General features: G+C 44.7%; 2 protein-coding genes across 5 annotated transcripts; both read right to left on the minus strand.

Annotated features, from left to right (window-relative positions):
- Positions 1-42,277: 42,277 nt before the first annotated feature.
- On the minus strand, positions 42,278-178,104 carry LOC144937050 (latent-transforming growth factor beta-binding protein 2-like). 3 transcript variants are annotated; one of them, XM_078864286.1, is made up of 36 exons: positions 177,908-178,104; positions 177,228-177,579; positions 175,011-175,081; positions 167,648-167,882; positions 147,693-147,976; positions 143,663-143,848; positions 139,038-139,238; positions 131,896-132,278; positions 128,367-128,469; positions 116,476-116,553; positions 108,117-108,239; positions 104,346-104,507; positions 102,660-102,875; positions 100,762-100,784; positions 99,664-99,709; positions 95,423-95,533; positions 90,598-90,723; positions 87,804-87,929; positions 84,720-84,851; positions 81,562-81,684; positions 79,694-79,813; positions 79,038-79,163; positions 78,387-78,503; positions 77,814-77,936; positions 74,715-74,840; positions 73,333-73,473; positions 72,439-72,522; positions 71,630-71,692; positions 70,464-70,649; positions 67,118-67,186; positions 64,268-64,396; positions 58,954-59,097; positions 58,330-58,482; positions 49,164-49,421; positions 47,619-47,768; positions 42,278-46,889 (listed from the first exon to the last, which is right to left on the minus strand). In XM_078864286.1, exons 2-36 carry the CDS (start codon positions 177,575-177,577, stop codon positions 46,720-46,722), a joined length of 5,238 nt encoding a protein of 1,745 aa, XP_078720412.1. In that variant the 5' UTR covers positions 177,578-177,579; positions 177,908-178,104; the 3' UTR covers positions 42,278-46,719. The 3 variants fall into 3 exon arrangements, with proteins under 3 accessions (XP_078720412.1, XP_078720411.1, XP_078720413.1); XM_078864285.1 differs by having other exon boundaries at positions 143,663-143,821; positions 177,228-178,104; XM_078864287.1 differs by lacking the exons at positions 167,648-167,882; positions 175,011-175,081; positions 177,228-177,579; positions 177,908-178,104 and adding an exon at positions 165,920-165,924.
- Positions 178,105-257,056: 78,952 nt separating this feature from the next.
- Positions 257,057-262,936, minus strand: TUNAR (transmembrane neural differentiation associated intracellular calcium regulator). Of its 2 annotated transcripts, none has more exons than XM_078864235.1 (3): positions 262,783-262,936; positions 261,700-261,936; positions 257,057-258,399 (listed from the first exon to the last, which is right to left on the minus strand). In XM_078864235.1, exons 1-3 carry the CDS (start codon positions 262,930-262,932, stop codon positions 258,112-258,114), a joined length of 675 nt encoding a protein of 224 aa, XP_078720361.1. In that variant the 5' UTR covers positions 262,933-262,936; the 3' UTR covers positions 257,057-258,111. The 2 variants fall into 2 exon arrangements, with proteins under 2 accessions (XP_078720361.1, XP_078720360.1); XM_078864234.1 differs by having other exon boundaries at positions 257,057-258,402.
- Between the last annotated feature and the right edge of the window lie 25,422 nt (positions 262,937-288,358).

Here is a 288,358-nt window from a genome sequence, read left to right on the forward strand (position 1 = left end):
GCCTTATTCCAAGGTGGTGTGGTTATGGTGACAGGAAGACAGGTGGGAGTGGTGAAGGAGGGCTTGTATGTATGTTGAACTTCTTTCGCACCGTACGTAGCCGACCATGCTAATCAGAGGTGCGGGGGAAGGACAATAAACTCAACACAAAAAGCTGTTCTAAAGAAATGAGTTTTAAATCGAGATTATTTAAAAGTGCATAGCTCCAGCGGCTTCCTAATATCGGAAGGAAGAGCGTTCCAGACGGTCGCAGAAGTGCATCTAACCGCGCGACGCAGTGACCGCCTTTGTTCGATGGTTAGCCAGAAGCCGCCGCTACGAGTATGAGCGGAGTTCGCGTGATGATGGTTTATGCTCCTTGACGAGATCCGCGAGGTACTGTGGTTCATTTGTGGCAGGCACTGTGCGTCGTGATGAGTGCGACCTTAGGACTAGTCGGAGCTGGGGGGGGGGACAGGGAGTAGAAGTAGGATGGACAAAGGAGAAGAGATGGGTTTCACTGGGTGGCTTACAATTGGAATAATGCGCGTTTAAATCCTGACCAGGGGGTCAACTCAACCGTTCATTCCTCCAGTATCGATTAAATCAGCACCACTCTGTGGAGATGGTTGTCCTGTGGGGCGACTCGCCCTCACCGTTGGAAAGTGGAATTTCCCCCACTGGCTCAGGGCTGTAAGCAAGAGATAAGCACTATCCATGACTGAATTGAGCAGGAAACTTCTTGTATTTTCTGGTTGTACCCAGCGTGCTGATGTACAAACCGAAAACACGCCAGAGAGCTGTAGAGCACAACCAACCGTGAAAACTACGTAGCAGGAAACCACTTTTACTTTTTAAAACCTTCGAACTAGGCATGAATGATATTGCAGATTCGAATCTTTGACACTCACGCGCATTGCACACTAGAATACATATTAATTTATCTCTCTGCATTGGTGATTGTTATTATTCCTCCTCTTTTCACGCGTAATCCGGCAAGCCACTCGCGGCTGAGGACATCTGCCGTAGTATGCGGCAAGAGAATAAAGCGGATGGCATGTTTTGTCACCGTGAACCGGCTCGACAAGGACAGCCAATGAATATTGCTTTAATTCAGGATTGTTTTTTGTTTTGCGCGGTGTACAGTGGTATTTCATTACATATTCACATCAACGACGGGCGCGTGCCCTGTTTACCTGCAGATGGACAGATTGGGTTAAAAAAAAAAACATCCCCCGCATTTGTGTGCACAGGGGTAGCGTGCAATGCACCTGGCAGTGAGCACACACGTCTGCTTGGCTCAGCTGCTCGCTGCATCACACAGTGGGCAGGGCTCCAACACCGTGTACCAATGCACCAATAGTTCCTGAATGGCTAAATTAATGATAATGGGCAAATGCAGTAAGAGCCCTTACAAGCAGCATGAAGCAGCACATACAATTAGGATGCACTGTAGTGGAGGCATAATAATGGATTTTAATGACTAATAATGCATTTTTTCCAATAATTGCAAATGAAGTAGATTTACAAAAGCGCAGTTTGGCACTCCAATTTGCCTTTTTGAGTGTTTTTGTTTACAGCAGGGGGGGAAATGCGATGCAGATTTGTGTTTTTAATCAAAGGCCTTTATTCCGGTATACATCAGGCCAATGTGTTTCTTTTGAAATAATGTGTGAAACTACTGAATGTGTAGTGAATCAGTGTTTTGAACTTAATTATAAATTAATAAATTCGACTCGTGTGTGTGCTGGTGCTGGATTAATTATTACATCGTTGGATCGCGAAAGATGGCAATGATTTCGGGAGGCCTTGATCCAGCAATGGATTCGATCAAGGCTCATCATGATGATTTAAGTAAAAATGAATTCGGAATATTTTAATTTAAAAATATATATACTTTTAAAAATAACATTACAGCTTATGTAAACAAAAAAAATCACTCAGCAGTCGGGTGTAAACATTCCGTGAAACACAAACGATATCATGACAGAGAGGCAGCACATAGCCACACTCCTTGCTGCTGCTGCGTAAGTTCTTTACTGTGTTTGCGCTCACTGCACGCGCTGCGCGCCCACAATGCCAATATTTGGTACAGGCATTTTAAGATTAGTGGCACTAAAATTACTGCGAACACACAAACCGCGTTCATGTCAAATAAAAGAAGGCGTTACAAATGAAGTAGTTTCAGCTGCTCATAAGCTGTAACCTCAACTTATCTTTGATGAATGCCAGGTGAAGAAGCAAACCCCCACGTACACTCTGAATGACTGCAATCTTTATTGGACCAGTAATCCTTTGCATTGCTGGCTTTAAGAGTCACATTTCTTGAACAACACAGCATTGTGCAATACGCTATGCTCTGGGATAATGTAAATATTACCTGGTTACCAATTGACGCTTCCGTTTGAATAAGTGACATTAATTCGAATAACAGTTGTGTTTGTAACAATCTCCGGAATGGAAGTAAAAATGTTAACGCCGTTTCCAAACATATCTTGAAAATTTACAGGATAATATATATTTACAATATATTTTATTTCTTATAGACATTTTTGAGATGCAGTGAATGACTTTTAATCTGATACGAACTCCAATATAAGCGATGGTTTGCATCCATTAGCGGACAAGTTATATTACAGCATACAATACCAGAAGTGACTAAGAGAATCGATTATGCTTTTAAAAAAAACTTCCTGGATTCTTATGAATATATATTTGAATCAAGATTTGAATAGGCGGAGTTAGTTATCCTGCTATTCATAGGGAATCCAGTGCATCATATAATTGCAGAAATTGTTTTCATAGCCCCTTATCAATCCACTGCTGGATGAAGGCCCCCCATGCTGTTATCGTTGAGGGGGTAGTTGCGTTTTTTGTCAACAGACTTCACCACGTTGGTGAGTGCAAGTTTGTCAAGGTGGCGGGTGGGGGGACTGGCTCATATATCACTTGCCAATGATGTTAGCCGTGACCAGGAATCAAACCCACGCGGCTGGGTGCACATCAGCGCGTGCATGATCCTGCTGCGCGTGCATTGACACCGCTTGGTGGACTTGCAGCACAGCCAAGCGCTGGATCAGCGACGTTGGGAGAAAAAAAGACATTCAACGTGAAATCTTTGTGAGTCTAATTAATGGCCTCCTTTTATAATCCCCAATCATAAAAATTGCGTTCAATTTGCATGATCATAATCTGGCCAAACCCTTTATTATAAACAAAAGGGCAGGCTTTTGCCAGCAATTATTTGGCTCATTGAATATCATAAATTACCTCAGCCTGGCACGGAAAATCCAATATGAAAACCAATTATGTTGAAATGTAAATAATAAGCCAGGCAGTATGACGTTAAAATATGCATAATGTATGTACATTTTACGGTGCTACTGCTGTAAATGATAAAATATATTAATAATCACCCCCACCCCGTGTTATTTTGGAAAACGATAATCCCTTTTTTAATTCCATAAACCCATCATGTCTGCTTAGGGACCCATTTTTCAGTGCCCAACGCAGGCAAACAGAACAGATCCCTCTTTAATCATCTACCGAGGGAAATGTGATTAAGCAACAACAAAAAAATAAGTGCGAGAACCAGTGTACAAATAACCGTCCCCGACTAATTAACGCAGCACCTGCTGCCTTTTCCCGCAGAAAAGCGCGGAAATCAAATTACTCGCCGAGGGAGTCGCTTTGCTTCATGGCGCATGCATCATGCATGGCGCATGCATGTCGCATGCAATGTCTGCTGCCCGCCCGGTGTGGGGTTCGGCAGCGAAGCGCAGGGATATTATCATCTGCGCTCCCTCCCCCTCCTCTTATCTCCCGGCCTCCGCCTCCTCCTCAGTGCCAGAAAGGGAAACGCCTATTTCTTATTTTTGTTTTCATCGTTTCGATACTGGCAAAGATATCCCAGAAATACTCCCTCCTCCACCGCCACCCTGGATTATACCCGTCCTCATACCCATCCTCATCTCCCCAGAGCCACATGCCCCATCCCTCCCACCACCCACCCCGATTGCTAAATCCCGCGCCGTAATGCATCTACATCTCAATGTAAATGGGAACGGGCAGCCACAACAGCGTCCGAGCGCAGCTGGCAGATGGGTCGTGACGCAGCAGCAGGGTCGAGGCGCGCCGCACACCTTTCTTTCTTTACCCCGCTGAATATTCGCACGGCGCCCTCGGCTCCGCGAGTAACACGACCGGCTGCGTCGTCCGCGCGTGCCGAGTGAGCGACGCGGGGCGTGGGGGCAGCTCGCCGAGATGTTTTTTTGTCAGTGCCGGGGATCTTGGCCGAGGGTCGAGTTCCATTGTGATGCGCGCCTTTAATTATGCACCGTTTATGAAGTCTTGATAATGATTGCCGACAAGATCCCCCTCCATCACATCCGACCATATGCTGCCTCCACCCTGGCCATGTGCGCACGCTACATGTGGTCCACCTCGTTTTGTTCAATAGCTCCATATGCTTGGAGAACATGCGGGGAAGAAACATCTATTTACAACTGCGCCGTCCCCGCACAGCACTCTGATGCTGTTTCGTCAGTTCTAAAGGCAGGAGAGGAAAACCGCAAAACATTCGCCATCATTAAGAGCCATCATCGATCCACGACTGGATGAAGGCCTCAATATGGTTGGCGAACCCTCGCAACCTTCTGATGCAACAATCCGACTCCTACACAATCGGTAAAAGTACAAGAGATTTTATTTATTTATTTAGTTCAAGGACACCATCTCAAAGACAAAATAAATTACTTACGAAAGATCCACATATTGAGCTGTACGGTTGCAGACGATTGCTTTTTATTAATTTAGTTCAGTACAACGATGGGGGAAACATGTTGTGGGCAACAGAATGAACAAAAAGTTACTCTGAAATACAAGCCATCAACTGAGTTTCGATCTAATTATCGTAGAGATTTGCAGTAATTCCACCAAGAGCAAACTTTTTTTTATTGCTGAATTTTCATTATTAACTACTGGCCGCATAAAAGGAAGTTTGATTCGCTCTGTCTCAAGGAGAAGAGGTTCTATAAATAAAATAACCAACAATATATGTTCAAGTTAAATGTAAAGGTGCAGTCCTGCAATTTCTTGATTTCGCCACTGCTGGCACAAGGGCCTCCACGAAAGGGAGCTGTGGAGAGCCCGACTCGAGGGGAGCAACATGTCACCCAACTCATGTCACCCAACTCATGTCACCCAACCACACGACTGAAACCAATTGACTGACGGTGGTGTACCCATTTATTATTCTGGGTGGTCAGAGGCTGGGGGGTTATTTCATCTTGCCATGCCTGAGGTTAAACCAATGCTCTCTCGATTGCAGGTCTAGTGTATTGACCACGACACCACAGCAGCATTCCAACTCATATACGTCTTGGTACATTTTCTGGAAGTGTTAAGGCTTTTACTACAAAACACAAAATAGTACATTTTAACATAATCTCCAAAGGAATCTACACGCACACACCATTCCGAATGCCAAAAATTACATCTGGGTACAATGTTTTTAGCAGGCAGATTGTCAAAGTCTCTAAGGGTTTTCATCTCATCAATTCCAGACTGCATGCCACCAAACTGAAGACAGATGTTCAATATGCTTAAGAGCCAGACACAATCCTGTAGTTGGGATTCATATAAAAAATAAGGAGCAAATGCAAAGCCCTCAACATTTCCCAATACTCCAAATTGAGTGTGTCTCCCCACGAGAACTCGTCTCACTGTGATGGTCCTGTGTGGAGATGGGAGTCCACTCCTCCTGCAGGTGCCTGCGGCTGAACTTGGCTCAAAGTGTAACATGGAAGCGCCGATGTTCGACTAGTGTCAGAATTCATTTCCCGCACCTCTGATTAGTGTAGTTCAACATACATACGTGCATTCTGACTTGTCAGGCTGTAGAATTTTGAAAGCAGAATTTTGTGGTTAACATTGTTATAGGCTGCTGATAGGTTGACCACAGCCACGCCAGTGATTTGGCAGTTCTCAAAACCATCGTCTCTGGACCGGGTGAGGATCAGCACCTGGCCAGAGCAGGACTTGCCCGAATGGCAAACAGCTTGCTCTGGAGTAGGGTCTTCCTCCAGGATAGGTGACAGCCAGTTCAGGATGAGTTTCTCATAAAGGTGGCAGAGCAAGAAAACTGGTCAGGCACTATCGGGGTCAGAGATGGGTCTTTTCTTGGCTTCGGAAGCATAACACATTTTCATCTAGGTCTTCGGTACGCGGTTCAACGTTGCACAGGAATTGAATATTTCCATCAGCCAATCCCTTGTTGTTGCTCCAAAGTTATGTATCTGTTCGATGCAGGTGTCGTCGTCCCTCCCTGCTGCCTTGCCAGTCTTCATACCCTTGATGGCCTTTCATTGTGAACTGGTCACCCAAGTTATTGTTCTCTTTTGGTTAATTATGTTTTTGCTTTTGTGCTTTTTTGTGTTGCTTACCTGATAGTTTGCCATTTTGAAACTGTTGATGTGTTATCTGGTTCACGGTCACGTTGTGGCAGCGTTCTGCTTTCTGTGGGGTCGCTGCTCAGTATTTTGTATTGTGGGCTGTGCTTTCTTGCTGGCGTAGGTCATGTTTGTGTTTGCGATCAGCTCCTGCGATGAATCGCGTTGTTCTTGTGTCAATCCAGCAGCGAGCTCTTCCCCAGCTGCCATGGTGTCCTCCGATAAGGAATTGGTTTCATTCATTTAGATGAATGTTCATATTTGCTGGCCAGGTCGTGGATGAGTCTTGGTGCTATTTTGTTCTGCACCCTCGGGGGATGTGTCTTCTGGCAGTATTTTTCACTGCATTGAAGACGTGTTTCCATCATGTTCTCGGTTTGGTTTCTCCTCTATTGAGGTCTGCTGTGAGTTTCTGCCAGTTAGATTTCTAAAAGTTGAAGTGAAGGTGGAATGGTACTGTCGTTGTCTTTACATCCAGGCAGATTTGGATTGTGATGCTGCAGTGTTGTGAATGTGGGATGGAATCCGTGACTATCTTGGAGCTAAGAACTGTAGCATTGTGCCTGACAAAAATGAGGTCAGGGTTGTCACCCCAATTCCACCGTCCAATGTTGAATGAGTTGCGGAGTTTGAAGTTCTGAATCAGACTCAACTTGTTTGCCTCTGCCCAGTTCTCCACCAGATGTCCATCTTCATTGGTGATTTTGTATCCCCATTTGTAAATATGACTGTTCAAGTTACGAATGACACTCTGCATTTTATTTTGGTAAGTCCCTGGTGCAGAGAATCCTAACTTCTTATTTGGTGTTTTTTTTCGACTGAGGTCATTGAGATTTCTCCGATGTTAATCTTCAGGATCTCAATGTCGTTATTGTCATTGAGGTGGTCTCGATTTCCAGCTTTATCGCCAAGTATTCGTGGTCTGTTGCTGGTTGGCCCTTTGTGTGTCTCTTGCAGAGAATAGAGACACTTATTTTTAGTGCACATTTTGGCGAGTAGCTTTTTTTTACACAGAGGCCTCCAACGTTGCCAGATATAACTGTCAATACCAGCGCTCAAAAAGATCGATCTTCAGTCAATCCGAGTTGTTGATTTGTCTTGGTGAATGGTGTTCAGAAGATCAGCAGCAGACATTTACTCCCAGGGCCGAGGACGGGAAATGCTCCTCCTGTGGCCCAGATATGATGATTCTCGTCATATAAGTTCCTGTGACTCTGTGGTTTTATTTGACAGTTTTATTGTATCATTTCGGTGCTTTACTATATCCTTCCAGTACAAATAAACATTACTTAAAAGATAGGCAATTGCACTCAACAAAAGCCTGCCACAAGGCTATTAATCGATGCGACATCGCAATCTAAAATGTCTATAATAGCACGTGCTGTCAGTAATGGACTAAATCATGAAATAAAACCGAATGAAAACCGCGGCTCAGGGAGAAGCCAGCGGGGTAGAAAGAGAAGAGCCACTGCCCAGAACGTCACCCGTTTTATAGTTTTGTTCTTTTTAAGGCCACAGTGAAATTGGCAAATGTGTTCCCTTATTTAGTGGGTTATATCTGTTTATTTGGATTGATCATCGTGCTTTTGTCATTTCAGAAACGTTTGGTTAGAAAACAAAACAAATAAAATGCCAAGATAATCATGATTTAAAGATAGTTTGGCAAACACGCGATTATCACGGACTTTACATCGTGTCCTATGTTGTCGAAACGCGATACCGCGAAAACTCTCGTCATGAGCCGACGTTGGGACAGCCTCTTCACAGCATCACTGTTGACTTATCACAAAATTGCACGAATTTTGATCAACAAGCAAAGGAATAATAGGATAAAGGTGACCTCTGACTGGGAATTAAACTCATTATCTGCAAACTCTTATAGAGGCACCTTGACAATGGATTATTTGTAGATAAACGTTTATGTCGCTGCTGATGTGAGAAGTTATCTTCCTCGCTTGGTATGCAGAAGGTCGTGGGTTCTATCCCTGATCCTGACAATGCCTTTATATTTGAAGTTTGCATGTTTTCCCCGTGGTCATGTGCACTTTTCTCCGTGTCCTCTGGTTTTGTCCTTTACATTTAGAAGCATGTGTTTAGATTATCTGGCTGCGACTATAGCTTCCCACATGTGATTATTTAAGCCACTTGGATGAGCTATCCTGTGTAGCCAAGTTGCCTCTGAAAAAGAGCTCATAGCTGAGCATGCTTTACCTAGTAAATACAAGGTAGTAGCAGTTTAGTCATTCACATTATTGTCGAATCTAAATCTGTTGCAAAAAACCCCATCAAATTGTTCAATAAATTGTCCCTGCATGCAGGACTGGCGCTCTCAGCAACCGACACTGACCAGAATAGTGAAGTATGGTCAAACAACCCCTATGACTGGGAGGCCTTTATCCACCAGTGCATTGCTAAAGGTTTCTAGAATATTACTAGTAAATCGTTACACCTGTACGTTTTCTGCATTACAATTATTCCCAACAGACTTTATTCTGCTTTATGTCAGTGGTGACTATTTACCAATAAAATTGTCATGAAGACCTGGCACACAAACTCAATGCAGTGTCTGTTCATCCTTTACAATGCAACTGAAATTACTGTGGATGCAATCAATTAACTTTCATAATTAATCGTAATCAATCCACCTTTGGATGAAGGCTTCCCCCCAGCCAGCTGTCATATGTCATGGTTCCATGATGTAATACTCTACCAAGCACCTGGACGTGAGGTGATTCTATTGCTCCATCTCCCCAGGAGACGTACTCTGCCACTCCGTTTTTCTTATTTCTTGTCCATTTGCCATCATTCCTTCCAGCGAAACGTCACGGCCAGGTCCATTTATTGTTATTTGATTATTTTATACAATCAAATAATTAATTATCACACTGTTAATTAGCTTAATAGGTGTGTCCTTCATATACTGTGTGATTTTTTTGTAAATTGATGAATCAGACACGAAATACATAATTTGTAGAACTTACCTTTGCAGTTCCAATGCGAGATGTATTCAAATGGAGATTTAGTTTCCAGGAGTGACTTTCTTTTTTAACTACAGTACAGTATTTACTGGCAGTTTTTAATCCATCGTATTTCTTGTTAATGCTATGACATGCAAATATTATATTTTTAGCAACAGCTATATAACACGAAAGTGCATCGTGAAATCGTGTAAATCACTGTGCGGTTGTGCTGTATACCTCTCCGATGTGTTTTGAGACATGCCCTAGGACAAAATGCTGTACAACCCTAAAAACACATCAGACAGCTGTGTTGGTGGACGTTGTAATTGAGCAAAATGGAAGAGATTGTAACGTAAGTTTTTTTTTGTAGAAGTCACCTCAAATTTGAAATCAACGATTTATTTACGATGAGTTAATCTTAAAAAACACAAATTGCTATCTTCAACTTCAAACATGCAATGCATGCTGGGAAATGCCAATGAATCAATAAAAATGGTATACCTTTAAAAGCGCCTTTCTTAAAAGCAATGTACATAAATAAATCTCCATTAAAACTTTCAAACCATGCAATTAAAATGATAATTAGGTTAATCTACACCATATTTTATAACTCTCATTAATTTTCATCTGTAAATGTCAGGCTAAGCAAGTATGTTTGACGTTCATTCATTTCATACAATATTTTCGAAAACAATGAGGTCACAATAATAAATAACGTGATCAAACTTGTATGGCATCCACCGTTTACACGTTTGTGTTGAGCATTCCAGTTGCCGCGCGAATATGTTGAGAGGTTTCTTTTCATGATGCTTAAAGGCATATTATGTTCTCTAGCCTTGGCCAAATTTACCGAGCAATTTTCCAAATCCCAAAACCAACGACGATGCCTTGCACATGACCACAAGTGCCCACGAGCTATTTTTTCACAGATCATCTCTTATTTAGGTGAAAGGTGAAGGTGCAGCCCTGCAACTGCATTGTTCACGCCACTGCAGGCAGAAGGGCCTGCACTAGGGTGAGCTCTAGAGAGCCCTTCCTAGAGGGGATTTTGTACGACTCCTCCACGTTGGCCAGACGTCTTGAAAGAGGAGGGGGTATCCACACTTTGCCCCACCACACACATCCTGCCGACTGACTAATTGTGGTGCTCCCATTCACATTTTTGGGTGGACAGAGATGGGGGTGGGGAGCAGGGAGGGATTTAAGAAACTTGTCCACTGTTTCAACTGCCATTCCGGGAATCGAACCGGCAACCTCTGGATTGCCCGAATAAACTGGTGACAACAGCATCCCAATGTATCTCATATAACTACTCAATAAATACACAGTTTTGCGTGAGGTTCACAGAACGATTATTTTATTTTTATTACGAATTTATAAAATAATATTCATTGAAGAACTCGCACTTAACGCCTGAGATGGGTGGGTGGGTGGCCAGGGGTGATGTTTGCACGCGCGGAAGGTCACATTACGAGCGGCTCGTGTCGCTCGCAGCAGAGGAGCGTTTATTCTAGAGACGGGGCACCCGCCCACCGCTCCCAGCCCAGGGACGTACGTGCTTGGCCGACTGCCCACTGCTCTGACAGATTTGGGCTGAATTCTCTCCGGCCTACGGCAGCCCATCTGCCATGAGACATAAGGCCCGCTGCACGGCACGTGGCCTGCTGCTCTACATAATCCCATATCTCTCCGCTAAAGGGTGGACTTCAGTAGACCGCAACCCCCCCCCCCATTCATGTTAAAGCCCCGGTTTGCTGGCAGCATCTGTTGAATGTGCAGTGCACACATACACAGAATGTATTGCATACAGAGAGAGAGAGAGTTAGTTCAGGCTGGTGTGACTGTGTGAGAGCCATCACCCACGCAGGGGTCCAATCAGTGCACCGTCCCTCTGGGGTCAATAAAATTACTGCCACTTTTTGGTGGGTCAGCAGTGGTTGCCCTCAATGCAGACTTGCTGCTGCCTTAGGAATCTGGAGTTTTATTAACTGGCTCTGGTCACAATAATGTAAATGAGCACAGCCCACTGCTCGGTTTGACCAATAGAAACGGATTGCTTTCATTTATGTAATTTTAGCGTTTGAAATAATAGTAGCACAAATGTATTATATTTTTTTATGTTTTTGCATGAAAATAGCTTTGTTTATGGAAAGCGAAGGCAAAAAAAATCTCGACATTTTTAAATGACAGGGAGAGATGGTGGAAACTTGCCAAAAACAAAGCTCTTTAAAAGCGTCTGTTCAAAATAGCCCATAAGCTGCGTCGTGTATTTATAACCAGGAAACAGGGGCTTGGACATTCCAGGCTACTTCTTTCAACAACTGACAACTTTCTCAATATACCCCCATCAGAGTGGGGGCGTAAAACACAACGCTCCATCTACTCCACCGACTGCTAAAAAACTCAAAACAATTTTCTGTTCCATTGCCAATGGTTTCACTTTCCATCAACTTTTAATGCCACTCTCACCCTGAATCACCTTGTCGGCATCCCTGAAAAAAAAACACAACGACCTTATTTAAGAACCATGTTAAACTCTGGAATTATTTCACCTCTATAAATGTGTCCTCCAACATGCAGTCACCAACATGCTGCATCCATCCATTTGGTTCTTAGCTCATGTTGAGATGGCTATGTAGCCAGGGCGTTCTAAATCAATCAAGGTGAATCCGAGTTGTTTGATACGTTGTGATAATTTACATTGCACAACTCTTGTTCTGTTCTGCTTTCCCTGCCTTGTAGATATCTCTTGCCAGATACATATCAAACCCGTAGGGTTAAATGTAAGTGCCCTTTACTGCCACGTGGGGTTGTTTGCGGTCGTGCTGTATAGCACTGAGATTTGTTTTCACGTACAGTAGTACCGACCACATGATGTTGTTTGGCACGATGTTCAACAATTTACATATTTACACAACTCTATGTATGTAGAGTCAATAATCACAACAAAAATATTCAGACCACAGGCTTAGACTATGAAATTATTTAAGTAAAAACGTTGTCAATCTCGTGTCAATCTATTTCTTTCATGGCACTGCTAACCAAATTAATGTTTATTTTTTAGATTGACTGATGTTTGTATCAAGTCAACCATATTCTATCTTTTAAAGTAAATAAAAAACAGTTATCCACATCATTGTAAAAACATTTTTTATATACAATCTATAACACTGGGGCAGAGTGGGAGCATTGTGATTATAGCGTACTGCACTACAAACCCACAGACCTGAGTTTAATTCCTGGCACCAGCTGACATCAGTGGTGAGTGATATCTGAACCAGCCCTGGACACAATTCTTCACCAACCCGCACTGTCTTGCTTAGTGAAGTATGGTCAAACAACCAACATGATCGACACGGCATAAGGAGGCCTTCATTAAACAGTAGTTTGACAAAGGGCTGCATATTTATTCTCATTATCAATGTATATACACACTATAAAATGGTAAACAAAAGACTGCTCTCCAGAATGTCATAACAGAGTTCTGAATGTCTACCTTGCACATGACTGCATGCTTTGGTAATGCCCAGCAAAATCACTATGTGGCAGTAGGTATTTAACTGTCAAAGTCTTGTAAAACGGGATCAGTGGCAGACACGCCAACCACTAGTCTATCCAACTGCCTGCATTAAGCAGTTGACAACATTGCGCGCGGCAAATGAAAAGATTGTCAAGATTGAATACTGTCAGCATAATTGACAGTAGGATGGTGCTAATCTAATGCTTCCATAATTCGAACATTGGAAAAATGCCAAGCGCCACCAGAGTTTAATGAGACCACAGAAGTTCTCAATGTTTTTGAGCTTTTACCCCCGAGGGGCAGATGAAGTTGTTAAAAAAACACTTTCGCATTTTTTTTAGCTGATATCCACAAATTGATAACTCTGTGAAAACATCGGTTTAGCGAAATAAAAAATAAAAACCTTGACTAAGTTATGCCAAAACAGTACTCTGGTATATCTTCCAAATAAATAAACTTGGAATGGCTTTCATAATAAATGCTATGCACAGCACTTGTTAAAATTGCACAGCACACGTCACCGTTATAGCCAAAAGGTCGCCGGTTCCATCTCCTGGCGTGGCAGTTGAAACGCTGGGCCAAGCTCCCCGCCTTTGTCCACCCAGCGGTACGAATGGGTACACCACGGTTAGTCGATTGGTAGGTCACATGTTGAGGTAATGTGGAGGGACTCCCAACCCTTCCAAGACATCTGGGCCGGTGTCAAGAGGACGAAAATACTATCTACAAGAGCTCTCTGGAGCTCTCTTTTAGTAGGAGGGCCTTCTTGCCAGCAGTGCCATTGGCAAGAGAGTGCAGGCCTGTACCTTTGTAGTGGGTGCTACGGAGGCACACACTTGACACTCCAACAGGGTAACTACATACACGGGTCAGGTCAGCAACACACTGCCTGACCCACGAAGCCGAGACTTGACGACTGAAGACCGAAGAGACGTAGCACCGAGGGTTCCATTCCAGCAGACAGCCGCGATCGCTATCCTGTCCCGGTCACGTGTCCTCTCGGATTTACCCACACTGTCACGTCCTCACTTTCTCTTTCTCTGACCACCACCAGAACCGTGCCCCCTAGGGCAACACTTCCACGCCATGCCTCCCCTGGTGCCAGAGAGAGGCTCAAGACGCACAGTTCCACTCCTGTGACAGTAGCTGGCGCTAGACGCCATAGTGACTACATTAACATCACTACACCTTGACGATAGTGTTAATGTGTTTTTGGTCTGTAACATGACACATCCTAACATAATGTACACTTTCCCCAGTGACCTTAAACATAACATGGGTGGATAATCCTAAATAAGATTTAAAATCCCGGGTTTTATGGTCAAACTGCGATGACAATGATAGAATGATGTTAAATGTAAAATGTTAAAAATGAGTCAATCATTGGGTATGCAATGTAATACCCACACGACTGTCATTTTATATATCCCATGCATTTGCATGGACAGTAATGCACATTCCTGCCCCACTGGCTGACAAATTGCATGCTCTGTGGTCTGTAAAGAATAAAGACCAGAATTTTATTAACATTCAGTTTTGTCAGAGCGTGTTGTCCCCAATGTACTTGAGCATGCTTTTTCCCCCACCGAGGCCTTTGCAGTCTCCATTGATTTGTGTTTATTACAACAACAACACAAACAGAAGTAGGAGCATATTCCATCTACAAACAATCAAAACAATCTAGGGCCACATAATGAGGGGCGTTCCTACAACTGGTGGCCACCGCAGCCATTTTTGGCAATTGATGGGTAGAGAAAGGACGCCAATAGGATGCAATGGGATAGAGGCAGATGGATTCCAGATACAGCACATTCCAAGTGAAGGCCACGCTTTCTCTGCCAGTTTCCCTCTCTCTATATAATGGGTAGTGCTATTTACTGTCGAGGGCTAGGCACAGTGTGGCTACATAACCATCTGCGGACACTTTGTTTTTGTGCCTTGTTCAATTCCCGTTTTCCAAAGCTTCCCCCTCCTTCACCAAGAAACGGAGGGGCCCTCTACGCTCCCCCCACAAGCAACAAAGCAAAGCACTCGCTTCATATTTGAGCTTTGGCTACGAACATCTGTGGCCAACATTTAGTCTATCCAGGCCCTGCACCAGAGGATTCGGCAATCTGCCTCCGTTGGCCCTGACAATTACACCCATCTGTTCCAGTAAAATTAGTATTAATGGGACAATTAGTCTAGGTGTGAAGCCATTTTTTTGTCCGTGACTTTTTTTCTTTGGGTTGCCTCGAGGGCACGTGGCCACGTGCATGTCTCCCTCCCAGAACTGTCGCTCACTCAACTCCCACTTGTCTCTTTCTATCAAGCAAAAACATTATCATTAAAGAATCCAGAATACAATGTGGATTTCAAAAAGAACGGGAGAGGGGGGGATATTAGATAACGTGTGACAAACTCGACGCAATACACCCTCCAATTTATGGATCTAACGAGAGCGTCCGACCCACTTGTCGATTAACGCTGTTTTTCATTCACCGACTTTGATTCTTTCCTGCGCTGTGGCTCAATGTATTCACAGCTACTTTTACCACTGTCCATATCGGCTTCGTCCAAGTGATTCAATGAATTGCCACGTGGCCACGCTTGGTTTCAACAATCACGTGTTTTTTTCACTTTGGTTTTATTGTTCCTGCAATTTTGTGCGTAGTGAAGTTACCACGCGAATTCACGTCAATCGCACTTAGCAGCTTTACGAATCAATCCTCACGTGCATCATTTGTGTACTGCCGCATTGCTTCGCGCCTATTGATTAGCAACTCAAAAGTTGATGAGTTTGGGATGGGGGTGTGTTGATTTCCCATTCAGCTCAGTAAAAAACTCAGGATGGTCCTCCCCTCGTCCGTGTCCTAATATAGATAATGACAATATGACACCTTACAGCCTTTTGCCAAGCTACGGTGGAAGGCCTCCTCATGCTCATGGGTGTGTTTTGCTACACTCCACTATGTAGCAATAATTTTAATTGATAAACTATAACACGTAGAAGGCTTTCGCGACCAATATTATTCATAATAAAGGTTTTTGGGTTAGATCGCGTAAGTATAAATGTGTGGTAACCCTCCAGCACAAATCGCACGATGACGCTTGATGTAATTACCAGCGAAACGTCACGGTACTCAGATTGTAAATGTTGTGGATTTACTCTCCAACACACCGGTGGGCTGAAGTAGTAAACTAATTGGCGCCTTTTGTTCACGTGACAAATCCCTTACTAATTGTCGGACGGTGGAGAGTTACGACACATTTATACTTACGCGATCTAACCCAAAAGCCTGTATTACGATCACTACGACTTTACACAATGTGCATGTATGAAACAAATCAAGTAGAATAATAGCAACACTTTTACTCGCATAATGTATGCGCCCAGGCTCATTAAAGTGAACATTTACATAATAATTAAAACATAATCAAATGTACCTCTCTATACGACTGTACCTCAAAGTAATACACAACTCTTCTTATCCATATTCCTATTTTCCAATATTCCTATTTTCCACATGACCCATAGGGACATTGACAACTATTATCCATGCCCACATTTTTTCTGTTAATCACAACTATCTGAACATTTTTCACAGATGAGTACATTTGAGCAGAACAGCGTGGATAGTAGGATCCATGATGCTCATCCCCTACATCACCGCGGATAAGAAAGAGGCAGTTCCACTCGATTGCACCTATTCCTTGTGAAGCATGGGAATCAAATAATGCATTTATTTGAGGTTCAAATTAATTTAAACATTAAGGTTAATGTTATACAAGGACGGGGGCAAATCTGTGAACCTTACATCGACGGGGCAAAAGGATTGATAAATGTTTAATGATTGCAGAAAGCTCAGCACTGGTTAACATCGGCCCCTTACAGTCCAGGCTTGTTCAGGGATGAAAAACTCCCAGAGCAAAGAAAAAAAAGGTTATCAGGCCTGGGAGAGTGGAGAAATGAAACTTCCTAATTGCACTTTGCTCAGCCGGCTGCAACGGCTGATGAAGACAAATTTCCCAGCCTGATGTGGTGCGCAAGTTGGTGCCAGCCGTGATGCCCTCCCAAAATCTGGTGACGGAAGTTGGCACATTTGTCATTCACGCGTGCCACCCTGCCAGGAGGCGCGCCACAAACGTGGCCCATACAGCCGCAGCGCCGGCGTGTGTATCCAGGCGATACAAGCTGAAGAATTCAACGATAAAAAGAAAAAGTAAAGTTATTGACTTGCCAACTTTAAAAAAATGGGATTCTTTCAGCCAGCCTTTCCCATGCAAGCTGACGTGCCAAGGAGTTTTATGAAAATAAATGAGCCTCAACAAAATAATTAGACGTTAGAAGGTGGTAACGGTTTCTGATTAAATGTAAAGAGGTATGAAACATTAATTATAATGGAATGCAAATTAATCTCAATGAATTACAAGCACTGACTAATAACATGCATGGTTCACTTTTCACAAAAAACTAAACTGTACAAACATTACGTAGAGGTTTTTGAGTGCAAAACTATTTTTTAAAAGCATTTTCAAACTATACACATTATCCGAGTACTTTGTTAGCATTTGATAATCACCGTATTATTTTTTTAAAGCAGACGCTTTGATACACCTGTGAGGGATGGTGCAGTTATTAGTATGCTATGTTGCAAAATGAAAGGCCTATGAACTATAACGCATATTTAAGCCACTGCAAATATCATTGCTTTCATTGCATATCCAACATTTATACGACGTGCAGCAGAACGGAGGCAGAATCACGGCAATGCACGATTAGCCTGTTTCCTATACTTTAGACATTTTCTAAGTCACTCGTTTTTTTAAATCCTTAAAAAATGCCAAGATTACACCAAAAGAGTATTTAAGATATGTGCAATGTCTTCTTGGTTCTTTCGGTAAAGTCACGTAGAAGGGAAGTAATCAAATAATACAAATAAAACATAATAAAATAATTCTCACGACGTTTCGGCCACAACGCGTCCATTCAGACGCTGACTCCCCGACAGACCTGGTCTTCACCTGAGGACGGCTGCTTGCGTTGTGGCCGAAACGTCGTGAGAATTATTTTATTATGTTTTATTTTTATTATTTTATCACTTCCCTTCTACGTGACTTTACCGAAAGAACCAAGAAGATGAATCCCTGCAGTCACGAAAGCTTTAAATCGATATGTGCAATGTGTTTGCTCGTTAGCAAATATAAGTTGACAGACAGATTTATACAATTTTAAAACAGCCATTCTGAAACTCCACATTTATCCGCAATATTTAATACTGTGATAGTTTATTTTGTTCTTGTTCTGCTATACAGTATCCTTTTTGGCTTGTAATTTCCGTGACCCAGGTTACTCTTGCTAATTAGGCAATCCTGGTCTCTTGTTGTAATCTGGTTCAACGACATAAACTAAAGTACTGTACAGTAACAGTATTATGTAACCGACTACATCTATGCTTGTGATAAGAGTACTAAAATGTGCAAATCCAGGCACACGCCTGTCATGAAACCGGGTTCTCCAGTGTGGTGAGTTTATGGTCTCAGGTTGGCCAATGACTGCGCAACAAACTCACCTATTCCCTTTAATCTTAGTTCGTACTTTAATTGGCTAAATTCTAGCACTGAGAATTACAACATGTTGGTTTGGCTGTCACACGACGAACATTGATTTCAAATGCAGGATGGGTGGGTGAGTGCCACTTTTTCTTCGTTGTGGTAAAGAGGTCGACTTCATTAACAACGTGAAGGGATCTCACAGATCTGTCTGCTGTGATGTTCGCTTGAACACGAGGGGTTGGCACTACCCCGCCAATAGATCTGAATGGATTTATCGTATGATGCAGAAAGTACATTTGGGATAAAGTGACGGAAAAAACCCTTTGCAAAAAAGAATACGTGTATGCATTCAACAAACTGGAATATATCGTAATCACCAAAAATATTAATGAAAACCGAAGCAAATTAGAGAAATATAAGTTAGTAATTAAACATATTTAAAAAACGGAAGATACATGCAATATGTGCATTATTGAACACAACGCAATGCTACTCAACAGCAGTCATTGTCTATCCACTGCTCGAGTAAATAAATGCATAAGCGCTTATTGTCATGCTGTAACAATTTAGTCTGGTCCAATGCAGCTGTAATCAATCTCACTCCTACACGTATCCTAATTTACAGCACTGTACAGTAATTGCTTCCTCTCTCCTTACAGCTTTGAAAATTACAAAAGTGTTACCTCCTTTGGCCTCCAAGTAGTTGCCCCAACAGATACACACGAGTATTCGACATGATGCCTTGCTGTAATTCTTACAGGTTTTTACTGCCACCTACCGGTGTATCTTCAAATTACATGCTTACAACAAAAGTATGTTGACAGACGATGGCAAGCTATTCTATCTTTATTTAAAGATTTCGTGACTGCAGGAATTCATATTCTTTGGGTCTTTCGGTAAAGTCTCGTAGATAGGTTCAAAGAAAATAACAAAATAACAAAGAAACTACGACGTTTCGATCGCAACGCAAGCAGTCTTCATCAGGCTGAGAAACGTAGTCGGCTTTCGCGACCAATATCATCCATAATAGAGGTTTTTGGGTTCGATCGCGTAAATATATAAATGTGTCGTTAAAACCCGCCACCACCCGACACAGCCAACTAGTAAGGGTTGTCACGTAAACAAAACGTGGCCAATTCGTCACTAGTACAGCACTAGTGTGTAGTGTATTGTGTAGTATAGTGTAGTGTGTAGTAGTGTATAGTGTAATGTATAGTGTAGTAGTGTATAGTGTAGTAGTGTATAGTGTCGTGTATAGTGTAGTATACTAGTACAGCACACCGGTGTGTTGGAGAGCCAAGCCACAACATTTACGATCTGAGTACGACGTTTCGCCAGTAATTACAACTAGCTTCATCAGGCGACAACCAGATTTGTGGAGAAGTCCTCCTGTTTCTCACTAGTTGGCTGTGTCGGGTGGTGCAGGGTTTAACGACACATGTGTATATTTACGCGATCTAAGGGGCCATCCATTCAGTCCGTACGCATGGAGGGGGAGGGGGGTCAACCCAATGCGTACCGCTTGCGTATGTGGGGTCTACTGACAATGTACGCTTAGGAAACGAGACGGGGGGGGGGGGGGGTGAAGCCTCGATAATAATTTGTCTACATTGGCCTTCAAATGAACCACAGTTCAGAGTCTTCAGCTGTCAGACAACAAGTCCTGCCGGGAGAGGTGGGACTCTGGGGGAGGTGTCATTCGTGTGCCACCGTGACCCCTGACTGCAGCTATCACGCAGCTCAGCAAAATAAGTGGCCTAGGTACGCAACTGAATTCCTTAATGTAGCCGGCAGTGGACTATCTGTTTGCCTAAACACGTTAATATTATTAATCCTTGATCGTTTCTGCGTGGATTAAATATCGGCCGTTCTATAGGATTCGGGGGGGGGGGGGTGCGTCAGTTGAACCTACTCGGTAGGGGGGGGGGGTGTAAGAAGTCCGCGTGCGTACAGGGAGGGGGGGAGGGGTCAAGTTTTTACAGATTTTTGCTACCTACTCAATGGATGGCCCCTAACCAAAGAAACTTGTATTATGGCCAATATATATGTGTTTGTCTTGGTGTTGAGATTGTCTTGCGGACAACACCATGAACTTAAGACCGGGAGCAAGAGCAGAGCCTCATCATTCTGGCGAATTGCCCGATGATGCTGGATGCAACTACCAGCGAAACGTCGTACTCAAAAATTGTAAATGATGTGGTTTCACTCTTCAACACACCGGCGGGCTAAAGTAGTGAACTTTTTGTCTTTTGTCAACGTGACACTTTTTAGCTGATTGACCGTGTCGGGTTGTGGAGGGTTACGACACATTTATAAATAACGCGATTTAACCCAAAAACGTTTATTATGAATACTATTGGTCGCGAAAACCTACGTGTTAAAAAGATGAACATTGTTCCACTTAAAAATACGTGCAGGGTGCCGTCTTCCGCACAATTCAGAGCCCAGCAGCATGACTCACAAAAAAAGTACTTGCATGCTGCGAAGCTCTGATTGGTGGGCTCTAAACGGATTTCAATTGGATGCCAGATTCTCCACTGCTGGAGGGAATACCTCTGGGGCGCGACACAGGGCCGCTCGGACGAGCGGAGAGGTGAAGGCTCAGACAAGCGACGAGGTTGAGCTCGCAAGGTAGCTGAAGATGTTGCTCTCTCCCCATGTCCATTTTTTTTCTTATACTTTATCTATTTTATTTACGAGGTGAAACCCACTGAGCTATTAAGCTTTTTCCAGAGGCGACCTGGCCATACAGTTTAACTCATTGCAGTGGCTTATACCATCATGTGTCGGAATTTACAGGAACCAAATAATCTAAACGCAGGTTTCTAAATATGGAGGGCAAAACTGTTGGACCTGGAGAAATATCCACGCGACCACGGGGAGAGAGACATGCAAACTCCACTTTAAATATACAGCAGGCGTCAGGGTCAAGAACGAACCCATGTCACCCTGCATATCAGACAAGGGAGAGATAACATCTCGCCACTTTGGCACCTCTCAGGCAGATCCAGGCAAGGGTGAGGTCTGAACGCTGCAAGTAGCACCAATTTATCTCCTGAGTCTAACACTTGTGCTCCCAAGAAATGTTTTCTTGGTGGAACCTACATTGTTTGTCGACTTCTGATAAGCTAGCACGCTTTGACGCAACTTTTACCTAGTCTCCCAATGTTTTTTGTTTGTTTAGGATGATGACACCACTCTCCAGCTTTGTTTAAATACACCCACCTCACTCCTCCACGAGATGGTATGTCTAGAGTTGCATTTGCTTATTTCCTTAGCAAGATGATGATTGAATTACACCGGGAAAGTTGGCCATTATATTAATCATGCAAGCGCACTGAAGCGAGATGTCCCAAATGCGTGATTTCATTAAAGTGCCACACGATGTGTCGGTAATATTAAACACATACAGTAGGCAGAGAGTGGTTGCTGTCATCCTCAATGAAGAGTGTCTCTCAACCCGTCTCAATCACGGCACCATTCGGTTGGCAGTCCAAGGGACTCGTGGGTTTGTCGGATTTGACGAGACTCCTGCGAAGCCTCGCAGGAGGTGGATGTGGACACTGGCTAGTGCAACAGACCTCCTTCACCAATGCGATTGTGATGAAGATATAGAACTTTTAGTAAGATGGTCGCCATTTGGATGTCACGCATTTACTACAGTATGGGTCACACCGGAGAAAAGTGGCAAATATGAGAAGATCGGTGGCTACAGACTGTAACCACAATTTTTTGTTTTATTCATCTTCATTCCACTCATCGTCGCTGTCCATCTTATTCGATGATGATTGCTCCATCTCCGTTGACCAGTATGTCAGGAGGTGCTCACGTTGGTGGCTGAGCAGCCCAATCCTCGACCAATAGTCGATCCTTCCCAAAACTCTGACACTCATGCGTCTCCATGGAGGACTGCTCAGATGATAATGGCTGATGTTGCCTGAGGCTCCTTTCTGTTTCTGACTGGCGCAGGCGTCTTATCCCCCACGAACTCCACTTGTTGAGGCACTATCTTGTCTGCACCATGGACAGATGGCCCAGGGCAAGCTGCTCCGAGTCCGCGGTGGGAATGCCAAACGTCTTAAGTTTGACATGCAGCCTGCCCTAGTATCTAAGGTTCAAGCCACTAATACCGTATAGGATAAAGGATGTAACCCACTTTGTGTTCAATGTTCCAGGTTATTACAGTGATGAGCAACATGATCAGACTAAGTCAGACTGTTCATCTTCCCATATCCATAAATGGATTTACAAGTGAAGTGGATATATGACTCCGTTAGCTTAGCGACTGTAATATGACATATATTCCCTTGACCATTTAGCCTGTAGCTCTGTATTGTGTCCACCAGGGGTCACTACTAGCAGAGCTTCTTGGGAAAATCGGAAAACGCCGGTGAGATTGTTAGTCATCAAACATTTTTTTGTATTAGAAATCGATCACTTTGCAAATGCTTCAAATAATCTCAAATGTCTGAAAATTCACCATACAGTGAAAGGATGAACACATATAATTTTATAATCAGAACCATTCTGCAAAACAAATGATTACTCAACTTGGACGATTACAATGAATGCGTGCAAAGCTTGTAGGGTCTTGTAATTGCATTGTCGAGGAGACTTGTTTCGGTTAAGGCTAATTAAATGTACAATTTTAATGCCAAAGAAAACCCAGAGTTACATTCTCCCAGGATTTCATCTGAAAAAAACGCCATTTTGAGAGAAAAAAACAGTGGTGTGAACAGGTAAAATTTAATTAAGCCTGACCTGTGCAACCTCTAACAGCATCCAGTTAAACTGGACACAAACACAACTACAATATCCCTTTCATAGTCTGTTTGAAGCCTTCTGGGGCTGTTAGCGAGCACCTATGAAGGGATGCACGGAACACGAGGGGGTGGTGTTACAACACCACGCTGACCGCCTTTGTCTCCCTCGTACTCATCTTTACACATCATACCAAGTACTTATTTAAGGCTGAGTAGAAAAAAAGGGAGGTACAGCACCAGATCAGATAATAATTACCACTGATGTTTGCCGTGAGCGGGAATCAAACTCGGCTCATCAAGTTTGTAAGGCAGCGTGCAAACAATTTTGCACCTGCTCCCCGCAAAAAAGACAAATATCCCCCGTATAGCCTGACCAGATTGTTGGGGCAAGTGTCGTTAGCGAGCACCTATGAAGGCTGAAACGGTACACGAGGGGGTGGATGGCCAGCACCACGCCCGACCGCTTTTGTCTCCCTAGTGGCGATGTTTATACACCACACAAGGTACTGATTTAAGGCTGAGTCGACCTAGGGGAGGTCCAGGACTGGTACAAATAATGATCAGTGGTGTTGACCGTGAGCGGGAATCAAACTCTGGCCGTCGGGTTCGTAGCGCAGCGTAGCGCTAACCGCAACACCACCGCTCCCCACACACACACACACGTGCATGCAGGACGAGAGTATTCGTGAAACGTTCATTTTTGGGGCACTTGCCCATTCTTGACGTTGTTTTCTTGGCACGTTCCGTGCTCAGCAGACTCTAAAGTGATTGCTTGATTGGGTCTGGATACCACGCCAGTGTTAATAATTTAGTAGACCAAAAAAAAACTGGCTTCTATTTCATGCGTTGAACATGAGAACGAGTTTCTTGTGGAACATAAATTACAAACCCTACAAGGGCTGCTCAGACAGGCGTGCCTCCCAGTGCTCTTTTAACCCCACCCCAAGGAGTCCTGCCCGTGACACCCATGCCCTCTCATACCCCGTGAACAATGCTCTGTATTGAACCGCATCAGCACATCGAACGGCAGATGTGGCAAATCTCCGACACAAATGTGCAATTAAGGACAGCTCGCAGTGTGACTGCGGTCACCAATCTCAAACCACGGAGCACTCGGTAACACCACAAACCACGTTGATCATTTGCTGGCGTATTTTCAGATATTCGGCGGCCTATTCCTGAAGCTGTCCACTGGTTCACTCACCTATCTGGATACGAAGATGAAATTGTTTCTTCTGATCAACTCGTCACCGCACGAAAGAAGGTAAACGCTCATGACTATGATGGCTTCTCGAGCTGGAGGGGAGTTGGCGAGGCAGATCATTTGAAATAAAGTCAAAACATTAATTCCCTCAGCGAACTGCACTGCAGTTTGGCTACGTAGCCTGTTATACTGGTAGGAACCTCCTGGTTACACCAGCCCACAGGGGATTATTGTGTCCGTCCGTCCGTCGTGCATCCAAAAATGAGAGGGGTGTGGCGGGGTGGAGAGGGGAGGGTGGGGAGGGTGGGGGTGGGAGGGGTGGGGCTGGGTGGGGAGGGGCTGGGTGGGGAGGGTGGGGAGGGGCTGGGTCGGTAGGATGGGGCTGGGTGGGGGGTGGGAGGGGTGGGGCTGGGTGGGGAGGGGCTGGTCACCCCGTGGTGCCCTTATAAAACTCAACGTTTAACCTACTCACGCCGGCTTGTGCCCGCCCTCACAGTCGGGCATATTTGCGGAATACAACACGCCGCCGTTGACCCTGGCCATTGACCGAGCAACCCAACGTTCCTACCAGCACCCTCCGCAGGAATGTGTTATACAAAAAAAAACTGTGAAGAAAATACCAAAAAATCAAACTGCTTACCATTTTTACCACTTATTTGAGGGTCTGCCTTCCGAGATTTTTCTCCATTTATTCCTGTCCTGGGCCATCTCCGCACATCATTTCCACAGTCCTTCATATCCTGCCTCGCCACTTAATCCCCTCGTTCTCAGCCTGCCTCTCGGGCTCGACGCTCACATTTCCATGTTCGTCAGCTGGTTTTCCTTTCCTTTTACATGTCCGAGCCTTCTGAGTCCACTGAGATGGGTCGCACTCCTGACTGACCTGGGTACCAATCATGCCTTCTTCTTTGTCTCAAAGGAACGAACTGCTGTTAAAATAAATACATTGAACACGAATAAGTGCAGATGAAAAACATTCACGAACATTCCATCCAAATGCTACTTCATTTGTTAGAACTAATGACAGTACATTAATTAAAATAAACACTGCATGTGTATATATGAGCTACAGCCTAAAGGCTGATAAGGAAACACTAAAAGGTTGGGCCATTGCAATGGAATTCATATTTGGAATTCCACTATTAAACATTGTTATATACAGAAGGATAGCATATGGATACTGGCGAAGGTTTGACAAAAAAGTTCAATGTTCATGTATTATAAAGTAACGTGAGCAGAATCATATCTCATTTTCAAATTATTAGACTGCTATGACGTGCTGATGCTTGGTTAATCTCACCATTTTGTATCCACTTTAGTGTGACACATCATGGCACACGATAGAGACTAAGTGTAACGTCACGAAATGACCAACAATACTCAAACAACCATTTGCTAAAGTCTGGTATGAGTTAACCTCTCTGATTATAACTCAGAAAAATGTACATCACCACCAGTTGCGTTATTTTGCACAGATTATTCCTGACATTACTCTAAAATATTCCGCTACACTTTGCCAACTCACTCCAGGGTACTATTGTGCGTATTATTATTACGAATACGCCATTTGCGATGCGTGTTAAGAGAATGCTTCAGAACATCGGGTATCTGGTCCACATCTGAGACTTGTACATTTTCGCGTGTGTCATAGACTGCACGCATTTCCTGCATGTTTGCCCGCTTGTAAATAACTCACATCATCCCCACGAAGAATGGCGTACATGTTCCCTTTCATTTTTTTGGGCTTTCATCCCATTCCACCAAAATGACTCCGTGTCCTAAATTTACACTTCTTATGGCCAGGAACGCCGCACACACAAACTGGCTTGATGTTCAGGGACTGGATTGTGTTCTGGTTAAAGCGGTACATCCAGTTAATGCGGGCGTCGCTAGCATTAGGGCTCCACTGATGTACGATTGGTGCAATGTGCTTGGTGTGTGAGGTACTCGTGTGAGTTATCTGAGCGCTCGCATGTAATACAAGGCAGTCAATTTACACATTACCCAGAAACTGTAAAGAATAACTCGCTGGAGGTTGATATTTAATTAAGCAGGAACATTCTAATTCTTGCTAACAACATTACTTGTGAACTTTTGCACACTCCTAAGCCGTTTCACACGATTACCAAATAAAATCCATCTTCTCTCAAGAAACTCGAGACATTCCCCAAGAGTCCTCAGTTGACCTCCTCGTTCAAGCAGGAAAGGCCTCAACTCTCGCCACAAATCCGGCCTAATCTCATCAAATCCTAGAGACAGCTTCAGACCTATCTGTCTAGAGCCTCGTGAAATAAAGAAGTGCATTGGCCACAATAAATAACCAATTCATACCTATCATCTCTATCTTGTCTGAATCTGCCCGCGTATCTCACGACATATCGAACGTTGTCGACATTTCTCTTACCTCACTTCATCTCTTGTCTACATCTCTCGCCATCTCACTAGCATATTAGAAATAGTTAAAATTTAAAAGGGAGATTCCCAAAAAATATTTCTACTTAGGGCCCTCAGTGGGAAAACACCACCACTGCCAACCTGGATTTGTGAGTATTCATTTGCATGGAACCCCCTGCGATCTGTATAACAAAATATACATTGTTCCTGAGCAGTAAGTGTTATTTCCTCATTGCTTATGCCTCAAAAGTACAAAAAATCGCTATTATTCCCCACAAACTTTGCTTTCGTAACCAGAACTTTGATATTTTTAAATGTACCTATTTTCAATAAAAGCAAAGTTTGTGGGGAATAATAGCCATTTTCTATACTTTTTATGCATAAGCACTTAAAAAGAACACTTACTACCCAGGGACAAACATCGTTTTACACAGTGCAATCGAGCCCTCACTATCTATTGAGCAAACACGCTGGCGGTTTATACAAGAGCTAAAAAGTTTCTGCTGCTTAACTTCGGGTGCTGAACTTACACAATCGGTAAGTGGATGATTAGGGCTTCATGAGTGCTATTGAGAGGAAAGACATGTCGAATATATGTTTTTATCGTCCAACGTCTTACCTCTCAGCAACAAAGTTAATTATTGCGATGTATGACTTTCTTCTTGTGCATAATACAGCATCTAGTGGGGAAGGATCTGCAAAGAAAGAGTTGTTGTACCTTATACACCTGCACCTTGTACATTGCAATGGCACATATCCAACTCTCTGGGGCTTAAGTTGTAGGCGGATGTGTGCAAAGGTCAGATATGTGAACATCTACAGAGAATGACGGTTACACCACGCACTTTGTGGACGGTCACGTGGCCAGGGAAGGCTGTACTCCTTTCCATTGAGCTGTCGCAGAATTCGAAGCTGCTCATTGAGGGCGATGAGACTGCTCACAAGAAGGCCCTTTCTGGCATTCATTTCAGGACAACTCAATCCGGAGGGAATCCCTTCCCGACGGTACTGAGGCTTAAATCTATTGTATCCACGGTCGCCCTGTTGTTTCACATGTATAAGTTAGAAACGCCACCTTTAAAGCCACGCTGTGCTTCTCACAATGAGAGCATCTTTGTGCACGAGCTGGTGACAAACTTTGAATTATAGCCGAGGTGAAGAACAGTCATAAGACTTGGTGATGGCTGTTTGGCCTGCCAATGGCACAATTGCAAGCAGATGTTTAAAAATAACACAAAGACACTAAGCACTCAGATATCATCCAAGTTGTTTTTGGTTAACAAGACAAGGCAGCAGGAGGAGGAAGTGACTGAATGGAGGGAACATCCTTCATTCCCATGTCTGACCGGTCCGGTCACATGTAGCCAACAGCTAATGTCAGGATCTGGCCAATATAACACAATTTAATGGGTCAACAACTAAAACTAAATATATATATGAGCTATTCCACGTATTCATTTTGTATGGAAGATAATTTCACCAAGTAGACCCATTATAATACTCACTGTGTATATTACGGGTCTTAAAGGAGATGGTTATTTTGAGAATCTGCAGAACCGAGAAAGTAAAGCTCAGCCAGCACCGGGATATTGATTTAGGATGACGTCACCATACACGAGGAAGCTGCGGTGGCTAGGAGATGTTAACTCCCTCGCCTGGTATGCAGGAGGTCGTGGGTTCGCTACCGACCCTGACGCCTGCTGTATGTTTCGAGTTTGAATGTTCTCCCTGTGGTCGCGTGGATATTTGTCCGGGTCCACGGGGTTTTCCTTCCACATTTAAAAACATGCGCTTAGATTATTCGGTTGCTACACATTTCCACACGACAAGCCACTTTGTTGAGCTTTCATTTATGGCCAGGTCGCTTCTGAAAACGAGCTATATAGCTTAGTGGGCCTTACCTGGAAAAATAAAAATGGTTTAGTTTAGAATTAACGTCTGAGATGATGTCTACCGATGAAATCAACTCGAGTGCAGGTGCTAGGTGAATTATTACTTTGCAGCATCGTGATATGGTGACGGCTTTGTGAGGCCTGCATCCAGCAGTGGCTTGATCATGGCTGATTATGACGATGTACTGGTGCCGTATTCCCTCGTTATTCACGAACTTGCTATCCGCGATTTTGGCTATCCATGAATCGAATCTGGAACTCTTCACGACTGCATCGAGAGAAAGTGATGAGAGAAAATGTGCTGGATGAAAGTGATTACCTGAAGTAAGGAGAGATAACGTGATGAGATGAAGGTAATTTAATTTATAAACAATAATTTAATATTTATATTTTTATTTTCAGTTGCTTTACGTTGATTTTAACTTATTTTGTGTGATTACAATTTTCATGTATTCAATAGCTTGTGTGTGATCCGTAAAATGTGCTCTTCATGAGCAACTCACTGGGATTTTTGCACACAGCGTTGGTGTACGGTGTTTTTCCTGCAATATTTTGCTGTCTGTTCTTGGATTTTCTGTTTGCACTCAGTCACATTTTCACTTTAAGATGTTTTTTGTTCATGTTTTTGTTTTTTGTTTGTTGCGGTTGCACCCGATTCAAGAGCCGAATAGCTCACAGGGCTATACCTAATAAATGAACTTAATAAATAAACTTGAACTTGAACTCCGGAACGTATCCCTCGTGAACAACGAGGGAATACTTGTTTTGCGGAAAGGAAGCAGTGGTGAAATGGTTCGCACACTCTACGATGTCTCTGGAAACCCGAGTTCGATTTCTGTCCAAGCCTAATATCAGTTGTGAGTATTTTCTGACTGTATTGTACCTATTTAAAATACTGGGCAAATATTTTCGGCCTGGGGGATTAAAGACATGTCCCATTATTTCATCAGCTGCCGCACTAGGAGATGAAATTGAACCTGCGAACCCTGAATTGGTGTGTGAGGGAACCATTAACACCACAGCGGCGTCCCTTCCTCTCATCGTACATTTCCAAAAAGCAACTCGTGAAAGTATAGAATAACGTTTAGACAATGTATCGCATTGAATTCAACAACTTTATAGTTTAAAACACGTTCATGTGTTCAAGAAGTACAAGGAGTGGAAAAACATAACTACATTTCTGTTTGCGGAAAACATACACGCTATGTAGTTCTTTTTTGTACATCTGCTGTTAATGTAAGAGAACAGTTAGACTCGTCAATGCTGCTGTTTACGTGAAATGATTCAGAGGTTGTAACACCAAGGCTTCAAGGGGTACCAGGAAACGGTGGTTCACATCCAACATGTGTTCTCATGATCCTGCCGCCACCCAGGGGTCAAGTGCCGTCCGGTCTGTGTGTTTTAAAGGGACAGCTCGACGCAGGGCGTAGCCCCGGGGCAGCCGCCGCGCCAGGCGTCTCGAGAGAGGGCGTCTCGAGAGAGGGCATCTCAGCCGCTGGGTAGAGTCCAGCAAACCGCTGTTCAAGTCGAGGTTCATGTGCGGTTTCCACCACCCACTGCTGCATGGGAAAATGTTAAACGCATGCAGGGGGTGGTTTTTGGCACTTTCGTATTACTAATGTGTCTGGAAGTTGGGATGTAGCTCGGCTGGGGAAGTGCACAAAGGCTCCCAATCATCATTGTCATCAGCAGTCATGATCTCTCGACTGTTGGATGAAGATTTCCCAGCGCTTAGACCCAGGGTGGTTCCAACCGAAAGTAAGCTCTGAGTCTAGTGGAGTGGTGGCACAGTGGTTAGCGCAATGCACTATGGACTCTGTGACCCAAATTAGAATCCAAGCCTTGGCTAACATCAATGGTGAGTCATAAATTAACCAGTCCTAGACCCCCTTCACCAATTTGCAGTGGGTAGGATGGTGATTTATTGTCACACACCCCCAGCAAAACAAATGGCATGCAGAGGGCCTTTATTCGCCAGAGGAGTGAAAAGGACTCTACGTTTGTATAAAACTCAACACATTTGTCGACAGCGTGGAAGGGTTTTCTTGATGAATGCGTTGAGTGTGTTGGGGAATTGTGCGTGTGCACCACTTCCTACGCAGCATCACCTCATAATTTGCATTAAACTGCATTGTGTGTTACGCTTTAAATCTTTTCGCAGCACGAACGTAGAGTGGCCACGTCAGGAGTGTCAGTTAATCATAATTTGACGCATGGGATTGAATACACATGCGCACTGGTAATTCAGAAAATGCATTTTGGCGCAAGTTTTCTACGTGTGGATAAAATATTTAAACTTATAAACGGTAAGGAGTGTCTGGCGGAAGCCACTGCCAAGGTGTGGTTTGGAGGCATTGCATTGTGTGATGGTTGTGGCCGCGGTGGGTTTGGAGGAATTAAAAGCCACTACCGGTGGTGTCTCCTCTGTGAACGGCGACACCAAAGAAAATCGCATCGGCAGGTCACGTGCTGTGGGGTACACCATGAGCGTTCCCATCTCTTTCGAGGTGTCCGGCCAATTTGGAAGAGTAGGCCAACATTTCCTGGAGGAGGCGCTCTCCTTGAGCTCCTCATCGTGGAGGCTCTTCTGCCAGACATGGTGCGAGCACGCAATCGCAGGGCTGCACCCACCACCGCCTTCTATAGATGTTGCGGGTCAATGGGATGGACAGCGCAACTAACTGTCTGCCCATTCCCACTTGCACTTGTGAAATTCCGCTCTCGATCATCTTTAGGCAGAGCAGCGACCCTTTCGATTGCACGTTGTAACGAGCAACCAATGCACTCCGTTGTGTTGTCAGGGTATTATGGGATACCACCACAATATCTTTAAAACATTTTATTTGAAGGGTTGTCTGTGGTCAAGCCCATACTAATGTAGTTTATTGCTGATTTACTGCTATGCAGTATTGTAAGTATATATATAGTTTTACTTCACACATGGGAGTTATGGTGACGTAACTCAGAGAGAGAGAGGGGGGTGGGGGTTATCAATGAAAGCAGTGGCCAGAGTGCAGTGAGTGACCTGTTGCATAACATTCCTTTCATGAAAATGTATCTTTGCCCACATTTGCTACCAATTGTGAACTAAAGTAAAATAGCACTTAAGATGTGTTATGCAACTGACTTCAGGACTGAGTAACTGCACTCGAGACTATATAAAATAAGCATGGCGGGAAATGACTGCTGAAGCAATGCCCACAATGACTTCGTACCTCGGCTCAGCAACAGTGACTCAGCAATAATGAGAAATGATCACTCGCTTGCCCAGGTGACTCAGAGTGCTGAATCCAGACAGCTCCCTGTGATTAAACCAGGTTCGCAAATGTAGCAAATCTGCTGGTCTCAGCCTAGTCACCATTGACTGCGCTACAAATACTATCACAATAAATTCCAGCTCTGGGAATTACAAAAATATTGCTTTGATTACCATTGTGGTTGCAGGGTGGGTGGGAAAATGCCCCCCCTCCCCTATTGTTTGGACCAATGGTCACTTGGAGGCATCTCAGATTTAGCTCTGTGATATCCACTCCGACTGAGTCACCTCTGTTCTCTGACAAAGATTTCCACTCCTCTGCAAGACATCCTAATGGATGTTTCGTCTCGTGAGAAGGCACCAATAGCACAATCAAGGTCATATTTAGGGGAAATCTACTAATATAAGGATTATGAATGTAATCAGCATAACAAAATGTGCAGCGGCATCGACAATACACAGCGTGTTTATACGCGACACTCCATGCACAATGCATCGGAAATTAAACATTACCGGTGTATTGTTGCATGCCATTAAGGCGGGAACTAGCACCTACAAACTCTGTGGGCAAAATACAGCTCATTTATCAATGCCAACCTTGACCAAATGCTGGTTTCTACACCCTTTTAACGCACGACAGATTTTTAAAACCAAAAATATGCGAAAATGTTTTATGCAACAATTTTAAAGTGGAGTTATGATTAGCATTGGAAAATCAGTACATCTTTTTTTTTATCGGCTGCCTCACGCTTTATTTGGTTGGGTTGGAAAATATCACGACTCCATCCCACGTTCTTCACCCATTTTTTCCGTTCATGGAGAACACTCTAGCCGAGGTGAAAATGCATACACGTGGCCCCATAAGGCCTGGTTTTGAAAGCCTTTCAACAAGGTCTCAGTGTGTTGTTTAATATACACCATGCGTCTGATGAACAAACGTCTCAAGTGGATGGGAATTTTGTACACGCCAAGGTGGTGAAGTTTGAGAGGTGCCAATGTGGCGAGGTGTTAACACCCTTGCTTGGTACGATGGAGTCGTGGGTTCGATCCAGATCCCGACCCTGATGCCTGAATATTTGGAGTTTTCTCTCCCTGTGGTCGCGTGGATTTTGCCCTCCGCATCAGAGAAACATGTGTTCAGATGATTTTGGTTATAAATTCCCACTTGAGATATAGGCCACTTTTATGAGTTATCATCTGTGGCCACATCGCCTCTGAAACGAGCTAATCGCTCAGTGGCCTTTACTCGGTAAGATAAAGTAGTTTAGTTTCATGTGCAAGGTATTTACAGTAATAATATCGGTTGATAGATTTTCAGATACACAGCTGACTTATGACTCCTCTTGCTTCTTAACAGCTGATTTGAATATTAAGTAAGATGTTGGCTCTATCGCCTGCAGAGAAGGAAGGTGGTGACATGATTGGAGATTTACAGATCTGTGACACACACACAATATCCATTCCAGGGAGATATGTGGGCAGGTGCCACCAAAAAGGAATTATTTAGAAAATTGCATCGCAAATTCTGTAACACAAGTTGTATTCAAAATGTGAAGAAAGCCAGAGGGAGAAAAATGTAGCCACTGAAGGGAAAGTGTTACTTGTACATGACACCACTTATTAACAGCCCTCAACCACAATTTATAACAATTTGATTTCTTTTTTACTACAGTATTTGTAAATGCACCACCCTTTACAACACACGCAATAACATTTAAACACATATGCTGAGATGTGGTATCAGACTTGTGACCTTGCATTATCAGACAAACACCACGGCAGCTGATCAACGGAACTTTAATCATCACAACTCGGGAAACAAATGCTTCGATTCAAAAGGTTTCACTTGACTACCAAGTACTTAACAGCACGAAAAGCCATAATAATACTCATCAGTGAAGTTTGCAGTTCTTCACACACAAAACATTCAAAACCTTTTGGGACCAATGTCTTTCAAGTTCAAAACACTCCACTGGCATATTTAATACAAAAATAACACACACACATACACACACTTAAAGCTACACACATGGCAAAGGAATGTGAATGTTTGCAGCATGTTCGTTCAATAATATTTCGTGGCCACCAGCCAAACTAAGTGCCTCATTTGCCCAGTTTTACAAACCTCCCTGTCTGGTTTCTGTAAGGCCCCACCCTTTGTAAGTGGCTACATGTGAGAGGGTGGTGCTGGTCTGTGGGTATTTTAATAAGGACCTCCTGTCGTGTATCCATGATTGTACTGGCTTCTTTCTGCTCCTCATAATAAAGTCGCGTTTTTTAAATTAAATTCTGTAATGTTGAGATATTTACATTGGACATGTTCATGCGTTTTGTCTTTTAATTTTTTAAACAGGGTTACTGTTTTAAAAATAAAAACGATGATACATGTAAATCCATACTTTCAAATGCCTGTTCCAGAGTCTTAACTGTGGGCAACCCCTCACAGTCTTAGTTTGCATTCAATGTAGTGGCGTTATATGTTAATAAGTAGCCGAGCTATTTAAATATACTCCCAAGCAAAAAACAACCGACTTTTATCTCTAAGGTGTTCATTGGTCAATCTACTACTGGATGAGGGTCACCCGTCTTGAGGGTTGTTTAACCATATAGAAGGGAAATAATAAAATAATAAAAATAAAACATAATAAAATACATAACAAAATTGTATTTTATTATGTTTTATTTTAATAATAAAACATAATAAAATTTTATTTTATTATGTTTTATTTTAATAATAAAACATTTTAATAATAAAACATAATAAAATTGTATTTTATTATGTTTTATTTTAATAATAAAACATAAAATAACATTTTATTATGTATTTTATTATGTTTAATTTTTATTATTTTATTATTTCCCTTATACGTGACTTTACCGAAAGAACCAAGAAGACGAAAATTCTTGCAGTCACGAAAGCTTTACATAGAAATGTAAATGTTTAACCATACTTCACCGCATTGGTCAGTGAGTGAGGGTCTGTGAAGACGGGGTACCTCGGGGCAGCAGTCGATGTCGATGCACTGTCCTCTGTGACCCACAACGTCTACTGCACCTGCTGTTGTTGTTGTTGTTTGTTGTTGTTCTAGGTCAGGGGTCGGCAACCAAAATAACAAGAAGAGCCATTTCTTTCCAATTCGGTACAAAATTCAGTATTTCAAGAGCCGCAATGCATCTGAGTACATACTGTACATACGTACATATCGTCAAGAAGCAGTCCGTAAAGAGCCGCATGCGGCTCCGGAGCCGTAGGTTGCCGACCCCTGTTCTAGGTGGTCGCTCTTTATGGTTTATAATTGTATGTCAAAATGTTGGTTGACTTGCACACAACCACAATGATTTACTGTGCATTTTTGTTCGTACTGTCTTGTATTTAAAAAGTCAATGCTTATAGAGCAATGGTTAGCATATCGTTATTTAGGTGCTAAATTGTGAACATTACGGTATTTGTCTTTGCCAATTTAATGTTACACTGTATGCCTGCATTTGCTACGCATTAACAAAACGTCTGAAAGAGTTACATAAAATAAAGTATTACAACATTTCCTGCCATGCCCTTCCTCTGGCTAATTTAGCCATCCGTTGCTGAAATTAGCCCTGCATGAATAAGTAACACCAAGTGTAACACATTAGATAAACTGTGCAGTGGTTCTCACTACAGTCGTTTGCATTGTTAAGTTTGTTTTTCCTTCAACTGACACTTCTCATAATCAAGCCTACGTGGCATACAAACAGAACACTATCTGCATCATCAGCCACGATCAGCCACGTGTGGATGAAGGCCTCCCTGAGTTGCCACCATCCGCCACGGTCCCGCGATGTCAACATGAATCTCCTGCACATGAGCAGAGCCTCATCGCTCAATTTCCACGGTGGTCACCTTCTTGAATGTGCTCCCTCCCATGGCTGCCAGAGTATTGACTTGCCATGTGGCATAGACATACCGATTCCTCATCTTTGTCCGCATTAATGCGCACACCGTTATAAAAGGCTGAACACTTGCCACTAACTCTGTGGCCTGAAAAGTAAAAAATACGTGATAGGCAACGGTCTGTGTAATGGCTCTTCTTCATTACGCATAAATAAAGGCCAGAGAGACAGAGTGGAGTGGCGTTGGGGAACGATAAGAATGTAACTTTAAGAATGTTTCCCGATTAAGAGGTTTTGAATTGGCATATGATTAGTGGCTATTGAGGAATGGACAAGCCCTTCAATAGTCAAAATGTATAACTGAATAAACTCATTTTTATTAAAAGTAAAACTTAAGATGTCACTGGCACATTGCATGATGGGTAGGACTGCAATAGGGTGGTCAATGCGTGTGTATTTTGAACTTTTTTTGCACCTACATAGCCAACCATGCTAAACGGAGGTGCGAAACCATAATTATGAAACCATAATGAGCAAATCCACTTAATCATAGATTCCAGCGCACAATCCTCATTTCAATAGGGTTAGGGAAGCTCTCAAAAAATGTAAGGATCAAACGTATCAAAGGGACTTAAATTCCTGAAGATTGCAGGCAGGGTGGAGGAAGCAAGTAAAAAAAAATTGTCAAATTTTACTGATAAATCAAATGTGTTACGTCATAAATGTGTTTCAAGAGACGGTGCACTATATATTAATCGAATAAGGTACGAGGTTGTATCTAGTGCTCAATAATAAAACTACACTTTAAGTAAAGGTGAGGCGTTCATTCAGTCGTTCCGGCTCAATCGTTTTCAGTGTGAATTTGAGTCAACCTTCTGTACCTTTTCTGGTCTCATTCAAGACAAGGTCACGTGCCGACATGAATCACTGCGACTCCGCTCCCCACTGGCAAAGTGATGAGCCACCCTGCTTGGACGTGTCTATCCGGCAAGCTGACGGAAGCTGTCGGGCAAATCTATCGCCAAGGCATTTCCCAGTTTCTCCATTCTTGTGGAGGCCACAGCGTTTGCAGGTTGATGCAATAAACCAGAGTGCTTGCAAATCTTTGGTGTGTCGAGGAGAATGCTTATTGGGGAATGTTCTCCACTTGAAACGTTTCTCTGGGTCTTGACAGCCCTGCTTGGGAAAATGTTCCTCACTCCATTTCCGAATTGCTCAAATAGTAATCGTAGAACATTTTATTGTAGCAACCAACGATCTGTTACATGGAGCGCATTCATAAAAAAAACGATTTGAGTGCTGCCGTAATATTTCCAAATAACATTTCAAAATTGCGCTCTGTGGGGAGAGAAAACAATGTAGTCAGTTCCACATGTTGCTGCAAAAAGGCCTGGTGTGAAGTCTTCAATAAGAAATGAGGGTGTCTTGAACTCTTAGACTGAAGTTTGTAGGTTCATACGTGATGCAACCATTTCATTGAGCTCAACTCGCGATTGTGAGACATTGAAGAATCGTGACTGGTGGTATGAACCCACATTCATCACGGTTATGTCCTGCAATTTTGTTTCATGTGGCTCATTCCTAAGTTTGCATTACAGTCGGAGCGCAATGCCGCAAGGCCATTTTTTCTGCCTGATAATGCACTCGGTTCAATATCCGTTGTGACGCATTGCAGCAGGGTAATTAGTCGGAAGGTCTCACGCAATTTTGCTTACAGTTAATTAAACGTTCGTGTTGGAACTAAAAAAAACATTTGGTGATGTCATAGTGCAAGAACACACGTCTATACCGCGCCCAATGTATTCAAATTTCACTGTGAGGTACAATAAGGGCATCATGAGCAAATAATTTGCTAATTCTAAATGCACGTATGTGACTTATGTGGAGGAAAGGTAAAACATTTTTTTTAATAAATTGCTGTAAAAACGGTAATATGGGATAACGGTAATGATATGAATAGTAGATGATGGGGCAGATGTAAAATCATGAAATGGATGAGTTAACCAAATATTTAACATTCCTGGACTATAAGTGCATGCTGCCACCACATAATGCATGGTTGAGCTTCTTTTCATAAGCGGGGGAGTCGTGGCGCTTTTGTTAGCACACTGCTCGATGAACCCGCTGACCTGATTTTGATTTCCGGGCACGGCTAGCATCAGTGGTGACTGATATCAGAACCAGTCCTCACCCTCCTTCACCAAACGGCAGTGACACATTTGAGTCGGTATGGTAAACAAAAAAAGACCCCATGACCAACATAGAATGTGGAGGTCGTCATCGAGCAGTGGACTGACTAAGCCCTATGAGTTACTGTGTAGTATTATTATCATTACTTTATTTGCACGTGCAATCCAGGATGCATTCCTTTGTGTCAACACCTTAGCCACCCATAACTCACTCAGCTGCTGACACACAGTTACTAACTGCATTTTCACCCATATGGTGGCAATCATTTCATGATAAACTGTTCGCAGTTACATTTTTTTGAAACAAATACTCTGTTAGTGAATCACCAAAGTGATAACATACAAACGCGCGCTCTTACCCACTGGTCTAGCATGTATAACTTTTATACTAACGTTAACCGGTCTTATTGACTCGGTGAAGGTAAAGGTACAGCCCTGCAATTGCTTGCTCATGCCGCTGCTGGCGGAAGGGCTTTCGCTCGGGGGCGCTCCTCCGATTAGCACGGTTGGCTACGTACGGTGCGAAAGACGTTCAACATACATACGGAGAGAGCCTCTATCTAGAGCAGGGTAGGCAACCAATATAACAAGAAGAGCCATTTGTTTTGAAGTCTGTAAACCGCCGTGCCAGCAACCTCTGGATTGCAAACGTCGTGTGCCAACCACTCCAGCCCCATTGACTATGGGCTGCTTTTAGAAAATGTCCAATTGGTGTGAGCCAAGCGAGGCTTTGATGTTATCAAAGCACAGTCTGAAAGCTTTTGCTAGAAGGATTCCTGAACAGCTGTGACATTGACATTTGCTCCCCAATCCTCCCCTCCCCCCGCGAACTGAAAAAAGCAATCCGAGGTGAGATGTCCCTCAACCGTGATGTTTACTTTGTATAAATTAGGACTCTTCTTTCAGTTTGAGAGGAAATGTACTTAAAAGGTGTGAACTTACGGTCGATGCATAAAGGAAGGCAGTTGTATATTTCTCTTGGTGTGAAAAAAAATCATAAGTACTGGAGTCAAAAATGCATGGGTGTCTAAGTCATCAAGTTATCCTTGGCAATGCTAATCTTATTCGTAGTCCAGAGCCAAGATTAACATACACGGTGCCCTGGGTGAACAACAAAGTTTGCATACCGAGGGATTGTCAGCAAAAGCAAGGAGTGTTCAGTCTCTGTCGTGGTCCTGATGGATTGGTGGAAAGATGAAATGTGAACTTTTCACGTTTCTATGTCAAGGACCAGTTGTTACATAAATGCTGAGTTTGTTATCCAGATAAACCTCAACTGAGCCTAAACTATTTTTTGGAGGATGGGATGTTTCACTAAACCCATTAATGAGAGTTTGGTAACGTCAGAACACCTTTACCTCCAAGAGAATACTCATCAAAGCTCCCTGCAGGTCAAGCCAACAACATCTGATAGTCTCAGGCAAGTGACCCATTCAAGAACGAACTGGGCTCGAGAAGGCTTCTGAGGTTAGACACGTTGAGACGTGTTCAGGGCGAGCAAGAGGAGGCAACCTCCGTTCTAAGCAGCGGACACATACTGTGGATAGATTGTTTTTTTAAAGAGGTAATGATTCCAAAAGCGTGTGTTTGTGTATTTGGAAGGGCTGAGATCAGACCTGCCCTGGGTTTCCTCAATGTAAAGCGGACCGTGATGTCACAACCACAGACAAACACTGCGCTTCCTTCGTCCGCAGGTGGAGCAACACGATCGAGGATTCGATGCTTCACCTTTGCTGGCTGGAGTGAACATTGCAGTCGGTCACTAAAGCATGAGTGCACAGCTGTAGAAATTCCACAGCTTCATTTAATTACCATTTTTTTTTCACTTCGTACTTTTCTGTTCGCCAGTGAGATTAACAAAAAGCAAATGCAAACGTTATTGAATAGATGGTGTATATTCTCAAAAATTTGTTTTAATGTTCCAGTACATATCACAAAGATAAACATGTCGTATGCTCCAGCGATGGATATGACTCTGGTTTGTATTACTTTAAAAGTAAAATCTAACTGACCACCCATAAATTGGGCCAATAACATGAGAACATAATCTCTATAATATACTCACTGATAACATGAATGGATTCATTATAGCTGGACAAGAATTAGGCTTTATATTTAGCACAATATCTGTAGTCATAATCGTAATTAATGGGCAGAGTGGTAGCGCAGTGGTTAGTGCACTGATCTGAGTTTAGTCTTTGGCCACAGCTCACAACAGTGGCGAAGGGATATCTGCACCGGTGCAGGGCGCCCATCTTCAGAAACCCACACTAACCAGTAAGATGAAGTATGGTCAAACAACCCTCTATAACTGCCACAGCATGTGGAGCCCTTAATCCACCAGTGGATTGATAAAGGTATGTAAGCGATTATTACCGTGTCGATAAATGGGAAGTATTTAAGCTATGGATACCAGGCAAACGTTTCAAATAGATAATCTCCGTGTAAGCAGAAGTGCTGAGCCCAATATAATGAGGTGGGACGTGTGCCCATTCCTTCAACATCAAACGCCAGATGTGCTCTCTGGAAGGAGTTTGGGAACAAAGCCACTGTGGACAGCTGCTAGGCTGGTGTCTAGACCCACGGGGGACTCGTCCTGAAGTGACTTCGAAGCAATGCAACCTAACAGCACCATTTGGCCAGAGCCACCCCTGCGAGTGAAACCCATGCAAAGTGAACACTCAGCTGCAGCATAACTTGTAAATTGCAACACATCGTGCGCCTTTCAACATGAGAATAATGTGATGTGAAACGTACCATTATTTGCTATGCTTAACAATCCTTCACTTCATCAAGGGAGGAATATAATTTGTCTCATCATTGATTTCTTAAGACTGCTTTGTAATGTCAGATACAGAACTCCTCTTGTCCATGGTGATGTGGGGGTGGGACCGATATCACAGATCCTCATATCTACAGGGTTCTAAGAGGGAGAATGGGGCTGCAAATATTGGGAGTCTTCGCAGACCCAGCGGTTGCAAAGGATAAGGAATTGGCAGGGAATAAGTTCAAAGATAACAGTTTTCCTGTATGTTGGAAAGCACATTATTGAAATTATCACTCTTTGGTTCTTTCGGTAGAGTAACGTAGAAAATAAAATAAAAATAGAATACGACGTTTCGGTTGCAACACAAGCAACCATCATCAGGTAAGAATGAATGATAAAACACAGACACGGCAACAGCATAGGCAGACACACATGCAGAGAGAGACACACAAAGACACACACCAAGACAAACACATGTCTGCCTATGTTGTTTTCGTGTCTGTTTTCCTTGGTGTGTCTCGCTCGGTGTGTCTTTGTGTGTCTCTCCCTCTGCATGTGTGTCTGCCTGTCTGTTTTATCATTCATTCTTTCCTGATGATGGTTGCTTGTATTGCAACCGAAACGTCGCATTCTATTTTTATTTTATTTTCTACGTGACTTACCGAAAGAACCAAAGAGTAATTCCTGCAGTCACGGAAGCTTCGAATCTAGTTTGAAATTATCACCTTTTTTATTTGTAAAAGGAGTTAGATCCCAGCTTGACCTGCACTTCATGTATGTTCTATAATCTAGATAATAATAACATAATGAATGATAACTAACAATTAGCAGCGATAGTGGCAGCAACATCATGGCGTCACAGCTTCGCAAAGCAGTCTGTGGATCTGCAATGCCCGTGTAGACCCTCGTCCCATTCATTATCTCCGTGTCTCGTTTTCTGAAGTCGACACTCTCAGTGCTCTTTTCAAGCTGCTCATTTTTGCAGTTGATGTATTTTTTGTTAATCGAATGTTCTCATTCTCCAGCATTTGGAGCCATATATGAAATCGGCAAGCAACTAAAAATTTTCACTTTGATTTTTGTTGGAAAGCATCATTTGTCCTAAACCCATGAGACCAATGTGTTGTAATGCAATTGCTGGCAAAGAAAAATGTGACACGGGCTGTCACGTGGAAGTGTGAATGGTGCAAATGGCTTGACATCGATGCGAGTCAGTAAAAAGTGGCGAGGAATTTGAAAGCAGATGTCCAAAAACGGCTGCGTTCATTCTGGCATGAAGGTATTATTATACCGATGGGACAAATCTGTGTGTGTAGTGGGGGAATACCAGGAAAGATAAGATGAGGTTTATTCAGTTTCACATTTTTTTTTAAGTACAAGTTAACCTTGAACAACCCTGCTACGTATAGTATGTACACTGCTGGCATATAAACAATGATGACAGAGCAACTGAAAATAATGTGCACTCTTTCAATTGTATTTTAATAGTTTGGCTTTATTTAGGCAAATTAATACATACTTTGAGATGCAAATAGACACGTAATTTACAGACCAGCACTCAACACACAACATTTCAATAACATCGTTTCATTGTCAAATTAAAAAGGGGGATCATTTAACCTGCTGTTTCTCGAAATGTATCTGTAGCATTTTTTTCATATTCGAAGCAGAGGTCATTAAGGCACCATTTATATGCAATAGATATCCAGAGTAGAATGCACTTTCTATTAAGACTCAGTGTTGTTAAGACCATGACAAACTAAACTGATTCATTTACAAAATAGCACAGCTGATGTCGATTCAAGCCATATTCTCTGACATAAAACACCACAACAGATTATGTTGATGTAGTTTAAGCAACAATATAAAATATGCAATCCTAAATGTCACTTTGTGTTATGTACGAATGGGAATTTTTGTTTTCAGATAATTAAAGGATGCTAAATTTGCTTTCAATATGGGTTTATTGTAATGATTTGTATTGTACATTCTATTGCCACAGCTGTATTTCAAATGTCGTCTTACAAAATCAAAACATTGGAAAGTAGCTTTCCTCGACTTATTTTGCCTTGTTTTACAACACATTCTCTATATTAAAAGAAAACAACTGCAGACACCATAGCACACACCACCATACTTGTGAACAGAACATTGTTTTCACTCCAGAGGAATTCCCATCAGAATGCACCGCCCACTTGTGACTGTCGGCCTTATCAGAAGAACAGAGCGCCACGAATTCAAAGACAATGCAGAGACTGCAAGCGGCGTTCTATTGCAAAGTTAATCACGAATTTGCTATCCGCGATGTTGGCTATCCGCCAATCGCATCTGCAACTCTACACGACTGCATCGAGAGGTGAAAAAAGAACGTGATGAGACAGTGATGAGTGTGATGCGAGAAAGTGATGATGCAATAGCATCATCATCATCATAAATTTGGGTAAGTTATTGTATTAACTATTATTTAATACGTTAATATTTATTTTTATTTACTTTGTTTATTATAACCAATTACTATTTTTCTTTCATTATAATTGTTACGTATTTAATAGCTTATTTACGTTTTAAATCCAAGTCATAAAAAAATAGGTTTTCATAGGCCAATATCATTATCCGCGTAACTTACAATTCACGAGCATCTCCGGAACGCATCCCTCGTGAATGGCGAGGGGATCGTGCACTTGGCAGGCATGGCTACCATGGCTACCATGGCGGTGGCAATGGTTCACGCAGTGGACTTGCAATCCAGAAGTCGCCGATTCCATTCAATCTCCCGGGGTGGCAGGGGACACAATGATGCGAGTTTCTTAAATCCCCGTCGCTTCCGCCCCGCCCGGCAGTCTAACTGGGTTATACCACGGTCAGTCTACTGGTAGGTCACGTGCGGTGAGGCAAAGCGCGAAGAAGCCAAATGCCATCCAGAGAGGGGCACTCTCGGGCTCCGTCTCGTGGAGGCCCTTCCACCAGCAGCGGTGTGAGCAAGCAACTGCATGGCTGCGCCTTTACCTTGTTTACGTGTTTGGTGGCATCACCTGCAAATCTACGGATTTTGTAGCATCGTGCAGCTGTCATAAATTGCAGAAACACTGCAAACAAGGTTGTTTAAGTGATAACTGAATACAACAAAGAAATTAACATTGTTTGAAAAGGTATGTTCATATGCTCACAAGACTGCGATAAATGTTGCTCTCGTGTGTAAATGTTCAATTGTAATTTAAACTTAGAAAACAATCTCATTTTGCAATCATATTCTCATCCTCTATACTGCTGTAAAACTAGCGTTTAAGTTTAATTGAAGATCATCGTATGCATGTTCATCCCTTTATTAACAAATATTCAATATGTCAATACCAAGAAAATAACTGGTTTAGTACAAATTATGCTTACAAGCAAAAATCTAAGTGTGTGAAACCAGTTGCATGCCGACATTCACGTACGTCTCTAAACGCCGGAGAATCAGAACTTCTGACGAACAAATAAAAACTGTGGGAATACGCTGCTAACAGAGAAGAACGCTGAGAGTGTCTAGACTACAGATAATGAGACACAGAGCAAGACGAGAAGGAATGGGACAGGGGTTTACACGGATTGAGAAGCTCCAAGGTAGAACGACTCGAGTGATTTGGCCACATGGTCTAGAATAGATCCATATAGAATGCTATACATAGATTTAGATGCACAAGTATACGTATGTACGTTTAACTTATTTTGAACCGTACGTAACCAACCGTGCTAATCGGAGATGATTGGGAAGGCCAACAAACTAAACACAAAAATCTGTTTCCTCATGTTGGAAGGAAGAGCGTTCTAGACGGCCGTAGAAGCGCATCTGAAAGCGTGCGATGCAGTGACTGTCTTTGTTCGATGGCTAGCCAAAAGCCGCTGCTGCGAGGATGTATGTATGTTGAACTTTTTTTGCACCGAATGTAGCCAAGCATGCTTATCGGAGGTGCAGGATGACCGAAGTTTTCGTGATGGTCTATGCTCCAAGACGAGATCAGCAAGGTAATACAAAATAATGAATGGCAAAAAATAAAATGCACTGAATTGACTCGGTGGTAAATTGTCTCTGACACAAAGCGGGTGACAAGTAAAGGAAGCCGTGAAGCTGGTGGGAGACAGGAGCAGGTGGTGAGATCTTATTCGGGCCCATCATCTCGAAACGACGATGGGAGGGAACTGAAGAGGAAGATGATGCACGGAAATCAAAGATAGGTTCATAATCATTTCCCATTCGGATGATGTACACGTCATGTCATCATTTTTTCTTCCAATTCCATTCCGATGACGTCATCGGACGTGTACGGAATCGGAAGTAAAAGGCCATGAGGGAGGTCGTGTGGCACAGTTTGGCGCCAGCTTTTATAGAGTGTGGTTGTGTCGCTACCATTCTCTGTGGTGAGTACTATGCCTTTCTAAGTAAAATTAATGCTAACGGGACCCACCCTGCAACTTGCAGACGTATCGGAATGGGAAAGGGTTAATTTGCGAGTACTTAAAAAAAATGCTTTATCCATTGTTTTGAGAAAATAATTTGACGTGTTGAATTTTGAGATGAAATTCAATGTTCAATGGCCCTAAGCTACTTAAACTGAAAATACATTAAGTCTATTTGAATGATATATACTTTTTTTTTAATAACAATAACATTATCATGGTTACTTAAGATGGGGGCGATATAATATACTCCAATGGAACCAAATTATTTGCTGACAAAACATGAAATCAGTATTCATGAAAATATTAAAATTACCATCATTATGCAATAAACCCTGATGATGTCCCTGTGATATTTAGAATATATTTACAGTGTCTCATTATAAAGCTTCTATACAAACAAAATAGCTCTGATATTCATTTTGTAAAAACTAAATTTTTTGGCATTATAATAGTCAATGCGTTTTGATCTTGTTTTGACATGTCACGAACAGATCACAATAAACATTCATTGACCTATGCCTTTAAAATGTTCTTAACGTGTAAAGCGGCTGTATGTGATATAATCCCCAAGTTACTTAATCACTGTTCGTAAAAGCTTGTTTCTGTGCTTCATGTCAATAATATTAAAAGTCCTCACCGACTCCTGCTGACAAAAACATGTAATGGTATGTTCACAGGAACATCCAGGTATCTTGCTGTTGTTGTTGTTTTACTGTTGTACGAAACCGATGACAGATGACTTTGGGTCTTCATTGCTGACTATATCGTTACTTTACCGGTGCCTGCCTGTGGGTCTGCAGCGAGTTCACACCATAATAGGTAGCGTAGTCCACAACGCGTTTTCTGCATTATCGGCGAGCGCTGTTAATTCGCAACGTAACGTTGCTCACATTTAAATTATGCCATGAAGCAGACCTTCTTGATGAACTGGAAAACGCGAAATGGACCAAATTAAATCCCAAAAGGGACTCGCTTGCTATTAGCATCTCGGCCATTAGTACGCATCAACAGCATTTCGGCCAAGTACATTTTAAGCACTGCCCCTTTTCCCGAGCTCAAATATAAACTGTTGGAATTTGTAACTATAGAGATGCACATTTTAATAATTATATACAATAAATGTAGAACACTGACTGCGTTGATACTGCCACAAGTTCCCTTGCCCAATAAACCCCACGACCAGCATCCTCAAACCAAGCCCTCCCCCTGCCTCCCCCCCTACCCTCTCAAATGAATCTGAACATGAAACACTGCTTTGCATGTGGCCGGTTGACAGGTTGGCTCGCAGCCTGGCTTACCTGCAGGTCTCCTGGCGAGGCCGCCAAATTACTTACAGACAGAACGTCTGGCTATCAGTCTGCCTAGCATGGGGTGCCAACTGCGTAGCTGGCTAGCTCACGGGCTCACTGGCTGGCCAGCTTGCCAAACTGATCTAAGCTGTCTGGCAAGCAGGCGAGTTCCCGTCGGGGCTCGGTGGCCGGAAGAGGAGACGACCAGCGGCCTACTGGAACGGGAGCGGGTGCCGCAGCACGGGCACGCACGCGTTGGGTTGCTGGGGCAGGGCGGCGTATCCCGGACGGCACACGCAGCGGTACGAGCCGTCCGTGTTCACGCAGTGACCGTTGCTGCAGAGCTGCGCTCGAGGATTCTGCTCCTCGCATTCGTCGACATCTGAAGGTCACAGGAGGAGCAGGTTGACGCGAGAGAGCGGGAAGTGAACGGCACGTCAAAGTCAAAAGTTATCGCTCGGCTAAAATGACGCTCAATCGCTGCTGGCGTGCCTTCTCTCAATGTGTACCGGACTTGGTAGATCCGTTGTCGCTGTCCTCAAAAATGTTGCAATCCTTGTCATCACTCGTAATTGGTTAAATATATTAAAAAAATATCTTCTGGGCTAGTTTCAGATCTTTCTTTAACACACATGCAAGGACACTGATGATGATGGTGATCACGTTGGTCATGTGATTATGGTGATGATGATTATAATTATGGACAATGAGGATGTTGTTTTATGAAGGTGATGATGGCAACATTCAGTTTAACGATGACAAAGACAATGATGTAGGTTTAACGATAATGAATGTGACAATGACAACAAGGATGATGACAACAATAAGAACTACGGTAACAATTACGACAGTTTCATCTCGATGATAAAAATGGCGGCTTTTGTTTGATGATAATAATGATGGCAATGTTAAATTAATGGTAATGATGATGAAAGTGAGAATGGTGCATGATGTGGAAACATCCAACGGGGGGAGGCAGTGGTTGTTGTGAAACCTCAAGCTTATTAAATAAGGTCCTACATTCATAAAAAAACACTCAATAAATGTTCACTGTTAAATATGAATAAAATATGAATAAAATATTAATAAAATATTAATGTTCATGGCTCACCGACACAAACGACGCTCAAGGTGTCGAGGCGGTAACCCTCGTAGCAGTCGCACGTGAATCCCTCAGGCACTCGCACGCAGCGCCCGTTCTCACAGCCGTGGGCGATGCCACACTCCTCCGCTTGCAGCCCCTCATATCGGTTGTAATTGTCTGTGGGTTCACGGCCAAACAAGAGGATGTGTCAAAGAGGAAGCCAGTGCTCGTCATGAAACAACTCCTTCTGAGAGAGTAAAACGGAAGTGCACAAATGTGTTTACGGTTGTGTTGTGTGGCTCTCCGATGTGTTTTCGGGTTGCACTGCGGTGTTGTGAACCTGCTGACCCGTCCCTACCAGACATCTGTGGGAAAGAGCTCCATAGATCATCACGTTTCTCCAGTCGGAATAAAGATTCTGATTCTGTTAGGCACAATGCTCGACGTGTCGCTCCTGGGAGCTTCTTCAGGAACTCAATTCACCAAAACAAGGTACAACCCAAATACCCATCGGAGTGCGACTCAGGTAAGGATTTATAAGAATCACGACCATGCTTAAAATGAAAGAGGCTACTACTGTTCACGATCATCCACGAAAGCCGGCGTTACAAACAAGGAGTGAAAGGATGATTATGGTCGGTACTACGTGTGACTTCCCCAACACTGACATCATTAGGCTGTGTCTTTCATACTTTTCAAGGCTAAGTCCACCCAGGTGTGGACTGTACCCACATTCCCACTTATTGACAACACTAAGAGGTGAGCGTGCGCATGATTGGGTGAGCAGTTTTGGAAAACGTACCAGTTACGATGTAATTAGTGTAGTTAGCCTGGTGGTCACCACCATAGGTTGTTATTCTGTTAAGGGGTAGTTACCCTGTGAGTTAGTGCTGAATAAATGTATACTCTTTGGGTCTTTCAGTAAAGTCACGTAGATAGAAAAAGAATAAAATAACGTATTATCTTAGTATGAATTCCTGCAGTCACGAAAGCTTTAAGTCAAGATTTAAATAAATGTGTTGCCTCCAAGAGTACGTCTGCGACTCAGTTGAACTCACGACATGTGTCATAATCATAATCTTTATTGATGCTGCAGGAACACGATGAGCTATACGGCTCTTTTTCACAGATGTCCAGTATTTCTGTTTCCAGTCTTCCCTCCTTATTCACGACCTTGCTATCCGCGAAATTGGCTATCCACGAATCGCATCTCGAACTCGACACAACTGAATTGAGAGAGGAGTGAGAAGGTAAGTGATGAGAGAGAATGTGATGAGAGAGAATGTGATGTGAGAAAGTAATGATGTCCAGTGATGAGATGAATGTGTTGAGAGATGAGATATAATGAGATAATTTTCATGTATTTAATACCTTATTTACGTATTTAAATAAGGTAATTAATTTAAAAGATAGGTTTTCGTAGGCCAATATCATTATCCGCGAAATTTGCAATTCACGAACATCTCCGGAATGTAACCCTCGCAAATAACGAGGGAATACCGTGTATATATGTATATGCATGGTATATATGTGTATATTTGGTGGTATATATATATGTACAGCGGCACTCACAATCGTCAGTGGAGTAGAGCGGCAGGATGCCGGGCATCAGGTCGTGGCCGGCGTTCTCCTGCTGCCCGGGGGGGTACGGCTGCACCTCCGTGAGCCCGCGGAAGGGCAGGTGGCCCAGCGCCCCGGTCTGGGGCGGGAAATCCCCACGCTCGTCCGGCAGGAGGTGAGGCTCAAACGGGTACTGCTCGCCGAAGTGAGGCTCCTCGAAGGTCTGCGCCTCGGCGCGCATGCGGATGTTGCACAGCGTGAGGTAGTCGTCTGCAGCAAAGGGTGAGAGAGGGGGGCGGCGGGCCGAGGTCACGGGAGGGAGCCAGAGAGAGACACAGGGAGCAAAAAAACGTTCATGTGAATCCAACGCCGCGCTTGCTTGGAACGATCGCCGAATTATTCAGGATGAAAGTCGTTTTTCGTTATTGTGACCAAGGTGACGGAACTCTAGGATATATTACTGTCGGTTTTCGCGGTTGCGGTTGAAAATCTTTCCGACGTGTTTGCGGGTTGTACCGTGTGTTATTTGGCATGAGAGGAGTGACGGCACGCAACAACGAGCGGAGCGCCGGGCGGCGAAAATGCAGCGAATTGGCGCAAGTAAGGGGCACAGCTGGTGCATCTGCCAGCCATCTCGGTTAGTCAACACATGGCACCTTGGGTCTGTCCCGTGACCTGTCACAACAAGCCTTCAACACTTTGCATAGCCTCAGAGTGCACCTGGCCTGGTACAAGCAGTGTGGTGACGTATGTATGTAGCACTTCTTTCCCCGTACATAGCCAACCGTGCTTATCCGCACAATGTCTGACTAATCCTGCTGGTAGCTTTTTTAGGCACCACCTGGTAAATAATCATTCCTCTGTGAAATCTCTAGGGTGCTAACCCAGCCAAGTTTTCAAGTGTATGAGTTGATGGGCTTAGCCTGGATTCCAATAACTATGAAAAAAATCCCATCATATAACATTTGTTTTTTCACTTAGTTTGGCTAAATTCCAGCTGTGAGAAAAACAAACGTATCAGTTTGACTACTATTTGAAGGAATGCAGTGATACTTTTGTGATATCTCCTTCTTGCAGAGGTTATTCTCGAACACCATGTGAGGCGACACGTTGCTCTATCAAAGTTCCACATGGATGCTGTCTCTCATGACGTGAATATGAAAGCAAAACAATGTAATAAAATTGAGGAAAAGGCTAAATTAAATATGAAGCATATATGTTGTCTTGCCAGGTATGGTTGCGCACACCTGTCATTGAACACTTTGGAGGCAGGGTCGGTGACTTGTGGATTATTCAGAATTTGCTGTGAAATTTCCAAGTCGCAAGGTTTGCCAAGCGATGGTCGTAGGGATAATCAGTTTCTGACCTGTCCGAGCAGATCTTCGAGCGATATTCCCTTCGCGTTCATTTGGAAAAGTTCCGAGGCAAAGAGTACTTTGCATTATGTGAAATACAGGCCACTGCAGCGAGCCAGCTTGAAATGTTACACATGAGGTTCTACATGTCCACTCCGAGTAAAATCTGTTCTCTGTATTTGCGTTGTTTTTTAGACCCCTCTGAATACATCCTGTCGTATTGCGTTTCTCAGACGGTCCCTCTTGGTTTTTCCTGCATCCAAAATTTCCTCGCAAGGCTTTATTTCTCTTGGCAAACATTACTGTCAGAATTTGAGAAAAGACATTCGAAGATGGGCTGACCATCTCTTTAAAAACAATAATAATAAAATACGACTACAACAATAACAAAAGTTCGACAATGTAAGTAAAGTGTATAAACAAGGGCAATTAAATTAACAGATGCACAATCAGAGCAGTGTATGGTCACGAGTCACTGAACATGAATACATCTGCAGACCTCTCGCTGTGAGTGCTAAAGCAAGCGCGAAATCAACATGAGCAATCGGAACGCAACGATCATCCAATTGTTTGACTGTTAAGAGATGTGAGATTGAGCAGGGCACATGGCTAGATGAAGGCTGGTGCTTGAGACTAACAATGGAGCTGGCACCCTAAAGAAGGGATGACACACACCGATTTCATTGCTCCATCTCCAGAGTAGTCGTATTGTTGGGCATGTTGCACATTCCCTCCTTCGGCTGTAATTCCATCACCAGTCCCTCATCCATCCAACATCGTCCATTCTAGCGCTGCGTCATGCTCAAGCACCACTATGGGTCAGTATGAGTTCCTCTTTCTGTATAATTTCCAGCATGCATCTGTGAATGCCAGTTTACGTAATTTTCAACGTTTGTTTCATCTTCTTGAAAACTTTTGTTAGAATGCCACTCGCTCTCAAAAGGCTACACCATACAATCTGACGATAAGGAATTTAACAATAACCTGAGGGCGATGTGCACAATGGTTGAAAAAGGACACATTTTAATGTTTAAGGGGAAGCAGCTGGTTAGGTAGTAGAGGGTGTGGGGATAAGATGACGTCTACAATGAACCACACAATTTGGGATGGTGGAAATAGACATCGGCAGAAATAAGTATAACCAGTAAAAACAAAGTTTTTCACTATAAATCCTTTATATGCGTGGCGGCGAGAGTCCTCTCGTCCTCTGGCTTGAGATGGCTGCCACCTATGGGTCAGATGATTGCATGGCACCATTAAGCAATTGGTAATTAAATATAATATGTTTGTCCTAAAAAGTGTAAAATGTAGGAATTTTTTTGACGAACATTAATTGTCACGCACAACGAGTCTGTGTGCAAAATGTCAGCTCGATTGGATCACGGGAAGTGGGTTAAAAAACGACCGAAAGATTTGCACGGTCGTAAGCAAGCAAGCAAGCACGCAAGCACGCAAGCAAGCAAGCGAACTTAATATAAAGTATTTAAAAAATATATTCGCCTGTGGAGGACGCGGGGATCGATCCCGCGACCTTTGGCATGGGAAGCGAGGGCGCTACCAACTGCGCTACTCCGCCACGGCCTGTGGAGGGGTTACGCTTTGCGCTCTTACACTCTGACGTTCAGCCAAAGCCATGAATGCGTTCTATTTGAATATATGTAAAATACATTTTTTTTGCCTAAAAAGTGTAAAATTTTGGGAATTTTTTTTCACGAACAATAATTGTCTGGCACAACGAGTCTGTGTGGAAAATGTCAGCTCGATTGGATCACGGGAAGTGGGTTAAAAAACGACCGAAAGATTTGCACGGTCCTAAGCAAGCAAGCAAGCACGCAAGCAAGCAAGCACGCAAGCAAGCAAGCAAGCACGCGAACTTAATATAAAGGATTTAAAAAGGAAACTCTTGAGTCGACTAAAGATCAATTATTTTTATCATGATAATTATTGCATTTTTTGTAACCCAGCAAGGCCTCATTGAGTTTCTGACAATTCAGAAGGGTGCTGATATATTCTGTCGTTGTTAAGTGTAATCTAAATTCAGTAAATTCCAGGTAATTTATATGCATTGGGATGTCTGGCCAATACTAGTTACATTGGTTTATTTTAGCTACGAGGGAAAACCAGAGAAGCTAGATGAAACCCATGCTGAGCAGGGAGGGAATACACAAACTCCACGCGGAAGGGCACCCAGGACAGGAATCGAACCCAGGGCCTTCTTGCTGTGAATCACAATTGTCACCACTGCATGACCCTGTTTGCCCTAAGATACTCTAACTAAACACTGTAAATAATACGTCACAATGCTGCCTAACAATTATAAAACATGCAAACACTCCACCTGATACAGTCTCCATCAGGTTGTGGGTTCATTTCCCAGGGGTTAGGGTAAATAAAATTATTACAACTTTGTGATAAGTTAACAGTGGGTTTTAAATGGATAGACTGTTTCCTGTCATATGAATATGGAATTTCCCCTACAGTACGTACTGGTTCATGAACGCTTGAGTATGGAACACTTGAATTGGCAGTGCAAATACATTTTATTCTTTTAAACATCTTGAAAAGTAGCTTTTGAACGTTTTGCGTTATCATCTGCAATAGATTGTACACTTCCCTACAAAGATTGACTTGGAATCTAATCAGAACACATGTATTTATGTTTCCAAATTTATGATGTCTATTTGTGGGTAATTGTCAAGGGTTGGGCAAACAGGAGGGGAGGCATGGCAATACGCCAACAACCCTTGCAGTGCTGCTGATCGGAGCAATACAAAACGTCTAAGACATCCTACTAAAATACACATTTGTACAAACACGAGCTGTGTGTGTACACATACATCTCTAGGTCAGTGGACATGACCCACAGATTGAGTTCTGCAGGAGGCCCGTTGCTCAGTGCTTACATAATGCGATGCATTCTTTTCAGCACTCCATTTACTCAGTCCTGAGCAACAACTCTGATGGCTCCGTGGAGCATTTGTCTTCATATGAATGGCTCTGTTTTTTAAACGATCCGTCAGTTCACTGGAAATCAACTGTCCACACCTTTTACCAGCCCCCCAAACGCCCCCCCACCCCCCTTGCAAAACGGATAACGCGCAGCGCAAAAGAATTCCGGTAAATACTCGTCAAGTGCCGCGTCCGGTTTGACATGCGCCATCCCAAAGCGGCAAGGAATGGCAAACATGTGTGAACGCTTTACTGCACAGATGTGTGGAGCTGCAATTGTACAGGCTCTGCGCAATCCAACACTTTGCTGAGTTCGACGGTCGGCGTGGAGATACCAGTCAAAACATGTGAGTCGCTATGCCAAAACGAACAATTGGCTGATGCTTTTCTCTGTCTATGGCTCTTAGCCAATGCTGGAAATTCCACATTATTATGGCGGGGCCAGTATGTCAATGACTGTCAACTTTCCGCGAAGTGGCACTTGCTTTATTAACCACCGTAGAAACAACCTGTTGAGTCGTGGTGCTAAAATGTTTTTTGCAATCATGTGCCAATGGCTATTTCAGAAAAAACGTGAGCCTGACCTCAACTATAGTGCCACTCTTGATGTGATGCGTGTAAGATAGTCTCTTGGTCTACTCTTCCACGCTCGCCAAACATAATGGAAGTGGGAAGGTTGGGGAGTGGCTAGTCACACTTTACCCCACCACATACGACCCGTGGATTTACTAAATCTGATGTACTCCTTTATACTTTTGGGTAGACAGAGGAGGGTGGACTTAAAAAATGCACCCATTGTTTCAACTGCCATGCCATGGACTTTGAATTGAACCATTTTTCTCTGGATTTCAAGTCACATGAGCTAAACATTACACGGTGACAGTATTCACATTAGAGCATCGTATGTATGTATGTTAAACTTCTTTCGCACCGTACGTAGCCAACCATACTAATCAGAGGTGCGGGGAAGGACAACAAACGAAACACAGAAAGCAGTTCGAATGAAAGGAGTTTTAAATCTAGATTCAAAAGTGCACAGCTGCAGTGGCTTTCTAATATCGAAAGGAAGAGCATTCCAGACGGCCGCAGAAGTGCATCTGAAAGCGTGTGATGTAGTATAGTATACATGGCCTCGAGTATAGTATATATGGTAGAGTATACATGGCAAAATGGTTAATTTCTTCGAAGTCTTAGTTGTTTCAGGGCTCCATTGCTTTGGAGGACATTTAAACTAACTCTACACGGATAGTCCAAACAATCCACCACGCCGCCCGCTCGGCAAAGGCACGTGGGAGGGACTCGCAAACAACCGCCGTGTTCAATTTTCTGAAGTCACGTCAGAGCCCACGGTGGCCCACCTCTCTCCCACAGTCAAGTGCTAATCTTAGTTTTTTACAGGGTGCAAAATATCCTGCAATTAAAAAGCACTGTGATGGCAGACAACCTACAAGAAAGCTAGAACAAATGAAACCGGCTAAAGGATAAAAAAAAATTAACCGTTTCCAGCTTTTCGCACAAAGCTCTCTCTTTTTGCGTGCGCACGTAATTACGTGCAGTTACAAGAGGCAAGACCATGGAGCTTTGTTGGGAGTGAAGACTTGGCTTGCCTTTTTTTTGCACATGGTGCACACACAAAGGTCACACAGTCTCACTTTCATATCTACACCCCTCCAAGTTTTGATAGGACAGGTCCTGACTGGCCACTCAACAACGCAAACACCCAAATCACCGTGTTTTCCTTTCTATTTTATTATTTACTTAACATTCCCGAAGACACGTCTGTTTCTTAGACATCGCCCGAACTCAACACAATTGCTTATTGTGCTCGGTATGTGGGAATCCTGTGATGGGTCGATTTTATTTTTGTAAGTCGACATGGTAATCAATTATTGTGGAAATATACGGCTTAGGGCACCACTTTATTTCAACATCCGATGACTACAAGTTCAACCAATGACAAAATCAATTCTGTAATTGTTAGAGATGTTGGAATACAATAAATCATGAATTATTATACATTTTCTTCATTATAACACGATCGTTTCCAATATTAAATCATAACTAAGCATGCAAATCAAGAAATTAAATATTTACACCTTTTTTGTCAATTAACTGCTGGATGAAGGCCTCCCCAATGCCGATTCGGCTATGGGAGCTGTTTCACTAAACCTCACCACACTGGTCAGTGCGGGGGGTCAGTACTTGTTCAAACAACACTTTCCACTGATTTTGGGCATGGGCAGGAATCAAACCTAGGTCACCATGTTCATTATAAAGTGCACTGTCCTGCCGCTTCACCCACACAATATAGAACTCCTACTAAACATTTAAAAGTGCAATGCATCCAACGAGTATCCTGATGTCGAACAATAGTTGCTACGAAATCAAGTGACAAGCTTGAATCCTGATTTTTTTTCCCCCATTGTTAAAATTCAAGAACATCTTTACAAATGCTCATACAGTTCCCGTGCATCTGCCGTGCGCGGAAACATCTCCTTGGAGTCGTATTGAGCTTCCTTGAATCACTTAAAAATCACTTTCGCAAAGTACACGCCATAAATCACCATGACTTACTATTGAACAGGCCAGATGCAGAGAGGGGCTTGCAAATGTTTAGACACAATTTTTAAACATCACACAATGGAAGCAGGCTTTATTATTTGCTTTGACGGGGCACTTCACGTTTGTGCGCAGCTCTTAAAAAATGGAAAATCGATTGACATTTTTTTTCAGTTGAAGTCTCCAGTGGTTCAGTTTTCCCATATTTGTCTCTGACAAAAAGAGGATGAAGACATTCCCTTCTTCGAGGCCTGTGACTGACCGTCCGCTCAATCTTGAACCTTACCTGATGTTTATTGAGCTGTTCTTTCTGTCACTCCCTTCCCACCACCGGGTCATTCATCCAAGTGCAACATTCGCATCCCAAGTTTAGACCTTTCTCCGTTGTTCAGAATATCATCTTAAATTAGAAATGTAGAATCCTTAAAAATCCGTACAGCATTCCATTTTAATGTACAGTATCTAGTTATGCAATGATTGTACACATATAGATAAACATTTAATGCAAGATTTCAATATTGTTTTCTACAATTGTGTATGCATTATGCATGCCTTATTTCTCACGGTTCTTTTAACACATTTTGGGAGTTGAGAAAGGTTGCTCAATGGATTGACTCACTGCCACCAAATTAATGTGGGAACTATGCCACTGGCTCACACAACTGGGAGGACAACGAACACCCCATGTTCAATTGAGATGAAAATACGTTTTTTATCCGACATATTTAACTGTTCACGCAGTGGCGGCGGCACAGTGACATGAGTTAACTTCTCAGCCACAGCTGTTGTCTGTGGCGAGCGATCACTGAACTGGTCCAAGGCCACCTACCCAGCGCCTGCATCCTACACACTGGACAGTGTGGTAGCGTTTGCGAAATAAAAAAAAATCCCATAACTGACGCAGTGTGCGCAAATCTGCAGCCAGCAGTGGATTTTATTAAAAGGGTTGTAAATTAGTAGTATTGTTATGATATATACGCGAACCATATGGATGTTTTTGTGATATCTACACGATAAGCAAATGCGGAGTTGAAAGCCACAGGCATAGTAACAATATTTATTAAAGGGACACTTCAATGATTTGTGGCTTTCAGGAAAGGCCAAGAGAATGTCTCTATTTTCTTACTCACATAGAGAACACTTGTATATTCTGTCTGTAATGAAGTGCAGACATTTGTTAAACCCGTCTGCTGTGATTGTCTACTCAGCAAGATCGATTGAAGGTCAAAAGCTCTATCGCGCAGTGTTGATTCACCATTCAGAATTAATGAGACTGAAACCTAATGCTGCCTTTAACCACACACACAAAGTAGGGTGAGCATAGTCAAACATCATGGGTTAAAGCCCAACCTGCTGTCATTTGTTCTTCCAAAGTGAACTTAGGGCCAGCTATTCTTGCAAAGTAGACTGCTATGCAGGCTTCTTGCTATCAAGAGGAAACTCCCATGCTCAGCTAAACCAAATTGCCCGTTATGCATCTCCACCTCAAAATGGTTTGCGTGATGGTTTACGCTCCTTGACGAGATACTGTATTGTGTTTCATTTGTTGCAAGTACTTTGTGTGTAATGATTGCAAAAATTAACGGAAGCTATCTACTCTGACCGAACAGAAGCAATGAGCCATCACGCGAACTCCGGTCATCCTCGCCGCAGCAGCATTGGCTTTTGGCTGGCCATCGAACAAAGACGGTCACTGCATCGTGTGGATTCAGATGAGCTTCTGCGGCCGTCTGGAACACTCTTCCTTCCGATATTAAAAAGCCACTGAAGCTATGCACTTTTAAATCATCTCGATTGAAATCTAATTTATTGAGAACGTCTTTTAGTGTTTAGCTTGTTGTCCTGCCCCCGCACCTCTGATTAGCACGGTCGGCTACGTACGGTGCGAAAGAAGTTCAACGTACAAATTCTTTGGGTCTGTCGGTAAAGTAAAGTAGATAGAAAAAATTATAACAATAAATAATGAAAATAAAAATTTAAATAAAGTGAATAAAAAAAAATATTATTTTTTTATAATCTTTTTTAATCACTTTATTTTCATTTTTGTTATATTATTGTTATTCTTTTTTCTTCTATCTACGTGACTTTACCGAAAGACACAAAGAATATGAATTCCTGCAGTCAAGATTCAACATACATACATACAAAGCGCTCCATGAGCAGAGGCTTGCGTGATGGTTTATGCTCCTCGACGAGACCAGCAAGGAATTGGTGGTTCGTTTGTTGTAAGAACTCTGTGTGTAATGAGTGCGACAAATAACGGAAGCAACACCCTCCGAGCTGGTGTGGAACGAGTGAAGAGTTGTGAGGCTCACCGGACGTTTTGGGTGGGCAGAAGGCACATTCGGGCCCCCAGGCCTCGCCGTAGAGGCAGCAGCACTCGGTGTAGGTGGTCTGGCGGCCCGCGACGGGCTTGCTGCACATCACTCCCTGGGACACCTCCTTCCAGCAGATGTCCAAAAAGACATCTGCACGGAAAGATATCATTGGAGCAGCAACGAGTTGACGGGCGAATGGGACATCGACATGAGAGCGGATATAAAATACACACCAAAGAGCCATGAATCTCATTCGCTCGCTTGCACTCAGCAAGTTTGAATGTAATCCGGAGAAGGGCAATGATCATATAAGAATTGTGCAAATGTTGCTGCTGCTGTTGATGCTGATGTTGTTGATGACAATGGTCATGATAATGATGATACAATTATGATAATGACAACATTGACGTTGATGAAGACTATTATATCAATGCAGATGCTGTTACTACTGCTGTTGTTGCTGCTGCTGATGATGACGATGCTACTGATGATGCTACTGCAAGAGATGCTAATTATAATGCTACTCCTGCTGATGATGACGCTGCTAATGCGGATGATGATGGTGACGACGACGACTGCGATGGCAACATTGAACTTGACGACGAGAAAGGAGATCGTCACCCGAGGAGGAAGCCGTGCGGTTGACGCAGCGCCGGCCAGTGTGGTCGAGCGTGAGCGGTGCGCTGCAGTAGCAGCTGTAGCTGCCCTCGCTGTTGTAGCACTGCCCCTCCACACAGCTCTGGCTGTTCTCACACTCGTCCACGTCTGAAGCACAGATGGCGATGGGCTCTCGTTAAAAACCGCCAGTGTGTTCACAACATTTGTGCCCCCCTCGTGCATCATCTCCACTGCGGGAGACTGGTATTATCTAGTTTAACATGTAGGCTTTTGCGACCAATATAAATCATAGATGTTTTTCTTTATTTATTTTTTGCGACACATTTATGGCATTATTTATATGGCTGCTTTTGGGGAGGAGGGAGAGTTGCTGCTTTTGACTCATAACACTCAAATTAATATTGTTTTTTTCATATATATTATAATTTATGGATCACAAGGTTAATATGGCTACAAATCCCAGCTCTTCTAAGCATGAAGATTGGTACAGGCTGAGTATTCAGTGACAGATTTCTGAAAGAACTTAATGCATAATAAATATTCATGTTCATGAATCCAGACTGAATTAGTTTGCAGCGGTACAAATGAGAAATAATTCATGAGAATACGCGTAACAACTGCTTTTTGTGATTTGTTTGTTGTCCTTCCACCGCACCTCCATTCGGATGGTTGTCTACGTACAGTGTGAAAGTTCAACATATATGGATACAAGAAACAATATAAATGAGAAAGCCAAAACGAGACAAAAATTCATCAAAACTTGATTCAAGTCTGGAAAGAGGATGAATAATAATAATAATTAATGTATAGCCCTTTGCCAAGCCACTACTGGAAGATGGCTTCCCAACATCAAACATTTAGGTAAACAGTGTACACTAAATACTTACTCTCTATCAACTTTACCTAGCACCTATCGGACCTTATACAAATTACTAAAATTAGTTAAATACATTTTTAGCAACAGGCAATTCACTCATTGGATTCAGGCCTCCTCACTTTGTGGGGTCATGGGAGCATTTGGGTGCCATGGTGGCGAGATTTTAACTACTTGGCCTGGCATACAGTAGGTCGTGCGTTCCATTCTGACCCTGACGCCTGCTGTGTGTTTGGAGTCTGCAAGTTCTCCCCGTGGTCGTGTGGATTTTTCTCGGGGTCCTCCGGTTTCTCCCTTCCACGTGATGAGCCACTTCATCGAGCTATCATTTGCGGCCAGGGCGCTTTTTATTTTTTTTAAATGAAATTCAGATGGCCTAACGTGGTCAAATAAAAAATAGTCTAGTTTATTTGACTTTTATTTCACCATGCAGATCAGTACGAATTAGGGAAGGGCAAGGACCAGGAATTGAACTCAGGTCACCGGTTTAACAGCGGAATGTACCAGAGGTGTGGACTCGAGTCATGTGACTTGGACTCGAGTCAGACTCGAGTCATGAATTTGATGACTTGCGACTCGACTTGGACTTGCATAACAATGACTTTGTCCCACCTATGAGATGTGGACTCGAGTCATGTGACTTGGACTCGAGTCAGACTCGAGTCATGAATTTGATGACTTGCGACTCGACTTGGACTTGCATAACAATGACTTTGTCCCACCTCTGGAATGTACTCACCACTGCACCACCGCTCCCTGCTGTGTAGTGGGAACGCATGACCTCAATTGAGCCTCAGGGAGAATGTGATGCTGTTTGTCTTAAACTGCTATAGACTTTGCCAACCAATGCTGCATGTTCCTCCAATCTGTTACACGATCACAAGCTCCTCCTGGATCCTATGAAGCGGCATTCTAAGCCAGCCTTTGATGGTAACTTCTGCTAAAATAATTAAGTGCTTACAGGAGATCAAGCACAGGGTGGCCCCTTATAACATCTTCATGAGATAAGCAAATGTATGATGCTTAGATGAAAGCCTGAATGTTATTGTTTAGCTCTCTAGAATTTAATATTATCACGAATTTCTATTGTAAAATGTGACATGCGATAAAAAACGCATAACCTCACGCCAGTAAAGAAAGATTGCATTGAATTTGAGAGTTTAAACACAGAGCACCTTCATCGAAATAAATCAGACGATGCGCGTGTGTGAGTATAAATAAGCATGAGGGCCACGTCACTTTCTTTCCAACAGGGTAGAGGGGCTTCTTCATGAGAGGCCGTTTATTGAGCTGTGGATGCCAACCGACCAGTGAAATAAAGCAGGCGTGCAGGCACACTTCCTTGGGACCAATTACTGCAAGTGAGCAACTACCCTGTTCAACGTCTGACAAACAAGATGCGTATGGCTACAGACTTCATAATGGAGCACCTCTCGCCAAGGGGAATGGTGAATAGCAAACAGTGGCAAATCAAATGCGATGCCCTCCCAAAGTAATCTTTAAATCCTGCAGCCGACGATCCAGAATTAGATTGGTCAGATGGTTGGACACTGTTAATCCTTGTCGGCCTGTATTGAACTCACCCACAAGGACTTTTCTTGACACATGGAGTGGGGAACTCAGAGAAGTAAAGCTGTCAACCAACAACAACAACAACAGCTGCTGCTGCTGCTGCTGTGCGTCACAAAGTGGCGGTGACGTCAATGCAGTGCTTGTTCATTTATAATTAATTATTGTAATAATTTGAGGCCACGTGAAGTGTCAAGGCTTTCTGGCAGGTCACGGGACATACCCAGATGCACTCCTAAGGTGTCAACCGAAGACAAAGATCTCCCATACAGCCTCAACAGACTGTTGGGGCAAGTGTTGTTAGCGAGCACCTATGAAGGCCGGCACAGCACACGAGGGTGTGGGGGGCCAGCACCACGCCCGACCGCCTTTGTCTCCCCAGTGGCGATGTTTACACACTGCACTAGGTATTAATTTCAGGCTGCGCCGACCTAGGGCAGGCCCTTGACCGGTTCAGATAACCGTCACTGGTGCTGGCCATGAACGGGAATCAAACTCGGGTCACCGGGTTCACAGTGTACACGCACACATATCCACAAAATTTAAAACGTGAATTTACTGTTGTTAACACTGGGATTCTACCTCGAGGTTGCCACACGTGTCCCTTCGATTGCAGTTTAGGTGTTGACAGCTGTTCTGTGAAAATTGGCGATGACGAACGCAAGTGGCATATGACGTGGATCACCACGCAAATGTCCTCATTTCTCATATATAAACACTTTGTCCAAGAGACCTTGCATTAAATCATTCTCTCATGGGTGCCGGTCAATAATTAACAAATTATAACGTACAGCCCTTTGTCAATCCACGTGGGGGTTGTTTGACCAAACTTCACCAAACTGGTCAGTTCACATTGGTGAAGTGGTGGGAGGGGAGAGCTTCCAGTTCAGATATCACTCGCCACTCGTGTTAGTCGTGGCCAGAAAGTAAACTCTTGTCACCGGGTTCACAGCGTAGTGTGCTAACCACTGTGCCACCGCTCCACCCTGAAGGATAATAAGATGCTCCAAAACTGAAGCTGACCAAGATGTTTCGTGTTTTTGTGTCTACAATATGACTGGTAGTGAATTTTTATCTGCATTTTTTGTCCACGTTACATATTTTTTTACATAATCTACAAACAGACAAAGGGAAGCGTACCACTCGGCCTGTAATGATGCACCCCTCTTGATACTCCCCAGCGGGGCTCTTCAGAGCTCCCCACATTGGAGGCCTTTCTGGCAGCAATCGTGTGAGCAAGCAATTACAGGGTTGCATCTTGTAATGGGTCCACAGCGATTTCCCATCCCCTTCGTCATCTCAATGATTTTCATAAATCCGATAAAAAAGTCAATTCCTTTTATTGTTTACATCATGGTGCAATGCAGCACCTCGAGTGACCGCATGGGTTGTGTAAACTAATTACAAAACACTCGCATGCACACTCCGACTTACCATGCTTGAATGATTGTATCGTGTAAGGGGAAAACTAAAATGAATCTCGAATTGCTGAAAAGCCAAATCAACACACAAATTAAAGCAATCACATTTTAATATGTTTTTCCTGACCATTGGCAGACACTTCGCTGCATGGGATCGTGGCTGATGGTCAAGAACAATAATGGAGCGGCAGCCAGGGTATTGGAACGTGCCAGAGAGGACGTCAACCAAGGAGAAGGAGTTATGAAATCCGATACGAGGTGGATTATTAGGATCGTGAGATGTGGCAGAGGCTTGGAAAAGCCATCCTGCAGTGGATTGAGCATAGATGTTGAACTTCTTTCGCATGGCTGATAATGATTTAATATGTTGAACATTTTCATGCAAAAATCCCACAGGATATTTTGACTATACAGCAATATCCACAGATATGAGAAAGATTTCATCCACATGGCCTTAATTTGTCTTTAATTGGCCCTTAATTGTGCTTACAATTCCTTGCATTCTGCAATCGATTTTTTTTGTTAGGCACGCATATTCACGAATACAATAGTCAGTATCGCGTATCATGGCCAATGGCAGCCACAGATGAACACAGCCGTCATTGAATAAATCAGTGGCTGGGCCACTTTTGGGTTAAATTCCACACGTCCTAACATTTAGGTGAATTTCTTTTTCCAAATTAACAGCGCACTCAACAGCCAGGGCAAAGTCTGGGGGGAAGGGAGGGCGGGATAAGTACACACCAGATGGGCCAGAACCGACTTGGAAAAATGGACACACACACCAAGGGGGCACTGAAGTAGAACATTTCCATGACCACCAACGTGATCTTGTTAACCCTTCTATAATTGCAACGCTTCTTAAATAACCTTTGGGCATTTTTCAAATTTTCTTAAGCTTCCTTTTTTTAGTGTATGACTTTTCCAGAGGGCCAAGGGCGCATATCTCTGTTTACAATGTAGAGTATACTGTATAGAGTACGCATAATGATCATAATAATAATTACAGCTCTTCATCAATAGTAAGTAATTAATTCACAGGCCTTTATTAATCTTAACTGGGATCATAGGTAAGTTGCAGGCCTTTGTCAATCCACGGTTGGATCAAGGCCTTCCCAAACTAAGGTCACTGGATTCATAGCGCAATGCACGACTCACTGTGCTAATATCTGTGTGTACATTAAATACTAATGCCATTTACCCATGAAAGCACACGTTGAATCACGTTTGCCCATTGTCTGCGGCATTCAACAGCGCTCTGATCGGGGTTCTAATTAGGATAGGTACGTGTGCATTCGTTACTGCTCAGACCACAAACCATCTTTCAACTCCCAGTGTCTTAAACATGAAAGCCGACAATTTCATTGATTGTGAGGAGACCTTGAACACACGGAGGCAGTGTATAATGAGAAATAAAAGCAGTTGCGCGACATCGGCTGGTGATGTGACTCACCCACGCAGTGCAGCCTGCTCCGATCGTACAAGTACCCGGTGCGGCAGTAGCACTCGTAGCCAGCCTGCGTGTTCACACAGAGGCTGTCTCGGCACAACTCCTGGCTAAAGAGTGTGCATTCATCGGCATCTGTTGGCAAAAAAAAACCCCCACATACGGTGTTATCAGACCAACTGCTATGTCTATTCCTTCACGTAATTCTGTTTAATTTAGCTATTTGAAACAGTTCACAAAACGATTATTGTCTATAAGTTTCAAGTTTTAAACAACAAGAAATTGTGATGTAAATGAAAACAAAAAAGTTTTACTTTGGGTTATTTCCCCCAATAATCATCCATAATCTTTCGCCAAACAATCCATACCCCCCTTTGTTTAATCATAATTTAGTTTTGTTTGTTTTTTTGGGGAGATTTAGCAAATTCTGGAGATTGCATCAGTTCCTGCTGCCCTTACTTCTTTCTGATTGGCTCAGGTTGTGTTACAAATTGAGGCCTCTCGAACCGGATCAAGCTTTCTCACGAAGAAAGTTGAGTTGTATTTAAAAGTTCTCCATCGTATGTGAGGCAGCCAACAAGCTCCTGACCACTGTTGTGAGCCACTTGCATCATGCATAGTGCAGTATATATCAGACAAGCCAAGTTCAAAGCATCGTTTTCTCTCACGACAGTGGACCAGCGTTCATCTCTCTTGACAAACAAGATACGACATTGTTTCAGATAATGATTGTGACCAGTGATGCGTCTGTACGTATGGCACATTGTGGATAGTGCTCTACTCATGCATCAGATCATTTGCTGTATATCGTACGTGCTACAATGCTTTAATGCGCTGGGCATTTGCAGAAACTAAAATAGGTGTCAGCGGCATAATGTGGCTTCGATCTGGCCAACCTTCAGTTTGTAACGGACTTTTGCATGGTTTGTTTATTGCTGGTTTACAGATTCACCAGAGAAGGCCAAACTTTTACTTGATGCAGGTAAGCCCTTTCAATAGCTCCCAGACCATATCATCTGAAGACAACATCTTATTCTCGTTTGATGGATATTTTGGTGCTGCTGGTTTTTGACCACACCTAAGCAGTCAAAGAACATACATCAAACAAGCAAAGCAACTTGTAAAATGACTCAAATATTGCACTTTCTTACAGAGTGCATTCTGTGCATCTGTGTGAGCGCACGCGCGCACGCGCTCACGAGACATGTGCGCGCATTACCGTGGTCAGTAACCTCAACCCAAAATATTTTTCTTTTCCATTTCTCGGCAATTAGCCTGCGGTTTGCGGGGCCAAAGGGAATGGAGAGTACAGTATCTATTTTAGTTGCACCAAAGCTAGAGGAAGCCTGCATGCAGGACCCTAACCTTCGGTTGCCGCAAGTACGACCACTGCTAAATATTGAGTTCTTAGGTTGCAAAGAAAACAACCCGTGCTCGGAAGGCCAAATGAGCCATCGCTCGGAGGCGAACTGACAAGAAGTTCAAGAAGTTGGGTCCAGGACACCACCGTTACGTGTACTTTGCACAGACACACCTGTGCCGTTTGTAGCGTTTCACGAAAAAGGGAAATTAATTAAGTTGTCAAAGAGAGGACAAGCCATAATGGATGATGTCACAGAAGCACAATAGTGAAAAATGCACCACAAACGTGTGTGAAGTGTCAATAAAGTTATACAATTCTTGTGACACACACAGACATATTAGATCATAAGAGTAAATCCCCCATCGTTTGATTTATAATACTGGGGAGGGGGACAGTCTCTCTTATCATCTTGACAATACGATAATATAATGCATGAAGACAATGTAGAATTTGGCACAATTAAAATGACAGCGAATTCGTGTGAGTGTTTCTCGCATTGTTTTGATTAACAGCAAAACATACATCATAATGCTGCTTTTATCTGCTCTGTCAATAAAGCACTGTACCTATGACGAACATTTTTCATCACAAAAAGACAAACAGTGAGGATGATCTTTTGAAATGACTTGTAACTCGAGTACAACATGGTTCATCTTCAAAGGGATGTTTTTGTTACAGGCCTGGCAAAGTTTATTCTTTTCGATACACTTTGCGCATTCATCTTTTTGATGCTTCCCACAAACTCATAACTGCGTGTGCCATATCAGCTCAACACGGCAGGCAGTGCTGGCCAATTTGAGCACATTCCTCCCCTTAGAAGTTAGAAGTACAAAGGCATATTTCCAAGCCAAAATGTAAACACAGCATTTCACCGTTTGACAGTGGAGTCAGGTGTATGACAATGATGACAGATCTTCGATTGATGGGCTTCAATTGATGCCTGGTGGTAGGTGTCTGTCAATGAAGATATGCTCAATGACAATGATGCCGATGATGACAGCAGACCAGAGGCATTCAATACGGATTTTTGCCAAACTGCCAACGTGGGAGCCCCCTAGCAAGACTATTGAGACTCCTGTACGTTTCCCTTCAGTAAATAGAGCGGCAATGTGATCATAAAGATGTTAACAAGTAGGCAAGCAACGATCTATCGATTGATATGTTACGACCACAATAAATTCATGGAATTGTGCGCGAAAGAATGGATCACTCTGGGATTAATTTGTTGCACGTAATGGGTTACATTTTAAAAATCCGTTCTTGAATTGTGATGCCTAATTATGAAAAGTTACCGAATCATAGGCCTCGCGATGAGGTACAGGCGACGCGAAGTGAGCGAGTTGCTGACTGAAATGACAAAGGTGCAATAACCACCTCTAAATGTTGGGTGCTGATGACGTTTAAGGTGATAAATGGTGGTGGTGGTGGTGATAGTGATTATGATGATGCCAGTCCACATTGCACAACATTTCAAAATCAAACTCAATACCAACCTCGATATCCTCTCCCGTTGGGGCTTGGGACGAGTCCTCTTCCTTCTGGGCAAAGTTCGTTAAATTCCCCTGCAAGATTCAACAACAAACAACGCAAAGCCATATGGGCTTGCAACGATGTGGAACACACACTGTCATTACGAGGGTAACTGCCCATTAACAATGGGCGCCTTGATGTTACGTATCTGAAGCAAGGGCAGCTGGTAGTTGTAACAGCTGGCAGTTGGCTGCAGCGAGAGTAAAATAAGAAATATATAATAATAAAAACTATTTCTTTCCAGTTCAAAACCACAGACAACGTAATGCCAGAAAATCCCGGCAGCGTCCGGGCAAGCTACTTGTTAGGACGAGATGAGGGCAATTTTCTTTTCAACGTCGAGGGTTTACATGTACCACTGCGGCAAGTCAGATCAGCTTGGAAATAAACTCTCTGGAAAGTACAAAACTCACAGATCGCTTGGCTGGCCGGCTGTCAACAGCAGTGATGTGAACGCGAGATTCAGCTGCGCAGTGCTCTGACACGGCTCCCCGTGCTGTAATTTCTGGGTGTATATTCTTCCACCAAACAGACTTAATTTATCCTGTACATTCGAGCTGGTGTTTATTGAAGAGGCCATACATTTTTCAAACATTTAACCTCTATTTATTTTACAAGCACAGGTTTGTATGTTCCTCAGTACAGCATGCGCTTTATTCCAAATAAGCTCAAAAGCCACTCTACCGGTAAGATAGTCCAGTGACTAAAGCAATGCATTCAATATTAGAAGTCAAATGCTTCAAGCAGTCACATTCAATATACTCAATCCCGATGGGGGTGGGGGGGGACGTGGTAGCACAGTGGCTAACACACTGCGCCATGAAATCAGCAACCCGAGTTGCGACATCCAACCACAGTTGGGGCCACCCCTTCACCAACCCGCACTGAACCAGCGTGGCTAGGTGATGGTCAAACAACTCCCACAGCCAAACACGTAACGTGAGATGGTCTTCATCCAGCAGTAGATTTGCAATGCCTCTGTACATTATAATGCACATATTTCAACCGAGGTGGTGTAATTGCATTCCAGAGCAAGTATCTCTCTGGGTCATTTATATCAAACATTACTGTGCTTTCTTTACCGAGCCACAGAATTTCTGAGCGCCAAACTTGATCGTGGCTGTAATTCTGAGGCCCTGCTCATTGCTGTGAGCCACCCATGTGCTCTTAATCTGTGCTCCCTGTAAACTGAGAAAGGGGGCGCGTAAACTTTTATAGCAAAAAAACCCGTAATCCTTTTGTAAAAAGTGCGAGTGGTTTTTTTTATTCTTCCTCAGAATTTCCTGAGAAAGCGAAAACAGAATTGTGTAGGAATCTGGAGGCGATGCTATGTCAGCATAACAAATAGCGGAAGAAGGGATCTTACAGAAAGAAATGCTTCAAAATCCTACATGATCGCTCCCTGCTGCTACCCATCTTGAGAACAGTCTTAATCCAGCCGTGTGCATAGGTATGTCAAAAGCAACAGGATAGGCAGCTTTGTTTTAAATAGACCAAGACGTTTCAAATGCTTCTCAACAGTGGCTAATTCATTTTGCATTTTTACATTTGATATGCAGAGGCCCTAGACCTATAAACACAAAGCAGCTGTTCTTCACGATAAGCAGCGCCAGGAGTGTAGGTGGCAGTTGACGTGATACTTCAATCATCAGAGTAAACGAGTACAGGGAGACACACGTCGTTTTCGTGAGTTTCAGAGTTGATCTGTGACAGGAAAGAGGAAAGATGGATGCTTGTCCCATAATGAGACAAACGCACACGGTGCAGAAGTTTACAGTCGACCTAGACAGTCTTCTCAGAGTTCTTCAGAGAAGTGACAATTATACTCGCAATAGAAGAGCAAGAAAGGGGCAACAGACTGGAGAGGAAGCGACCAGTGTATCTGAAGACGGAATAATCAGTCGGGGCTACAGCTTTACACCAGATGCTGTTAAACAGAACCGGGACCGCACTCAGATATTTCCTGGAAGCTCCATCCGATATATGAAAGCGGTTTTCAATGGGATCAATTCGTTACGAGGCAGAATTTTAAGGGAACATGATTGTGGCTTAAAGAAAAACACAACACCACATGTAAATGAGTTCTTACTTTGTATATTCGTACCTAAGCTGTGTCCGAGGAAGTCCAAATTCTGTTAATACTTCATTAATAAGGAACACTTTCCTATCACGTTCAGGTGCAGAATTATCGCTCTCTCGGGACGCCACTGCACTCGTGTATTGCAAGGCCTGAGTGCCGTAGAAGTGATACAACTAAGCACAATCACGAGGTACCTGGCTGTAGATTTAAATAAATAAAAATTATCATGAACAAAGCTTCAAACTCGGGTCAGATAGCCCGTGGCACGTAGCCCAGCTGCGCATCAACAACATTAGCGCGCTTGTCATTGGGATTGCCTTCTTTGCTTTTTACGGCCCTTTAATCAATCCACTGCTCGATGAAGCCTCGTCCTTTGATTACGTTTTGGCAATTTCTCTTTGTTGTTGCAAGCGGTAAACACAGGGTTGCCACCTCTGAGGTACAAAATGACCAGGACATTATCGTGGTAAGAATATCTCACAGTTCCGGGAGAACTACGAACACATGCGAATTGTCCCGAGTGGTGTAATATCCCACAGCTGACAAACAGCGTGGACTTTCAGTGTCCATGGAAGAATAACGGATGTCTGGGGACAGCTGCCTCAGGAAGAGAACCAACGATCCATTGCCATGGCAACGGTTGGGGGTGGGGGCGGAGTGGGCGGCTGCCCCGAGCCCCCCGCCCACAGGGGGCGCCTGCAGAACGCGGCAGCCCAAGTGATGGAAACGAAGCAAGCATTGGCGGCCGGTGGCTCCACTTTCTGGAAGGGGTGGTGGTGGTGATGTATCTATCTTGGGGGTGGCATGAGGTGGGGGAGACGGGAGGGGGTGAGGAACGATGACACCTTCACCACGGATGCCTAAAAGCTAAAGGATTTTTATTTTACCAGGTAAGGCCCACTGAGCTATATAACTCGTTTTTGGAAGCAACCTGGCCGCAAAGATAGCAGAATGTGGAAATTTATATCAGCCAAATACTCTAAATGCATTCTTCTAAACGTGGAGGGAAAAACTGTAGGACCCCGAAAACAATCTGCACGACCATGGGGAGAACATGCACAGTCCAAATATACAGGTGCCAGGAACGGGATCGAACATACGACCTCCTGTATACCAGGCGAGATAGTTAACATCATCTTGCCACCGTGTCTAACTCTATGGATCCTGGTAAAAACCAGGGCAGCTGGCAACCCTCAGGTGCAGGCTCGTGCCTGTGCCCTAATCATTACCGGTCCCTTCCAGCGGGCAGGGCGCGGGCTCGCAGTCGGTGCCCCAGCCGGCGCCGACGGTGCAGCAGCACTCGTCGCGCGTCACGTTGCGCCCCAGGACGTTCCGGCAGACGTTCTCGTCATTGAGGTTGAAGTAGCACTCGCGTCTCTCGGCCGGTACGTGGGCTGCAGGCACGCCCACCGGCTCTGCCGGGGCAATGGGGAAGCACGCGACGATGATGATGATGATTCACCTCCACTTCAACCCAAAATAATCGCGAAGCAAGCATCACACGTCGCATTTTAAAACTACATTCAAACTTTGTATTTATTTTAACCAGGTAAGGCCCACTGAGCTGTCTAGGTCTTTTTCTGAAGTGACACGGACACAAAGGATAGCTGAACGAAATGGCTTATCATGTGGAAATGTCATTTTTATTCATAGTCCACAGTTCTGCTTCTACTGAACCAGTTTTGCTGATAGGATGCAGTCCCCTGAAGGCCGTGTGGCCGATGGGTTGTGGAACAAAAACAAACATTTTAATGTGGAGAAACAAATATGGGAACGAGCCATATTGCCCAATCAATTGAATAGATCAACCAAAATAATCATTCTATTCAATGACAATAGAAAGCCCTAAAGTAATGCTTGCTATTATTTTTGCATAATGTGTTTTTACATGGAACTAATACATAATTGTATTTATTTGGCATGAAATGATGTAGAAATTCATTGATTGACATGTATTCCTATGCTTTTCATGTATTGAGTTATGCAAGAGAGAATTAATAATTTTTGATACATGAAAAGTATATGAAAACGAAAATCCTATTCATTTAAGCTGAAAGAGAAAATAGAACTGTAAATATGAGGCAGAAATAAATATAAAGAAATAAAAAAGGCCGTAAAAACAAGACAAAAAAATTTATATTCTTGAACTAAATAGCCACCTCGAATTATGACAATTCATTACAATGCCAGAGAGGTCAGATCCATCACCTCCTTTAAAATCTCGCTCAATGGCAAGTACTATCATTAGACTGCTGTGCAAATTGTAACTTCAGTCTGTGGTATCTATGTGTCATCTGTGTAGGACACGTGATGTCTATCACAATTTACATTTGGGCTTAGGTATCATCAGCTTACAGGTGTTCTGCAGATTAAGGTATGGGGCTTGAGTATTTACCACGCAGTCTGGGCTCTTGTCGATATGGATGCTGTGGATAGCGCTCTGATGAGTCCACAAATTCTGGGAGTGAAACAAGACCAAGGTTTAACATTGAGCAACATCATTTAAAATATGCCCTTATAATGTTGACAGTGACTAACATTTGCCATGTAAGTGTGAACGAATGCAGCGAGATAATTTTCACGCAGCCAGACACGTTGGCTGTGCACGCCCGTGATTCAGCACTTTGCAAGCAGCAAGGGTTAGCAGATCACACACAACTCTCAACCTGCTGAGCTTGTGAGGTAGCCACAACAAATGGTACAGATATTTCGATTCTTTCATCCATCTGTGTGGAGCTCTGCGTGTTTATTCCCTTGTACGGGCAAGTTTTCGCCAAGTCCTCCAGTTTCCTCTCACTTGCAAAACACTGGAATTAATTAGTGGAATTGGAAAATCTAAAATTGGCAAAACGTGCAAGTGCAGGGCACTCGTGAAAGAGTCTTGGGACTCGGTGAGTCTCTGCTGGATAAATAAAGAGCGTTGCTTTTAATATCCCTTTTCCTCACCTAACAACAAATCACCACATTCGCACAAACCATGACAGATGCGAATACTTGATGCACACGTGAAAAATGAAGAACTCTCCAATGTGCGACTGTGGTCATCCAGAACAGAGCATACGACATATAACGATGCACTGCCCATTTCACAAATGCGAAGGCGACGTTACGGCGATACCGACGCGGTTGTCTGGCTTGACCACCTCAACGTGAACTTGTAGTTGGGGCTCTGCATCTACAACAGCCATACGAAAGAAGATCTACCTGGGTATCTTGAGTATCCTGGGAAGTTGTGGATTCCAGCCTGCAGTGGTTGTGGTTGAGGAGTGGAGGGGATCCCGTAGACAGCTGACGATAAACATGCAATGCGCACGTGACAGAATTGGCAGTTGCCACGCAATCAATTCTCAACATTTAGCACCACAAGAACTCCCAGGTGTTGTAGGCGTGGGGCTCTAAGGTGGAGATGACTTTGTTGAGTGTTCACCCTCGTAAGCGACAGTTTTATTTCGCTTACTCTGGTTTCCTCCCACATGAAACTCTGTTTAATAAATGGTGCTGAAGAAACACTTCAATGCGGCACTCTCCTTTAAAAAAGTCTCGAGACACAGTGGGGCTGTCCTGTGAAAATTAAGGACGTAATAAGAACAATAATTTACATTGTGAGGCGAATTTCATCCGTGGATCCCAATGCGCCACCATGTATGGAAAGCAGGAATTAAACAGAGCCTGCGGGGTCAACGGCCAGAACTAGTGGGGGGTAAAGGCCAGTTTAAAGAGGTGAGTTTTCAAGACATACTTCAATAGCTCCAACGACTCCGATTGTCTCATTAGCAAAGGCCAAGCATCGCTCCAAAGCTTGGGGGGGAGCTGCTCTGGTAAGAGCCCGATCACCCCAGGAAATTAGCCTTGACCTTGGAGTGCTGACAAGAAGGCGATCTGAAGTTCTCAGGGACCTTGCTGGAGTGTAAAAGTCGATCTCACTTCCTGCGAGTATTGTAGTGCTATCTCATTGAGTTGGGTTAAGCCAATGAGCACCTAGTAGATCGATCAGGATCTTACGACTGTGGCAAGAGCCCGTATGCCATTGAGAAGCCGTGCCATGGGCTGTGTGGCTTGTGCCGGACGCTGTTCGTGGGAAAGAAGGTTGCTTCTCACCAGTGGGCTCCGGCACACACTTGCCGAGCTGCGAGTCGAACTCCTGATAGTCGTACGGGCAGATGCACAGGAAGGTGCCCTCCTCGTTGTCGCACAATTCCGAGCCGCACACTTCGGTGATCGTCTCACACTCGTTGATATCTGCCACGAGAGGACGGGGGAAGCGTCATTGTCGGGATGAGTTCATCTCGTTGAAAGATTCGTTTGTAGTTCGGTGATAACAATAAAAAAAAATGTACCGGAGAAACCTGCCCAGGTGTGCTTTCTGTTTTATCATCTGCGTTCATCAAATAAATGAAATTCCTTTCCAACTTTTTCCCCCCATATATTAAACAATTTCGGGGTAGGATAGGGTTCGCTGGGAAGAAGGCAGGGGTAGGTGACTTGGTTGGGTGGAAAGGTGTGAGTCCACATTAAGTTCCTGTTCTGTTGACATCATTGGTCTACGAATGCAAAGTAATAATTCGCATCATTGCGAGCTGATGGGTTGTGAAAATTTTACTTTAATTTTTTACATCGAGAAACAGATTCATGAAAGGGACATTGTCTGCTCATCAATTGGTATTTTAGTTGGCAGGACAAAGTTGCGGTGCGTTTTAGATAAAACAGAACCTAGTCAGGGTAAGCACTCATCTGTGCATTGCCTCTGTGGATGAGATGTGATGAAGGTTTACACAGTGGAATGTCATGGTGATACAACTACGTTTTGGTGGAGCTGCAGCACAGTAGTTTTCTCACTATGCTGTGAATCTAGCTACCTAAATTAAACGTCTGACCATGGCTAACATCAGCGGTGAGCCATATCTGAACCAGACCTGGGCCTCTGCCATCGCCAACCCGCACTGACCAGCGTGGTGGAGTCAGGGTAAAGCATACACCGTGACTCCAAGACGGTATGGGAAGGCCCCCATCTAGCGAGCAGTGGAGTGGCTTGACAAAGGACTGCACAAATGCTTTATTGTTTTACAAGTTAGACGCATAAACATAAAGAGAATGAGATAAGGTACGACTGAAGACGTTTTATTTGGAAAAGACCATCAGCGCTGAGCAAAATAAATGAGGAAGGTCTTGAGCCTCGACTTAAACAGGGTAAGGTGGTTGGCAGCGTGAATCATTTTTAGAATTCGTATTTCTAAAACTGTACAATATCGCATACCAGACTCAGTGGGCACTGAGTTACAGGTGGATATGTGAAAAGGTCGGATATGACAGTTACTTTATGCACACACACCGCACTGGGTGCGGGTAGTCCATTAACTCAACTTTAATAACGAATAACTGCGCGCAAAAGCACCATGGAGCACCGATCATCAAAGCGCATTTGTGACAGAGGCAGCTGTGGGTGACGCGTGCCTTCTTGGCGTCTCGTGTGGCCTACGTACCCACACAGCCAAGTCCCTCCTTCGCGGTCTGGTATCCTTGGTCGCAGTGGCACTGGAACGAGCCCACCGCGTTAACGCAGTACTGGTGCTCGCTGCACGCGGTCGCATTCTCACATTCGTCCACATCTGCCGAGCAACACCAGAATCAAAATCATGATTTATCCTGGAGAAGCTTCTTTTTTTTCTCGGATCTCCAGTAAGGGAGGGCGGGTCAGAGAGTTACAACAACAATGCAAAAGAATGCTAGAGAAGTTCAAAGTATAGAGGACAAGTAATAAAATACCAAAATAAATATACGTAAAGTTACGAACCTAATTTGTTCCGGAGATATGTTCGTAAGTAGAACTGTTCGTAAGTTGGAACACAATAATGCACTGTGTTTAAATGCCCATACGATCAGTGTTATGAAATGTGTTACGGCTCAACAAAAACGGAAGCATTGTTACACCCCATTGTTACACTAATAATTAAAACATATTGTAAATTTTCACGTAACACTGTAAAGAAATACTGTACTGTGAGGTCAAATTTCCTAATTGCAACAACATTGAGGGACAAAATGAACAAATGTGAGGTCAGCGCAGGGAAGAATGGAAGTGTTTATGAGTTCTTGTGGGTAAAAGAGAGGTAGGTGCAATCTTGCTCCACTTCGGAACTCTAACTCGTAAATGAGGCGATGAACACATCTCACAACTGGCTATTGATGCACTCGCTCAGCTTAAGAATATAATTAATGCTCATATACCCAGAGCAAATGGCTTAATTTGTTCAACTTTCTCAATATACCAGATACGGCAAATGTGAACGATACATTTTGAAGATGGAGCGTTAAATGTATATAAAGAATAATACATCATATTCAATTCATTAATATTAATCATTTACATTTATTTTTAAGGTGCCTTCCACTCATGTCTCAAGGCGATTGACCACTGACATAAATAATAATCGTAATGTATAGCCGCTGTTTAGCCCAGAGCTGGATGAAGGCTTCACCATTCTGTATGGGTCATAAGGGTCGGTTGATGATACTTCAACACACTGGGCAAGTCAGGTTAGTTAAGTGGGGTTGAGAGCAGTGGCCTAATCATTGCACCACCGCTTCCCCCAAACATCAATGCACTTGTTGTGTATGACTAGTACATATAGGAGCAGATAAAAACCAAAAAAAGTAATAAAGAAAGCAATAAACACGGCTTTACATGCGAGCATGTAAACAATGTGGCAGATGAAATCCTGAAGACTAAATACGCAAATTAATGTGCAAGCGAGCAGTGAGCGCTGGCGCGTATGTTCACCCCGCGCAGCTGTTCTGCTTGGAATTGCGTCACGTCTGCCACAATTTATTTGTTCCCTCTTATTTGGTGTTCCAGTCTTCGGAGGAGCAATGTCTGTGTTTTTGAACCCGTGTTGGGAAATGGCAAGTCTCCGCCGCTTTGATGTGTTAACAAACGGAATAAAAAACGAAGTATAAGAAGGCCCTTCCCCTCCTCTTTCCTCCACTGAGAGGGGGCGGACTTGCAGTCAATGTGCAGGAATGCGCCCTGGGTCACGCAGCCGGAGAGAGTCACGGTGTGACGAACAGCCTGCACGAGGCCGGAAGGCTGCTCTCAAGAGGATCAATGATCACTGGGCGATATCGATCTGACTTTGGAAAGATTAGAAGTGCAGTCACAACCTGTATGTTCTCTCAACAGGTAACAAAAGAAGCAGGTTGCTGACCCGTTTGTGCAGAAGCTCGAGTATTTTCCATTCTGCGTGCGTGTGTGTGTGTGTTTTCTCCGGGCATTCCAATTCCCGCATGTAATAACAATCAAAGTGAATGGCCAAGAACCCTAAGAGGCCTTCGTTCATACTCTGCCCAAAGGTAGCTACCTACAAATGTAGCTGTCACCACCCTTATGGCCAGGCTAATTCAGACATTGAAACCTGGGAAACGGTTATTAGTAAGAGAATGCAGCTGAAATTCAAACAACATGCACTTACGCTCCTGAAAATTAAGCTTTGATATTTTCGCGAGCGATTCATACGAATACTGCATCATCAGAATAGTTTTTTAACAATACAACAAAGTGAGACTCCGCTAACACGATGTACAAAAATGCAGTACAATGCAGTGGCTGCACATTTAAATTATTAAACGGGCACCGACACTCCCAAACCAATTGCACAAACCATATAAAACAAATAACCTAATGGGACACAGGAACAAGCATTTAGCAATTTGTTTAAAATATAATCCTAGCACGTTTATGACAGTCGAACAAAATTATTAATCTCAAAAAGCCACATCCTGCAATTATATGTGAATCAGTATCAAGAAAACAGAGCAGTTGAATGCATTTTACGTGTAAGCACCCTGAAAAATTAAGCCCCAAATAGGGAACATTAGACACAATTAGGACCAGATGCCCCAGCCAAAGAGAGAGAAGTTTGCTTTGTTCTGATATTTAGAAGAAAAAAAATACTAAAAGGGAAACATGGAATGTTTTTTTTTGTCAAACCACTCTGAACAACATGAAAGCAATGCCATTTCAAATTGTAAACAGGGCCCCAAATATAGCTGTCAACACCCTCAAGGCCAAGCTAAATCAGACCCTGAAACCTGGGAAATGGCTCTTAGTGAGGTTATACATCTTCAATTCAAACAACATGCACTTTGAAGTGCAAGTGAAAATGCCAGTGCCCAAAAGCCATAAAGCAATGAACCAGCTCATTTTGGCAAAAAACATGATCAAGACATGCTATAATAAAAAACAGACTCACACACACAATACTAATTGGACTGTAAAGCATGCAAAAATGCTGGGATGCTGACACATAGCTTATTCAACCAGTGTAAGTCCTAAAGCATCACACTCATGTAACAATCATTTCGTTTCGGATATGAACGTGCCAACATCCTGTTGTAAAGGGGCTTAACCACCCACATGGGGATGAATAGGAAATTTTTAAAAATGTAGCATTAAATGCAGATTTTATTTTTATTCTTCCAGATATGATGACACGAAAATATTCCGGGAGACACGAGATAATATGTGATTCAATCTCAAGCACAATTCTGGTGAAGATAATGTGCCAGGGGCACCGCAGTGGTACCTGCACACAAGTCTGTGCCGGGGAGGGCTGCAAAGCCCGGCTGACATCCACACTGGAACGATCCCACCGTGTTGATGCAGGTGCCGCCTTCACACTCGTTGCCTGTCTTGCACTCATCGATATCTAAACAAGGCGAGCAAGTGACGGAAAATCACTACCACTTGTCACCCCTGTATGTTGCTCATTGCCTGGGTAAGAGGTAAAGGTGCAGCCCTCTAATTGATTGCTCGTGCCACTGCTGGTGCATTTTTAAATGCAACTGTAATGTATATATTAATAACATGTATCAAAAGCTCAAAATATGTCCCCATAAAATAATCAAACACGAATCTGGTGGGTGGTGCTGGGCTAAAGTGTGCGTACTCCCACCTATTCCAAGATGTGTAGCCAAGCGTGGAAGAGTAGGCCAAAATAGCCTCTCGAGAGGCCCACCCGTGCGTCTCTCGAATGGAGGCCCTTCTGCCGGCAGTGGTTGTGTGAGCAAGCAATTTCAGGGACACACCATTTGTCCTCTTACCCCCCCCCCCCCCCCTTGCAACATGAAACGCGTGAGCGTGCCGGAGACTGTTTCACCTCGACAGTTGGTGCCGTCGCTGAGCTGGAAGCCGGGTGGGCAGGAGCACTTGAACGAGCCGGGCGTGTTCACGCACTCGCCGCTCTGGCACGGGCGCTCGGCACACTCGTCCACGTCTGCGTAGACACGTAGATGTGCACGTGAATCCCATGTTGCGCGCGCGAGAAGACATCGTCGTAATCTGTCCCTTCCATTAGCTCATTAGCGGCAATAGGGCCAAAACAATACTCTGCCAGGGTGATCTTTCTTCACCGATTTCCTGTCTTCCAATACTCCTCTCTTTCCTCGTACTTTTGTGTGCAATATCCAAGTACGGTTGTTAATTACAATGGTGGAGGATAGTCTATATATATACACAAATTACTAATTTTTATAAGGGTCACCATGTGACATTAAAAAATCCCTTTCACTTAAGATTTATATTGCTCCTTTTGTGTTTTTTTTTTATTTTAAATTCGAGACCTGGAGATATTTCTGGAGCATTGATGTAAGGAAAAATTACACACGAGTTGTGTGTATGTACGTGTGTGTGTGCGTGTCAGGATCAGATTTTTTTGTATTTATCCTGGAGCAGTCCGATGAGCTCATCCGAAGCTCTTTTTCACAGATGTCCGTCGTGCGTGCGGTGTCCGCACGGATGAATTGCGTACCATCGCAGCGCTTTCCATTTCCGGACGGAGTGAAGCCCGGGTTGCAGGAACACCTGTAAGACCCTTGCAGGTCGATGCAGCGACCGTCCCTGCAGACCGCCGTGCTGTTCAGACACTCGTTCACATCTGCCGCGGCGAATGAGCAGGAAGATGTTTTTGTTAATCTGGGCAATACGCCTTTCATACACAAGCTCGAGCATCAACGGTGTGTGTCCACGTGATCGGATATCCGATGTAGATGCTGCGGCCGTAACAGAACTCCCAATTCCACCAAAGTAAATTTACCTAGAGGAGAATCTTTCTGGACACAAAAGCTAGACTTCAGTGTGAGCACTGTGCCCCAGCCATCGCAACGCGACGCTCCCCTGCAAAGCATGCATCTCGCTAACTCGGTTAACCAAACGAATCACAAACACTGACAGTCGACAAACACAGTGAAATTGGAACAATGATACATTTATACAAAACTAAATCCGCCACTATTTATCTTTGTGCGTAAATGTATTTTTGCCAATTGTGTGTGTTTGTTTAAAACAAATGTTAAAGGCCAACTAAAGTAAGCAACTATAATAAAATAACCCCCACTGAAAACAAATATATAAGTGTGTAAACAAATAAAATAATAAATCTTTCTGTTTGCACACAAGCTGGCCTACCTTCGCATTTTGTTCCAGCCGCCTTGAAGCCACTAGGGCACGGGACGCATTCGAACGCCCCAGGAATGTTCACGCACCTCTTATTAACGCAAGCTTGGGGATTCTGACATTCGTCAATATCTGCAGCAATAAGGTTGAGATGGGAGGGGAGGGGAGAGGGGGGGCGATGTAGTTGAGGGCATTTGTTGTTATATATACACATATACTTTTGTTCTTTTCCCTCTGAGCTCATTTCCTGCTCCGTTCCCTGAGATGAGCTCATCTGTTCTTTTATAGACACAGATACTTGTGTTATTATGTTCTTTTCTGTGTTTTTGTTTTCCCCCTATTTTCAAATTGCTTTGGCATTGGCAAATTGTCACAAAAGTCTTCGGCATGCCGTTTGCATGTTGCACATGCCACTGCACACTATTCAAATATATTCGTCAAGTAGTTGTGCACGGATATTGCACGATATCACATTCTCTAGTCATTTCATTTTCGATCCGTGATTTATTCAATTAGATTTTGTTTTTGGCTTTCTAAATGACAAACCAAATTCCTGCAATAACTCCCAATTCTCAACAGTGTTTCTTATGCTCTTCTGGACAGAGCTAAATCAATATATTTTTTTACGGGCATCTTCCCTGGGTCAGGCCACATTACGATTAATCAACTACAATGATCCTTTTCCATAATATACATTGTACACATATACACATATAATGGGCACAATTTACAACTCAATGGTAGATTTATTTATGGTCATTTTGGATGGGAGATAATGGCTAATGGCGACTTTTGCTGAGAATTCCTACAAATGCAAAAGCTGTCTCATTTTACGTCTGGCTGGTATTTACCATCCAAATTAAGCAATCATTGGAAGGACGTGATCAACCAGGTACAGTTTTAACAGCTTTGATGTTCCCTTGCTACCTGCCAATATTAGCCGACTCTCAAATTTCCAAGCCTAGCCGAGCTTGGCCCTAGCCGAGCTTACATTTAACATTAGCTGCCGCTCCCATCTCTAAACCTTTATAAACAGTCTGCCTCCGCAGATTTCCCCCTCTTTTTCACCTGCAGACGATTACTTGTGTTGCGATCGAAACGTCGTGATCTATTATTTTTTCTACCTACGTGACTTTTCCGAAAGAGCCAAAGAGTACGCAGTCTCCTTCTCTTATCCACTCCACCTGTTTGTCCTCTCCATGTGCTGTGAAGACGTGAAATTACCCAAAACGTCGCCCATTCTACATACGTTTTCCTTTTAAGGTCGCAGTGTTATTGACATAAGTCCTACGGGTTTTTGTGTTAGTTTCTTGTGCTTTGCGAACCACTGCCAACGCAGTGTCACCACATAATTTGTTTTATATGCATTGGCAAATCAGGTTACCAAGGTACTCTGATGATTGGTAATTAAGGAAAGCTGTACGGGGGGGGGGGATGTGGGCATCACGAGGAGCAGAGTAGATAAATGTTGCCCAAGACAGACTCACATGCTTGCTGGCTCTCCTTCCAGGAATGTGCAAAGTCTTACCAGCTGCACCGTCCAAGTTTTGCCCACTGGACATATTCCCTAGCTTGCTGGCACTCGCTCTGGACATGTGCAGTCCTGAGCTGGATGTGCTGATGGGTTTTCACCCACTGGACAGATTCGTTTGATTGCAACATCTGGCTCTGAAAATGTTGCTTGTGTCATCCTCATACATGCATCGTGTATTAGTCTAGATGTGTGAGACGTGTCTAAATAATAACCTCGTGTGTTTTCCAAGAACATGTCAAACATACATTTAGTTTGTTGTTCTTCCCCCACAACCCCGATTAGCACAGTTGGCTGCGTATGGTGCGAAAGAAGTTCAACATACGTATATGTACAACTGAAAACCAACCTTCACACTCTTTCCTCCGACTCATCTGATAGCCAGGATCGCAGAATTCACACCTGTGTGAACCTGGCAGATTGACGCAGCGTCCCCCGGGGCACAGGATGGTGTTCTCACATTCATTTACATCTACAGAACGGGAAGACGAGAACAGAAAATAAAGAGTGCAAGAAACAAATGCCCATAAACATGTGCACAAATACATATCATTTCAGTTTTCGAAGTTATCAGTTATACTATCAAAAGTTTGATGTCTGTATATCCCAAAGTGGCCACTAGGGAGTGAATGAGTAACTGTTGTAACGACTTATGATGAGTGAAGGTCTGAAATTAAGCACAAATAAAGTGCGTATGGCTTTATAGGCCCATGAAAGGTTGTATGTGTGGAGGTGTTTACGGGTGCCGAAATCAAATATGACATCAGATTTTATACTCGGAAAACCTAAGATTTTCCCATAAAATTTGAGGGTTTCCGGCTACTCTTCCACACTAGCTTCAAGGAAGCATAACCAATGACTAACACCGTATTATCATTACACATTGTATTTATCTTAAGTCAATGGAAAGCATACAAAGCCCAATGTCAGTTACTATTATTAAATGAAGACCATATAGCATTGCCTTTAATATTTTGGGACCACAATTGTATCCAATTTTCAGGCAGCTTCTCAACTAGGAAATCCTCTCTTGGGAAGTGATAAGCACTACACTGTGCAGGTGAAACACTCAGGCCATCTGAGTGGACACCTTGTGTTCCATGTTTATGTTGTTTTGATGGTTTGTATTTATTTTTAAACGTTTTCCAACTAAGGTTTAAATCATTAATGCATTAGCTCTGTCTATATGTCTGTGTCTGTCTGGCAGGGTAGGGATCACGATAGCTATTGTAATAATAATTCAATAGAAATAACATTTTACAATAAAGTTGTGCCTATTTGGAACTTAGCCATGAGTAAACCGGATACATTCATGCACAGGGCTATCCAAAACTTTTTTTAAAGAACCCCCATCGCTAAACACAAAGCAATCCGTGAGTAACTCCCAGGAAGCACCTTGCTTTATAAAACACCTTTTAGTCGTTCTTCTATTTTTTTCATAAATGTCCACGTTTATGATTCATATGTCACAGCAAGTTGTACACATTTATATAAAACATTATTCTGAGGACAAACGCAAGTTTAAAATGGATTCAGAAATTTCCTTCCTTGTTTCAAATTTAGATTGTACATCTTTTGGGCCATTGGTAAGAAATTCCACATTCCTCTGGCATAAGTAAAATTGATCAAAAAAAGCAACATTGCACTAAAAAATGTTTGTGCAACGGTGCACAAAGACGCTGAAAATGTTTCACATACATCAAAAATGTAGGAAATAACAAGCATATGTGGGAGCTAAAGCATCATGTTTTTTTGCCTTGAGATGGGCCAGTGCCCCCGAGAATCATCAGGCACGTCAAAAAACGGTGAAAAAAAATCGCAATTTAATTCATCTGAAACGTTTGGTCATCGTTCCAAACACATGCACGGCCGCACGGCCTCGCCTTTCTCGAAGCACACCTCGGCAATGCCAAAGGGTGAGCGTGCCACTACATTGAAATTATTCCCCCCCCCCCCCACCGCTTTCCACTAAGCTCTTGCTCCGCGGCGCCAGAGACCCAAGTTTGTGGCGCCAGTGAGGTGGATTTGTTTGTCAGCTCCGCTGACTAACGCTACACACATGAATGGAGCGCATCTATCGCTCTTGTCAGAACGAAAAATGTATCGCGAGCCCGTTTAAAAAAAAAGAATTTCATTTTTAGGAAACCCACGACGATTTTTTTTATTTTACGAGTTACGCAAAAATGAATCACAATTACGAAAGGAATCTAGGTGCATGCCATGGTGGTGCACGGTCCAACACGGATTGACAATCGTCCAACCGTGACTTGAGATGAATTGTGGATGTTTTGGGGACGTGTGGATGTAGAATTGGTTCGTTGTTGCATGCAAATGTGAATTAAGTGTGCAATGTCATGACGTGGACTGCGTAACCAAGAAGTCACGTGCACCAAGTCACAAATGAGACAGACAAACAAGATGGCACACAGCGGCTTGTGCACCGCACTGTGAACCTGGCTGCCAGTCTGATGCCCGGCGACAGCTGACATCACTGGTGGGTGATGTCTGAACGGCCTCCCAACAACCCACACTGAATTTTGACTTAAAACTTTCGTGACTGCAGGAATTCATATTCTTGGTCCTTTCGGTAAAGTCACGTAGGTATAAAATGAAATAAATCACGACGTTTCGGCCACAACACAAGCGTCCGTCATCAAGTGGGAAAGCGTGATCTCCTGCTGAAGCAGACTGTTTTAAAAGGTTTGAAATGGGTGTAGCCCAAGGGTCATAAAGAAGTGGCCGGGGCTAGTGATGTTAATGTAAGAAATTAGCATGTAACTGTAAGATAGGAGAGCGGCCTCCTCGACGAGGGCACGGAAGTGGCTGTGTTAATGTGAGAGATTAGCATGTTAACGTGAAAAAAAAGAGTGGTGATTTTTTGCTTTCTTATTTTCAATGTTTTTTTTGTATCTACGTGACTTTACCGAAAGAACCAAGAATATGAACCCACACTGACTAGAGTGGTGAAGTATGGGCCAACAACCCACGTCACCAAAATGTCATGGGGATGCATTCAGCCAGTGGTGGATTGACAAAGGGTGGTGATATCGTAGTCACGAGTGTTGGTCTTGTACTTATATTGATCAATTCTTCCTTGCAAACGAAACACAACGTTTATTTGAGTCTCACCTAGCCAATAAATTAGTATATAAAAATAAACAAAAAAGTTTCTTCTGCTCAAAGGTTATGGAACGGTGGCCATCTCTGTTTGAAGCGCTGAAGGCCAGTGGTATACATTCCACATCCAATTCGGAGCGGCGAGTCTCTTCCTCAAGGTGACTTCTGTGGACTTCCAAATCGCGAAAAGTATTTTATCAACTACGGCAAGATGCAGTATCACAAATAACACGTGTTGGGAGAAGTGCAAATACGGTACCCGGTGTTTTGGAGGAACATATATATAAAGTGAAATGTGAATTGCACGCGAAAATAAGAACAAAGCGACGGCTTTGGGGTTTTTTTCTGAGGCAGTCGCGGGCGGCGTGCGGTGGGGGCGGGGGGGCGAACCGTGACACGTCTTCCTGCCCTTGTCGGTGGACAGCGAGTACCCTCGGTGGCAGTGGCACGCGTAGCCCCCTGCCGTGTTGACGCAACGCCCGTTGCCATCACACGCGTCCGCCCTCTCGCACTCGTCCACGTCTGGAGGGGGAGAGGGATGGTGCCAGGAATGGACAGAGGACGCAGTAGTATCGCTTTACACGTGTGTGTGTGTCTGTGTCTGGAGTTTTAGCCATTGCACCCTGCCCCCCACCGTTCCCCACCCCCCAAGAAATGTGGTTTGAGATGTAACATGCAGATAAATTAACGCAACGCGCATCGAATGTATTTACTTTGGGGGTAGTTGGGGGAGACTTGTGCAAAACTGTGCCGGATAGAATATAAAAAATAAAATTGACATTCCACATATTTAAAGAATTACATTTAATCAAAAAAATACCGATGATCTCTTCCAAATAACGTTGAAGCATCGTGGCCATAGGGAGAGTGGGCAGCCACTCTGAGCCACGTGATTGGATCACATTCAGGCTTCATGGGGCTCCCATGTGATTTCTTTACTTTGTCCAGCCCTCCTCACTCCCAGCAGCAGCACACTTGCAGATAATAAGAATGACAGTTGTGTACATTAGATATTCACGCCATTCTTGTAGGAGCACAAGGCTATCGTGAAGGCGCTATGTTTCACAGGTGAGCATAGTCTCCCAGTACGGGGCAGCGTGTGTACTGTGGTTTCAGCCAATTAAGTGATCAACGAGTGATTATAAAAAATTTGAAAATTTGGACTGTGACGCTCAAATACGTGGCCTGATATTTTGCAGACAATGCCACGGGATCGTTAAACACCTGACTGCGAAACAAGCAGAGTGTTTCATTGATGTATTCATCAATGCAAACCCCGTTGGCTGCACTAACCAGGGCTGCCACTGGGCTCCAACCACAAACCGCTTTAACGGGCAACAAAAAGTGCTCCTGCCCGATTATGTCATGGCCTAAACATCTACGTCCACTGGTAAAAAACAACAACTGTGTGTCTTGCAGGACTTGTGTTTTCAATAAAGTGAGCATGTGTGTGCATCGTTGGGGAGCATATAGCACCATTCCTTTGCGCGTGTGCGTCGTGTAACTCAGTGGAGTACATCAGCACACACACTCCATTTGCTTTCTCAGTGAAATCTATTGGTGAATGCTAAACTACATGAAATGTGTGAACATTTTCACATTTTCTAAATTCCTCAGTCCTTTCGCATACACTGTAAGGGTTTAGGTAACTGCTGAGGCAGACTTGTTCACACATACTCGAATATTTATAATTGGTATGGCTTCACATGGGAAATAGTTGTTTTATAGCTTGCCACGATATTACTTTTCATGATACAATACTAATTTCACGAAATTATGATTATCGAATATCAGTTTCCCGTAACTTTGTGGTTGTACATCTTAGTTTCATTGCATCGTTTATGTGCTTTGCTATACTTCCAGAACAAATAAAGGTTTACTTAAAAGTTCTGCAACAGCAGTTGAATGGTCTAAGCCTGCCACAAGGCACTTATAATGCTCATGTTGACAGTTACACAATAAACCTTTGAACAATTACACAAACTACAAACTGATGAAGTCACATCACCACCAAGCCGTCAATTATTTGGGCAAACTTTAATGGTCAATAGCTATCCAGTTAGAACTTGAGTTACTGTGCTCTAATAATTCTACGTAGATTTTGTCAGGACATAAAATATGACAAACATTTATATGACGAAACAGAAACGACCATTATTGTGGACCATTTATCGTGCGAAATATTAAAGTATCACAGTATCATGGCAATCATACTCAGCATAATAAAGGAGTCTGCCTCAGTGCAACAATCACCATGATCCAGCGCTGCAGTAATATTTTATAATATTACTTTTATATAACTGATTTTATGTATGTATACAACAAAGCATATTTAAGCTTTTGTTGCTGTTACAGAGAAATGTTATAATGTTGCTTTCAATATGAGTGACTTTGTTTATTTTTACTTTTGAAGATCGTCCTTTAATACACGATGTCTCCAAATGTTAATATGCCAGTTTAAAAAACCTAATCATTTGTAAATCCGCCTAAAATGTTCCAGATTTCTCATGGCCCCACATTGTAAAATCCAATCTCCCAACTACAAAGCCAATCTCTCAGCACCATCGCCCTCTTTGCTCTGAATACGGGTCATTTCTATAAATGTCAGCCTATTTATAATATATTCTGATGTTGTTATGCAGTGTTATTGATGAATGCAGCGAGTTTAGTTTTGTATGTTTGGGCATGGTTATTGTATTAGTAAGCAGTAAAATCAGATTACTACTGAGACATGTTATACTCAGCCAGAGTAGTAATAAACAAGACAGCAGAACATCACGTATCCACAACTCCATTACCCATACCTCACATTATCCACAGAAAATCATTCCACCCACACCCATATTTTTACCTAATATGCTTAATTTTACACTGCTTATCTGCAGAAAAATACATTTCAGATAATAAGATGGATTTCCGAATCGACTCCTCATTTCCGTGAATATTTAAAAGACAAAAGGAACAGTATTTCGGTGGCTTCAACATCGCCGGAGAGACGCTGTGCGATCTCGCGGCTCTCTGCACACGCCACAGGGTAGGAGACGATCACGCTCTCGACCCTTTTGAGTTGGTGGTCTAGACAAGGCTGCGAGTACTGTGCACACTGTGGCGGTCACGTGCTCGTGTCGCACGAGGGGACGCGCAGACGACCCTCTGCTGTGTGGGCAGCGAGCATGCTTTGGCGGGAGACAATAACCAGAACAATAATAACAGATGCGCTTCTGCAGCCGTCTGGAACGCTCTTCCTTCCGATATATTAGAAGCCACTGGAGATATGCACTTTAAAATGTATTTTGAAAACTCATTCCTTTGGAACTGATTTATTGTGTTGAGTTTTTGTTGTCCTTCCCCCGCACCTCCGATCAGCACGGCTGGCTACGTACGCCGCGGTGTAAGTTCATCGTGCGTACAACGCGCGTGCGGAAACACCTCCCACAGGACACGCGAACACGGCAGCAAGCGCCGCCAACTGACCGATGCACTCGGTTCCTCCTCGAGCGGCCGCGTAGCCCTGCGAACAGACGCAGCGGTAGCCGCCCCTCGTGTTCTCGCAGCGGCCTCCGGGGCAGGGCGCCGGGCTCCGCGCGCACTCGTCCACGTCTGCACGCGCAGCGACATGCAGAGATCAGCCCGCAGCCTCGCACGCTTACAGCGACACGCAGAGATCAGCACGCTTACAGCGACACGCAGAGATCAGCACGCTTACAGCGACACGCTTACAGCGACACGCAGAGATCAGCACGCTTACAGCGACACGCAGAGATCAGCACGCTTACAGCGACACGCAGAGATCAGCACGCTTACAGCGACACGCTTACAGCGACACGCAGAGATCAGCACGCTTACAGCGACATGCTTACAGCGACACGCAGAGATCAGCACGCTTACAGCGACACGCAGAGATCAGCACGCTTACAGCGACACGCAGAGATCAGCACGCTTACAGCGACACGCTTACAGCGACACGCAGAGATCAGCACGCTTACAGCGACACGCTTACAGCGACACGCAGAGATCAGCACGCTTACAGCGACACGCAGAGATCAGCACGCTTACAGCGACACGCAGAGATCAGCACGCTTACAGCGACACGCTTACAGCGACACGCAGAGATCAGCACGCTTACAGCGACACGCAGAGATCAGCACGCTTACAGCGACACGCAGAGATCAGCACGCTTACAGCGACACGCAGAGATCAGCACGCTTACAGCGACACGCAGAGATCAGCACGCTTACAGCGACACGCAGCCCCACAGCGTCGGCGGGAGGGGGTCAGGGGGCAGGGCACAGCCCCCCACCTCCCATCTTTAATTCTGGAAGTACAATTACGATAATCTCCAGACTGCGACACCCCCGGAAATTAAGATGTAAATAAAGTTATACAAACCTGGGCGCACACGCACACACAGTCCTACGAGATTACGAGACGCACCCGCCGTCGCGTTTTCCTTTAAAACACAGGAGGGGGGAAGTTGCGTAAAAATAATCCGATACAATGGAGGGAACGTGAACCAAGAAACTACCCTGAGGTAGATAACTCAAGAAGCAGGGGGAGAACAGAGTTCTAGCAGAAACCAAAAGGCATTGTCTCGTGTTTATTTCTTTAAGACGAAACAGGAAAATTGTTTGCGACTGCTGAGCATAACTTGGAATGAATTAAAGTTTCACTGGAGTACATCGTAGGCGTTATAAATAACAACGTGCAATTTTGAAACAAAAATGGTGCTATTTCATAATATACGAATGCAGATTAGCCTGGATGCAAGAACCCCGTTTTATTAGACGGGATTGCAAAGAGCGATATTTGTCGTAAATAATGTTGCTTGAGAGAATGGGTTGTTCGGGAATGGCTACACGTGGGAATATTGCTCCTGCGCTTCATGCGGCTCTAATTTAGGCAGCGTTTTCAAAGGATCGCTTTTCCTGCAATGGGGGAGGCAGTGGCCAAGGAAAACATGTGCAACAAAAAATGGATCACTGAACTAATCGCCACTTGAGTCTATCATCCAGCCATGCTTGCATTCTCCGCCTCCCCTCCCCTTTAACTCTTTCTCTATTCTTCGCTTCGTTAAGAAAAAATGTAGGAACTTTGCGTGAATAGTGGTTTAATTCATGTAGCCAGCCGGTAATGGTGCAGGGTGTAAGGTACCCCCTGCCCCATTTGCTGTGAAGTAGAAATTAAAAGTTGATGTTGCCTCTTAACCAACTCGCTCTACTTAAAGCTCGATCTCTGTCTAATGCAGTGGTTATTCACTTTGAATGTAGCCTTGCTCCCCGTTCATAATACAAACATAGGTGTTGATGAAACAAAGTAGTTGTACTTACGTGCCCGTGCTCAATTTGTGTTTCGATGATTTACCTTCTAAAGAAAATAAATTGGCATGCCTCGCACCCCCAGAAATGGCATCTCGCACCCCCACGGGGTGCATGCACCCCAGGTTAAGAACCACTGGTCTAATGGAATGATCAGCAATGGAATGCGTCTGAAAGGACATCCACCAAGGAGATAGAGCGATGAGATCAGTGATGGATGTATTGTTTCATCGCATCATCATTACAGGTGTAAGCAGCTTGCCGAGGCCTGCATCCAGCAGTGGATTGGTCATGGCTAATGATGATGATATGTTGTATATAATGGAAGTCACATAAGCCCTGCAGTGATGAGAGGCAATATATTCACCACACTGGCAAAAACATTTAGAATGGGTTTCCTGAATCGAATCGCAAGATCGAATCGTAACAAGTCATCATACTGAAGCAGGCTCAATCACTAACTGCATGTTAATTGCACCTCTGGTGGATTAAACGCTTAAGACACTTGGATAAAAAACCCAAGGGTTTTCTGAATCCCAGTATAACTCTACCGTATCATTAAATAAAATCCATAAACACAGCAGTAAAATCAGAGCCGTTTCTTTAAAGTCACTGTACCGCTTGAGTACATATCAATTACATATCATTGCAATTAAAATCACTTTTAATAAATTACCTGCGGTCAAGAGAAATAATTGGGGCGTTCATGCTTAAGTTTGTTTCGAAGTGGCCGATGTTAAGCGTGCACGCTTACTTTGCTCTTCAAATAGACTGTGAATTTCAAAACAAACGCAATCAGCCTTCAATTAAAGCTATTGGCCACAGATGGTTCGGGAGACTTTTCAGATCTGAGCCATTTGTTTTACCCTCCCCGTCTCCTTCCAATCCTAGAAATGAAACGGCTGTTGGTGAGAAACGGCCACCGGCCTGATGTCGAAGTCGACTGAACGCACCGATGCAGTGAGTTAGCGATGGGTTGAGCTTGTAGCCGGCACTGCACACACACGTGTGCCCACGGTCCAGGTGAACACACTCGCCGTATCCGCAGATGTCCGGGTTCTGCAGGCAGGTGTTCACCACTGGACCAAAGACACACATTGTAACACAAACATTGCAAAAAACTTGTAAGAGGAAAAAGAAAAACTTTTTTTTATTTTACCAGATAAGACCCACTGAGCTATATAGCTCTTTCTCAGAGGTGACCTGTCCACAAATGATAGCCCAATGAAGTGCTTTATCATGTGGTAATTTATAGCAGCTAAAGTTAAAGGTGCAGCCATGCGATTGATTGATCACCCCGAGACTCACAGAAGGGCCTCCGATAGAAGATGCTCTCGACAGCCCCATATAGAGGAGCCTACGTCTGGGACGAGAGGGGAGTACCCTCGCTCTACCCCGCCACACGCGACCCGCCGATCGACTAACTGTGGTGAGCCCATTGGCACTGCCGGGTGGACAGAAGTGTGGGGATTCAAGAAACTTGTCCCATTGTTTCAACTGACATGCTGGGAAAATCTAGGCAGTGTTTAACAAATAAATGATTTACTGCATGAATACGATGTACTTATCTTGTGTGATATTATGAAACAAAAACACAGCGTGTGTTTAGCTACATGCAGTGTGCTGATTTCAGTAACATTCGTACGTAATTTTAATTGTAAATTACAACCCCTAGGGAATTAGGACTGGATCAGATATCACTCACCACTGATGTTTCCATTGTTGGGAATCGAAATCAAGGGCACGTAATGCCTCAGTGCAATTCATAATCCAACATACCACCACCACGCCCCTCGATATTCATGCATGTGAAATGCAAAATAGGTTGCACCAATTGTTGTATCATATCCTAAGAATCCTTTCAAACTAAAATAATATAAGTTGTATCAGTCTGCGGTGTTTATTTTAGTAAATGGCATAATGCGCAATTCGGAGCAACACAGCAATCATTTTGTTGATTTTTACTTTTTTTTGCGCAAAAGCACTCCGACGAAAATCGCGAACGTTTCGGCTCGTCTGAGACTTCCACACAAACTAAACTATGCAGCCGTGTCCATGCTAGCGAGACTTAATAACTCCATATTATTAATCTCCTTCCACCCCAGTCCAGACTGACTGTTGTGGGCCACTTGCTCATATGGAGCTCATGACGACAATTAAGTGCTCAGAGGGAAAAATAATCCACGGATGGGCCTGGCTCGGGGAAGAGCCAGAGAGACATACATCAACCCGGCGTAACCAAACAATCGAGGTGGCAGGGCATCTGCGAAGCCCCACATCCGCGCCGGTCCCGAGGGGAAAATCCTCCCGACATAATGAATTACCGGAGCTGGCAAATCAGGCCGGCCAACCTACGCCGCTGCCAAAAGAACTCGGCCCGGCGCAATTGTGTAAACACCGCGCCACGCCAGCACACATGCGTGCGAGTGAATGGCTAACGGGGTGAACGTTCCTGCAGTGAGCTGATCGCTGTGCCCTGGTGTAATCCACTGTTAATTCACATTCCTCACCGATGGGACTCGAAACGCAGACTTTCCCATAATGTGTCAAATGAACAACGAGCGTGCTAACCATGGCTACAAGCCTCTTTTGAACAAAAACAATAAACAGCATTAATGCCAGCGCCTAACAGGGCTTCTGGTTACAGCCTCTAGACAGAGTTTGAACAAACAGCTTTGTGTGAGCCACACCGGGAGGGCTGTGTACATGTTCAACCGAAGCATACCATTGTGCAAGTCTCAGAGATTTTATTGCAAAATGAGACGCTTGGCAGTTCTGGCATCTGATGTTTTGTTCTTTACTTTAATGTCCAACTCCCCGACACCGAATTTCTCTCAGCTGGCTCACAGGAAAATTACATCAAAATGAAAGGTTAAACATATATGGGTAAACTTGAATTAAATTAATACATTGGAGATGTTGATTCTCTCCTACTCATACGATCCTTACATTTTTGTATATTAAAGTGTCAAATTATTGTTTTATCTCCTTCAAGAAATAATAACCAGAGGATGAAGGGCTTGGCTCAGCCATATAGCTAAGCCAAATAATAACAATCATAATCTTGGCTAACTACCTCTTGGCCAATATCAACTTCTGTCTTCTTATTCCCATTATGGTTGTTCTAAGGAAGGAACACTTTCCGCAATAGCGTTGCATCGTACAAAGCCCTCCAATAAATTCACATTATCACCAGTGCACTACATGAAGCCAGTCTCCAGCAGAATTTACAGCTAATTCAGGACACATACCCACTAATGATTAATAGCCTTCATTACAGCGCGTGGGGCTTTGGCGGGTTATATTGATTCATTTGTTTTGATTATTTTTGTCTTGGCACACGTGGAGGACGTGCTCTTGTTAGGTACGTGACAGGCCAAGAAACAGAGTTCAGGCACAATAGGAAATGCACCTAATACCAATGTGGCATGCAGCGAGCGCATTTGCGTCGGCTATTACGGTGCAGAGTGGTCACTGAGCCCTGTGCAAAGTGTCCACTCTGCAAAGCACTAACAGAGGAGATAGAAGCAGCACTGGAGAAGCACAGAGGTCAGGGAGAGGAAGTCACATGGTTACATTTCAATTTCAGTCAACTAAGAACACAAACCATTCTGTAATGGGAAGAGAGGCCGTGTGGCCCGTCTGGCTCATCTCTATGATCGACGCCCTTTCCCAACACTGCTTTACTTTCCCAGAAGACATCAATTTCCCATTCCCCTACCCTAAATATTTCACTCGTTTCCTCCAAACACCTTATTTACCGAGAACAAGTCCAATTGCTTGTTACACGAGTTAACGGATTCTGTCTCTGGAGCACTTGCAGCCAAACAATCCTAATGATCTACAATTCCTCTGGAATAGATTTCCTGCTAGACCCCCAGATGCCAATTTTATGTTTGTTTGTTTGTTCCCATAACCATGACCTTTAGTTCCAAAATCATCATCGGTTCTTCATGGAATATGGCTCACGCGAGGCTCACGCGAGGCCAACGCCAAGTTTTCATTGATTTCCAGCGGTCGCTTTTATAGAGCCGTTGAAGGAGGCATTTTGATTGTCGCTCCATTTGGAGCCGAATGGAAAAGCGCTTGTTTGAACGATACGAGTTACATATCGATGTCCTCCAAAATACAATACAACCCCACTCCTCCCTGAAAGGGGCCCTGCTACCAGCCAATCAAGAGACTTGAGCCACCCAGCAATGGTATTTTTTGCCCAAATACACGTATACATATATTATATATATATTAATGCCCTTTCTGCACAGTACACGCTAGCGGTTTCATGACGTGTATATTGATTAATTAACAAAGACAATTTCGGTTTTACGTAGTGTCTACATCCTATTGCATTTCAAGGAGAATGTGAGTTTCGATCCCGATGTAGGCATCGAGTGGTGCACGTGTACATTGCTGAGGTGTGATTTGCGCGTCATCGATGCTGGGTTCACCAGGACCCCACAGGCACGAGTGGCCTCAACCTTCACGGTTGTCGAGAGGCCCATTGGCAGTTAAACACGAAACAACTTGTACTTTGCACGTACGGTTTAATTCAACGTGTGAGTGCATGAATAATGCAAATTGTAAAATGTAACATGTCCATAATTAAGTGATTATAACAAATTGTTCTTGATAGTGCACCCTTCACGTCAGGGCATCTCAGTACGCTTTACACGCAATAAAACGTCACTCATTTAAAACACGATTTTAAGAATGGATTAAAAATAGCTTTCAGAGATGGCGGGTTAAATAAATAAATATCAACCGGCCACAATAAAGGGAGTGAGGAGGAGAGGTGAAGAAACGGGCAGAGAAGGAGGTGAGATGGACGTCTCTGGATAAGAGGGGAGGAGATCCTTCTGATGACGAGGAGGGAGAGGGGGGAGGGTGGAGGGGGGATGTTTATTACCGCGGTGGCGAGATGTTAACTCCCTTGCCTGGTATACAGGAGGTCATGGCTTCTATCCCGACCTTGACGCCTGTATATGTGGAGTTTGCACGTTCTCCCCGTGGTCACCTGGATTTTTCTCCAGGTCCTCCGGTTTTTCCCTCCACGTTTGGAACCAACGTGCGTTTAAGAGTATTTGGCTGCTATACATTTTCACGTGATAAGCCACTTCGTTGGGCTATCATTTGCAGCTAGCTCACTTCTGAAAAAGATCTATATAGCTAGTGGGACTGGCCTGGTAAAATAAAAAATAGTTTATAGTTTAGTTTTAGTTGAAATTGTATAGTTTAGTTTAAATTACAACGGCAAAAGAGGTAGGGGGGGGGGAGATAAGTTCAAAGGAAGGTGAAGAGAGTTGGAGTGGTGGGGGAGACAAAGGTGGGGATGAGCAATGAGAGACTGCGAGGTTCCCGGGGACCTGGGCAGGGGGGAGCCGACTCCAGCACAGTGAGCGGCAATGCTTTAAAAACCAGTGAGAAGCACGTGATGGTCTCAAGATGAGATTTGAACAATGGGAGGGCATCAATTCGATGGGTACAGAGAGGAAGGGAATTACAAACCGAGGGGACATAATGGGAAACGGAGTGACGGGGGATTTTAGGTAAAATTGAGGTATTGCTAGCAGGTATTGGTCAGAGGACGGGACATGCCGAGAGGGGGTATCGGGACAGATGAAAGAGGATAGATAGGAGGGGGGCAAAATTGTGGAGGATTTTCAGTGGGAGACAGCAGAGAGAAGGGCAAATTTATTTCGGCCTATGCCAAGATAATATTTGTACGCGCCAGCTGTGATTGCTTGGCCATGCTGTGTCCCACGCCGTGCGGTGTCTTACCGGTGGCCTGCACGACGGAGAGGGCCTCAGTTTGGCTCACGACGATGGTGGAGGCCGGGAGAGAAGTGCGCCGTGGAGTCTGAAGGGCCGAGGTCTCGTGAAGGTCGGTGCCTGCGAGAAGAGTGCAGCCGTCAGGGACCACGCCTCTCAATCAATTCATCTTCATTTTACATGCTAATATCGCTCTCCTCAATAAAGTATGCATTAGTTCACATTACAACAGAACGGGAATGGTACAGGGGCACAGGGCTCGTACGCTTAATGTCATTGCGTCGTTTCCGCACGGCCTCATACATAAAAGAAACACCGTACATACGAATTCCAATGAAAAACCTGGACAACTCAAGGATGCCACAGGTAGAACGTGTGGTAGAGTGACACACGCACGAGGCCACAGGCTACCGTGTCCTCTGCGAGAGAGAGGAAATCTTGTGCTTTCTTGTTTTTTTTACATTAACCATCAAGATAAAGAAAAATACAATAATTTGAAATAGACATATTTTGTCTTTCATCTATGAAAGCTTTTGCTGATCACTGACAAAATGGCTGATCAAATGATGGGTCACTCAAAAGTCATGAATTTGACACATTTAGACTACTTTAGTAAAATAATGAAATCATACAGTCAACTTCTGTTCGTGGGCACGGATTTGTTGTTACGTTCATTAACTATGTGTATAATGTGCATTACATTATAGGTAATAGATTCGATCATGCTCCTTGAAACAAGGTTTTAAAAATAATTCAATTTATATTTAATGGGGTATTTTATTTAGCATGGACAGCATTAGCTGGGGAGCTCACTCCTGGGATAATGTCTATTCTTTGTTGAGTAATTTTGCACATTGGATGCAACTGGTACACTCGTAAATCGCTGTAAAAAAATGTACAGTAAACTCTCACTATATGCGAGTTCTAGATTCTCCAGTTCCGCATGTCCGCGAGTTACTAAATGCATTCCAAATCCCGATTCGCGACTCGCCGGACTCCGGCACTCAGGAGCGTCCGTCGCGCCAGACCACCGACGACGGGGAGGTGCGTGCAGGAATCGCCCCCTCGGCTGCCTGCTTCGTCCTCACTAGAACCACTGTGCCTTGTTATCAAACACCTGCATTTCCCCGCGGAATCATCCTCCTGAATTCCTCACCATCACCACCACTTTCACCTCCATCCCCGTCAAATCAGCATCGTAAAAGTTATTAAAAAAAGCACATCGTTCTTTAAACTTTGTTATATATTTGTTGTAGTCATTTTTTTTTTATTAAATATTGAAAATTCTCCCTCCCCCCCCCATGTTCACAAGTAACAAGAACATAACCCCCCTCCGCCCCCCGTTTCACAAGGCTTCTGCATTCGCTAACTCTGCATTCACGAGCATTTTCAAGAACGTAACCTCGCAGATAGAGAGGCTTTACTGTACTCGTAGGTCATAAACCCTTCTTGGTATCCTACCAAGCACTGACCACATCATAGCGCTCCAGGCCGGGTAACTGCACATCAAGCATCACGTCTCCTGTCCGAGCAGCTGGATTATCGGCGCACGGCACCACGGGTTTTTAATCGCGGGCCTTGCGCTCTGCCGCAGAGAGCATAAGTGCCCTTGCCAGAGGTAGATACATGTTTCATGCTCGGCTTTGCGAGAGTGGGTCTCATGTTCCCACGAGGTCTTTCCAGGACTCACCTGGAAATGATTTTGAGTGTGGCAACTGTATCAAATTAACGCTGGAAAGAAGTATCTGCTGTGCGATTGTTTTAAGTCGTGCGTTATGTTGAACGTGCTTCACAAACCGGCAGTCATTCGCGTGCGTGCGTGCGTGTGTACGTTTATATATATGCAACTGTTTAAGTGAAGAATATTGAATTTACACTGTGATTACAAATATACATCACCATTAAGGGTGGAACAATTCACATCCACCCCCAACCAGTGATCGGGCAAAATGGTGTGATTCAGTCGCGATTTGCTTTAATAAACAACACTTTTATTCCGACACTGCGATGAATGGTCGGCACCTCCAGTGGCTGTGGGTATCACAAGCACGAATAACAAAAACGTAGATTTTTAATTTCTGCAATTGTATGCATTTAACGCGAGCTTAAAACTCGAAATTAGTTGATGATTGGATGCTTTGTTCCAGAATGCGTGACCATAGGTATGAATGGGGCATAATTCTCAAAGCGTGCCGTCTAATTCCGTTTGTTTCCTTTTCTTAGCAAGCACCAGCACATGGCAGTATCATCTGGCCACGACTTTTATGCAGAGCATGTGCACCTCGGGCACAGTGCATGCGTCTTGAAGGTGGGTCGAGATCAAAATGATGAAATGAAGAGGTGATCGGTAGCAGGTGGTAATACTTAAGAAAAAAGACATTTCATTAAAAACTGCAAGGCAAAAAAATGCCGATAGAAGTACGCTTTCAATCAGTGCTTAATAGCTGCTTTGTCAAATGGATCGGAAAAATGCACAATTACAAAAAAATAAGTCTAAATGTGCAGAGTACACGAAGAAGCGTGAAGGGAAACGTGTTTGGAATTACGCCGAGACAGAGAGAGGACCACGTGAATCAGAGAACAAAGTGGAACGAGGAAGTACGTTGAGAGATGAGGTGGAGCGATGAGGCGAGGTCGCCTACAGGAGCAAGATGGATCAAGGCAACGAGTAGAATCAAGAGAAAAAGAAACAACTTGAGGAAGCCTTCATTCAGCCAATCATAGATAACATCTGATGATGATGACATAAGCATCCGTAGATACGTTAAAAGATAATATTTAAGGGTTAAACATGGTGTATAAATACACAGGATGTGAGCTAGAACACACCTGCACAAAACTCACCTTCCCATGTCAAACAATTTCTAACCGCGTGCAATTACCCGCCAATTCACGAGCACATTCCTTTACGAAAATTAGAAACACATCGCCTCATCGGCGATCTTCAAAAGATGGGCCCCGTGAGCTATTCCGTTGCCCGGCCTCGTGAGCAGAGGCACGTGAAGCAACGCCGGCCGTCGTGAATGCACACGCCGGCCCACGCGACGAGCACGACGGGAACACCTTGCTGGGGTGGAGGCGGCGCGTGCGCTGTGGAAAGACGACGCCTTTGCGCGACGATGAAACACCGGTGAACTCACGGCACCGTGTGTCCCCAAGCTGACGTGAGCATTGGCCAGTGTCAGTGCTGGACATTCCAAACGGCAAGGATCGGCCTCTTCATCGGATAGCCGCCGCTAACTTCTTAGTAGATAATCGGTCCACACACACTCCGCTGTGGCCTTGCAAGGAAGACGATATAGCAGGCAACGTTTCGGGCAATAGGCCCCCTTCTTCTTAGCATGTATTGGTCGTGTTATTGACGAGTTACTTTTATACTATATTTGTATTTACGTGATGTAATCCAAACACCTCTATTATGGATATTGGTCGCGAAAGCCTACGTGGTAAACTCAGTTTTTGTTGTCAGTGCTTGTACACAACTCCCAAAGCAATATAAACAAAGTAGTTAATATCTCAGGAGATAGTGCTTATTTTATTAACCTCTGAGGGAAGATGTCCAAGAGCTCAACTTACAAACTCTCCATGCCCTATCGACGACTCTCTATGAAGTGGCAACCAAATGAGTGAACAGTCGAGCTATAAAGAGGTCGGTGTTGACTACAGGCATGCGTTTAACAATACATTCACAACATGTCTGCAATGCACATTGGAGCACAGTTGGTAAATTACCATCAGTGAAATGGCCAAGAAAAGTCTTTGCTATTGGGCAAACCTGTCAGCATAGGGACTTTACTAATGCATGCAAATGTACAAATGCAATGCTATTGCATATGAAGGATCAATGAGTATCACTCATCATCATCAGCCAAGTGCAATCCACCACTGTGAATGGAAACCTCCGCAAGCCGTTGCCATCTCTCATTGTCTGGCGATGCGACGATCCATCTTTGCTGCTGCGCACGAGCAGACGGCGTCGCTGCACCCAAGCAGGGAGACTCAGTCCCGGATGGAATTCTCCGTCACGTGGTTGCCTTTCCATCAATAGCCTCGACCACCAACCATTCATCCCTTTGAGCGACGCGTCCCGATAAAGCCCGTTCATATTTCATCACAATCTATGCGATGTCCCTCTGCCATGCATATTTTCTCTAATCCAAGCGTTCCTCTGTGCAAAAGCCTCCGTCTCTCATTGATTCTGTGCATGCTTTGTTAGTTTGTCCCGTACAAATAAAAGCATACATACGAACCTGTGATAGTTTTTTTGGCGTTATCGGTGCTTGGAGCTGTTATCACCTGTCACAACATAACACGTAGGAATGTAATTGTACAGTCGTTAAGATTTCACTTCCATGACGATATATCGCATACAAATAATAGACATGCTTAAACAAATACGAGCAGTTATTCGTTTTAAGAATATGAATGTCAGCTTTACGAAATATTCCATGTTTATTAATATGTTAAGATACTGATTGGTGGAATTGAAAAGAGAAACCAAGTATAATAATGATAAAGGGGATGCTGCTTTTCCCACATGTCTTGTCAGCTTTGCTTTTTCTCTCTCAATATTTTCCAAATTATTATCACAACTGTGCTCTTGGTGTAATATCACGAGACAATTAACTTTTCATTCCGTGTACTACAACGCTGTGTCAGAGAATGTCCCCAGAAAAAAAGTAATAGAACTACTTTGGAAGTTACTTCAATAGACCTCTCAACTCCCGGGATGCATCTTCTATACATTGTATATGTGAGTCACCAAGAATTCGCAGAGCTAGAATATGTTCAAGCCAGGGAATAATCTAAAGTAAAAACATTTGTAGTCTGCTGATAGGGCTCAGACCATTAACACGTTAACACGTTGACAATTCAGTTTAATCAATTAGTTATTATGATGCTTCTTTACCCAGAAAAGCGTCACTGAGTCTCCAGACTCCGTTTCAGGAGGGTCCTGCCATGTACTTGCAGCAGGGGAGTGATTTTACAATGCGTCATCCAAATTTAGTAATTTGCAGGTAATATTTCAGAACTGGCAAGTTTGGCCATGCAATCAATTACATTGCAAAGGGTTCTTTGGTTTGCCATGGGAGTAATCCAGAGAACCCGGAGCAAACCCATGAAAAAAAGACACCCGAGTGTGGAATCAAACCCAAGTTCTTCTTGCTGTGAGGAACGAGTGTTTCCGCTGTGCCAATCACGGATGTCTGCTCAAATTTAAACCCAAGGATCTCAGCGGTCCGTCTTCAGTTTCGTGACACGACATTCAGCCTCTAAGATAATCAGCCACCAGGCCACCTCCTCTCTCACGAGTTTCTGAATATTTTACGCGAGCGATATTTTCTTACCGGTTCGCCATCAAGACTTGAATCTGAAATACAACACAAAAGGAAAAAAATTATGCTGAAGTTAAACGCGTGACATTGTTAAATAGCTCGATGCAAAGTCAAGCGCACGTGGTACAAAGGGAAAATCTGAGAATTTAGTGGCCGATTTAAAAAATATATGTATCTTCAAGAATCCAATTGGATTGCTTTTCACGCATACAATTTGCATTGTTGCCATGATAATACCTCGGAAAACAATACCAGTGAGAAAGAAACAGAAACGAGAAAAACAAATGATTCATTCTAAATTTGAAGCTTTCGTGACTGCAAGGATTCATACTCTTAGTTCTTTCGGTAAAGTCAGATCTAGAAACGGGTTGAATCACTCCTGGGTGAGCAGAGGATTGGCTGCTGGGACGGTTGTGGGGGGGAGGTAATATATCGTTCCTTGCCTATTCTAATTTAGCTTATTGTGCTGAAATGGCAATTTTTTATTGCACTGCGAGATATGAAGGCCTCCCCACGCTGTGTTGGTCATAGGGGTTGTTTGACCATACTTCACCACGCTGGTCAGTAGGAGGTCCTACTGGCCGGTTAAGGTAACGTTTATCATGGCCACGAATTGAACCAACTTTTAATTTTGACTTAAAACTTTCTCTACCCCGCCCCTCTCTCTCCCCCTATCTCTACCCCCTCCCCCCATTGTCCTACACACTGGGACCGCGCCGCTCGCCTTGAGCCCCACCTCCATCTCGCGCTTGACTCCGACATCGGCACCGGCTGCCCCGCCCGTGCTGGTGACGCCGCACAGCTTCCCTTGCTGCTGCTGCTGCCTCGCAACTCTCGTCCCCCGCCCACACACAACTTTGGAAGCCCTTAGCAGCAGATGCGTTTGGAGGCTTACCCCCTCTTTTCTCTCCCCCTGATGAAGACCGCTTGTGTTGCGATCGAAACGTCGTGGGTGTTATGCTTTTACTTTTACATTTTATTTTTAATTTAAATTGTATTAAAATTGTATTTTCTATCCACGTGACTTCACCAAAAGAACCAAAGAATATCAACCAACTTTGCCGGGTTCGTCGCACCGTGCGTTCACCCCTGCGCCACTGCTCTCCTGTCAATCTTAATTACTTCTACAAATTGTAACATTTTACTATTTTTATTTTACCAGCTAAGGCTCATCGCGTGGAAATTGATAGTAGCCAAATACTCTAAATGCGTGTTTCTAAATGTGGAGGGAAACCCCGGAGGACCGAGAGAAAAAATCCACGTGACCACGGGGAGAGAAACATACAAACTCCAAATATGCAGGCGTCAGGGTCGGGATGAAACCCACGACCTCCTGTGTACCTGGCGAGGTAGTTAACATCTTGCCACCGTGGTTCACCATGTATGTGGTGAACCTACGATATAGCAGTATGGAAAACGCCACCATTGCACGACGCCCCCTCGTCCACGCGATCTGCCTTCAACATCGAGGAGCGACCGGCACGGTGAAGAATAATCGAACGATTCCCAGTAGCCACTTAGTATGGGGAAGCCTCTCCTTCAGCGGAGGATTTACAAAAGGGCTATAGATATGCATGCCTCTTAAAGTGTGTGTTGGGGGGTGTAGCGGTTAGCGCACCTCCGATTAGTACGGTTCGCTACATACAACGCGAAATAAGTCCAACACATATACACACACAGCACACTGCACTGAGTCCAGCGACTCGAGTTCCATTCCAGCTCACGGCCAACACCAGTGACGATTATCTGAACCGGTTCTGGGCCTCCACCTGGTTCGACTCAGCCCTAAATGAGTCCCTAGTGCGGTGTGTAAACATCGTCACTGCTCGCCAACAGCACTTGTCCACGGTCAGTTAAGGCTATACGGAGGATCTTTGTTTGGGGGGGGGGGGGCATGCGTGTGACCTTACAGACGTCGATCTTGGGAGGCGCGTGGTGCTGGGGTAGGCGCGGGGGCCCAGGGAGCGCGTCCCCTCTCCCTGGGTCGACGGCGGCCGCTGCCTTGGCCGGTCGCTCCGGAGTTATCTGCATTTGCTCCACGTCCGTCAGCTTCCGCACGTTGAGCTTCATCTCAGACGAAGGGAAGTGGTAGCCCATCCCAGCCGGGCACGTTTCTTTGAAGGAGGCTTTTTTTACATTTGAAAACAAGAAGGCATGTCAGTCCATCGTGTTGCCTTGCATCAGTCACATGCAAATGGTTTAACATTATGCATCATTAGGATTCATGAGTAGTTTATTTTAGGTATGAATGTGGAGGTGTAGTTTTCGCTTTTTTACGATAACCTTCCACCTTCCGACATTGATTTGCTTTTTTCAGCAAACCAGACTGTTGAGAAGCAAGCATAATGTTGACAATAGTTAGTGATGGTTTCGCTGGAGATTGCGTCCAGCATCTTCCGGCGTTGGCGAATCTCAACTCTCCTGTGAAAGAGCTTGCTGATTTGGCTCCTTAAGTAGGTGCCGTAACATCATCAGGCCAGCCCTGCAGATGAGCCGGTGCAACAATTAGTGCTGATTGCTGCTTTATTGGTTGGCTATATTGGTGTGACAAGGTGACTGTCTTTATTGGCTGGTCTTAAGTTGGGGCGGGTAATTAGCTGCAGTGATGAGGGACGCATAAAACGTCTATCATCCACGCCTCCGACTCGCACAGTTGTCGACGTACGGTGCGAAAGAAGTTCAACATACTGTAACATACATACATTAATTGTTCTTCTTGGTTATTTCGGTAAAGTCACGTAGAAGGGAAATAATAAAACAAGTCACAAAAGCTTTAAATCGAAAAAAATAATACATTAATTGCTTGTGATAACAAAATAAAAATTAGGCCGATCGCAGTCAGCTTTCGTTTGCAAAGCTAATGGGTTGAGGCTGCATTAATACTTGGATGGGAGACTGCCTGGGGACACCAGGCATTGTCGACCTGAGCTGCAAGGTTTTCAGGACATGGCAATGCAGAAACTGAATCTTAACTTCATCTATGAGGAAGTTTGAGCATTACCCCTTGTATGAGTGTATATGTGTATGAGTGTATGTTTGTATGTACGTGTGTATGTGTGTATGTGTGCATGAGTGTATGTGTGTATGAGTGAATGTGTGTATGTGTGTATGAGTGTATGTGTGTATGTGTGAATGAGTGTATGAGTGTATGTGTGTATGTGTGTATGAGTGTATGTGTGTATGCGTGTGTGTATGTATGTGTGTATGAGTGTATGAGTGTATGTGTGTATGTATGTGTGTATGTGTGTATGTGTGCATGAGTGTATGTGTGTATGAGTGTATGTGTGTATGAGTGTATGTGTGTATGAGTTTATGTGTGTATGTATGAGTGTATGAGTCTATGTGTGTATGAGTGTATGTATGTGTGTATGTATGAGTGTATGAGTGTATGAGTGTATGTGTGTATGTGTGTATGAGTGTATGTGTGTATGAGTGTATGAGTGTATGTGTGTATGAGTGTATGTGTGTATGAGTGTATGTGTGTATGTATGAGTGTATGAGTCTATGTGTGTATGAGTGTATGTATGTGTGTATGTGTGTATGTATGAGTGTATGAGTGTATGTGTGCATGTGTGTATGAGTGCACATGCACTCACATAGGCCTTGCGGTGGGCACTTTTCACAGTTCTTGCCCCAGGCCTTGCCGACGCTGCAGCAGCAGATATGCTTCGTCAGCGGCAGTGGTATCGGCAGAACGCACTCTTGCCCGTCCATGGCTCGGTAGCACATGTCGATCTTGGACGATAACACCATGTCCGCTGACGAGAGAGACAGAGAGAGAGAGGCCATCATGAGGGTGTCATTTAGATACAATTGTTGTTTGACCATACTTCACCACGCTGGTCAGTGTGGCTTGGGGAAGGGTTGGGGCACCGGACCGGTTCAGATATTATTTGCCAATGATGTTTACCTTGTGGCCGGGGAACTCCCACCCCACTATTCTGGCAAATCGCCCGAAGATGCTGGATGTAATTACCATTGAAACGTCGTACTACTCAAATTGTAAATGTGGGCTAAAGTAGTGAACTATTTGTCTTTTGTCAACGTGACACATTTCTTACTGATTGGCCGTGTCGGGTGGTGGAGGGTTGCGACACATTTATACTTACGCGATCTAACCCAAAAACCTTTATTATGAATAATACTGGTCGCGAAAGCCTGCTACGTGTTCAACTCCCACCCCCTCGACGTTGGCAATTCTTGCACGTGATCTCGAATCGGTGTCTTCCTCTTTACGTCTCGCGATGTAAATCAACGCGTTCCTTTTTCTCCCCGCTTGCTTGTGCGCATTCATATCGTGTTCCATATCTTTCTTCGTCAATGACCATTTTTCTTTAGGTCACATGTCGCAGCAAGTAGTGCACACGGTACATCCCGCATCTCTATTACCGCGTCCTAATAAACCCACGTGGAAAAGCGCGTGAAGCCATTGCTTCCCAACGGGCCGGCCGATGCCGCGCCCAGGTAAAACAATATTTAATTCACCTTGACCAGAACGTGACCGATATCCCAGCTGCAGGCAGTTAGCTGCACGCTCGTGCAATCATTGCTTCCCCGGGGTCCCTGGCACCACCCCACGGCTGCTAAACCGCGCCCAATTCTAATTTCTCCGGGCCGCGGAGTCAAGCGGCGTCCCCTGGAGCCGTCGCGCCACCCGTGCCTGCGCTGCGCGGGCGGGCAGGTCGGTGGAACACAGAGCCAACTGTTTCTCGGTTGTGTTCACTGTTTACGACTCGGCTGGGTTTTGTGGCACGCTCTGCCGTGCCCGCCCGCCCGCCCGTCCCGTGTCTCACTCCTGCGTGTTTTAACGTTGATTAAATACGGTACAGTAATAATGGGCTCAATTGTTATTGGAATTTGAGCAATGGAGCCGCGTTGAGATTGTATTTTTTTTCCTCTTGTGGTTGGGATTGGGTGAGGTGACAAGCACGGGTTATAAAGCCCTCACGTTACAAAGTTGATTGCTGATTTTTGTTCAATTCTGGGGCAATAAACAAATATTGGTGACTAGATTTAACAGAAAAATGCAAACCTATAGCTGAGTTAATCTAGAACAAACACCCTGACTCATGCACGTTGTATGGACGTTGAACTTCTTCCGCACCGTACGTAGCCAACCGTGCGACTCGGAGGTGCGGAGAAAGACAACAAAGCTCATACATCCCATGGTGCAGTCTACCAATTAAATTAGATCATTTAAATTTTAATGCAATTTAATTTGTGCACATCCATATTGTTCTTATTGTCTTAGGGTGTGATTGAGAGTATATGTCTACTAACGGAAAAGTGATCTTACGTTAATTAAAAAAACTTTTTTTCATTTGTGCGTTTGATTTTTGATACTTTTAAAATGTTACCAGATTTCTCTGGGTCGCACAGTGTGCAAAGTGGCAATCTCCAACTCTAAGCCAGGCAAATGTTGTGCTCTCCCTCTCTATACCCTCAGGAAGGGCCTCTGCCTCGCCCATCAGGGTTCAACACCCTTCGATGGTCACTGGAATGGGTAATACTTTCTCAGGAGTCGCTCACGGCCGATATATGAAGACACTGGCCTCTCCACCGGGATGGGATGTGGAATATCCAACGATGGTTAAAGACTGCCGATGGGGATACACAGCCTCGTCTTCATGAAGAATGGGTCGCTGTGACATTCACCGACATTTGATTTCCAAGCATCGCTCACAGTGTGAGGAATATCTAGACCGGTCCTGCCCCCCCACCCCCTTCACCAGCCCACAATGTCCAGTGTGGTGAAGTATAGTTAAACAACCCCGATGACCGACATAGCAATGGGGAGGCCTTCATCTGGGAATGGACTAGACAGAGCTGGAACTAACTGAAGCTTGGAGATTCCTGAATTGATGAATTCTGTGGTTTCAATAATTCCACCAATCCGAACGATCCCATTGTGAATCGTGAATAATGCAATCGTGAGGATCACCCAACTCTACTGCCCTAGCTGAGCCAGATTCACTGTGGCACCACCCGACTACGGCGGTGACGACTCGGTGACCTGACAATGAACTGGGGCGCCTCACCAGAACTCCCTCCGCTTGACACTAAAAACAGCAAAGTGTGGGGGGAATGGGGGGGGCCGTTTGCACAAACCGTTAAGTGGACGCACCTGCGGTGCCGTTGGGCGGTGGGCAGCTGGGAGCAATTAGAGGTGAATCATCCCGCCTCCACGGGGTAGCTAAGTTATAGGCTCCACCGTCCTCCCGGTGACGCCCCTAATTTGAACTCTGCTCATAGGTACAGCAATTGTATGGGGGGGAGGGGGGATTTTTTTGTTTGGTTGGCGGCTGCTTAAGTAGTAGCATGTGCACCTATCGTGTGTCGTTTCAGGGCCTATAGTGCCATGGTTTGCTGTCGGCGAGGGGGTCTCCAACACTCCAGTGCCCGTGGCCACCGCCGTCCGCCTTTCCACGTTGGGCAATCGTCTCCATTCACAAACAACATGTGCACGTATTGGCGGTACACTGATGCAGCATAACATAGCAGTCCCCCTAAAACAGTTTAAAATCTAAATTCGAATCAGCAAATCTGTCTGTACGTCCTCATTTGACTCTGTCGCCAAGTATGACGCGATTCGAAGGTTTATTCAGTCTTATATTGTAAGTGTACATATGAAGTTAATCTGTTTAAGCCACTTTAACTGACAATTGTTATTAGCCCTTAAGATTTACATGCATCCCTTTTTGCCACCTGGGCTGAAAACGCCACAAACGTTTGTTTAAATAATCCTGAATTAAATTTCCCTTGGGAAATATACACCTTAATAACTACTTAAACACTGCAATCTAAAACCAACATTTCCTGTGACCCACCTGTAAATTCACCCAACTCGAATTATATAATAAATCAATGGACCTCTCTGAAGTTGGCTAACATTTCCCTGGTGTGCAAAGGGAGATGTGTGCTGAGCTGCTCATTTTAGTTGTTTGGTAAAATGTCTAAAATGTCAATAATTCCAATTCTATTCTTGCGTATGTTCAGGGGCTAGGTGCAACGTCGAGGTCTGCTCATGACGAGAGGGCTTCTTCCACAGAGAGTTCATGTCGTTTTGCAATTGCTCCTCCGTCGAACGAGTGCAGATTTTGGTGGCTTACTATATGGTCCAGAGTGTTGCATGGCCACAAATCGCACCGTGGCTTGTTTATGCAGCAGATGTGCCTATCAGCCTGCTGATGTTCCGATGCAGTTGAAGGTATGCACCTGTGTGTTTGAGGAATGTCAATTCCAACAGTTCTATCGGAAGGGAACAATTCTGCTCGCATGTAGAAACAAGCCAAGATTGAAATTTAAACCTCAGAGAATAAGCGAGCATGCCCCAGATAAAGTGGCAATTGTGATGTGGCGCGGCTTACACATGCATTCCTGGCCAAAGGAGTCCCACAGGTACCCTTCCATGCAGCTGCATCTGAAGCTGCCGTGCTGGTTGATGCACGTGCCATTGGGACAGATGCCGCGGAACTGGCACTCGTTGATGTCTGCGGAGCACAAATGCACGTGTCGCGTGAGCAAGCAGCACGAAACAGGTCCGTACTAATCAATGTAAATGGTTGCAAGAACAATAATAATACGTTCAACACGTAACATGCCACAGTATTCGCTCGCTCTCGAAGAAAGAGAATGACACAGAGGTGCGGGGAGGAACCACAGAGAAGCAGGAAGGCAGCCAATCGGTGAGCTGGCGCCAAAACATTGCCCAAGCTCTTCGGTTCTCCATATATGATGGTGTGACCAATTAACGAGTGTTTAACGTGTGGGAGGAAACCAGAGGACCTGGAGAAACTCTAGGCGTGCAAGGGGGAAAAACTCAATCCCATACAGTCGGAACAGGTGGAGTCCACATTTTTTATGCACTGAATTTTCCTGGAAAGCCAGGGGTATTGCACCTCGACACCCACAGGAAGGGAGTTTAAAAACTTTTGTGCGATCCACAAACCCTCACTGGCTCCACAGTACTAGAATGCAGGCGTGCACCACCACCCGGCTTAGAATGGAATGTGCACGTTTATTAAAAAAATACTTTTTTACATATATAAAACATTTGTAAATGTTTAAATGCTGAAAAAAACAATGAGTCTTGCGCGTATTATGCGGTCAGTGGTGCAATTTCTACATTCCCATGGCAGGGGGCTCGTCCTTCCGGTTGACAGCCACTGTTTAAATCCCGCAAAATGGCACTTAGTTTTAGCGATGCTGGAGGGAAGTCATCTGCAATCTTCCTAGCGTCCTTCATAAAAGAAGGACAAAGTATGCCTGCATATCCCGACAGAAAAACAAACTTTCGACAAACATTACATAGCAAATCTAGTTACATATTACACGACTCTAAGCTGAAGATGACATTTCTGAAAAATTAATCAAACATTAATGCGTGCTCGATTGAACGTGTCCAAAGATGATGTTGCTTGCCGCAATTTGTAAACTAAGCGGATGTCACGGTCGTGGCTTGTTTATACTTTGCACACAACAACACCAATACATGTTCCATATATTAGTTTGCGAATGTAAGTGTATTTATTCCTTCCAGCGTGAGCTTGCGGCAATCACGTACCCGAGAACTTCCAAAGCATGAACAGACTTAACGAATGCAGACATGTGTTCATTAGGGCGGCAAATGACTCTTCCCGCAGCTATGAATCTGCTTTTGCGAGCACATAACGATCTATTTTAAGATTCGTACAACACAGGAGGGCTTAGGAAAGAGCATGCAGTAGCTTTCAAACGGGACGCTCCCCCACGTGCCTCTTCTTTCATCTTGGGGGCTTTAGCGCAGCCTTGCGGGCTCGCGAAATGGTTATTTAGTGACAGTTATGGTCTAGATTCTGAATTATAGACCCAGCGTTTAGCCGAAAAAATTTGCGAGGAAGCCAACGGTGCCGTGCGCTTGAAAATCACGACGGCCGCAACGGCAACTTCAAAGGTGAAGGCGTGCTGATGCCGAACGGCAAGCATCAACTTAATTGACGTCCGCAGGGGATGGCACTTGCGGATGGGGGATCCGTCGCAGGGGCATAACGTTTGTCACCGTAAGCGAGGCAACTTGCGTTTAAGAGTTGCAGGATTAAAAGAACACGACTCGTAAACGTAAAGTGAACGCATTTTTTGTGAGTAACAAAAAAAGTCGTGGGCTTGAGACTTTAAAAGTGCGCAGGAATTGTTAACGCGTGTACAAGAGTGTTGCTTTGGTTGGGACTTTTTAACAGCACCATTATAATAAACAGAGACATTACCTCTCCGCTATGAAGAAGGGCCGTTGCTCAAAACGTCACCTATTACGGATTTTGTATCTGCTTCGGGCAGTGTTATTGATCAATGTGAAGACTTGCTGTTATTGGTGCTTGTGCACCCTTGCCAACGCGGTATCATATTTAAAAATAGATTCCGGACCTTATAAGATCACCATCGTTGCTATAACATAATGAATTATGGATCTCGCCCGAAATGTGGCTGATGAGCCCATGGTAGCACGGATTCTTTGCTTCTGTCCCACGCTGATTGAGCGGCGTTGTAAGGGCCCTTGCTCACGTTGTTAATGGCTTCAGGCCAGACACGATCGGCTTGTGTACAAAGCCGTCGCCAGAGAATACCAAAATCCCAGTGGCCTGTGTCCGGGCTTCAGGCGGGTCTTTTTCAGACAAGCTACGGCTGTGTTCTGTAAAGGACGACGTCGTTTTCGTTGCCAAGATTCATTTAAGACTGGTTGCACGACCATAGCATTTTGGGTGTGGAAACCAAAGAAGAAAAAATCCATTTGAACAAATGCAAATTATGTAACTGAACTGGCTAAACAAGTGAGCATTTTTCATGGTATGTATGAGCGCACATTTATTTCCATCACTAAGCCACACAAAGATGAGCACAGCTAACAGCTGGAATTGTGACAAAAATGCGAAGTTCTCCATAAAAAGAAGCAATGCCTCTCGAAGTAATGACCCTTGTACAAGGGGCTGTACAAGTGACCCACTTCCATAATCAATAGCGCTTTCTCTGTTCATCTCTAGAACTTGTTTTTCAATTACCTGTGGCTTAGCACACGTAGTTTGCCAGGTTTTACTACGATCGTGTTTTGTCCATCACTCGTCTTTTGTTACTTCCATGTCGGTGGTCTTCGTCTTGTGTGACGCCCACAGACAGTGTCCAACATACAATAGTCGTTAGAATCAAGCTCATGGCGAGCCCTTTGTGATCATAAATATTCTGTCAATCATCACGTAGCTTTAATCATAACCCATATCCTAATTTTGGATAATATCACTGAATGCTAAATTCGTGACTGGTCAGAGGTATTAAACTAAAGCAACCTGCATTGATCTCCAAACATCTCATAATGCTGTTACCACACGACTCCGTGGAAATATCCGTGTGACTTTTCCAGACGCCCCTCTGTGTGGGGTGAAAGGTTAAGAAAGCTGTGCGGCCTGAGGTAAAAGAAAAACGACCCCCTCTTCCAATTCCTGCGATTCCAATCCACCTACCTTGTATGCATGTATCTTAAACTTATTCATCACCGTACGTAACCAACCGTGATAATTAGAGGCGCGGGAGAAGGACAACAAACTAAACAAAAAAGCAGCTCTAAAGAAATTAGTTTTCAATCGAGGAAGAGCGTTTTAAGCGGCCGCATCTGAAAGCGAGTGATGCGGTGGCCGTCTTTGTTCGATGGCCAGCCAAACGCCGCTGCTGTGATCATGATCGGAGTGCACGTGATGGTTTATGCTCCTTGACGAGATCAGCAAGGTATTGTGGCTCATTTGTGGCAGGCACTTTGTGTGTAATAAGTGCGACCTCGTAACATATCCGTTCGGCAACCGGAAGCCAAATAAGCTCGGCGAGCCGATGACCTCTTGCCTCTCCAACGCCTCCCCTGGCTTCCCCAGCACAACACCTCTGTCGAATGGAATCCTCACGCACTGCTTCATGCCCAAAAACAACAATGTGAAGTCTAATTGGAACAATTCCGGGATGGGTAGAACATCCAGATTGGACACATTGTCAGAGGAGAAAGCCTGCTGAAAGAAGCTCTAGAAGGAAGGAGTAGGGACAATGATTGGAACAATTGAGACGAGGGAAAATATCTGGATTGTGCACAATGTCAGCAGGGAAGGGTTCCTGAACGATGCTCTAAGAGGACTCTTGGGAAAAAAAGAGGAATGGTGGTGGGGAGGGGGGGGGGCTACGTATGGTGCGAAAGAAGTTCAGCATAAATACAATTTAAAAGTGTAATATAGGAGAGAACATGGAGGGAAGTTGAACGAAGGCCCCGACGCTTCGGCAGATAACTCAAGAGAGATGCTGACACTTTGACTCTGGCTTTATCCAAGTGTGAGGGAATACAAATTAATGTCAGTGAGGGATTTTAGAGGTACTGTACTGCATCAAGCGAGCGCATGTGCAACATTGAGAAGAGGGTGGGGAGCGATTGGGGCAGCGTAAGAAGCTGGGGGCAGCAGTAAATGGGGGGGGGGGGGGGGAGTTAATGGGAGGGAGCAGGCGGGAGGGGGTTGGCGGTGGGGGGGGGCATGGTGGAGTCTGTCGTGAAGAGCTCCTTGGGTCGAGCCACGCTGTGCCCCGGCTCGTGTCGCGTCGTCACCACCAACATCGGATTGACAAGGTGGGGCACGAGTTCGCGGCCTCGAGCAGTGGCCGAAAACAATCAGCATACCTCGTTCCGCGCCCACGGTGTCCGCTTACGCCTAAATTGCTCCAACTGATCCGAGCGAGGGACCTTTATCTCTCTCCCTGTAAGCTGAATCGAGCGCACGCTCAGTTTTATCCGTGAAGAACCTTCATGTGTAAAGTAAGTCATAGGAGCTTAAGAAAAACCTCATGTTTTTTTTTTATCATATTGCCTTTCAGCTCCCCTGGCGATTGAAACAGAAACACTCAAGCTATGCCATTAACCTTTCTCTCTCGAATACAAACGGGCTTCTGTGTGTAGAGTGACGAAGATGGATTCTTGCTGTTACCAAGAAGCTCACCCCCATCGACGAAGGCAGGTCCCAGATACTGAAACTTGACCCACGTTGCATAATGTCAACACGCCATTCCATTTCTGCTCCCACTGAAACTCTCGCAATATTTTGTTTTACGTGTCCCTAGCTTGAGTTGAAATCAGATTTTTGCACTTAATCAAGGTTGACCCCGTTACACCACAGTGTGTATACATCCCCTGGCTCAACTCCGCAACATTGTTGATTTTATTATTTTATACATTCAAGAGTCAATGAGAGGTGACAGGTTGCTCAGGGGTAATGTGCCCGTGTCAGGTGATTGAGTCGGCTGCCCTGGACTCTCACGATTTTGGCCTCCACGTGGAGATGTAAATAAAAATGCTCTGTACCTCTGAAGGGAATCTCATAGCCCGAGAGTCTGTTTGTTTACCCTCATCGCTGTTGACTCTACAATTGCCGATTACACTGAATTTATTGGGCAGCTTAGTCGGCGCCCCACAAAAAAATAACAACAACATTTCGTCTTCTTGGTTCTTTCGGTAAACTCACGACGTTTCGGCCACAACGCGTTGTGGCCGAAACGTCGTGAGAATTGTTTTATTATGTTTTATTTTTATTATTTTATTACTTCCCTTCTACGTGACTTTACCGAAAGAACCAAGAAGATGAATCCCTGCAGTCACGAAAGCTTTAAATCGAAACAACATTTCGGTAATGGCACAGTTGCGTGAGCGGTGTTCACCCTAAATAGCCCAGAGTCAAAGTGATTTCCTACTCAATTGAACACTGAGGCAGTGCTCATCTCGCGTTAACAGCCCTGAGCCATTGGTGTAAATGTCTCATCACTATGGGTGCGGCAGGAAAATCTATCCATGGGACACGGAGTACATCTCCACATAGTGGGACTCGTTTTGTTCACCTCAGAGGGGTGGTGGGCTGAGTCAACCCCCAACCACGACTGGATCTCGTAGCCTTCACATTGTTCACTGCTCGCTCTGCTGCTGAAGTCACCTGGCCAAAACAACGACGACTACTTCTACTATCTTTATTCTACCATGGAGGGCCCACTGAGCTATGGAGCTCTTTTCAGAAGCGACCTGGCCATAGATCAGGGGTCCTCAAACTTTTTAAACAGGGGGCCAGTTCACTGTCCCTCAGACCGTTGGAGGGCCGGACTATAGTTAAAAAAACTATCAACAAATTCCTATGCACACTGCATATATCTTATTTTGAAGTGAAGAAACAAAACGGGAACAAATACAATATTTAAAATGAAGAACAAGTAAAGTTAAATCAACAAACTTGCCAGTATTTCAATGGGAACTATGGGCCTGCTTTTGGCTAATGAGATGGTCAATGTCCGGTTCCATATTTGTCACTGCTAGTCGTAACAAGTGATGCAAATGTGCATCCGTTAGTCTAGATCTGGTTGGAGATTTCAAATGTTTCATTCTGGAAAAAGTCTGTTCACAGACATAAGTGCTGCCAAAGATGGTTGCCATTTTGAGTGCATGGTTCCTGAGATAAGGATATGTCTCAGAGGGGAGATATGCATAGAAATTATGAAGGCTGCTTGACTTGAATGCATCTTTCAGAGAGTCACAATTCTGCAGTTCAGCCAGTTCCATTTGGTAAATTGTATCCACATTTTCAATGTCAATAGAAAATGGGTTACGGAAAAGCTGTATGTCCTGTTCATGGATATGAAGCTCTTTAAATCTAAATTGGAACTCCTTTTGCAATTTTTCCAGTGAATCCACACATGTTTTGTTTGGGAATGCAACCAATGGTTTTTCCGCTAACAGATTTTGAGTTGTGGGGAGATGGCAGAAGTTTTCCTCCTTCACTTGTTTGATGAGGAGGCCTAATTTTACTTCAAATGCTTTGACATGTGATTGCATATCACAGATGAGCTTCCCCTTTCCTTGAAGTTGCACATTGAAACTGTTGAGTAGCTCTGTTACATCTGTCAGAAAAGCAAGGTGCCATTTCCATTCTGCATCATTGAACTCTGGTACTTCTTTGTTTTTTGAAAGCAGAAAAGCTGTAATCTGTGGAAGTAAGTCATAGAAACGTTTCAAAACTCTCCCTCGACTCAGCCAACGGACTTCTGTGTGGTACAGAACATCTTCATAGTCAACATTTAGCTCAGACAGAAATTCCTGAAATTGTCTGTGGTTTAGTGCATGAGCTCTAATGAAGTTAACACAAGATACCACAATTTTCATAACAGAGTCCCACTTCAGTGATTTACTACACAGCGCTTGTTGGTGGATGAGGCAGTGTATGGCTATTGGATGAGAATGGTTATGTTTGTCCATCTCTTGGTTAATGCGAGCAATTACTTCTCTCTTAGACCCCACCATGCTAGGAGCACCATCAGTTGTCACACTCGCTAGTTTAGCCCAGTTCAGCTCCAAGCCATTCACAGTTTGGCAAACCTTTTCATAGATATCCTCTCCTGTAGTTGTTCCTTTGATGCTTTGCAGTGCAGCAAGCTCTTCTGTGACTACGAAATAGTCATTCGTCCCACGAATAAAAATTAGAAGTTGTGCAGAATCACGAACATCATTGCTTTCGTCGAGTGCCAAGGAAAAATAGGAAAGTTTTTTTGCGGAGTTTTGCAAATGCTGATGCAAATTGTCTCCCATTTCTTCAATCCTCCGTGTAATTGTAGGTCCTGAAAGACTCACTGTACTAAATAAATCGGCCTTCTCTGGACACATCTCTTTGGCAACAGAAAGAAGGCATTCTTTAACAAATTCTCCCTCCACGAATGATCTGCCAGTGCACGCTATTAGCTTGGCAACTTGAAAACTTGCTCGCAGTAATGAAATATTTAGCTGCTTCTGCTTCACAAAAGTATTTTGCTGAGTTGTTAATGTATTTTTCAGTTTTAATATTTTATCTTTTCTCACTTTTCCGACCAAACAATCATATTTATCTTTATGTTGAGTTTCATAGTGTCGACGTAGTGCTCACAAGCGCAGCTCAATTAGTGACCATGGGCCGGATAAATGTCCTCGGCGGGCCGCATGTGGCCCGCGGGCCGTAGTTTGAGGACCCCTGCCATAGATGATAGCTCAACGACGTGGCTTATCACGTGGAAACCTATGGCAGTCAAATACTCGAAACGCATGTTTCTAATTGTGGAGGGAAAAACCAGAAAAGATATTAACTGTAAATATACAGGCGTTAGGGTCGGGATCAGACCCACGACAACTCCTGGGGGTGTGACGATTCACCACGGCCCCCTCTGCCACCATCCCAATTACTCTCAATTAGCACGATTCAGGGAGATGATTCCATTCAAGAATCGATGTCAAGTTTAACGTTGCAGCGAATGCATTGTCTACTAGCAGCTGGAATTGTCACGTGACAAAGTTACATATCATGTATATGAATCAAGAATATTGATTGTTATGCACGCGGTGCATGGCATGTATTGTCAGTTTAGAAAAAGGGTATTCATGAACCAATAGACTCATTTTTGCACCCATAGAAACTGCAACAAATGATCACAACTTAGCTACTTACCGTGCAATAATGGAATATTCAACGACACACACATGTAACAGAGCCCATGTAAATGATCACGTATATCCAAAGAGCCATTTTCTCCATGTACTTATCATGCTCTTAAAGTGATGTGCATGTGTTACAAATGGCAGGCAGAGAGAGAGTGCAGATTGTGATGAAATGAGTGAAAATAAAAACGAATTTCCGTGTGTACCATAAACTTGACCGGCTTGTGAGTGTTTACCTCTGCAGTGAGTTGAGTTTTCCTTTCTGAAGCCTTGGGGACACTCCAAGACTTCCCCATCCATCATGACAGGATGTTCTGTTACAAGAAAGTTGAATTATACATTAATTTATGAACTCGAGCAAGCAACTAGTCACATACCACTCCTGTAAATTAGACGAAACAGACACATTCTTATGGATTCCAAGGTCAAAAGGTCAGTGTCAAACAAATGCTACGTGCAGGCATGACTTGTGGTTGGAATTCAATATTCCTTTATTAGAAGGCTGGGCATGTGGTGATTTTTTTTTATAAATTGTCACAATACGGCTCAATAATAGTTTTTATCGGCACATTTTTTGCACTAAATTTGCATTGTCTTTATCGTACTGTCCTGCTTGTACAGTCCCGTTTGCTCCATTATCTTTAACGTAAGATCAGCAGGTGGCGGATTGTTACCGTGTCAGGATCATGAGAGGTGACGGTGCCTTGGGGAGGCCTTCATCCAGCAGTGGATTGACCATGGCTTATGATGACGATAACGGTGCAGAGCAGCATATTAATTGCATCAGCAGGAGACACATCTCGTGTGTGACGTCTCACGGGCAGGGTTTGGTGCACGCATCGTAGGCGGAGGCAATGGTTTTAATCCATGAATTGCTCTGCTCGTTGCACGCTCACTCGGAACCCAGCTACTCCACGGGAGAACCATTTGGTGACGCGGACCAAGAGGTCCACCCTCCAGATGGTGGACTCATTTTACCAACCCCAGAGAAACGATGGGCTCAGTTAACCCTGCACGAGCTTGGAGCTCACAACCGCGGGCCACGCGGTGGCTTGACTCACCGCACCGCATCCAGGCCACTTTCTAGGATTAAAGTGGAGACATTCCTATTGTGCAAGGGGCTGGTGGGGGGGGGAATGTGTGGTGACGCACAATTTCCTGCTCAAAGCAGCAAACACTCTATGAACCTGCTAACCTCTCGTGAAAAGGAAAATTACATTAGCTGTGAGGACAAGCAGGTCACTGACAGCGTGTTTACACACACAACTGTCGGGTGAAGTCAGGCCACTACACACAGTGTGAGTGGCGATGTCACTGTTTAGCCCAGGCGTGCTACTGCTGTCAAGGTGACCTCATCTGACCTGAACTAACAAGAGGACTATAAGAAATGTGCTCAAACAAATACGCGTATTTAGTTTCATGCATGTGACATACGCTTTGTTGCCTGTCTGTTTACATAACGTGTTTAGTTGATATACTAACTGGACAGGAAGGGAGAAGAAGTTAGCGCTCTGCCCTATGAACCCTACGAGTGTATATCCCTGCATTGGCTAAAATCAGTGTCGAGTGTTTTACTGAACTGGTCCGTCGATGAAAATCAATGATCGCAGTAAAGGAAAGCACAGGGAAGAAACACGTGCCCAAGAGGACATCCACCTTGGAAATGGAGCGATTCGAACGTCTCGTGTGCAGGAGCTAGATGGAGTGTTGTGTGTCTCTCGACCCTGCAGGACGCTCAGGGCTCGAGGAGGATTTCTTCCAGCAGTGGACAGATCACTGCTGAGGATTGTGACATGTTGTCATGCATTGATTGCAATCTCAAATCACACTTCTGCATGACCTTTCGACATTGACTACCTTTCTTTTCATCATAAGCAGCAAAGACAAATCAGCCTTTTCTTAAAATCCATGTGTAACTAACCCCCGACAAATAGTCGGTATCAGTGTGTATTTGGTCATCGCTAGAGCAGCGGTTCGCAAACTGCACTTGAATGCTGTATGAGCTGGGGTTGCCTCCTGGCAAGGATACATAACATCAGTGGCAAGGTGCTATTGGAAGCTGTCATGGGCCTCCTTTAGATTAGCTCAACCTTAAATGAGTGCGTGTTGCAGTATGTAAACGTCATAACCGGGCATACAAAAGCAGCCGGGCGGTGTGGGCCACACCACCGAATTCTATGCAGTTGTAGCCATCATAGGTGTTTACTAACAGCATTTACCCCACTTGCATTGAGTATATATATGTGTGTGTGTGTGATGTGTGTGTGTGATGTGTGTGTGTGTGTGATGTGTGTGTGTGTGATGTGTGTGTGTGTGATGTGTGTGTGTGTGATGTGTGTGTGTGTGATGTGTGTGTGTGTGTGATGTGTGTGTGTATGTGTGTGATGTGTGTGTGATGTGTGTGTGTATGTGTGTGTGTGTGTGTGATGTGTGTGTGATGTGTGTGTGTGTGATGTGTGTGTGTGTGATGTGTGTGTGTGTGTGATGTGTGTGTGATGTGTGTGTGTGTGTGATGTGTGTGTGTGTGTGATGTGTGTGTGTGTGTGTGATGTGTGTGTGATGTGTGTGTGTGTGTGTGATGTGTGTGTGTGTGTGATGTGTGTGTGTGTGTGATGTGTGTGTGTGTGTGATGTGTGTGTGTGTGATGTGTGTGTGTGTGATGTGTGTGTGTGTGTGATGTGTGTGTGTGTGTGATGTGTGTGTGTGTGATGTGTGTGTGTGTGATGTGTGTGTGTGTGATGTGTGTGTGTGTGATGTGTGTGTGTGTGTGATGTGTGTGTGTATGTGTGTGATGTGTGTGTGATGTGTGTGTGTGTGTGTGATGTGTGTGTGATGTGTGTGTGTGTGATGTGTGTGTGTGTGATGTGTGTGTGTGTGTGTGATGTGTGTGTGATGTGTGTGTGTGTGTGATGTGTGTGTGTGTGTGATGTGTGTGTGTGTGTGTGATGTGTGTGTGATGTGTGTGTGTGTGTGTGATGTGTGTGTGTGTGTGATGTGTGTGTGTGTGTGATGTGTGTGTGTGTGTGATGTGTGTGTGTGTGATGTGTGTGTGTGTGATGTGTGTGTGTGTGTGATGTGTGTGTGTGTGTGATGTGTGTGTGTGTGATGTGTGTGTGATGTGTGTGTGTGTGTGTGATGTGTGTGTGTGTGTGATGTGTGTGTGTGTGTGATGTGTGTGTGTGTGTGATGTGTGTGTGTGTGATGTGTGTGTGTGTGTGTGATGTGTGTGTGATGTGTGTGTGTGTGTGTGATGTGTGTGTGTGTGTGATGTGTGTGTGTGTGTGATGTGTGTGTGTGTGTGATGTGTGTGTGTGATGTGTGTGTGATGTGTGTGTGTGTGTGTGATGTGTGTGTGTGTGTGATGTGTGTGTGTGTGTGATGTGTGTGTGTGTGTGATGTGTGTGTGATGTGTGTGTGTGTGTGTGATGTGTGTGTGTGTGTGATGTGTGTGTGTGTGTGATGTGTGTGTGTGTGTGATGTGTGTGTGTGTGTGATGTGTGTGTGATGTGTGATGTGTGTGTGTGTGATGTGTGTGTGTGTGTGATGTGTGTGTGTGTGATGTGTGTGTGTGTGATGTGTGTGTGTGTGATGTGTGTGTGTGTGTGATGTGTGTGTGATGTGTGTGTGTGTGATGTGTGTGTGTGTGATGTGTGTGTGATGTGTGTGTGATGTGTGTGTGTGTGATGTGTGTGATGTGTGTGTGTGTGATGTGTGTGTGTGTGTGATGTGTGTGTGTGTGATGTGTGTGTGTGTGTGATGTGTGTGTGTGTGATGTGTGTGTGTGTGATGTGTGTGTGTGTGTGATGTGTGTGTGTGTGTGATGTGTGTGTGATGTGTGTGTGTGTGATGTGTGTGATGTGTGTGTGTGTGATGTGTGTGTGTGTGTGATGTGTGTGTGTGTGATGTGTGTGTGTGTGTGATGTGTGTGTGTGTGATGTGTGTGTGTGTGATGTGTGTGTGTGTGTGATGTGTGTGTGTGTGTGAAGTGTAAATAAATTTGACGGAGGAGCATTCGAAAAGACCCATGCAGTGTTTGCATATGTATACACATACATGGCGGGGCTGATGCTCTGTTTCCTTAGCAAGGTGGGAATTGCTCAAGTGTGTTGCAAGAGTCAGTGTGGCGAGCGAAAGTCACGTTTCAAGCGAAGCCCCTCGGCGCTGCGAAATGTCAAACCACGTCCCAGATCTGAGCATTGTCTTGCGCATTACTAATGGTGAGCATGTCACAGACCCGCCGTCTCCAGTTCAGCTAAATCTGCAGGTTGTTAACAATGTCAAACATATGAGAATACAGTATCATAACGTATTCTCAAGAATGCAGCGGCTGCTGATTCGATTCGAACTCTTGGCGTGGCAGACCAAGCAATGGTGCAAGTTGATCAAATCCCCCACGAGCAGTATACATTGATACATGCCACAGTTAGCGGATTGGCAGGCCGAAGTTTAAATTGTTTAAAGATGGCAAACTACAATTTCATCACATGTGCTGAAACACTAAAGCAATGAAACAACGTAACATTATCGTGCAATGAAACGTGATTCATTCCTGAAAAGCGAACGTGAAAGAATGAGCCTTTAGATTTGTCTTGAAGACAGCCACACTCGTGGGGACCTCTTGACGTGCACAGGCAGTGAGTGCGTCCCAACGTCTCGGTGCATCGCAGGCGAGAGCACCGTGGCATGGGCCGGGGAGCCAGCAGCTTCACGCATTGCTAGAGAGGGACAGTTCTTGATGGCTTGTATGGTTTCAAAATATGACAACTTCATGGAGGAAATAAATCATTCAGCGCTTGGTATGTATGTGTGCATACGTATATGTAAGTACACAAAGAGACAAAGACAAAGATCCACCGTGTACCCCTAACAGACTGTTGGGGCGAGTGCTGTTAGCGAGTGGCACCTATGAAGGCCGGCACCGTGGTACACGAGGTGGTGGGGGGCCAGCACCACGCCCGGCCGCCTTTGTTTCAAAGTGGCGATATTTACACATTGCACCAGGTACTCATTTGAGGCTGAGTCGACCTAGGGGAGGCCCAGGACCGGTTCGGTTAATCATCATTCGTGTCGGCTGTGAGCGGGAATCAAACTCAGGCGTTTGGTTCATAGCGCAGGGCGCTAACCACTACACCACCACTCCCCAGCAGTACACATACATTAATATGTGTGTGTAGGTACATGCATGTGTGTAGGTACATGCATGTGTGTAGGTACATGCATGTGTGTAAAGTGGTCGTTTGTCAATCCACCGTTGGATGAGGGATCCTCCCCATGCCACGCTCGGCGTCAGGGTTATTTGACCATATTTCACCACGCAGGTCCATGCAGGTTTATGAAGGAGGAGTAGCCCAGGACCAGGTCAGATGTAATTTGCCACTGATGTTAGCCCTGGCTGGGAATTTAACTCAGATGGCCATGTTCATAACAGCATGTGCTCACCACTGCACCACCACTGCACCCCACTTTGTATGCAGCCAGTGGAATGTGAGAACCTGTTACACACTGTACTGAGCCAGCGTGTTGTTTTTAAGTAAAGGTGTGAAAAATATGATACTGTTGTTAATCATCTTAGAAGCCACATTTTATATGAGTTGTTACCATTTGATTTGACAAGTTTATGAACCATACAAGCCAAAAAACTATTATTATTGAGTCTTGTTAATGGTCATGGAGTTAAACAACGACGCTCCATACTGTATGCTGTCACCAAACATTGATATTCATCGCACGGTGATATATTTATTATGGACCATGATCCACGTATTTTTCTTACTTTTCTTTGATCACGGCTTTTCCTTCTATGATTTAAGCTCTTCCTCTTAAGAGCCTTAAACGAGTAAATAAATAAATAGTACACATGAACCTGAGTGCAAGCGCGAGACGCACAAAACTCAATCCCCGTTAAGTCCTACAACTGAGATGGGTGTTGCTTTTAGTCCTTAAGCGCATTTGGAAAGAAAACACTTCGTTTGCAGATCCACTGGAATTTGTTTCTCTCAATATTATTACTTCGCCTATTGTACCTAACCGTCCCTTCCTCCCTTCTGCAAGACAACTCAATTTGTTATACAAGTGATGGATGACCACAAAGTGCTGCTACGACTCCATCGCACATCGAACTTGTTTGTCGCCCTGTCGGTGCCTACAGATGAAATGTTTCTTCATGTTGTTATGAAAAAAAATATGGTAGAAATAAAAACATCCAAAAAGCTAACCATTTAGCAAATGAACTACTTCTTGCATTAGAACAGTGGCTGATGGTCAAGGTTAACAACATAGTGGTAGCCAAAGACGGCATATGCCCAAGAGGATACCCTCCACAGAGATGGAGCGATGAGAATGGTTCTTGTGCAAGACTGAAATGAATGATGGCATCGTGAGATTGTAAAGGATAGCAATAGTCTGGGGAGCCCATCATCCTATATACACGATTAAACTATTTTTATTTAAACTATAAACTATTTTTATTTAAACTATTAAATATTTTTATTTTACCAGGTAAAGCCCACTGAGGTATTAACTTATTGTTCAGAAGCCACCTGGCCACAAATTATAACAAAAAAAAGTGGCTTATCGTGTGGAAATGTATAGCGGCCAAATACTCTAAAGGCGTGTTTCTAAATGTGGGGGGGGGGAATCAGAGGGCCCGGAGACACATCCACGCACTGGTGAGATCACGCCGCGTAATAATGTTCATGGACAAAGGAACAGAAAAAAACACAGGTATAAACATGTATTTATTTAAAGACCCTCTGTTCTTTAATCATATAGCTACCAGATGTGTTTGAGTGACATCTAGTGAGAATGCACAACATCTGAAGGTTGTGAGTTCAAATTCATGATGCAGATCCATCCAGTCCATCATCTCTCAAAGAGCAATACAATTAGTAAAACTTCGTGTAAAGTCATAGAAATCTAAAATGTTCAACACTGATCCAGGACCACCCAATGAACATGGACCTTGCCTATTTTAGTTTGAGCAAAGGGAAACAAACTTTTGACTTGTTTCAACGAAATATAAGCTACCATCGATGGGCCATTTAACCATTTTAATTTGCCTGTTAAATCCACAGAAAATGTACATGACATCTACGCAGCCGGTAATGATGACGTAGCTCCACAGCTCGTTACCCGGTCCAACTGTTCCAAGCACTGGAAATATTTAGTCTCCTCCAAGTGCCTCTCTTTCTCTACATTTTACGTGCAGAGTCTGGTTAATCTATTCCCAGAAAGAATTCTAAAGTGTTTCCAGTAATATTAAAAAGTTGTGTTTTGCACATGTGTGGAAGAGAAGCAGAGAAAACAGAAATGAGTAAACATCGACGCAGATTCCAAAGAGTGGGCCAATGCAAGCTGATCTTGGGAGTGAGCAAGGAGGTTAAAGGGGGCTTTGTGCCATGATAATGGCATTGACAATAAGCGAGAGAATCTTGTTGTTGTTATTTGAAGACACCACTGTCATGGGACCTCTTAAGCAGCACTTCTTTAAAAAAAAACAATGCTCGTTTAGAGAGGTTCACGTGGCAAAGTACACGCATGTGAATTTACATCTGGCGAAAAGGACACAAATAATCTCTGGCCAAATCACCCAGATCTCAAAAGCTAAGTAAGTCTGAGCCTGGACACTGCTTGGATGGGTGACAAATGTACACAAACAAATGAAGTGATGTCTCCAACTCTTTGTCACTCTACCCCTTTGGCTCCTCGAAGCACTGTGAAGAAGGCCGTCGCCTACAATACAAATTGTTTTCCTCCGACGAGTGTGTCGAGTTTTTGTTGTAAAGTGCACAAACAGATTGTTATAGGACTAACGGTGCTATGCAGTGGGCAGCAGAGTCCAGTGCACCAACAATCATCTTTGCACAGTTGATCCTTGTGGCGGTACCCCGGGGTACCAAATAACACAAACTGGCCGAGGCAATTAAATGTCTTATTTCTGGGACACTATTTTTTCTAGGGGTGTACTTCACTCCGCGACTGGGGTACCAATCAATCCGACATCAGTGCTACTCTGCGATGTCGGAACGCCAAACAGCATAAAAAAAATCCGCTATCGAAAAATTCAACTTTTAATCGTGCACTGAGTGTGATTCCTAGCCATTGCTAAAATCAGTGGCAAGTGATATATGAACCAACTTTAAATTAGTATCTGGTGCAGTATGATGACATTCTGTGTGTAAAAGTCAGCATCAAAGCGACAAAGGCATGGCGCTGGCCACACTGCCTCATTATTCACTGTGGCTGACCTAAATCGGTGCTCAATAACATCCCTTGTTCCAGCAGTCTATGAGGCTATTGGGAGATGTTTGTCTTTATTCATGTTACTGTGTATGTGTCAATGTATGCATGTGCATTAAAATTGCCGTGCGAGTATGTGTACACGTGCATATCAATTGTAGATGGTAGTCGATAGTAATAAGCTACGGTCCTAAAAACCCGGGTCCAATTTCTGGCCACACAATCCATCAGTGTCAAATAGTATTTTACTCCTGTTCCAAGCCCTCACCTAGACTTAAATGAGGACCTCGTGTAATGTATTCACATCATCACCACGGGAGGTAGAAAAGTGTGGCCAGGCACAGTGGCCTCAATAGGTGCTCGCTAACAGCTCTTGTGGGATTTCCGTGGCAGCAGGAGGTATGGCATTACGTAAGGCGGAGTTACCCGTAGCCCTCTCAATGTAACGTTGGCCAGAGAGGGGGTGGTCCCCACAGATGGAAAGGGTTTCACGTCTCCAGAACCTCCCGCTGTGCGGAATTTAGGCGCCTGTACTTTTGGCTTCAGGTACGAAGGCAATTACCATATGCCAGCATTGAGGGCCCTGCTCTTTAGCCAATGATGGGGGGGGGGGGGGTCGTCAGTGGTGACCACGAGAATGGAAACAATGCAGAGCGCTTGTTGGATGAAAGAAGCAGAGGGGGATTTTTTTGTTGTTATGGAATTCCATCTGAATAAAAAAAAACGCATCCAATACTGAGTGTCCTAATGTGACTCGTTGGCTGCAGTAAGGGTAACAAGCAAGTTTAAGGAAAAACTAATAAAAGTGAGAATTGAACACGTGTTTAATTTTAATCCAAGTTAAATGAAGTCATATGAATAAGTGTAGCTCAATTGTTGATGTTGATGTTACACTAAGCTGATGTGTGTGTGTGCGTGTCCGTCTGTAATGTAAGGAGCGGTGATACAGCGGTTAGCGCACTACGCTACCAACGAGTTTGATTCCCGCTCATGGCAAACACCAGTAACGGTTATCTGAACCGGTTCTGCACCTTCCTTAGGTGGACTCAGCCTCAAATTTGTACCTAGTGTGGTGCGTAGACTTCGCCACTTAGGAGACAAAGGCAGCCGGTCGTGGTGTTGGCCACTGACCCCCTCGTGTAGCCGTGCCGGCCTTCATAGGTGCTCGCAAACAGCACTTGCCCCAACAGTCTGTCACAGGCTATACGGGGGATATTTGTCTTTTGTCTATGTTGTGGGAAGCGGTGATACAGTTCTTAGTGCATGTGCTATTAACTTAACTGGTCCTGGGCCTCGCCTAGGTCGGCTCGGCATTAAATGCGTACTTGCTGCAGTGTGGAAACATCAGCACTCGGGAGACAAAGGCGGATGGGGTTGTATTGGCCAGCCGCCATCTCCCGCAGTGTGCGGCCTTCATCGGTGCTCCCGAATCGCGCTGAGCCCCACAGTCTGTTGAAGGCTTGTGGGAGAAGCGTTGCCTGGACTTTGCATGTCTATATGCTGATATATACATTCTGCGCAGTCTACACCATGTACACTGTACAGTATGTATATACTGTGTACACTGTGCAGTATATATATACTGTGCAGTGTAGACAGTGTGTATATATGTACTGTGCAGTCTACTCAGCCATGGCTAAGGTCAGTAGTGAGTGCTATCAGAAGCAGTCCTGGGTCCCTAAAAGTTAACTCAGCCTTTGTCGAGTACCTCGTGTGGTGTGTGAGCATCATCATAGGGGAGACAAAGGTGGCTGGGCATGGTGCTGGTACACTACCCCTTGGTGCACATTGTTAGACTGAATAGGTGCTCGCTGAGAGCACTTTCCCAAACAGCCTCTGTCAGCTACTCGTATATATAGGATCTCTGTGGCTTGTGTATACACACATTCTCACCAATACATATCCAATAGGGTTGTAACAATTCACTCCCCAACTATGGAGAAACAACCCCCTGAGAAGCCAATCAAAACCATCATGTTACCATACATAGCAGATGTTACCAAAAATATTTCCAAAATCTTAAACAAACACAAGATCCAGGTCCGATTCAATACAGTACACAAAATCCGTGATCTAATCCCATCTGTGAAGGATGTCAATCCTGACATGCAATATCCTGGAGTCTACAAACCGAGTTGTACCTGCGGTGGCAGTTACATCGGGGAAACGAAACGACATGTCTCGGACCGTGTCCGCGAACACAAGGAAGATCTGAAACACGGCAGAACCAATACCTCTGCCGTAGCTGCCCATTGTTATAACGCTGTGGGCTCGCATGATATTGTGTTTTCCGAGACCAAGGTACTCTGCAAACGTTCGGGCTACTATCAAAGGTTTGTTCATGAAGCCATCCAGATATATTAACATAGACATAACTTAAACCGAGAAGATGGATACAAATTGAGCAATCATTGGAAGGATGTTTTTAACCAGGTAAAACCCTAACTGCTTTCTATCATATCTGCCGGGTCCGGGTACTGGCCTATTGGTTCGAGTTAACCCCCCCCCGCATCCCCCCTCCCCCCGCATCCCCAGCTCTCTCGGCCTCCCACTTCCAGCCCCGCCCACTTGCTCCCGTCCAGCTTCACGTCCCTCTCCTAGCGTCCACGCAGCGCTCCCCCTCCCCTCTATCTCCCCCCTTGCCCCTCCCTACTCTCTTACCTATGTAACCTCTTACCCCGGCATCTCTCTCCCACTTCAGCAAAAAAAATTGGTGTGGTTTTCCACCTGATGATGATTGCTTGTGTTGCAATCGAAACGTCGTGATTTATTTTATTTTATACCTACGTGACTTTACCGAAAGAACCAAAGAGTATGGATTCCTGCAGTCACGAAAACTTCAAATCTAGATTCAAATCTCAATGAAGAAAGGCACCGTGGAACTGTGGGGCATGACATCAAGAGGCCTTCATCCAATAGTTGATAGAACATGGCCGACAGTGATATTGTTAGAATAATATTTTTGCGAATACAGGTCTTATATAATTGCTGTGCACACATTCATTTAAATACATCCACGATGAATGCAGGAAACCAATTGGCGATGTTCACGACAGATTAGACATTGTACTGAGTCGATCCAAGAAACAGGCAGACACTTAGAGACACTTGAATTCGAATGAGTTTCTTACACGTTGCCAATGTCCAGAGATGCCAGCAATGAAAGAAGCTCTCAGCAAAGACAGGAGATGCCAACAGCCAAATGTGCCGTCACATGCCGGCTCTTATTCAGTGCGAGGAGCGTGCGTGGCTTGCAATGTGCTTTTGACGACAAACGCAAAGTTTTTGTTCCCAACGCTTGCCTGGGGATGGGCTGTCGAGGTTGCCTCGACGGTTGAAGCATTTGCCATCATTCCTTTCACCACCTCAGCGTGCGTATAGATTCCTAGTGTGTGGCGCTTTCTCTCTCATGGCTTTTGGTGGAACGTGGCAACAGGCGGCCGTGCTGACCATGCTGTTTGGGAGTTGCCAACATCTCGTTTTTTAGGCTTGGCAGAGTTTGTCAGGCCCACAGAATGTCTGGGCCATCAACAATGGTTGCTGGGAGCCACAAAGCTTCTGCTGAAGAGGAGTGTTGGCCCTAGGGATAAACGTTGGACGAAATCCAAACAAAAATATGGATTTCCATAACTGAATGTTGGCATGATTTAATGGTGAAATTTTCGCAAAATCGTCTACACAATGCAGATATGTTGCAATTTCCATATAGTAGCAGAATCAAGAGAGATGATGGTGGGTCGGGGAGGCTTTCATCCAGCAGTGGACTGATCATGGCTGATGATGAAGATAATGTTAATAGTGGTGCACACTGGTCTGCCCTTAAATCAATATTTTACCACGACGGAATCCACTCATCCACTCGTGCATTCGAACATCACAAACCACTCACCAGCCTTGGGAGGGCACCGTGTGCAGGCAGTGCTTCCCCACGCAGCTCCGATGCTTCCGCAGCAGTCGTCCTGCCTCGTCAACCCGAGCAGCGGCTTCAGACACTGCAGCCGCACGCGCGCATCGCCACACACGTGCACGCTCCGTGAGGCTCGAGTGTTCACAACAGTGGCACTTCTCTTGAGGTTAGCGATGCGAATACTCAACAACAACGACGATGCGTGGACTAAGCAATCGATCGCCACCACCCAGCCCCACGTCAGCCGCCACTTGGCCTCGGCAGCCTGAGAGAATAACTGAACAGGATCCGCGCACTGAGACTTCAGCAGCGCCGTCGACGAGACGAAGGGCCATATTTAGAGTTACGGCTCAGATCAGGCTTGAGTCGCTCAGTTGCTTGCAAAGACGTAAAGAGTGACTGAGCCCAGGTTTGGTTCAGGCCGAGCTCATGGAAATCCTGCGCATGGCTGGAACTATGCTCGAGACGACTTGAGTTGAGTCGGCTCATTTGAGACACAGCCACGCCTGAGCCAAGCCATTGCTAAGAATAGGGGCATAAGAATGTTCCTGCAGCACACACACAATGCTGACTGCATGGACGCTGGCTCGCAATGAGTGGTACCTGCTCATGGGGAGCAATACAAGGAACGGGTATACAACAAACCTCAACTCACACGGAGACTGACACATCACTAACTCCTGATAAAACACCAATATGTATTCACACCAATATGTATTCACGGTTGCAGCAGTTAGCATGAGTTTGAAGCTTTGTGCAGGATGTGCATGCATTCATATCTAATGCGCGACACTATTTTATGATATTAATTGAGGTGTGTAAACGACACGTTGATTCATTGATTAATATTCATTCTGAAGGACACAACACATGCACCGGCTGGCACGTGTACACGTCAATGTGTTTCTATTTGCATTTGCTGTCAGTAGTGGGATCACGTAACCCCTGCAGCCACTAGAGGTGCTACCATGAAATGGAATGTTAATCGGAACAAAAAATAGATTCTTAAAATCACCCCCACTACCACTAATATCTAGCACAATATAGTGCGTTCATATGATAGATGAATCGCTAAGTACCTATTAAAAGATTGGCTAAATATTCCAATGCAGAGCCCTCCTGAAAGTCTTAAGAATCAACAAAGCTCTTGTGGAAAAATAAACATCATTATTGTTTTTACACTCCTGTGTTATTTACTTTGGCTGGAGTGGAGAGATCTTCTGCTCAAGAGTCGAGGAATGCAAATATGTGCGAGTTGGATGGAACCTTTAAATATGTTTAATTCACAATTAATTGCACAGAGACAACAAATACTGATAGCGACTTTAGTTAGAGGTTTGACTTTGCTCAAGAAAACCCAGCAAAATGTTTAAGCTTTTGAAACAGCCAAAAGTACAGGTAGATATTGATGCAAATTAACAAGCGATAATTTACAGCTGTTTGTGAAATCCATTGCTGGATAGAGTGTTTTCGGCATACAATTGCCACTCGTGTAATTTACTTAACTTCCATTCGATTGAAAGCTTTCGTGACTGCAGGGATTCATATTCTTGCTTCTTTTGGTAACCACAGCAAGACATGTTTTTCTTGCTGTTGTTTTTACACCTGATGATGATTGCTTGTGTTGCAATCGAAACCTCGTGAGAATGTTATTGTTTATTCTTATCATTTTATTATTTCCCTTCTACATGACTGTACCGAAATAACCAATAATATTATTACTTAACTGCACTTCAGCACGCTGGTCAGTGCTGGTTAGTGAGAGAGAACCCAGGACCAGCTCACATATAAGTTACCACCAATGTTAGCCATGGCTGGGATTCATTCTCGGGTCACTGGGTTCATAGCCGCAGTGTGATAGCCACTGCGTCTCCAAAACACCACGTATACATATGTTCCACACACAAAAAACATTATTAACATCACATTTGCGCGATCCAAGTACCAGAACAAGGAAACGGTTTGCCTGGCAGGTTTCCCAATAGCACCATGGTTTGTTATGATCATCACCGTGGACTTAAACGCATTATGAATGAGTATCTACTGACAACAGTAATGTATACTGGTGATGCAGAGCACATTCTGGGACCGATATTTCAAATGCAGCGCAAATCCCCAGGCAGTGTCACATATGCCCAATTTATTAAAGTATCCCAAAATCTCCTGGGTGCTCGCTCATCTCTTCAAAGGTTCAATCTCCTTCTACGGATTACTGATAGAAAGGGATCCTCTGGGTACCGCTTCCGTTATTGCCAGACGACCACATGAAGGTCATGTTCACACTCAAAGTAGCATCTTATGAGACAGTCGGCCACTCCGGTGGACACAGAGGAACAAATTAAAACGAAAAGTTTCCTACACCCACCTAAGCGAATGTTAAAGTTTCCTTAAGAAGTAAACACATGCCTGATTCTAATCCAAAATGTGTTGCTTTGGGATCCACCTGGCAATGATCTCACGTAAATGCGAATGGTCCCGAGTTATGTTTTCCACAGACACACAATATTTCCTTCAGTTGTAGCTGGCAACGTCCTGGTTATAAAAGGTCGACTCAAGGACGTAGCCAGATGCCTGAGGGGTCAGAACTCTGACCCCTCAACTCTGACCCCTCAGCTGGCACTGCTGAGATCTTGGGTTTGAATGGAAGTAGCTGCCCATGAATAATCCAGGTAACCAATCGTAGTGGTCACCAGCGGCTGCACACAATATAAAAAAACTATCACGCAAATTTTTTTTTTACGTTATTTGAACACACCCAAGCTCAAATACTATGGCGTTGTCATATTATGTAAATCTACAGTCGGGTAGGTGGGAATTCCACCCACAAGTGTGTGAATAAATTATGCCACTTATATGAGTCTCAGAAGTAATTTTGTAATATTTTCTTCCTTTAGTTGTTCTCTAGCAAGGTTTGATGCACCACTCTGAGATGGTTCCCAATGTATATGTCACCTCGTAGCAGTATGCTGATATCGTAATAAAATAACATTTGGAAAAAGAACAAGTTAAAAAATTTAGGAAACTCGCAGAGAAGCACATGATCATGTCACGCTGCATGCATTTGATCCCATCAGATCTCGGATATTAAGCAGGATTAAATCTGATGAGTATGTGCTTGGATGGGTGACCACCAGGGCTTTTCAGGTGTTGTAGTCATGGGGCTGTAAAGGTGGCCAGGATATCGCAATTCTGAGTGTTCACGTCTGTAGGTTTTCTCTGAATACTCTGGCTTCCTCACGCATGGAGCCAAGCAAGCACTCGTCGATAGTATCATTCACACATCGAATTCAGAACCCGCCTGCTGAGCAAGAAACGTGCGACTCACTGAAGCCCTCCTGGGTCCACAACCGACATTATCAACAAGAAGCAACGTGCATCTTGATTGTTGATGCGGCAAAACAACCGCAACAACTGAAAGTGCGAACCCACGACAATAAGGAACGTGTCAAGAGCCCAGCCGGCTGCTCCCCCACAATAACAAAGCCCCGCCGTTCCCCCCACACCCCGTCACCTGGTCGCCGCTGAACTCGCGGAAGCACCTTCCCAGCGGCGGCGTGGCCGCGGGGATCCTGGGCTGCTCGTAGCCCGGCAGGTGGAACGCCTGGTTGTCCAGCTCGCCAACGCTCTTGTCCTGCACGTACTGGATGTGTGGCTGCTGCGGCGGCGGCTCCTGGCGCAGGATGGGCTGGTGGTGCGCCACGCGGGGGAACTGCGGCGGCTGCTGCCGAGGCTGCGGCTGGGGCGCGTGCTGCTCGGGTTGAGGCGCCTTGTCGGCCAGCAGCTGCTGTAGCGTCACGTCCTCGGAGAAGCGGGCCACCTGGTGGATCTGCACCGACGCCTCCGAAGGGTGCTTCACGTGCACCTTCACCAGGTCCGGATGATTGGCCAGGGAGGCTTGGACGTGAACACAGAATGGGCCCAAACGTCAGTTGGCAAATTTGAATGCATACGTAAAACATTCCCCCGTGTGAATCTACTCCTGGACGAATGCCTCCCCACACCGTGGTCAGTCATAGCAGTTTGATTGGCCATACTTCACCACTCTGATCAGTGCAGGTTGGTGAATATGGAGGAACAAAACGGGTTTACATATCACTCGCCTGATTCATAATAGAGGTTTTTGGGGTTAGACCGCGTAAATATATAAGTGTGTCGTTAAAACCCGCCACCACCCGACACAGCCAACTAGTAAGGGTTGTCACGTAAACAGAACGTGGCCAATTCGTCACGAGTACAGCACTAACCGGTGTGTTGGAGAGCCAAGCCACAACATTTACAATCTGAGTTCGACGTTTCGCCAGTAATTACAACCAGCTTCATCTGCGGACCTTGTAAATTGACGTAAGATGGTCATTTTCAAACGGCGCTATATGAAACAAAATGTAATTGAATTAAATTAAATTTGATATACACTGAACGTATATTTGTCCTTGAGTGTTTATTTGGTGTCAAAATAATGATTCTACAACCACCAATTGAATAACTGAAAGCGTTTCCATACGCGGTCACGTCTGTGTATTGCGCTAAAGCACAGATTTTGGAATGTGCTAAGGCACCATGCCATAATGTAAAGTGGGTCAACGCGGACATTATTTTAAAAGATCAGCTTCATGCCGAATCGGTGGGGTAGGCCATAAGTCTCCCACAAGCACTGGCATCACTCTCAGAGTGCGATGAACAGTTCCCCAGTGGTGCTGCAAGGCTGCTCGATTGTGTGGGGATACATGTATGGTAAAAATAAACTATCATCCTACACTTATAACTGTGTCAAGCTATGCAAAACACAGGGGATGCTGCCACGCTGTAATTGTTCGCACGCCAGACTCGCAATCCAAAGGCGGCCGGTTCGATCTCGAGGCGCGGCAGTTGAAACGATGGTGGCAAGTTTCTTAAATGCACGCCCCCCGACACAACCTCTGTACATCCATCAAAATAAATGGAGATGCCACAGTTCGTCGATCATCATGTCGTGTGTGTCGGGGTGAAGTGTGAGTAGCTCATAGCTCTTACAAGACGTGTTGTCAGTGTGGGACAAATACTCTCTGGCGGGACTCTCTAGAGCTCCTCCTCATGTAGGCCCCCACCCACCAGCAGTGCAGTGGCATAAGCAAGCAATTCCATTGCAAGCCACAACACTTACAATTCCTATATCAGAGTGACGTCGTGGAAATGGATATAAATTCTCGTGGTCAATTAAAAAAACCAGCATGCCAAATTGTGTTCCATATTTATACCGAATCTCTCAAATGTTGATTTAAAAATAAAAATATAATATAACTGATAGGTGCAATGGAAGGCAGAGAGATTTCCCAGAAATCTCTCCTAGCACACGCCTGCTCTCATTTGGATCCCCGGCAATTAATTTCCAGGAACCTTAAACTGTGTTTATGAGTTCAGTCATTTAAGTAGTTGCTTCCAAGAAAAAAAACACATCGAGCAAAGGTACCACAAAGCCAGTGTTTTGGAAAGGGCAAGGTTAATGCGGTAACTATTATCAAGCATGACAAAGTGCAGATTCCAGTTCCAAGAATAAGCAAGAACGAAACTGCTGAAATAAATACAGCCTTGAGTGTGGTCACCGCAGCTATCAATTAAAATAACTGTGTGATAGGTCCCATCCACCAAGGCAGCTGTCACCAAATATGATCCCTCCTAAGCAAAAAAAATATATAACTGAAATGGTTTCCATATGGATCGCCGAAATAGAATCACTGGAAAATTTAGAGGTTGATTCAGGAAAAAAGAGAGAGAGAAACAAAATATGCTTCGGTGCAAGGATTTTTATTTTTTACGGTCAAATGTGTGACCTCTTAAGCTTCATGGCAAATTTGCACCGAGAGGGGTTTAAAAGCATCAGCCGCATCAAAGAAAAGAAAAACATAAAGCTGGCACACCAGTCTACGTAGTGACCCCCCCCCCCACCACCACCGCCATCCCATTAGGCATCTGTGCCTAATGGGATGAGGTGCAGTTCAAGAATTGCTTCTGTGGGCTTAATCGAAGCGAGTTGTCCAGGGCTGAGCTCCGGAAAATATATCCCTGCTCTGACCCCGCCTCCTCCTCCCAGTGTCTGGTGGTGTGGGGCAACGTCGCAGGTGGGGGAGGGGATATAAGTTGAGGTCCCCCAGGAAATATTCCATGAGGAATTAAGCCCTGACTATTGCAGTACCAAAGGAGTGATGCCGACTCCACAATCCACACAGTGAAGAGTTGTAGCTGCTCAACTGACGTGGGTGACATTTGCTATGTTTAGACAGCATACAGAATTGGCGAACTGTAGGAATTTTTGCGGTTTTCGTCTCCAGCCATATGAGTTGTTATATGTCAAAATTGTAGATTCTATCATTACTGTTCCACTCAACACTTCTTCAACATGCAAAAAACACCGCTTTTCAGATATAAACACACTTCATGGATGTGTGTGTGTAAATGTTGCCAAAGTATGCTTGCAAAATAAATGTTCATCTCAGTGGATTCCTACATGAAAGTTTGAAGAATACGTTAACCTGCTACAATTTCATTATTTGGGTCTTTCGGTAAAGTCACATAGAACATTTTTTTAAATAAAAAACTACTACGTTTCGATCGCAACACAAGCAATTGTCACAGCTTCAAGTCAAGATTTCTGCTACAAATTGATCAGGTGTTAGTTATTATTTTTTTATCGCGGGTATGATGTTAAATTTCATCCGGCGATGATGTCACCTAAAAAGAACCACTGTTGAAGAAGGCCAGGGGAAACCATCAGTGTCTCTTTCCTTCTCCAGTTATCGCTCAGAAAGTATTGGAGGGAGTTGAGGAGTGGGGAGCTGAATGGGATAGGGAAGAGGCAACTTGAACCATAGACCTGCAGCTGGGCCAGAGAACTTAAGAAGAATACGAAAAAGAGAATATGCTGGTTGGTAAAACATAAATTCCAATATTTTTTAATTATCAGCCTATCGAGGGGGCTGGATGACTTCATAGTGAGTGTGCACACAGAGTCAGTGTTCTCTGCTCGGGCATGGCAATATGTTCAGGAGCTATATGCCAATGTCGAGGTCTGCTCGCCACGAGAGGGCTTCAGGAGAGAGTTCATGTAGGTTGGATATTCCTCCTCTGTCGAAGGAGCGCAGACTAGGGTGGTTTGCTACGTGGTTAATGGCGTTGAATGGCCACATTGGCACTGTCATTGATGTTCTGATGCGCTTGATGGTTCACCGGTGTCCTAGAGGAAGGTCCAAGCCAGGAGGTGCCATGTCTGGATCTTGATCGAGATTACCAGTGAGTAGAGAAAGCGTTCCTGAGTGTCGCTGATGTCATTTGCGAGATCAGGCTGCTGTGTACCGGCCGCGGGGCCAGATTCAAGCAGGAGCTTGGGGCCCTCACAGTCTGAGGGGTGACTGAAAATACGTGGACTGCTTTATAACGGTGAAAATGCAATTCAGTAGCACCGTGATGAATGCTGATGGCGATTCGGCCATTAAAGTCATTGCATTGCGACTCGATATAGACCCCAATTGAAATACTTTTGTTGCTTTTATTTGCAATCAGTTTTACAATTTGTATATCACATTAAAATGCTGGAGCTAAAATATCTAAGGCGAATAACAATGGAGTGTTTGAAAATGGGTATGGGAAGTGGAAAAAAAACGTCAAGGAAAGGAACCGAATATACACAGAGGGGCCCCCACAACGAGGACAGCCCCAGGTGCCCATTTAACTGAGTATGGCCCCGTGTACTAGTGGCAGAGTCCACGTGCCAAACTGAAATGTTACCCATCATCACATTACCCTAGCGTCAAGAATACAATGATCAGCGAGATTCCCCTTGTAAACAGATCAAGCATCTCCACTCACTGTTACCTGCTTAAAACGTGGATAATTAATTATATTTTATTCAATGCACGTGCAGTTCGATAGGTTACTCCAGTTTTGGAGCCAAAAACATATGATTTCCTGGTCTGCCCAAGTATTTCGTTGCAAGTATTTGTGAAAGATGTATCTATGTTTTACCATATGTGGTGAAAAGTCATCTTTTGCTTGAAAGGAATTTGACATCAACTTTTAAAAATACTCTAGCCACTGTTGGGATTTTGTCCAGTGATACAGCCATATTAATCACATAATCTATAAGCGCATTTGCACACTCATAGGGAGCTCACGAGCCCTTGGGGTTGAGATTCCTATACAACTCATGTTGTAGTGTGTGGTTGTTTCTTTCATTCTCTGCTGAATACTGTGTGACATTAGAGTCTGCAATTGCCATCACTCTTAGTCATTTCATCTTCAAATACCAGAGCCATCAGACACTGGTGATGGGGTGTCTGTTTCCAATGCGCAGTAAGCTGTGTGGCAGCTGCAAGTTGTATAAATTGCTTCTGGCATACAGCGGGAGAAACATGATATGCCGCACACGGCAGCGGACAGTTGGCCTGCAAGGCTAAGAGGACCACACAGGCGTCAAATGTAACGCGATGGCACCACAGATGGCCCAAGTATGTGCCACTTCCTTCGAGGAGAGAAAATTAGGAAAATTATAGTTTTAGAGTTTGGTTTCTCTCCTCTGGGGCTAAACACGTGGAGTGATAAAAAAATATCCTTAAATTAAAAGCGATTAATGTAAGTTAAATAGACAGTTAGACAGCCTTTCTGTCCACATCTCAGCGCAGCAACTGAGGACTTTCCAAACAGAACTGTTTAAGTTTTGACAGCGGCAGCAATAGCCTTTCCCCTACAACAAACATGCGTTGTGTGATTTGGACGCAGACATTTACTGTTGTTGCTTCATTCCACATATTCCGTCAGGATCCTCCTGAGAAAATCGTTAAGACTCTCTGCCACATGCTCTTCACTGCAGCAACCAAGGCCACCTGTCAAAGCCTCCAGTCAACTTCCATTCAGTGGGTGATCCCACCTTCTGTGCTGATGCCCCATACTGTTTGGAACTGATCCCTGGCTCCATCCCATCTGCACTGCTGACGATATACCCCTGTCGGAGTGTGGCTTTAGACCTTCCTCTTCTACAGCTTGTGCCGTGTCTCCACAGTGTTGTTGGGTTGTCCCGCGTATTTTTCGGCATCATGTCCGACGATCTGCTGCAAATGCCTCTTTAATGCCTTCGTGTTTTCCTATTCCTAGGACTGACTGTAGGTAGTTTGTTTGAAAGGATTTAACCATGGGTTGATAACTTTATTTGCTTCGTAATCGTTGCACTGCACTTGCGGTATCTGCTTTTATAGTTTGCTTTTTAAACCCATATCTTCATTGATATAATTGTAATCTTAATAGTTGTAATCTTAATCGATTCTCAACAAATGTAAGCAAAGAGTTTGTTTCAAAGACAAATGTTGGCCATATACATCTCGCCAAATGTCTCAATCAGCACCGACATTATATTCCCAAGCACCCGGCTTTCCCATTTCACCTGTGCAGCCACCAACCCTCAAACCAATAGACCACACAATAACGCACAGCCTTCGTGAAACAATCCCCCGCAGCATTTTAGACATTTACCAGGGGGCTACTCCTGAATCTATCCACTGACTCGATCACGAGCCTCGATAACAACGCCCTGAGAACGATTGTTTAAGGGCGCTTTATAAATTTAAATTATTATCATTACAGGAACACTGCTGATCAATTACCCATATTTAATCGTGTGGCAGGCCACGTAGTAGTTTTATGCCAAATTCTTGTCATTAACCCTCCACCACATCATGAAATGTCGTCCCCTATGTGCATAGCATCTCGAGATATAATTACCTTTGGACATTTTTTGGGATTGGATTTGTTTTGTAAAACTATGATTATTATTAATCATAATAACAATTATAATCTTGATTTATATATAGCGTCTTAATCCTTCAGACAGCATCTCAAGGTGCTATACAAGAACAACGATTTCTAAGCAAATAATACGGAGGAAACTTTAAAGATTATAGAGACCATCCACAATGGGCTAGCACGCAATAATTACGCCTCAAATTAAATACGGATAAATTTGGATAATATATTAAAACCAAAACACACCATCTGGGCAGATGTATCCACTCCAATCCTATAAGGGGGAACCTGCATGATTAATTTTATTATTATTTATCTTGATGGTAAAGTTGACATTGAGGAAATAATTACAAATACAGAGGCCAGATGATGGCAATGGTACCTAGACAGAATTCAAACCCAGGTCATTAGGATTGTATTCTGGTGATTCAACCAATATGCCACCACTCCTTACACTCACAAGGTTCCACAGCAACAAAGGCTGCTAAAATGTGCCTGTAGGCTGCTGTGACATCGCCATGTCGTGCTCTTTGAGGCCATATATATTGGTGAATGCTTATTGGCATGGCAGGCTCACAGGACAGACCCAGATGTTGTGGGTCAACCCTAAACGAACACAAACATTCCCCCATGTAGCCTTCGTAGAGTGTTGCTGCAACTGCTGTCAGTGGGCACATACATGGGGCAGGATGGTGTAGCCAGTAACACACCACTTGAATAGATACTAATTTAAGACTGAGTCTACCTAGAGGAGACTCAGGGTTGAGTCTGATACCAATCGGGACTGATCTTAGCCATGGACGTGAATCAAACTCGGATTGCCGGATTCGTGGTGCAGTGCACTAAGCTCCATCCCACATGACGCAGTACACATGCACACATATTTACCTTGGGAGAAATTTCCGAGAGTGGACAGCGGAAAGGTGAATGTGGAGGAGCCCTTCCACCCATTACTGCCCGCGTCAGCCACTTCCGTTGAGTTGGGGTCAGCAGGAAGGTGGCAGAACTTGCCCGTGTATCCGGGCTTGCAAAAGCACTTTTCCTTGGTTATGCAGTGCCCCCCATTTTGACACGGGATTGAGCATACCACTGTGTGGTAAACAAAAACAACAAAGACAAACAAAAACACACATTAGAGTGAAGCCAAATATGAAAATAACGGTACACCACGTCACACACAATTGCCCCAATGTCTCAAGCGTGTACGCACACAGTTTGTTAAAGATGTGCAGTGGTCAGAACACGACACAATCATTCTGACAACCGGAGTTGTATTCGCTGGTGAGCTATATCTGAAACTGGCCCTTGCCTCCTTTTTGCCAATCTGCATTGACCAGAACGGTGAAGTATGGTCAAAAACGTCCAAGACAGACGTGGCACGAGGAGGTATTCATCCAGCAACGGACTGATGAAGGTTTGTACATTGTCATGATTCTTGTTATGAAATAATTAAGTGGCTTGGTGCAATAATATTGTTCAGCATTTGAAGAATATGAATTAGAATGTGTAAGTTAAACTAAAACAGGAAACCCATCATGGTGAAGGGGTTTGAAGGTTATTTTGGCAAAGAAAGTATGTGTGCATCAATCAATCAATGTCCTGTGTTGAGACTTAACAAGGGCCAAGTTAAAAATAATACTGGGCTTACAAGGCACTTCACGTAAGTCTGGATTATATGAGATAATTTCCTACAATTGCATGTTTTTTTAAGATTGTTTGTCTAAATTCCTAATGCAAACTGCTTGCAAGTCATGCATTTGTGGAAGGTTTTGCTGTCAGTTGTTGGTTTACAAAGAAACAACTGAGACCTGACCCAGAGCCCAAAGACAGCACAGAGGCACATTAGTCGAGGAATGTCTTAAACAGAGGCAAATCAAGGTAAACCTATCTCTTCTAAGAATGCCCTTTCATGCTGCAGACGACGTTTTGCTGTATACCTTAAAGCACTGGGGAATCCACATTAATCATCTCCAGGTGATGGCTTTGAATGTTCAGCGATCAACTTCATCAACATTACCAGCAATGTAGCTCTAAATATTTTTTTTACACAGTTTCTTTCGGTTCACGTGTGTTCATTTCACTGTTAGACTAAAATATAGAGTTTACTTTCACATGCACCTAACTTTTACTGGTGTCTCTTGCTCTCAAATTATATTTATACTGTTTTTTTTATTCGCGCGTGTTCTGTTTTTACAACCCTTACATACTTCATTTGTTACCGGTGCAAAACTCCTCGTGGAGCCTGTACTCCCTCTGCGCAATATCGATGTGTCTGCCTTCATTCGGTTGTTGCTGTGCTCACGACAGCACCACGGATCTCAATTGTAAAATAGCTGGGCAACTGGCTAAACGGGACCTATTTCGTTATAACAAATAAAATAAACTCAAACTTTCAAGTTGTACCACATGCTGTTTGGCATGATGTCCGACGTTGCACTCCACGTGCCGGGAGGGCTCCTTTAAAAATTGAACTGAAATTCTGCTTGTTCAGAAACTGAAGTCGGTTTACAGCCGTCAGCGAGTACGTTGGGGCGACAGGTCCGCCCCATCACGCTGCTAAACAACACGCGGTGCGACGAGGGACACACACTGGAGGGATGTATACAGCAACAACAACAGCAACAACAACAACAACAATCGCCACTAAGTGGCTGTGACGTCACCACGACGCTTGTATGCAGCACAACACACACAATAGTTCAAATTAGCTCAAGTTCGCTTTTAAAACTTTAAAAACAACAACTTTATTATTTAACGAATGTTTATTTCAGGCTTTCCATATGGGACACTTGTTTTACAGTGATATACTTGCGCAAACAAAACACACACCATTCGTAATTAACAAAGGCCTTACAAAAACACGCAATCGTTATCAACCATGATCAATGAAGGCCTCCCCAAGCCTTCGCAATCTCTTCCTCTCCTGTGGCACAATGATGCCCCGAGCACCGACTTAGGAATTGATTTCATCACTCGATCGCTCCCCTGGATGCTTTCCATTCCTTGGCTGCCAAATTATTTTAGACCATCAATCATAATCCCTTTGAGCTACGCGTCACGCCCAAGCCGACTTACTTTTCCTCACGGTTTGAATGATGGCAAAGACGCGACATGAAACAAATGAGATACCTATTGGGCTATGACCCATCTATCCCTCGACAGCGCGGAAGACCAACGACGGGCCCGGCTGCCTCTTTGGCAGCGATATTGCCTCCCTCCTCTCGCCTCACGTGGGTTCACCTTCCCGTGAAAGCGCCGCTCTAAATCACCGCTACAAGACAGCTACAAGCCCTCGCTGCGGAGAGGCTGTAGCGACGTCAGGAAACCGCAGCTTTCCCCGTATCAACAGGCGATTCATCAGGCGCGCCGTGCGTGCTCTTAGCGGCTTGCTTGGCACAGGCGGAGTGTGGGCCACTGCGGGGCACGTCGTAGTGACCTGCTGTCTCTCACAAGCCGCGAGTGCTGTGCCAGGTGAAGTGCCTGTGGCCAGCGTGGCGGAGGAACGCTGCAAGCCCATCTGCGGCGAATTTACATTTGTGAGAGGGACAAAATGTATTCGTAGGTCTCTGCAATATTCCCTTCAAAGTGAACAGTTTAAGTGTTGCACCGCAAGTTGTTCGGTTTGATGTCCGACATTTCGCTCCATATGTTGCAGCACCTTCAGGAACTGAGTGTTCTCATGCTTAAACGATCATTGGGTGGTGTTTGTCACCTTTGGTGGGCCGAGTTTAAGTCAGTGATGGTAGTTGTGTATTGCTAAGGCGGGGACCATTCTCTCCTTAAGACTAATTATGACTTCTCAACAGGTTTATAAAATACAAATGAATGTTAAACACATTCCCATGTGAACCGGGACACTGCATTAAGAATGTTTATGAGATGAAACAAGAAAAGAAAAGAGTCACTATAACCTAAAGAATCCCTATTTTTGTACAAATAACGTAACGTCACACTACTCCTATATCATACAGTACTGCATTCAATTGTAAAGCTAATCCCGTAAGCCGCACGTGCTATTCATATCTTGATCACCATACATTTTTTGACTGCCCCTCTTTGGATATGAACATCAGTCACCTCTGTCGAGCGAGAGCTCTCATTTCATCTTCCTGGACACGAAGTATTGGTGGCACATCAACTCGCAGCTTGGGGGCTGAGAGAACGAAAGTCTCCCAGAGAGGAGCAAAAGGTTTAAGCTTTTGTCACGGTGCCTGTCAAAATGCTCATTGCCGGTGTGTGCTCAGGCAATTAATAATAAACAAAGAACGCAGGGGCCAAAGGTTTAGTTGGTTTGAATTTAATGCTCGCCGGTTTATTGGCATAGTAAAGTTAGCAGGCATATGCCTCAGAAAATTAGCTCCATAATTCTCAAAGGGCACCGAGTTATAGGAATGCGCTTAACTTTCACCCATTCACAATTTGGCCACGTTCGTGGAAAAAAAATGCATCTTTGTGTGTGCGCACAAACACGTAGAGAAACGAGTTATGAGACCTTGACTTTTCGGTCAATAAATGTTCTAAATTAGGGTAATAGGCATGCGTATGCATACCACACTTACGAGACCTTGAGACCACTGTAGCGGCCTCATTTTTCTACGCTGACAAAGGATCTCGGGGGCTTTCAAAAGCCTCTTAAGGTGAACGCTTTTCCATTCCTCACTAAGTGAGGCCTAACCATCGTGACAAATGGGGGTTGCCACTTTTGACGAACATTCCTAAAAAAGTCTAAATAATAGCACAGAGTAAATGCGCCAGGGCCGACTGCAGCAATAACCAATTCGGCTCTTGTGGACACAGGGACCCCTTTGTGCGAGCACGGTTTGCGTTTCCCTAAATGTAGCTGGTGGCGACGAGCGCGAGTTTGAAGGCGACCTGTACGTTTTCAATCGGCTGGCGCTGAATGACGCAAGTGGTGTTCCCGCGTGACACATACGTGACACGTGCAACAGCGCCCAGGACGGCAAAAAGTGTTCATGTTTGTTTGCCAAAACGGTCCTCCTGCCACTCCGGGGGCTTAGCAATGCTGCGCATGACAATCGCACGAAACGCGCCCGACGATGAGACGCCCCAAATTAAGGGGGCAGCCTCAAGGTTTTTGTAGCCTCCGGCGTAAGTCACTGACGGGCTACACTCGCAGAGAGATAGAGGCACCGACGGGTGGACGGATGCCCAGATAAAATGGGATGGGTGGACGGACCTGCGCGGGCAGGCACAGACAGACAAGGAGAAGACCCTCAAGGGTCCACCAATGCAAACATATGAACAGATGGACAAACAGATAGATAGACGGGTAGGTAGACATACTGACAAACAGACAGATGTTGGATGGAAAGATGAACAGACAAACAAACAGAAGGCAAATACAGACCGAGAGACAGACAAAAATAGACTAGACATTAATGGACAGACAGATGCGTATGGACAGATAGATAAGTGGGCATACGGACAACAGATACTCAAGTCAGACACATCAGAAAATATCCATGCCGACAGCCCGTCCGTCGCTGGCTCACCAATGCGGAACCTGGCGCCGTGTGGAGGGTAGATCATGCGCCCGTGCTCGCTGACGAGGGTGGTCACATTGCCCTTGGAGCAGCTGTGGCGGCATTCTCCGCGCGAGCAGTCCAGCGTGCAGGTGGTGGGCGTGAACACCACCTTGATGCGCTGCGGGACTGGCGCGGCACCCATCGTGAGGTCTCCTACACCGCGCAGAGCCGCACGCCGTTACAATCGGGGCGAGGCTCGTGCAGACACTGGCTGCGAGTGCTTCAGTCAAACAGGATTTTTGTTTTTCCCGGAGATCGTCTGAGGTTTGCCTCTGGTCCTCTTGATTTAATGTAAGGGCGCAGCCCCGCAATTTCTTGCTCGTGACATTGCTGGCAGAAGAGCCTCCACTAAAAGGAGCTCTCGACAAGCCCTCTTGGGTACCTCTCTAGAAGGTAAAGTGTTTGTCCGCTTTTCCACACTGGCCAAAAGGCTTGCATGAGGTGGGGTACCCACACTTGACCCAACCAAATGCCACCGACTGACCGACTAACTGTGGTTAACCCATACTCTTTGGTTCTTTCGGTAAAGTCACGTAGGTATAAAATAAAATAAATTAAATGAAATCACGACGTTTCGATCGCAACACAAGCGTCCGTCATCAAATCTTCTAATCTAGATTGTGGTTAACCCATATATGCTGCTGGCGGCACAGAGGCGGGATGATCCCACGTGGCCACTGTCGAGACTGCTGCGTCAGGGGGTCGAGTTGAACCGGAAGCCTCTGTGCTGCGCGCCCAGCGGCACCTGTCATGACACTCCTGCGGCGGCAGCATCCCTTTACTATGAAGTGTTGCTTTCCGAATTCTACAAATGCTCAAGATGACTTAGCTTGGCTCTGATCTTTGGGTGTTTCCGCAGAATTCTACGAACGCCAAATATGATTTGCCACGGTTCATCGAGTCTTCTTCTTGGTTCATCGAGTCTTGGGCATTTCCACTGAATGCTCCAGTTTCAGAATAAGACTTAGTTTGGGTCTATGTCTTCCGTGTTTCCACAGGATACTAAGAATCATTAACATGTCAGTTTTAATTAGGCAACTTTGCAGTGATCCATAACATGCTTAATTATTTAGAACTCTGCTGTGTATTGCATTCTAAAAAGTTTTATGTCAAAAATAATGACTATGTCTTCATACGTATTCATGCTACCAGTTGGGTAGCTTTTTTAGATAAGAGTATGCAGTAATATCTTCACGTGATCAGACGTTCATTTGCATGCATAGGCAAAAAGAAATAGCAATTAATTATTTAAATAGTAGTACTTTACCCTTATCTTTCCTTCATTCAGCTGTGTCCACTCTCCTTTGTTAATGGCCATGTTTCTGATCACATGTCACAGCAGGTAAAGCACATTGGCTAAAATCTTTCATCTTTAGCCAAATTGGTATGTACTTGACTTAAAGCGTCCGTGACTTCAGGAATTCGTGATATTGTCATTATTTATTTATTATTTTCTATCGACGTGGCAGGTATCATAATGCTTAAGGTCAACTTGCAACTGGGTAATCTTACAATGTTTTTTTCCAAACAGTCATTCCCTTCAGCATAGATCCGCTGACACACAGAACAGATTACGGATCTACCACATTGTTAGGCCTGGATGCTTCATAAGTAGCCAATTGGCAATCATTTGCCGTGCCAAATTCACATTGAGATGCCTATGCCCAATTGCTGATCCTGTCAATAAGGTGCCAGGCCTGCTGTCCACACGTGGCCAGAGCTCGCGACTCCCAGTTCCGTTGCTATCGGCAGCCTCACCTCGAAGAATTTCAAGTCGCTTTGAAAGGGCGTTAGATTTACGGTGCCATTGGACACTTTAATGGGCAACATCCTCGCCAAGTCACGTGACTTTCGCCTCCCCCCGCGTGGAAATTTTTAACGCTTAAGCTGTCCGTGGACATGTAATCTTCCTAAATCCCGCCATAATGTGCAACAATGTGCGGGTTTATTGTGTGTGGACAGGCCAATTGTGAGCTCATCCGAAGATGAAAGAACACAGTGATCAAAACCGCTGGAGTCGATTACGAACTACATGGGATTAATTATGACACAAAGCGGAAATCAATGCCTCAGTGGGAGAAAACTATTATCTTATTATTTTTAGGACAGCAATTATAATGTATTGCAACAAGATGTACCTCATGCACTTCTTTTTCGCAGAAAAGGTTCAAGCTAGCAACTGTAATTATAAATCCCGTGCAGGCTCTGTTAGCGACCTGAACAATGTTAACAAATGATATATTGCTCAACAAAATACACTGAACTGGAAATAGTAAATGTTTCCAAATGCTTTGGTGTTTTAAACAAAATAACATCTTTCTCTGTGGCAGCGGTGGAAGCTGGATGGGACTCAATTTGGCGGGCGTGAATGGCAGTGGCGCTTACGTAACGTGCCCTGTGGCAGAGAAGCAGGGGCACGTGGGATACAATGACGCGAGTGCCCAGAGTTCTTTGTTGCTCTTTTTTCCCTGGTGCACCAGAGCCAGACGTATTTGGGCGACAGGGTGGCGCAGAGCTGACACCCGTCGTGCCTCGCAGCAAAGCGGACCAGGGCTCGATGCGTGACGCGGGCACCTTCCAGTGCGGCGTTTGTGTTTTCTCCCTGTCACGTGTGGGTTTCATTTGGGTTCTCTGGTTTCCTGCCATAGCTACAAAATAAAAACCATGCAGTGCAACTGGGATTTGCCAAACATCCCAATGCTGGAAAAATATCTGAAAATGACTACATTTGGACTACACATAGCAACATCCCTCCCTCTAAAGCCAAGACTTCACAAGACCCTCCTGAATAAAGTGTCTTAATACTTACTGAGGCTTTCCTGGTTAAACAAGCATAGTGATAATAATTGCATAGGGTGAGGAAGATATGTGACACAATAAGACATAGGTTCTAGTTCAAACTAAGTCTATGTGTTCAACCAGGGCAGAACTCAAGAGACCAAGATACTCTCATTTTCAAGCATGACCTGGGGCATTAGTTTAACAGCAGTGGGTGGAAATTGCGATGTATAATCCCAACTACGTAATTTAGGTTCAGATTCCTGACAAGGTTACGCCTTTAAGAAGTGGATGACATTGTGTGTGTTATGGATCTACATTCAGATTGTCCAATGCCTTAGCTTGCCAATGTAATAGAGCTGATGACGAGCAACAGGCCTCGGAACATTGGTCCCGTGTCAAATGTTTCCATTAACTTTTTCAAAAGCGAGGTTGCAAATGGTCCAAGGTGAGCATCTTCAAGAAAGGTCACGTACCCGAACATCAGCAACATGTGAGTTTCTCAGGATACACACTCATCAAATACAAACTTGCAGAGATGGTGAACGGTGATCTCGGTAGTACTTGAAGAGGTACAACTCAGGGCAATGCACGTTGTCTGCGGTACATCTCAGTGTTCTTGAGATACGATCATGAATCCCCTGACTTACCTGGCAACCTCAGCATTGTGTCTGTACCAAATACAGTCTGGTTATTGTGTGTAGAAACCCATTTAACACTGATCAACACTAAAGACCACCCATTCGGGAGAAAAAGAGACAACCTTGCACTTTTTTTGCCAAAGATTGGCAAAAACTCAGTACTTTTCTACCACTGCATGAATCACAGTGAAAAGGATATTTTTATCCTCATGTGCTTTTGTACAGGGACACTGCTGTGGTGTTATGGTTAGAGCACTGGACTTGAAATGCGGACGTTGAAGGTTCGATCCAATCTCCCAGTGCTGCAGTCGAAACGACGGCCACACTTGGTCAGAACTTCTGCTTCTATCCACCCAGCGATATCACGAATGGGAACGTCAGTCAATTGGCAAGTGGCGTGTGGTGGGGGGTGAAGTGTGAGCACTCCCAACTCCTCCCACGATGGAGTATTGGCCATCGCGGAAGACTCGGCCAAATACGCGCTTCAGCTCCCTCTAAACGAGGCCCTTCTTCCAGTGGTGAAAGCGAGCAAGTACCTTTCTGGGCTGCACCTTTACGCTCGACTTTGCTACTCTCACCGTTGCTTGCGGTGGCGTCCATTGGCTGATCGTTTTGCGGCGCCTGCCCAGCCGAGGGTTTCCCGGGGGCCACCGCCAACACTCGAGGCCCGGATTGGGGCAGGGCCTGGTGGGCCTGCTGGGCCTGGGCCCCAGGGCGGGCCTGGACGTGCGGCTGCGCCTGGCGGTGCACTTGCTGGGCGGGGGCGTCGCGCCCTGTGATGCGTGGCCTCGGCTGCTGGCTCCGCGCTTGTGCCGATGTCTGCGCGGAGCCGCCCGGCGCCAGAGACACACGCGCCACGTTGCTGTGGGGGCGAGGAGGGGGAGAGATGGAAGAAAGTGGGAATGATGTGAGTAGAATTGTTACGTAAGTTTAACGGTCAAGCCCTCTCTGATTACAAACATATTCCCCTCCTTTGGTGTGTGTGCCGGACCCTTCGGCCTGTCTTAATGCTCTCACACAATATGCATTTTACTGAGGTGGCTAGGAAATGGCAGGATAGTAATGGATTATTTTTGTAGATATATTTTTTTTCATTGCAACATAACGTGAGCCCCGGTACATCACGCCGTCTAATACAATTCGGCACGACGTGAGCACACAACAGGGGGGGGGGGGGGGAGGAATATAGGGCCACTGCTCCAGCCAAGTGGGGACCCCGTGCAGGGGGGAGATGAAGATGTAAGTGGGGAAGTCATGGATTCTTCAACATATCAGTGCAGAGATTTGCATGTTACACTCTTCAACATATCAGTGCAGAGCTTTGCATGTTACACTCTTGCATTCATGAGCATTCCTCTGGGTAATCCAGCGCCCTCCAACATCCTCAACACTTCCAATGGAACTGGACAAACTTTGCATCGCAGAACCATTCGGAAAAAAACGGCTCCACACTCAGTGTTTTTCCTGGGTTAAATGTGCGATTGCTTTTTTATACAATACAAGAAATAGTTGAGTTCACCTAATATGACTTTTGGATTGGTGACCACCAGGGCACGCCAGGTGTCACGTGGGGCTTACGAGGTGGCTCTGCGAATAGCAGGACCCAGCGTCAACCTCCTCGTTTTCACCATTAACTCTGTTTTTCTTTCACGCAAAGCCACAAACACTCACTGATGGAATTAGAAAATGTCCAATGCGGAACGCTCCTGAGAGAGTCTCGAAACTCACTCGAGGCTCTCGTGTGCACGCAATAAAAATGAGGGTACAGGTTTCCCTCGCTTTATGCGGGAGATGAGTTACATAAAATGAGGGCGCACAAAGCGAGATCGCACCGCACGAGACAGCTGCTTGCAGAGTCGCGCATCCAGTGCAGTGCCCACAATCGTGTCCCACGTCCGACCGCATAGCCGCATAGCAGTGAGTTAAAACCGCACGTAGCGAGTTTTGGGTAGAAATATCTTAGCCGCGAAATTGCACAATCCACATAAATCGAGAGCAGTATATATTGTACAACATACTTACATGTAATGCTAGAGTACTGAGTATAATAATCTCAGACTGCCAACAGTTCTCTTCTTTGTTTTCACTTCCCAAATACGTTTTTTTCACAAGATTCAGATATATACGTTTGTTTTAGGTCAAGCAAACAAAACGCAACGACCATATGATGTCAAGGACGACGATGTCAAATAGAATAAGGAGGTATGTGTGTATGAGTGCACTATACATTTTCTCACACACATGTCAAATGTCGTCTTCCATCTGTTTGGCACTCTCAGATTCCCCCAAGATCGGGGGGGGGGGGAGGACACAGCCTAAGCTCTACAAGCTATGAAACACATTTACACCACGAAAATAAATTCCACGAAACGTTTTCAACTCTTTTAAGGCTGCTACCAGAGAAATACTGAAGTTCCACCGTCAGTTCAGGTCTGCCAATGGAGGTATAATAAAATACGCTTTGATTTGCAGTGTTTAAATGCAACCAAAATTGCATGTCAAGATGCTGTGCAAGCAGTGGGACTTGTGGCTTATAGAGATGGGGGGTGGGGGGGGGGATTTGTACAAATATAGAGGGTTTTTTTTGCTGAAGGGACAGCAAGCCACAAACAGAGAAGAATATATTGCGCCTGGACTTAACAGGCGCAGGGAGTCGCCAGCACAGATGACTTAGGAAGAGGGATTTACACGAGACGGGCAGCAGAGGGAAAGGAGTGACCTCCCACTTTGCAAAGGTTTACTGGGGACTTCAACATAAACCCTTGATGAGTACCAGCCAGTACTTATAAAAAGCATGTCTAGACACTTAACCTTTATATAGTTTTTTTACTATTGTAGCTTCATTTTAATCAACTACAATGACAGCAGATACGAAAACCCAATAGCAAAAGACACAAATTGTAACTGAATGAACATACATTAATCAAATAAATATCTAACACCCAAAGAAGGCGTCAATGAGTAGCAGCCAATATGTAGACAATTTCTCTTAAAAATAAACGTTAACACGATTGTAGTTTAAGGATTTTTTTAGAAACCGTAATGACACCAGATATAAATGCGCAGCAGAAGCAGAAAGAAAGACACGTAAGCTAGATTAAACAAAATAATAGAAAAATAAATATACATTTCTGGCTGCCAAGCGGCAGCAGGGGGGAAACGATGTTTTATTAAGAAGCTGCAGCTGGGCACTCATCAGGACCAACGCCACCATCACGTTTCGGCCGGTCCCCGGCCACCAGCCGTGGCTGTTCCCTTGAGTAACGGAGCGGCATGGAGGCATGGGGGGAGAGGAGGAGGAGGGTAGAGGGGTGCAGGGAGAAGTTCCTGCTTAGAGATCGCATTCACACAGCCAGACACTCGCGCCAATGACTTGGCGCGTCTAATTGTGCTGAAAACAGGAAGCATGCTAATGGTGACGCCATGTGAAATCGACGTTATTTATTTATATGTCCGCTTATGTATTTATTCGCTTGTCAGCCGGATCTTTGGGTTTTGATGCTCGCGCTGCATGCGCACATTTGGAATGTCCGATGGGAAAGTGCGTGCGTGGATCCGTGCGTGCGTGTGTGGGTCCGTGCGTGCGTGTGTGGGTACGTGCGTGCGTGGGTACGTGCGTGGGTGCGTGGTGGGTGCGTGCGTGGGTGGGTGCGTGGGTGGGTGGGTTGTGCAAAGTCAGAAATATAATGCGATGCTATTAAACGTGTGGCCTATTTTCAATTGATAAATACTCATCGTGTGAGTACAAAGTGTTTTCAGAATTTACATTGCAAAGTTGAATCATTAGCAGTGATCACCTATTCACTGCTGAATGGAGGGTTCTCTACATCACAGTCAGCCTTCATGGTCCTACGGTGCTACGATCCATCTTGCTCCTGCACATCGAGCTGATCTCATTACTTCATCTCCATTGGGATCATCTCCGCAGAATCACCAATCTCTTCTGTTGGCAATCAACCACGAGCAATGTGTGCTTTCCAAACTCACTTTTTCGAACGGCCCATATTACGTCTCTCTGACTTGTGTATGCTCTCTGTTATCCATATGCTCCTCTTTCTTCTAGCAGTGTACTGGGATTACAAACATGCACATGCCAGTCTATGCACTTTTCACCTTTGTGCAAACAGAATCAGAATATGTATTTTTCCTGGAGAAACCCGATGAGCTGTAAAGCTCTTTTGCACAGATGTCCAGTAGGGGCGGGTCAGCACGTTACAACAGCAGCAGCAGCACAACAACACGATTAGGACTGTGAGCGGTGGAGATGACTTAGGGTGGCCTTTACTCAAGAATATAATGGCTGGTGATGAAAGTGCAAACAGAATAGTCTGATAAGACAATTTTACAATGACACAGGTTTGACACTTTTGCTAAAACACATGTTTTTTCAAAGTGCCCGTGTCCCACTCGTATCCACTCTATTTATCTGGCCTACGTGCTGTGAAGAAGGTCTATTGCCTGACACGGCACCTTCGATATACTTTTTCCTTTTAAGGCCAGAGTGCTATTGACAAATGTGTTGAGTTATTTTGTTTCTTGTGCTTGTGCACCACTACCAATGTAGTATTACCAAAACACGAATGGTATTTGATTACTTTAAAATATTACCTATTTGTAATGTTCAGTGATTATGCACGAAAATAATAAGCTTGGATGAATATGAATATTCTCAAGTATAAACATGCAAAATAATAAAATGCAACCGTGATTTATATCATTAGATTATATGCATGGGTGAAGTGTGCATAAGTGAGTACATATGTTTGTGCATGTACATGTGTGCATGTAAATGCACAAACATACACCTGGCACCGAGAATTAATACTTTCCAATACAATCAGCCATGATGGCAGCTCCTGTGAGCGAGTCAATTGAAGTAAATTTTTTTTCCTGAAATAAAACCCAAGTCTGCACAGGAAAGGCCGGGGAATGGATGCCACGTCGATTTCTGCGCAAGACTCAGCGCCGTGCATCACACACCAGAGGCAGATTACATCACGCGCGCACACTATTCTAGCATCTGCGAAACAATTTATTGACGCTATCTTTAACAATCTCCCACAGAAACAATGTCGCATATTTTGTGTGGGAGACAGCCAAAAAACCGCTGAAAAGGCGCCACTTTTACGCATTGTAATAAAAAAGGCAACGCTGCTCCGTGGCTGCTCTAATCGTTTGGACCCGCATCCCGCCACACGCATCCCGCCACACGCATCCCGCCACACGCATCCCGCCACACGCATCCCGCCACACGCATCCCGCCACACGCATCCCGCCACACGCATCCCGCCACACGCATCCCGCCACACGCATCCCGCCACACGCATCCCGCCACACGCATCCCGCCACACGCATCCCGCCACACGCATCCCGCCACACGCATCCCGCCACACGCATCCCGCCACACGCATCCCGCCACACGCATCCCGCCACACGCATCCCGCCACACGCATCCCGCCACACGCATCCCGCCACACGCATCCCGCCACACGCATCCCGCCACACGCATCCCGCCACACGCATCCCGCCACACGCATCCCGCCACACGCATCCCGCCACACGCATCCCGCCACACGCATCCCGCCACACGCATCCCGCCACACGCATCCCGCCACACGCATCCCGCCACACGCATCCCGCCACACGCATCCCGCCACACGCATCCCGCCACACGCATCCCGCCACACGCATCCCGCCACACGCATCCCGCCACACGCATCCCGCCACACGCATCCCGCCACACGCATCCCGCCACACGCATCCCGCCACACGCATCCCGCCACACGCATCCCGCCACACGCATCCCGCCACACGCATCCCGCCACACGCATCCCGCCACACGCATCCCGCCACACGCATCCCGCCACACGCATCCCGCCACACGCATCCCGCCACACGCATCCCGCCACACGCATCCCGCCACACGCATCCCGCCACACGCATCCCGCCACACGCATCCCGCCACACGCATCCCGCCACACGCATCCCGCCACACGCATCCCGCCACACGCATCCCGCCACACGCATCCCGCCACACGCATCCCGCCACACGCATCCCGCCACACGCATCCCGCCACACGCATCCCGCCACACGCATCCCGCCACACGCATCCCGCCACACGCATCCCGCCACACGCATCCCGCCACACGCATCCCGCCACACGCATCCCGCCACACGCATCCCGCCACACGCATCCCGCCACACGCATCCCGCCACACGCATCCCGCCACACGCATCCCGCCACACGCATCCCGCCACACGCATCCCGCCACACGCATCCCGCCACACGCATCCCGCCACACGCATCCCGCCACACGCATCCCGCCACACGCATCCCGCCACACGCATCCCGCCACACGCATCCCGCCACACGCATCCCGCCACACGCATCCCGCCACACGCATCCCGCCACACGCATCCCGCCACACGCATCCCGCCACACGCATCCCGCCACACGCATCCCGCCACACGCATCCCGCCACACGCATCCCGCCACACGCATCCCGCCACACGCATCCCGCCACACGCATCCCGCCACACGCATCCCGCCACACGCATCCCGCCACACGCATCCCGCCACACGCATCCCGCCACACGCATCCCGCCACACGCATCCCGCCACACGCATCCCGCCACACGCATCCCGCCACACGCATCCCGCCACACGCATCCCGCCACACGCATCCCGCCACACGCATCCCGCCACACGCATCCCGCCACACGCATCCCGCCACACGCATCCCGCCACACGCATCCCGCCACACGCATCCCGCCACACGCATCCCGCCACACGCATCCCGCCACACGCATCCCGCCACACGCATCCCGCCACACGCATCCCGCCACACGCATCCCGCCACACGCATCCCGCCACACGCATCCCGCCACACGCATCCCGCCACACGCATCCCGCCACACGCATCCCGCCACACGCATCCCGCCACACGCATCCCGCCACACGCATCCCGCCACACGCATCCCGCCACACGCATCCCGCCACACGCATCCCGCCACACGCATCCCGCCACACGCATCCCGCCACACGCATCCCGCCACACGCATCCCGCCACACGCATCCCGCCACACGCATCCCGCCACACGCATCCCGCCACACGCATCCCGCCACACGCATCCCGCCACACGCATCCCGCCACACGCATCCCGCCACACGCATCCCGCCACACGCATCCCGCCACACGCATCCCGCCACACGCATCCCGCCACACGCATCCCGCCACACGCATCCCGCCACACGCATCCCGCCACACGCATCCCGCCACACGCATCCCGCCACACGCATCCCGCCACACGCATCCCGCCACACGCATCCCGCCACACGCATCCCGCCACACGCATCCCGCCACACGCATCCCGCCACACGCATCCCGCCACACGCATCCCGCCACACGCATCCCGCCACACGCATCCCGCCACACGCATCCCGCCACACGCATCCCGCCACACGCATCCCGCCACACGCATCCCGCCACACGCATCCCGCCACACGCATCCCGCCACACGCATCCCGCCACACGCATCCCGCCACACGCATCCCGCCACACGCATCCCGCCACACGCATCCCGCCACACGCATCCCGCCACACGCATCCCGCCACACGCATCCCGCCACACGCATCCCGCCACACGCATCCCGCCACACGCATCCCGCCACACGCACGCATTGTGATCCGATTAAAGAATTGATGCTGGTTTTTGTCCTGTGTCTTTATCTCATTTGTAGATGATTTCTATATGTCCTGTCTTGGTTACAGCATTAGGTTAATTGCCTTCAGCTATCTTGCTTGACATTTATACTCTTGACATTTGATTTGCATACACTCGTGTAAGTTATACGTTCTCAATTACACGAACGGTTAAGTGCAATAATGTGGTTTAGTCGTTGAATCAATGCTTCGTTGCATGCGTGGAAATGTAATGTCCATTTATTTGTTTACATTTTTTTACTATAGAGAAGTAACGTATTATTTTGCATGGTGATATGCCAGAGAGCTGGCTTCACAAACACAAGGTTGGGGAGTTAAATTGCTTGTTGCGGGAGTTCTTTAGCAAACTTATCTCGAACACATATTCACGAACCAAACAACAACTCGCCACAGCACAGAGCAGACCCTAAAACCGACAGACTCGAGTTTCATCGCAAAAGAGACCATGCAGTGGCAATTCAAGACAACAGATGCAAAGCCCACGACAACCCACATTGTTTTGTCTGGTCGCTTAATTGCCACGGAAAAGCTGTGCAGATAAATTGCAAAGTGCGAACAACTTAATCCTGATCTGTCACTTTCACAACACATGCGAACACTCTCCTACAGTTTCAAAGGAACGAAGAGCGGAAGTGATTATAATTTACAATTTCTCAACGTGTTTTCCTTCCCCTGAACCTCTAACAGTTCTTATCAGTTTAACAGCTATATCATTTGATGGAAGATAGACGGATCTTGGGTTTTTTTTGTCTGGATTAATAGAATGAGCACGATGTAATTATCCTAATCCTACGGGGTCCCATAGCGTAAGTGGATGGTTCATGCCTGTACGGCCGGCAGTTCACCAGCAATCATTCAAGAAAGCCCGATTGCTGATGAGGCATTGCATGTCGAAACCGGACCAAAGTTGTGCTTGCCTTGAAACAATGCCGGTGAAATGATGCGCTCCCAGAAAGGTGTGTGGGCTGATGGGTTGTGCAAGACATACTTTTATTTTCATGTGGAGAGAAGGATATGTGAAGTAGACATATTGTTTGCTTATTTATTTTATTATACCCAGATGTTGTGAGCCGATTTTAAACTGTTATAGAGAAGGCATAGATTGTGTTTGCATTAAACCCAGTGTGTATCATGTGGGCTTCCACGCAATACTCTCTCTCTCAGTCTTGCCAAATCCTAGGCAAATTGGTGATTGCTAACGGCGCCTGAAGTTTCATAAGGCTAGCCGATACTCAGAGGCACAAACACTCTGTCTAGACTGGTTAGGAACGCGCTGTTAGGAAGCACCTATTAAGGAAGGCAGGACTAGAATACACACATACACACTGCTTGCCTCAGTCTTTATCACACCGATACTTTTACAATTTTTCTGCCAAGTTAAAACAAAAGAGATCCAGGCCGGGTTCAGGAAACCAATGGTCACTGTTGTGCATGGCCGGGAATCAATTGTAGGCCACTAAATAATGGCACGTAATTTTCTGCACGCAAAGACAAACGAGCATGTGAGCTTTTACATAATCTAACAATCATAAAAGTCTCTTTGTCGTTGTTAAAAAAACGGCACTATTGGTAACAAAGCTAAATTATTAAATATCCGATAAGTTTCGTAAAAACAATTAAACTGTGCAACAGAAAAATGCGAAACGCTGTTTCGCCTGATAATCTACGTTACGCAAGAGGATTGCGTTCTCTTTTCCGACAGGTAAAACTTACAGATGTAAAACAATGTAATCTTAAGCAGCTGACTGCTTAGTCGGCCAAGTTCTTAGCCATTCTTTAACAAATAAAACTGGTTTTCTTTGTGGCTTCTCCAGTAACACATTCAGGCTCAAAACAGTCAGGCATTCAAATCCTGGCAAAAATCAAAAGATACTCGTTGGCAACTGAATTCTTCTCGTTGGAATTGTGAACTTCAGCACGAGCCGGGGAAGGTGAGGGGAAAATCAACGGACATTTTATACACTCAATAAAGAATGTACATGCATTAAACTGTAAGTGTATTGTTTGTTAAACTGTCGTGACAGTATGTATTGGCATGTTAAAACATACATTTAACATGGCCCAACATCTACTGCAACTGTAATAAGGTTCATAAACTAAGTAAATCTCCAAGCCAATGGGAATGCCCTTTTATTGACTCAATTTTTTTTTTGTCAAGCACTACAGAGTTTATTATTATTATTTACATATTTCTCTTGGAAATTTTTCCAGTAAAATACAGGACTTGCAAATAACAGGGGAGGACCACATTCTTACCAAATTGTTGAAATGGTTTTACAGAATACAGTGTATAAACATATCTTGTGGGGCCCCAGTATGATCCGGCGGGGCCTCCATGGCCATAGTATTCATGTGATCATCTGTATCACGTGGGTCACATCACCCCTCAACGGAAACAAATTCCATCGAGATCGCGTAGTTGCAGCCTGTGGACACGAGATGCAACGTGCTCTCCCTTTTCTGTCTCTCAGTCAATCCGCTCTTTCTCTCACTCTCTCTCCCTGCTCCCTCTCTCTCAACTGCTCCTTACTGTCATTCTTGGCTGTCTCTTCCTCAATCTCTTTAAATCTCTCTCTCTCCAGCAGTCTTTCTCCACCTCCTTCTCACGCTCTCTCTCTGTTCCTCTCTCCCTTGCTCAATCTCTGCTCTGGACAAGAGGAATGGAACCCCCCCCCCTCCACTCTCCACTGCCACATAGCCCCCTGCAATTGGTGAAACAAAGCTTCGATTGTGAGCATCGTCGGCATCCGTGAGGCCCAGCACGAGTCGGCAGGGGCCACTGAAGAGAGTGGCATTACAAGAGACGCTCGGGCTCATGGGCCGTGTGGTTCAAACCGTCTGGCAGAATGAGCACGCCAAGCCTCGTGCACTGCTGCACAGAAACACGTCACCTGCGTGCTATGGGCACGTTCAAGAAGCCAGGGAATGCGAGGGGTGGGGGAAGGTGGGGAGGGAAGCCATATTGCGAGAATAAATGACAAAGTGTCATTTAATATGCACACGGACAAATTGAGTCACTCGTAAAGCGCAGGACGAATCACATTGGACGTGCATTATTTTATATGGAAATACATTGATTCGTATTTGCAACCTGCGCGAAACGTGTGCATGTTTTAATTCATCTGCGCTGAATTGCCAGCTCTCAGCAATTGCATTTTTCGCGAGTGTGCGTCGGGTAAACGCTCATGCAGAATCTGTACCAATTCTGACATTGAACAGCTCACTATTTTGTTTGACTGAAATTGAACAATTAAGCTAAACTACATACCTCGCAGAACGTCCAAGTATGCAAAACAAAATTCCACTGCAAATTTTCAAACAAAAAAAGGCAATGGGACATTTCCCATCCACGGGTTGTCTGAATGCATGAGGTGTCACGGTGGAGGAGGAGTGGTTAGCATACTGGGCTCGGAGCCTGCTAGCTTGAGTCTGATTGCCGCCGGCCACAGTTGACATCAGTGGCAATTGATATCTCACGCGGTCCTGGGGCACCCCGCCAGACCCTTCATCAGCTCACATTGACCAGTGTGGTGAAGTAAAGTAAGATAACCCCCGTGGCCAACACACACTGTGGAGAGGCCTTCATCCAGCAGTGGCTCGAGAGAGGACAGTAAACTCATAAGATTGAATCCAAATCATTTATCTACAGGGTAAAGGTATCGCTCCACTGGGAAGGTCGTTAGAACTCTCTCTCTCTCTCTGTGTTAACCACGCACGAATCGTTAATAAGTAAACAGATAATATATATTAGTTTGCGTTGTGGCGAGAACTATCTCGACCAATCCTTGCCCGCCCCCCTCACAAGCCCGCACTGGCCAGCGTGATGGAGCCTCGCTTACAAAACCCCTCCATCACCCATACGGGGCGGGGAGGCCTTCAGCTATTGTTACGGCCAAATCGTTACACCCCGAAGAGACATGTCGATAAATTGTGGCTTTTAATGTGGATTCATGTTCATGGCATTCGCCCAGTTGTTTGAAAATGAGGAGAATAATACAAAGTTTTCAACACGATCGAAAATAAAAGGGGTTGATAATGTTATAGTTAATACTGTTATACAAAAATAAACAGATTTCAATCACTGTTCTGCAATGACATATGCTTGCATTGTATCATTACAACTTAGACAAAAGTGCACAGCAGAAAAACACAACCATTTAAACATCCGAACAAAACGAAGCAAATATGAGCGGCAAATATTTACCGGATCATCACACGTTCAAAGGAAATATCTGCAAATCGAAATGTTAAATATTTTGGAAAACCTAAGATAAACGACCGTTTTGTTACGAGATACGTCGAGACTTCTTTTTCAGCGAGCGAATAAGGAATATAAATAAATTTCATGGCTGACAAAATAATTATGTCTTCGTTGGAGAGCGCCCAGTCGCTCGAGTGTGTTCACGTCAAGACAGACTTTAGGTTTGAAATATGACGGTTGGCTCCTTACCAGGGCACTTGGAACTGAAAGTGGAAAATATAAATTAGGCACGAAATTGTGCCCGGGACCTTATTAGCCAAAGGAACAAGGTTTTGAAGCGAAGTGTGTATGTACGTGTGTTCCATAACCGCCGAGTTAAAAATATTTCAGTCTGCAATATGGTTACGTAGAGTTGTCAGCAAAGCGCTTGGCTCAGTCTATCGTCACTCTGGGGTTAGAGAAATCAAGTACTCTGCAATGGATATTCTCTCTTCTGCGGAAATGTGGTCATGTTCTGGGCAATATTAGCAGATCCTTACTCTCTGAATATACCCTCCTATTGCTCCGTGCAGCTGTGTGCAGATGAAGGCAGATTATATGATGATGATTGTTGTCACTTCTGGGTCACGACTCCTACCTACCAACATAAATGGATTCTTTGGATTGATGTGGTGCTTCCGGAAGACAATTTCCAGTAACTCCTTATCCACATAATAGCGCGGATGATACGACACATATGCCACTGCTTTCAAGTTACTCCACTTATTTGTGGATATGCGTGAATAACATGAATAATTGTGGCGCGGATAATAAAATAGGATTTTCTGTGGATTGATTCAGGAGCACAGAAAATATACGTAATCTTGATTTGAAGCTTTCGTGACTGCAGGAATCCATACTCTTTGGTTCTTTCGGTAAAGTCACGTAGGTAGAAAATAAAATAAATCCCAAATTATTTTATACCTACGTGACTTTACCGAAAGAACCAAACAGCATGAATATACGTAATAGCTAACAGGCGTTGCATCATACCACTTTTCTGGAAGTCACAAGCAGCTATCTTTGTTGTCCTATGAGAACACTGCTTCCCAACATAGGAATGTGGAATTTCCACAACTGTCTCTGGGCCACCGACATGGAATTGAGCATCACCTTATGCTAGTCTGAGCACCGTGCAAAACTGACCCCGTTTTTTTGTATCCTTCACTCTTCAGGGATTACAAATAAGTTCTGCTCAAAAGCGTGAACAATTGGAGAGAAAGTATGAGGGAGGCAACTGTACACCTGCTGCCCAGCTGTTTGTATTTGCTTCTCTCTTACCGCAATATCTCCCGAAAATATCTGTCAACTTTGCAATGTGAATGACAGCACGTCAGCCACCCTCCCCCCCCAAGTGCCTTTTGCGATGACGGACGCGAAAATCCACGTGTACCGATGCACACCGCACTCCAAACAGCGCACTGGCACGCCTAGTCCATTGCCGAACTTCCAGCGTACACACACACACATGTCGGATGGCCGCTCAAACAATTCCGTAGCCACTGACATCATTGTGTATATCATCCTGTCACTTGCAGCGTACTCATATGTTGAGGTATTTTTTTTTCTCTCCCTTCCTATAAAACAGGTCTCACCTGGTGAATTTAAAAGTTAAGACAGGTTTACGCTTCTTAGCGGGAAAATAAAAACTATGACCGCACGCATTTGTACCCATACTGTGCAGACCCGCAACCATCACGGTGAGCTACTCGCATATCAACTCTGAAGGCATGTTTACATGGCCAGGGAAAATATTATAAGTGCAAGGTCTTTTGCAGTCACAAGGAATACAAGTGAAATAAACAAAGCGGACATATTTAAACACCAGACAGATACAATATAAATAATAAGGAAGTGTTTTGAACTTTAACAAATGTCCTTAATACAATTCATAAAGAGGCGCAGAACGGTAATGGCGTGTTTAATATCTTGCAATCGACTAAATTATAAGCTGGTGGTTCATGCAAAGCTTCCCCCAACCGCATTGAATATTTTGGAGAGTATCGAGTGGATTACAAGATCCGTCTGCTGACCTACAAGGCTCCACATGGGCTAGCTCCACAATATTTGCAGGAACTGCTCCATTTGTCTACTCCAGCAGTGTCGCTGAGATGTCCAGATCACCTTCTTCTCAGCACTCTTGAGGTCGAAACTCTGTTCTCTCGGCGCAGCTCCTAGACTACGGGAGGCTTTGCCTTTGGTTATGAGACAATTGGAGTCGTTAGAGATATTTCAGTCCGTCTTGAAAACTCACCTCCTTAAACTGACCTTCACCCCCGAGTTCAGGCTCTTTACCCTGCCGAGTCTGTTTATTTCCTGCGCTCCATACACAGTGGCACACTAGGATCTTCGGATGAAATTCACCCTTACAAATATAAATTATTATTACGGCGTTAGTATCCATTATTATTGCACCTGTTTGTGTTGGAGGAAGCTGCTAAAAATAAAAAGCTTTTTTTTTGCAAATCATTCAGCTTGGCTGTCAACTCAAATGCTGGTCATTGTAAGAAGCAATGACAGGTGTTAATGTACGGGTAAAGCTCACCTTTCGCTCTTCCGAGGGCAGGTATGACAAAGACGACACCAGGTATCACTTCTGCGCACTGCGATGTCAAGAGGAGGCGATGTTTAACCAAAACAACCGACGACTTGCTAGAGAGACCAAGCAAGTCAAGTGTTTTTGCGTGTTGTCTTTCATGCTCTCATGATATCCCATTCAGGATGTGAGCGCGATACCAGCACCTATGACCAAATCTCACGGAAATGCTCCGGATATCAGATCTCATAAGCTAAGCAGAGTTGAGCCCAGATAGTGTTTGGAAAGGTGACCACCATCCATAACACCGGTGACAGAGGCGATGTTGTGTTCCGCAGAGGGCATTGCAGTAAAATCAATTGTTGTGCTGTGCTCTGCTCGCACACATTATGCTCTATGCCTGAGCGTGCATGGCTATGCACCTCTCCACCTGAGTTGAATCCCTGTCCATGGTTAACATCAGCAGCGAGCGATATATGAACCGGGCACTCTTCCCCGTCACCAATCAAGAGTCCCCTGCCCCTTCAGCAATCCGCATTGACCAGGTTGGTGAAGTATGGTAAAAAAACAACAACAACTTCCATGACCAGCACGGCGTGGGAGAGGCGTTGACTTTATTTTTGCCAGATCTTTAGGCGTATTAAAGTAGAAGGAATGCTTCATCCTGAATTTTACGACATGAGTGCCTTCTGTCTGAAAAGTTGCAATGGGTGGGGGGGTGAGGGTGGGCGGGGTGGGTATACGTGATGCTGAGTACATGCCCATCCATCATTGACTGCAGGCTCGGAGCACATGGACCCATCGCAAGGCAGGCTCACAGGCTCCACTTTCATTCTCCGAGCGGGACTAAGCTGCAGAGGCAAGCGTGTGACTCGCACATTCGCCACGCTCAACGCTCTTCAGCCGTTTGACAGCTGGCCAGGAGCAAAGCGCCGCCGGTATTTAAGGCGAGAGGATGTGGACGCAAAAAAAGGCATGGGTCGTATTAAAAAACTAAACAAAAAAATACGACTTTTATTTTGTACCATGTAAGACCCACTGAGCTATATAGCTCTTTTGCAGAAGCCATCTGGCCACGCAAATGATAGGTTAACGAAGTGGCGCATCATCATGTGGAAATTTACAGCAGTCCAATACTCTAAAACGCACGTTGATTCTTAACGTGGAGGGACAAACCGGAGGACCCGGAGAAAAAAAATCCACGCAACTACGGGGAGAGCGTGCAAACTCGGAATATACAGCAGGCGTCAGGGTCGGGATCGAACCCACGACCTTCTGTAGACCAGGCGAGGTAGTTCACATCTCGCTACCATATGTATACAGTATAAGAATACGGTGTACACGCAGAGAGTTAAAAATACGCGATTATGTTATTATTATAAATGTGTATCCCGTTGATATGAATGTGTCGCTACGGTAGTGAAATGCCGTTCTGTACTCCCCCGACGTTCACCGCACTGCGCTGGCAAGCGTGGTGAGCTATGGTCAAAAAACCCTCAGGACCCACAAGGCGTCGGGACGACCACATCCAGCACCAGATTGACAATCTGGCTGTAGACGTGCGTCATTGCAAACTGTAGGCTGATACCGCTGGGGACGAAGCAGTGCGGTGCAGTGGTTCACCTCCTGCGCTATGAACCCGTCGACCCGACTTTGATTCAGTGGCGAGTGATATCTGAACCGGTACCGGCTCCCCCACCCACTCCCCCCTGCTTCATCACGAATCCCCATGGGTCGACAACAGCGTGGGGAGAGAGCTTCATCCGGCAATGGATCGACAAAGGGGTCGTATGTACAATTATGATTGTAGGTAACGCAGGTGGCTGGCTCAGCGGGCTGCCAGAGCATTGAGCCGCCACAGACAAGGGGATGGGTTTATATCCCTGGAAGTTCTCAAGTGCAGTGGGCCTGATAGCCCCCGCGTAAGAATTTCCAATGAACACGGTTAATTTTAGAATTTAAGTGGAGCATGCTTACTCTAATGATGACATGTGCATTGATTGGATGTGGAATGTGGGTGAAAGCAGGCCTAACCATAATTCCTCTTTCGACTCTAAAACAGGAACATTGCCCAAAATTACAGCCTACCCAATGGTTTTCTCAAATTTTCCGTCACAAGGCAGATTAACGCTGGGAGTGACTTTATTAACGCTGTCTGCACACCACCGCGGACACACACTGACCTCATTTTTTGTTCGTCTTTTTCAGACCTCATGAAGATGTGCCAGAGACAACGCTCTGATGTCTCTTGCGGGGCAGGGGGGGGTCACACCACTGCGTGCAGTCTCTCTGCTGTTATCGGGGAATTAAACGAACGGAAAAACAACGCCTCCGAGAGCACATGGTACGGTGCCAACCGTGTGTGGTATCGAGTCAAGAGGATCAAGGCTCATCTCTCATGGTGAGTCAAGAGCCAGTGATACAAGTTCAGTTTCTCCATACAACAACCACGTTGTTCATATTCTTATTTTATTCAGCCACGTTTCACTCTGCACGAAGCAGTGCTGATATTGCTGCTGGGTGAATCTCTGAATGGGATTTAAAATCGCAATTTGCTGACCGTTAGTCGAGTCATGTCTATCCAAATGCTGGGTAATGGGCTCCCCACTCGGTGTCGGTCATGGGGGGGATGTTTGACCATACTTCCCCATGCCGGTAACTTCATGTTGGTGAAACCTGGTGGTGGGGGGGAGGGCAGCAACGATTCAGGATTTCACTCTCCACCGATGCTAGGCGTGGCCATGACAGGGATGCGAACTGGCGTCCTTCTTGTTGGTTGCACTCGAGGGCGCTCTCTCTCGCAGCGCCACCCGTCCGGATGCAGGAGAAATATATTTTGTAATAAAATCTGTAAAAAAAATATTTAACAAAGGAATGTACAGCCAGCAAATAAATATACATCAAAAGGGTTTGGAAGTTTTGGTATTCATTAAGAAGGCCCCTTTTTGTCTGTCACGGTCCCTAGCACGAACAATTCCACTGCCGTCATGAGGCGTTCCGGGCCAAGAGAAGAGTTATGAGAAGTTCAGGAGTGATGATACTTCACTCCCCCCCGCCGGCATTTCAACAGCCCTTAGAAGCGGGACACCTTTAGAAATCGGCACTGCAGTGGCGAGACTCGGTGCAGGTTGTAGTGCTCGTACAGCTATTTGATTTTTTTTACTTTTCACAGGCGTCACATTGCAATTGAATTTCGTGCAAACGACGCGAGGCTTTCTTCTCCCTCCGAATACATTTTCCTCTTTTTTTTGCAAGCAGTGTGAACTATTGAGTAAAAATCACTTGAGCGGTTAAAAGGAAAGAAGCTTTTCCACGTGGAAATACTGCTCAAGGAGACCGTCACATTCCAACGATGGTCCGACTCGAGTTAATAACCCAAAGGAGAAACGGTATGATAAATTTAGGGATTAAACGCATGCCTCTGATGACAACCAAATGGGTAGATTTATATTTTATATCGGGCATATCTGGGCCATGGGGGAGAACGGTAGTCGTTTTCGCACTGCACTATGAACCCAGACAACTGAATTTGATTCCCGGCTATGGAGGCTAACATGAGTTGTGAGTGATTTTGAAACCCTTCTTACAAACCTTCATTGGCAACCAGTGTGGTGAAGCAAGGACAAACAACCTCCTGGCCAACACCGCGTGGGGAGGCCTTCACCCAGCAGTTGGATTGACCATCGGCTGTAAATCTTAACTTATAGCTTTCGTGACTGCAAGGAATTCATATTCTTTGGGTCTTTCGGTAACGTTACGTAGATAGAACAATAAAACAATAAAAATGAAAATAAAGTGAATAAAAAATAATAATACAAAATAATACAAATATCACGACGTTTGGATCGCAACACAAGCAATCGTCATCAGGTGAAACGATTACCGTACTTGTGTTGCGATCGAAACGTCGTTATATTTATTTTTTATTAGCTTTATTTTCATCTAGATTTGTATTATTTTATTGTTCTATCTACGTGACTTTACCGAAAGACCCAAAGAATAATCGGCTGTACATTATCTTTTTTTTTATCATTATTTGTGATATCACTGTAGCAAACTTTCAAATGAAACAGATCAATGCTCTCATATTTCCAAATTGCTGTACTTGATGTTTCACACAAAATGTCAGTGCCACTTTATACGGCCACCACAAAGCAAGGCTTTTGTCTGCTTCCTACTACATCCCCACTGTTAATTTGCAGCCCACAAAGGTGAACAAAAACAAGGCTGTGCCTCGGTTACAAGTGTGTGCTATTTTCCTATTTGTAAGGTGTGAGTGAGACTCATGCACCCTCCACACTTACTGCGTCTTGGGCAGGTGTGAGTGAGACTCATGCACCCTCCACACTTACTGCGTCTTGGGCAGGTGTGAGTGAGACTCATGCACCCTCCACACTTACTGCGTCTTGGGCAGGTGTGAGTGAGACTCATGCACCCTCCACACTTACTGCGTCTTGGGCAGGTGTGAGTGAGACTCATGCACCCTCCACACTTACTGCGTCTTGGGCAGGTGTGAGTGAGACTCATGCACCCTCCACACTTACTGCGTCTTGGGCAGGTGTGAGTGAGACTCATGCACCCTCCACACTTACTGCGTCTTGGGCAGGTGTGAGTGAGACTCATGCACCCTCCACACTTACTGCGTCTTGGGCAGGTGTGAGTGAGACTCATGCACCCTCCACACTTACTGCGTCTTGGGCAAGTGTGAGTGAGACTCATGCACCCTCCACACTTACTGGGTCTTGGGCAGGTGTGAGTGAGACTCATGCACCCTCCACACTTACTGGGTCTTGGGCAGGTGTGAGTGAAACTCATGCACCCTCCACACTTACTGGGTCTTGGGCAGGTGTGAGTGAGACTCATGCACCCTCCACACTTACTGGGTCTTGGGCAGGTGTGAGTAAGACTCATGCACCCTCCACACTTACTGCGTCTTGGGCAGGTGTGAGTGAGACTCATGCACCCTCCACACTTACTGGGTCTTGGGCAGGTGTGAGTAAGACTCATGCACCCTCCACACTTACTGCGTCTTGGGCAGGTGTGAGTGAGACACATTCACCCTCCACACTTACTGGGTCTTGGGCAGGTGTGAGTAAGACTCATGCACCCTCCACACTTACTGCGTCTTGGGCAGGTGTGAGTGAGACTCATGCACCCTCCACACTTACTGGGTCTTGGGCAGGTGTGAGTGAGACACATTCACCCTCCACACTTACTGGGTCTTGGGCAGGTGTGAGTGAGACTCATTCACCCTCCACACTTACTGGGTCTTGGGCAGGTGTGAGTAAGACTCATGCACCCTCCACACTTACTGGGTCTTGGGCAGGTGTGAGTAAGACTCATGCACCCTCCACACTTACTGGGTCTTGGGCAGGTGTGAGTGAGACACATTCACCCTCCACACTTACTGGGTCTTGGGCAGGTGTGAGTGAGACTCATGCACCCTCCACACTTACTGGGTCTTGGGCAGGTGTGAGTGAGACTCATGCACCCTCCACACTTACTGCGTCTTGGGCAGGTGTGAGTGAGACTCATGCACCCTCCACACTTACTGGGTCTTGGGCAGGTGTGAGTGAGACTCATGCACCCTCCACACTTACTGGGTCTTGGGCAGGTGTGAGTGAGACACATTCACCCTCCACACTTACTGCGTCTTGGGCAGGTGTGAGTGAGACTCATTCACCCTCCACACTTACTGGGTCTTGGGCAGGTGTGAGTGGGACTCATTCACCCTCCACACTTACTGGGTCTTGGGCAGGTGTGAGTGAGACACATTCACCCTCCACACTTACTGCGTCTTGGGCAGGTGTGAGTGAGACTCATTCACCCTCCACACTTACTGGGTCTTGGGCAGGTGTGAGTGAGACACATTCACCCTCCACACTTACTGCGTCTTGGGCAGGTGTGAGTGGGACTCATTCACCCTCCACACTTACTGGGTCTTGGGCAGGTGTGAGTGAGACACATTCACCCTCCACACTTACTGCGTCTTGGGCAGGTGTGAGTGAGACACATTCACCCTCCACACTTACTGCGTCTTGGGCAGGTGTGCGCCGTGAGGAGCTGCGCGGGGCTCCTGTTTCCCGGGCAACAGGACGGACGCGGCGGGGGCGGCGGGCACCGAGTTGGCGGGGGCACGTGGGTGGCCACCGCGGGACGGGGACAGGTTGGCCACCTCGCAGCTCTGGCCATGGAAGCCCGGCCTGCAGAGGCACAGCTGCGGCCGGAGGCACATCCCGTCGTTCTGGCACGGAGGCGCGCACACCGCTGTGCAGGCAGAGCACAAGGACATGGTTACGTATCTTCAAATGGTTGTAAGGCATCTTGAATATCTGTGCATCTTTGAATAATTATCTCTCCCTTGTATCAACAAACTTGTGGATGGAGGTTCCCCCATGCCGAATCAGCCATTGGGGCTGCTGGACAATATTTCACCACACTGGTGACGCAGGTCCTTGGATGGGGAGAGGTTGGGGGAGCAGGATCGACTCCGATATAATTCGCCACTCATGAATTGAACTCAGGTTGCAAGATTCGTAGTGCCGTGAACAATTCACTTTACTGCTGTTCCGCCTTCATGTACATACAGGGGGGACAGTAAAAATATTCTACGTAGGCTCAAGTTTTTACCTGGTTAAATAAACTCTCCGACCATGTCGCTCTCTGACTGCATGTGACAACAGTTAAATCTGCTGGCAGACCCCGAACATCTCAATGTTGACGAAAACGGCAGCACAAGATACCTTTAAAAGTGGCAGTGGACTCAACAGAGCAGTGCATACCGCTGCGTCAAAACAAGGACTCTCGCCCTGCAGACTCGAGACTCAATGCCAACGTAGATTCCGCGGATCCATTCTGGCCAATCATTTTCCAATAATTAGACCTCATTCGGAAATTCCAAAAATCGCAAGTGTAGATGGTCTGCGCACCGAGCCAAACCCTAATTTCTCATCCAGCAATGTACTCCTGGCACTTCGGAGACAGTGACTGCAACTTGCGAATTACACTGTATAACTTTCAGGTTTTTATATGAAAATTTTATCCTGGGCAACGAAAAAGGTTAAAAACGGTGGGCCTGCTTTTTGTTTGCCCTGCGTACGAAGCAATTTCCTTTCATCCCATTTTCAAACAGGAAAACACTGCAGAGGGCAGGCAATTATACAAGCGCCCCAAGTGTACAGTATTACTTTCAAAGGTCCACCACGTGGGGCTTCTTGCTTATTTAACTCCCATTGGAAATTACGGGGCCAGCTGTCCTCTCCAATAGAAGCATTCGCGATATAAAGGAACCTCCGCATCACGTCAAGCGCTTGCATTATTACGGCACCGGGCTGTACATGTTTATAATAACAATTCAGAGCGTGCTGTAAATGCACCGCTGTATGAAGACGTCTCCGTGCCACGCCAGTCATGGGGGTTGTTTCATTATTCGTCACTACACAGGGAGCTGCGGGTTGGTGAGGGAAGGTCCCAAGACCAGATCGGATATCACTCGCCACTGACATCTGCCTTGGCCGGGAATTGAACTCGGAACACCTGGCTCCAAACGCAGTGGTTAGCGTGCCACATTATCCACTGCACCACCACTCTACTCGGCCATACATCTCGCAGTCCTTTGTCAATCCACTGCTGGATGAAAGTCTTCATTTGTCTGAGTTGGTCACGGAGGTTGTTCTGCCATGCCTCGCCAGGCTGGTGAGTATGTATTGGTGAAGCAAAGTCCCAGGACCAGATCGGATATCACTCGCCACTGACGTTATCCATGGCCGGGCATCTGACTCAGGTCGCCGGGTTCATAGCGCAGCGTGCAAACTGCTCAGCCACCATTCTACCCATTGATAGATTCCAACAATATTTAAGCTGTTTTGGCTTTCCTACATTTATTGTGAAGCCAAAACTATAGCTGCTATGCGTTTGTGCATTAGACTGAATATCAAGAACTGTGAATTACTGTATTTTAAATAACGTACCTTGAAGATTGAGTCTTTTAAAACATTGTACTGTACTGTGTCTGCCTAAGTATTGCTTTTCAGATACAGTTTTTCAACAATTCCCTTTTGTTAGTATGACAGAAGGAACGTTGCATATACTGTATGGCTCAGACAACAAACCCTAATGATGAAATATAAATAGCAGGGGAGTGGTGGCACAAGGGTTAGCACACTACACCTTGAACCCAGTGACTCGAGTTCGATTCCCCGCGAGCGGTACATCGACGAGTCGTGGTCTCCCCTCCCCTCCCCAACCTGCCACTGACCAGTGTGAGCGAGTCCAAACAACGTGCACGACCAGTACGACATAAGAGAGCCTTTATCCAACAGTGGCTTTACAAAGGGCTGATATTTGATATTATTAATATTCAAATAGCAAGGTTGTAATACGTATCTTTTCTCTCTCTCTCTCTCTTTCCACAATCTACTAGTAACTCACACGGCCTTTAGATTAGCAACCTGAGGCATGGTTGTCCCAACAGCAGCCCTTCTTTCAACAAAAGCTACATTTCAACGGAATGCACCGAGCCACATTCTCTCAGAAAAGACGGTGGAGAATTTGGTAACCCCACGGTATGCAGTTAAATTGAGCACACACATTTGCAACGGACATACCCAACGTGTCACTGTGCGTGTGTGGTTTGTTTGAGGCTATACGGGGGATATTTTGTGTTAGGGAGCAGTGGTTTAGCGGTCAGCGCACCTCGCTACGAACCCGGCGACCCGAGTTCCATTCTCGCTCACGGCCAACACCGGTGACGATTATCTGAGCCGGTCATGGGCCTCTCCAAGGACGACTCAGCGTCAAATGAGTACCTGGTGTGATGTGTAAACATCGCCACTGGGGAGACAAGGGCGACCGGGCGTGGTGCTGGCCACCCACCCCCGCTTGTGCCGTGCCGACCTGCATAGGTGCTCGCAAACAGCACTTGCCCCAACAGTCTGTTCATATCTTGACTTGATCTTGATTTAAAGCTCTCTGTTCGTAGGCAATACGGGGGTCTTCGTCTTTTATGGAGTGCACTGGCCTATGGACCCAGTGGCTTGAGCTTTACTTTTAGGCACAATTACATTAATCCTATCCTGGGTGTCCCCAAGGTCGACTCAGCCTTAAATACTACCTGATATGGTGTGTAGTCAGGCTTTGGGAACCACCATGCGACCCCATCTTGTGCAACAGCAGACAAAATAGGTGCTAACTCACGGAACTTGCCCCCGGGGTATATATGATTAAACTGGGGATCTCTGTCTTTGTTTTTATATGTCAGTGTGTGTTTGCCAAGAGCACTTGTCCTCGTGCTCTATAAGGCTAAGCAGAGGATTATCTGTTGTGTCTACGTAGGCACACATATGTATATTTATACATGCACGGTACAGCTTTAAGGAATGTTAGACATGTACACAGCAAAGGCCAAAAACATATTACGTGTTATTTATAAGACGAAGATTTTAATTGCTTCATTACTTAAGTGCATGTATTCCAGTTGTAACCACAATAATAATATATATTTGTAAAAACAACACAAATCGGGGGGCATGCATGATTGGATTAAACACTTTTTTGAAGAACATTTTTAAGAACAATTTCCCTCCAAACAAATCGCCCCAAAATGCTGCCAACATTTACACCATTGGAACCTCATTTGCCAGTAAAAAATATGATAATTGGTTTTTTTTACCCTTCTATCTGGCAACAAAAATGACACCTTTTTTTACAAGGAGTCATGTTTACATAGACCACAATACCTGCGGTCATAATGCAACCCATGTGAGACTAGGCTCTAAGGAAAGCTGTCTCGGGTGTGGACCAATCAACTTCAAGGACAGTGCACATGATCAGAGTTATGTTTTTGGTTTGCATTATGACCGCAGGTATTGTGGTCTATGTAAACATGACTCCTTGTAAAAAACGGTGTCAGTTTTGTTGCCAGATAGAAGGGTAAAAAAAACAATTATCGCTTCCAACATTCTCAAATCTCACGAGCTCTAAGCAAGCATGACCCTAGTGAGACATTCCTTAGCGGGTGACCATCAGGTCTTGCCATTGGCTACGAGGTGGCCGAGAGATGGCTGTGCTGAGTGTTCCACCCTCAGCATGCGTCAGTTTTAACCTGGGGCTCTGGTTCACCTCCCACGCGCTAAACACTCATTATCATGATTTGTTTGGCGAATGGCACTAATTATTGCTATCCGCCAAACAGCCCAATGCAGGACCCTCCCACGAACGTGTGCCTTGAGACCCAATGAAGCTCGTCTTGGGAAACAATAATTATAACAGCGATTGGTTTGGTTAAGCATTTTACCAGGCCACCCAAAAGAAAGGGGCTTTTAAGCGTCATATGGCCTCTCATGGTTATAAATAAATAATCTGTCTGATAAAAAAAAACACGGTTATGTGTTAACATTAGCTATCCCAGCTGCATATACACAGTATCGTGTTCTAATTGTGTTAAGCACATGTGTTCATGGAAGGGTTATTTATCCCTACACTCATAAAGGCAACCACAATGCACAGAGGGCATTTTATATCTCTCACGGCGCCACCAGCTGGACTCGAGGAAGCACAGTGCACACTGAACGTGGCGTCTGAATTGTGCCTTTTCTCGTGGCAAGGCAGATACTCATCAGACTCGTCATTAACACTGCCTTCAAAGAGTATATCATAGGCGGCGTTTGGGGCAATTACCCCTCCTCTCTGGCTGCGTGCTACGATGACGGGCCATTGCCTGAAACGTCGCCTACGGCAGTGTTACCGACGAATGTGTTTGCGTGTTATTCGTGCGCCGCTCGCCAACTTTAGCGGTGTCACCAAATCACGTGCGTGACTCACGGTAATAATAGTAGCTGGTGTAATGATCATAACAAAAACAACAACAATAAAGGAATGAATAACCGCGACAGACCAGCAGCGCCACGGGAGCGAGTGTCCATTGCGACCAAACCCCAGCACGCGAGTCGCTGAGCGCAGCGTCAACAGCGTCAACAGCGGAGCTCCGCGGGGTTCAACGCGCGCCCCAAATCAGGCGCCCGATGCGTGTCAACTCTCAACGGGAGTCCAGCCTCGAACATGCGACCAGTGGAACACCTGTGAAGATGATGCGGACCGTAACACTTTCGTGTCTTTTTCTTTCTACAAGACAAGATTGTTTATGCGCGGTGCCATCAAGAGCCCTTTTGCAAAATCAGCCGCCGCTATGAGAGCTTCCCCACGCAGTGCGCCTCCGTGGGAGTTGTTTGACCAAAGGGGCCGTCCATAAATGACGTCACGCGATTTTGGACGATTTTTGACCCCCCCCCCCCCCTTCGTCACACGACGTCACAAAAAGTCAGACCCCCCCTTCAAATATGACGTTACAAAGTTCTGCCCCCCCCCCCAAAAAAAAAAACATGCTTCAAATCGCTTTAAACTATTGTCATTGTAGTGCGTATTTAATGTGCCGCTGCACTCTGATGTTGTAGGAGAAAACATTGATCAAAAAGTATATTTAATTAAGTAGAACGTGTTGTCTATATGTATTTAAAGTTGCGCATTTTGAGGCGACGTCACATTTCTCACCCCCCCCTTCTCGTCACACATCGTCACAAATGTCTGACCCCCCCCCCCCCACTAGGTGCGTGACGTCATTTATGGACGGCCCCATACTTCACTACGCTGGTCACTGCCGTACGGGTATGTGTAGGCGGGGGAGCAGAGATGCGTGAGCATAGAAGTCCGGCCTCGTAGGGCAACTGTGTTTGTTGCAGTGCCACCTGCTGCCCACAACGCGGCTCGCCGCCGCCTGTGACAACTCGGCTGTGCAAGGTGGCCACCGCGCCCTTACGAGCCCTATCCAGGCCCAACCTGCTTAGCTTGCGAGCTGTGAGGCCATAATGAGGCAGCAATTGATCCGTGTATGTGAATATGCGTCGGCCGAACGTCGCACCGAAAGACACGCAATGAGCAGAGATTGAAACCGTGCTCATATCTCGTGTAGGGCCCTGAGCCAATTCTAAGTCATTCCACGTTCCTAGCGCGGGGCTCAGTCTTTCCATAGGACAACCACTGTTGACATGCCGGCATGGCCTTCATGCAAGTTATAATCATCATCATTATTTAATTATAAGTCACACAAATGCACACGAGTAATATATAAGCGAAGTTTTAAAAGCGAGGCATGTACTATGCCTGCATTTCAAATAAGGAAATATGTTTGTCTCGCTCAGAGATTGATGGTATGTACTGGGTAATGTCAACGCAATGTGTGAGAGTATTCGTGTTCGACTTGATGCTTATACCATGGAACCACGCTGTGTACCCCACGTGAATGAAAATACACACGCACCATAGCGATGAGATCACAGGTCAGACACACATTTGTTACGTGTACCACTCGCCTTATGTGTATCACTGGATATGCAATAAACCTCTCTCCATTGTTGCGCGTTGGGGTGGAGCGGTAGTACAATGGTCAGCCCTCTGCGCTGACAACTTGAATCCCTGTGTTCGATTCCCGGCCATGGCTAACTACGGACATCAAATTACGAGTGATGCTTTGTCTGAACCTGTAGCACCACCAATCTCGCACGGGCCAGCCTGGTGAAGTATGGTAGAAAAAAAAGCTCTATGAACGAAGATTGTGGGGGAGAGGCATCCATCCAGCAGTAGATTGGCAAAGGTCTCAAAATCATTAAGTCGTTATTGTTGCTATAGATGCAATGATCGTTGTCACGTTCAAACGCAGCCGTGGAACTGCAAGCGAGCGTGGCTCATTCAACACGTGACTCTAACCGCGCCGCACAATCCTCCAGGACATATTTTAAATTCTGTGGGATTTGGTGGGTTGCGCTCACTGCGCGCTCTGTAAACTGATGTAATTTAACGTTCAAAGATGACATCAGCGTGTGCGGTCAAGCGACCTTTCCTTATATAAACCACGCTTACATGAAGAGTGAAGGGAGGTTGTGTATCTTAGCATTGCTTTCACCCACCAGTGGAGGGGACCCTTCTATCAGCAATGATGTGAGAAAGCGATTTCAGGGCTGCGCCTATACATTGTTTTTTACGTTTAACTACATAACAATATCATGCATTTAATCATGAAAGGTTCAAGTCAACTCAATATTATAGTGTATTGACTCGTGGACGGTTCAATGAGACTCAATATTTACGTATTTTTCTGGAGGAAACCTGCATTCGGATGTTTGTTCTTTCGTTTGTCAGAGTAAACAATCGTGACCGGGAGAAAGCCCACCTAATATCCGCACATACAGAGTCACTAATCCATTGGCGTGCTGGCCACTTCACACCGCAAAACCGACAGCAACATCTCATATTGTATTCCCAGGCAAGTAGTGACCAGGCTCAATTTCTGAAAAGCTTCCGAGGTCCGAAGATGTATGGTCACGAAACGAGCGTTCCACTCACGTTTGTTGCACTTGTGCAGAGCGGCGTTGAGCGTCCATCCCGGACAGCACTGCCCACCGCACACGTTCGCTCTGTCGCACATCCAAACCAAAAGCAAAGATTCCCACGTCGAGCATCTTTTTTTGCAGAGCGTCACGCAGACTCCCGGTCATCCTCGCAGCGGCTTCTGGAGCACCATGGAACAGAGACGGCCACTGGCCCCGCGCGCTTTCAGACGTGCTTCTGCGGCTGCCTGGAGCGCTCCTCCTTGCGACATTGGGAAGCCACTGGAGCCACTGGAGCCACGCACTTTCCCATCATCTCGATTGAAAACTCACTTCTCTAGAACTGCTTTTTGTGTTTAGCTTGTTGTCCTTCCCCCGCACCTCCGATTAGCACGGTCGGCTACGTAAGGTGCAAAAAAGCTTCAACATGCACACAGTCCGTAACAGACTCGGGGCAAGTCTTGTTAGCGAGCACCTATATGGAGGCCGACACGGCAAACGAGGGGGAGCTGTGGACAGCAACCACGCCCGGCCGTCTTTGTCTCCCCAGTGCTGGTACGCATTTGAGGCTGAGTAAACCTAGGTAAGGCCCAAGACCTGTTCAAATTATCGTCACCAATGATGGTTTGTGAATGGGAATCGGCATCGGGCCGCCGGGTTCGTAGCGCAGTGCACTAACCACTGCACCACCGCTCACCGTCTTTCTCGCAACACACGCGTGTTAGCATATCATCATCGCACACTGCATCCACACCACGCACGGTGTCATCACATCAGCACTCACACACACCACGTTTACAAACGTAATCACGCGCGTCTCATCAAATCAGCACGTACCGTATCCTGAATGCACTTAAATACAGTCCACATCGATACGCTGTACGGACTCGGCAGTTTGAACATTGGGAAACTTCCTTAAATCTCTCCCCGCCTCTCTCGGCCTCGGGGTTGTAAATGGGCGACTTCCTCCGTTCGCCGATCGGAGAGGTCGCGTGCGTTGGGGTAAAGTGCGGGGTTACCCCCCGTGTCTTCCAACAACGTCTGCACAACGCGGAACAGTGAGTGGGCCATACACACTCGAGTGGAGGCCCTACCGCCAGCAGTGACGCGAGAGAGGAAATTGCAGGGGCTGCGCGCGCGTTTATCGCACCCGTGTAGCCATCACGTCGACACGGACCGCAGCTGCTGTGAGCACATGGGCTGTGTCGCACGCGTGGTCGACACCTTCCCCGCCAGCCTCGTGCAACGCGTGCAGGCTCGAGGCTGTTTGTAAACCAAGTTTGCATTGCGCGCACAACGATACTGTGCACTTACGTTGTGTGTAAATTATATACTGTGTGTATATATATGCGTGTGTTTTACATGCATGCACAGAATAAGCGCATGGGGCTAAACGTACGCGAGTACGTCGCATTCAATGCATCGCTGATTGTCTCTGCTGTTTGAGGGTTAAACATCGCGCGCGCAGTTCCGCGAAGCGCGCACGTGCCCGCAGCGGTCTCTCTCGGGCGAAACTTTTCACGCCGCAACTTTCTCTCGCTCTTCTCGAATCATTACCCCACCCCCCACCGAGTCGTCCTATCTGCAGACCACAGCGAGCCCCCCTCGCGAGTTAAAATCCCGTGTACATCACCACCAGTGATTGTAAATTTAAAGAAAGGGGGGGGGGGGGACGGCTCGGGCGTAATGTGACACAATCAGAAGTGCGCGGCGCGGTCTAAACAAATCGTGCCACCACACACACACGACGACACCGCCAACAACAACATTCCCTTAACGCGCACGTATAGACACCACGCTGCACAAATACAAAGACCCCCCCCCCCCCCCCCGCTGCTACCCCTATAGCTTGAGCAGACTGTTGGGGCAAGTGCTGTTAGCGAGCACCCATGAAGGCCGGCACGGCACACGAGGGGGTGGGTGGCCAGCACCACGCCCGGCCGCCTTTGTCTCCCAAGTGGCGATGTTTGCACGCCGCACCAGGTACTCATTTGAGGCTGAGTCAACCTAGGGGAGGAGACCCAGGACCGATTTAGATAATCGTAACCGGTGTTGGCGCACCGTGAGCGGGACACGAACTCGGGTGGCCGCCCGATTCGTAGCGCGGCGCGCTGACCGCTACACCACCGCCCCCCCTTGCTACACACACAGAGACACCGCTCCCCCTTGCTACACACACAGAGACACCGCTCCCCCTTGCTACACACACAGAGGCACCGCTCACGCGCCCTACCCAGTGAGTGGAGAGGCCACGTGCGGCGCGGCAGCGTTCCGCTTTGCGTTCCCGTGCGCTCCCTGCGGCGCCGTCCTGCGCGCCGTCGCCACCCCTCGCCCGGCCGTCCCCGGCGCCCTTCCGCCGCCGGCCGGGTTCGCCTGACTCTGGGGTCCTCCCCTCGAGCCGGTCGCAGTCCCGGCCCCGGTGCCCGCAGCTCTCTGGCTCGCGGCCGCCCGTCCTGCAGATGCGCCTCTGTGCGCCGCCGCCAGCCTCCGGTAGGGTCGGTGAGATGCCGCGGACGGCAACGTGGACAGCACGAGAGCCGCCACCACCACCACGCTGCTCAGCAGCAGCAGCGCGCGGGCCATGTCTGCAAGCCAGCGGCGAGGCCGGCTTAATGCAATGCAGGCGTGGACGTGCTCGCTGCGCGATGAGCGGGGCTATATGCTAGGGACGATTGCCGTGCATGCAATTTGAGAGTTCACAACGCGAATCGCAAATGAGAAAAGCTGCGGTGGTGCGACTTCTTTAGACGAACAAAACAAGTGACCGAAGTTTGGCAAACGCCGGCGGGGAAGATGAACGCGTGATCTCGCGCTACAGTTTACAAGTTGAAATGAACAAATCTGGTTCAAGTCCCTGTCATCGCCTACGCGATTGCAAGTATATCGTCGTTCACTCTGCTAAACGTCAATTACCTCGAGTGTCTCTATAAGTTCGCTGGGGCGTAGTTGGGCGAGCTCGAGGATTTTTTTGGTGTAAATTCTCAGGCGGAGCGGTTCGCCCGTGGTGCGCAAGGGGTGCGCCAATGAAGTTGCTCTGCGCTCCTCCACTCTTGAACTCCCGTGGACTTGGCTCCCAGCTGAATGAATGATGACGCACAGGCAACTGCTGGCACAAAAGAGAGAGGCAGGCAGAGAGGGGAGAGGCACGGTAGAGGGAAAACGGGGAGAGCGAGTGGCGGGGATGAAGGGTGGGGGTACACGAGGCTTCGGTTTGGAGTTGGCGTGCAGGGGTGGTGAGTTGAACTTGGCGAGTGGTGTTGAACCCGCCCCAGAGTCGTCGCCAAACCGGAGCCCCTTGCGAGACGTGCGGTGAGGACGACATGCTTCGTGAGCATTAAATACTTCCAAACGCATGGCTCGTTGTCTACTGCTTTTTTTGACGCTGAGTTTTATTTGCGTAATAACTCTTCAGAGTATTGTCCGCTGGTGTGCATTGCGGATCGTGATGTGTGCTCGTCAGCGTACTCGGCAAGTCATCAGCGTGTGTACTTGGTCTGACACTACAGTACGATTCGGTAGCGTCGTCCTACAATGCAGCAACTTGTGGAGTGATGGGTCAGACAAATGAATTATCACCGGGAGGTCGCTCCATCTCTGCTGCTGCTGCCACTGAGTCTGGAACTTGCCTCCCAGCAGCCCTCCGTGTTGTCGACTCTCCTGCCTCCCTGCTCAGTCGAGACTCGAGGTCTTCCTCCTGCCAATACCGAACCTTACGAATATAAACATGGATATGTGTGCGCTTGTGTGCGTTCTCCGTGTTTGTAGTGGTTCCCTGTGATGCTCGCCCTACAGTTTGAACGGAATCTTGAAATACAGCTGCATTTAAAGAAAATATATAATACAAAAGGCATTGCATAATACGCGAAAACCCTTACGCTGCTGGGCTGAAAAGTTGCCAGGAAATGGCAGTGCAGCAAATGGTTGTGACCTGTCTGTACAGATGTTCAGTGTTTTCACCTCATATGCTTGAGGTCTTTCTTGAGTACTCTAGTTTCCTCCCACATGTAAGATACTCATCAATATCGGCAGCCATGGTCGATCCACTGCTAGATGATAATTGCACTGCCATCACCATCTCTCACGATCATGCAATGTTATTGTGTAGCGAGCATCTTCTAACAATCCATAGAGGTTTGTGGGTTAGATCGCGTAAATATAAACGTGTCGTTACATCCGCCACCACACGACACAGCCAATTAGTAAGGTTTGTCACGTAAACAAAACACGCCAATGTGTTACTAGCTCAGCACACCCAAGTGTTGCAGAGTAAACCCACAACATTCACAATTACACACAAGCGGTGCGCTGAACTAGTAACGAATTGGCATGTTTTGTTACGTGACAAACCTTACTAGTTTGCTGTGTCGGGTAGTAGCCGGTTTACGACGCATTTATATATTTATATGTTCTAACCCAAAAACCTCTATTATGGATAATATTGGTCGCGAAAGCCTACGTGTTAAACTGACCTTCTAACACGATGATTTTAATCACTCTCTCCTTGGTGAACTTTCATGCGTTTCGTTAGCTTTTCTTAACACATTGAATTATGTCATTAACCTGCCAGTGTTCTCAAATCCATGCCCCTCTTTCTATCAGGGTAATGTCAAGTTTGCATTAATGAGATGGAAACGGTGAAACGTCTCATTGTAGGATCCTCACGGGAAAGTGTCTTGGAACTCGGTGTGGGATTTCCTAAACAGAGCGCGTATCCACTATGATGTTTATCCTTGCAGGTGTGGGCCATGTAGGCATACATTCACAAGCTGTAGCAGCAGATTCAACAGAGCAGGCTTGACCATGACCCAGGCACGTTATGCAGGGGTTCTCATGGCCGTTTTGGGGTTTCAGGGGATTTAAGTTATCGTGTGAAATTTTATCCTAGCCTGGGACAGCTGATTTTGAATCCAATCCTTTGTGAAGGTCAACGATGATTATTTTCCGATTGCTTGAATTTTCATTGCACGCACCGGGCTGAGATTGGGGTATGAACCATACATTTGTCAGCTTTGTGAGGCCTGGATGGAGCTGAAGATAAACACGACTTCACCGTGGAATTCCTCTACTCTCACTTCAAAGGCAACATTTCATTTCGTACAATTAGGTAACCCTAACGAGCGTGTTTTCAGACAAAGAATTAGCTTGACAACAGCCAAAAACACAGCCTTTTGTCATCATCTTGAATAGCCTTGTTAGCACAGGATGTATATAAAACTGCAGCTGTGCATTTCAAATATTATTTACATTAAATGATTTATACACATACACTACGTGTATGAGTCCACGTATGACCAAATCAGCCGGAATGCGTCTGATCCCGCCATATCTCAGACGCTAATCAGGAATTGAGCATGAATAGTGCTTCGAGGGGTGACCACCATGTGTAGAATAAGTTGCCTTAGGTGGCTGAAGACGCGGTCAGTCTTTGAACCGCAGGTGCTGCCAACTATTACACCGGTGGAAGATGAAAAGCAGCCCTATGCATTGGGACTGTGGCTGTAAAAGCCAAACTGTGGATCGCATCGTCCATAAATGCCCACTTCACTCAATCCTGGGCAAGGCCTCAAACATTCCCACCATCATTCCCGCAGCCCTCAACTGACTCACCAACCTCAGTATCAACATACACAGTTGCTCATTACTGTCCCGTATGAAAGAAGATAGGTGGCTGTTGGGACATGGTAACATCTCTGCTACCCAACTTTACAGACCCGCACTGAGCAGCTTGGCAAAGCATAAGCCCAGGAATCTCGCCGACGTGCACGGAGTGGGGAGGCCCTCGTCCTGCAGTCGATTGACTCAAGACCTGTACGTATTTGTGTCCACATCAATATATGCCCATGTGCCAAAGGTTGTGTTCTTTTGCGCAGCAATGTTTTCAAAGCACATTCATATCGCCCGCACACAAATTAGAAAAGGCAATATTCAAGCGATGGGGGGTAGTAGTGGCACGATGGTTCACACACTTCGCATCGAAACCCGGGTGGCTTGAATTATAATTCCCAGCCTTGGCTAACATCCGTCGGTTGAGTGATATCAGAACTGGTCCTGGACAACCTCCTCCACCAATCTTGCACTGGCCGCAGAATGTTCAAACACCCCCAACCCAACCCACCCCATGGGCCGACAACGACGTGAGGAGCCCTCCACCCGCAGCAAGGGCAACTGACAGACGGCTGCAAGTTATTATTTGCGCCGCGTTCACGCAACGCAAACGACTTCAATATAAATGTGAACACGTCACGTGCTGTCCTTGACTTTCGCGAGCGACCCAATATCGCATCGGACGTCCTTGTCCGAGCAGCCTGATGGATACAATAAGTGATTTGCTAAAGCGCCTCTGACGCAGATCAGGAGCGTTACCCGGTCTTGGGTTTCATTGCTCACGCGGCACATGACGAGGCCACGAGCTTACAGGTTCACGCGAACGAGCAGAGACAGTTGCAGACCACATGGCGACGGGGTGGCCGGGTGAGCTCGGGAAGAGCATTCCACTGCAACCTCATCGCCCCCCCCCCTCAACTCCGCGGTGGTCCGGGAGATTTCAGTGCAGCAATGGACTCAAGGCATCAGTGTGGGGCTTGTGAGTGTTACGGGTTTCAAGGTACGTAATCCAAACTCTTTGGTTCTTTCGGTAAAGTCACGTAGGTATAAAATAAATCACGACGTTTCGATCGCAACACAAGCGGTCGTCCTCAGGCGGAAACAATCTAATCCAGCAGTGGAGCTGCTGAACTACCGAGAGAGCAGCTACAACAAGAGGCGATAGATGTGGCGATGGGCAAAGCACTCGTGATTGGCCACACCGGGGGCTGTAAGGTAGCCAGGAGGTGGCAGGACAGCAAGTGGGCTCATGAAGCCTGCTGCGTATTGATGCCCCTTGTGTGATGCGCTGCTTTTCTCTGGGTGTTCGGCTTGCCTCCAACTTGCCACACACCCGATGGCTGCGGTTGACCCAGACATCGCACAAAAAGCAGCACCCCTCCTGAAAACAAGAGTCTGGACACGTGCACATTTATTATTATATTTATTACCGCACTATAATTGTACTTCGACTGCAAAGGCGGGGTTTGACTTCGATATTTTGGTGGGGGGGGGGGTGGACAGGGATTCGCATTGTCGTTCGCATAAGGAATCACGGTTGTATTTATATATAATGTCATTGTAAAGTGCTGAAAATAAATGGTGTCCAGTATTGGGGGGGGGGGGGGGGGGGGGGGGGGGGGTTGCCCATCCGTGCCCCCCCCTCGCAAACTCCGCCCGTGAGATTTACAAACCATCAAACTGATCCCAATACGACGGCGTTAAGGTTCTGTGTGTGTACAGGAATTTAGGGAGCGGTAGTGCAGCGGTCAGCGCGTTGCGTTACTCGAGTTCAATTCCCGCTCACGGCCACCAACACCAGTGACGATTTAACCGAATGGGCCCTGGTCTTTCTCTAAGTCGACTCAGCCTCAAATAAGTATCCGGTGTGGTGCGTACACGTCGCTACCAGGGAGACAAAGGCCGCTGGGGACGGTGCTGGTCCCTCATCCCCCTCGTGTGATGCTCGTGAACAGCACTTGCCCCATAGTATGTTCACAGCTATCGGGGGGAGCTTTGTCTGTGTATGTTAATGCGTGCTGGTGAATGTCCTCAATACCCCCCCCCACCCCCCCCGTTTCTCTCCAACTGGCCTCTCTCTCAAATGAAAATGAGGTCCACTTGTGGGGTGGGATGGGGGTGCGTTCTGCCCCGGGCTGTCTGCCACAGCAGCAGAAAAACAGCAGCCAGCAGACAACACACGCACACAGCCACACACAGCTACACACAGCTTACACACAGCTTACACACAGCTACACACAGCTACACACAGCTTACACACAGCTACACACAGCTTACACACAGCTACACACAGCTACACACAGCTTACACACAGCTTACACACAGCTACACACAGCTACACACAGCTTACACACAGCTACACACAGCTTACACACAGCTTACACACAGCTACACACAGCTTACACACAGCTTACACACAGCTACACACAGCTACACACAGCTTACACACAGCTACACACAGCTTACACACAGCTACACACAGCTACACACAGCTTACACACAGCTACACACAGCTACACACAGCTACACACAGCTTACACACAGCTACACACAGCTTACACACAGCTACACACAGCTACACACAGCTTACACACAGCTACACACAGCTACACACAGCTACACACAGCTTACACACAGCTACACACAGCTTACACACAGCTACACACAGCTTACACACAGCTACACACAGCTAACACACAGTTACACACAGCTACACACAGCTTACACACAGCTACACACAGCCTACACACAGTTACACACAGCTACACACAGCTACACACAGCTTACACACAGCTACACACAGCTACACACAGCTTACACACAGCTACACACAGCTTACACACAGCTTACACACAGCTACACACAGCTACATACAGATTACACACAGCTACACACAGCTACAAACAGCTTACACACAGCTACACACAGCTTACACACAGCTACACACAGCTTACACACAGTTACACACAGCTACACACAGCTACACACAGCTTACACACAGCTTACACACAGCTACACACAGCTTACACACAACTTACACACAGCTTACACACAGCTTACACACAGCTACACACAGCTATACACAGCTACACACAGCTCACACACAGCTTACACACAGCTTACACACAGCTTACACACAGCTACACACAGCTACACACAGCTACACACAGCTTACACACAGCTACACACAGCTTACACACAGCTTACACACAGCTACACACAGCTTACACACAGCTACACACAGCTTACACACAGCTTACACACAGCTTACACACAGCTACACACAGCTTACACACAGCTACACACAGCTTACACACAGCTACACACAGCTACACACAGCTACACACAGCTTACACACAGCTACACACAGCTTACACACAGCTACACACAGCTACACACAGCTTACACACAGCTACACACAGCTACACACAGCTTACACACAGCTACACACAGCTTACACACAGCTTACACACAGCTACACACAGCTACACACAGCTTACACACAGCTACACACAGCTACACACAGCTACACACAGCTTACACACAGCTACACACAGCTACACACAGCTTACACACAGCTACACACAGCTACACACAGCTACACACAGCTTACACACAGCTACACACAGCTACACACAGCTTACACACAGCTACACACAGCTACACACAGCTACACACAGCTTACACACAGCTACACACAGCTACACACAGCTTACACACAGCCACACACAGCTACACACAGCTACACACAGCTTACACACTGCTTGCACACAGCTACACACAGCTTACACACAACTACACACAGCTAATTCTAGATTTGAAGCTTTCGTGACTGCAAGGATTCATACTCTTAGTTTTTTTCGGTAAAGTCACGTAGGTAAAAAATAAAATTAAAAATTACTAAAAGTAATAATAGAAATAAAATAATAAATCACGACGTTTCGGAGGCAACACAAGTCTCCGTCATCAGGTGGGACCGTCACAGCCAGATTTACTGTATCAAGTGAGGCAAATATTCCAAGATACAAGTTCTTAAATACAAGTTAAGGGGGTAGGAGGGAGGGAGGGGCTCATCTGAATGTGGTAGCCAATGAATGGAACGTATTGGGAGGGGGGGCGGGGCTAAAAGAGAGTGAATGTGGAACTGTTGGTGCACCTGTTGGTGCACATGCTAGAAGAGAACGAAAATGTCCATGTTGTTGTACCCAGTGTTGGTTGACAATCAAATACAAAAAGGAGAGTACTGTTAAACGCTGGGTATGTTAACACTCGATAAAGTAAAATAGTGCCTGTCAAATAAGATGCTCCAAAAATGTGTAGATAAATCTTTTTTGCATGGTTAATAACATCTTTCCAATGATTACTCAGTTTGTACCCATCATCACGGTTGAAATTATGTCTGTGTTTGTAAATCTGGATGGCTTCGTGTACAAACCTTTGATGGTAGCCAGAGGGTTTGCAGAGCACCTTGGTCTCGGAAAAAACAATATCATGAGCCCACAGCGTTGTAGCAATGATCGGCAACGGCGGAAGACTCAAATTGCCGTGTTTCAGATCTGACTTGTGCTCGCGGACACGATCAGAGACATGACGTTTCGTTTCCCCAATATAACAATCATCACAGCTGCAACTCAGTTTATAGACTCCAGGGTATTGCAAGTCAGGGATGACATCCTTTACAGATGGAATTAGATCACGGATTTCATGTACTGTACTGAATCGGACTTGGATCTTATGTTTGTCAAGACCAAAAATATCTCCAAAATTCTACACACAGCTACAGCTACACACAGCTTACACACAGCCACACATCGTCAAAGGTCCATGTCCCTTCGACGCTGCGAGAGTTGTTTACCAGCTGGTCGCAGTCCAATGCTTATAAATCCGACTGCGTGTTGAATGGATTGAAGTGAAATGTATTTTGTTTTGAATGGCGGTGGGTATTAGCACGTGTTCTTGGCCTGCGTGGCCGCCACCCCACCGCGTCCTCCCACGCACATCGCGGATTTGTACCTCCAACGATCCCCAAGTGCACGAGGTCACGGCGCTCGAAGGCCAGCGACGAATGTGCAACCGACGACGGGTAGTGTCGCCGGTGTGTTTGTGTGTGTTTGTGTGTTTGTGTATTTGTTTGTGTGTATGTGTGTTTGTTTGTGTGTTTGTGTATGTGTTTTGTTTGTGTGTGTCTGTGTGTTTGTTTGTGTGTGTTTGTGTGTATGTGTTTGTGTGTGTGTTTGTGTGTGTGTGTTTGTGTGTGTTTGTGTGTATGTGTTTGTGTGTGTGTTTGTGTGTGTGTGTTTGTGTGTATGTTTGTGTGTATCTGTGTTTGTGTGTTTGTGTGTGTGTGTTTTTGTGTATGTTTGTAAAATCATCTGGTCGCAGCACAGACGTTGGACATAATGTAGCAATAATTCGTAATCTGTATATATGTCGTGTGTTACACTCGAAATTGGAGGCATCACGTTTATTCTTCACACAACGGGGTCGCCATATAACCACTCGACGGGATAATGACTTAGGGTGGTGACCACCACGGGATAATGACGATATACTGATACCAGGTCAGCTAACTCCCTGCCTGGCCCACGCTGCCGTGCGTGAGGACCGAAGACTTAGCAGGCAGATTGCATTCCCAGAGACGAGCAGCCCAGCTCGCTCTCGGGACTCTGCCTTGAAGGCTGCGGCCCGTGGCCAGGCTCCGCCCTTGGCCACGCCCCCTTCCAGATCCTTCTCGGAGACTTTGGGCCCACATCACGTGTCCCTCTCACCTCCTCCGCGGCCCTCGTGACGACCTCATGCGGTCACGTGCCCGCTCGGGTTCACCAGACTCCCGCGTCCTCACCCGACCTCCCTCTCGCTGTCACCCGAGCCAGGCCCCCCAGGGGCCTCCGTTCCGTGCTCATCCCGGTGCTCGAGAGAGACTCCACACCGACAGTTACCGCCCTTCTCTCGGGACTGGCGCCATTACATCTACAAAACAAGTTAAACTTAACAATATGCAGGGGGGCAATGTAGTAAGTACTTAGAATGGGAAAATGTTAGCAATGCTAAAGCACATTTTACGATATAAATGTGCATCGCACGAGCATGTTTTTTACGAGAAAACCGACCTTTACTTCTTGTAAAGATCAACTCATTATTTTCGTTAAAACACAGTTATGTTTGCTTTATTTAACATAGCTCTAGATCTCTTTTTCCACAAGAGGAAACAAATGAATTGCGAGGAATTAACGAAGCCGTACGCCTCACCGTTAACTGCACGGCTATGGAGAAAGGAACAAAAGAGGGCTTTAATGTCCTAACAATGTTACTCATTAGAATCCGCAGCATTTTCTTTGGCAAAGAAGTGACATTGGCAGCCTGTTGCTATAATCAAATTAGCAGTGAGCGGGCTGATTCTTGCTTTAGCCACAGTTATATGATCTCCTGGGGAATTCATGCAGAATTCAAAAGAAAACTCCCCCCCCACCCCCGCTGTCTCGTGTTTACACATTTTGTGTGTGTCACATTACTGTGGGCACCAATATGTTGGCAGGATTGTTAGTATCGTAATGATTACAGGCAGCTCTCTCGAGCCATTAGCAGCCTGGGTATCCGTGCTAAGCAATTACGACGAATAGAATATCTGCTTTGCCTAAATTGCGTGTCAACTGATACATGGTATTCGTGTAATAGCATTAGTTTAGCTTAATTGGAGAGTTCCACTCCACTGAGGCTCACTGATTCTTAGTTTCTATGGTTGCAGAAAATAAAGTATCAAAATCTAACACCTCTCTTGTGGACCCAGCCCACATTGCAAACTCCCTTCCCAGGTCATGGGACCTCCTTTGCCAGTACCAAAATATGAGAATAGGTTTTCCCCTTTTTTCTGCCAACAAAACAGGTGTTGAGATGTTAAAACACCAAACTGAAACCTTTTACAAGGAATCATGTCTGCATTAACCACAATAGTTTCAAAGACAATGCATATATTATCAGAGTGTGTTTTTGTTTGCATTCTGACCACAAGTATTGTGGTTAATGCAGACATGATTCCTTGTAAAAAGTGTCAGTTTGGTGTTTTAACATCTTAACACCTGTTTTGTTGCCAGAAAAAAGGGAAAACCTCTTCTCACCCCTTCCCATGGTCAAGTGCAGGCTAAAGAGTGTCCTCATCATTGCTCTCAACCTTTGATTTTTCTCAAATTTTCCCAATGATTGTTGTACCACTATGTAGCTTTTTTACATTGCATTGCCAGGCTCTCTGATGTGTTTTCAGTTGTCACGCATCCTGTAAGGCATGCTGTCTTGACAGTTTGTTCTGCATACTAGGAAATACGTTGCTGAAAAAGCTTCCAGCATGTGGCACAAAACGTTGGACGTTATGCCGAGCAACGCGCAACGCGACCCGAAGGTGCATTGTTTATTTTAAAAGTTACAGAAATCATTGCCATAAATATGTTTGTTTGAGCAAATAAACCACACACACATACACACACATGCGCACACGTGCTTCGATTTGTATTACATTATTCCGAAGGTGCATATTTACCCTTTTCAAAAAGGTATGACCCTGATTATAGTGTGGACCAAACAAAAAAGCAAATTGTATTCTTCTTCCTAAATTCTCTGCCCAAGTCCAGGTGCACCACTCAAGGCTCCCTCCATCTCTTCACCCCACAACATTAAAATGTACAGGCGAGCGAGTGTAGGTGTATCTATGGAAGCACAGCATCGAGGTGGTTCCCCGTTTCCTTCCTGACTGGATGAGGCTTCACATCAGCACCAGGACAAAGCAGCAGATTTACCACCGATCGGGAAAACATTGGTGACTCGAGAAAGTTTAAAAGCTCACCCTATTAATCAAAAACATTAAAGTTATGCGGTCGGCCATGATCCATTAATGTCAGTGACCCCCGCATTTTGGAAACACCTAAAACAACAACAGCAGCAGCCATGTGGCTCCGTGGTGACGCGTTCACCTGGGTCCAAAGGTCGCCGATCCAGCGCCGTGCCACGGCTGCCACGTGTGGGGCCCTGGTGGCGCGGAGCTTCAGTGGGAGGTCCACGTCGCGCTTGCCGTCTTCTCGACACGAAACCGTGCGGAGAGAGAGAGAGAGACGGTGGCGTGTGCTGGCGTCATGACCAGGTTGCCGCAGTTTTTGCGCTGGGTTCTTGTTTTGTTTACGTTCAAGCCGAATGTTTACTGGAAGGAGACAACAACAAAAATATCGGCAGACGTAAACAACGAAGATGAAAATACTTAGAAAAAAATTGGTCTTCATAAAGTAAGTGAAAATTAAAGAGAACTGCGAGCAACATGCATACAGCATCCAAACGTGTGAATGACAAAGGACAACTTGAGCAATCTTCCGGCTGAAATACTGTCATTTAAAGGCGAGTCATCCTTCATCCGAAAACCAAATAACGTCACCTCATCACCAAAACCTTTATTCAAGGAAAAATTTACATCACTCGAGGCAATCATAAAAGTTTCTCACTGCTCATTTTACGGCATTATTTATTTATTTTAACTTAAGCACCACCCAGAATGTGGATGTAGAACAACCGTTTAGCTTTCCCCTCCATACCAGCCATAAAACCTCGGGACACCTGAGTCTCAACACGTGTCCCAAGCTTTAATAGCGATTTATTACAAATGTTTCCCAGGAGAGCTGTAATATTGCTTCCATAAATTTCCTTCTGCTCAGGATTCTCCCTAATGCCTAACACATGGACTGTTGAAGTTGAGATAGTGCAGCTCATACTTTGTCCTATCCAACAAATGATCAAACAAAAGAAAATGCATCTCATTTTTTGCTCCAGAAATACTGTTCCAATTTGTATTATGACTTTCATTAAACACAATAAAACACATTGCAAAGGTAACTTTAGAAACTGTTTAGGAAACTATTTCTCAAACAAGTCTGCAAAAAAAGGAATCATGCAATGAGTCTAATTGTCAAGATTATACAATGTAATTTGAATTTATATAGAATCTAAATGTGTCTGCTTATCAAAACTGTATATAAGCAGTGTGCAAATACATTTTGTAGACAAAGGCAGCCAGTCAAAGGCAGATGAAAATGTTAATATCTTGAGTTTGGACTTAAACGGGGGCAGGGAGTCAACAGCATCAATGGCTCGGCTCAAGGTGTTCCAGTCTCTATGCAGCAGACGAGAATGAGCGACCTCCCTGAGCGATGTTTTATTGGTGGCTTGGACGGAAGACTTGATATTGCAGTTTGATTTTTCAATATATGTAGCTGCACGATACCCCAAATACATGCCATTTTGTGCATCACTTAAAGGTGGGTTAATTTTTGGCATCCTCTCTCCTTGAAAGATATGTTTGCAAATTACTTCATCAACATCACAACCTACTAACAAACTAATGCCCACTTGGCAGACCGACGCTGCATCACCTGGTGTCGCCCAGGGACAGCCATCATCAGGGGTTCCCCGAGACTAAAAAGGAAAAACTACAGTTGGGCATTGGAATGACTGAGATGAGATGTCAAGCGCTTTGAGTTACTGGGACATTTAAGTCTCCAAAACGCATCCAGTGTGTTATCGTGTGCCGAATGCCTCTCAAAAGCAAGAGGTGCTCAGTACTAGGTTATTCTTTACTCTACCAGGCTCAAGATCTTCCTTAATTACTCTATAACTGACTGTCTCGCTACAATATAAATATGCCCACTGATTTGCTCAACGTCTTGATAAATGATCGTATTCATACCCTGCATAAATCAAAATTGTATGATAACATTTCATCTTGTGTGGACAGGGGCAATGGCATATTTTTATGTACGCTAGCCAAAAGTTTCCACTGCCATGACTCGGAACCAGTTATTTACATATTAAATCTTGCGGTTAGCTTATTTACGATATAGACTAAAATCCTGCATACAAAGGTGTATCTCTAAGTAAACATTGTTTTATACTTCTGTAACTCACAACTGTGCCATTTAAGTAAAACGAGAGCCTCCGTAAATGAGTCATGACCCTGGTATTAGCGATTTTCTCTCTCCAGATTTTTCCACTAGATGGCAGACGTGTGGCATGATCAAATACACGTGATGCCCTTGCACAAATGTAAAGCAGAAGAGCAGTGATCTGGTTCTTCGTGGTTTGTGTTTCGAGGGTTTGAAGACAAGTGAACCCTGGATTAAAATGTGCAAATGTTTGGATGGGCAGAACAGCTGCAGTCAAGATGTGAACATATTTGTGGTAGGCAATTTATTAACTTTTGAAATACACTCGTGTGTTTTTTATTTAGTTGTGTGTGCTTTATCGAGTCAAACTCTCTTTGGTCAACCAAATGTCAGGCAGTCGACGTTACGATTCGTAAGTTAAAATCAAGCATTGACTATATTACAATTGTTAAGCATATATTACAACCTTGGTAATTAACACTGCCTTAAAATAGAAAATACGTATATATATGTTTATATTTTGGACAATGAGCCACCTCCTAAGCTGATAAAACAAAAACTGGGAGCCTCGATCATAGCTGGAGGTCGCATGGATTTCTTCGTTTTTTGCCTCTTTCTGCTGTGAAAGAGTTCAATCTGATTAAATAAAGACTGCTATATAAATACACGTACGTTTTAACGCAGTGCTACCCATGAATGTGTAGCGTTGTTTGCTAATGGACATCAAAAAGCTGACATGATGAATTTAGGAATGATATTGGACTTGATTATAATGGTCAGAAACATATCTGTACTCAACAAATTCCGCGCAGAAACATTTGTGAATTGAGAGTATATCGGTAATGATGGTGCAATGTACCACAATCCTGGGCTTGAGTCCTCGCAATCCACAACAGTGGTCGAAGCGGCACCTGGCCTGGCCCTCGTGCTTGTAAACATTGCCACGAGTGAGTAGCTGGTGGTGCAGGTGTGTCAACACCAGCATTTGGAAGACAAAGGTTGCTGGACATGGTACAGCTGGCCTCTTGTGTGCCTTGTCAATCAAAACAGGAGTTCGTGGCGAACAAAGGTCTTTACTATGTAGTCGATGTCTATGTAGCAGAGGTGGGACAAAGTCATTGTTATGCAAGTCCAAGTCGAGTCGCAAGTCATCAAATTCATGACTCGAGTCTGACTCGAGTCCAAGTCACATGACTCGAGTCCACACCTCTGCTATGTAGTGGTTATAAATTGTTTTGCTCTTTCACTCGCATCGGCTTTTCTTCGACAGAAGCGCCTAAAGAACCCTTTCAACGTGATAAAATAATTGACGAACTCTCACCACAACCAATGGCTCAAGATGGTTAATGTGCAGCCCTGCAATTGCTTGCTCACGCCACTGCCGCCAGGAGGGGCCTCTACCAGATGCCAAAAACGGCATTCAGGCCGACCCTTCCAGGCTTGCCAGACATTCGGGAAGAACTGAGAGTCCCCGCACTTCACGCCGCCACACAGGATCAGCCGATCGACTAACTCGAGCGCACTACTTTTTATATACTGCAGGTTGGACAAAGAGTGCGGGTAAATTTGATCAACTTTTGCCAACTGTTTCAACTGTCATGGTGAGAGACGAATCGTCGACCTCTGGGACAGCCAGTTGAAGTGCGCACGGACCAGTGCACCGCGGCAGCGTCCCCACGCCTCCCCAAATGAGCATGGACATCGGCGAGCACATAAATTAAGTGCATCGGCAATGAGCGAGTGGTGAAATGTGCCATGAGGATGACATTAAATAACACAATTTGTTTATCTTTGGCCAGTGCGGGTCAGCAACACTGGGAGATACGGTCGGAGCGGCGGGGGCTTGTTTGAGCATGATGGATGTCCGTGCCGCCGCCCCCGCACACGGACGTGTTACGTGCAGCGTGGCGGAGCGCGCTCAGAGGCAACGCTTTGCATCTCACCTCGCTCACGCGAGCGGCCTCAGCCCAGCTGGACCCAATTTCCCAAGCGGGGCCACGGAGAACAGGCATGGTCTTGTAACAGAGGCACAGTGCGTCATGGTCTCGTGTGATTCTGGGCAGCAAGAGTATGAAAACGATTCCAATTTGTCTGCCCGCGCATGTCATCTAAAGAAGAGCATGGGGCAGTGGTGGGCATAGGGTGTGTGACGGGGGTGGGGGAGGGAGAAGAAAGTGATTGAAACCAAATTGAAGAAGAAGACTTGGAAATAATTAAACAGGGGGGGGGGAGGTCAGAGCGCAAGGTTAAACTTCAGGAGCAGCCAACTTGAGTGACCCTCAAGTGTTCGAGATGAGAGAGGAGCCGTATCGAGTGCCTTCTGTGAGACGCTTTGTCAATCTTTCTTTCATCGGAGAGGGCAGCAGTTATGTTGTCTGGGATCGTGGGGGCAGGCTTGCAAAGGGGGCTCATGCTGAATGGTTGAACGGTGACCCTATTTGCACACTACCCTCCTTGCATTAAATCCACGATGCAGTTCTACAGATGCCTTGTTACGCTTAATCATGTCTCTATTGCACGCAACCGTCAACACAGTCCTTATGGGTCACTGATATGCAAAGCTGCAATTGCATAAAGAGCTTCCATGACAATTATTATACGTAAATATACATACCGTTATGTCTGGAAAAGAACTGTCATAGATTAATACCTAAACGAAAACAATTAATCGTGCTCATATATAATACACGACTATGTAACAGCTGTAAACCCAAGTTGCAACTAATATCAAGCAAATGTCAACCTTCTACCAACACGAAATGCCAGCTATTTGCCCAGGAAAACTTCAATTAATCTCAAGACTGCTTTATTGGAAGGGTCTTTGACCGATTCCACGAAGTAATATTTAACGTGTTGGGGGGGGGGGCAAGAGTACCCCCCAGAGAACAACGTACGCCACGCTGCCATCACCCTACCACTCCACAGCCCCATGCCTGCAGTGCTGCAATGCCTGGGAGCCCTGATGGCCACCTAACCAAGCACTAACCAGATGCCACGATCTGATAACATCAGGCACGTTCAGGTTGATTTGGTCAAGGGGGGGAAATAATAACCGTTGAATCTTGAGCCATCGCACAAGCATGTAAACGTCAAGGGCAGAAATCAATCGCTGAGCAGTTCAACGAACTCATCCCTCCACCCCGGAAGACCCCCTTTGCTACCATTCCTCATTCTCAAGACACGTCCCTAACCCCAGCCTTGGAGTCACCTCTGATCTGCCCACCTGCTCTGTGTCACTGGCCATCATTTGCTCCAAACAATATGTGTCTTTCCTTCTCAATAAGAGCCTTCGTCTACAGAGAAGCAACCAGCACACTGTACATCAAACGGCATCGACACAAAGGGGCGTGGGGGGAAAGGCCTTCCGACACAAAACGTCGCAACAAAGACCCACTGTGGTTTCAAAGACAGAACATCAAGTAAGACATTCTTAAGTCCAGTTGTTTTTTTTTGTTTCAGCATTAGAAATTCACATGAGACCTTTTTGCACCTATTTTGAATATTTTAAACGTGTATACAAATCCAAACTGATGCAAGCTTGTACAGTAGTAATTACATCCTTCGAGTTGAGTTTATAATTCAGACAAATATATATATACAGTGCAAATTAGCATTTAAGCTGCTTCTTTTAAACATTAAAGCATTTTTTTGTGAGCACATAGTCAATTACTTCCAACATTTTTTTTGCCCTAACATTAGAATCTTGGCTAAAGCATTGCATTCCTTAATATTTTACCATTAACTAAACATTCCTTAATTTGTCACAGAGATTAAAATGGCTTACGACAAAAAACATTTTCTGAAGTTTAAGACATTCTTTAAACAGGGAAGAGGAAAATGTAATTTAGATTTTTTTTATGCTATGCCGTGATATTTTTTATTTGGTATCAAAATGTTAGAAAATTTCCACTAGAAAGTTTATTGATTGTAAATGAGATCCCAAGGTAACATATGCTGCCTGCAACTTGCCAAACTAAACAAACCCTTTAGACATGATCACGATGTCGCCAACAATCACCAGGTCTCTCACTTTCCAGTGCGAGCCGCAGAGTAAAAACATTGAAGGCAGCTTGACATTTTCCATACGTATATAGCGCCGTTAAACCCACGAAATGCCTTTACAGTCACATTTAAAGTGTTTGCTGACATTCGCTTGTGCCGCGCATTGCTGCCAGCAGTCAGTACGTAAAGCGGTGTGTGGAAAAATTAATTTTACGTGCGGAATGGTAAAGTTGACTACTAAATTTGTATGAAGAACTTAAACGAGATGCTGCGAGTCAGACCGTTTCCCAGTTTAATCAAGTTACCAAAAGAAAACTTTGCTTTTCGCACAGTCCAACACGATTCGGGCAGCTGTGGTGACAGGCTGTATTCACTGGATCAGCAACAATTGTGCGTAAAGTCAGTAGCCAACAAGCCAAAACACACATTCTTGTAGCATGAATTCATACTACGTGCGCTAATCAAGGGAGTGGAACTGGGCAGTATCAAGGGGAGAGGATCAATGTCCTGATGAGGGCCACACTTTCTCTCTAAATATCCTCGCCCGCACGCATGCACAGACGCGCCCTACACGTGCTTGGCTCTAAATAGCAATTGCAGGTCTGGACCATCGGTCCACATCAGTACGAGGACGGATGTGCTGCGGTCAAAAGTCACTGGATAACATTTCACGAGTTGGTAACACACGAAGCACTTGGCTGAAGAGTATTTGTGTTGACAAGGTATTTATAGGTACACGAACAATGCAATCCTCATCCTGTAATAAACATTAATAAATGTAAATTATAATTTTGTAAATGCCCATGCCGTGTCTGCAATGGGGTGCTGCTTGAGTAGATGTCGCTATGCAGGTCAGTGTGGGGTGGAGAAGGAAGGGAGGGCATAAATTGGTTCAGATAGCACACTGCATTTTTTTAAAGTAAGTTTTTTATGCCCCCTTTCACTATTCACTCAAAAAATGCACTAAAAGGAAATCCAAGCCAATTTTTTTTAAAGATGCATATGCATTTTGAAATTGAGGGAAATTAAATCCAATTTCATGACGAATCTCTAATCCAACACGCAATGCCAAGAACTAAGAGCAAGGACAGCCACACACTGTCGGCAGAAATGCCATTCCACTTGGCAAAATAAATTATTGAAATTAGTGTTATAGTATTAAATATTTGCAAGTGCAATGAGGACATCCAACCATAAAGCAGCCACTGGCAGCATGCAAACTCCGCATGTAACACGCGAATGGCATAAATATCACACACACACACCTCGAATATTTATATCGCGTGGAGAGCAGTGCATACTTTCTTTCATTTAAGAGCTATTACAAGATGATGAGGCCAATGCTGATGGTTTGCCCACTCGTTAAACAAAACAGCTGAAAAAAGGACATTTTCCAAAATGGCCAGAAATGTTGGGCGTTTAAAGTTAATTTTGATGTTGTTGGAACGGCAAGCGAAATGTCTCAACCAGAAATAGTAAAATGATTTCATGTCAGGAAATGTGTCGGTGTTTAATTTGTTCATAATGTGCTTTGCTTCATACGTAATGGTGTGCAAAGATAATATATGTGATTATTTAATTATTTTATTTATCTTTGTTTTTGCAGTTCTGAGGCAAAGAAAAAGATGTGAAAAAGCAAACTAATGTTACATAAAGAACGCATAAAATATATAAAAAATATATTTGCCATGTTTCGTGGGTCAGGAGTTGAAAATAATTTCATCTCTGGATACTTAACTGTGTGTGGGTGTGCATGTGAGGGCTCTACATTGTTAACCTGCACCGTGTGGTCTCAAAAACGATAGAAGGGTGACAGGTCATTGCTGAAGGTTTGTGGAGAAATAGCGCAACATCTGGCAACTCCGACGGGAAGGGGCATCACAGATGTGCAAAGCAATCTGGGTATTTCTAAGATAGATGTAAACGATGCCATGTGCTGTGGAATGGCGCTGGAGAATGAATGTAAACCCAGCAGGAGGCAAGCTGCACAGTTGGACAATAAGTGTCTCTCGTACAGATGATTGTTCTGAGAGGTGTAAAAGATTCTAAAAAAATCGACATCAGTCGGTAAAAATAAAGATATGAGGATGTTTAAGCAGATGTCCAGAAATATATTATGGTGTACGTGTCGAAAATAAGTATATGATTTGGAAATAAGCTGTTACATCAAAAATGGGAACAAATGTGTAGTGGAACAATGGAGTACCGTTAAAGATAGAGAAGGTTTAATTTGACGCTCACTAATTTCAGATTTTCTCAGACAAAGAAGGACTGGCTAACGTACGCTTGTAATTCTCCTTGAAACTGTCATGCCATCATTAGCATGCCCTTCATAACAGCGCACAGTTGTTCTGCCCAGAAATCATGCTTATACCTTGCACACAAAAAAAATAGTCATGCTCATTCCAACAAGTTCAGGAAGATTCATGGTTCTCATGAGAGAATACAAACATTAGTTGTCACCCAAGGATATGTTTTTGTTACTGTAGACAGTAAAAAAATACTGCAAGGCTGCTCACAAATGGACTGTGACCCTTGCAAGTGGGGCTTACTGCATTGCTAAAAACAAACTTTTATCCAATCCCCAAGGCAGACATGGTGTGGTGAATGTGCTTTCATTGATTTTTCAGCAAATAGACGTTTTGTAGCGGACACAGATTGATGCACATTTGGTTCATCTTGAAATGTTGAAAACCAGCTCTTAACATTCTACTGTAAACCAATAAGAATATTTGGGTAATTACAGACCATATTGGCGTCGATTTCCATGGTTATGCTGTATGGCTTTCTCGTGTGATGTTGGGTTTGACCACGTGATGTTGGGTTTGACCACGTGTTGTTGTTCGGCGTCTGTGATGTTTGACGTTTCGCTCCACTTGCGGGGTACTTCTTCAGTCCCCGAAAAAGCTTCCCGATTTCTAGTAAACAGGAAAAACCAGCGAGGAGACAACTTTGTACGTAGATTAAACATTAATGGAGAGGTTTAATTAAGGAAGACATTCATGATTAATATGGAAAGGAAAAAAATAGACGAGGTAGAGGATTTTATGCATTAAAGAGATTGTTTTTACTTTTTTTTGGGGGGGGGGGGGAAGTACCCAGAGGACATCTGAAAGTACCCGGTAGGCTTTGTTGGAGGAAGGGAACTTGGTTCGGAGTGTGTGGAGAGAGGCCGTAGAGTGGCGTGGCAACTGGAAAATCTCACATGGGTTTCAAGACTTTGTTTAGGTGTCGTGCCAAGTTTTTTCAGTGGAGGAGGTGGGTGTTGCTGTCGATAATCCCAATTGAGTGATGTACAGGTCATTGTTCAGTATTGGGATGTTTTAGCTGTGAGGAAACCAGACTACCTGGAGGAAACCTATGGAGAACAGTGGGGAGAACGTACAAACGGTGAGCAAGTCGTGTATCCAATGCGCCACCCTGGACACACCGGCGTGTAGGCTGTTTTCGGAGTCATGGCAATGGTTGTTGGGGGTTTTTTCACCATTAAAAAGTTGTAAAACACTGTCATTCTTAAAACACATTTAAGTTTCTCCACCATTGTGGAGATTGCTGAAGCTTGAACCGCTACAACAAGAGGGATAGGTGAGTTTCAGCTTCGCTCTTCTCTGCCAAGTGGTGCTGTGCTGAGCATTCAATTTGGCAGCAGTGGGGGCAAGCGTAATGCTACACAGGGCGGTATTTAAATTCTAAAATCAGCCGTATGTCAGTCCATAACATTTACAGTGAAGGAAACAATGAGAAGATTTGGCTGCAACTATTTTTCTTTCCCCCCTCAGGGGTCCAACTGCGGCCCCTTGCTCTGCCACTGCGCCCCAGCAGCAGCAGCAGCACGGCCTCCTGCTCTCTCGCGCCGCACACAAACGGCGCCAGGCCGAGTCCGTTGCGCCAGCACCGTCGCGAGAGCGGCGAGGCACGCTGGGGGGAGCACGTGTGCGATTGGCAGGCCGGTTCTGCGTTCATGCAGGTGGCACAGCAAGACGGAGCTAGGTTCGACTCTCGACTCGGGAAACTTTCCGTGTGGAGTTTGAATGTTCACCCCCTTGATCTGCATGGATTTTCTTTGGGTTGTTCTGTTTCCTCCCATGGATGAAAACAACATAGATATAACATGTAGACGATATTGGCCAAATATCCTAAATAAAAAATATTTTAAAATTACCCACTTGGGATCACACATAGAAATATCACCACCTACTGCGAATATTGGCAGGACTCTCCTGAAAAATAGTCTTTAGACTCAGTGAGGCTTTCGTGGCTATATAAGCTTAAGTATAATAATAATAATAAATCATTGTTGTACCTCACTAGGAGAGCTGGAACTGGGGGTCCCCTTGGCTAAACTGCAGCATGACACTTCGACGATTGAGAGTTCATGTAAGGCACGTTGAGATTCTGAGACATTAAACTGCCCTATAAATGTATTGTCCTTATTAAGACACAGGCTATAGCCCTTAAAGCAGGAACTTTACATCCTGGCTAAATCCAGCTTCTTGGAGGAAACGTCTGCACGTTTTCACGTGGAGAACTCTCACTACAAACATAAACATTTATTGTTCACATTTTCGGTCGTTATTTTCCGTGCTAAGGCCTGGTTTCCATTTTTATTTTTGTCAGTTAGATAAATTGTCTGCTGCTGAACCTTATACTTGAAAATAATACCTGGGTAAGTTATTTTATTAAAACCATTAAGGATATTAAAGTAAATGCATGTTTAAAAAACAAGCAACATCGAGAGACAAACATAAATATAGCAATTAGTCAAGTCAAGCAGCAAATGTGGCCCAGCACGTGGAAGGGGAAATATTCTGTTTAATCGTCCAAACGAATTGTTTCGACATTAACATTTTTTTCACAAATTCCAGGTAAATGTATTCACCACATATTTTATTCATAGAATGTTTCTCCAATCCACTCGGGTCTTCACACATTGCTTTCAGGCGTAGTATTTCAAACTATAATCGTACTACAGCAGCTTGAGGCTTTAAAGTACTCTATTTTAAAGTCATATTTTACGAGCAAAATAATACGGAGAAAAACATTGAAATGTTTTCGCAAGAGAAATTCAATATCTTCTCTTTGCACAATTACTAAAACCTGTTCAGAGCAACAATGGGGCTTGGCTGTCACGCATCTTAAACAATGTAAAACATTTTAAGGTCATGCAATCCATTAGGTGTAAATGCATGTGCTTAGTGTCCAGAAATGCTGTTTAATCCTCGTCATAAGCCATTAAACTGGCCGCAAATGGCCAGTTTCATGGCGTATGTATTAGCAACTGAAAGAAACAATTAGTCCAATATTCAAATAATTAGATCAATAGCAGTTGGCAGGTGTTCAGCATAACCAGTTTTAAAACTAAATAAACTTTTTGTGATTTGTGTGCCTGTGATGTACTTTGCTGGTGTTTTTACAGCCCATTAGTGCAAATTGAATATGTTCACGTCTTCGTATCATAATCATCACGTAGGAAATACTGCAACTTTGAAAGCAAAGAATTGTTATTAACAGAGCTTCATTTACAACACTCTTGTCAATTCCCTTGCTGGATGAAAACACCGGCTGGATAAAAGCCTTGCCACGCCGTGCTCATGGGATTTATTTCACCATTTGTCAACACACTTATCAGTGCAGATTAGTAAAGGGCATTCCCAGACCAGTTCTGATATCACTCACCACTAATGTCGACTATGGCTGGGAATATAACTCAGGCCAACGGGGTTCTTAATTAAGTGCACCAACCAGGTAACGAAGAGTGGTCAGTGCGGTGATCTGTACAATTGTCACCTACGTCTTTGCATACTTTGATGCACAATGCAATACAAAACAATATACATTTACAAAGGTACGAATTGGTGTTAATGGTCAGGAATTGGCAGAGGTGAAGAAGGGGGACTTAATTAAGTCTCAACTTGGACGGCGGAATTGAGTCAGCCATTTGCAAAGTAAAGGTGCAACCCTGCAAGTGCTTGCTTACGACACGACTGAAAAACTCCACTACGGGGAGCTCTAGAGAGTCCATCTAGAGGGTATTTGCCCGATTCTTCCACGCTGGTCAGACTGTTTGGAAGAGGTCGTAATACCCACATTACCCCATCAAACGCGACCTGCCAGTCGACTAACTGTGTCGTGTGCCCACTTGTGCCACTGGGTGGACGGGGGCCAGGGGAATTTAACCGCCATGCCAAAGTATCGAACCAGCTACCTCAGGATTGCAAGTCCAGGGTGATAACCATTTCGCCACAATAGCATCCCCAGCTAGTGCAGTACACGAGCATTATCTGTTATTATGCGCTAACAAAGCCTCTGATTCTACAGCTTTGGTTAAAAAAAAAAGTTTACTTTCACGAATATGACAATTTGGAGCCAGCTATAGCAGAAGCAAGGTGGCCCGAACTTGGTTTCGAGTCATCCCATACGGGTAGTACATCAATTATTTTCTTTTTCCACCAGCAGCGGGAACCAAATGTTAGCAATCATGCCACACAAGAATCTCAGCAGGGCTCATTAATTTCTGGAGAGCTGAAGAAAAGAACTCAGCTGTGAAAATGAAAAACATTCGGAGAGTGGCTGCAGAGAGAGAGAGAGGGCTTTTCCCATGCAGGGGCAGCCATCCCCATTACACAGCAGCTAACTGACCCGTCATTCCTCAATCAACCACAGCACTCAACCCACCGTGCCTTTGCGAATCTGAATGTGGATAAATCAGACATGTCAAAGGGTGGCCCCCCAACAAACTAACATTAATCCTCAATGTTTTTACTGCTGGCTGTTTATTACATGACCATGTCATGCTGCACATGTGAGTGTGCATGCACGGATGGATTATGTCGGCATGCATTATATAATGTCGATCGTTTTATATATGTGTTTATATTTATATAAACAGCAATCTGTAATTTACTCACCCAGGAAACCCTCTAGGGACTCTCAAGATACTCTTATTAAAAGAGTGGCCTCTACATCGAGAGGTTTGGCCAATACCATCGAAGAGTGTTTGTCTTGATGCACGAGTGTACTGGAGAGTCCAGAGAAAAACTGCACATACATGGTGGGGGGCACTGTCATTTCCAGGCCACATTGCAGCCCCCATGCTTACAGCACCTGGCAAGCCCAAGCGGTCACTGATCCAAGTACTGTACTAGCAAGGCTAAAGCCTGCTTAGCTTCAGAGGGCTGATGAGATCTGGCACATTTAGGGTTTCTGTGGCCAAAGGAAAACAACTGTCAGAGAAATATAATGTTTCAGCTTGCGGGTCCTGTCGTGTGATGCCTTCGGAAAGGTTCGTCATTGGATATGCTCATTTCTCTCTGCCCAATCAGCACAGATTCATGTGTTCACCTAAATCGTGTAACGGTTACAGTATTGAATGTTAATCAGTGCGTGTGTGTATATATACGATACGCTTCGTGTCAGGAAGCTGAAATTGCCAATACGCACAACAATACATGGAAACGTAAATGTCATTAAACATTTTCCCAAGAATATCTTTGCTCGACTCTAAAACAAACACAAGGTGACATGAACTATGATACTGTTCACTGATAACAGAAACTTGCCTTATTTTAAAATAACAAATATGATATGAGTCGTGAAAAACGGTTTACATTTCAAATTAAACATGGATCAAATAGCACACAAAATAAGTCTACCGAGTCTGTATTGGATGATACAATGTTGCGTTTGAGATCTGTACACGCGTTTAACCGAATTAGAGCTCAAAGTGCTACCTCAAACTCCCTCTGTAATCAGTGGATGTGAGGCATAAATCTGAACAAATAAATATCCAACAGACTGTTCGCATCCTGTGACAATTAACTGCACACAGAGTTACACTCAATCTCGGAATGTTGGGTGAAAATTGTCCCTTCTTTGTAATGCACAAATGTATTAATCTGTTTTTGTATTTTAACTAAAAAGTTACTTCACCTTATAATTGATTCCCTTCAAACATTGGCAATGGCTTCAAATACCTCTCCAGATAGAATACGAATTCAGTATAATTCTTCTTATTTATGGCAATATTATATGTAATTTATAATAAGTGCCAGATATATAAGGTGTGGGGAAAAAACTCATTTTGCCTGTGCCTCCTATCATTCCTATTATCTGCAACTAACATCAGATTCTCCATAACCGCAATGCGGAATAGCATCGTCCTATTATCCGCAAAGGTGTTGTGCATGCAAGTTGTGTATGCAAGTTGTGCATGCAAGTTGTGTATGCAAGTTGTGTATGCAAGTTGTGCATGCAAGTTGTGTATGCAAGTTGTGTATGCAAGTTGTGTATGCAAGTTGTGCATGCAAGTTGTGTATGCAAGTTGTGTATGCAAGTTGTGTATGCAAGTTGTGTATGCAAGTTGTGTATGCAAGTTGTGTATGCAAGTTGTGTATGCAAGTTGTGTATGCAAGTTGTGTATGCAAGTTGTGTATGCAAGTTGTGCATGCAAGTTGTGCATGCAAGTTGTGTATGCAAGTTGTGTATGCAAGTTGTGTATGCAAGTTGTGTATGCAAGTTGTGTATGCAAGTTGTGTATGCAAGTTGTGTATGCAAGTTGTGCATGCAAGTTGTGTATGCAAGTTGTGTATGCAAGTTGTGTATGCAAGTTGTGCATGCAAGTTGTGTATGCAAGTTGTGTATGCAAGTTGTGTATGCAAGTTGTGTATGCAAGTTGTGTATGCAAGTTGTGTATGCAAGTTGTGCATGCAAGTTGTGCATGCAAGTTGTGTATGCAAGTTGTGTATGCAAGTTGTGTATGCAAGTTGTGTATGCAAGTTGTGAATGCAAGTTGTGTATGCAAGTTGTGCATGCAAGTTGTGTATGCAAGTTGTGCATGCAAGTTGTGTATGCAAGTTGTGCATGCAAGTTGTGTATGCAAGTTGTGTATGCAAGTTGTGTATGCAAGTTGTGCATGCAAGTTGTGTATGCAAGTTGTGTATGCAAGTTGTGTATGCAAGTTGTGCATGCAAGTTGTGTATGCAAGTTGTGTATGCAAGTTGTGTATGCAAGTTGTGCATGCAAGTTGTGTATGCAAGTTGTGTATGCAAGTTGTGTATGCAAGTTGTGTATGCAAGTTGTGTATGTAAGTTGTGTATGCAAGTTGTGTATGCAAGTTGTGCATGCAAGTTGTGCATGCAAGTTGTGTATGCAAGTTGTGTATGCAAGTTGTGTATGCAAGTTGTGTATGCAAGTTGTGTATGCAAGTTGTGTATGCAAGTTGTGTATGCAAGTTGTGTATGCAAGTTGTGCATGCAAGTTGTGTATGCAAGTTGTGTATGCAAGTTGTGTATGCAAGTTGTGCATGCAAGTTGTGTATGCAAGTTGTGTATGCAAGTTGTGTATGCAAGTTGTGTATGCAAGTTGTGTATGCAAGTTGTGTATGCAAGTTGTGCATGCAAGTTGTGCATGCAAGTTGTGTATGCAAGTTGTGTATGCAAGTTGTGTATGCAAGTTGTGTATGCAAGTTGTGTATGCAAGTTGTGTATGCAAGTTGTGCATGCAAGTTGTGTATGCAAGTTGTGCATGCAAGTTGTGTATGCAAGTTGTGCATGCAAGTTGTGTATGCAAGTTGTGTATGCAAGTTGTGTATGCAAGTTGTGTATGCAAGTTGTGCATGCAAGTTGTGTATGCAAGTTGTGTATGCAAGTTGTGTATGCAAGTTGTGTATGCAAGTTGTGTATGCAAGTTGTGCATGCAAGTTGTGTATGCAAGTTGTGTATGCAAGTTGTGTATGCAAGTTGTGTATGCAAGTTGTGTATGCAAGTTGTGCATGCAAGTTGTGCATGCAAGTTGTGTATGCAAGTTGTGTATGCAAGTTGTGTATGCAAGTTGTGTATGCAAGTTGTGTATGCAAGTTGTGTATGCAAGTTGTGCATGCAAGTTGTATATGCAAGTTGTGCATGCAAGTTGTGCATGCAAGTTGTGTATGCAAGTTGTGTATGCAAGTTGTGCATGCAAGTTGTGTATGCAAGTTGTGTATGCAAGTTGTGCATGCAAGTTGTGTATGCAAGTTGTGCATGCAAGTTGTGTATGCAAGTTGTGCATGCAAGTTGTGTATGCAAGTTGTGTATGCAAGTTGTGCATGCAAGTTGTGCATGCAAGTTGTGCATGCAAGTTGTGTATGCAAGTTGTGCATGCAAGTTGTGCATGCAAGTTGTGCATGCAAGTTGTGTATGCAAGTTGTGCGTGCAAGTTGTGCATGCAAGTTGTGCATGCAAGTTGTGCATGCAAGTTGTGTATGCAAGTTGTGTATGCAAGTTGTGTATGCAAGTTGTGTATGCAAGTTGTGTATGCAAGTTGTGTATGCAAGTTGTGTATGCAAGTTGTGCATGCAAGTTGTGTATGCAAGTTGTGTATGCAAGTTGTGCATGCAAGTTGTGTATGCAAGTTGTGCATGCAAGTTGTGTATGCAAGTTGTGTATGCAAGTTGTGCATGCAAGTTGTGTATGCAAGTTGTGTATGCAAGTTGTGTATGCAAGTTGTGTATGCAAGTTGTGCATGCAAGTTGTGCATGCAAGTTGTGCATGCAAGTTGTGTATGCAAGTTGTGTATGCAAGTTGTGCATGCAAGTGGAATTGCACGGCAAGTTCATTTGCATTCTACGCAGGTCAATCACGGGTCTTCAGCGGCCATTTCCATCGGTAATCACTTATGGCAAATACGTCAAAACTCCCATCATGCGCTAAAACAGAATTGCATATATGTGGAGTTCGTCAACAAATGCATATCTATTATCTGTTTATCAGCACGTGTTTTTTTTTTCAAGAAAAAATGGAGCAAATTCACATCAATTCAAAATGGTGCGAATGTTCTCCATGTGCCATCGTGGACCACGGGATCTGCGCTGTTCGTTCCCCACATTACTGAGGGCGAGAGGCATTCTACTGTCTTGCAATAAAACATTGTTTTATCGTACGTTTTGTCTTGTTGACTGTTCTCTGTGCTGGCTTGTAGTAGTGCGCATTGAAGAGATTAGAAATTTGACGCAAGAGCAGCAGCTTACACACGGTGTTGGCAGAGGTTTAACGTGGGTTCTGGTCGTCAATGTCAAGCTGTTTGCTTTCAGAGAAAGGAATTCAATGCAAATCTTCTTTCAAAGAAAGCAGCACATTACTGTGAGGTTGGCAAGGTGAAGAGCTTACGCAACATGATTCATCGATTGGTATTTATTCCCATTCGTCTTCGGTGTAACTTGGAGTATGTGAAGTCAAATCATCATAACCCAGTCCTCATGACCCACCACGCTTTGCCTTTCCGCATTTACCAAATGACTCCCCGTTCAAATACAAGTGAACGCTGCACGTGTCCTTTGATTATTAAACTCGTCCCACGTGACGCGCTAAGCAATTAACGCTTTTTGCATCACGAGGAACACACGTACATGCACACACAGAGATTTATTTAACCAACGACTTGTTTCCTCCCTTATCATCCTAAATCTTCCTTCAAAAAACATCCTGAAGCAGAATATTAATGCGAAACACAACTGCCTTTGCAAATGTGACTGATAACTTTGATCCAAACTCATGTATCGATGGTTCAATTTTAATGTGCTAAATGTATTGAGGGACTGTGTGATGTTTTGGTGTGGTCTGGGACTGTTTTTGTTGTTTTTCTGCCTTACCCAAACATGAGAATTGGTGTACTTATTCATTTCGTACTTATATACAGGTACTTTGATCGAATTTATTTTATTTTTTGTAAATTTCTTATCTTTCCTATATTTTGCACTCCTATCGTGTTTTTATATTGTTTGTTGTAACTTACTGACCTGCCCCTACTGGACATATGTGAAAAGAGCTTCATAGCTCATGGGATTTCTCCAGGATAAAGATTGTGAATATGAATCGGCTTGTGGGACATGTTTAACAATCATCGTGCACGTGCAGCATGGAACGAGTGAATTTGTATTTGAATGCGGAGTGAATTGGCAAATACGGAAATACATCGCATGGTGGGAAACCCTGCCATAAACTACGTGTAATATGATTACTTTAATTGTTCATAAGCCGGAGCATTAATGCAAAAATAATCCCATCGCCCGTGCCTCTTCAGTGCATGGAAACAGGATGGCACATATTGCATGGAAACAAGATGGCACTTCTAGCATGGAAACAAGATGGCACACATTGCATGGAAACAAGATGGCACACATTGCATGGAAACAAGATGGCACTTCTAGCATGGAAACAAGATGGCACATATAGCATGGAAACAAGATGGCACATATAGCATGGAAACAAGATGGCACACATTGCATGGAAACAAGATGGGACACATTGCATGGAAACAAGATGGCACTTCTAGCATGGAAACAAGATGGCACATATAGCATGGAAACAAGATGGCACATATAGCATGGAAACAAGATGGCACATATAGCATGGAAACAAGATGGCACATATAGCATGGAAACAAGATGGCACATATAGCATGGAAACAAGATGGCACATATAGCATGGAAACAAGATGGCACATATAGCATGGAAACAAGATGGCACATATAGCATGGAAACAAGATGGCACATATAGCATGGAAACAAGATGGCACACATTGCATGGAAACAAGATGGCACACATTGCATGGAAACAAGATGGCACTTCTAGCATGGAAACAAGATGGCACATATAGCATGGAAACAAGATGGCACATATAGCATGGAAACAAGATGGCACATATAGCATGGAAACAAGATGGCACATATAGCATGGAAACAAGATGGCACATATTGCATGGAAACAAGATGGCACTTCTAGCATGGAAACAAGATGGCACATATTGCATGGAAACAAGATGGCACACATTGCATGGAAACAAGATGGCACACATTGCATGGAAACAAGATGGCACTTCTAGCATGGAAACAAGATGGCACATATTGCATGGAAACAAGATGGCACATATTGCATGGAAACAAGATGGCACATATAGCATGGAAACAAGATGGCACATATAGCATGGAAACAAGATGGCACATATTGCATGGAAACAAGATGGCACATATAGCATGGAAACAAGATGGCACATATTGCATGGAAACAAGATGGCACACATTGCATGGAAACAAGATGGCACACATTGCATGGAAACAAGATGGCACTTCTAGCATGGAAACAAGATGGCACATATTGCATGGAAACAAGATGGCACATATAGCATGGAAACAAGATGGCACATATTGCATGGAAACAAGATGGCACACATTGCATGGAAACAAGATGGCACACATTGCATGGAAACAAGATGGCACATATAGCATGGAAACAAGATGGCACACATTGCATGGAAACAAGATGGCACATATTGCATGGAAACAAGATGGCACATATAGCATGGAAACAAGATGGCACATATTGCATGGAAACAAGATGGCACATATTGCATGGAAACAAGATGGCACATATAGCATGGAAACAAGATGGCACATATTGCATGGAAACAAAATGGCACATATTGCATGGAAACAAGATGGCACATATAGCATGGAAACAAGATGGCACATATTGCATAGAAACAAGATGGCACATATAGCATGGAAACAAGAGGCACATATTGCATGGAAACAAGATGGCACATATAGCATGGAAACAAGATGGCACATATAGCATGGAAACAAGATGGCACATATAGCATGGAAACAAGATGGCACTTCTAGCATGGAAACAAGATGGCACATATAGCATGGAAACAAGATGGCACATATAGCATGGAAACAAGATGGCACATATAGCATGGAAACAAGATGGCACTTCTAGCATGGAAACAAGATGGCACATATTGCATGGAAACAAGATGGCACTTCTAGCATGGAAACAAGATGGCACATATAGCATGGAAACAAGATGGCACATATTGCATGGAAACAAGATGGCACATATAGCATGGAAACAAGATGGCACATATTGCATGGAAACAAGATGGCACACATTGCATGGAAACAAGATGGCACACATTGCATGGAAACAAGATGGCACTTCTAGCATGGAAACAAGATGGCACATATAGCATGGAAACAAGATGGCACACATTGCATGGAAACAAGATGGCACATATTGCATGGAAACAAGATGGCACATATAGCATGGAAACAAGATGGCACATATTGCATGGAAACAAGATGGCACATATTGCATGGAAACAAGATGGCACATATAGCATGGAAACAAGATGGCACATATTGCATGGAAACAAAATGGCACATATTGCATGGAAACAAGATGGCACATATAGCATGGAAACAAGATGGCACATATTGCATAGAAACAAGATGGCACATATAGCATGGAAACAAGAGGCACATATTGCATGGAAACAAGATGGCACATATTGCATGGAAACAAGATGGCACACCATTGCACGCTGAACATTTTAAGGCCATCGACAGCCACGTAACATTTTAAGAATGCCGGCAGATCCATAACACGCAAGAACTCGTGTACGATTTTTTTTAAATACCATTCTTAATTGCATGGGTTTAACAAGCTTACAAAACGACGTTGCAAAAACTTGAAGAGTGGTGAAAGGGAAATGTGATGCAGATGTCTCAAGTGTTTCACCACCGCCACTGCCACTTAGTTTTCATGTTTTTATTAACAGGGACATTCTGGTTGTTGAGAACAACAAGAAAACAAGATAGAATGCTCATGAAAACCATATAATGTTCATGAAAACAATCCAAATAAGGCACATGAATCCTGGGGGATACCACCTCTGGGGCACAAAATATTGCGGCATATCATGGCAAGAAGAGTAATATCTCACAATACCAGATTATAATCAGAGAACTACGTAAAATTACATTGTTTTGAGTGGTGTATTACGATCAAACTGACAAGGAAGAGGCTTTTAATGTCACTGTATTTCCCAGGACAGCCACTTCAACAAGAGGATGAACCCCGGAAAACCAGGACAGATGGCAACCATAATCAAACCTCATATAAACTAAAGAGGTCGTTGCCAATTTGGTTCCATGTAATGGATAGTGTTATCACAGATGTGCATTCATGTCATTGAAACTTTAAGACACATTGTATTATCCTCGTTTTTGAAATCAACATAATGCACCCTTCCACTGTGAACAGAACATTCGTCTTCCAAAAGTGACCAAAGCCTACATTTTATGACTCCAAGCAGTGTATCCATGAAAATATATATCCACTGCTGGATGAGAGCCTGCTCACACTTTTGGCCACTGCGCTGTTATAAATATGAGATATATATGTATTAATGATTTAATAGCAAATGTGTATAATTTAACTTCAAGAGAAGCCAACAACGTAATAGATAAATAAATGGCATTGAAAAAATATCCCACTTCTAACTTGAAAGTTCCTCAAAGTATAGCCAAAAGAAATGCAATGCTGAGCCGGGGGGTCATGTGAAAGCACGGGGACTTGCTGTCACATCGCGCAGATTGACTGCGACCTGCCAAGCCACGGCGAGGAGCAGGAAATCAAGAGGAGCAGGTGACGGTTGCCATCGATATGGGTCGTGGCACGCTACCAGGGACAGCCCTGTTTTGCAAAAAAAAAACAGTATTGTCTCAGTGTGTTCTCACCTGGTTATAAATAAATGGAATTTACTTATTACCGTTGGCTTTCTTAAGTCCCCGTGGTGTACAAAACTTAACGGCTCAAGGTCAATAATTCATTGTCGTCGATGCCACCACACCCACCCCATTGCCATTGATGCCATCTCCACTCCCTTCCTCCTGCGATACATCACAGATGTACACCCAACCTCTGTGGTGTGCCCGCACCTCCGCCCACCTTCAGGTCTTTCCCGTGGTCACCGATCTCTGGGCGCCACTCCAATTCCTGTCTCGTTAAACTGTCCTCCTCGGTCACACGCACAGAACACGTCTCACCTGTCGCTACCTCCATTCAACAGCTACAAACAAAAAAACCACACGCATTTCGGGCACTCTCTCTAGCGTACGGCAAGTCTGCGCAAACCACACGTCCAAGTTTAAGTCTGTGAGCCATGCGACAGCTTCGGAAGTTTCGCGACTAATACTGCTCAGTCCGCCGGAGAGCGGGCAGAGGATGCAAGTCATTCGCAATGTGGCCCATTGCCTGGTTCAGGTGTCCGCAGTGGCACTGTGGGTTGCCTTGAATTCTCCACTTGTGGAGGAGGTGTGCGCAGCGACCAGTTGCTGTTCTGAAACGGTGAGTGGAGCACTGTAGTTGTATATGCAGATGGCTCTGTTCGGGCACTGTATTCGTGCAAGTCACTACATGAAATATGAGCGATCGTCGTGGTAACTTGAATGGTCACGTCAGTTATGACGCCATCAAGCCCAAATATCGACTTTGTAAGTTGCGTGGGGTTTGACGGCTGTGCTCTCCAGTTCTCCGTCGTGTGGTTTTAGAAGCTCCCAGCACAGGAGGCGCCGCACATCGCGCCCAACAATCATCGCGGGACAACCCCGAAGCGACGTGCGGAGAGTCCGACAGCGCCCTGAACCCAGTGGCGTCACGTGCTTGCCATGGGCCCCGGTGATAGAAATGAACTGCCCCCCCCCCCCCCCGTTATAATTCCACTCCCCACCACCTCGCCCACCTCGTTACAGCCCGGCACCTGGGCCCCCATCAGCCCGCGGTGACCTTGTGCAGTTGCACTGCCTGCACACTCGATAGCTTAAGCCAATGCGCTCAGTCCATACACTGACAGTCGTGTCGCTGCACGCTCAGTTTCGAGCGCACAGGGGAAGACCGCACGGCTTGGAGGACACCTGCTGGAGGAAGCGTGTCTGTGGCGCGGCACGCGCAGCAGTGCCAAGACCACACGATGCTCTCATTACGCCGCGGCCTGATTAGGACGCCGGAGAAAACCAACAGACTACTTGGGTGGTTCGGTGTCCTGTATTTGGGTCTAAACAAACACACGCGCCCACACGCGACGTCACGTAAGGTGACCTCCAAATAAACATTCTGCTTGGGGGACTGCGTTGCACATATATATACACTTCGCTGCAAGTGACCAAAGTTAATGACGATGCACTGAAATTGACAACTGCGTTTTTCTAACCCTTCATTAGCCTGCGACCAATTCACCCGAAACGGATCTAGGAAAGCGAAGCAGGTTGGAGCCTGGTTGGTACTTGGAGGCTGACCACCAAGGACTTGCCCCCCTATTCCCGCCTACCTCCCCCCACCCCCACTCCTCCACATGCCAAACACTCAGTCAATGAAATGATCGAATATTATAATGCAGGGCCGTCTAAACAAAAGTCTTGACACTCATTGAGAATTCCACGGTTAAATAATGGGAGTTTTTATTTTATTTCGTCTATCTCAACTATGTTTATGAAATGAAAGTCAACCAAAATCAAAGTAACGATCCATACGAGTTGATCATACAATTAAAAGAGGCATTTTCTTTTTCTTAATTGAACTCAAATATCTTGATAAAGTTAAGCTGCTGATGATTATTAGTATTATTGATGGTGAATAATGATGATGATGATGATATCTAGTGAGCAACTGTGCACTCTTACTCATTCCTTGGAAACATTTTTGAAACTGAGACAGGAGAATCCGAACTTAGATGAGCTAAGTGAGGCCCAGACTGTCGGGTGAGAATCTTCAAACTAAAAAGAGCAAACAACTAAAAAATAATATACATGTAGGCTTTCGCGACCAATTTGATCCATAGGAGTTTTTTTTTTGGTTAGATTGCGTAAATATAAATGTGTCGTTCAACCCGCCACCACTCGACACAGCCAATTAGTAAGGGTTGTCTCCTAAAGAAAATTTTCCAATTCGTTACGAGTACAGCACACCGGTGTGTTGGAGAGTAAACCCACAACATTTAGAATTGGATTAAAGTACGACGTTTCGCCAGTAATTACAACGAACATCATCAGGCGACAGCCAGATTTGTGGAGAAATCCTCCTGTTTCGTTCTTAAATAGAGGGATACATGTGATGTCGTCACTCGTGAGCCAAGCAGGTGCAAAGGCCAGAGGGCAGGTTAATGAATGCATATAACCTACAATGGATACCCATTACCGGTTGGGTTAATCATATGCTAATCAACCTACATTATGTATGCACACTATGCGTGCACAATATCCGATACATGCCGAATCGTAGTGCAAAAGGACAAACAATGCACAGTGCTAGAAAACAAATAAAAAACAGTATAAAAAATCACGTCACAGACATATGTGAATAAACCATACATGCAGCCCAAGAGATGATGGAGCTTAGCTTATAGTATTTGCAATTGTAGCAGAGGACATCTTGCAGCATGGCCTTAAAGCACATGGCTAGAGACGGTAAGTTTAGAATATTAAGATCGGTTGTGGCCCATTCCAATATTTGGAAACTAAATCTTCCAAAGCTCTTTATCGGGTATCAAAAGTTTACATGATCTCTAAAAGTTTACTATTCATCCATAGAGAATCATTATTAAGATGATATTTCATAATGATTGATGATGATGATTAATAATTTATGATGAGTATTTGATAATACCATATCGGAGCTACAGGATTGCAAAGGCAGCTGCTATTAATTTCCGACAGATAACGTATTTTTATCCCTACGTTGTTAACTATGGACCAAAAGACATGAAATATTATCCAAAGGACTTACGACGAAGCCACGGGCGATGGCAGTGACGTCCATGATGTAATAGTTCACAGAAATAGATTTTTAATTAGCTCACAAAGGAGTTGATTTTATATATATTTTCCTCTAATGACCCGATTAGGTAGAGTTTGGCGATTGTGTATTTGATTTATTTAATACTCATTTTAAGCTGTAAAATATTACTACAATTACGTGTGCTTTGGTTCAGAGTGGAAGAACAACCTTGAAAGGGCTTTTGTGTTGTGGTTAGGCAGCGGCTTGAAAGGGCCCTTGCCCTGCGTATGTTTTGCCGAATCTGCTCACACGGTAAGGTCAAGGTGAAAATACTGGGGTGTCTGCACTTCTAATGGATGTTGTGGATTTCACGACGCCACGCTCATGAGCAAACAAAGTTCCCAGTATTGCACAGGTTACTGCCATAGAGAAGGGTGAACCATGGGAATAAAACCTGAAGATCAACGTGCAAACATCAGTGCAGAGCGAGATTCACACTCTGCGGTTGTAACGCATTCTGGAACATACAGTGCGCAAATGATTTTTTCCCCTCCTTGGCTGCCGCAAATTCAGCTCGGTTGATGTCGAAGAGTAAAAATGTTCGTCTCATAATGAAACGCGATGCATGCGCGTGGACTGGCGTTGCCACCTGTCGTGGCTTTTCTTTTGTGGGACCTCCTCTCCTTGAGGGTAATATTCGATGACACTGCGTTGTCACTGGTGCACAAGCACAAACAAAAACGAAGCCAAACTCAACACATTCGTCCATAGCACTGCCTTAAAAGTGACGAAAATGTAGATGAGATGTTTCAGGCAATGGCACTGCATCACCTCACATCAACTGTGCCACCTCTTGTTGAGGTAGCTGTCTTTGGGACGTTAAAAGTCCCAGTTTTTGCCCCTCACTGTACATTTACACCACTACACGTGGTTCTCCACTGTTCCAGTCGTGTGACGATCTTCTTCACATTAAAACTTCCCAGGTGTTTTTTGTACGTCGGAGGTGGCAACCGTAAGTCACGGGATGCAGGAATAACAAAGGAATGCTAAACATTTTAACGGCGCACGCTGCATATTGTGTCGACTGCCTGTAGATGTGTACACTGCATCAATTAGGTTGCTGGTCCAGAAGTGCCCCAATAACTCAAACTCTCAGACCAAGGAATGAAAGGCGTTCCCTAAAAAGCGAACTGTTCGTGTCCGCGGCACATGTAGCTGTGTCAGCAGAGATTGATCAATCGCAGAGATCTTTAACTTAAGGAGCAAACCAAATGAGGTGACGTTCCACGTGGCAGTACGTAAGGTCTAGACTCGCTCCTGCTTTCCGATTGGCAAGCACCAAAATAACATCTAACCTTTTCCTCTGCCTTAACCTGGATCAGACTAGGCTTGTAATACATTTAATGTGGTGGCATTTAAACAGCGCAGTATACTTTTTTTGCCAAGGTGGTATGTGTTACATCGGAGTACTATAACGGAAAACTATTTGATGTCAAAGTTCTGTTGATGCTCCAATAGTATGTGGGAATATTAAGACAGTATGTATGTGTAGATCCGATCATACTTTATATATGTTATGAATGTAATACTAAAAAGAACAATGTCATTTATTTACACAGAAGAGCCTCAATTAGCTGCAACACTTTTTTAGGAGCATCCTGCATTGAGATGTTTTGGCAAATGCATTAACTAGTGTTTGAAAACTTATGCAAAAGAGGGGATACTATTTAAAGCTCCCATGGTTGTACAACATGTTTTTGGAATTGATGTCCCTGACGTTTCGCTCCACATACTAGGACCTCCTTCAGGAACTGCAAAGGCAGTAGTATCTACTCAGAGCTCCTCACAGGTAGCTTAAATCCTCAGACCAAATTTATAAAATCTTTATAGTATGTGGACTGACTCATTGTTGTAATGCCATCTCCTGGCAATGTCTCCGCCCCACACCTCGTAGAAATGTTTACAATGTTATGCCATTTCCACAATAACTCTTTATGCAATCCTCCAGGATGAAAATGTTGATGGATGTAGCCAAAATTTCCATGCAATATGCAGTTTAGCGGGAAAGGGAACCCAAGCACCTCAGGGGCCAACTGAGGACTCGTGGAGCTGTATACAAGAAGTCAAACTTTAAAAAAGAATGTCAGCAGGCACATGCAGGAGCATTTATTTCATCATCATCATCATTCTCATCGCCCTGCAATTTCACAGTCTACCTATGCGCAGGTGTTTTTTTTTAGTTTTCACTGCTGTGAAATTCTAACCCGTCAAAGATCGTTTAAAGCTAAAGTACTGTACCATCGCAGCCTACATTCAGCAGCAGAAGAAAGCAGAAAGGCAGCTAAGCACGCAGCGCTCTACTACAGATGTGACATGCCCAATTCTAATTGCAAAGACAATTCCCTCGTCTAAATAAGTGTGGATGGCGCTGACGCAGGTTTCTGCATATTTGTCTTCAATCTCCAACGCAGTGACACAAATCGCCGACAACCCGTATCACCGGCACGACGCGCAGTTGCTCATCCCAGCGTGACCGATGAAATAAGCAGTGAGCTTCTGTCGTTTGCCTCAACGGGTTCCTTTAGCGGCAATTACTTGCCATTAATATTTGTTTGAAAAAATCCTCTCGCTCATTTCTGTTTGCTGGTTAAACCGCCAAAGAAAAATAAATCATTATCGTCGAGTTCAGGTTCGAACCGTGCAGATCAGTACGGTTCAAGGGGAATGTCTCATGATCAAAGAACCTAAATGTATGCACCTTCATTCGAGAAAGTGTCACGGATTATAAAACGAAGATAGATTACGCAAACGTTTGCTTGTATGAGACGGAGAGGGGGCAAGGGCTATTGCTTAAAGGAAAGTTGTGCAGCGAACATGTGGTTCTGTCTCGTTCACAGATTATTAAACTTGACAGAGCAGCTGTCAGTTTGTGACCCAGTTTTCCAAGTTGTAAGCTTCTGTAAGCAATCACAACGTTTCACTTGGTAGCAAGTTGCTGACATGACTGCAGTTATTGTGCCGTCTTTAAAAAGGACACCACGTGTTTTTGTGGAGGGCAGCGCTGGTGCCAGTTTCACGTCAGTATTTGCGGTGATGCAACAATCCATATCGCTCCTGCAAGTGAGCATATTTCATCCTCTATCTCCACTTAGCCAGGCGATGTAGGAGTGCAATGATTGTGTAGTGGATTCAACCGAGTCGCAGACGTACTCTTGGAGGCAACACATGTATTTAATACCAACACACAGGGTAACTACCCCTGAACAGAATAACAACCTATGGTGGTGACCACCAGGCTAACTACACTAGTTACTCGGGTCCAGGTCCACGTGTTGGAGACTCGTTGAGCGGAGAACGTAGAACGTAGAGCGTAGACGAAGGTTTCTTCAGGATAAACAACCCCGGTCCCTCTGGGGACCCGGCTGATATTCTCTGCGGCGTGGCCGGCTCCGCCCTTGGCCACGACCACCTTCCAGAATCCTCGAGCAGGATCTGGACCCCGACCACGTGACCACCCCTAGCCCCCACTAGACTTAACCGGTCACGTGTCCTCTCTGGTCAACCAGAGTGCCATGGCCTTTAGTAACCTCATTCCTACGGCCGGCACTCCCACACCCTGTCCTGCAGGGCTGGCACCGCACGCTGAGCGTGGTGCCACCCAGCACTGTCACTCAGCGCTGACCGTGCCCCTCTGGGGCCGGTACTGCACCCACACTACTGCGGTGTCCGCGATGTCGCTACAGTGCTCGCCGTGCCCCTCTAGGGCCGGCACTGCACAGTGACATCCCGTGATGTCACGACAATTGTAATACAGCTCCATGGAGGTGATAGTTGGTGGACTACACAAATGTTATGAAACTCACTTCTTATGGGAGTTAAGGTGCTGAACCCTGGCTCACAAGAAGATAGGCCAGCAAGTGGACTCATCGCCATCTGTTTCCATCTGTACGGGGATAGAGTGTTGTCCCGTTCGCACACACGTGGTTTTTGGGTGCTCTGGGTGTTTTGTTTTGGTGCTCTGGGTGCTCTGGTTTCCTCCCACGTGTATCATCTATGTATGTATGTTATATGAATGTTGAACTTCTTTCGCACAGTACGTAGCCAACCATTATAATCGGGGTTGCTGGGAAAGGACTAAAATTTTTACAAAAAGAGCATTCTAAAGATGGTATAAGCACCCAAAGATTAGCTGAAATAAATATTAAAATAAAACCCCAATTCAGGACCTTTGTTAAAAATAGTCCTTAGAATCAGTGTGGCTTTCCTGGATAAATAAGTAATCATTATTATGATTATTATTATTTTACATTGCATCATGGGATCATGAGAGATGCAATACCTGAGATGACAATTAGGATGATTTGTGATGATGCAATGTTATAGAACGGAAAACAATTGCACATATGATAAACTTTAGAAAATGTTGTTCTGTTTTTGTTTACTTAAAAATACCATGTAAAAAACACATTAATTATATACTTTCTCATATCGTTTTACTGAAAAAGGAGCATATTATTTTAATATTTAATCCCATATATTCACATATGCGTAAAGAGGAAAGCATAGATTGACACATTACTACGCACAAGCTGAAATGGACATGATGCAAATCTTGAATATACCAAACACAGTGCAATGCTGTGGTATATTTGTGAATAACACGAATTTTCTCTCCCTGCAAAATACATTTATTTTATTCGCAGCAGCAGTGATGCAAAAAACAACAAAACATAAACCCATCACGGTACAAAATGTCACAAGGCTCGCCTCACTGCTTGTTATTTAGATGCCGGCGGTTGTGGACTTATTAACATAATTACAATGGCAATGCCACTCAGCAAGCCGGGCAACTCATTTACAACATTTAATTAACACCAACACATTTCCAGGCTCGTTCCAAAGGACAAGCTCTTTAATGTTTATTTTTGTTACGACATTTCAAGGCATCAAACACAGATTAACTGGCTCGCCGTGTATCTGGAAACTGTCGCTGTCCTGCACAAGGGTCCAAGAATGACAACTTGTAAGACGAGAGCCCCCAGCGATAACTCGTCATCGTCACTCGATTTCCCCAGCTTCTACATTTCAGCAGCGAGATCGACGCAGCCACCATCACCAAATATACACCCATCGCCAGTGCGATATTTTTCGTTTATGGTTTACATGAGATATGCATTAGTATGTAGCCTTTAACATATTGTGAGAGCAAATGCTGTTTGCAAGCACTTATTAACTCCAGTGCATTAAATACAAGGAATGGTGAGGCGAGCGCTGCACCCAACTGCACCTGTCTCCCCGAATACCATGTTTCCTCATCGCACCAGGGACTCATTTAAAGCCATGTCAACCCTAGGGGAAGCCTAGGAATATGAACCAGCTACTAATGTCAGCCTGGACTGAGAATTTAACTCAGGTTACTGGGCTTGAAGAGCAGTTCAATAACCACGACACTGACACTCCCCATACAAACGTCTAAATTCCTCCAGTGTCAATAAAGATTCTGATAAGCAGACACAAACGTGAACATGCGTTACATTTGTTAATACTGCTGGCAAGTTAAAAGTTCATCGGGAAGCTTACTTAGCAAAACAAATTACCAACAAAATGTTTACCTCTTAGAAAATAACCACTGCTAACGTTCCATAAAGTTTAATTTATGTAATATATTCCAACGGGATGATGGACCGAGTCTATACCTGACGGGGATTTGAACTCACAGTTTTCAAAGTGTGAGTCAAGTGTTCTACCACAGTGCCACCTGGCCAGATCAAATATACTCGGGTGTCTCCTTACATCCTGATTTGCAGCTGTTCCACAAATGTGTAAACATTCCCACGATTCATACAGTTTTCATAATATTTGAAGATTAATTTTTTTCCAAAAAAATCTCGCTTACTACCATAGTGAGCGACTTCTTATTTATTAAGAGCACGCTGGGCGACACATTGTGTAACGCAGCTACGCACAGGCGATCCTAACACTCACAGCTCCATCGCCGGCATACAACTACGCAGCTGTCCGACTAGCGTAGTGACAGGAGAGGGCCTTGCAGCAGATCAGCCACGTGGTCGGAGAACGAAGAGACGACGACGACGAGCAGCGACGCAGCCAGGACTCCAAACAGCCCCGAACCTCGGTGCTGTTCGGTCCCCCTTATATCCGCCCCGGCGCGGCCAAGCTCCACCTCTGGCCACGCCCCCTTCCAGAACCCTCGAGCCGGTTCCCGGAGCTTCTCGACTGACTCCGCCTTTCACCTTTCCCCAGATACGCCCCCCTTGTAATGAGGCATTGCGCAATGCAGCCATCACCGCAATTACCGCTCCCGGCCGAGAGGTGTCACCCTGCCATTACACTACTTTACACCCTCAAAGAACGAAAATAAAGAACTTCTTTACGCTTTGCCAAATTGCCGTTGTGTAAGGGTGCTGCCGTGTTGTGATCATGTGACAACAATTGGAAACAAATAATTGTACATTTAGTACCTTGGAGTAAGCTGCTGTAGTCTGCGCTCCTTCAACAGACAAATGGCAAAACTACCGTATTTTCCCGCATATGGCCTGCATACGCATATAACCCACAGATGCATATACACCGCAAAAATAGAGTTTTGTGTAAAACAAATTTAAGATCGCCCGCAAATCCATATACCCCGCATGCATTTATATCTTTAACGTCGTTACCGCAGCTTAATTCCATCATATTAATACGAAGTTTACATTGTAATACATTCCACTATCATTGTTAACATTAAAATCAGAATGTGCACAAAGAAAACTAACTAACCGGAAACGAATGAACTTAAAACAGTAAATAAGTAACAAAGGTAAATATCCAATAAATAAGTAACATAACTGGTAGATAAGTAAGTACAGTTTTAGCACTGGCAGATTGCGCACTGCGCAGACAATAGCGGCACTACGGTAACGCCGTTGCCTCGCCCCCCACCTCTCTCCCCCCAGTTCTCCCGTCGCCAATAAACAAAGTGCGCCCACTGCAAATATTGTCGTTTAATTGTACAAACAATCCGAATAATTAAAAACGTGATAACATGTGCAATTTTAGTGTGAGTGGTTATTCAGCAGTGCTTTAGTGAAAGGTAAGTGTTGCATAGTGGATAGTCCGACCATTAAAACATTAAACGAGTTATGACGTCACACGTGTAAAATATTGTTGGGATAGCCCGCACCTCCATATACCCCGCAGGGTCTTGTTTTGTTTGTAACAAGTGGTATACTCCGCGGGTTATATGCGGGAAAATACGATACACTATCTCCTGATGTCTGTCGTGGCAATCAGAACTCGCCATTGGCATTGAGTTCCTCAACATATTGCCATACACCAGAATACAATAGAATATCGCATTTACAAGGCGTTTTTTACTAAAATGTACATAATTGAACTACTCTTACGAGTAAACATACAGGAATAGAAATTACCTATTACAGAGTAGATTATGCATGTTAATCACTTAATAGTGATCATCCAATTAATTGAGCCCTTATCAACCAATAATACCATATCATTCTTCAACAGCACTAGTCCTGTCACCAAAATCTACCACTATCTCTCCTCTGCTTGAGATTTCCGCTTACAGAGTTTGCAAGATCTGTTGCAAAATATAAATCAAATTGAAAAACTCTGGACTAAAAACACCTACCCCATCAGTGACAAGCAGTAAAGTAATTACGTGTGAAGACCTCCCAAAAATGGAGGCCGAAATGGCAAATTACAATCTAAGCATATTAACAATTCAAGTAACACGTGCACGGGTTCTTAATTCAATCATTATGGTCACAGTGAAATTATTTATCATGCATCAGCGTGCAATATTTAACACTGGCCATATGACGAGGAGAGTCCTATCGCACACAAAATATGAAGGTTAATCTGAACTCTCCACAGCAGGGTACTAGAGAGAAGACGTGCACAATTTATGTTACTCTATTCATGATGTATCAACCTGCATGCGGGCGTCAACATGTAAGTGCTCGAAGCACCAGGAGTATTTTAAACACCATAAATACGACTGTGGCATAAATCGCACGACGTGCATGATATTCAACTTCACATCGACTTTCTTTAGCGAAGTATATATATTTAAAATTTCGTCGCTGGACAGTGGGGTGGGGGTGCATTTGGCTGATGTTTCCGAGCAGAGATTGTGCCAGTGTATGGCAGTGGGGGTAAACTCGGGTCCGCTATCACAAGTATACACTGGCTAGTTCCGCACTAATCCATTCACGTGATGATTACCAGGCTGCCCAAGCACTCTCGCTGCCATTAGGCAAATCTAAAGCCAACACTGGCCCAACGTACAGTAATTACAGCAGATGGCTTTCTAATTCCTAAGCAAACAATGTCCTGGGACCAAGGGTATGATGGCGAGCTGCAGGATAGAGCAGTGGGTCACAGACGGCCTTTTTTTCTACAACGCTGAAGTCGACAGCCATGTACCTCGACCCTGGCTCATCAGCTTGCTCGACAGTGAGTCTTGATGAGCCGATAGCCTTTGTGTACAAATACATCCCTGTTTTCAATCCACTGCTGGATGAGGGACCCTCCCCACACCATGCGGATTGTGGGGGTTATTTGACCATACTTCACCGCGTTTTGGTTCAGTGCGGGATTTATTAAAGCGGTGGGATTTTACAGTACAGTACAAGAATGGATTTGGCTTCACTGCTCCTCTGCTGCCCAGCACGGTCCCTTTCCTTGTCTTGTGAGTCGTACCTCCTGCCAGTTTCATTCACATAACCCTGCGCCACACCTGCAGCCACGGGTACATGGCAAAGGTACAAAGGTACAGCCATCGCAATTGCTTGCTCACGTGATTGTCGGTGGACGCGCCTCTACTCGGGGGAGCTCTCGAGAGCCCCTCCAGAGAGCCCTTGGCCTACTCTTACACACTGGCCAGGCGTCTTGGAAGAGGCTGGAGTACACCCACACGTCACGTGTCACCCCACCACCACAAGTCACCTACCACTGATCGACTTGCCGTGGAGCCAGGTAACCCTGTCCAAAAGATATCTGGCAAGTGAACTACTGCACCTGGCAAAGGACAGTGATGGGACAGGGCAAAATCGGAGGGGTGACAGCCAAGGCATAAGCGGTACCGTCACTACCACTGTGGTTAAAGGATGGATACGTACGGTGTGAAAAAAGTTCAACATACGTACAGAGTTGATAAGGATAGGTGAACTACTCTCGGCCGCTATATCTTACTTAACTTATGGAACTATGAAGCAAATGTTATTTTGATTGGGTTGCAATTGACTGATGAGGAAATTATATCATAGAACACAGAAAGGTTGACGATTGGTATTTCACAAATAGCATCCCTTACAACAAAAATGTAAGCGTCTAAAAACTTGCATTTTATGCAGACCTCTATAGAAAAAAATGGCCGTAGCCCAGGAATAAGACCATTTCTTCTATGCAGATGAAGTTCCAAATGTCACATTTGAACAAATCAAACACTACTCTTTACAGGATGAAAAAAGGGAAAACTCCTGAGCCAGATGGTATAAATGTGGCCATCGCCACATGAAGTGGGACTAGACTTGTAAGCTAATTAAACTCATTTTGAGAACCATACACCCATTAACCTCTTGCTGCGCATGTAGACATTGTTCACGAAGATCATTGGGAACATAACCAACCGCGGGGGCGAGCAGGATTGAGGAAAACATTTCTCTAACATGGACCACGCACATGCTATTAATGTATTTTGGGTAAACACCAAATGCATTTAAATAACCAAAGTTCCTCGCCTTTGGTAGATTATACACAAGCATTTGGCTCATCCAATGAATGCAATCCCTAACTAAGCAGAACAGCCGTGCTAAGATTACACGAAGAAAGTACTAAATGCTCGTTAATTGCGAACCCAACAAAGTTGTTTGCCAAAGTTTTCACAGCAACACAAGATGTTTTCCAAAACTTAGATTGGAGAAAGGACTAAATGTTTGAGGCACAAAGCATTAACCATCTCAGATTGTCTGACAAAATGTCCATAATGACGTGCAACAGGAATTAACTGCAGGTAATGCTCAAAAAACTTTATACAGAAGGCTGCAAAGTTGGGCTCAAGATAAATTCCAGTAGAATAAGTTCTACAAGCAATTGGAGATATCTGTTGAAGGGACACACCTAGCAAATACATGAGAGAATGTGTACCGAGGGCAACCATTGAAGGCAGACTGACATTTAAATGATTAAATAAATAGCAGAACGAGAGCAGGTTGGAGTGCTTTTGGTCGTGAATAGTAACACACCGATGTGTCTAAAGTAGAACGTTTATTTCTCAGAATCAATAACTACTACGTGCTATGACACATAGTTCAGAAACAGTCACTCGTGCAAAAAATTTAACAAAAACTGAAAAGTGCACAAAAAAGTGTGGAGAGATGCGCGTCTGGATAAACATTGAGAGACAAAGAGGAACACGTGGAATTCAAGAACAAATCCAGGTTAATGTCATCATTGAAACTGTGAATTAGAGTAGGTGGGTTGGGGCAGGACACGATTGCTAGAAGGGATGGTGGCCAATGTTCAAGAATAATGATGGAGTGGCAGCCACTCAATGGAACGCTTCTAACAGGACATTATCCAAGGAGATGGAGTGATGAAATCAGCTCATGTGCAGGAGCTAGTCGAATTATTACTCCGCAGGATCACGACAGATGGCGGCAGCATGGGGTGGCCTTAATCCAGCAGTGGATTAACAGTTGCTGATGATAATGATTGCATATGTTAGTGCCAGTGTTATGTACATAACATTTGGCTGTGTGGTTGCTTTTGCACGCACATGATAGCACATGTTTTACAGACTCACGCTGGAGGCCGGACTATGGTGTACAACTCCGACTGCCCCTCCAGGGACTCCTTGATCCAACCCTGACCCCCAACAATCATGGTCCACACAATGATGCTGTTTTTCCACCAAAGTGCACACTTATTGCATTTGATGCACAGCCTACCAGGCCAAGCTGTACTGCCGAGAGAAAGTGACATGGGCCATATCTCATTTCAAAGCAATACAAAACATTATTTGGCCAGGCCAAATTTCCCCATCCAGATTAATTGTTAATAAACAAGTTTTTCCTACAGGGAGGAAAACATTCCTTTAAGACAGAAGTTGTGCATCTGAGTGAGTGTGAGAGAATAAATATGCATTATGAATTGCATTCTTATTATTTATCACTTAGCGCAGGGGTGGAGTGATGGCGCCACAATACTGACAACCTGAGTTTGATTCCCGCCCCATGGCTGACATCAATGTGGATCGATGTGTGCATCGGCCCCAGGTCTCCCCACTCCCACCTCCCCCAGCGTGGTGAAGCGTGGCCAGACAAGACCAATGACCAACAATGAATGGGGAAATCGTCTTCCGCACCTCCGATTAGCACGGTTGGCTACGTACGGTGTGAACAAGTTCAACTAAAGTACATTCAGCAGTGGATTTAATAAAGAGCTGGAAGCTGTTATTATGTTATTATATTTATAGCAATATGTATATCAAAGTTATAAATCCCAGTGCTATGCAGAGCCCTTATTTATGATGTAGCATTGTTATTATAACGGTTCAGAACAACTTCGATTCCTCAGTAAAAGTGTCTCACCATACCTTCTTGGTATTTAATTCCCTGAAATGTATTGTTCACTTTGTGGGCATTGAAGTTCTGAACACGTTAACCTAAGTCCGTTTAAATAAGTATCTGCTTAAACATCTTACTCACATTCATGGACAAATTATAGAGTCCTCATGAGCACAAAGATCACTCAAACTTGTGTGTGCATGTGCTTTCCCCCCGCCAACGTGAAATAAAGAAAACGGTCCAAGTTCTTGAGCATCAGCAGACATTGATAGTTTCCAAAGATTGCTGAAATCTCGAGCTTTAAATCTCAGGCTTTTAGGTTCAACGTCATTTCCAAGAGAGTGTGTGAATCGTCTTAAATGCAGTAGCCAAACATTTTTTTTATCTGCAAAGATCACATCAATTAAAGCCCTTAGCCTTAATGATCTTAATGGTGTAAAATTGGAGCTAAGAGCAAATAAATATTTATCCATGTGCAACAGCATGAGTGCCAAAAGTTGCCTGCGAAAATGACAGCTGTTCCCAAGTCTTATTATCACCCCTGGATCACTAACCTACCAAAACAAGCAAATGAAAACTTTATTTTAAATGTTTTAAACATGCGTCAACATTACAGACTCTTGCAATGGCCAGTTTCAAAAGCTAACATTCCAAATTGACAGTTTAGCCACATTGTCGAGAGGTAGCCAGCCACACGTTGAACGGACAATGAACGCATCATCCACACAAAAAAATAATCATCGCCCGGATGCAACAGCAACAGCGTGTGAGCGCCGTCAAGCGATTCACAAAGTTAACAGCTTAAGTTGATCCCAAATGCGGACAGCACACAGGCCAGAGGTCAGCCGATCAGCTGTTATTAATTGTGAAGAACAGCCTACATCTGGTATTTGTTCTGTGTACTTGTTTGGGTTGAGGCAAAAGCCAATGCCCCTGGCTAAAACCTATTAAAGCGTCTACATGTGGCACTCGCATTAGCGGAGTGTGCACGAGTGAGTGGAGGTGGCAGACACCATTGAATCTATTGGAGGATTGCAGGGGTCTCTTGGAAAATCAGATTCCTCTGAGGCCAGAGTTGCAGTAAAGGCTGACATAATGTCGTGGGACTGTGAGATGTAATCCTCTGGCTGACTCTGCAGGATGGATATGTGCGAGTGCCCCATGAAGTGCTGTCAGTGATAGCAATGCCATCAATAACATTATTATTTATCTTTCTGAGCTCTTCTCTCATTCACTTAATCAGTTACTGCTATGAAACAACAACACAAATGATTAACTATCATATGTAGAGCAAGTTTGTCCATGAAGTCAGTTATCATCATCACCATTCACTGTGCATCCTCTTGCTGAATGAAGGTCTCCCGACCCTGTGACCACGTCCATGGTCGACAATGCCAACAGTCCGTCAAACCCCAGTGATCGCGCCATCGTCACGGTGACCGTCAGCTCTGACATGCTCTCTCCTCTGGCTGCGATTCCATCAACAGCCGAGTGCCTTGTCCATCTTCGTGGTCCCTTTGATGGTCATCCTTGCACTCTGGCAAATAAATAAACAGTGCAACTTAATTTGACTTGAGCTAACTCTTTGGCGATGCTGTATTGGCAGTGGTGCACAAGCACAAACAAGAACACATCTCAACACATTCGTCAATAACACCGTGGCCTTAAAAGGAAAAGTAAGGGGCTCTCTTTGTGCAGTGGAGATGGGCCAGTGCCTGAAATGCCACCGATGATGTAATTTGTCTCATTGACGAATTTGTAAATTTATTTTGTTGTTGTTGTTAAATTGACTCAGCCTTTGCTGGGCAAGCCCACTTACTCTTCTTGGCCGTCAATATGATTTGCATTTGTCCCCTGGCCCACGTTATCGTCGTCGTGCCACGCGGCGTCATTCCTCGTGTGTATCTTTTCCCGCGACTCTGTGCCCTTCTCAGATTTGTTTCACTCCTCTGTCATTGATGATGATCCATGACATAGTTGACAGTGCTCACTGACCGAAAACTTTTGGCCTCACACACGTTGATATCCTGCTTTTAAAATGATCACTTTCAAGCTTCACAAAAGCACTCCCTTCTCTTGCTAGATTGTGTCTTCAATTCATCGTTTCCATCCCCAATCTGCCATCAACAAATGCCCCGGGTGTGAGTATTATATACTGCGTTTTAGCAGTTGTGTCCTTGCCCAAATAATGATTGTATTTTCATTAGCAAACGTGCTATTTATTTACATTTGTTTTGCTCATAGTGAGGTTGAGGTCAATTTGCAGCACGAGATTGTGAAGTTGTCCAATCATTCACTACTCTAGTTCGTTCACGTTGGTTGTTGTAATGAGGCCAGTAAAATGGGTGAAAACAAATATTTTTGGGGGAAAAGTAATTGAATCGTTGGTAGATTTGTTTCAATTAATATTATTGATACAATTCAACATCACGCCACTTTGAAGTAAAGATGTTGGAGGACGCCTGGTACGTTCATCAGCTTGCCTGTAAATGTGAGCGTGTTTTTGCGTGAAAGTGCGTCATGTGAATAATTTTTAGGAAAAAAATGTAAATCCGAATGACATCAGAAGTGTGTTTGAATAATAGGGCCATGCAGGGACACCTGCTCAACGTAGTGTTTACTGACCTAGGCTAAAGGTCAAATTTAGCTGGGAAAATGTATTTTAAAAAATTACTCTGAAATAAACATCCTAAGACCACATGACGTGAGCTCTGCAATGACAGCCAGAGATTGCATGTCCAGGAGCGTGATAATGGTGACGTCTGAGAATTCTCTTTGAACAGTTGTGCTCAAGCACACGAACATTCTCTGAAATTACTTTATAGGCAGTTGGAGAAAGTGCCGTTACAGCCAGTTAAGGCCAGCACGGCGCCCGAGAGGGTCGTGTGTTGAGCACCACGCCCAGTCGCCTTTGCATTGTTTTTGATAGTGCCCCATACGCCAGGGCGTCTCAGAACACTTTACATCACGACTCAGCACCTAGCCTCCGCAAAGGGAATTAGTCTGCCAGTCAGGACCGCTGCATGCTATGTGTAAATCCAATTGAGTAATTTGCGGTGTAATTTTCGAATTTGGCAAATTTGGACCCTGACGCCGGCACATAATGAATGGCCTTACTCTTGTGAATGACGTCAGGGAATCTTTAACGTCCACTGCGAAGCGGACGGCTCGTCGTAGTATTGCTACGGCTATTACACCCGCAGTTATAATTATGGCGGCCGGTGGATTCGAACCGTGAACTTCCGCAGCAAGCGGTGAGCGTGCTAAGGCCACGTCGCCGGCCAATCAAGGTTGAGTTCATCTAGGAGAGACCCAAGACACGTTCTGACACCGCTTGCTACTGTTGTTAACTGCGATTGGGAATTGAACTTAAGTCATCAAGTTTGTATCACAGTTTTGCTAAGCACTGTTAAACCCTTTAGTTTCCAACTCAGAGTCCATTTAGCAATCACAATAATGGTCCAACAGTAGTGACTTTTCAAATGTTTTTGTTTTAACAAGCCACGACTCGCATGCCACAGCTAATGATGCCGGTGATGTCACCACGCCTCCTCGTCTATCACCTCCCGTCCAGCAGCGCATGCGGGAAGAAATCTCAGACGTTTTTCTCCCCCAACTATTTCATGTCATTCAATTAGCCGAGTAATGGAACCGATAATTGGAAGCGTAAGCGATTAATTATATAAATGAGATATCCCAGCTCGACCTAAATTTATGAGAGTAGAGTAAAGATGTACAGATGCTTTAGCTAAAACAGGGCAAACTTTCTGCATGCCGACAAAGTGTCCCCAAGAATGGAATTCCAGAGCACTCAGTACCAGTCGAGAGAAACATGATAATCATGTACTCCGGACATGTAACTGCTTCAGTGAACCATGCTGAAACTATTATAATTTCTACCATTCAATTTAAAAACATGGCGATGGATGGTAGTGGAGTATTTCTGAAGATGCCTCCCCAGGTTATAAAGTTAAAGGTATTTGCTTAAAGTGATTACATGGATACATTTTGAAGCACAGCTCTATTAAGCTGAGAATGAAAATCCCACTTTGGGCCAATGCCAAGTCCAGCTCTAATTGGCTTTCATTCCCACAGAGGGGCCATCAAGTTGGGGAAAAAATCTTTTCACAATCATTGCCAGGCTGGCTTCATGATATAAGAAAATTGTGTGCATGCCACATATACACTCCAATGCACAGTGTACACATACGCATCAGTGTACATTGCATGAAGTTCAGTGCCGCTACTACATTTGACAAATGCTTGTTACTCGGAATATAAGCCATGCCTTGGTTTTTTACGCTTTTAAACTAAGGTTGAAAGCGTTTATCCATTATCTCTGTCTGTCTGTAACAGGGAAATGGGGGCATGATAACTCCCGTAAACGTGCTCCAGTCCTATGAAAACTTTAGTATAACATTGTGTTGCTTTCACAGACAAACCCATATGGAAACTGGTCAAATCAGTCTAAGGTTTGCCCTTACCTTAGAGGAACAGGTCAGCGATAAAAGTATCTGCCTCAGGATCCCGGACCTGCAGGTCAAGGCACGTGACCCCAGTCGGAGCCACGACCAGAGCCCCGTAGGCTCAGAACGACCTACAGGTAAACTGAATTCCTGTGTGCTTGGCATGGTTGCTGCCGTTATTGCTTCAGAGGACAAACGCATGTTGGAAAGCGTTACAGAATCCATGCATGTGCACAATTTGTCTTCATTGCTTACTACACACGTGAGTATAGACTGTCTATGTGTGTGGGCACCCCGAGTTCGATTCCCGTTCACGGCCAACATCAGTGGCGATTGTCTGAGCCGGTCCTAGGCCTCTCCTAGGTCAACTCAGCCTCAACTGAGTACCTGGTGCGGTGTGTTAACACTGCCACTAGGGAGACAAAGGCATGCTCGCCAACAGCACTCGCCCCTACAGTTTGTGCAGGCTATACGTGGGATGTTTTTCTTGGTCTACATATATAACTATACACACAGACACATATAGAGAATCCGCAATATATCGTTCCCGAGTCTCATTCAATGTCTTCAGCATTGTTTTACTGGCAAGGAAATGAATATATTTATTAATTCAAACAACTTTTCTCCAAATTATATATTGGGACTTGCTCAGGGTTCTGACGTCCGGCATAAAGAACCGCAGAGCAAACCGAGAGCAGGGATCACACGGTGCAGGGCAGAGCCATCACTCATCAGCAAAGTGGTAATGGGATCATATTGTTGCAGAGTTTCTGCAGCACGTCGCATGGCAACGGGCGTACACACCGAGCTCCACGCTACGCAGGGTTGCCCCAGCACGTGGTGTATCCCCACTCTGTTACACGTCACTGACGATGGCAGTGACGAATGTGTGCCCATCTGCTCACCGAACTCCCCTACCTGAGCATAGCGGCTCATCGTGCACCGATTTGCGGCATTGTTATGGTATTAATAAATAACCGCAGTGTCGTTGTGTCCCGTTCTGCATCGCCACAGCAGAATAGAGGGAGTATTAGTCTGTTGGCCTTCAAGACTCGTGTTAACCTCGGAATGCGTTCAAGCAAGCAATTTCTAGAATCATTCCAGGCATGGTATTGCTGGTGAGAGCCCAAAATTCAAACCCCGTCAAGAGATTTCTTGCTTGGGCAAATGCTGCTGTCATTTTCTCTTATTGTTGCTCTAACTTCTAAAACATATATAACATTCAAAATGTAGTTCTGAGTTCATGCATGGCTGGCTCTGTGTGTCTCTGTGGACGTTTTCTTTGCCAATAAGTCCCTCTCTAACTTAAGGTTTCATAAGTCCTTCCCTGAGCCCGGTTCTTCTTTTCAAATTAAAAAATCTTACTTTCATACGGTGGCTTTCACGACCATTACCAATATTCATAATTGTGTTGTGGGGTTAGGTCGTCGTGTACATAAATGTGTCGTCCACCCTTCTCCACCCGACAAAGCCAATTGCTAACGAAACAGAACTTCGTATTTTAGCAGGTAAGGCCCACTGAGCTACACAGCTCTATTTCAGAAGCGACCTGGCCACAAATGATAGGTCAACAAAGTGGCTTATCACGTGGAAATGTGTAGCAGCCAAACACTCGCATCGCATGTTTCCAAATGTGGAGGGAAAACCGGAGGACCTGGAGAAAAATCCACACGACCGCGAGGAGAGCACGCAAACTCCAAACACACAGCAGGCGTTAGGGTCGGGATCAACCCCACGACCTCCTGCATATCAGGCAAGGGAGATAACATCTCGCCAACAGTTATTGACGACACAAATGCATCATTACACCCCTACTAAGAATCACTTGAGCAAGCAGACACTATGACAGTTTTGACTTTACCTTACAAGTTGGTCGTAATCACTCCCCAATTTAAAAAGAAAAACGTTGTTCTCACATATTTCACTGTGGGGGGGTGGAGGGAGGTGTCCGTGGGTAGCAAGACGCTCTCGCCATCAGCCGCAGCATCTCCTGCACACAGAGCCGGAGAGGAAGAGGCACTGGACACGGAGAAGTCAAAAGATGCAAGACCAAGTCACACAAAGCAGCGACGTCTCACTTGTCAAGACGCAAGACCAAGTCACACAAAGCAGCGACGTCTCACTTGTCAAGACGCAAGACAATTCACACAAAGTAGCGACGTGTCACTTGACAAGACACAAGACAATTCACACAAAGTAGCGACGTGTCACTTGACAAGATGCAAGACAATTCACACAAAGCAGCGATGTCTCACTTGTCAAGACGCAAGACAAAGTCACACAAAGTAGCGATGTGTCACTTGTCAAGACACAAGACAATTCACACAAAGTAGCGACGTGTCACTTGACAAGATGCAAGACAAAGTCACACAAAGTAGCGACGTGTCACTTGACAAGACGCAAGACAATTCACACAAAGTAGCGACGTGTCACTTGACAAGACACAAGACAAAGTCACACAAAGTAGCGACGTGTCACTTGACAAGACACAAGACAATTCACACAAAGTAGCGACGTGTCACTTGACAAGACACAAGACCAAGTCACACAAAGTAGCGACGTGTCACTTGACAAGATGCAAGACAAAGTCACACAAAGTAGCGACGTGTCACTTGACAAGACACAAGACCAAGTCACACAAAGTAGCGACGTGTCACTTGACAAGACACAAGACAAAGTCACACAAAGTAGCGACGTGTCACTTGACAAGACGCAAGACAATTCACACAAAGTAGCGACGTGTCACTTGACAAGACACAAGACAAAGTCACACAAAGTAGTGACGTGTCACTTGACAAGACGCAAGACAATTCACACAAAGTAGCGACGTGTCACTTGACAAGACACAAGACAAAGTCACACAAAGTAGCGACGTGTCACTTGACAAGACGCAAGACAATTCACACAAAGTAGCGACGTGTCACTTGACAAGACACAAGACAAAGTCACACAAAGTAGCGACGTGTCACTTGACAAGACACAAGACAATTCACACAAAGTAGCGACGTGTCACTTGACAAGACAAGACAAAGTCACACAAAGTAGCGACGTGTCACTTGACAAGACGCAAGACAATTCACACAAAGTAGCGACGTGTCACTTGACAAGACACAAGACAAAGTCACACAAAGTAGCGACGTGTCACTTGACAAGGGTGATGGCAGCCACCGCATCCACGTGTCGCCCAGCAGGAAAGGTTTCACAGCGTCTCTTTGTCAACCATTATAGGATTGCGCATTTCTGAATATCACTGCCCGTATTGAAAACAAGTTTAAGTATTGTTTAATATCGCACCCCCCCCCCCCCCCTTTTGATGTGCGTGTTCTATGACGCACACCTTACGACCTTCGGCTGCATCACGGCGGACGGGGTTTTCTTTGCAGGAAAACAAGAATGCCTTGTGCGATAAACAGGCCCTCGCTGGGACGCGGTAAATTGTTCACGTGTAACTCATTAGTGGTGGTTAAGCGCAATACCTGCCACTCTAAGGTGACACTGAACGCTTTGTGTTGTTGGTTATATATTTTTTTCCCCTCATAAACTGCTGCTACTACTACAGCATGACAGGCAAGCCTACGTAGGACTCTGGTCCATGTGAACTTATTAAAAACAAAAGCGGCCTATTCAAAAAACACCCTGCATTTTCTGCCGAGCACATTGCGCAATGTCAACGTTGGACATGAGTTAACCGGGGCTCGCATGTTCGGCAAAGCAGTGAAGTGCTTAAACATGACTAAATCAAAAATGCCAGTGAGCACTTTGCTGCACAAACACTGTTAGGTAGTTGAAGTAAATCAATAAACAAAAATAACTTTCAAACACCAAATAACAATGGCAATGGGAAATCAATGAGATGTATGAAGTGCTGACTGGTAAGACTGAGAGGAAAAGCAACCTAACTGTAGAATGTTTGGCAACTAAAATGACTCTGCGTACAATAAATTAATTTACGATAATGGTTTATACTTTATTGTATGGCGGTGCAAACAAAGTTAAAATCTATTTTTTTTATTTGCTAATAAACGTCATGGACTATAAGGCATACGGTAAAGTCACGTGAATAGAAAATAAAATAAAAATAATACAATTAAATTAAAAATTAAAATAATATCATTGAAAATAATAAAAGCAAAAAACCCACGACGTTTCGATCACAACACAAGCGGTCTTCATCAGTCCACCGTCTCCTCCGTCTTGCACACTGTGTAATTTATTAAGTAAAATAACTAATTATATTTTTTTACCGCCTGGTGACAAATATCACCATCGAGAATTATTCTGCCCATCGCCGCAAGCAATGACCGTGCTAATTTGTTCGTTTATTTATTCATTAATTCATCATATTCCTGGGACCATGAAGCCATGCAAAATGTATGCGGGTCACGACAACCTTCGACACATCGTATCACGGGTCGCCTCACCGAATGTGAGGGTTGCGCACTCATAAATTAGCATGGAAACCCCGGCACGGATGGTGTTAATGGTTAAAATCTACGAGGCGAGTTTGTTTAGCGAGCCTAATTAAAGTAAGGCATGCCATCTCATTTATAATGCGCTCCTGGTGATAGTTCAGGGTCACCACTAAGATGCATGCTCGGCACCAACAACATTTATCTTCATGCTGATTTTCTGGAACTGATATTAAGTGATATTAACATATATTCACATGCAACTTTTAGTTTACTTCTGAGCACAGTGATATTTTTGTTGCTGATAATGAATGGACCCCAAGGGTCCTGAATAATAGCTCTTTGCTCTCAAGAAGGCCCATTGCCTGGAACGTCCATTCATTTAAAGTGTGGTGAGATATTAAGTGCTGTGGTTTCGTCCGCATTTGGCAAAAGAAGTTGTGAATGTGTTTGATCATCATCGTCAACATCATCATTATTACAAGAACGTTTATTTTCCTGACCAACGGTGCTATCATGTGTTATCTTAATACCAATTATTTACCAAAGAGTTCACCAATTGTCAAGACTCATTTCAGGAGGGTCCTACACTGGGATGCTGGTCCATCTCTATTCATAAGTGTTTGGAATGATTGCTTTAAAATCAAGCAGGAGTAGCAGTCGCGCATGGTTCCTGTAATATAGGTACATCATTTGTCATGCCAAGTCAGTTCCAGTGAGGTAGTCACTCGAAACAAACAAAAAACATTTTATAAAAGGGAAATATTCTAAGAAAAGAGAGACGTCAGTTCAACAGCACCCAGCATAGAACACCACCTGGAAATGCAAAGTAAAGCCAATGCCACGCTTACTCCTACTGGATTAGATATACTTTAGTGAGACTTACATCTAATGCGGTGCTCTGTCAGGCACCCAACGGTAGTGTCTGCCAAATACACACTGACAAATGCATCTGGTCTTTAACGATGGATTTCCATGTCAAATAATTAGCAAACGGACAAATGAGCCGGTCAAAGGTTGAGGTTTTTTTTGTTACAGCTTATTAAGACAAAAGCATGCTCACAACGTTGAATTGCCAGGCTTTCTAAGTGGATAGTGTTCATGTTGAATTGTTAGCAGAGGAGGTAAACAAAGTGTATTTACTCTGCTGTGAAGTGCTCTGATAGGGGGGTGGAGGGGGGGCTGTGAGTACCTGAAGATATTTTTTTAGATCAATCGCAGATGTACTCGCTGACCTGTTGCACTCGTTCCAGATCAACGTGGCACCTGTCTCAGACTTCCAAATACAGCGAATGAACTCCGGTCATCCTCGCAGTAGATTTTGGCTAGCCATTGAACAAAGATGGTCACTGCATCGCGCACTTTCAGATGTGCTTCTGCGGCCATCTAGAATGTTCTTCCTTCCGATGCCACTGGAGCTATGCACGATTCAATCTCGATTGAAAACTCATTCCTTGAGAACTGCTTTTTGTGGTTAGTTTGCCGTCCTTGCCCCCAACCCGCTTATTAGCACGGCTGGCTACGTACGATGCGAAATAAGTTCAACATACACACAGAGAGATGGCAGAGGAAACACTTTCTGATGCATTACGACGCAATATAAGTTTATAAACAACGACTAAATAAGGGCCATTAACTAATTACTTCATAAATGCACAATATTTCAAGTTGTAAGTGTGTTACATGGTGGAATAAAAAAAAGGTTTAATTGCATAATTGAAGCAATTTAGCCATGCTCCACCATATCCTAATCTGTGTGGTGTTTTCTTCCTTCCCCAAAGTTCAGGATTACTGCCCCCCCCCCCCATCCAGCATCACACAGCGATTTAGAACTATTCTGGCACAGACTGTTACCCCCAGACAGCCACTTGGAGGAGCTACTGATTTTACTTGATGCTCTTGTGCATTGCACCAGAGAGTCTAACGATGACGCAAAACATTTTTAATCGGAATAATGTTCATCTGTTTGAGCGTGCAAGGGGACGTTGCCGCCGTGTAGCTGCCAGGGCACGGAACTCGCACTCCAGAGGTAGCCACTTCGATTTGATCTCCTGGCGCAAAAGTTTCAACAATGGGGGCAAGTTGTTGTTGTTTATATATATGTGTGTGTGTCATTTTGTATTGTCATGAAAACAATCCAGAATACAAAGTAGATTTCAAAAAGAGGGGGGAAAAACCACAGATCACGGGTAACAACCTCGATGTGATGCACACTCCAGGTCAGGGATCCATGGAGGGCGTGGGGGCAGGCAGGTTTCTCCAGTCCCCTGGGCCACTTGCCAGCTAGCGGTCTCAGTGGATGCACCGCAGTGATGCGATTGGCAGGGCGGCGTTCGGTGGAGTAGAACAATGGGAACTCCCGCCTCTGCCAAGACGTTTGGCCAACGCCAAGACGTTTGGCCAACGCAGAAGAGTAGGCCAAAGTGCCCTCTAGAGGGGACCACTATAGAGTTCAATGTTTACGTGTCTTTAATGCGACGTGCACTGTAAATGGCAAGATTTGGTGATGCAGATAAAGATTACCAGATGGATGCAGGAATTTAACTTCTGCCTGGATACATTGGCTGACTGCAAAATGTCCTGAATAATGAGTCTACGTGCGGTGCGAAAGAAGTTCCACATACACACGTACAACGTCAAGAACAATCACAACGATACAAAATCAACAGAGTGATACACTGCCTTGTGGGCAGCAGAGGGCAGGACATGACAATCCATTGCTGTACTGTACTTGCGCTCACGCATCTATGCTACCCACCACCAACCAACACAGACCAGCATGGTAAAATATTGTCAAATAAGCCCACACAATGGCGCACAGCACCGGGTGAGGCCGCCATCTTGCACTGGACTGACACAAGAGCCGCCCAGGTCTCTTCTCGCTCGAGTATGCCTTATTGGGCCATTGGTGAAACCACATCTGCCCCTTTTTCCTTTGAATTAAAAGCACCTACCTTCACTGTTACTTCTGCACTGGTTGCTTCATCCGGCTAGATTGGTCGATTAGTTGGTTGTCCCATTAAGGAAAACGATGGTTGGCACGGTGAGCCTAACGGATGGAAAGAGAGAGAAAAAAAGCAATGCCGTATTGTGATTTCTAAACAAGAACAATGGAGGCTTAAAATGCATTGTCCATGTAAGTATGCGCATCTCAATATTTCATGGATTAAAAAACACACAACTAAACATATCGTAGGCACATTGTGTGTATGTGTGGGTGTAAAATTCCACAACTAACATCGTGTGCCATTTCACGTTACTACAATCACACGGGGTGGTGTGTTTCGACAATCTCACAGTATGGGAGACGTTGACACAAAAAAACTTTGATTTTCCAGAGCAGATGTTTCTTTGTTGTCGTTGCAACCATTAACTTTCAGCATGTACGGAATCTCACATACAGTAATTGTACTACTCAGTTCGCAAACCAGCAACGCACTCAACAGATGTGCGGAAAGCTTGTTTTACACTTTACAATCGCATGAATATCGATGGTAATTGTGAGAGGATGTCCTATTGCTGGCTCTCACGGATTTACCATTCCCCGTTGATGTTTCACTGCGACTCTTCCACACCCAGCCAGCGTGGACCGCAACAGCTCGGGGTGGAACACTTCACCTCCCTGGCAATGTGGTGGTCAAGTGTCGCGATTCAGCAAGCCTTTTTGTCCCAAAAGTGCAATGACAATAGCGGCCTCTTGTGGCTGAAAGAATGATTTCAGACATGCGATTCGATGCATGCATAGTAAGATATTAATCGATTAATCAATACATTGTTAGCGATAACCCCACCTGAATATAAATGACGCAAGGGTTTAGTCGAAACATTTTCCCTCCAGTAGCTATACGATGCATTTTCATGTTGTGTCACAATGTTGTTTGACATTATGCCTCACGTTTTGCTCCACGTGCTGGGACATTCGTCAGGAACCGAACAGAGCAGCTGGAAATCTCAACTGATGTAACAACTATTCAGCACGACCGCCACAACCTATGCAGTCAACAATCCCTTCCTGCACAACAGCTTTGGTGTTGTTGAGTGTTTGGTTGTTATTGCGCGCTCAAGGACAATCAATATTTAAATAAACCATGATTACAGAGGATCTGCATTTATTTATAATGGAAACATTTCGTTTCTGTTCCCCCCCTTCTACTGTCTGCGTCTCATTTTCCAGACATATTAGCGAGAGTGGCAATAGTTATATTCATTTTGGTAATCAAATGGACTATACAGAGCAGAGCTAAATATAGTAAGCGGGGAAATCATTGATTTTAAAAAATGTGCGGTAAAAGCAAAGTATATTAATACTTTGCTCATAATTACCGCCTGTTTAATCTGACAAAGCCTATCATATCTCTTATTGGTCAGGACATTTATTATAATTTATTGAACATCACTTCGTGGAAGTCGGGGGTGCTTTTCTTAGAGACAGACCAGGGACTGCCGCAGGGACAAATGCGGCAGGTTTTCAGCAGTGATGTTGTTTGGCTCTCCAATGTGTTTTCGGTTGTACTTCGTGGGTATGATGTCTGCAGGTTCACTCCACATGCTGGGAGGTTCTTGCGGCAACAGCAAGGTACATTGAAATGGACATTTGTACCGAATTACAGGCGGTACAATAAAAAAAAATCGAGATGTTTCATTACTTGAAAATGTTTCATGCCAATCCATGCCCAATCTATGCTCCTCTACAAACCCGACATTTTGCATTAAACTTTGAAAGACATCGCTAAGATATGTTGCTCACACATTAGTATCCTAGTCCAACAGTCTAACATGCAACAAACACTGACGATAAGCGAGGCTTCCTGCAGTTAGAATGGAGCAGACTGCGGACATCTCCACACGTGTGCCCTTTCTTCTACAAGAACTGAGAGCTTTCTTGAATAGCCGGATCGAGCACGGGCCACGTTAAATGCAAGTAAATATACCCGACGAGGAAAACATCCTGTAGCAGCCAAAATTATAGAAAACACAATCACTTCATTGATTGCAGTATACTCTTAACGAAATAAGCTAATTATATCGGATACTCTTTATGAGTATATTTTTTTCTTTCAACATAATTCGCAGTGCTAACGACTGCATGAAAAAAATGCGAGTTTGGAAAATTTGGTGACTTTCAAAGGCAAGTGTCGGTCAATAAAAACAAAATTTACCTCAGGAAACACAAAATAAACCTTTCAACCCTATCCTCCAGGTCTGTGCGTGATATTTTTCCAATGGGACTGTTATTATAATCCATTTCCAAACAACAAAAAGTAATTTGCAAGATGCTTTTTTACGCAATCCCCAACACCAAACATCGCCAATGCATTCATTGTGAATACATTGCATAAATTGTGCATTTCGATTTCCTGAATCAGCCACACCTCTGCTGTGAAAAATTTTAGAAACAAATGTTTGCAGACACCCACCCAATTTTGAAAGTATACGTTTTTGTCACTGCAATTTACTGAGTGTATTGGTGATAACTTAATAACAAGAATTTGTAATTATGTACACGAGTGATGAATTCATTGTACAAAGGCCCTTTAATACATATTCATCATCCAGAGTAATTTTGCTCAACTCTAATACATGTTCCAAAGTTATAAATGAGAATATAATGGTAAAAGTGCAGCACTACAATTACTTGCTCACGCCACAAAAGGGCATGCACTAGAGGGAGCTAAAGAGAGCCACATTCGAGGGCACTTGGGCCTACTCTTCCACGCTGACCAGACGTCTTGGAAGAAGCGGGAGTACGAAGAATTTACCCCTTTGCAGTTGCGACCTGCCGATTAACTGTGGCGGTCCTCTGCCGGGTGGACAGAGGCGGCGTGGGGGATTATAAAAACCTGCACCGTTGTTTCAACCGCCGCTGTTGGAAGTCGAATCGTACCGGTGACTTCCTGGATTGCAAGTCCAATGCACTCACCGTTACACCATGGCACCACCCTGATAAGGTGATATGTGAAAGCACATCTCATCGGTGACATTTAAAATATATTGCCATTCAAGATTTGAAGTTTTCGTGATTTAAACGTCGTGATTTAATTTTATTTTTTATGTTTATTTTATTTATTATTTTCTTTACCTTCGTGACTTTACCGAAATAACCAAGAGTTTATAGCCATTGTTCACTGATATATTAATTTCAATTTATTTATGTTTAACATTTTATTTTACATTTAAACCACGTATTGCTTCATTAATTTATTGGCCTAATTTTATTCCAGAATTTATTTCCATGTGGATTAAAATGTTTCAGTTTATTTAAATTAAATCGCCAGATGCACAGCTGACATGCAAAATCTCATTTACAGTCTGTTACAAGTGGCAGAATAGGGTCATACGTGATTACAGAGTGGAGAGATATTCAAGATGTGTCACCAAAAACATTTTTCCACACTATGGTAAATAATGTTATGTTAGAATGAATTGCATTAGAGATGCAAGGCATTTCAGGTCATTATAGCAATGTCACTACATGTCAGGACAGAAATGTGTTTTTTTTACGTGAAGGAATTTTGATGGAAGCGATAAAATGATTGTTCGACAAGACAGAGTGATGAAGCATATCATCAACGGTGCATTTACCCAGAATTACCACCCATGATATCCTAGATGTGCAACGCCTAATCTTTGCTTAATGGCAGTTATTAAGGTAATAATACACGTATTGGATTATTATTATTTTGTATGCGTATATGTTTGGAAACGGCAGTGGTGGCAATAGTATAACACGCTGCTTTATGAACTTGGCCACTTGAGTTGTATCCGCGGTCAAGGCTAACATCAGTGGTGAGTGATTTATGAACCTCTCCTGGGCCCCCCTTCAACAACCAACAGTAACCAGCAGGACGTTTGCCCAAATAACCCCCATGACCAACACAGCGTGGGAGGAAACTTCATCCAGCAGTGCAGTGACACGAGGCCTGTTATGTTTTATATGATAATTTGAAAATCAATGACAGAATTCTTTCAAGTATTTTTCACATTCAATGTGCTTCTATCTTTTTTTAAATAAAATATATGGTATATATACTGGATAAGGCACCTTTCAATTGCATCCTGTGAAGAGATTCGCATTATTTGTGTTCGATTTAATTTAAAGCTATAAAAAGTTGATGTTTTTTTTATTACGCGAGAAGATGGCGAAAGTTAGACAATAAAGTAGACAAGATACCCACTTGTACGAACAGTCTCATAAAACTGTAATGCCATTTGTCACTCATGATGACAACCAACCATTCTCAAAACAACCAATGTGTCCACATGTGTACACTTTACAGGTACATGAGAATATCACCCGAATGATAACAAGGGTGTTGTTTGTCTATGATGTTAACTAGAACGGGGATCGACAACCTGTGCCTGCATGCGGCTCTTTAAGCACTGCTTCATGACTTTATTCATTAAGGACCACCTTCTCATATTCACCTGCATTGCGGTTCTTGAAATATTGATTCTTTTTTATCGAATTCAAAAAAATGGCTCTTCTTGTTACTTTGGTTGCTGACCCCTGAACTAGAATTGATGTTTTAATGCCTCAGCGCAGTCGATACAGTTTCTGTGCTGATGTTTCAATAACACACACACACGTAAAAAACGATTCCCCACAGAGCCTACACAGACTGTTGGGGCAAGTGTTGTTAGCGATCACCTCTGCAGGTCGGCACGAACACACACGAGGGGGAGGGGGGTGGCCAACACTGCGTCCAGTCGCCTTTGTCACCCCGATGCTGATAATTGCACACCGTGCCAGGCCCTCATTTAAGGCTGTGTCGACCTAGGGGAGGTCCAGGACTGGTTCAAATATTCACCACTGATGTTGGCTGTGAGTGGGAATCGAACTTAGTTTGGATCACCGCGCAGAGCAGTGCTAACCTTTCCTTCTTGTTTGTCAATGCAATCTCAGAATATCATAGAAGCAACATTTAGCCCACGCGAAGGCTGGAAACCCCCTAAACAAGCCAATCCCAGCGCGACCCGGCTGATGATGCTCATGGCGCTGTCGATGTCACCAAGGGCTGCCCATCACCTCCCGTCCAGCGGCACACATGGGAACCGAAGCGAGACTTTTTTTTCCCTCAACTATGTCCGTCTTGTTAGAATAGTTGAGTAATCTAACCGAAAATATGGCAGAGTAATAAACTGCGTCGCACATCACGACGAAAAGTTACATTTTGTGAAACCACCCATAATGGATCCTATCCAATAACGGTGCCCAGCATTATGCCCCCATCCTGATTGGCAATGAGCGAGACAGCACGTGCGTTAATTAAGCGTGCTCATCGAGCATGCCAGGTGATTTCTAATTTTTCTGGGATTAATCCCAACGGCTCAAGTTGGCTTCCTCTCGTGTCAGGAGCTCAAGCCAACTTGGCAGACAGTAGCTGGCTCATGCACCACACTGCTGGATTCTTGGGTTGGTTAGCGCTGTGGGTTGCTGGGTTGATGTGGGGGCGGCGAGCGTGGGGGGAGCACGGGGTATACGCCTGCAGTGAAACAAAAGCAAGAGCAGCATCTGCATCCACAGCTGTTTCAACAAAGAATCTACTCTACTGATATTCTTAGGTTTTTTCGGTAAAGTCACGTAGGTAAAACATCAAAATTAATGAAAATAAAATAAAACAAAAATCACGACGTTTCGGAGGCAACACAAGTCTCCGTCATCAGGTGGGACCGTCACAGCCGAATTAGCTGCATCAAGTGAGGCAATGATTCAAGATGTAATCCCTTATAAGCAAGTTGAAGGGGGTAGGAGAGGGGGGGGCTCATCAGAATGTGGTAGCCAATGAATGGAACGTATCGGGAGGGAGGGGGGCCCCCCTTCTAGCATGTGCACCAACAGGTGCACCAACAGTTCCACATTCACTCTCTTTTAGCCCCGCCCCCCCCTCCCAATACGTTCCATTCATTGGCTACCACATTCAGATGAGCCCCTCCTTCACTCCTACCCCCTTAACTTGTATTTAAGAACTTGTATCTTGGAATATTTGCCTCACTTGATACAGTAAATCTGGCTGTGACGGTCCCACCTGATGACGGAGACTTGTGTTGCCTCCGAAACGTCGTGATTTTTGTTTTATTTTATTTTCATTAATTTTGATGTTTTACCTACGTGACTTTACCGAAAAAACCTAAGAATATGATTCCTTGCAGTCACGAAAGCTTCAAATCTAGAACTACTCTACTGAGTTCATTGCAAGATCTCGCGATAATACACGCCTGTCAAACAATGCCAGACTGATAATATATAGTTAGCGCCACGGTGTTTGGCCAGGTTATACAGAGAGGGTGAGCTGTGATTGAGCCCCCAGCTGTCATTTCCCTGCCACCGGAATTTGGTCACTAGAGCCCCGTTACTGTCAACGGACTTCCCAAGATGGCTTTGTCTCCCCATTCTGTGACACAGTCTAGTGTCCAATATGCAAGTGAGGAAACGAATTATTTTCATTTTACACCACTGGTCTTCATTGATGATTAGACCTGTTGGTGATTGGTACTTCGGCAGAACCCTAAACTCATCATAGAGAAAGTTGCGAGTTCAATTCCTGCTTGTAGTCAACTCAGCCCACCACTCCTCTGGGGTAAGTAAAATGGGTGCGACTGTGACGGAAGTCAACTCTGATCTTTTTTTGACGCGTGAGCTGGCCCCGATCCATAAGAATGTGAAATTTACACCATTAGATGTGGTTCACCAATGGAGCACCACCAAATAATGATTTAAGAATGGATACACCCTGACTTTCAACTTCAATTACAAACTAAAACTAAACTTTTTGTTTTAGCAGTTAAGGCCCACTGAGTGATGTAGCTCTTGATCAGAGGAGACCTGGTCACAAATTATAGCTCAATGAGGAGGCTGATCATGTGGAAATTTATAGCAGCCAAACTACTCTAATCGCATATTTCTAAATATGCAGGGAAACACCTGAGGACACTGAGAAGAATCCACGCAACTACGGGGAGAACATTTAAACTCCAAATATACAGGCGTCAGGGTCGGGATCGAACACACGAACCTCCTGCATATCAGGCGATGTAGTTAACACTTTGACCATGTTAATACCTGAGAGAATTTGCATGTCGCCTGTCATTCTAGTAGGGAGCTGTGGCACAGTTGTGAGAACACTGCAATATGAGCCTGGTGACCTAAGTTCGATCCCCACTATTAGAATCAGTGATTATCTGAACCGATTTGAACAGAGAGGCTGAGTGGATGTTACGAGAACAAAGGGAAGCTACTGACGATCTGCTGTCTGTTTTACAGGCTACCTATGAATAAACATCAACGTCAATTCACAATCGTCAACTCCAGAGCCTTCTCCGTAGTGTTGTGGCATCTCACAAGAGGCCGTTTGAGGAGTGGGGGAAAGGGACTGCAAAGTTGACCCTAAGGTTGTCTCCGGTTCGGACAAACAACGGTAGGAGCTGTTGTAGCACTCGCCCAATCGTCTGGTAGAAGCTATGCGGGCGATCTTTGTATCAGTATTTGTAGAACATAAGCTCCACTCAACGTTGGCATGGCCCAATTGTTATTTGATTTATGCCGAACTGTAATCAGAATTATGTTTAAATGATGACAGATGAAGTCATCCGCATGAACTTTCACCTCATATTGCAATTGCTTTCGAAAGAAATGAGACGTGGAAAATATTGCTCTATGGTCTCTGCCAAGCTTGCAGTCAATGGCATCAAAAACTAATTATTACTATTTTAATTACAATGACATTTCTAATTACTGGAAGGGCATTCACTAATGTCACATTGTTCATCCTGCAAGGCAGCACCCAATGCCATGGATGAAATGTTAATATTTATTTTATGTAATATTCTATAATAAGTCGTCATGGAATTTTACATAATACCACACTGGATAGCTGCTATTTAAACCACTTTACATAATGTCATCGTCAGAGTGCGTCTACGTGCATTAAAGAGAGAATTTTGATAATTTCCATTTCCTTGTTTAGTTTTTTTATATCATCGTCATCATCCACACTGCACCGTGCCCCAGATATAGACGCATTTTAGTACACATTTTCTGTCCTGTTCATGACGTGAATTTAATGAGAATACAAATTCCCTTCGACCCTTTGTCTCTATTACAGAACTCAGGATAGATTAAGTGTAGGGGTCCTGCATCTAGAGACGTTTTGTAAGAATATTGTAAATCATTTTCAAAATGTCACCGTCTTTAAATACAGTCGCACATACATATCTAAAAATGCAGCACATACATAAATGAATACATGCATCCACACGTACTTACGTCCAGTACATACGCGGAATGTAACTAAATCCCCCCCCTTGCTAACCGTAACATTTCCCAAATATGAGGTTGCGATTCAACTGAAGAGTCCACTATTGTTTGTCATTGTGGTACAGATAGCATCTTTTTGGGGCAGTGATATGGCCCAGCTGTAGTGCGTTCCCCGCTTGTTGCAGAGGTGCCCCGTTCAAATCCAGTAGGCTGCACTGGATAATATTTTGCTCGTATCAACTCCAACGTACACGTCGTATAAGAGATGGTATAGATCCCATGTCGGCATCGGAAGAAGAGCCTGTGTGCCGGTGTCACGGTCCACATTTTCAGAAATTGAATAAGGGCTCGCAAATTACTTCATTGGGAAGCACATAGCAAGTCCCACCACCACCCCCACCGCCCCCTCCCTCTGGACTGCGAAAACTTAGCAGTACCCTCATTTTTAAATTGCAAATCAACACGAGCCCAGTACAAAGCACGGGTCACAGAACAAGAGGTGGCGGGGGGGGCAGAAACTCGGCGAATAACAGCCCAAGATTGGCGTGCCAGGGACGTGACGAGGGAGGGAATTCGGGCTCTCTGCCCCCATCCAAGAGGGGACGACAAGCGGGAACATGAAAGTTTGATTGGGGAGGGGAGGATGAGGGGACAGATAACGAACATTGCGGGCAGAGAGAGGGGGCTGGAAAAGGGTCCCTCAGCGAGAGTTTTGAGACTCGGTGAGGCATTCCTTGGTAAACAAGTGTAATACTATTTCGTAGCTTGCAGGTTATATGTGAAGTAATTCCTTTCCATAGTGTATACAAACCGAACTGTATTGATTCTTACACGCACTATTCTATGCATAAATCAAGCATGTAATAATCCGCCTTAATCGTTCAACTAAAGCATCGGACGAACACAATCGAGGGTTGGACTGTAATGCAACAAACAAATCTCATAGCAGAGTGTGAGAAAGTGTGACCCCCCCCCCCCTCCTCCATTGGGTAAAGGACAAAAACTTCATCTTCACGGATCTTTTTCAGAAAGCCCAACATCTCTTCAGCAGCCATGATCAGACAGAATTAAATAAATAAACATACAATTGAGGAACATATTCACAATTATTTCATTGTTGGAGTGAGTGTTGTTCGCAAGCACCTGTTTGCCTGCACAACTAAACTGAACTCGTTTTTATTTTACCAGGTAAGGCCCACTGAGCTATATAGCTCTTTTTCAGAAGTAACCTGGCCACAAATGATAGCCCAACGAAGTGCCTTATCACGTGAAAATGTATAGCAGCCAAATACTCTAAAGGCATGTTGATTCTAAATGTGGAGGTAAAAACCAGAGGACCCGGAGAAAAATCCACACGGCCATGGGGAGAACATGCGAACTCCAAATATACAGGCGTCAGGGTCGGGATCGAACCGACAACCTCCTGTACACCAAGAGAGGTAGTTAACATCCCATATATAGATCATATAAGCCACAGCAAAATAGCACCCATGGCCAGATGCCTCTGCACTCCAGAGCACTGTGCTAGGAGTTCCAGTTAAATTAAGTTGACCTCAATATAAAACACAATCTAAATATATATTGTTTTATTATTAAAGCTAATATTAAATGTTCTATACTAATATCATAAAAGCCTACTCAGCAAATCAATTTCTATGCCAAAGAATAGAATATACATAATACACAACGAAGTTCCCCTTAATAGAGACCTTATTATTTGATGCTCCTATTATCCATGACCCAATCGATGCCCAGAAAAGACGACTGTCATGTGTATTTATTAACGGGGTTGAACGGTGGTGCAGTGGTTAGGGCCATGCGCAGTGAACCCACGTGGACTGACTGCAATCCCAGGCCACAGCTGAACGTGAGCGGCGAGTGAAATTTGAGTCGCACCTTCCACCCTCGCAACCACTTCACCCACCCGCACCGACCGGCGTGAAATATGGTCAAACAACCCCACAGCCAACAAAGGACTTCATCCAGCATTGCTTTCACAAAGATGTATAACGTATTACTTTTAAATAACCCAATGTGGATAATAAAATATATTTAATCAAACGTGAGTCAATTCACTTGCACACAGTGGTCTACTCACGACAAATTACATCACAGAAGTTTTTTTTGGTTTTTAATTCTGCAGCAGTCCACTTTGATAACGTTCAACACCATGACTGGCTAGAGGTGGGACTCAAACCTCCCAGTAGAGTCTGCATCGAGTCGTGTTCCCCGGCGGATACTTGAAAGTACTTTGCGTTCCATCATCTCATGTGCCAGCCACAAAACTGTCCAGATGGCCCACGATTTTTCCTGTGTCACACCTTATCAAGTCGCCCATCCATTCCATGAGTGGGCTGCACGTGGGGAATGATTAAAATGAGCTCGCTTGCATTGATGTAGGGAAGGGCAACGAATACCCACGCCACAGGCTTGTCAGTCTGCCTCATTAGGTTGCCTTAGCTTCTAAGTTGCGGGGGGGGGCATTTATATTAAATTTTGCTACGGGGGGGGGGAGTAACATGGGTTCTGCACTGTGCTTTCTGTAACCCTCCACGTTAAATCATATTAATTGGAAACAAACAGCCTCATGCACCCTGCTAATCATCGCGTGACAGGGTTTTATATATGTATATATAAATCAGGGTTTTCATACCTTAAACCGATTTGGTCAATATTACAACATACGCAGTGGCGGACGTGTTGGCGTGCTTTAGTTGCTCGATGGTTGCGCGCACAAATGATTGGGAAAGGTTTTCTCAGGGTTAGAAAATAGCAGCCTTTCTCACCTACATCGTCAGGCTGGTTTCATGGTTTAAAAAAAAACTCCCCCCAAAGCGCGAATAAACGTTGGCGTTGCTAATTAAGTTCTGAATTTACGCCAGTCGGCCCTGCATGGACACGAACTCTTGACAATTCTCGACGGAGTTTCACATATCGGCGGTGACATCATGTTGACGTCAAATGCTCAGAATTTATGAAGCTCTAAGCCAGCTGTTTACAAGTTCGTTGTAAATTATTCACGTCACTTCAGCATGCCACCCACACGCACTGCAGAAATTCACGAAGGGCCCACCATAGCAGAGCAGTTGGTGCTTGGTGTGCATTTGTTTCCTGACCTTGTGTGTGGTGGAGTAGCTGGCGGTCGCTGAACACCATGCCTGGCCAGCGTTGTCTCTTCTCCCAAACACTTGTGGATTCGAGTGCAAGATTTTAATCAGCTGTGGAAAAGGCTTAGGAGACAAAGGGGGCAAGGTATGAGAATGGCAGCAAAGCTCGTCAGATACTTACATACTCAGCCAATTTTAGGGTCTTAAATTCACATCTGTGGTTTACAAACCATCATAAACTTACTTTCAATTCGTTACATTGAATTTTCTAATATTGATGCAATTTGTAATGTATTCGGAAGTAATGAAATCGCAGCTCAAACAAAAACTGATGACGCCCAGGTGTTTTATTGCTTATATTTGTGTTGACATATCAATTTCCCCCAATACAATAACACACTTTGCTATCAGCATCAATCCATTCGGATCTCTCGCATAGCAGTGCAACCTCTCGTGTTAGTAGAGAATGGCCCACAGAAAGTAGATACCACAGAGCTCCCTCTGAGACCTGTCTAACTAGCCACCACTGGTCAACACGGTAGAGGGCAGAACTTTGCCATCTGCTCTGCATATTAGAGGAATGTATATAGCATGACAGTTACAATTATATTTAAATTCTGAGTAGTGGAATTTAGCCAAAATTTATTTCGGAAACAAATTGATTGTGATGTTGTTGTTGTGTAGTCACTGGTCATCGGGCTGAGGCTTAACATAGTGTATGAAAAAACATTGTGTTTACAATTTAAAGTTTATCTATCATTGCTATGTTAATCAAGATATCAAAAAAATAATTACCTTGTAGAACCATAACAGCATGATTTATAACTCTGTGAAGCAGAAGTCACATAAAGTGGCCAACAGTAACAAGGCATCAACAAAACGATAAATGATTAATATGTCAACGCCGTGTGTTTGTTAACAGTAGCGTGTCAAAATAAGTCTCCCACTGTTTACAAAAAAACAAGTGTGCTCATGCATTACAGCAGTCATGGATGTCATTGTGAAAATTATTTTGAATATGGTCTATTAAGAATGCATACAAACTTAATTAATTAGTATTGCTAAATCCAATTCATAAAACGTGGCTTATAGAATTAATGACGAAACAACTTGTGAACAAAACGATTGGTGGCAGGGAATGTAATGACATTGATGTTGCTTGGCATTGGACAGACCCACACAGCATTGGGGCAAGCTGTTGCGTTTCAAACTGACCATACCTGTGATCGAGAGAAGCTCTCACACCCCCCCCCCCCCCACGAGTCTTTGTGAGCGTCAACGATGCAAGAGCAGACTCTGGCATCGTTGGTGATGAACATGAAAACTTCCAATATCATCATCAGGCAGCAGCCATGATCTTTCCCCTGCTGGATGAAGACCTCTCCAAGCCACTGTCATCTTCCACGATCCTGGGATGATTATACGTCCTCTCATTAGCTTGAACATTTCTCATACCGGATACTTCCCGTCTCTTACGCTCATCTGCTTCTTGCACCATACATACGTGATGTCATCTATGATGTACACGTATTGGCCTTCATCACTGCTATATATGCATAATTATTATTATATACATTGATCGTTTTGCCTTTGGGTCGCATGAAGTGACCTGATCAGCTAATAATGCTTGCTCATCATCATCATTAGCCCAGGCCCATCCACTGCTGGACGAAAGACTCTCCGAGCTGCTGCCAGTTATTTAACTGCCCTGTTGTTGAACTCAAATTTCAGCTTGGGTTTCTTTGTGCCAATCATCTGGCGGCATGTTGTGAACACTTTCAGGCTTACCAGATCAGTGAAATGTGCGTCACAATAGCTAATGATTTCGAAAAGCGAATGATCTTCAAAGAGGATGAAAGGCTTCGCGTGACGACTGATTCCCAAAGCCAGCTGGAAAAGCCACCAAAACAACAGCTTCTTGCGGAACATCCATCTCAGATGACCGAATGTCGTCTGCACTGCTATTTTGTCACTATTACAAATTAATGCAAGAACAAGGATCACAATAAATCCTGAATAGCGTCGGCTTCAGTCTAATAAATTGGGGGGGGGGGATGTATTCTGCAGCAAATGTGAATGACATTCCCAGAGACAGAGAGAGACAGGCAGGCAGATTGTCAACATAACTCATATTGCATCCGTTAATTGTAAAGAGGAGACACAGATATTCCTTTAGTCAATTTGCATTTCAACTTGTGTGTGTGTGGTATTTTTTAACACGTGATAAATAATACAGCGTCGTGCCAAAACATTCACGTCAAATAATCGAGCGCACACTGTACGCTGTGACTGGATTCTAGGAAAGTGCGGAGGTGCCTCTGGAGAAAAATATATTTTAAAATAAATAAATAAATAACCACATTGCCTTTGTCGTTTGTACCCACCAACGGTGGACCATTGGTTTTAAAGATAAATATGACAAAATAAATATTACAAAATAAATATTACAATGCTCCCCAATCCCTTCGAGTGCTCCCAAAGAGCGGATGCCGCTCACAGTGAAATGTGGGAGCCACGTTGTGTTTAAAAAAAACACAACCTAACTCCACTGTCATCGATTGTCATCCAGAAAAAAAACTCGTCATCTCATCCGGCAAACGAGGGAGGGGATTTAGCAACGGGGAGTGATGGAGGGTGTCCGTTGCATCACGTCGCTGCGGCGCGGCTAAGTCGAGCAATCTTTGTACCGAATTGTAAAATCGCCTTGAAGGGAACTCCCCCCCGACTCTCCCCCACTGCCCCCCCACCTCCCCTTCCTTCGATCACGTCGAGCACCATGCACCGCCAACAGCGCCACTATGGGAACGCTACGAATCCCCCAAGACAATTACCCTGACCCACGTACAGAGGACGTGGGAATAATAATAATACTGGCTGCAAATCTGGTGGATGATTGGATTAGTGCACTTTAACGTACCATTGTTAGGAGAGGGAGTATTTCACTGTTGATTTTAAATAAGTGTGCCTGCAAACTATGCTTGGTCACGTTCTTTTAACTAACAGTTCAATTGAATGTCTTTCCACTCACCACCTAACAGACAGGGGTGTATCGTGGATGTCATCCCTGTTGGTGATCTCGAGCCAGTGATTGCACTTATGGAGAGATTGTTACCTGACATGTGGAATTTCCAACAGACTCAGACCACTTGTATACATGCTGTGCACGTAATGAAATTCACAAGAGTAATTGTAAAAAACACTCGACACATTACATAACACAGTATAAATCATCTTATATTATTTTATGTGGGGGGGGTGGTACATTGATCCTGTTTTCTGTGTTTTAATCCACACATTTTACTCAAATTATCCAATGAAGAGGCAAGGATCAATGCGGACAATAGGATTAATGTTCCGCTATTTCTGGGTTACTCCCCTTACCCGCTTCATGTTGCTGTGCCATCGATGCCGTGGCAATAACTTCATTGAGACTCCAATCCGTGGAGCAATCCCACCAGCACCACCATCATCATGATTATCATCACCAACACCACCATCGTCATCATCGTCACAAACACAATCGTCGTCACCATCATCGTCACCAGCATCGTCATCAAATCTATTGCCATAACCAGCAGTATCGTCATAATCATCATCGCCACCACGACCACACCGGCACCTCACGCATTGGCGATGACGTATTTCGGACTCTCCGGAGTTCCATGCACGAACAGTGCCTTTGGGCATTCCCTGGCCATGGATACGTGTGCGTCGTAGAAAGGGGTTTCCAACAGGTCGAGGTCACTCTCTGTTAACCGCACGAATGTTCCAGATAACCGGGAGGATTTTCTGATTTTCGTGAGTCACATCCGCACAAAGTCTCGAATAACCAGAATAATGGAACGCACATTAATAGGGAAGGTGCCGTGAATCACGTGGGGTGGACGTGTCGGGTGGACGTGAATCACGTGGGGTGGACGTGTCGGGTTGACGTGCATCACGTGGGGTGGACGTGTAGGGTGGACGTGAATCACGTGGGGTGGACGTGTCGGGTGGACGTGCATCACGTGGGGTGGACGTGTAGGGTGGACGTGCATCACGTTGGGTGGACGTGCAAGGTGGACGTGATTCGTGTCGGGTGGACGTGCATCACGTTGGGTGGACGTGTCGGGTGGACGTGCATCACGTTGGGTGGACGTGCAAGGTGGACGTGATTCGTGTCGGGTGGACGTGCATCCCGTTGGGTGGACGTGTCGGGTGGACGTGATTCGTGTCGGGTGGACGTGCATCACGTTGGGTGGACGTGTAAGGTGGACGTGATTCGTGTCGGGTGGACGTGCATCACGTGGGGTGGACGTGTAGGGTGGACGTGCATCACGTTGGGTGGACGTGTAGGGTGGACGTGATTCGTGTAGGGTGGACGTGAAATAAAGCCGGTGGATTAAAGGGACTCGGGTTAGAGGAGTTGCACCGTACTTAGAAACGTGCCTTCTCAATAAGCATAACATTCGGTCGGTATAATTCCTTTAGGATTCCAATGTTCTTGACTGGCCAACTCATAAATCGTATTCATTCTCCTTTAGGATGGATTACATAATTAACATCCTGAAGGTGAAATAATCACAATGATCTTGTGTAACAACAGCATGGCTCTCTCATAAAAAAAAATATAAGTAAATAATATAATGATGCAATTTATCATGTCAGAGCGTTGCTTTTTTCCCCCCAAACAATTCCAATCACTTCCACACCGCCCACACTTTGTGTATTCGCGACCAAAAAAGGTAAGTGCTCCCGACCGAATTGTAAGCACACATTTTTCAAACTCAAGAAATCAGCCTGTGGTGCAGAGGAGATGTAAGACGCACCTGCCACAGCCATTTCTCAAGCCGCATTGTTTCGCGATCCCCCGTCCAGGGTCACTCCCCCACCCTGCCCACCCTCCTCGTCAAGGCTTTGTTTTTTCTTACGGGATCAATATCTTGAGCAAAAAAAAAAGATGCCTTCAACCAGCGTGGCGCTACCAACTAATTTACGAGCATTGGTTTTGGAATCGATTCTTATGAAAAATAAGTGTTTGAGCACCGTGGCTTATTTGTTTCCTTTGCAATGTATAAGTATCCACATCTGAAATGGGAAAATGTGTTTCGTTCTTCACCCGTTCAATCGTTTACCCCATTCATCACCCGCTTGTCAATTAGTTTGGTAAAAGGTGAAGGTGCAGACCTGCAATCCTTGCTCATGCCACTGCTGGCAGAAGGGCTTCCACTGAAGTGGGCTCTAGAGCGGCTCTCCGGGGGTATGTGGACTCCTCTTCCACACTCGCCAGACGTCTTGGAAGAGGCTGGAGGAGCCACATATTGCCCCCCACCACTCGCGACCTGCGAATCGACTGACTGCGGCGTGCCTATTTACACCGCTCGGTGGACAGTGGGAAGTTAAGAAATGCCCACCGTTGTTTCGACTGCCACGCCAGGAGATGGAAGCAGCGACTTCTTCATTGCAGAATAATGCATAGAGTACTATATAATAAGCCAAGAATGTCTGTGTGTACAGCGCATGACGTCACCCCACGTCGAACAGTCCCCCTCATTAATAATCATCATAAGGTGACGTCCTCCAAATGGACCCCCCCCCCATTAATAATAATTAGTGGGTGACGTCACTCTGCATGGGGGGGCGAAGCGCCTCCTCCCCCCTCCTCGGCGTCAACTCACAACCCTCACTACAAAGGCAGAACCCTCACGTCACGTGGTCTCCGAAACGCTATTGAGACATCGAAGTAAAAAGGACGTCATGATGAACAAGGGATTATAACCTTTAAATGAAATAGGTCTGTGTCACCGCGCCCTTACAAATTGCACACGAATGGATGCAATGAATATCACATCTGCTTTTCGATTGCAAGTTTCAGATTTACTGCAATACACCCATCCTAGGACTGGCAAAAGGCGAGTACTGTACATATACAAGAGTTAAACGATCAACCGATCATCCAGCAAAACACTTTTGATTGGTTGCAGGCCATGCGCTGGCCAGCCAATCAGAACAGGGAGGGGTCATGGGTGGTCGCCTTGCGTAGGTAGGGGCGCACGGTTGGGAGGGGGGTTAGGGGGTGGAGGGGGGCGTGGTGGGGGGCGCGGGGGAGGGGTGTGCGAAGGGGGGCACGGGCAGGGGTAGGGGGTGTGGAAGGTCTTTGCAGCAGGTGCTTGCATTGGGATTGTTTGACCGATTCATTAATGAGCAAATTACCCAGAGAAAATACACATGTCGTGAGTGAAAAACTACATTCTGTACTGTAATCTCCTGGCCATCTCGGAGCCCAGCAGATTTATAGTATCACACACACCGATCGGAGTAAGCTGAAGAGACGGGTTAGGACGTGAAGAGATGGGGGTCATCGACGCTTTTGTTAAAGCGAAATAAATCAAGTGGAAATGAGCGGGACACGTCGTGAGAACAATTGAAACAACTGACGAGGAATAACAGATTCAACTAACTACGGAGTGGAGACCGGGAGAAGGCGAGAGAAGCAGAGGAAGCCGGCGCAAGAGAAGTCAGGAGCGAGCGAGACGACGTCACAGAGTTCGGAGGCCACCACTGAATACGAAAAATTAAGCAACAAAATGGGAGCGAAAAAGTTATATGCTGACAACAACAATAACACAATTAAATTCCACATTCCCGTGACAGGAGTCAATTGCTCCAAAGAACAACGACTGTTGACCACCACAATGGTCATCTAAGTATTCGACGCAATTCCACAGCGCAACGGAGGCAGAGAGTGGCATTCCTCGGAAGCGCAACACTGCCACTCGGCGCCTTCGCCCTCGAGTGGAATAACCTTGAGGATGGAGAGAGCCCAAGGAAGTGGCCACGTGCCATCTCCATTGAGCACTCAGCCACCACGGCAATGAGTGAAGTGTCGATGGGTTCACACCGTTGTTTTTCCCAGAATTAAATGAAGTAGTGCACAGCCCCCACTACCCCCCCCTTTCCCCAGTCGGTAAAAGAAAATATGCCCAAACATGTCTGTACCCACGGATAAAAGGGTTCGGGTTAGAGCAAGAGGCCAACACGCTGCACCCAAGTGGGTTTCACGAACAACACGAAAAAAGAGAGACGAGCCAGGCAGGGATGAATGGACTCAGCAGGACGCCTTCAAAGCGGCCGCTGCGTGTCAAGGATTAGTAGAAAGCGAAGAAGACCAACATGAATGTCGCACTGCGCGGAATTGCATTCAAATTAGTAGCGTGTGCGGTTTTTAATTACCGATGTAAAACACGCATTCTTAAAGTGACAATGAAAACCGACCGCCGGTGTTTGTTCTCGAGCGCGTCGGTGTGCGTGCATGTGAGCGGCGCATTTTATATGTAATAGTGGAACTGATATTGAATTCAAATGAGTGCCGCGCACGTCTATGAGAATTACACAGGAGTTAATTAGCACTAATGAATAGAATGCAGTGAATCTCATTCTAACTCTTTGTAAATATATTCTAACGTATACATTTTTGATGCAGCAATGAAATCAGTTTATTTCGCAAGGGGAGATCAATTGTTACACCACGGGATCACGAGAGATGGCGGCGGCGTGAGGGTGCCCTTCATCCAGCAGTGGGTTGACCAAGGCCGAGGACGATGATAAACACTTTTAAGTATTACGGCTTCAGATATTTTATCACCGATTAATCAAGCACAATATGTTGTTTGTAATACATTTGGTGAAACCGTAAATATATATTTTCTTTTCTTTTTAAGTACTAACGAATAAACGCTAACTTTTAATAGGCACATTCAATTGCAGGAAATTGACACAAAGTATTTTTTACTAAGAATCTCTTTTCGGGTTAAATCTGTATTCAATTTGAAACCATTAACCCATCTCAGATGTCAGAGCTTTCTTTGTCGAAATTATTTTACCAAAATATGCACATTTTTTCGTCGCACTAGAACCTCTGAATTATATCATCACCACATCAAGCTTGTAACCGATACAACCCCTGGAAGAAGAGGTCCTCTATTATTTGGGAAAATTTCCTTCGGAAATCATGTTGGACATTGCCGACTTCTTGAAAGACCCAAGTCCACTTTTGTCCCTTCCATTATGAGAAAATGGGCAGACGCATACTGTTGGATGCTGTAATTACCTCATGAACGTCTACAATTTTTAAATGTGTGTTCTCTTACCAGCTCACATCCCAGTGAATAAATACAGCTCAGGTGACCTCTCAGCACCATACCAGGAGGACCGTGCCCCAGGGCATTGGATGCCAAGCCCGGCGGGGAACTGTCACACAACCCCTGCCCTTGTCTGTATCACTTGAAGACAGCACCGGGTTTAATGACGCTGGACTGGTGGCCCATCTAACTAACGCAATATTCTGCACTCTGTGTCTGCTGAGAGATAATGAGCGTGTGGCGAATGTTAACGCTGTCGACCAAAGAACAAAGTCAAATGAAACTTCATACACGCACCGTAGTGGAGAGCGGGGCTTTCGGGTTATTCAAGTAATGGACTGCTCTCACAACTGTCAGTTCGATTGCGTTACTAATCGGAAAACATAAATATCTGGAAAGAGTGTAATCTCCTGTTTCTCACATGTGCCACTGGACGGGAGGTTAGTTGCGGGGCTTGGTGATGTCATCGGCCGTATCGCGCTCGACACGGCTTGTAAGGGCCTTGATAGCCGAACACAACCCAACGTAGTCGATGATACTTTTGTCGTAGATTCGTCATTTTAATCGACAACTTTACCCAGCTCTACCGCACGCATTTATTTATTTCCCGTTTTTATTTATGTGAGCTGTGCATCCTCAGATCAGTGGAGACAACACCCATCCAAAACAAAAGTCTCCTCTGTCTGGAGCTGGTAACATGAGACTTAAACATCTGGAAGGACTTTCATTTAAATGTCGTCTGTTCTTTTACGAAACCTCAATTTAGAAGACGTTACAAAGTAAGTTTATTTGACAACATATGACCGCAGACATTAATGATTATCCAATAAAGTAATTTTCTGTTGAAGGTAACAATGACATGGGAAAGGTTTGTGAAGTTGTTACAATGCATTCTGCCACTTGGTATTTCACTGGAAATGTGAGGCTGCATTAGAAAAAAACGCTATTAAGCAAACATAATGTTTTATTTCAAACAGCAATGTCATACAGCTGTCTCCCACCGAATATGAACGTAGTAATTGTTCTCATGAATGTCATATTACACATTAACTGGATATAAAGACTATATACTAATTTAAAGCTACATTTCACCACATGATATACAAAAATCTTAATAGTATTTCCATTTCGTTAATTGGGGTCTTGAAGAACAAAGCCACCTTCAGTAAATGGCTCCATACTCCTCGTGGTGTATGCTGACAGTGTGTCCTCACAAGCTCCACACAGCTACGTCGGAAATGACCTCGGACTGATCATGTGATGGACACACATCTCCATGGAAACAATAAAGGCAGCTCTGTAAACTTTGTTTTCTAAATCATCACATTTTAAATGCAAAAAAAACCCCGTTTGCTCTGGGCCCTGCCCTAAGCACAGTTTCACTGGCAGCAGAACCATCAACACTGCGTCTTCATTTCTGTACTCATAAAATAGTACGGATTTAAATTTTACAACACAACTGTTTGCCAAACGTTTGCTGAACATTTGTTTAAAGCGCGCAATCTCCTCGTGGTGCAGCAAGCGCGACTGCGTGAGCACAGCGTCTTTGTGTCGGGACGATAAGCCGACGACCGAGATCCTGTAACTGTTTTCACGACAATAGGCAATTACGAGGCGCATGGTGGGGCAAATGGCTCGTTGTATACATTTCAGAAACTTGAAAATAATTGGAACATTTTTCATTTTGTGCTTGTAAATTGTCGATGATTTGACCGTACGTGGACTTGCTCCCGTGTTGAGTGCAATCGGTAGGTTGATGCACCTGGCCTCAAAACAGGGCCTGACATTTCAAATGAAAGACAACAAAAAGCAAAAGAAAGATCGGAAAACTAAAATTTGGACAAAAACACGACGTGAGTTTTCTCTTTCAAGGAAAGCCGATGAAGGCATACACATTATAAGTACTTCCGACTCTCTTCTGAAACGGAGTTTCAAATCCACGCGCTGAAGGAGCCGAAGCGTTACGTCGCCAAAGACGTCGCAGCTGACCAGGCGAGGCCACCGCTCACAGTACCGTACGTCCACAGCGCGGGGGCTGAAGGCGCGGAGAACCTCACGTGGCAGTGTAGATGTAGACAAAGACAATGACCAGGAGGTTGAGCACGGTGCCCACAATCCCGAGAGCGGCCAGTATCGACTCCTCTTTGCTCTCCTCCGCTCTCCTGCCATCTCCCTCCTCCACGTGGGCCCCGGCGCCCGCGTGGGGAGCCGGCAGGGGAGCGTGGTGGGCGGCGGCGGCGGCGGCGGCCACGGCGGCAGCACTCGGCGGGGCCGTGCTCGCGTTCCCCGTCGCGTCCGCCTCTCTGGTGCCCAAGCGGTCTGGGGGCATCCTGCCGGTGACCTGCTGCACATTGACGACACGACCGCCGACGTGACGGCACGAGTTCTAGAGTTTGTGATGCACTTTCTGGGTACCCCCCCCCCCCATGTCATGTTTCGATCGGTGTTATCAGATGAAGTGTCCATTCGTATCTCTCAAAGAGCATTGCAGATCTTTTGAGTTAGAGAACGGGCCATAGAAGCAGATATGGCAAAGCTACCTCTGAGATCTCTTCAAAGGACATGTCTATGCAGTTGAGGAAAACACTTTCTCCTCTGCTGTGCATATTCGAGGAATGTTCATCGCAAAACAGCCAAACATATATTTAATTCTCAGAGCTGGACATTAATTAAGTGCCCAACCAAATTGAATGTGATGTTTTTTTTTGTGTGCAGTCATTGGTGACTGGGCTTAAGACCAGCAACTCCCTACACTCGAAAGACTAATCACCGGCAAATGCGTGGATTCAAAACCAGGATCTCATCAGTGCCGACTCAGCGCTCTGACCTCAACCACTCAGCCACCGCCTGTTACGACACGATTCCTCACGTTAATCATGCCCTGTGGTCTTTACACAAATCAAAATCAATGTGTCGTCATGTGCAAATGAGTGTGGAGTGGTTTTAATCCTCATTTATGTCCGACATCCAGTGGTGCAAAGTCCACTTTCCCATGCCGTGTGCCAGTTTATCCATAGCACACAACCTCTGTTGACTAAACACAAAACTGTGTTCATTTTATTGACCCCGAGAGGATCGTGAGCTGAGCCAAATAGCCCAATCGGGAATTGAACCCGTAACCTCACAAATTTGAATCAGGCCCTCTTCCGCAGTGACACCCATCCAGACAAATAGTACATATTCAATATACCGGAGTGAGCACAAAGAACCATTCATCGTTTATTTGTTGACCCACATTGATGTTGCTTACAGCCAGCCAGCCAAACCACACCCATATGCGCAGCTGTGCAATTGAAAAAGAAGTCGATCTCAAATTTGCTCGGGATTATACCCATAAAGAAATATCAAATGTATCAATTTATGAGCAGCACAGACATTAAACGCATATAAGGTACAACCGTGTATTAATCCACTGCTGGATGGAGGTTGTTTGACCATACTTCACCATGCTGATAAGTGCGATCAGTTGAAAGGGTGCCCAGCATTGATTCTGATATCACTCCACACGGATGATGTAATCCATGGCCGGGAATCGAACTCAGGTGATCAAGTTCATAGCGTAATTCCCTTACGACTACACCTCTACCACACGAGCCCAGTCGCACTGTGTAACATTCGTCTTGAGCTTGTGTGCCAGTAATTCCAATGATCGTGAGCATGATGCATGGCGATGATTAATGGCTCAATGGGCAAGATGATGACCATCATGAACATCTCCATCATCATCAGTCGCTGCAACATCTCATTACATTCTCAAACGCCAACAATAATTTGTAGTAATCCTTGGCATTGCGCTGATCAAAATGATTATAATAAGCGCCATGGTGACTCTGTAGAGCTTTATTATTGGATCTGTGCTTTTGTGAGCATTGTCCTCGTCATCAACCTAATAACGACCTGTAGACCACATGGGGCACACTTGTCCAACGATATCTATGCTTTATCAATCCCTCTCCGCTGGAAATGATATCTCTGAGACAAGCCGTCCACATCTCGTATCCAAGCTGACACAATAACAAGGACCGCTCTCTGTTCACACAGTGGTCTTCCCCTAGGTCAAATTCCAGCTCATTTGGGGGAACACCACGACCTTCTCATGTTTGACATCCTGAGGAAAACGACCAGCCGATCCAAGTGTTCTTCTCATCACAATACGTTTGATTGCACCCATTATTAAGTGGATGCGTATCGACACGAATGTGAATTGCCATTGATAGCTGCTCCAGGATGACTTCAAAGCTACTGGGCTATGTTTATTTATAAAATTAGAACGGCATTAGATTTTTTTCTCTAATTGCAGCGTGTCCGTGTAGTTTGTGTACTAAGCTCCTGGCATAGGTGATGATTTAAACACGTCTAATTTTAAGACACTGATGTTAACATTTTGCTGGATTTTATTCAACTTTATTTAGGTACATGTGATTTCACTGCCAATGCTCGGAAAATTACAACACTAATTCAATTGCATTTCCTTTGGCTGCTTATTCACATTTTACGTTCATATCTTCCACAGTGAATGGAAATGAATATTAATGCTAACCAATCATGTGAATAGTATCAAAGTTTAAACCAATGAACAAAATACATGTAATGTTTAAAATGATCAAATTAAAGATTAACAATGGATCTATGGCACACTTAACTAAAATTAAAATGACACTGAAATACTTTATTACAATCTTTTGGCATGGATACATTGCAGTCTATTAATTTATATGTACAAAATGTAAATATATATGCAGGCCGCCCTGGTTATATTTCTGTGCACCTGGTTTATAAAGTCCTTATGCGGTTACTCTGACAAATCAGTCCCTTTAAAGTCAAAGTTTTTCTTTGCGAGCCACAGCCATGCGTAACAAACAAGCTGAACATCAACGACATTAATTCGAGTCGCTGGTCTGGTAACACTACAACAATGGGAGCTGCTGTGCTGTATTGTTAGCGCCAAGAAGCTCAGCTTCAGAGGGTCACTGGTTCAATTTCCGGGTGCGGCAGTTTAAACAATGAACACGTTTCTTAAACCCGCGCCCCGAAACTGTCCACCCAGCAGCATGAATGAGTACAGCACAGCGAGTCAATCAGTAGTCGGCCATCACGTGTGGCGGGGTAAAGTGAGCGTGCCTCTTTCCAAGGCATATGACCAGTGTGGAAGAGTAGGCCAAATAACCTCTAGCGTCTAGAGGGTCTCTCGAGTGCGTCCGCCAGCGTGGGCAAGCAATTACAGGGATGCACCTGTAACCTTTAAACAGTACAGTACAACAATTTCGGACGGGTGAGTGCAACGCACATGGAGCAAATACGTTCAGCAGCAGCAGCAGCCTTTTGTTGAACTGCAGCTAAAATCGCACTCATGTGCTTGGCATTTGCTTTAAATGCAGGTACATTGCTCACAGACGTAAACACATTTAATGTAAAGTTACTATCATACGAATGGATGATGATTGACGACTGGGTCGTGAATTAAACAGCCTCGTACTTATGCAGCAGCAGCGCTGCAAAAAAAACCGTCGAATGCTCCGGTTTATTGCGATCAAATTTTGTGTTGCAAATCAAATGTACAACGCGCACATTCAGAACAAAAGGTGCAACATTAAAAACAAAACGCCAGCAAGATATTTCACAGATAGCAAAAGACACTTACCGCATTCCACATAACTGTGGGTGGAAAGCTATTCATCACTTGGCTTGCAATCACCGTGTGGCAGATTCCATCGGAATGACGAAGTTTTCGGCAGGAAGCCTCTGCAGCCCGAGCGCCGGCAGGTCCAGGGGAAGCATCACGACAACATCCCAGAAGCGGCCGCGTGCTCGCTCCCCCTCGTGCGCTCCTGCTCCCTCCACCAGTCAATGCCTTAAAATCCTTTGCCACGTTTTGTTCCTTCCGTGTGGCATAGCAGGGCAAAGCAAGACAGCGTCGGGATATAAATACGATACATCCGAGGCTGTGATGAATCTAAAAAAAGTTTTAGGAAAGAATCGAAAAATAAATTGTCGGAATTGTAACTATAAAAGAATGAATATTATTTGAGAATATTGCTTGACGATGACGATAGCATGGGGGAGGGTGAAATAAATCGCAAAATGTAATTGTTCAACAAATCCTTTTGGCTCAGGTTGATGTATTCCTGGCTGTTGTGCATCAATGCCAACAATAGATGGTGGTACAACAACAAAAAATCGGGAAAAAAATCCACCACACTTCACATCACGGCTTGTGGGGTGACAGCCAAAACCATTCCCGCGAGGCAGCTGAAAAGACGAGGAAAAAAATCAAAGGATTTCCATTTGTGTCAGATCAAAGACAAGCGAAATGGTATGGAAAGTTCTGATATCAAGATTCGGATGTTTTTTTTAAAGACTATTGTTGATTACTATTGTTATTTATTTTAGGAGGGGAGGGGTGCGGTCAGGGGGAGAGAGTTAGTCACAAATATAATCTCCTCCCCACACTTCCCGCACCACCAACAACAACAAATACCATGGTGGTACCGATTTCAAGGAGAGACCGTTTCGGGGGGCTGTGGTCAACGCTGACGAAAATACGTGGAAAAAAATCCATCGCTCGGGGTTTTTTAATTTTTAGGTGAAGAGGGATGACTGCCACAGCTGGCGCATGTGTGCCTCTCCGCTCATTCCGGGGTGCGCGCGCGTGCGTGCGTCCGCGTGCGTCCGCGTGCGCGCGCGCGTGTAGCCTGCGCGTGAAGGGCAGAAGAGGCGGGCGCACCACGTGTCGCGAGCCCCCGAGGAGGAGGAGGCGGCGGCGGGTAGTCCCTCGGCTGATTTTGCATTGCTCGCTCCCGTTACAATAAATCACCAGCGAGTGACAGCAAAGGAACCTCCGGTTGTTCAGCACAAGCACTCCACTTCTTTTCATTAAGTCTGCCTATCTCCCCTCGATTCCCATCCTCCCTCGCTCGCTCACTACCGCCCCACCCCCTTCCCTCTTGCCCCCCACCGCCACCCAGCCAACCCGGGCAAACTCTCCGCGATGTCTCCTCCCACTCATGACTGTCCAGAACCGACGCATCCTCGTCGACTCCAACCTCTCTACACCTCCATCCCCCTCCCCGTTCCACAATTTAATTCAATTTCTCCCACATTTTTCTTATTTGCTCTCTGCCTTTCTATGCGATGTTTTTTTTTTATATTTGTCCGAATTTGAAGCCAACGAGCAACGCTGAAGACGGACAAACAAGAAGTGTCTCATATTCTGCCGAGGGTTTAGGCTGTCACCAGCAGAATGAACACATTTTTAAATGAATTGTGACCAAAATTATCATTTGCAAAGAATCCCATGAGAACATTCGCAGTGCCGTGCACACAGTAACATGCAAGATATTTTCTTAATGTGAATGGATATTGATTATTTCATTCCAACACTTTGGCCATCATTTAATTTAAAAAATAGAATATTTTTATTTTCTTAACCTACATGACACTATTGATATTGTTGTCAAGCAAACCCTGTATCTTCCTGTACACCGACTTCCCACCTTCAGCATCATATTTGAAGATCAGAGCTTTACAATAATGGCCCTTAAATCCCCACTGGCCGATCTGTGTGTGCGTATCATTTATTCTTTATGGACATTCATATAAAACATTTAAAAAATTAATCATTTGTTTTTATTTATTTTATTACAGTGGCCTGAAAAATAGCCCTTCTGGCTAAATGATTTAATATTTTTTATAAAGCAAGACTGGATTGGGGATTCCCAGTTGAAAAACAAACCGACCCATCGCAGCATCGCTGGCCAACGCAAATTCTCGGCTTTTATTCCGTTCTGCGAGACAACGTCTCGGTTCATTGTTATTTCGCTCCAATTAAAAGTTGTCCGCGCTTGGTATACAGGAGTGGTGTTTTAATCATTGCAGCACAATATCAACAACCTAGTATGTATTTCGCACGATATTTTTCATTGTACCTCGACATCTCTATGTAGCAGATGCCTCTCAAATTTTTAGTTTATAAGGAAATCAATAAGTCACGACTTCGAACGGTAATATTTCTTTCACAAGAGATTATAAGGATGCGTATAGTTCCTTTACACTCCGTGTCAACACGTGAACAAGCAAAGGTGCAGCCCTGCAACTGCTGGCTCACGCCACTGCTGGTCGAAGAGCGCTAGAGATCCTCTCTAGAGCATCACAAAATTGTTTAATTTTTCAAGATGTTTACAATAGAGATGGAATGATGCATCAAATCATCAGCTAATGATGATTATTGAGCACAAGATGCATGCCCAGATTGGCACGTGGGAGAATATATTCGTTTCAATTCGCGTACGATATATTTAATTGGTTGCCATCACTCAGGTAGTGAAAGTAATTGGAGTTAAATATCAAGCAGAATCAAATCTAGGATCGAATCGTGACATCCATCGCAGCAATTCATTGAATCTCCAGAGGGCTCAATTGTTCCACATCTAGTTTGAAGGCTGACAACCTATAACAAATATGCAAAGGGGCGTCTTCTACAGCTAAACATTACAATAATCCCAGCATGCTTTGCATGTCAAGTTGACATCACCTTTTTCGAGTGTTATTCTGCATATTCACGCACAATTTACGTTCGCGAATGAGGGTGCTTTCTTTTGCACGTCGATGTGAAAGTCAAATAATACATTTAAAAGTGTAAATGTATTCACTTGTCAGCACAGCTGCATATGCTTGTTTGTTGGGTGGAGGCCATGGTGTTACAATGTTTTTGACAGAAGCGTAAGGCGAGGGGTTTTTCCACAGAGCAATGAGCGCTACGCGACATTTCGCGATAGCCACTAGGGAACAGTTGGGAGGCAGACAAGACCGAGATAAGATTGACAGAGGTCACGGGCGACGTATGGCAGCGTGCCAACGTCAGATGACAATGAGCTGAATAAAGAAGATGTATAAATAAAACGATCCACTGTACATCCTCTCGACATTGTTGTGCAATTGGCTGACAGCGCGAATGGTAACATTTGCATTAAAATATGATTCTACAAACAAATGAAAACATTTATAAATATATATTTAAATAAAACCTGCAACCACCAACCAAACGCTAGACTTTGAAAAAATGCAGCTGTCCACATAATGCATTTGCAGCATTTTACTTTAAATGAGACAATTCTAGATGGCATTATTAAACAAATATCTCATCTGCTTTGAAGTCAAGAGCTATTAAAGCACTCACACCAAAAAAACTTCACTCCAACCAATAAATCCGACCAATGTACATAACAGAACCCATTTATATAATTTAGCTTCAGTCACTTCATAAATTTACGCCGTATTTTTGACATCACTGTGTATTTTGTTTCAGCCGTAACGTTGCGCTGTTTTTGTTCTCATTAACGCCTGGTTTTTGTTGTTACTCGGTATCTTAGAATTCACTTAACAGCGCCCATTTTACTTTGATCAACTCTGAATTTGAATGTATTGCACTGTGAAACCTGTTTTTTAAATATAATTATGATATTTTTTTCTTTAAGATGTTTCATTCTGAATTTTCATATGTAGCTCAAAAGAACACTTTACTGTTGCAAAGGTTTGCTGTTTAAACGTTGTGCTTTGATTTCACTCTGTAACCTTTTGCTGTAATGAAATTTGTTGTCTTTATGTTTCACATTCTAATTTGTTACACTAAAAGCTGTTTGCTGTTATAATGGGGTTGTTTTTATTATTCAGTTGCTGAGCAGAGACTCAAACGTCAAGCAGACAACAACCAATGGCTGTTGAAATGTATTAATATTTTACCAAGGTCTCTCTTTAACAAGAAACTTCTGGTCTCAATAAACTCGGATTTGATCTTAAATCACGAAATTAAAATGAACTGACGTGTCTTTAGTGTTTGCATTTTGTGGCTTCTGTTACCCAACAGTAGAGAAGGCACTCTTGTACAACAACAATAGGAATAAGATCAACTTGTAACGCACCATCGGGCAGAGGCCACGAGGAGGAACCACAGACGAGCGGGAATGGCAGCAGCCACGTGATGGGCCGGCAACAAAGCTCTGCCGTCCCCGACATGTGAAGGTGTTCTCGGCCAACGGACGAGTGTTTACTCCTCGCGAGAGGACACCGCGGTCCCCGAAGAAAATCCATGCGTGCGACAGGGCAACACTCTATCCCAGACAGATGGAACCGCTGAAGTCCGCATTTGCTGTTCTGCATTGCCCTGGCAAGCCAGGGCATGGCACCTCGACGCCCACCACCACCAGAAGGGCGCTTCGCGACATTCGTGTACTCCACCAACCCCCGCCCTCGCAGTGCGAGACTGGAGGCGCGTGCCAGCTCAGGTCGCACATATGTAATCATTAACAGCGCCGCAGACACTGCTTGTTAAAGTCCTCCCCGATGTACACATGCTTGTTGAACTTCTTCCGCACCGTACGTAGCCAACCGTGCTAATCAGAAGTGCGGTGGAAGGACGACTAAACACCAACATCAGTGTCGGTCACGTGGGTTGAGTGACGATACTTCGCCATGCTGGCGAGCGTGGGTTGGTGACAGCAGTCAGATATTACCTGTCACTGATGTTAGCCGTGGCCTGGAATTCAACTCAGATCGCTGGGCTCATGTCAAAGTGCTCCACCGCTCCACCTCCCTTATCGCTTGACAAGCCGTGTACCAGCCGTGTACACAGCCGTGTACCGCTACATTGGAAAGTGTCCGCCCACCATTGCCAAACAACAATCGGGCGGGGCTCACCTCCACTCGTCGCTCCTGATCCAGCGGCACAAACCCCGCTTCCCTTGGGCGGCAGGAAGCGCAGAGCGCGCGCCAGAGAACGGTCACCGTGGCCACGTGCAAGCGAGAGCGTTGCGCTGCCGCGGTGCCATCGGCTCATGGGGCAGACGGATCGTGGCATGGAACGCCGTGACCTGCCACGGGCCTTGCAAGGCGCGGGCCGCGTGACAACTCCTCTGCCTTCACATGCGCCGCCCACGAGTGCCAATTCCTGCCAAGCGAGTTCCCTAATGCGAAGGACAGCGCCGTGGCTTCAATTAGCGCGCTGATTGTTTCAGCGTCCGTACGCTTTGCGTTTGGCGACAAAAAAAATGATATCCGCTGTGTAATGAAGTTCTCACCGAGTGCAAGCATTCCCACCCCATCCCTACCCCCGAAGAGATGCGACACGTCGGCTCTGTGTGTGCCCTTGCGCGAGGATTGCTCAGACAGCATCGTTTCTGGGGGAAAGAAGTTCGCTTTTAGCCCTCGTTTTAAACTCCCCGCACCGCGGTTGAAATAATGGTGCAGGCTCCTTCAAATCCCCCACGTCTCGCCGTTTGTGGCCAGATCGCTTATAAAAGCAGCTATATAGCTCAGTTAACTATGTCTAAAAAATGTTAGTTGCACTTTTAGTTTCAGGTACAGGAGCGAGATGGATTGTTGCATATTGCGCCCATGAGGGATGGTAATGTCTCGGAGGAGCATATTGACAGTTGTAAATGTGTATAGTAACTACATCGGCAATATGCAGCAGTCAATACATCATGGCAGGTCATGATGCTGATGATCATTTGGCCAGAGATGCATTGCCATGTATGTCCGTATGTGTAATCAAAAGATCGGTACCAACAAACCAAAACAGATCTCGCATGTCCATGGCCCGTGGGGATGCCCCCCACGTCACCTCTCACCTGCCGAGCTGCGCGCTGCGGCCGCGCGGAAGCATCCGCCGTCTTCACGGCGCGTCGAGGGCAGCTCCTGGCAGCCCCTGGTGGTCTTTAGTGCGGCCCCCCCAGACACCAAGCTACACGTGAACACAGCCCCATTGTGCTTAACAAGCAGGCTTTCGCGATCAGTGTTATCCAGAAGATGTTTTTTGGGTTAGATCGTATAAATATAAATGTGTCGTTAAACCCGCCACCACCCGATCCAGCTAATTAGTAAGGTTCGTCACGTAAACCAAACATGCCAATGCGTTACTAGTTCAGCACTAACCGGTGTGTTGGAGAATAAACTCACAACATTTACAATTCGAGTACGACGTTTGGACAGTAATTACAACTAACATCATCCTAAACAACGGTGTGCTGAACTAGTAACGAATTGGCATGTTTTGTTTACGTGACATACCTTACTAATTAGCTGAATCGGGTGGTGGCGGGTTTAACGACACATTTATATTTACACGATCTACCCCAGACACCTCTATTATGAACTCCATCATGCTGTCAAACCCAATGGTTTTAAATGTGTGGTGGCACTCACTCACACTGATATCGACAAAAGTGACCCCCTCTGGAAATTAGTGAAGAACACTGGTCTGGAGCATGGGCAGCAGCAGCTGCACACAGCAGCAGCCGATAGCGTAAGAGAGACACACGCGTGGGGAGCGGTGGTGTCGTGATTAGCACGCTGCGCTATGATCCCACCAACAACGTGTGATAATTACCTGAACCGGTCCTGATGTTGACTCAGCATCAAATAAATACCTGGTACAATGTGTAAACATCACCACTGGGGAGACAAAGGCAACCGGGTGTGGTGATGGCCACCCACCCCCTCGTGTATCGTACTGGCTTTCAAAGGTGCTCGCTAACAGCACTTGCCCCAAAAAGGCAAGTCAGGTATCATTGCTTCTTTGTGGACTCGTGCCGTCTGCTGGCAACACTGCGCTCCAAGCACTGTCTCATGATGAGATATTAACTGCCTCGCCTGGTATACAGGAGGTCGTGGGTTTGATCCCAACCCTGACACCTGTATATTTAGAGTTTGCATGTTCTCTCCGTGGTCGCGTGGATTTTTCTTCAGGGCCTGCGGTTATTCGCTCCACATTTGGAAACATGCGTTTACAGTATTTGACTGCAATACATTTTCACCTGATAAGCCACTTCGTTGAGCTATAATTTGTGGCCAGGTCGCTTCTGAAAAAGAACTGTATAGCTCAGTGGGCCTTAACTGGTGAAATTAAAGTAATTTATTTTTCCATAGTTTTTACTTCCTTTGGTGATGTGATGGCAGGTGTACTTTATGATGCGTTGCCTCCTCCATTTTTCCCATCACTTCCTTCTCAATGTGCCACTTTGTGTTGCTGTATGGACCTGCAGTTACCCAGCATTCCTACACCCATTCTCGCCGTATTTTCAGATTCATGAAAAAAATGAAAGCCAAATGATCCCAAATCTCGTTTTGAGACCCGATTTTGGAGATTTGTTTTCAGTTTAATAAAAAATAAATCAGGAATACATCTGCTACTCGCAACCTTTTGTCAGGAAGGCCCCGACGCTGAGATGTTCGGCCAATACCATTCATTCACGGAGTATGTTTGGAAGGAATCTGGTACACCCTGAGAAATCCTACCACACATTCAAGGGGGTAAACACTCGGCACTGCCATCTCCCGATCACCTTGCAACCCGGCACCTGCAACACCTTGGCAAGCCCTTGTGGCTACCCATCAAAGCTACTGCATTAACAAGGGCGGCTCAAAACTACACTGGCTTCTGAGGGCACTTTCTTCGCCCTATGTGAACGCTGACGCAAGTCCTTGCGTTTTTATGATGAACCTTTCCTTCGGTGGAGGTCAAGTTGTCGGTTGTAGATTAAAAGACGAGAGGGATGATCACGATCGTGACATATGCCCTTTTTTGACGGAGAAACTAAAGTCCTAAATTTTGCCACGGAGGTTAGAGGTCACCGTAATGTTATTTACAAAACTGCCGTGAGAAATATTTACCTAATAAAGAGTCACGTTTAAAAAGTAATAAACCGTAAGTTAATACGTAGAGTTGTAAAGCACACATGTAAAATTGTGATTATTTGGTAATTACTTAAAAGTTGTTGCTGTACACATATGTCTATAATTATATCTTCCAAAGAAAAGCTACTGAAATCGAAATAATCCACACTTATAAATGAATACGCTCGCTAAAATCCATTAAAACTAAATAAATAATATACATAAACCATAACCACTGTCATCAATATTAATGGCACGTATGCATATTTATGGATATCATACATTAGCAATGCATTACAACCTTACAAAATATGATTGACTAATCTTTGCCTAATGCGTCAATTTTAATTCTGCTGTAACGCGTGGGTTGAGGTGTTCATGAAAAAAAGCCCCCGTCAACTTGAAGTAAAGAGCTTCATTATTCTGCATCCCTCAGAGAATAATAACACTTGCTCTTGTCAGCTGTTTGATGTGCTTCCTTTGTTCAGAATGCAGTATATTATTAAGAAAATAATCACTCAAAACCTCAACGTAAGGAATAGAAAATAGCCCTTACAAATGTCCTCCTTAAATTCAGTAATGAGAAATCCGCATTCAAATTGTCAACTAAGCCAGCAATCTACGCCACATTTCAACCAAAGCTGTTGCACTAATGGGAAAGCGGCACGCAGAGGAGACACACACACAGCAATATGTGGTCACATTTGGAGACGCACACATGGTACGAAATTATGCAACAATGTAGCTCAATTCTCCAAACACACAAAACACAACCGCAATTAACTAGTAATTATATACAAATGTCAAATACACTATAGTGTCAAATCAGATCTCAAGTGGATTTTTTGGAACGAAACGGTGAATGAGTATTAAGTAGTTTCCTTGTTTATGTTTAGCCATTCTCAATACAGTACTTGAAAGCAAAAGCTGTTCCAGAATGCATTTGAGAAGCCAAATATTCTGTTTACACATTTCCATGGGACTCGCATTACAATGTAACGGGGCACGGGGTAACACACATTGCTTTAGCTGTCCAACCGCTCTTGAGTTCGCTGCGTGTTCTGAAGGTCTTTGAACTTCAAAGGCAAGAAGCCATGCTCTGTGTGTTCACCATAGTACAATTGACATGCATGCATCGTAACAATAGGAGTAAAAAATTCCATTATGAAACCCGAGAAAGCCTCAATGAGTCTCAAAACTATTTTCCAGGAGGACCTCGCATGGGGATGTTGACATGAATGAGAGAACCGGAGTCCCGAAGAAAATGCACCAATTATGTGAGGCAGTAATCCTCAGCACTGTCATCTCCTCGCCACCTCGTGGCCCCACACATACTTGGCAAACAAAAACAGACAAAGATCTGCGATATAATCCATAAAAGAGTTTTTTTGGGGGTTAGATCGCGAACTCGAGTCGCCGGATCTGTTGTGCAGCACCCTGACCGCTGCACGACGGCTCCGCACGCACGCACACAACCACGATATCAATCAATTACCCACAAAGAAAAACACCCCGGAGTTGAAAGAGTTTACCTTGAGGCAAAACATACCATGACGTTAAGATCCTCTCATATACAGATAGGATGTGAGCGAAGGTAATCAATGAAACATCAGAGCAACAGCATTGCTCAGCAAGTTGATTTAAAAAATCATTGAAAAATAGAACAAAACATTCTGGGCAACTACTTAAGGAACCATCACTCCGTGTTAAATCGTGCGCACCGCATTAGAAATTGAGACATTTTAAGAATTTCATGGTTTATAATTAAAAATGTAACTGCTTTGTCCATGGGTGAGTTGATAAGATTGCCATGGCGGCGGCGGCAGAGGGAGGAGGCAGGGAACTCGTCGTGTCTCCCCTGCAGCTCCATGTCGCTGGCAGGAGCGGCACATGGAGTTGACAGCTACGATCACATTTCGGGTGGCTTGCCAATCCACCTGAACAACTTTCCGTCGAAGAGAAATGTTTTAGTGTCGCAGAGTGTGGAGCTGGCGATATCAAGGGTGCTTCTCATCGCTTTGTTCTCTCTCACACACACGACCTCTCTCTCTCCTCCACGGAAGCGCAAACGTAGATCAAGCGCAACGCTGTTGTTCCTGAGCATACATTTCACTCTCTTCGGGATGACAGATGTAGTGACGTAGAATGGGTCACTACGGCGCGTAGCGCTAGGCACAGCATGTTGCACACTCAAAATGAAGGACGTGGTGGACAGGTGTTCCGAATCGAGGGCAAACACATTTATTGTGGTTAATCTGTAAGATGCAACAGCACGTGTGCCACACACAGCAATCCTCAACCGAGTCGCCATTAACCACGTGACTGGTGTCCAAGTGCGGTTATTCAATAACCCCGCCAGCCCCCTACAGGCCCAACTCCGTTATCGCATGCTGGTGTACACACGTGCATCGTTGTACTGCACAGCACATCAGGACTTTCACAGAACCACACTTTACTCCCTTGCTGCACAAGGAAATAATTCGTGCCACACTTATCAGCAAAGAGTGTCCTCTATATAAGCACCGGTACACATTACACGCATGTTTACATAGCCAATACTAATTAATAACTTTAATAAGCAACTTTAAGGCACAGCGTTAATTAAAAGCCAGCGTCTTCATCTCAGCTTATTTTTTCAGGAAGTTCCTTCATGGGGATATTTGGCCAAGTCTATGAAGTCATATTTTGCATGTGGGAGGAAAGCGGTGTACCCAGAGAAACCCCACTCATATGAGGGAATAACACCCAAAGCTACGCAAAGATGGATTCAATCCCCTTTGACGTTCTGCCATCTCTAAGCCAACTGGAAACTCAGTGGGCTTGTAGTTTTTTTTATCGAGATTGAAAACCAATTTCTAAAAAAATGCTTTTTGTGTTGAGTTTGTTGTCCTTCCCCCGCACCTCCGATTCGCATGGTTGGCTACGTACGGTGCGGAATAAGTTCAACATACATGCGTACGTAGTTTCACAAATCTGTGTGATCCAGAAACCCTCACCCGCAATGTTCCAGATAACAGGCGAGTACCACAATGTCCATCTTAAATGGATAACACAACTGACAGGAATTGAAATGAAATTGAAAATTGAAGAGGTTTGTGTGGAATGTATAACATATGGTATTTTTCGATTTAAAGCTTTCGTGACTGCAGGGATTCATCTTCTTGGTTCTTTCGGTAAAGTCACGTAGAAGGGAAGTAATAAAATAATAAAAATAAAACATAATACTTCCCTTCTACGTGACTTTACCGAAAGAACCAAGAAGATATGGTATTTTGTTTGTTCCACTAACTTGCTCCATGATGTTCAGTGCTCCAATGAAAGATACAACACCAGTTCCAGATTTAAGGAGAAAAATTCCAGTTGCATTTGGATAGTAAAAATATGAATGGTGCCTACTTGTTCTCTCATACATGCTGGACAATTGAGGCACATTCACAACCAGCCTTTACCTTTACCAATAAACTCAGCACATTCACCAACAACACTAAATTAAAAGTAAAATATGTAATAGACAACGTTTCAGGCAATTGACCTTCCTCATTGGACAACATTTATTGAAATGTATGTGCTATGAGCAAGGGCCATTTCTTGAAACGTCACTTCTTATATGTTTCCTTTAAAGGCTCACAATGTTATCGATGAATACATTGTGTGTTGTTTTGTATGTGTGCCTGTGTATGACGATCAACACAGTATCAACAAATAAATAGCATGCCTTCATCAGGTCACAATTAGTGGACTCATATCTGGTTGTCAGTTCATGTCATTTATCTTCAGGTGGCCAGGTAACTCCGGGACTTAGAGCGCCATTAAAATCCTGAGTTCGAATCCAGACACCACGTGACTAAACCAGGTTCTCCAGTGGCTCAGCCCAGTCGCCCAATGTCTGCACTGCACCATGAACATCATTGTAAGTTGGTATTTGTAATTGCAATGCAAGATAGATCTCTGGACGTTTCAAACAACTCGTGGTTTTCTGGCCTCTATTGTTATTTCTAGTTGATGGGTTGTTTAGTGACAGTTCAGAATGGATGTTGGAACGTATTGGCAGTACACCGATGGTTGGCGGTATAAAGAAAAGCGAATTTTTCGAAAAATGTCTTTATTTCCCCGCGATTCGCAACCCCGGCCAGAAAACGTTACGGGTTGGTGCATCAAAATCAGTTCTCGTGATGTCGAAGCAGTCGGAAGATGAACGTTATCGGGCAGCTGAACACGAATCTTCAGAGTCTGTTGCCATACAGCACCCGGCCTGGTGACGCTTGGCTGCCTCCGTGCTCCAAAGGTCGAACTTGACTCCACGTGCCCGAGACTTGGTCGGACGGTTCCTCGATTCATTTCCAGAATCATTTCTTGGTGGACGGTGGCATCAACATATGATGACTCGTGGTGTCACCACACGTCCGAATGGGAAAGCAGCAGCTGAATCTCAGGCAACTTCTGACGGAGAGTCTGCAACTCACTCGAGGGCAACAGCGACATCGCCAGACTGGTTGATGAGGACTGCTGTGTTATGCTGCACCGGTATACGGACAATACGTTCATTTCTTTGCCTCAGGACATTACAGCGATGGTACAACATGAACCAAATTGTGGGGGCCAACTTACATGAAAACAAAGGCCATCCTATCTCCTCAAGTGCTCAGAATTAACTTGTAAACCCTGTCTGTTCGAAATGCATTCAAATACTAAATTGTTATTTTTTATTCAGCCCATTAGCCCTCTGAGGTGAATAAAATAGGTATCACTTACAGGCTAGGCATCAACAGTTATGTTATGAAATTAGTACTCCTGCTATTAAACTGTGGAATATCTACCACTGGCTGAGGATCATCAATGGGTAATGATCAGTGGCCAATTATTTTGAGAAAAGATTATACATTTTTTGCTTTGCTTCCCCCCCCCCCCTCATTAAAAAAATATATAATTTCACAAAATGAATAGGAAACAATGCGACCTGTGTTTACCTGATAAATTTATTTACTGTCCGGGACAGGTAAATGCACACGAGGCACATCAGACAAATATTTGGCTGAAGACATTTTATTGTTTTTGTAAGTCTATGTATCAGGATAAATATTTACTCGCTCTGGCATTCATCGCATTCAAGGCGACTCTTTCACCACCACGTTGAGCGTCAACAAGAACGGCAGAAAAAAAGACGAAATGAAGAGCTAACATCACCAATTTACCCAAGCAAAATGTCAAGCTAACGAGATGCTGATGCGCTCATTAGTAATGGAAGAAGCTGCCAAATAAGGCTGCCACAACACAGCAGTGAGATATAGAACATCTTATTTATAGTGCCGGGAACAGCCCGTCCGTAGATTATGAAAGTCTAAAATCTCGAGGAGCGGCGCGGTGGCACAGTGGTTAGTGCATTGCACGATGAACCCGACGACCTGAGCCCCATTCCCAGCGATGGCGAACACAGAATGGCAAGTGACATGTGGATCAGTCCTGAGCGTTTCACTCACCGGCACTTGGCCAGCGTGGTGAAGTATGGTCAATCCGTTTTCATGACCAACACAGCATGGGAAGGCCTTCATCCAGCAGTGTATTGACCGAGGGATGTAAATAATTTTAGTTTTTAAAATGTTTGAGGCTAACTTTTAAAAATCCAATTACAAATACTTTTTATCTGAGACTTAAATAATATAGAAAAAAATGTATTCATAAATAAAATGGTTTTCATCATTTCCTTCCACCTCATCTCGTCTCTGTCTTGTTAACATTCACTGATTTGCGCTCATAATGTGTACTGTCATTTTGTTTATCAATCAGCACATCGATAGGTTTACACTGGTGTTAGTTTACTGATATATCTACACTGGTGTTAGTTTGCTGAACAAATATAATAGTTTGGAGGGAGAACTGGATGACACAGCAGGTGGGCAAATATTGAAGGCAAATTGAAATAAAACTTAGAAAAAAAAAGAGGTGAAGCAGGAATAATTGATTTGTGGAATGCTGCAAAAGCCTGAAACCAGATTGCACACGAATGTCGCCCATTGCTTGTGTCTTACCAGGTGAGAGCCCACGGAGGCTTCAAGGCTCTTTTTCAAGATTGACCTGGGCCATCAATCGACAACACATACAGCGAAAATACAGGCCTCATATACTGAGCTAAAACAAAATAAACATTGAGACAGTTGCATAATAATCAGATTGAGGCATACTTAGGGCTAAATTTCAGCCGGAACCATCAAGAATGCTGTTATGGGAAAAATGTTGGCACGTCACATTCATCTCACCTAATGTTGTCCTCGTTATAATGTAGCGGCATGCATATACAGGGTGTAATAACGTACGGATATCATGGCGGACCTTGTACTCTAGTGGTAGTGTCTTACACCTATAATCCCTCCTCCAAGCCAGCCCAGGAGCGTTCTGGAAAATATCAAGTGAGAAGTTAAACCCTGCACATAAGCGTTATGATTACACATAGGCCCTGATACCTTTCCCACCTATTTTGGTCACTTAGGAATCATACAAAAAAAGGATCTTTGGTAAAGTGCGTCGTAGGCATTTTACATAGGACACGGACGGTATCTCAATGTTGTTGTCCTCTTTAACATTTCAATATTGCTGCAGGCTCAGCAGATTGCTAATAAAGTGTGTGTCCCGATTTCCGGCAAACCCACATCATGCGTCATCCTGCCCCTCCAAATGTAACCTTTAAAAACCCGCACATGCCAGTGCTGTTTTATTCTAATGGGGTAGAGACCAAAAAAATATAAACAAATGTAAACAAACAAATGTACATATAAGCAAGAAAAGTACACAAATAACGTAAATTATCCATAATAGAGGTTTTGTGGGGTTAGATCACGAAAATATATAAATGTGTCTTTAAAACCCACCACCACCCGATACATTTATATATTTATATATGGACGCGCTCTAACCCAAAAAACTTCTATTTTGGATGATATTGGTCGCGAAAGCCTACGTGTAAAAAAAGTCAATAATATAAGTATATGCTCATTCTTTGATTGCGATCAAGCAAACACTTTTAGGACCATGGCTCTATGGAATTGTATGAGTTTAATATTTTATGCACAGATTAAAATGTGAAGCATTGGAACGGATTCCGGGATGTATTAACTGGTGCAGAGATGAATGGGTGATAACCAAAGATGATGAGTGACGGTGATACATGATACAAATCACAGATATTGTGTTTTGCAACGAAAATAACCAATAAGTGAACTCGTATGTAATAGTGTACATGTCAACACTGTACACGTTGATCTGCAAACATTTCCTTGGATCAACAACCAAATTAATCTCAGTGGTTTCATGCTTAAATGTGCATGGGATGGTATTAATCTACTATTAAGAGCACCACTCCCACCTGTTTTCCTGTCACCATAACTCCACCACCACTTGTAATAACCCCTTGATCTCACCCACTATCGTATGTACAATTTTATAAAACAGTAGTTGTAAAGCTCCTTGGAATAAGGCGCTATATAAATCTAAATAAGAAGATATAAGATGACCCAATGATGAAAATTCCACATTCCTAATGTGTGGCCAAGTCCTTTGAAAGGACAGCCACTCTTTATGTTTGCCAGAATGTGGTATCCATTTCCATCAACCCGATGGAATGAAAGAGCTGAGTCCACCCCCAACCAGAGTTCAGAAACCTTTCACTTGCTGAGCGCGCCACCTGACCAGGTTATCAAAGAACCCTAGACGGAATGCAGCGTTTAAGGATGCATCGTTGCAATGATTATAACGTATAGATGAAGATGAATGTCACGTTTTTCCATTGTACTCTTATAAATAATGTGGCCTCCTTTAACCCATGCTCTTTTATAGATGCGTCTTTTAGCAGCACCGGCAGCATCATGGAATTGTGAACTCCATGCATAAGAAACGCATTTGCCCATTCATTCTTCAAGTGCTGAAATAAAATAAAATGCTACCATGACAAGCCATTTTCCACATGGAATAGTGTATATGTATTGCATTAAATAATTTACCAACCTCGAGCTAAAGTACTATTAAAGAGTGGTCCTATCCTCCCAAAGGCACGGTATGAACGTCGCAAATATAATGTGTTCTAAGATTATGTTTCGCATTAGGTTATTTTTTTTCTAATGTTATCACAGATTGGAGCTCGTTTTTTTACGAAAAAAAGCCATCGGATAACTTATACAAAGGCAGAATCCTCATTCGTGATTTGTGACAATGGTGGCAATGAAAGTTAGAGTGATGCATTTTTCAATATATAGAAGTCGTCGAAGTGTGAGTGCATTTAAATCCACATTATAAATCGGAGAAACGTGCACCAAGAGAGACTGAGGGTGGGTTATTTTATGAGAGCAGGAAAAAAGGGCAGAATGTTTTGGGTAGATGAGGACATTGAGATGAAATCATAGTCGATGTATGAATGAAGACCATTTATACAGAAACACTCTCATTCATATGCAGAATTACGCTCTCGGCATTTCAGAAAACCGGAGGAAGATATATTTAAACTGTAAGAGCAGCAGCAGAGAAAGATCAACCTATCCACTGTGCAACGGTTAACTGACATTGAGGAAAAGCCTTGTTTTATAAAGCATAGTGCAGGTGAGAGGGAGCACTGTGAGATGATATGGTAAAAGTGGGCAGGGGTGAGTCCGTGGAGGACGTTGAAGACAGTGGTGCGGTTTTGAATGTATCCAGGAAGAAACTGAGAGCCCTTGGAGGGATGTGAGTGTTGGGGTGGTCTCATGAATCAGTTCGGCTGAGAAGTCTGGTGGCGATTTCTTTACAAAGCAAATTACAATTCTGTCACCACCAGTAATAATGTATACTAATTAGACATTTAAATAACATGCAATCATGTCGAAACCTCTCTCAGGAATACTGCCACCACCACCATTAAAATACAATAAAATATGGACGTATATTGCATCTCAATGTGACCATATCTCTAGACGTCGAGACAGCTGGCACATTTATTTTCTAAGAGACAGGCGGTTATGGGCAGATGAAACAAGGTCACAAACCCTGATTTGCACAGCAACAGAGAGTTGACAGCACGGATGTCTGGGTAAAGGAAGTTCTACATCATGGGGGCAGCAGAAAACAATGAGAAATCTCCCACTGAGAGGACACCTCACACTGAATGATGCAACATCAGCAGAAGCAGCAGCTGCATTCCTTATTAATTAAAGTTCCCACTATCCTTCACAAGCAAACGCCTTAATAATGCAAGGTATTTATCGCCACATTGTTACATTGTCCTTCCAGATGCTGGAATCCTGCTGTGTCGTGACAACCTTCTGTTTCCCTACAGGCATCTGTACGCAACTAAACTATGTTTAAACCAGCTAAGACCCACTGAGCTATGTAGCTCTTGTTCACAAGTGATAGCACACCGAAGTGGCTCATCGTGCGGAACTCTATAGCAGCAGCCAAATGCTCTAAACGCACCTTTCTAAATGTGGAGGGACAAACCGGAGGACCCGGAGAAAAACATCCACGTGACCACGGGGAGAAAAATCCACATTACCACGCATGGCATGCGATGGCACTTGTGCATCTACAGAGCAATGACGTAGGGCCCTGGCATGGATAGTAAATATCTAGACACCAGAGCCGTTTAATGCCAGGGATATATAAGAAGTCTAATTTGTGCCCCCGGTGAGTCCATAGAGGATTCTAGCATTAAGGCAGAATGCTGATAGCCATTTGATAAATCCATTAACACATCCTTCACAGAGGAGTATACAGAGATCATTACACACATTGAAATAAACACTCGGGATGAAGTCTTCGTTATGAAAGGATGAATGTGAAGCTCTGTAATGTCTTGCTCACGTCACTGCTGGCAGAACGGACCTTCGGTAAAGTCACGGAGATCTACGTGACTTTACAGCAACACTGAGCCCCGGTCTCTGTGGGGACCCGCTTTATATGCTCACGGGTCGTGGCTGGCCCCGCCCTTGGCCACGACCACCTTCGAAAATCCTCTTGTCGTTTCTCGACCCTTCCGCAGGATCTCGCCCCGACACGTGACCACTCCCTAGCCCCCATCTGGGGGCCCTCTGTAGACTTTACCGGTCACGTGTCCTTTGGGGTCAACCAGAGTGGCATGGCCCACAGTAACCTTTATTATTTGGTTCTTTCGGTTAAGTCACGTCTAAAGATGAAATAATAAATTAAATTAAATAATAGAATACGACGTTTCGATTGCAACACAAGCAATCATCATCAGGTATAATGAAATAGCGACATAAAATCTAACCAGAAAACTATAAACAGACATATTAGCAGACAGATATCACCAAGATACATAGAGAGAGCAACACAGGTAACAGAGAGAGGTGATCGTCTCTGTGGGGTGGCCTTAAATAGACAGAGGAGGGCGGACTCAGAGAGAGGGAGGGGGGTTAGAGAAAAAATTAGCATATCAATGAGTGGACAACAAAACGTGGTGCTGCAAGTGCGATGACACGGCAAGCAAGCCTGAAAATCAGGAGAAGGACACACTAAAATTAAATAACCTAGCAAAATATCGAAATGTAATGTTCACACTTAAATTCTAACTTAGCAATCTTTGAAATACGTAATCAACCAGGCTATGCGTTAATTGTGTGTTGACCGACCCTCTGTGTTGTATTACATTACATTTCGATATTTTGCTAGGTTATTTAATTTTAGTGTGTCCTTCTCCTGATTTGCAGGCTTGCTTGCCGTGTCATCGCACTTGCAGCACCACGTTTTGTTGTCCACTCATTGATATGCTAATTTTTTCTCTAACCCCCCTCCCTCTCTCTGAGTCCGCCCTCCTCTGTCTATTTAAGGCCACCCCACAGAGACGATCACCTCTCTCTGTTACCTGTGTTGCTCTCTCTATGTATCTTGGTGATATCTGTCTGCTAATATGTCTGTTTATAGTTTTCTAGTTAGATTTGATGTCGCTATTTCATTATACCTGATGATGATTGCTTGTGTTGCAATCGAAACGTCGTATTCTATTATTTAATTTAATTTATTATTTTATCTTTAGACGTGACTTAACCGAAAGAACCAAATAATAATTCCTGCAGTCACGAAAGTTCTAAAATTAACACAGTAACCTTGTTCCTGCGGCCTGCACTCTCACACCCTACCCTGTAGGGGTTAGCACTTCACGCAGAGCGTGGTGCCACTGAGCGCTGTCACTCAGCGCTCACCGAGCCCCTCTAGGGCTGGTACTACACCCACGTGTACGGGGTGTCCGCGATGTCAATACATCGCACGCCGTGCCTCGCTAGAGCCGGCATTACCCAGTGACATCCGCGATGTCACTACACTTGCGTACGGCTACAATACCGGGGGCCTGGGAAATTCCTACTTTAGGATCGATCCCGATAGACCTAATTGTGCACGGACAATTTCTAGGGCTCCCCGATCGTGAACAATAGGCAAATAGGCGAGCAAGTGCACTCACGGTGCGTCCGCCACAATGCCCTCTTCGATGCAGCCCCTCATGCATCACATATGTCAAGCCCCACCACTCATCAATGACCGCACCACACCCCACAGCTTTACCTGTGGCTAGTGACCCGGCGAAGCATCAATGCTGATACAATCAGGTCCGCATTAAGTCTGAGTTTATATTCCCCAATGCCGCTTCCGTGCTTTATGAAAGCCGTGCTCCATGCTCGGGGACGCGAGCGCAGCTCGTAAGACCATTAGCCACCTGGTGTCTAATAACTTGGGAAACGGGATGCGCGTCGCCCAAAGGAGTTCTGCACTTAAAATACAGCATTTGTTTCCAGTGATGTCAAAGGAAGAAATATTTATAGCCATAGAAATGTATTAAATATTACAAAATAGGATCTGGAAACTTAAATATATATTATTACATATATATATTTATTGTAATGCTTGAAGCGAATATTGTAAATTCACTGCTAGATGAGGGCCTTCCCACTCCGTGTGGACCTTTAGGGTTATTTTGGCCTCCCTTCACCATGCTGGTCAGTGCGAGCCAAGGTGGAGGGAGTGGATCTTGTTGTATTGTGCCGCAGGCTCAAGCCTGCCGAGCTTCCAATGTTTGGGGGGATTGTGCGTTGTTCTAGGTGCTTTGCGTAAAGGTTTAAACAATCTGATTGGAAAAAATGATAAATATTGTAACATAAAGTAATATGCTTTACTTTTAATATCATCCTCTATAAAATATACTCAGAGACAGTCTAATGCACGACTTGCAAAATACTGTAGTTAACCACATGTCGACAAATATCCTTTGAATGAAGTGCGCAGTGTTGAGTGCACTCCAATCTGCGTTTCGTGTTTAGTTTGTTGTGCTAAACCCCTGTGAACACCATGGGAAAATGTTAATATGTATATACTTAGCCCAAAATCTTAATTCAGATGAAGAAGCTTGTAAAGGTGCAGCAAATTTTGCAGAACGAGAATGTTTTGGGGACACAATTAGTCATCGTGGTCTAAAATTGCATTTCTTACCACTGTGAACTTCACAAAAGAGCCCCAAATCCATGGTTCTTCATCACAATGTATTGAGGCACACCGTATTCATACAAAGACAAAGACAAAGATCTCCCGTATAACCTTAACAGACTGTTGGGGCAAGTGCTGTTAGCGAGCACCTATAGAGGCCGGCACGGCACACGAGGAGGTGGGTGGCCAACACCACGCCCGGCCGGCAAGTACTAATTTGAGGCTGACTCGACCTAGGTGAGGCCCAGGACCAGTTATTTTCACTATATTGGAAGTATTGTATACCCATTCACTGAATGAAATTAAGTAATTAAAATCTTGAAACAATAAGTATACATCATGGGACCTCTTTGCCAGTATCAAAGTATGAACAAATAAAAGTCGGTTTTATCATGTCTGGCAATAAAACAGGTGTTAGATGTTCCAACACCAAATAGAAACCCTTTGCAAGGAATCAAGTCTGCATTATCTACACATACTTGTGGTGAACATGCAAACATGCTCTGACAGTATGTGGTGCATTGTCCTTGAAACTGATTGGTCTTCACCAGAGAGAGCTATCTTGAGGGCCTCGTCTCACTGACAGTGTCAGAGTCCAGAGAACAACGCCAACAGGCGAACAGCACAAAGACATTGCACTATCAAAACATGCATTGTCCTTGAAACTGATTGGTCTTCACCAGAGAGAGCCATCTTGAGGGCCTCGTCTCACTGACAGTGTCAGAGTCCAGAGAACAACGCCAACAGGCGAACAGCACAAAGACGTTGCCCTTTCAAAACATGCATTGCTCGAGGTGAGACATATATAAGATTGAAGAACAGAAAATATCTATTCGATGTTTATTGTTGTTAAATCAATTACATTGTATGGTGCTTTTTTTCTTTTTTTCTCTCTGTCTGATGAAGACCGCTTGTGTTGCGATCGAAGCGTCATGGGTTTTTTTCTTCCAATTTATTGTTTATATTTGATGTTATTATTTATATTTTATTTTAAAAAATTAGATTTGTTTTTTCTATTTACGTGACTTTACCGAAAGAGCCAAGAATATGTATGGTGCGTATCTCTGTTGGCAACCAAAAGCCAGTCGTGTAAATGTTACAATACCACGGTTAGGCGAGTCTCTCCACAGAAGAACCGATGTTTAATCCCACAAAGTGGTGCTCTTGCGAGAATTATAAATTGTCATAAGTAATCCTCTAACTCCCAAAATCCCATGTGTGCCTCACCCACATCTTCACCCTCCAACCCCCGTATACCCATACCCAGTGCGCTCAGACACCTACAGCCTCCGTACGCAATGAACACCATGGTATAGTGATAATAGGGTATTGTGCTTGACAAGGGGGCATGCAAAAATGTGCAGGAGGGAGTTAAATCATCGCCTCCTCTTGGGCTTTTCGGAGCAATTATTCAAGAGCTGACCTCGCCTCAAGTGATCGCGCGGCTCTTGCTTTCCTTAAATTTGCCCCAATTCACGGCGATCTTATTGTAACAAAATTACCACCGGAGTTGCCATAATTAAAATAATTAGAAAATGTATAATTACATTTGAAGCATAAAAAACCCTTTGACTTATACGTTTGGCAACGGCGGCTTTATTACAGAATGTAACAAAGTTGATAATGAGGCACTCATTCTGGCTACCATAGCATTTTAAACAGAATTATTTCTCAAATGTCAAAGCTTTCACCTTGCATGACCTGAACACAAGCATACAAATAAATTATACCAACCCTACAGCAACTAAAATGCCTATGGGACGTGATTCCTAAAATATCCTACAGGAGTCTAGAAGTCTCTTAAATTGCATTGCTAATCCATAAATAATCTTATACAATTACAGTTTAAATTAATGCACAATTTAAATATTCTTCTTATATACTCCATGCTTCTTCTATATTGCATATATGTAGCATGAACAACAAAAAAAGCTCATATTTAAAAATCTTAATCACGCCATCATTTAAATGTATTGGTACATTTTTCTGAAAAAATAGCTACATTATTCCAAATCACCACAGCTAACATTACATGAGCATTAAAGAACAACGTTTTGAGTGCAGCTTTTGTAACACTCATTAAACATCACAGCGGCACTTTCTTTAAATCAATATAACTACTTTCCCCATCGTTTTGTTATGCGGTCACCGATTTGTGGTTAAACCCGAAAAAAAATTGCCCAATGAAATTCCTCGTCGAGTTGCCAGCATGTGGCTTTGCTAGAATGGGGTTTAGTTGTTGTTGTTGTTGTAACACATCTGTATGTTTGTTCCAGGTGAACGGTTGGGAATTTGTCATTAAACAGGAGGATGCGTCCGTGCTGCAAGTAAGTGTTCGCGCTGGTGAAGGGGCTGCCTGTGTGTGTGTGCTTCCACAAGTCACGCACACCCGCAAAGGGTGCAATCCTGTTCCATGTGGCAACACATGAGCCAAACCCCACTTTATTTTATTTACACAACCCTTTGTTAATCCACTGCTGGAATGACGCCCTCTCCATGTCATGTCAACCAATGAATTTAACTAAAATTATTATTTTTAACGATGCCACATCAAAATATGTATACGGACTGTACCCGGTTTTCCATTCTGCCCAAAGCTCTATTGTTAATGATAACTATTCCAGTGTGATCTTAATAATAAGACTGTGTACCTCCCTCTGTCAATAATGATGAACACGCATGGGAATACGTTTGTCTTTAAGGCATTCATAAATTAATTATAATAACATCTTATCTATTTGACTCCGTAAAAATATACTTTTTTCAAATTAAAATTGCTTGCCTGAAATATGTTTGATAATTTTCCTTTATTCCACGATGCTCCATAACCTTGCAATAATATTGCAGATTTTTCCCGCGTAAAAAAAAACCTTTCTTTCTGTTGTATAATTGCCTGCTATATTCACAACTCGGACAACATGAGTGCTCACATTTTTTAGATAGCCTTCATTTAAAAATGCAATCAAATGTTACATTGCTGCTCATTTAAATGTTATTTGTATTTAACTTTTGTTGCTGCGTTTCGCTTCCAAATTTCATTTCATGTGGCTTTTATTTATATTTTATTGTTATAAATATCATTTAAAAACCCATTTGTCAATCCACTGCTGCAGGAAGGCCCCACCCACTTCGTGACCATACTTCACCAAGCGAGTTCGGTTTGGTGAAGCAGAAGTGCGCCAAGGGCCAATTCGGATACCAATCACCGCTGATGATAGCCACGGCTGGGAGTTGAACTCAGGTGACTGGGTTCAGAGAACACTTATGCGACCACTCCCCCACATATTGTAATGTAATCTTTTTTACATCTGGAGTCGGTTATTGATTGCATATGTTGATTCCGATGTGTTTTGTTTAATTTTCACATGTTAGTGTTTGCGATGTGATCAACGTCTTTTTTTTCTTTTTCGAGACTGTGTTTGAATTTTAACCCGGATCTCCGTTTGAAAAAAGGCCTCAGGTCTCAAAAAGCTCTTACGTGGTTATATATACCCAGAGTCCTCAATAAGGGTTTTAGTTCTTTAAGTCAGGTACCCTCCAATTTAGAGACTATGCGAGTCATGTTTACGAACACGAGGGATATGCATTTCAACTGCAATGTTCTTCAGAAGTTTTTTTTTAAGTATTATTTTAACTCTGAAATAAACGGAAACCAAGCACAATAGTTTTGGAGTACACCTTGCCGAACGTCTTCTCACGGGCAACAGGGGGGATCATGTGTCCACTCCTTCACCGCACATGCATCAGTCTTAGTCTGTTAAGCGAACTCCTCAAGCTGTGCAGGAAATCTGCAAATTGCATTATTACCGATTGAATTTGAATGCAGCTTATGTGGAGCGCCGCTTATATATGTCCATGTTGAAGTGAACATCTGTGCGCTCATAGCTGCCTCCTGTACCATCCGCAGAGGACCAAGACAACGGCACCGTGAGAGGTGATGCCACGATCGATGCAGGATGAAGGCCTCCCAAAGCCGCTCACCGTCCCCTAACGGACTCGCGATGCAGCAGCCCCACGTGGCTCCCGCACACGGAGCTCGGTCTCATCGCTCCATCTCCACGATGGTCGTCCTCGCGGGAGTGTCGCCGTGCGGTCCGGTGTCCCCAAACGGATGACTACCTACGGTGCCGTTGTATTCGTTTTTTAGAAGTGGCGTGTCGCACGGGGAAACGGTGCCCCAGAGAGAGCTAACGGAGGAGGTTGTTTTCTTGTTTTTTCGTTTGATGTCTCCGCCAATTACAGGAGCGATAAAAAGCACTCGCGATATACTCCACTAAAAGGCTGCCAGCGCGCGTTGGTTGACGTCGTCAAATTAACCTGCCGGCGACATTCGGGGAGCGGTCCGCCGAGGACAGACATCGATTCGGTGGCAGCAGCTGATATTGAGAATGAATGCTGATGTCGTCCGCAACAGTCTTACACTGCATACTTGCAGGTGGATAAAGTATCCAATTAACGTAAATAACGTCGGGTCATGCACGCACGCAAAGCCAATCTGGAGTACGCGCCATAAGGTTGGTATATTTTGTGATTCCCATTTGACTTATTCAAAATGTGTCTGTGTGTGTCGTGTCGGGCTTCCCTGACTCCCTGGAAAAAAATGTTAAAGACGGCACCCACTCATAAGTCCAATCACTCCACCGCCACCGAGAGAGAGGGTGAGTGTACAAAACCTCCTGTGTGCCAATTATGGATTGGTGCGCAGCTTTAAATTATGTATCAAAGGCACAATATTTTTAAAATAAATTAAATCATTTAATAAACCAACTAATGACATTGGGTATAGAATTGTGATGGCCATTTTTTTCTCCTTTACTTATTTCACATAATGAGTTTATATATATGAGTTTTCAATTTTGATTTATGCATAACAATCACGTGCAGTTTCATTTGCAGTTTAGCAATCCGGGCACAGAATGCATTATACTCAATTTATTTATTAGCCAACAAGAAAGCTGCCTCATTCAAAATCAGTTGTCATTTAATATATACACACAAAGACAAAGATCCCCCATGTAGCATTGAACAGACCGTTGGGGCAAGTGCTGTTAGCAAGCACCTATGAAGGGTGGCAGAGCACACGAGGGGGTGGGTGGCCAACACCATACCCGGCCGCGTTTGTCTCCCCAGTGCTGATGTTTGCACACCGCACCAGGTATACATTTAAGGTTGAGTCGATCTAAGGGATGCCCAGGACCAATTCAAATAAGCACCGCTGTTATTGGCCATGAGCAGAAATCTAACTCAGGTTACCAAGTTCGTAGAGCAGTGGAGAAATCACTGCTATACCACTCTCCACAAACATAGGTACGCGCACACACCTACACTTCTACAACGTAAACAGGCCTCGAGTCCTTATAATGCCACTGCGATAACCGGGAGGGGGGGGCTAATGTTATCTGTCAACACCCTGTAATCACGTGAACCTCATTATACGCCTCTGAATATAGAATGGGAGTGTGGGAGTGTAATACAGTGATGGGTGGCATGGCGAGGGCTTCTCGTATAAGATGTCACCTGATAACTAGAGCCTCGTCGACAAAGTTGGTTTGCTATGCATTTTGTAACAGTATCACATTTGAGTGTATGGCACAAGCACACGCGGTGACCTTTCTGCTGACGATTCGTATGCCATTTGTTCACCCAGGAACGTCTCACCGAGCGTTGAGCCTCATTTTTGTCCAAACAAAACCAACGCTATGGAGATGGAAGTTTGGCCAATGCATTGCAATGTTCGGCTAATTCCTTTGGACAAACATCTCCATGCAGGAAGGACCCTGGCGTGCGACAGAAAACCCAGGAACACTCGGATAAAGCCCAGCCATGCGAGGATATAGCACACGAAGCCCCGCGGGAGATACATTCAATCCACAGACGGACTCAAAGCATTGCATCCGTATGTAGACTTTGAGGCCCTTCCTGGCCTCGCATCCACTGGAGACCTCGCAGCCCCACGGGGCCCTACAACACCTGGCAGGCACGTGCTGGTGGTCGCCAAACCAATCGCGGACCAGGCTCACTCCCCCCCCCTCCCCTTTGCTTCTGAGATTTGACGCGTCAAGAACGATTCGGTGCGGCTATCGTGCGATGCTTTGCCGATCCGTGATTTCCCCGTTCGAAGGGAACGGCTGCGATGACGACCGTCTAACGCGGTGTTACTTTCAATACTCGCCCAACGCAAA

The sequence above is a fragment of the Lampetra fluviatilis genome, chromosome 18 (genome assembly GCF_964198595.1).
Source record: "Lampetra fluviatilis chromosome 18, kcLamFluv1.1, whole genome shotgun sequence".
Taxonomy (NCBI): Eukaryota; Metazoa; Chordata; class Hyperoartia; order Petromyzontiformes; family Petromyzontidae; genus Lampetra; species Lampetra fluviatilis.

Bases quoted from the DNA above. Each gene is read 5' to 3' on its own strand.
- LOC144937050 (XM_078864286.1), bottom strand. From the start codon at position 177,577: ATGGCCCGCGCGCTGCTGCTGCTGAGCAGCGTGGTGGTGGTGGCGGCT. The intron at 108,240-116,475 runs GTAAACACTCAC...TGTGCTCCGCAG, and splicing joins AAACTCAACTCACTGCAGAG to ACATCAACGAGTGCCAGTTC. The intron at 58,483-58,953 runs GTGACGATCTCC...CTTTCCGTGCAG, and splicing joins CCGCACGGCTTCCTCCTCGG to ATGTCTTTTTGGACATCTGC.
- TUNAR (XM_078864234.1), bottom strand. From the start codon at position 262,932: ATGAAAAGAAGTGGAGTGCTTGTGCTGAACAACCGGAGGTTCCTTTGC. The intron at 261,937-262,782 runs GTGCGCCCGCCT...GCCACACGGAAG, and splicing joins TCGGGGGCTCGCGACACGTG to GAACAAAACGTGGCAAAGGA. The intron at 258,403-261,699 runs GTAAGTGTCTTT...GTCAATGTGCAG, and splicing joins CCACAGTTATGTGGAATGCG to CAGGTCACCGGCAGGATGCC.